This window comes from Meriones unguiculatus, chromosome 4 (assembly GCF_030254825.1).
Source record: "Meriones unguiculatus strain TT.TT164.6M chromosome 4, Bangor_MerUng_6.1, whole genome shotgun sequence".
NCBI classification, from domain to species: Eukaryota; Metazoa; Chordata; class Mammalia; order Rodentia; family Muridae; genus Meriones; species Meriones unguiculatus.
The window spans coordinates 125,651,532-125,934,010 of record NC_083352.1 but is presented as its reverse complement, the minus strand read 5'-3'; the positions used below and the strand labels follow the sequence as shown (position 1 = coordinate 125,934,010).

Below are 282,479 nucleotides of genomic sequence, written 5' to 3'. Positions count from 1 at the left end.
TGTAATGAAGTATTGGTTCTAAAGAGAGGTGGGTAAGGCAGGGCGCAGGAGGCTCACTGTCTGTCCTGTTTGTTCCCTGCTGCCTAGCTCACCAGGAAAAACTACATGGTAAAGAACCTGAAGCGGTTCCGGAAGCAGCTGGAGCGCGAGGCGGGAAAGGTGGAGGCCGCCAAGTGTGACTTCTTCCCCAAAACCTTCGAGATGCCCTGCGAGTACCATCTGTTTGTGGAGGAGTTCCGCAAGAACCCCGGAATAACTTGGATCATGAAGCCTGTGAGTGCCTCTGTAGGGAGAGTCAGGATGGCGGTCTGGGACCCAGAAAGGGCCAGCATCAAACCTGAACCCTCTTGTCCCTTTGAAGGTTCATGAAAAAGAAGCAATTCTGTGTCAGAACTATGTCATGCATGCACTGCTTGAGCTCCTGGGTGGGGAGCCTAGTGTGGGACACTCCTCCCCCCACACACCCTGAGGCTTCTGCTCCCATAGAGAACCTTGGGACACCTTCACAGGCCCCTCAGGCCTCCGGAACCGGACACCTGGGGAGTCCCATACCCAGTTCATCCGCAGAGTCCCAAGCTGCACTGGATTTAGGAACCACTGCTTTCTAACCTTTTATTCTTTAAGACACATTTTAGATTCATTTTTATTCTGTGTGTATGCATGTTTTGCCTGCATGTTTGTGCACCACTTGTGTGCATTGCCCACAGAGGCCGGAAGAGGGCATCGGGCCCTCTGGAACAGAGGTAACAGACAGTTGTAAGCTGCCGTGTAGGTGCTGGGAATTGAACCTGGGTCATCTGGAAGAGAAATCAGTCATCTCTCCAGCTCCTACCTTCCAATGTTGTCACTCAGTGTTACCTAAGACCAGTAGCAGGAGCAAGGGTGTTCCCCACAAGAATTAGACCAAACCACTCAGGTCCCCCATGATCTGCCTGTGACCACCTTTGAACCTACTCAAGGCATGGCATGTGCACACTCAGGTTCACTTACTTTGCTTTGTCTTTTTTCGTTTATTGAGACAGAGTCTCTCTATGTAGTCCTGTCTTATGGCTCTCTATATGACTGTCTTGGAACTCAATTTGTAGACCAGGCTGGCCTCAAGCACGCAGGGATCCATCTGCTTCTGCCTCCTGAGTGCTGGAATTATAGGTGTGCAGCTTTACACCCAGCCACACAGGTTTGTGAAACTGACCAGAGCTTCCTGGGGTGAAGGGAAGCTGCTTCCCGGACTCTTGGAAATGCCAAGAGAAACTGTCTACTGTCTACTGCTGAGCGTCCAAGTCCGAGCCTCTCATCCAACTTGTGTGCTCTGCATGGGACATCTGCAGCTTCAGGGAAACTGACTCCTGGGACAGACCTGGGCCAGTACTGTCCCTGCCTGCAGATGGACCAGAGGGTGGCCCAGGGGGCCTTGTCGCAGGGTCACAGGTCTCACAGGTGGCAGACACAGAATTAGAATTCAGGCCCTGAAAAGGCTGAGGCAGGAGGAGTGTTCCAAGTTTAAGGCCATCCTAAGCTACACAGTGAGTTACAGGACATAAAGTGAGACCCTGTCTCAAACAAAACAAAACAAAACAAAAACAAAACAAAACAAAAAAACAAAACAAAAAACAAAACAAAAAAACCCCACAGGCCCAGCTGAGTAGAAGAAGCACCTGCTTTCATTCCCCAGACAGCACGCCTCAGCTGTGGGACACAGAGAGAGACACACACACACACACACACAGCTGTGGGACACAGAGACACACACACACACACAGCTGTGGGACACAGAGAGACACACACACACACACACAGCTGTGGGACACAGAGAGAGACACCACACACACACACACACACACACACACACACACACACACACACACGGAGACAGAGGGAGGTAAGGAGGGAGAGAGTACTACCCGCAGAGCCAATGTTCCACTTCTTAATCACAACTGTCGTGGTATTTGTTGCTAACAAAAGCAGTGGGCGGGGAAAGGAAGCGACTTAATATGCAATTGCTGGTTCCCAATTAGCAGAAAGTACCACTTGATGCAGCTGGGGAGGCCTGGAGCTCCATGCTCATCCTCTTCACTCTGCTGCCACCAGATCACCTCACCAGTCTACTCAGGACTCTGGGAAAGAATCAGGAGCCTGGGGGCCACCTTCCTGGCAGAGGCAGGGGTTGTGGACTGGTGTGTTTTCCTCTGTAATGCTCTGACCAAGTCCATCCCCCTCCTGGCACCTGTGCTAAGTGGCTACGTCTTCATCAGGCAATCCCAAGCCTCATTCTTCAGTTCCCTGTGGAAGGCTGTGCCCTGCCACTCTACCCTCATGCTCTTGCTAGACATCCTCTTAGGCATGGAAAATATAAGGGGTTTTGGTGACACCACACCCCCACGCCAGTGCCACTCTATAGACTCTTGGGGCCCATCAATCTCTCAGCTTCACTCTTAGGGATAAGAACAGGCCGTTGGCCGCTAGGCACAGTGGTACAGTGGTTTGTAACCCCATCACTTGGGAGGTAGAGGGAGGCAGATCAGGAATTCAAAGTCATCCTTGGCTACAAAGTAGGGGCTTGAGTTTAGCCTTAGCACCCATGTGAAAACCAGATGTGGTGGCCTGTGCCAGCAACACCAAGGAGTTAGGGGCTGGAGGATCCCTAGGGCTCACTGGCCACTCCAGTCAGGCTGATGCACAGAGCCTAGGTCCCAGTGAAAGCTCCTGTCTCAAAAAGTAGATATATTGGTTATAACAGTCTCTGCCTTTAATCCCAGCACTTGTGAGGCAGAGGCAGAGGCAGAGGCAGAGGCAGAGGCAGAGGCAGAGGCAGAGGCAGAGGCAGAGGCAGAGGCAGAGGCAGAGGCAGAGGGGCAGAGGCAGAGGGGCAGAGGCAGAGGGGCAGAGGCAGAGGGGCAGAGGCAGAGGGGCAGAGGCAGAGGGGCAGAGGCAGAGGGGCAGAGGCAGAGGGGCAGAGGCAGAGGGGCAGAGGCAGAGGGGCAGAGGCAGAGGGGCAGAGGCAGAGGGGCAGAGGCAGAGGCAGAGGCAGAGGCAGAGGCAGAGGCAGAGGCAGAGGCAGAGGCAGAGGCAGAGGCAGAGGCAGAGGCAGAGGCAGGTGGATTGCTATGACTTTGAAGCCAGCCTGGTCTGAATAGTTGTAGGCCAGTCAGGGCTACACAGAGAGACCCTCTCTCAAAATGAATAAATAGGGTGAACTGTTATTGAGGAATGACTTCTGAGCTTGACCTCTGGCTTCCACACACATGTGCACATGACAGGTACACAAACCACACACCTGTGTGTGCCCCAACACATGTGAATGTGCACACACAAATCAAATTTTTAAAAGGATCAAGTAAACAAACAAATAGGCCTTTGGATTTGGCCACAGGAAGTCAAGTTTAAAAGCTGATGACATAGCTCAGTGGTAAAGCATTTGCCTAGCCTACCCGAGCCCCAATTCAACCCTCAGCCCCACCAAAACTAGAACAAAACCTAACAGAATTTAAGTCCAGTCTAGGGTAAAGAAATCATACACGTGAGAATTTTGGATTCTTTAAAAATACAGAAATATTCTAAGACTGTGTTTTCATTTTAGTCCCAGGTGTGGGGATGTGGGGCCGCTTTGGACTGTCCACAGCAGCTGACTATGATTTGCCTCGTGCCCTAGCAGAAGCGGTTTTGCCAGCTGTAGATAATTTCTGTGATTGTGTGACATTTGGAATTCTGGGAACTTTTCAGAGGATACATAAATTGGAGGGCCCCAAGAGGCAGGCTGGTGGTTGTTGGTCATTTAGGGAGGTTGGCTGAGGTTTGCTAGTAGCTGTGGTCAAAAAGAAACAGAAGGAAAGAAATCAGATTTAGGGATTTTCCTAAGTACTCTCTCCCCTCTATTCTTGTTTCTCTCCTGTCTAGTATTAAGGGGTGAAACCTGGGAGGGGGAATAAAGGGTGGGAAAAAGAAGAACCCACAAAGTAGCAAAGAGCAGCTCCACACACAGCTCCACTGCAGAGATAGAGGGGCTGGGAAGGGCAGGGCCCAGGACCCAGACCCCAGGGCCACTGCAGCTTCTCTCTCAGGGTGCAAGGCATCAGGTGTGTAGGTCAGGACTGTGCTTTTTCATCAGTCTATATGTCTGCAAAGCTGCTCTAGGCCCCAGGTTGGGATTTCTTGAATAACCTTAGCTGCGGTCCACTCTCTCTGCTGTGTCTACATGGAGGTGCTGAGGCTGTCACTGAATCCTCTGAGAGCTGGCCTGCAAGTCCAGTAAAGAGCAGAAAAACTGTCCCCCAGGGGCTTAAGTGCACGGGGCCCCTGACCTGTCTATCCATGCACACATGGGGAGATGCACCAAACAACTGAGTCACAGAATAGAGCTTTGTTTAAAGCCACTGTTTGGAGACACAATTAGCAGATAAAATCTGAAAGATGTCATGAGGCCGGAGAGAAGCAAATATCGATGACAGAACCATGGCTTTCAGCCAGGGGTGATGGTACATGTCTGTAATCCCAGCACTCAAGAAGCAGAGGGAGGATTGTTGCATGTTGGAAGCCAGCGTGGTCTATCAGAGAGTTCCAGACTAGCCTGGGCTACATAGCAAGATTGTCTCAAAACAAAAACACAATAAAGAATTTTTTTAAGCATAAAGAACATTTAATTACAAAAGAAAGCAGCTATTTGAAAAACAGTCATTAAAAGGATGTTAGTCTGAGCCCTCCAGGAAACAGATGTCAAGGAAGACCAGATTTGCCAGAGTTGTGCCTGCTGGAGAAAATGAGCAGGGCCAAACAGGTGGAGCTGAAGGAGCTGGAGGAAAGGAGAAAGGGGGGTGGGGAGGGAGGGAGAGAGTTCGGGAAGAAGTTCCTACTGCTGCTGAAGGTGCAGCTGGCCCAGGGCCCAGAGTGGCTGGGGGTGAGGGAGAGGCAGAGCTGTGGCACCCAGCAGGTTACTCTGGAGACCCCTGCCCTGGCTCTCCCTGTACTAGTAAGCATCCTCTCTCCTCATTACATATTAAAGGACCTAACAGCTGGTTCCATCCCTCCAGTAATTTGAGTCATAAGAGACACAAATAATCTTTTGACATCTGTGCAACTGTCACATGATATAAAGAGGCTGTGAACCCTTCTGACAGTTATGTCACTAGTGTGACTAATATTCCCAAGATGGGTCGCCAGCACGCATCATGGAAGGAAATGCAAAAATCTGCTTAGATAGTAATAAAACTAAACATGAAAAAAAAAATCTCTTCTCATTGAAGCTTCTAAACCCCGAATGACTCCCTTTAATAAGAAGAATCAAACCAAGTATAGTTTATTGGGTAGTGCAACAGCACCATTAATTTGCACCCAGCAGGCAGGTTGCTCCTCCCGGGCACAGGGCACAGCGTGGCGCCTGCAGCTCTAACTTCACCTCATCACTATGCCATTGTGTGCTAGAAGTACCTAACTTGTGTTTTTACTTGGCTCATAAATTGTCGTAAGTCTCAGAAGAGACATTGGACTTGGACTTTTTTTGTTCTGGTTTTGTTTTTTTTTTGACAGGATCTCACTACATGGGCCAGGCTGGACATAAGCTCATGAAGACCTACTTGCCTCTGCCTCTTGAGGGCTGGTATTAAAGCCACTCTGAGTGGCTCTGAACTTAGGATGGTTTGTTTGTTTATTGTTTTGTTTTCATTTTTTGTTTGTTTGTTTGTTTGAGTCAGGGGGAGTTTCTGTGTAGTTCTGGCTGTCCTGGAACTCACTGTGTATATCCATGCCCAGGGACTCACAGAGATCTGCCTTCCTCTGCCTCCTGTGGGCTGGAGTTTAAAATAGAGAGCCACCATGCCTAGATTGGATTTATGACTTTTGAACAGTATTGAAATTGTTGAGAGAGCGGGGATGAGGGCTTTTGAAGTCAAGATGAGTGCATTTGGCATTGGGATGGCCATGATCCTACGGGGCCAGGGCCACAGTACTGTGGCTTAAAGTGATGTGTTTGTGTGTCAAGTTGGCAAATCCTAGACACATTGTGATAGCATATTGTTAGCTTGATTGGATTAATAAACACCTACAAAATTGATGCGGTGCATCCTTAGGGATGTCTCAGAGAGGGTTTCCAGAGGTTTGATTGACTAGAGAACCACCATGGACATAGATGGCAGTATCCCACAGGCTGGTGTCCCAGACTGAATAAAGGGGAGAAAGGAAGGATTTGCTTTTCTTTGCTTCCTGCTCTGCCCAGATGTGAGCAAGCCACCAGCTGCCAGGCCTTCTGAAGCCTGCGTTGGGCCTTGGGCCTCTGAGCAGAGAACAGAAGGGAAAGAGGCCCTGCACTCACTGGGTCAGCACCAGGGAAAAGATGCCTCAGGGGGTCCTGCTCAGGAGCTCGGATAAACTAAAGGGCTGAGCTGGCACCAGAAGCTAGAGTTGGTCTCAGAGGCCAGGCCAGCTGGCGGCTCTTAGCTCTCCACAGGTTCTGCTGGGCAGCATCAGACTTCTAAGTGACAGATACAGCATAATCCCTGGGAATGGCCCAGCCACAGAGTGCTTGCTTAGCAAAAGCAAGATCCTGGGTTTGATCCTCAGCAACACACGTACCACACACACTCACACATGTGCCAACATACCTTTCAATGATTGCTTAACAAAGCTACCCTGCAGTAGCAATGGGCTGTGGAGTGTGGAGAGGGAAAGCACTCGGACAGCGTTCCTGTGCAGGCCAGGAAGATGGACCTCGCAGAAGGCTGGAACACCGCAAGACATCTGTAGGCATACTTCTTTAGCTATGCTTTTCTGGTTCTTATATCTCCCTCCCTCCCAACCCTTATTCCATCCTCATCCCTTCCGACCCCCCAACACTAGGTAGGAGAGAAAGGAGGCTAGAGGGGTAAGGGACATAGACCTCTTTAGACTATTTCCTGCTGATTTAAGGGTGTGGGGGTCCCTGGAGGCAAGTCCAATCTTTGTTGTCAGGATATCTCTCCAACCTCTTGTCTCTTTGCTCTTGACCACTTGACAAACTGGACAACAGCAACCAGGAGAAGCAACCTTTTCACAGGCCCTCTTGGGGTTCTCCTAAGAGTTCCCAGAATCAAACTGCAGCTGGCAGAAATCACACCCTGCTAGAACAAGAGGCACTACTGTTAGCTGCTGTGGACAATCTGAAGCAGCCCCATATCCCACACCTAGAATTAAAACAAAACAAAACAAAACAAAACAAAAAACGTATTTATAAAACGTAACTGGGTTTTTAAAGAAACCAAAATTCTCACTCCAGATATCAAAGATTCCCCTAGCCCCCTTGCCTCCGGGAGACCATGAATTACCCACGGCAGTGTGCAAAGGCAGACAGAATCCAATATTAGTGAAGCAAAACCTAATTAGGAAGGCAAATTGATTTCCAAAAAAAGCATTGGATGGTATGTTCCAGGACTGGCCGAGATGGATTTTTAATTGTCTGTCCCTCTACATTATTCATGCAAATGTATGTCTTTGTAGCAAAGCCTAGCTCACTTTCCTCTTTCAGTCCCACGAGGGTTGAACAGCCATTCCTCTGGGCCCAGGGCATGGGGGCACATAGGGAGATGGACACAGAAATGAGCTGAGGAAGGCCCTGAGGAGGAGGGCCAGAGAGAGACCCTGCGCTGAACTATGCTTTTCTCCATCTTTCCACCCCCCACCAGGTTGCCCGATCTCAGGGGAAGGGCATCTTTCTCTTCCGGAGACTGAAAGATATCATGGACTGGAGGAAGGTGAGGCCGCCTCTTCTTCTCCTCCCAAGCCTCACCCTCCAGGAGCAGGCCACGGCTATCTTTTCCCAGAACCCACAGGGTTTCCTGCCAAGGTTGCCCACAATAGCCACAGCTCTGGGTTCAAACCCTGACCTTGCCACACCCTTCTTAACGTCTGCGGAGGATCCACCGTGCTGCTGAGCAGGATCCCAATTAGCAGCCGTGGTCTTAGAAACGTGACCAGGGCCCTCTGAACCCTGGGAGTGACAGCGGTACTAGGAGTGGAGAGCAGGAGGACTCAACCCCTAGAGGCAACAAGCAAGTGTTTAACAAATGCCTCTCCCCTTCTGCACATTCCAACGGACCTGGTTCCGCTGTCAGCGCACTGCCACTGCCTTGAAGAAACCCACCAGTGTGGAGGCGCAGCCTTCCCGTTCCAGTGTGAACCCCTCAGGCAGCCATGTGAGTAGAAGTGGTGAGGAGGGCCCCCGGGAGGAGAGGCCTGGCTGCCCAGGTGGGTGCCACAGCTGGGAGGGGGCTCTGCCCTGACAGCCAGGATCCCTTAGTCCAAGCACTCACCACTCGTGAGCCCGGAGAGTGTGTGACTTTGAGGCTTGGTCTTGGTTCTTCACAGAAGTCACGGGACGATTGTGCCTGTTAGTTTGCTGTCCGGTGAGCTGGAGGGTGAGAAGGGGACCTGCTCTGATGTCCTCTAGGCAGCCCTGGCATGGGTGACCTCTCTCTTCCGAGGCTTAGCACCCTTCACACCTCCCTCCTCCCCTCCCCTTGTCCTGGAAGCTTGCACAGCCTAAACTAGTGAGTTACCGCTAAGCTCACCAAAAGGCTAAACTTTCGAACTTTTATCTCCTCTGAGAATTGAAGGGCCAAGAGGGTTCAGTGGTAAGCTGGTTGCCTGTCAGGTGCATTACCCTCCACCTTTATCCCCAGCAGTGCCCCCTTCCCTGACAGATCACAAAATTTAGCATTTTAACATTTACATGCATGAGGGAGGTGGGGTGGATGCTGAGCGGCTTCCTCAGCTACCCAGCCCCTCAGAGACAGGGCCTCTCACTGAACCCGGAGCTCAGCTGTTCAGCCAGTGAGCCCTAGGGAGCCTCTTATCCCTGCCTCCCCAGTGCTGGGGTGACAGGCCAGTTTTCACATGGGTGCTAGGGATCTAAACTCAGGGCCTCATGCTTGTGTGTCCAGCAGTTTTCAGATTGAACCCAACTTTGCCCATTTTTTCAGTGTTCAGTCCTAAAGCACTGGGACCGTCATTTTGTGCACTTGTTATGAACCCCCACGGCCAGAGTGCTTGCACCACCTCAAATCCAAAGTCTGCCCATTCCATGCTGACCTCCACAATCCTCCTGCTTTCCGTTGCTAGGCATCTGACCATGCTGGTGACCCCAGGAAAGCAGACCCTGTTGTTGCTGGCTTACTTCATGCAGCCACTGGCTTCAGGTTTTGTTCATGTCACAGCATGTAATTCATTTGCCTTTTGTCAATATGAATGAAAATGTCGGTACCCTCATGTGGCCAGCGTCTGGGGCAGGACAGGTCTAAAGGATGCCTCGAGCTCTGGCTCATCTACCTAGGCTCCACCCCCCCTGCTGGACCTCTGGCCAGTTGTGTGACTTCAGACAAGTCAACCCCATGCCTCAGGTGTGCATCTGTAAAATGGGGATTGCATTAGTTCTTACCTGAGAGGATCTGAGTGAGGATCCGATCGGATGTCCCAGGGATAGTGCCCGACATGGCACCCAGGACACAGGGCACTCTGTGGGGGTTACTGATTGGTCTAATCACCACCAGGACCCAAGGAGTTCCGATGACCAGAAAGAGGAGGTACCAGTGGAGAACTACGTGGCTCAGCGTTACGTGGAAAACCCTTACTTAATAGGAGGTGAGGTAGTCGTGTCCGTCCTGTCAACAGGCCTGTCCTGTCAACAGGCCTGAGAGGGCACACAGACAGAGGCCTGTCCTGAACTCTCCTAACTGTGGCCTGTGCAATTCCCTAGCCTAGCATGCTCTTCCCACTCCCGCTGGGCTCAGGAAAATCCTCTTGGAAAGCCAGTTCACTCACTCATGCTTTCATCCAATGAAACATTTACAAAGAGCCTCCTTGGTGCCTGCCACTGTCCTGGCTCCACTCTAGGAGTTTGTGCTCCGTATGAGCCGGCAGCAAGCTACCCAAGGAGTCTCAGTGCAGCCCAGCTAATGTCACTCATCTCTCCCCAGCCCCCTCCCTTCCCCTGGCAATGATCTTTGAGTGGGGCCAGCCTCTGGCTCTCTTCTCCTTTTCCTTCCCTGAGGGACTCCAGCTTTCTGTCCCCAGCCAAGGAGGCCTTGCCCTTGAACCCCAAATCTCTTGGTTCTCTCCCAGCAACTCATTACCAATGTGCCTCAGACTCAGAACTGCTCCCCAGTCTGGCTCATCTCCATCTTCTCCATCTGAGCCACGGCCACTCCTCCCCCAGGCTGCTAAGCCAGATTCTGGGAAGTGCCTGAGGCCTCTGGTCCTTCCCTGCCACTGTTCTTTTGGGTTTTGTTTTAATTTGTGTTCACTATTTTAATTGTGTGTAGGTGATCACGTGTCTGTGGGTGGGTATGTGTGGGTGAGTGCAGGCACCTGCAGAGGCAGCAGGCACCTGATCTCCTGGAGGGAGCTCTGGTTAAAGGAGGTATTTACTGATGTCTGTGCTGTGCACTGAACTCAGGTCCCACGGGGAGCAGTACACACCCTTAGTCACAGAGCCGCTTCTCCTGTTCTTCACCGAGCTCCCCACAGGTCCGAAGCTGCCTGTGTGGCCACGTCTCTTTTCTGTTTCCTGTCCTAGCTGTTGTTGTCTTTCCTGGATGGCCTCAGTGCTGCTCCACTGCCCTGGCCCCTTAGACTCCACACCAACACAGCAGCCAGGGGCACCGCTGCCCTCCTCTGCGCATGGCCCGGCCCCTGCCTCCTCTGCCACCTGCTTCACTTGCCCTTCTTTCCCCTCCCCTGGGCCCAGAGTTTTTGCCCATCTGGGTCCAGATCCAGCCATAAGGCCTATCCAACCTGGGCTGAGCCTGTACCTGTCCATGTGTTTGTCACCCATCTCCACCTCACACAGGGCCTTCCTTGGCCACTAAGCCTCCAGCTTTGCCCTAAGACTGCCCTACCCAATCCTCTCCCTGTGCCCTGTGTAGCTGTGCTTGGAACCTCAAATAGGCAGATCCCTGTCTGTCCATGTCCTGAAACCTAGCCCACTGTCTGCCAGTCAGGCAGCATGCATTCCACAAACCAGTTCTTTTCCACAGGCCGCAAGTTTGACCTTCGCGTCTATGTGCTGGTGATGTCGGTGAGTCTCTCAGGCTGGGCCTCCTGTGAGCCCAGGGAGATGGAGGGATAAGGTGGAGGGGGATGTCCCCAGTGTTACATCCCGGCTGCCCAGGTCTAGATGTGTCCTCCTCCCGTCTCTCTCACGCAGTTCTGCAGGTGAGAACCAGGCCCCAGAGCACAGCGGGTGCCTCTCATTCCAACTCAGCCAGGTCCTTGGTTTTCAGCCTCATTTTACAGAGTAGAATGGATGCAGAAAGGTTAACCAGGAGTGCTCAGGAGGTGGAAGAAGGAGGAGCTCAAGTTTAAGGCCAGCCTGGTCTCTCCATAGTGAGTTCCAGGCCAGTTATATAGCCAGACCTGTCTCAAAAAAGTAGACGCAAAAACAGATGCAAATAGGATGAATGACTTGCCCAAGGTCATACAGCAGGTAAATAGCCAAACTGGGATTCAAATCCAGACAGCTGAACTCCAGAGACTGCTGCATCCCCTTCACCCATTTAGGACTCACTCACTGGTTTGTTCGTTCATTCATTCATTCATTCATTCATTCATTCATCCATCCATCCAGTACTTGTTTTAACCTTCACGGTGTATACTCCACTGGGAAAAAGGATTCACAGAGTCTCAGGCTTAGCCCATCCTTCAGGACCTTGAGGTCATACATGGTAGTATTTCGTTCCTTTTGCACCCCTGGGGAAGAAAGGGGTGGAGTCACAGGGTGGGAGCAGAAGGAGTGATTGAAGGCCACTATAGAGGGAAGACAGGCCCTTGCAGGTTTAAAAAGAAAGCCGCATGGAAACACTCTGACCATCTGACCATTGTTTCCCTTTTCTCTTTCCCTCATCCCCAACAGTACATCCCTCTGCGGGCTTGGCTGTACCGCGATGGCTTCGCTCGGTTCTCCAACACTCGATTCACTCTGAATAGCATTGACGACCACTGTATCCTCTCAGTGACACCCCTCCTAGTCCTCCGTCCCCTCCCTTAATGACACTCCTTCCGGTCCTCACCCCCATCCCCTCCCTTAGTGCTCCCCTTCTGGAATGTATCCACCCCAAGGATACTTGCCAGGTTCCCTACATTAGACCAGCACTCAAGAGAGGGATCTGCTCAGGCCAGTGCTCTCCAAAGGCCCCTGCTGGATGGTGGCCTTCAAGGGTGTCCCGCACTGGGGTGTACCCACACTCTGGTGTAGCCACACTCATAGGAGCAGACAGGTTGAGCTTTGCAGAACCTTCTTCATGGTCTTCACAGCGCTCACTCATTCAAACACAGTTCCCTCTTCATCATCCAATTGGCAGAGACCAAAGTTCAGACAACATGCTGCCCCAGTAAAGCCGAGGGAGAAGGAAGATGTGCATGTGGGACTGGTGGGAGAGTAAGGAGGTGTAACCCTCAGAAGGAGCTGATAAGTATCTGCCAGAAGCCAGGTGCACCTACATAAGCCAGCAAGCCCCATCAGTGTGTGCCACAGGGCCACCCACACCATGGGAAGGGATAGGACCGAGGGCTGCACATGCCACATCCTTGCTGGAGAGCGAAACCTAAGAGTCAAGACAGGAGGTGCCTTTGTATAGCGGAATACTATGCGACTGTTAAGTAGAATGCCGGAGCGTGCCTTAGAGACTGATGGAAAGCAGCCTCCAAGGGGAAGAAAAAATATATCGGAAAACGGTACACTCCCACCCAGGCCAAACCATGTCTATGTTTTTCTCATTGTGCACAGATGTCTCTGAATGACAGACAAGAAACTGGAACCAGGGCTGGGAGCATGGCCCTTGCCTTATATGCAAGGCCAGAGATTTGATCTCAGCACTGCCAAGAAAAGAAAGGAAGGAAAGAAGGAAGGAAGGAATGGAAGGAGGGAGGAAAGAAAAACTAGACACAGAAGCTGTCATATGGAGGAAAAATGAGTGGAAAGGAGATTATATTCCTACATACACACACGTGTGTACATATATGTATATATACATACATATATATAATTTTTACTTTTGAGCCAGGTGAATATATTGATGGGTATGATGACACATTGCACACACCTGTAGTCTCAGCATGTGGGGGCGGGTTGAGACAGGAGGAGCATGAGTTTGAGGCCTCTCTGAGTCATAGAGTGAGACCCTGTGCTTAAAAAACAAAACAAGAACAAACAAAAACGAAATCAGGACTGAGCTGTTGCTCAGCTAGCAGAGTGCCTTCCCAGCGTGCACAAAGCCCTGGGCTCCATCCTCAGCACCCAGTAAAGGTGGTGTTGACACAAGCCTGTGATCCCAAAACTTGGAAGGGAGGCAGTCCAGAGCTCTGGGTAGGAGAGGGCCTCACTGGCCTGACCACAACAGGGCCAGCTCACTGGGCTGAGATCCCAGCCCTGCGCTTTGAGCCATCTTCTCCTCTCTGCCCTGAGTTCATCTTTCAGTTTAGGTGTGTGTGTGTGTGTGTGTGTGTGTGTGTGTGTGTGTGTGTGTGACGTCACAGGGCTTGCATTGCCCACCTCTAAGACTGGGTGCAGGCCCTCCCACATGCGTGTTAAAAGTTAGTTTCCTTGTTTTGCCTATTCCATTTCCGGTATGCTAACTATATCCTGTAATTCTAACAAGCCACATGCATGCCATCATCTTAGTTTGTTTGTTGGTATGGCTGCCTCGTTTTTATTAAAATCAAGTAACATGCGAAACATAGAAGAGCAGATTCTGTGGAGGGACCCTTCAGTGAAAGGCCTGTTGGTGCAGCCCTGTGAGTCCCGAGGACATGCTGAGCAAGCAGAGCCCTTCGCCATTTACCAAGGCTCCACTCACTAAATATCCACACTGCGAGCCTGCACAGCACTTTCCACCCTTCTTTTAAATGGGTTTCAATGTCTTAAAATTTAAATATGCAGAAAACTGCAGAAAAGACTAGGAAGGAGTCCTGCGTGTCAGGCTCTCTCACTGGCCCAGCGCTCCCTGTTCTGCTGGGCTGGCTGGCCAGCCCTAGGGACGCCCTCTGTCCTCAGGGCTGGGACCACAAGCACATACCACCATGTCCAGAGCTGGCTGGCCGGTTGGTTTTTGAGACAGGGTCTCACCATGTATCTCTGGCTGGCCTGATACTCAGTTGGTAGACCAGACTGGCCCCGAACTCATAGAGATTCGCCTGCCTGTGCCTCCTGAGTGCTGGGATTAAATATATGTGCCACCATGCCTGGCCATTCCCAGAATTTTTTTCCTGTGGCTTCTGGGGATCAAACTTAGGAAGGCAAGCACTTTCTGACAGAGCTATCTGCCCAACCCTAAAATTTGCATGCAAAAACTCAAGTGTACACACAGAGAGAGACAAATACAGTACAGCTCAGCCTTCAGCCTTGAGTGCTGGGGAGAGGGTCATAAGGCATGGACCTGCATGGTGCTGACCATCTGCTGAGCACACTGAGGTGTCAGAATTCCCTGACAAGGTCCCACCTAAATGAGATAAGTGCAGTGTGTAAGACTGCTGTGTCATCAATCCCGTTACTACCTTTTGTCCCCAAGGAGATAATAAAATTTACATTTATTGTTAGATATATTAAAACATACCGTTCCCCCCTAGAATTTATCCTTTTATTTTTGAGATTATAATAAAATTATGACATCACCCTCTTCCCTCTCCTCCCTCCAAGCCCTCCCATATACCCCTCCTGGCTCTTCTTCAAATTCAGGGCTTATTTTTTCATTGATTGCTATCACCAATTTCCCCTCTTTCAAAGTTCATTTTGTTTAGGAAGCAGTATGAAAGGCTACTCATTAGGAGTTAATTTATGAGCTCTGAAAAATATGGAGGATCAGAATTGGGGGAAGAAAACACTTTCTTTTTCTTTTTTTTTTTTAAGATTTATTTATTATGTATACAGTGTTCTGCCTGCATGTATAGCTGCACGCCAGAAGAGGGCACCAAGTCTCATTATAGATGGTTGTGAGCCACCATGTGGTTGCTGGGAACTGAACTCAGGACCTCTGGAAGAACAGCCTGTGCTCTTAACAGCTAAGCCATAAAACAGTCCCAGAAAACGGTTTCAATTGTATGTGCTTCCCTACTTTATGGATCATCACAAATAATACACTAACAAAAATAACAAAATGGGCTGAGGCAATGAGTGGCTCAACAGGTAAATGTGTGGAACACACATACCATACTCACACACACACTACACACACCACAACACACTCACACACACCACAGTCACACACACCACGCTTGGACACATATACCACACACACCACACACATACACCAGTCACATACACAGATCACACATACCACACTCTCACACATGTACACATACACAGACCACATCCTCACACACCACACAAACATGCACACAGCACTCACACTAGTAATAATATTTTATAAAATTGCTTCAGCACAAAAGATTCTGATTTTGATAAAATCCGATTTATCTGTTTCCTTTGTTGTATGTGCTTTGGCCCCACAGCTCAGGGGCTCTGCCTAACTGAGGTGGCAGTTACCTGTCCCTGCCTTTTATGTAAAAACGTTGTGGTGCATTTGAAGTTGATTCGGCTGCAGTGTGAGGAAGGGACTGATTTATGTGTCTCACTAGTTCACTTAGCTTTGCACCCTGCTCCCCTGACGTCCCTGCCCTGCTTGTGGGAAGGTGCCCCTTCACTGTGAATCACCTTGGGAGCTTAATGGACATCATTAAGCAGAAATAGGAGGCCCCTTCCTGCTCAGGGATTGGCCGTGCGTTCACTCTTCTGAAATAGAGAGAGATGCAAAAGAAAAAACCAGGCCTTTGAAGAGTTCTAAAGATGATATCTAGGAAATTCATACTATCAAGGTCTCTCGTCTTCTGGGAGGCTGGAGCCGCCCTGCCCTGCCCCACATGGCAGGGACAGGCAGAAATGTGCTTTGGGGGAATTAGACTCGGGCAAGGGACCAGGAGTCTCCCCCCACCCCCCAGCCCCCAAATGCCCTAAGTCCTGGGGCGTTGTGGTAGCTCATGAGATTGGGGGGGTCCACGCTGCGTGGTCCTTGGGGGGAGGATGCTGAGGAAGGGTTTTGAGTGACTTTCCCTGTTCTCCCCTGAGCCTCTAAAGTTTCGCCCTTGACATGGGAACTATTCAGGAGCAAATGAAATGGTGCCCAGGAAGTATGTTGTGGGTCACAGTGCCACTGGAGGTCGCAGTGGTGGTGATACAAAAGGCAGATTCTCAGGCCCAGGTCCTTCAGCACTGCCCTGGCTCCTCTCCAACATTAGATCCCATTTCTGATATTCCTACAGAGGGGCCACCAGGCCAGTCCCTTCCTTATTTGGTCTCTGTGCTTGTGAGGCAGTTGCCTTGTGAGCGGGAAATCGCAGACCAGTCCTGTCAGCTCTGCCAAGCACTGAAGAGGCTCTGCATCTAACCCCGCAAATAACCCTTGGAAGCCACGGTGTGAGAGTGTGCGCTCCCAGCCCATAGGCTGGGGTCTTGGGCGTCTGTTGCTGTGACAAACGCCATGACCAGAAGCAAACTGGGAGGAAAAGGCTTAGCTGGCTTACGACTCCTCACTGTAGTCCATCACGGAACCAAGTCAGGACAGGAACCTGGAGGCAGGAGCTGATGCAGGACAGGAACCTGGAGGCAGGAGCTGATGCAGAGGCCGTGGATTCGCTCTCCCTGGCTTGCTCAGCCTGCTTTCTGACAGAACTCAGGACCGCCAGCCCAGGCATGGGAGCACCCATAATGGGCAGGGCAGGGGGCAGGGCCCTCCCCCATCAGGCACTAAGAAAATGCCCAACAGCTGGATCTTGCGGAGGCATTTTCTCTGTTGAGGTTTCCTCCTTCCAGAAAACTCTAGCTTGTTTGAAGTGGACGTAAGACTAGCCAGCACAGCTGGTAAGCAGGCCCAGAGCATGCACCCAGATTACTCAGGAATCTACAGCCCCTGAGACATACCCAGGACTTACACCCAGGCCCACCTGACTGCAAAGCCCATGTATGTAAACTTTGGGTTTTGTTTTTTAAAGTTTTCTCTACCAACTCCCAAGCCAATGCCAGTCTCAGTTCGGTCCCTAGGGCAGCAGGGAATATGGCTGCTCCCCTCTGTCCACACTGGCCCTTGACCACCAACCTCGGCCAGATGTTCACCTCACCAATGTTGCCGTGCAGAAGACATCTCCAGACTACCACCCCAACAAGGTGAGGAAGCTAGGCCTCTACCTCTCTTCTGGGTCAAGTGGGTGGGGCAAGCAGAGTGACGTGGAGCCAAAGATAGGCCACAGTTTACCAGTGAGGGCAAGATCACCCTTCCCATCTGCAGAGCTGGGGCAAGGCTATAGTGCAGAGACACTTGGCATGAACCTCAGCATTTGAATGTCAAACTAACATACTCCTAAAGAAAATGTGCTCTATCTTCATGTCTTGGGTGTCTCTTTATTGATCAGTTGGTATGCCCTACAGATGTTCTGCCTACCAAGCATCAATCTATCCATATATCTCCCTGTTTCATCTGTCTGCCTGCCTGTCTGTCTGTCTGTCTATCTATCTATCTATCTATCTATCTATCTATCATATACATCCACCTATTTATCACCAATCCATATGATAGCCTGAAAGTCTATAGAATTCTCAGACTTCTTGGAGTTAAGGGCCAAATCGGGGGGCGTGGATGAGTGAGCTCCCAGGTCACACTTACTCTCATCTTTTCCCTCCCCTTGGTTCATCTTACATCACATAATCCTAGGAGCAGAAGCTTGCTGGTTGCCTTTCGGCCCTAAGAGGCTACCAGTGCACTCTACCAGGAGAAGCCAGCTGCAGGCCACGGCCTGGAGACATTTCCTGACCTCTTAGCTATGTAGATCCCTACGCTAGAGTGAGTGCACACCCAGACTTCCTAATCCCAGGGCTCAGGTAGAGCCTTCCCGCCAGGCTTGAGGAGCCATCAGATGGGCCCCAGGCAACTGGAGCTCTCCCCCGATCCCACTGCCTGGGCCTCAGGACCTCTCCCCCAACCCAACTGCCTGGGCCTCAGGGTTGCAAGTGGATGCTGCAGCGCTTCCGGCAGTACCTGGCATCCAAGCACGGTCCCGAGGCGGTGGAGACGCTCTTCCATGACATGGACAACATCTTCATCAAGAGCCTGCAGAGTGTGCAGAAGGTCATCATCAGCGATAAGCACTGCTTTGAGCTGTACGGTTACGACATCCTCATTGACCAGGACCTCAAGCCGTAAGTGGGCGGTGGCCCAGAGGGCCAGGGCGGGGTGGGTCATGACGGGCTATGCATATCCCAGTGCTGACCAGCATGTTTGAATCCCAGCTCTGCTGCTTCCTAGCTGTGCAAAGTCAGAGATGCTTCCCTTTTCTGTGCCTCAGTTTGCCAGTGTGTAACCGGGGGCTGCTCAGAGTGTCTGTCCTTATGGGATTGTTAAAGGGATAAATGATGCCTAATTGGTGCCTGTCTGTCCTAAAGGGATCTCTACCAGTTTTTAACTGAAGCAGTGTTGCATGATCTTTCTTGAAAACTCTATTTCTATTCACAGATAGAGAGGGAGAGAGAGAGAGAGAGAGAGAGAGAGAGAGAGAGAGAGAGAGAGATTGAGAAACACAATTCTACCCAAGTCTAGCTGGGGAAACCAGGAGTTGAAGTGGGGTTACTTTGCCCTTAGGAGCATTCTAATCAGTTTCAAGAGAACGGAACTCACCAGCAGTGACACCACTGAGGAAGAGCAAGCCCCCATCTCAGGGGAGATCTCGTCACCTTTCACAAGGACTGAATGGGTCCAGTCTTTGAGGATCTCATGTAGGAAACCACAGCCATGCTGTTCTGCCCTCCCCCACTGCTCTGTTCCCCCCCACTGCTCTGCCCTCCCACTGCTCTGCCCTCTCCCCCACTGTTCTGCCCTCCCCCACTGCTCTGCACTCCCCCCCCACTGCTCTGTTCCCCCCCACTGCTCTGCCCTCCCACTGCTCTGCCCCCCCAAAGAGGGATCTGATTATTTTCTCTCTCTTAGGGCTGAGCATCTGGCTGTAATGCCACCATAATTGTTGCTGTTTCTTAGCACCTGAATCTCTGCAGTAACTGTAGCAGTCTGCAGAAAAAGGCTTCCCAGGCTGGGACCAAAGAAGCAACAATTGGGGTGTGGCGTATATGCTTCTAGATTTAGAAAGGTTTTTGTTGTTTTAACCGCCATCTTGTCCAACTACAGTAGCTTTCCTACTAGGGCCTTTGCCCTTCCAGCTATGGGGTTTGGTCCTGACTGACAGTATCACACACGGATTCCCTCCTGCGGCACAGGCCTTGGATCCATCGGGCCACTGTTGCACCAGTGGGCACATCTTATGTGGCATGCTGATGGCACTAGCAGTTTGTACCGACAGCTGAGCAAACTGGTGACAAGTCCTTCCACCAGCCGGCACAGTGCCTGCAGCCCCACAAGCACTAACCAGCAGGGAGGGAGCATCCAGACCTAGTCTGGCTTCTCTGCACCCTACAACTGAGTGCAGCAATAGGGTCTTATCATGTAGTCCTGGCATGCAGCAACAGCAGTGTGGAGCCTGGTAACCCACCCCAGAACTAGACTTTTCAGTCAATGACCTCACAGCTTCCATGGATATCTTTTCCACCCACGTGGGGTAATCCTATTCCAACTCTTTAACCATTGTTTTGTTTTGTTTTCAATATTTACAGACATGGGCTGTTGTAGGATTTTTTTTCTCCATCACCTTGCTGGGTGCCATCTTCACCCAGCCGCAGAACTTAGAGCTGTGTGAAGCCCTTGCATCTTGTGTGGGTTCATTTCCCATCCTCACTTGGGTGTCTGCACATTCTTCGGACGCTTTTCTAAGCTGTGAGACACTCGGAGGTTCGCATTCCATCGGATTCCTTTAGGTAGAAGGCAGGCAGGCCCTCTGCTGCCCCGCACAGTTCTCCCCTGCCCTCCCCAGGTGGCTCCTAGAAGTCAACTCATCTCCTTCGCTGACGGCCAGCAGCCAGGAGGACTATGAACTCAAGACCTGTCTTCTGGAAGACACCCTGCATGTGGTGGACATGGAGGCCAGGTAGGGTCGCGCCAGTTCCCTGTCAGTGGCAGGTGGGCTCCTGTGACAGAAGAGAGGACTCAGAACCTTGAGGTACGTTTTGCCTAGGTGGAGAAACCGCGATGCCCATAGGCCCAAGACCTCAGTGTAGCTGCACTTAACTCAAAGTTTCCTGACTGTGGGACTCTGAGCCAGTCACTTCCCCTCTCTGAGTCTCATCTGGAGGGTAGGGAGCATCATAAAGGCCTCGGGCTGTCAGAGTAACTCACTGAAGACGACGCCCCTGGTTTACAATCTTCACTAAGAGGCTATCTGCCTCCCTAACACTGTCTCTGGGGGAGAGAATACAGGGCCAGCTTCGGGGACTGGTGAGTGCCTGGGGGGAGGGGGAGGCAGACTTTAAACCAGGAACTATAAACTGAGCACATAACTAAGGGCGAGTAGGGCCTCCAAATGAAGGTGGCCCCACTGCCCAGCTGCAAGGCACCTGGCTTTGGTGGGACAGGTGCTGTCTTAAGGCCTCACTGACTGCATGTTCTCTCGACCGCTGCATCCCAGGCTCACAGGAAGGGAGAAGAGAGTCGGGGGCTTCGACCTCATGTGGAATGATGGCCCTGTCAGCAGAGAGGAGGGGTCTTCTGACCTATCAGGGATGGGAAACTTTGTGACCAACACTCACCTAGGTATGCCGGGCCAGACAGGAAGTGAAGTAGGCGAGAACCATCATTGGAAGTGCAGGTGTGCTGGGGGGTAGCTTGGCGTAGCATTGAGATCCTGTAAATCCAGTCTGCCGCACGCCAGCTGTGTGACTCAGGCGAGCAGTCTGACACCTCTCCTCCCCATCCCTAACACACAGATGAGTAGTGTCTCACAGGCGTCATGTCCAACCTGCAGCCTGGGGACCTCACGAACTGAGCGCATCGTGGCCCAACGCTAAATCCTAGACTTACTTAAAACACTTATGAGTTTTTAAATTCAACTTTGTATGTGTGAGCACGTGTGTATGTTTAACTCTGTGTGTGTATGACTTTTTGCATACTTCTCAAGTTTGAACTTTGTAGACCACAATGTCTGATCACAAGGTCAAAAGGTGGGACACTCCTGGTAGGGCCCTGCCTGTTGTGGTGAGAAATATCTGAGCTGTCAGGTGGGGGTTTCTAGACACAGGTGGAGAACAAACCCTTTTCAGAAAAGTTAGTCCACAGGACTCTTCGATAAAGTTAGTATATAAAATGTGAAACTTTTCCCAATTATAGAAATTCACACTCATTGTAGAATATTTGAAAACTAAAGAAGGAAATTTAAAAACACATCCAGACATAACCATCATTAACAATCTGGTGTTTCCTTCCAGTTTCAAAAAAAATGCATGTATTCATATTTTTGTAAATCTGGCACCAGACTGGCATTCGGAGTCCCACTTTTCCCGTGGCACCTCTCCATTCAGGAATACAAAGGCCGTCATGTGGGGAGCATGTGTTAGCCGGGGCTGTTTACATGCATTACCACATTTTAAGTAGGAGCTTCTGTGACAACCCCACAGGTGAGGAAATGGCCTCCAAAGGTGGCACAGACCACAGAAGGCTGTTGTCATAGTGATGAGCCAGCCTGAACCCTCATCCCTGAATCCTGACCTCTAGACCCTCCCAGTCTCAGAAGAGTTGCAAGGCAGTTGCCGAAAGGCTGCGGAGCACACCATCCCTCCTGTATGGCGGCGGTTAGCGAGCTGATTGCTTGTCACTGGGCACTCAGTGCAGTTTCATCTTTTCCCTCAACACTGTGTTGAACACCTTCTTCCATGAAACCCACGGAAAATGGCTGTTTCCCCTGGATCCCTGGAAGTAGAGTAGCCGAAGGGATAGACTTATTGGACTTACTGGAAGGGAGTGCAAGCCCCTTAGTGAATCCACTACTATTTTATGTAAATTCCATTGATCACTGAGGCGGCTTCGGTTTTTAGTTTGTATTTCCTCTTTTGCAAGCTGTCCTGGGTCTTTTAATAGTAGACTACTCTCATGAACCAAGTACTCACAGGAAATGTACTTCTTTTGTTGGTTTGGAGGCGGGGTTAAGACAAGTTCTCGGGTAGCTGATGATTGAGGAAGGTAGGAATACGTTCAGGGTCACTGGCTGAAAAGGTTAGGGAAAAAAGTCCTCTGATGAATCTAGAACTCCAAGAAAGGGTTGGCACTGGACCTGAAGATTTGGCACAATGAGCACATCAAAACATTAAAGCAGGTTCCCCGGAATTACTTTGGATGCCAAGGATGCACAAGGCAGGTTGCTGAAGCCTGGCAGCTGGGACAGCCTTGGGGGCAAGAGTGGATTTGGGATTGCTAAGGAGGAAATGGGAATCTCTGGTCAATTCTTGTGGCCATAGAGTCAGGTCATTCCAGTAGCACTTACGAGTGTCACAGATGTGCCCGGCTAAGAATAAAAACTGGCCCTTAAGAACTAGCTCTGAGACTAAGCAGGGAACAGCCTTTCTGGCGAATTTTCAGGACTGCCAGGGACACACTTCCAGGAGCTGGGTAGCGCTGTAAGCTAGCCCTTGCTAGGCACCAGGCACTGCTGGCTTTTTGTTTCACTGGGCAAAGTCAAGGGCAGTGTAGTCTGGAGAAGCCGTTGAATGTGACTCTGGCACCACATAACGTCAGATCAACTCAGTTCTGCTACTCATGCACTTTGGTAAGTGACAACTTGAGTCTCCTGGCCACATATCACCATGCTCGTCATGCCAGTGCCTCAAGCAGGTGAACCCCGGTCATCTTAAGGCTTTGCTGACCACTGAACTCACTCTGTGAGGTGGGTGGTGCCATCCTGAGAAAGCTGGTTAGCTCAGAGGTGATCTGGGGCTGGTCCAGCGGAGGAGGGGACCACCCACGACCACACAGTTCCTGCTGCCCCCTTCTTGCACCAGCTAGTGGGTATACAGGCCACCCCAACCAACACCCCATGTTCTCCCTAGGCTGCATCAATGATCGGAAGGAGCAGCTGAGGCAGCTCTTCCGGTCCCTTCAAGCGCAGAAGAAAACTTCTGGCTGACTGCAGCCAGGAGGAATGAGGCCCTGGCAGGTGCCACCCTGGCCTCTCATAGCAAGATTCCAGCACAGTGCACCAATCTTTACCTCCCTCTGGCCTGGCACCATTTTACTGGACAGGCAACCTCAGCTTGCTACTTGGCTCAGACTCCCTACTCCAGCCCCAGGCATCTCTGAACCAGGAACAGCCAATCTTTGGAACTGAGTGGGTTCATCTTTGACAGACTGGTGACTAGGCCCAAAGAGGCCAAGCATCAAGTTCTACCACTCAGAGAGCATGTCCAATAAACCACAGGCTGAGTTGCTCAGCACTGAGCCTCGCTTGGATCCACTGACATTTTCACATCTCTTTGGTCACGGTGAAGGGTCCTTGGGGCTAGGAAACTTGTCATTCTTGCAAAGTAAATAATTTTAGATTGTCCACTGGAAGTCTAGGAGAGTGCTAAGCCTTGAATGTACCCTGTCCTCTGCCATGTGGAAGCTACATCTGTCTCAGATTAAACACACATGTGATTGAATCTGTGTCTCAGAGAAAACTGGAAAGGCAACACTTCTTACCCAGGGTCTCTGGAAAACCCAACTCTCATTTGGGGCTTTGAGTTTTAAAATCAAAGTGAGGCTAACAGTTGACAGGCAAGATCACATGGGGAGTCGGGTGCCTTACTACATCCCATGAGGCCTCCCTCCTGGTCTGAGAGGGGGCAGTAAGCCTGGGCGGGGAAGCAACTCACCCCACAGCGAAGGGGCCTCCAGGCAGGCAACCTACCTTCTGAGCAGTCTTTGCCTACAATTGCAAACCTGACTGCTTAAAGTAAGCCTGAAGGAAACTCTGGGAAAGAAACACCAGCAAATCAAGAAGCAAACAAATTTGGGAGACTGGGAGCTGAGCCACTACGGGTCTGCTTCCAGAGCCCAGGGGTTTCCCAAGCTCAAAAGTTCTTAAGTATGAACTGGAGGTTCTTGCTTCCAGAATAGAGCTGCTGGGCGCTTTGGCTCCGTATCCTAGGAGGCAGGCAGAAGCAGCATTCCGGTGGAGAAACTATGCCTGGCCAATCTACCGGGTAGCTGCCATCAAAGTGAATTGCTGAGTTTGTATTTTCTTCATATGGTTTAGAAGTTCAGTGGAGGTTGGGCAGACAGGAACATCTTCCCTTTTGCCCTCCCTGCCATTTGTCCTGAGGGGACCACACGGCATCTCTAGTCTGTAGTTCACACACTGTTTAGACCACCTCAAGGTTCAAGTACCTTACTCAGCCTGAGCTAAGCTTCCTCTCTGAAGCTGTGGTCTTCTAACTAGAGCCCAGTGCAGCCATGCCTGGTCTGGATCTAACACAGGAAATGTCTGTAAAACCCAAAACGCAAACCCACGGCCATGGGCCAAATTTGCCTTACATAAAGTATTTGGTTTTCTTTTCTTCTTTTTTTTTTTTTTTTTTAAACCAACACAAGTTTTTAAATGCCCGGAGGCGCATCAGCAATATTTAAAATATTTGGCTTAATTCTAATTTTTAGTTCCTTTTCTATTTGTTTTTTTGAGACAGGGTCTTTCTACATAGTTCTGGCTGGCTGCGCTAGAACTATGTAGCTATCTACATAGCTAGCCTTGAGCTATCTACCTGACTCTGCCTCCTGAGTGTGGAATTAGGGGTGTGCGCCCCACAGCTGACTAGTTCACTTGGAAAGTGTGTTGCCTGCATGTACATGCGGACGTGTACCGTGTGTGTCTGTGGTTAGGAGGAACCCGATCCCCTAGAACTAGAATTATGGCTGTTAGAAACCACTCTGTGGGGCTTGGAACTGAGCCTCGCCCTCCGAAAGAATGGCCAGTGCTCTCAACCCCAGGGCCACCTCTCCAGCCCCTGCTTTCTTTCCTCTTGGAAGAAACTTTTGATCTAGCAGTATCGGCTAATGTAACTACAGGCCAAATGCATCGAGGGTGACAGTGGTCCCTGTTTATTCTCAATGTCACACATTTTGTCATTGTTGACGGAATGTCTGCAGCCAAACTTATCCCTGGGTCCCAGGGCAGGGGACACAGGGCCCATGAGCAGCAGAGCTTGCTGTGGCAGCCATTTGGGCCAGCTCCCATCATGACCAGATGGGAACCGAATTTGACTTGACTGCAGATGTCACACACTTTTAAGGCAAAAGCCACCTCCTTTCTTAGGCAGCAGTCTAATAAAAGGGAAGGGCCTTTGGTGAAGGACAACTCACAACTGCAGTTTGTTCAGTTAGTGTTTATTGAGCCTCAGGGAACAGAGGCCAGTTTTGCTCTCACGCCACGCCACATGCACGCTATGATCTCAGGCCAGAAGTCAGGAGGCTGCTCCATGTCACATTATGAAGGCTCCTGCTTGCTGGCCTTGGGCCAGTGCTCTGTAGGGTCTCCTATCTCAAGAGCAGCCAGAGGGTGACTGGCAGCACCTATCACAGAACACCAGCAGGAAAAAGGACAGAACTGGAGGCAGTGGGGAGTCTACCCCGCAGCTGGTAAGGAACAGTAAGTTTGCTTCATACAGAAGTGAACTGTCTCCTGTTTTATTCCAACTGTCACATACAATGCCTGAAAACGCCTCGCCATACAGAAGGCTGGAATGATGCTCCCGGCCCGCCCTCTCCCCTCCATCCCTGACCAGGCCCTTCTGAACAGCAGGCTACTGTTGAGAACTGTTGGCTGTAGCCATTCTCACACCCCCACACACCTACTGATGGCTGCCAGGGTCTGTCAATAGGTCTTGTGTCCAAGCTTGGGTGGCCAGGCCAAGCACACAGAATAGACTAAGGGTTCTCTCTTGTCACAAAGCAGCCAAGCACTACAGAAAAAGATATTGTACAGAAGCCACATTCCTGATGTCTGTCCCTTTAAACAGACAATCCTGTCCTTGCAGATCTTAAGGCTGGAGGGTCCTAGTCATAGGTCCCCCTTCCTGCTGTGAGTTTCATCCTTTCAAGATGACCTTGAGGGCTTTAAGCTCATCCTGGTTGAGGGGGTTCAGGTTAAAACCCTTCAGCTCTGGTTTTCCTGCAAGAAGAAGATAGTCATGATCCAGTCGGAACCCCTGCTGCCCAACCTACTGCTGGCTCTGGAGCCAGGCCCAGGAAAACGGCTAACGTTGCATTAATACTGCCAGCTCAACCTGAGACACGTAAATCTGGGCCTCAGATTCTGCAGTGCACAGGCTGACACAAAGCAACACTGCTCCTGGGCCAAGAACCTGCAAGGTCATGACCGCTACCCAGACCCCCAAATTCCGATCAGGCCGGGGTCCAAGTGCTCAAGTTTACTAGCAGGCTTTGACCTCTGACGGAAGTCTTCTGAGCTCCTCCTGTCCTAGCTACCCTGGTACAGCCACGCCATGCAAGATCAACCCCAGGCCCTCGGGCCTAGGAAAGGAGCTATGACAAGAATAAGCTCCACAAACCGCCATGTCCTATTTCTGAGCAGCTACAGACAATTGCTGCTCGTTCCCACTGCCCATCTGAGTGGCTTTCCGCACCTGTTCTCTAGCATTCTCAATGGTCCCCCCACCTGGTACCAAGCTTCCAGCCCTGCCAGGCCAGTACCTTGGGCTTCAAAGAGGCGGTTAACTTTCACTTTAAGTTCTCTCCGGAGCATCTCTATTTCTTTATCCAGGTGTTCCTGATCTGAAAAACAAACAAATAAACAAACAAAAAATTACAGCAGGAGAATAGGACAAGGTTATGTTCCAGAGAAGAGACTCTATTCTCCCCTGGGAGCCATGGCTTGCAGCACGAAGGAAAAAAAGGTGACCTCAGAGACCAGCTGAATGGCTAAAACTAGAGGGATGCTACCTGCCCAAGTCCTTGAGCTGGCCCAGAACAAGGCCTGGCACTCAGTTATCCAATGTATACGAGATGACTAGCTGGTGGATGGCTAAGCAACCTTGTGACCCCAAGTTCTACAAAGCCCTGTGAAAATGTGGCCTAAGCAGTCAATGGGAGGGCCTGCTGCTTTAGCATGGCCTAGTCAGCTATGGTGGACAGGGAGGACCAGCCTACCATCACCAGACTCCTTATCTCCTTTGCAGGCTGCCCTGTCAGCAACATGACCGCTGGCATCTCATGAACTTGTTCAGCCGAGGTTTATTTGGGAGAACCCTCGTGATTTCCTAGAACCAGCAGAGTGAGAGATTAGATAATACCTGTGGGTCAGCAAGATCCAACACCAAATCCTGAACTCAGGTAGTGGCCCCTGAGTTTTAAGCTGTACAGCCTCTGGCCTATTACCCAAGCATACTGACCCTTAATTTTCTGAATAATTTTAAAATTTATGATGATGATGATGATGATGATGATGATGATGATGATGTGGGGGGGGGGGGTGTTTTGCCTGCATGTATGTCTGTGCACCATGGCATGCCTGCCGCCCACAGAGGCCAGAAGAGGGTGTTGGATCCCTTGAATTGAAGCCACACTAGTTGTGAGGAACTATGTGGGGGATTAGAACTGAGCTCCAGGCCTCTGGAAGAGCAGCCAGTACTCAACATGACCCATCTTTCCAGCCTGACAGTTAATTTTAACCACATTACTTTAATAGAATAGCTGAAATTTCTCCAGGCTTGATCTAGTTCCAAAAAGTATGAAGCCATCCTGTCTGTAGGAACTGAGGCAACCTTGCCAATCCTTTTGGTCCACGTGTTTTCACATGTGAAAGGGAAAACAACTGTAGTCTGTCCTTTTCCCAGGCAAGGACCATCTGCAGCCTTGTCTTTACAGAGCTGCTCAAAGAGATTCCAGCAGTTCATGGTTTTGGAGACCTGAGCGGTATTTTGTTTGCGTGGGCTGTGCGGACAATAGAGGCGTGCTCCTCTTACACTCCATTTTCTTGCAGTGCTGGGACTGACCTCGGGGCCCTCCACAGGCTAGGAAAATGTTCTACCACTAGGCTATGCCCCCTGTTACACCTCCACTTTCAGCACAGTCTTAACCATGGGGCACATGAAAAACAAGAAGCTCATTCAGGAGCTGGGTAGGTGGCCCAGTCAGTAAGAGTGCTTGTTGAATTTGAATCTCTAGCACCTATATTAAAAGGTGGGCATGGCAGAGCATGCCTGTAACCCCAGCACTAGGTGACAGAAACAGGCAGATCCAGAGAGCTTGTTGGTCAACCAGCGTAGCCAAAGAGGTTGGGAGACTCCACTTTAAGGTGGAAATGATAAAGGAAGACACCCGACACCCTGTTCTCACCTCTGCATGCACATCCCCTGTGCAAACACACACATAAGCACATAAGCACGCACACACGCAGACAACTGGGCGTGCAAACCCCAAGACCCTTTATATCTATGGAAGGCCTTGACCAATAAGGTTTTGGCAGAGCGTGACCTTATTTCCAAACAGAAAGCAAAGGCCTCATGTGAAAAAGGCCCTCTGCCCTTCTGCAGCCTGGTATACAGACATACGTACAGGGACGCTCAAGGACCAAGGGACCACACTACGGTGGTACTGCTGAGCCGCTGGGAACTTCTCTTGTTGCTGTTGATTTTGCTTATTTGCTGTGTGTGAATGTATGTGCATGGCTGGAGGCCAGAGGACAACCTGAGTGGATTCCCTCCTTCTACTATGTGGGTCCTAAGAATTGAAGTCAGGCCATCATAAAGCACATTTACCTGCCGAGCCATCTCATCAGTCCTCTAGGAAAACTAACTTGTTTTTTGGTTTTCTTTAGAGAACTTTTTAATGAGGAAAACATTTCAATCTCAATTTGTCAAGTTTTTGTAACCCAAATGACTTCTCACTAGGAAGTAAGAATTATGCTAGACACACTGCCTATCTCAACCTCACAACTGTGCTGTGCAGAGGCCCCACGCACACATGAGGAGCTGACCCACTGTGGCAGAGAAGGAACCCACACATCAGTTTTGGTTCTCAGGGCTGGGTTATGACCCAGGCTGGTGGGGAAGGTAGCCATATCCCCAGGACACCTCACCTCTCTGGATCATTTCCTTTGTCTTAGGGTGAGGCATTTTGATGAACATGTTCCCAAAGCAAACCATCACATCTTCTGAAACAGAAAAGAGACATTTCCTCAACATGTTTTGCTTTTCTTTTTGAAGCCCCTACTACCACCAGGCATTGTTTAGATGTACAGGACACAGCAGAACAAGACAATGCCTGCCCTTGTGGAATTCAGTATCATAGCAAAAGATGGGGAAATAAACAAAAGTTGTTTTCCACATACTGTGAAGAAGTTATGAGAAAGCTGTTTAAGAGTGCTGGAAAGTCTCAGGGGAGAGGACAGACTTGTTGGAAGTTGGTGCGAGGCTTCTGTGCACATGTGGCATCCGGGCAGAGAACTGAGGAGAGAGAGGATGTCTCCCCTATAGACATCTAGGAAGACAGAGCCAGACAGAGTGGCAACGACCAGAATCAGCAATGCTTCAGCGTCAGGAACAACCAAGAGTCCAGTGAGCCAAGGAGTGGGAGGGCAGGGGCTAATATGGTGGAGTCTGTGGGGCTGGGTCATGTGGAGTCCTGCAGGACAACTCTGGGCTGTCAGGTGCGATAAGAAGCCAGTGGAGGCCTACATGTCAGCGCCCTTCATTACGGCCTGAACACTGTCTACCTCTCCAGACCGCTTCATGTCGGCCCCCCTCTTGCTCACGCTGCCACAGCCACCCGGCCTCATCAAAAGAGCCTCATCTCCTCGCTCCTAGACGGTCTCAACACCCACTCATGGCCAACTCCATCTTTAGCTTTCTCACAGTTTTCAGTTCCGTGTTTATGCTGCTTTTCCTTGTGTGGAACATAAGGGCAGAACTATTGCTTTTAAGTGCTGGGAGCACTCTCAGTGTCTACCCTCAGTGAGTGATGAGCTAATGGCCTGTCACTGAAGTGAGCAGCTAAGATCCTGAGTCACAGCATATGTCTGACCTGCAACGCTTGCTTTCTCTTCTCCACAAGCTGTTTTAGTTTCCTGTGAGACTGAGTCACACACAGTCCCAGCCTCCTGCCTGCCTGGTCTTTACCAGAGACAGTGATGGCCTTCAGAAGAGAACTGAACGTGCTTCCAGGGCTTCGGGGAGGTCACCACAACTTACCAGAGCTACTCAGGTCCTTCTGTAGGGCCCTGAGGCCCTCTCGGTTCCGATTTCTCTTGGTGTCCAAGTCCACAATCTGAAAACAGGAGCAGACAGGAATTCAGCTGCCTCCTGCCTCAATCTGAAGAGACAAGGTACATGCCTGGCTAACTTCCAATGTCCTGCCCAACATGAAGAATGCACTTCTTCAGCCATTCGGCTTCCAGCTCCTCTGCCTGCACAGGAACTTCCTTCCTCCTGAGAAGGTGCCAGCGAAATGTTTACTGATTAAAAGTCATTTTGTATCATCCAATCAAACTTTCGGGTGTACCAGAGTCACCAGGGATTACTAACAAGCCTTGTAGGCAACTCCTGACAGTGTCACCACACACTCCACCATACCGGACTGCAACAGCTGTGGCAGGACACCATCATGATGGCTACCCAACAGGTGACTTCGCGGCTGGAAGCTTACGAGCCACCTGCTCACTACAGGCCACAAGGACTCATTATGACAGCTTCTGGAGACCATCTCCAAAGTATGTTCCTCACTCCATCACTTCTCCGTATCACTACCATCTGGTCTAAATCCAGATCATCTGCCTCATCTAAATGGTTCCTTGCGCTCTAGGAGGCAGTCTGAGAGACCTCGTTAAAATGTGAATCCCGTGCGTGCCTCTAATCGCAGATCTCAGGAGGCTGACAAGGATGGACCACCGACTGTTTACGGCTATAGTGTAGGAACCTCGTGAGTTCGAGGCCAGCTCAAGACACATGAGACCCTCTAAAGTTTAGAGTCTAAACCAACTGATCAAGCAATCAAAACCAGTAACAGCCCCAGCACGAACTCCCTTTAGAAACTCGCCACTTAGCGTTGAACCAGAACCGAGGGCGCACGCGCACAGCACACAGACAGACACACCGCACTACAGAGACACACCGCCCAGGTCTCAGCACCCTGGTTCATCACGGGGCTCGCGAATGCGTTTGGAAAACGGTGTCGGGGAAGCCGCCCGCAAAGGGTAAGGATCCGGGGGACCGGCAAGGCAGGGTGAAGCCAGGCCCAACACAGGACAGGCACTCGCTCCGCTCCAGGCCACCAGGCGCGGTCACGCTGGGAGGCCAGGTCAACTCTGCGCCCCGCGCGCTTGCGTACGGTGCTCCCGCGTCTCTCACCTGCTGCTTGTCAGTCAGCACCGCCTCTGCCAGCTCCTCCACTTCCACCAGGTACTGCAGCACCCGCTCCGCCTCGGGGGACAGCATGGCGCCACGACCCTCTCGCACTGCCTCAACTTCACCTGGGTTCCTTCCGCGCACGCGCCTGCTGGGACTTCCGGCGCGCCTGCGCAGCGACCTAAAAAAAAAAAAAAAAGGCCCTTAGAGTAGGGAGCATGCGCATCAGCGCGGCTCCAGAGGGGCGGGTCTAGTTTGGGGAGCAGGCCAGGAGCGCCCCCTGCAGGCTCCGAGGGAGCAGCCCAACGCGCTACCTCTCCCTCCCTTCAAGGGAGTTTTGAGCATCTAGGCTGTGTCAGGGTGGGTGTCAGGCTGCGAATAAAACACCCGGACTCTAGGAACGTCATCCTAGTGGGAAACAACGAACGCTGATGGCAAAATAATTGCATTTTATGGAAAGTAGCGATAAGGGCTTTGGAGACACAGAAATCGTGAAGTCCCGTTTAACGACGCCAAGAAAACGTGTGTGGCAGAGAGACTCGTATTTAACTGGTGACGCTTTCAGCTTCCACTTTGTAAATAACGGATGACAGAAATTCCCCTCACTCTCTCTCGCTCTCTCCGAAGGATGGAAACGAGGCAGTAATCATTTTAAATTCCATCTGGCATGGCATTTGCTGAATCTAAAGTCCACAGTGGCAAGCAGAGACCCACAGAAGAGCTGGAAACTGTCCGGGGCGAGCAGTGAAGTGTCAGTAAGAGCTGAAGAGTGATCTAGGACTTCCAGAGGAGGTGGAAGGGGGAACAGCTGCCCAGCAGGACCGGAGGGGTCCCCCAGCTTCTTACTGTCCAGTTGCAAAGCTGGACGCTAAGAGGTGGGCCCTGGGAGCTTCTGCTTCAGCCGTGCCCTTTTGTTTTTCCGTGTGGGGGACCGGAATTAACCCAGTGCCTCTCACATGCTGAGCTCTAGCACTGAGCTATCTCATGTTACTCTGTGTGGGTGTGGGTGTGTGGTGAGTGCCTGTGAGGGTGGTGGTAGGGTACCGTGCCAATGCAGACACACACGCAGAGGCCGGAGGAGGGGTGTCAGGCGTCTTCTGTCATTCTCCACCTAGTGTCTTGAAATAGGGCTTCTGAAACAGAAGCTGGCTTTTGGGATAGGCTGGCTAGCCAGTGAGCTCTCTGAATCTGCCTGTCCCTGTTCTCCAATGCTGAGGTAAAAGGCCCACACAGTTGTGCCTGGGTTTTTATGTATGTGCTTGGAATTTGAACTCAAATCCCCATTCCTAATCACCAAGCCACCTTCCCAGCTCTGATTTTCACTTTTTTGGTCTCCTTTTTTGACTCCTGGTAACTTAGCCTTTTCATACGCTTCGCCTCACTTGAATTTCATGTCCACTTTTGTATAGATAGGATTATTACTGTTTAGTTTTATAGCTGCAGGCTGAGCTTGGGAGAAGGGCAGATCAGGCACAGCTCTGGGGGAGGGGCTCTGGTCTCCATCCCACAGCTGTCTATGGACATTCTCAAACCGTGGGTCATAAAGCCCAGACATACCTCCTCTTTGTCTGGCTTTGGGCTGCCTTCAATTCCAAGAGACTGAGACAGTTTACTCTGCAGCTGCCTGGTGAGGGGATGGAGGAAGCTTCATTAAGGATTCCTCATAGAGGGTGAATTTGTCGCCAAACCCAGGATGTTTTGTGTAAACACCTTCTGGTTCAGAAATTCAGGCACAAGCCCTGTGAAGGAAGTGGGGATATTTGCCAAAGGAGAAATGAGCCTTTCCAGGAATCCCTGGGGCCTGGACCCTAGCCCTGGGTCTCTCCACCTTAGGGTCAAAGATGGCTGGACAGGCTGATACCCCTGACCCCTGCTGGGTGGGCCTACATGGAGAGGGGCTAGGGAAGGCCCTATGTTAATGGTTTTTTGGCTCTGACTGGCCCTCAGGAGCCACATCTGGTCACTGGACATTACAGAGGAGATCACACGCATCCCCAGGAGTCAAGATGAACAGATTGTGGACTCTGAGACACCTCTGACATTTCCTAACTATTCATTTCATAAAAAGGTAGCGATTTCCCAGGCTCAGAGATTCATGAGTCTACTGTGAGCAGAGTCATGTGTGGTGCCAGCCTTCAGGCAGAGGGAGGTTGGGAGGGCATGGAGTGGTCAGTCAACAGGGAAATGAGCAATGGTAGGTGCTGTCAGGTGCCCCAGCAACCCAAGGCAGGGAGGGAGTGATGCAGGAGCTGTTTGGGATGAAGTAGTTAGGGAGGGCTTCTCTGAAGAGGTGGCATTGGAACAGAAGCGGGGAGCCGAGGGGGGAGTGAGCCGCATGGCTATCTGGTGAGGTGAGACAGTGTTACGGGCAGAGGACATAGCAAGTGCAATGGCCCTGAGGTGAGCATTTGGCTGGAGAACAGTGAGGCGCATGCACGTGCAATGGAATGGGTGAGGGAGAAACGTGGGAGATGAGGCCAGAGAGGGGAAGGAGGCACCGGGTATAAATGGCTGGAGAAAAGAGGACCAGGGAAAAGTGCCATTCCCTGGTCCAAACACCTGCAGTCTCTGCTGCCCAGACCTGTGACTTATCTGTGCTCACTGCCGCACCCGGTAAGGTCTGTGGGAATGAAGCCCTGGGAAGGGGTGGGAGAGGGGGAGAGCATCCCCGGCATCTTGACTTCTCTGTGGGGCTGCCACTGATGCTCCTCACGAGGGGCTGCTGCATCCATCCAAAGAAGAGAAGGGTCATGGAGCAAGAGGCAGGAGGGAATTCCAAGATTGCACACCCTTGCTTAGCCTGGTTGCTTGCTTAGCCTGGTTGAATTTTCTTCCATCCCCTTTGCTCCCGCACAGCCGTGACATGTCTCTCCTTGTCCATGGCCCCCTTGTATCCCTACCCTCTGCACTTATCACATAATATCTCTCTCTCTCTCTCTCTCTCTCTCTCTCTTTCTCTCCATCTCCCTTTCTGAGCATTAGCTTCTTGGAAAGGGACTGTGAATGGAAGTTACTAGAAAGAAGTCACACCTACCTTAATAATTGATTGACTGATTCAAACTTTGTGATTATAGAGTTGGAATGTTGCAGGTCCAGAGCTGAATTATTGCGAACTGTCTCTATTCCCCTTACCAGCCATTCACTGCCTACCTCTATGACCTAACATCTTTTTGGCTATCAGGTAAAAACCTTTGGAATATATTTTAAGTAGACCAGTAGATATACCACGCCACCCAAACACTAAGGATGTCAGCAGATAGTATCTAAAACCCATAACAATTTCCTGTACATTTTGCTGTACTCGTCCAACTGCAGTGCCCACCAGCATATTTAATAAATGGGTTGGATTTTGCCTTTGTCTTGTTCTATGACTAATAAGTGCTCATGTCACCTGGGCTGGTGGCTCATGCCTTTAATTTCAGCACTCTGTGAATCCAAGGCCATCCTGGTTTACACGGAGTTTTCCTGGCCAGCCAAGCTGACGTAGTGAGACCCTGTCCCAGAAACAAGCAAGCAACAATAAGACGGCTCATGTAGCTTCTGTCCACAGTGGGGCGGTCATCGGCAGTAAACTGAGTCTGTGTTTGGGACCATGGGCTCTCGTAGTTGGTGGCTCAGAGTAAATGTTTTATTCCCTTTGGGATGGCAGCTGGGTTTGCCCCGACAGGACCTTGGCTATCCACTTCACCACTGTGTCTCTGGACCAAGAACGAGCTTGGCACAGTCATGCCCACTCAGTGATTATGAGATAAATGTAGGGGCGGACTTCCTAAACCTCATGAAAGATGAGCAGAGCCAGCTCAGGGTAACTAATTCCCTAGGCCAGGAGGCCAGCAGGTAAGTCTAGGCCGGGTGGCCACATGGCTAGTAAGTTGCAGAGACGATTTAAGCTCTAGGAGGGTGGCCTTATGTTCCACCATCTTGTTTGATTTTGTTTTGTCTGAGACAAGGTTTCCCTATGTAGCCCTGGCTTTTCTGGAACTCACTCTATAGACCAGGCTGGCCTCAAAGTCACAGAGATCTGCCCGCCTCTGCCTCCCTGAGTGCTGGGATTACAGGTGTGCACCACAGCCGGACCTTCTTTGTTCCTTTTTAATCTAAAAAGTTCCACCTGGTAACACTTGGGTCATCCCCCAGCTTGAACCACATTAACTTAGAGGTATGGCTCTTGTTCGCAGACTACAGCCGATAGCAACAGTGCTCAGCCCTGTTGATGGTAGAAGTCCGTTCCTACCACCTTTGCGTGTTCCATGACCCACATCTCTCCCTGGGCAGCATGGCCCTCAGGTTACCGCAGCTCTCAGAGGACAAGCCTGCCTTCCGAGCTAAGGCCATCCATTTGGGACTTGGGGGCCTGTCTCTTTGAATGAAGTGAAGAGTGGGGATCAATGCATCCACGTCTAGCTTACAGATGGAGCCCCCTAAGCAGCAGGCAGATGAAGCGCCATCTGTGCCTCTGGCTGAGACCACAGCCACAGTGAACTTCTGTTTGCCTAACCCTCTCCTTTGCACTTTGAGACCTCCCACAACTCTCGCTCCCTCCCCAGCCTACCCTAGATGGCCCCCCTACCACCACTGTACCAGAGAAGTTAAGGGTTTCTGTTTGATTGTTTTGTTTTGTTTAAGATGGTTCGTATAGACCCAACACTCTGGAGGCTGAGGCAGGAGAATAGTGAAGAGTTCAAAGCCAGTCTGGGATACAGAGGAGGCCTCCAGGAGGTAGGGGGGGCAGCCTCTCTTCCCAGTACTCCTGGACAGCCCCCCTCTACTCCTTTGTCCTGCTTGCTGTGTGCTTTATCTCCCTGAGCCACCAAGGAAACTGTGAGGACAGGAATTCACAGTGTGTGGCTCAGAGTAGGTGCTCAGCGGCAGTTCTGATGACTGAGGTGATGAACCAGAACTGTAACCAAGGCAGCAGGAGTGAAGCTGAGGCGTGTCCAAGTGCTGAAAATCTCATCTTGAGACCAGCAGGTACAGGACCATTTTCTGCCTGCCCTGGGCCTGCATGTCCAGCTCATGTAGCCCTGCATGTCCAGCTCATGTGGCCTTATGGCCTTCACCTTTGCTCCCTTGAGGTAGTCACATAGCCTGGCGGCCAGGTTACAGGCTAAACTTCCTCTATCTATATAATGTCCAGCAAGCACCTGGAACTCCTTTTCATGCAAGTAAGGTATTCCTGACACACTGGCCCTGGCCAGTGATGTACGCTCACCCCGGAAGCCTCTACCCATTCCCCAGAGGGTTGAATAGCCTCTGTTCGTGCCAGCTATAAGAGCCATCTCACTGAAACCTGCCTCCTGAGAGTCTCTTCTCACCGTGTTCACCACCACCTCAGGTCTCCACCCTCTCAGGAGCCACCAGTGGTGAGCACGGTGGTGAAAAGGGGCCAGGAATAGCACTTCACTTGACGAGGCTCCTAACCCTGAGATGATGCTGAGATGCTGAGGTTGGGGACAGGAAGACGCACAGCCTGCCAGGGTCTACTAATGCAGGGACTGGTGGGTGAGAAACTGCCGTGGGTTTTGAGCAAGCGTAGACGTGATGGGGTCTGCCTGGGAGAGAACCTCCGACTCTTCTGGACGGTAGGCTGAGGGGGAGCGTGTGCTGCAGTCATCCGGTTGTGATGGATGTATTGATGGGCGTGGGAGGTGGATGCCCAGCCCTTGAAGATGTGACCAGCTGCGGCTGCATCAGGGGTGGAGAACACAGCAGAGCTCTGTGTCCCTGTGCCAATGATCCAGACAGCCTGGGTGGCTGCCTCGCCAGCTCTGGCCCATGACTAGTCCAGGTGCCTACACCCCTGCTCTTGTCTGAATGTGGGTTGCCTGCTGGCCTGGGTGGTCCTCAGCTCCTCCCTCTGCATCCTCTGTGGCCTTGGCAGGTGGAAAGGGAGGCCTCTCTTCCTCTCCTCCTATGACCCTGAGCATAATCCCTCCCTTTCATGGAACTCTCCTGTGTCCTTGCTTCATCCTCCCACATCCCTGGATAATGCAGAAATATGATTCCCATTGGGCAGATGAGGACATTAAGGCCAGGAAAGGAGGTGGGATCCTCCCGAGGTCATGCAGCCAGATGGGGACAGCAGGTGGAGATATGTCTCCAATTCCCCACGCCTAGATTTTCACCAGGCAACAGATGGTTCTGGGGCTTGACTTGAAACATCTTAAATGACCCCAAAGACAGTGCAGGTCCAAAACATTCCAAGCCTCTGGAAACAAATCTCCACTACTAACTCAGTCCTCAACTTATTCATGTTGAAACTTATGATTAGAGCCTACGCACTGCCCCCACCCTGCACCCAGAACTGAAACTTGCATGCTGAACGAGCCCCCTACCACCGAGCTATAGCTTTTAACTTTTGTTTTAAGATTAGGTCTAACTAAGTAATTAGGTAGTGGTACTCCGACTAGCCCTTAAACTCACTCCACAACCCAGACAGGACTTGCACTTAGGAGTCTCACCTCTTAGCGACTTAGGTAACATTGCTGAGTTGAGATTGTAAGTCTGTATCAAGAAGCCCAGCTTAGACTCGCATTTACATGGGTTCCAGGCGTGGAACTCGGGTCTTCAGGCTTGTGCAGCAAATACCGTCACCCTCTGAGCCAAATCCCAGTGCACATATGTCCGTCTTCTGTGGCTTGCCTTTGGCAATGGCTGTAAGTAATGTATTTACTGCTCTCTTTCTCTCTCTCTTTGTTTTGTTTTGTTTTCCAGACAAGGTTTCTCTGGGTAGCCTTGGCTGTCCTGGACTCGTTTTGTAGACCACAGTGGTCTCAAACTTACATCAATCTGCCTCCCTGAGTGCTGGGATTAAAGGTGTGCAACCCCAGCCCCCCCCCATATAAACTGTTTTCAGCTGTGGATTATAGGAAGTGTTGGTACAATGGTCTCCAGTGGTGGTTTGAATAAGAATGACCTGTAGGCTCACATATTTGGATTGTTAGTCACCAGGAAGTGGAACACTTTGAAAGGCTTAGAAGGATTAGGTGTGGCCTTTTTGGAGGAGGTGGGCTTTGAGATTTCAAAAGCCCATGCCAGGCCCAGTCAGGCCCATGACCAAGGACTTCCTCTCAGGGGTCGAGGACCTCAGAGTGGGCTCCAGAAAGGTCTGTTAAAATGGCTGAGCACGACCAAGATGTAAAAATTCTGAAGGGGGTTAAGGAGCCATTTTGTTGTTTTACGTTGGGATGCGATCTCATGTAGCTTGAACTGGTCTCAAACTTGATATATAGCTGAGGATAATCTTGAACTTCTGACCGTGTCTTCACTCCCAAAGTACAGAGATAATGTATGGGCATGCCAGGTTTTTATTTTCCCCCCTCTTCTCTTTCCTCTCCTCCCCTACCCTTTTACTCTTCTTCCGCTGGAGGGAGGGTGGGATGGAGGGGTCAAGATGGGAATGCGTGGATCAGGCCTCTGTGAAAAGGACGTTGACATCCAGGACAATGCCTGTGAGTGTGGACACCATGCTAGGATGTGGGGACCCAGTAGTATACAGGACAGGATGATCTTTGGCTTTGTGGGGTTACAGCCATGAGCATCATGTGGTGGACATTTATGCATGTGCCATCTCCTAATTGTGATACTGCTCAAACAAAAATTTCACAGTCCAGTGAGACCGCGTGGAGGGTCCTGAGTTAAATCTAGGGGTGGAGGAAGGCTTCTTGAGAAAGCGACATTTAAGCTGCGATCTCAGGATAACTAGAAATAAACTAGGCAAAGGAGAAGTGTGGAGGTGGGGCTGTGTGCTGGAAGCTGTGCCAATGGGCTCAGGCTATGCCTTGGCCTGGGAGACTCCATGTTACAAGTAGCATTTGGCTGAGCTTGACAGTATCAAAGGAAGGAAGACTCGGCATCTTGGTTATTTACATAGACACCACCACTGTGCAGCACCGAGCATGAGGCACAGACCCCACTGCTGTGAGGCACAGACCCCATCAACGTGAAGCACCAGCCCTGAGGCACAGACTGACAACGGTACTCCTCCAAAGAAAAAGGTGCCACCTAAGAGCTTACAACGTAGCCTGAGAACATATGGGCATGTGGGCGTATCAAAACCACATCAGAAAAACCAGGCCTGAGGATTTGCAGAATATATCAGAAGAATGAGGGGTGCAGCAGCCTCACAGGACCCCGTGAAGTCAAGGACAGCTGACACTGGGACAGTGACTGCTCACCATTCCACCTACCTGTTATCTGACCACCTGGGGTGTGTGTGTGTGTGTGTGTGGTGTGTGCTTGATTCCACTGGAACTAACCTCCCCTCTGTCCATCTTCTGAAAGCCCAATCATCCACACTGGCCATGTGCTTCAACTCAAGTGTGCTGGACCTTTGCATGCCTCCATCAGTGTCCCCCCTAGATGCTCTGCTGTCTTGTGTGGTCACCTACAATAACATCTGCTCTCTGCCTTTGCCTCCAGGGAGATGTCTTTAAATTCTTCACCCCAGTTTGACCTCTTTATAGTCATTCTGTAATGTGTGTCCTGAGAAGTAGAAGGTTGGAATAGAAGAATCTATGATTGCCAGATAGCAAGGAATATTGGGATGACCTGGCCGGGCAGAAAGACACATACAGATGCACTAGCCTCATCCAAGTTCTCTCCTACCATAGTGCCTTGCTCTTTACTGTCTTCTCTTGCTGAAGCACTCGCTATCCCCCCCCCCATAACCTCTCTGTATGAGCATGCTGTCGGAAACATAGGTGCGCATGTATGTGTCTTTCCGTCCTGTCAATCTATGGACTAACAGTTAACCTGCCAGCTATGTTGATACCTTTGACTTCCATTTACCAGGTCATCCCAACTTTCTTTTTCTAGACAGGGTTTCTCTGTGTAGCCTTGGCTGCCTTGGACAGAGGGGTAGGAAAGACTGAGGAGTCAGACGGGGCTAGGCCACAATGAGGGGCCTGATGGACCGAGAGGAACTAGCCACCGAACACACCCACCAACCAGACACTTACTGGACACTTGCTGTTAAACAGCGGTTATGCTGTATCGGCAGCTAAGACAGACAAGTCCCTAACAGGAGCTCCCTAGGGTGTGCCCACCAAGCCTTGCTGCATGCTGGGAACCCTGCTGAGTGAGCACTCTCCGTCACCCCGTCCTTGGATCCTCATGTCCATAGAGAGGAAAGGACCCTGCAATTGAAGCGGAAGCTGAGATCTAGCACAATGGAGCTCACCCGCAAGGATTCCAAAGTGCTACACAAGTCCCGAAGTCCACGGCCATTCCCAGCCGCCACCCAAGTCCCGAAGGCCACGGCCATTCCCAGCCACCACATCAAAGGAAACAAAAACTGATGAGACAAAAACTGAGAAAGGAAGCGGCTACAGTGGCATATGCCCGTAACCCTGGTGCTCGGGTGGCAGAGATGGGGACTCGGCACAGGTTCAAGGTTAGCCAGGTCAACAGAGTGAGTTTTAAGTCAGCTGGGGCTACATAGTGAGACCCTGTTTCAAGAAAACAAATACCGATGAAGAAAGATTTATTTATTTTGTTTGTTTGACAAGCTCCACAGAGAAAAAGACTAGTTCTGTCCTTCTTTCCTGTAGTAGTGTTCACTGAAAGATGAAACAAGGGGTTGGGCTGGAGAGCTGCTCAGCCGTAAAGAGCACTGGCTGCTCTTTTAGAGGACCTGAGTTTGGTACCTAGCACCCACATGGCAGCTCGCAATCATCTGGAACTCCAGATCTTGGGTATCTGATGTCCTCTTCTGGCCTCCTCAGGCATCTCGCACACATATGATAAGCACACTGGCTTATGTGCAGCGAAAACACTCGTACATGTAAAATAGAATAATAAAACAAAATGAGATGATACTAATAAGAAAGATGAAATGTGGGCAGAAGGGTGGCTCACGCCTATAAGGCCAGCACTGAGGCAGGAGAATAACTCAGGAATTTGAGGCCAGATTGAATCACAAAGTGAGACCACGTTTCAAATAAAGCCAAACTGATCAAAGTCCAGGAAGTACGCACGTGGAGGGTTGGCTGGGTGTCATCTGTGTGAATCTCTCTGCACTGGTACCAGTGGTCAGCCGTTCTTTCTCAGCATGGGCTCTCCTGGAGAGTGTTCTACCCACCAGAGCCCACTCATTTAGGCTCCCTGTGGCAGTGTTACAGGAAGACTCACCGCCAGCTCTTTTAAAAGGCCTTTTACAAGCAACCTCGTTAGTGCTGTTGTCTAGAGGACAGACTGGAGCACTCCCCAAAGAGAGCATCTATCAAAATCATTAGCAGTCAGAGCCTTCAATCAACAGGCCTATACCTAGAAACTTATTCTAACAGATATCCAAAATGGTGTGCCCATCAAGTTTCTGGCATATTATCCCAGGCTGGAGGCCACTCAATTGTCTATCATCTAAGGGATGGATGAAGTAGGTTATGGGACATCCAGTGGAATTCTTGATACTACGAGAACGATGCACTCTCTATGCATCGGAACAGAGCAGGCTCTGAAAATGCTGTCATGTGATGGGGAGGAGGCAAAGCATAGGACTGGACACAGTTCTGTGTCTCTTTTTAAATGGTGTGAATGCCTGTGGAGAAAGGTAGATAAGCACTTGAATCGACAAGGTGCAAATTTTAATCTCAACCCTGCGGATGCTGATGAAAGCAGATCTCTGTGATGTCAAAGCCAGTCCCGTTTACATAGCAAATTCCAGGCCATCCAGGGTTGCATAGTGAAAACCTTTCTCCAAAAGGAGAAGTGGAATGGATGGAGTTCTGTTGACAGAGTGCTTGCCTAGCATGCATGAAACCCCGGGTCCAGTCCTCAGCACTTAGGACGTGGAAGCAGGAGGATCAGAAGTTCAAGATCATCCTAGGCTATATAGTGAGTCTGAGTCTAGCCTGGGCTATATGAGGCCCTGTCAAAAACACTCTTGTATCATTGGTTGCCTCTGGAAAGGAGCTGGTGGCTGGAGAACAGGGCAGGAGAAACCTTTCCCAGTGTGCCTCCTTTGTATTTTTCAGTTTCTATATGGATGTACCAAAAATTCAATAAATAAATAAAGACATTCGTGTTCATTTAAGTGACTCTCAGATCCTACAAAGAACAAGACGTTGACATGAGGAAGACGCCCTAAGATGACTTAAGCGAGGAATGGGCCATCACCATTATTGCAGGCCTTTGCCCTTTCTGCTGCGCTGAGCCTGCTGGCTCCCCTGAGTCCCGAGGGCTCAACGGGGAGAAATCTAGGCATGCAGGCCTTTAGCTCTGTACCAGAAACAACTTCAAATCTATCATAGTCAGGTAGTATCAAAAGCAATGAATTGAAAAATAACTCAGGGGAGGGGACTAGTGTCTGAGTAGGATGAGCAACAAAATGCCCATGAAGGCAGGCATGGTGGTATACATCTGTGCTCCTAGCACTGGGAAGGCTGGGGCTGGGGGCAGGGAATACCCCTCTGAACGGGCCACAGATTAGAGAAAGGCAAAGGCTTGCAACCTGGGAAGAGCATGAGCAAAAGCTTAGCAGAGAGAGAGAAGATAGGCTTTCTAATAAACAGGAATTCTGCGGAGAGGCTCAGGGGTATGTAACCCACCCAGCATGCACGAGGCCTGGTGTTCAGTTTTCAGCACCAAATACAAACCCAATTTAAATTAAATCAAAGGAAAGGCCAGTACCCTGTGTGGCTGGAGCAGGGTGACTGAGGGGGAAGATAGTAAGAGATAAAGGGGAGGATGATGGGGAGGAGAGATGGGCAGGACAGAGACGTTCGCAAGGCTGAGGACTGGCCACAGTGAGGTGGGGAAGAGCCGAAAGGGACTCAGCAGACATGAAGCCTGATCACATTTCCCTGTTAAGAGCTTTCTCTGGCTCCAGGTAGAGGTTGGACCTCGAGAAGCTACAGAAACCTCAGTTTCACTGTAAAAATTTCCCAAATGTTAGACGCTAGCTTCAGGTCTCTTCAAATACTTCTCTGACTGGTAGATAAGCCAGTGGGGCTGATATGGCTGATCTCTGGCCTCAGCCCTGATGATCTACAGAGAGCCTAGGGAGGAGACTAGGTTATCCAGCCGGCCAGGAAAAAGTACCAAGGTGTTGAGGTGGGGTATGGGGTTGGGAGCAGTGTGTCTCCTTGTCTGTCCAAGGGAGCTGAATGAGATGATCCTTCGAAATCTTTCTGGGATTGGGACTTGGGGATCACAGCATTTGGAATGTGGTGAGTTATCTCAATACTCAAAAGTGAGTATGGCTGGCTTTTCCTTTCTGGCAGTCTCTCAGGTTCCCCCTCTTAGATCTGATCCTCACAGGGTTGACCAGAGCCCTGTGGTGTGAGCATTGATGGGAAGCCTTTTCCATCCTCTCACTCTCAGACTCACCCCTGTCCCCACTTTCAAGGGACAGATGGGTGTACAGCAGGAGGCAAGTGGGCCTTGATGTCCACAGCATCCCAGGGGAGAGAATTGTCTGAGAGTTTACAGCCTCTCTCTGCCTTCTAGATCTTGAGTTAAAAGCCCTTAGTGTCACAGCCCCCAGGGGCAGGGATTGAAGGGTGTCAAGAGAAAGTCAGGAGGAGTCAATTTTCAGCCTGCAGCTGCTCACATAAGAATAAAAACCTAGAGCGCTGAGAGCTCTAGGCCAGAGGCAGGAAGTCATCAGGGCTGAGGCTGAAGGTCCGGCCCCACTGGCTTATTTACCAATCAGAGAAGCATTTGAAGAAACCTGGAGCTAGCGTCTAAATATCAGGAAATTTTACAGTAAAACTGAGGTGTCTGTCTTCTCTTGGATAATTAGAAAATCTGATCACACTGAGCATAACATCCAGCTAGACTTGTATAGCAGCTGTCCCCATTATCATTTTATTTTATTAATAAGCAAATATACTTGCATGACTGCAAAAATATATACACATCAAAGAATGATTTTTTCCTCCCATCCTTATCCCCAATTCTCATGTCCTTTTAAGCAATCTTTATTATGTAATTCCAAAGTTTCTTTTTTTTTTTACATTGTTACAGTTGTATTTATTTATTTTGTGTGCATGTGGGAGGAGGGCACATGTACCATGGTTTGTGTGGAGGTCAGAGGACAACTTGCAAGAGTCAGTTCATTGCTTCGACCGTGTGGACCTTGGGATTCGAACTCTGGTCCTAAGGCTTGTTGGCGGCACCTTTACCTCCTGAGCCCTCTCACCAGCGCTGGAGTGTCTTTACGCTTATATAAACATATAAAACCAGAAGTTGTTATTTCCTATTTTCACACTGATTTAACCCTTTTCTGCCCTTGTTTTTCCTCCGTGAGGACTCTTCCATATGAGGACAGGGTGCTCCTTCAGGCTTCTCCATTGTCATGGAGTCCCCTGGCTTATTTAGCCAGACTTATTTATGATGGGCACTTGGGTCATGCCCAATACTTGCGTTGATAAACAGCATAGTACAGATTATCTCATGCACAGTTTGCAAATATTTAAGTAGGAAGCAAAGGAAAACCATCAGGAATAGCAGAGGGTGCAGCAGTTGGGCGGGGCCCTTCCTCAGTAGCATCCAGAGGCCAAGAAAGGAGAGGTGACAAGGATGGTTCCTAAGAGCGATTCCCCACATGGCTGGAGACCATCAAGTCTCTATGGGAGCTAGGGAAAGGTTCCAGATATAGCTTTGCCACTGGCTAACTTAGGTTATCCCTCCGGACCCCAGAGTCTCTGTCAGAGAAGTGAGAGAGGCCTAGGGAAGAGCCTGAGCTCCCAAAGGCCTTGTCCTGCTCTGACCAACTGAGGTCCACCTCCCTCCACACTAGCCAGACTCAGCCTTTGCTCATACCCAGATCAGCCCTACTATAGAGGCTTTCCCTTGCTGTCCTCAGCCCCACCCCGCTGCCTCTGAAACACTGTCCCTTTGTCCCTTGGTTTCACTCACAATATCAGAACACAGCAGTATAAACCTCCCAGTCAGACAGAATCCCTCTAATCAGGTGTAGATTAACCCCAGAGCTGACCCACGCTTCAGATCTTTTATAAACTCCTTCCTGTGTCATCTAGTCCACTCACGCAAAGGCTACACCGGGCTGCTGAATGCCAGTGTTGCTACTTCCTAAAAAATGGCCTTGAAGCAACTTTTGCTGGTGGCTCAGTTTCTACCCCCGAAGTAGCTAGTTTGTAAATAACAACGAGTAACAATGTAAATGTTTCAGAGCTGCTAACACTGTCCTAAGGAGTTTACAAGCCATTGCCTGTCTGAATAAGTCACCTTTATAAACTGGAGAGAAAAAAACTCACTTGTAACACTGAGTTCATCACTCACTCATGCATTGATTTGTGCAATGTTCTGCAGAGTTTTTATAGTTTGTTTGTTTTTTTTTCTTTTTGACACAGGGTCTTGCTCTGTAGCTCAGACAGGTCTTTTGCTCACTATGAACCCCAGACAGGCCTTGGATTCACAACAATTCTCTTGCCTTTCCCCCTATTTCTTACCTCAAGTGCTGGATTACAGGTGCTTGTCACAATGCCTGGGTCTCATTGGATGATGTTTGTTTGTTTTTTTCTTTTTTTTGAGACAGGTTTCTCTGTGTAGCCTTGTCTATCCTGGGATTTGCTCTGTAAACCAGGCTGGTCTCAGACTCGGAGACTCGCCTGCCATTGCCTCCCAAGTACTAAGATTAAAGGCATGCACCACTACCATCCAGTTTTACTTTCCTTTCTTTTAAAATTTTATTATCTAGAGTTACATAAGGCCACCTTCACATCTTCACATACCTACTGAGCACTAGAAAGTCGCAGAGTGAAGAAAGATGGGTGAATTTCCCAAACCCTCAGGAAGATCCCAGGCAACTCTGAACAGACAAACAGGAGAAGATAAGCTGCTTGCTGGTGTGTCATTATGAAGAATGAAAAGGTCAAGGCGCGATGGCAGTCCTGTAGCCAGGGTATTGGGGAAATGTTTCTGAAAGGCAATTCTGGAAAGCATTATCCCTATTAAGACTTCCCGCTAATAATCATCCTCATTCTTGTCCTATCAGGAAGGTATGGGGTATCCTCTATTTTGTTATTCTGTGAAACCAAAAAACAAAACAAAAGAAAACAAACAACAACACAACAAAAACCCTGAGTGGTTTACCCAAAGTCATGGACTCATAAAGAACTCCATGTGGGTCTCCATCCTATATCCTCTGGCATCAGAGTATCAGACAGTAAACCTGATTTCTGCTGCTGGACTGATTTTAAATGGGTTATGGGATATATGGAGGTTTCCATTTAGGTGGGGCCCAAAGGTGGGATCCTATCTCTAACAGGCCCATCCAAGCACCTGACAAGAGAGTGGCCAGAACCAGACTCGCTCTTCTGAACCCACTTAAGATTCCTCATGCATTAGACTGGTTTCTAGGTCTGGGGTTGTAGGGGCTGGGTCTTCCTGCTTCAGACCTTCTGACACATGAGCTGCTGGCCTTGAAAACTCCCTTAGCCCCTAACACTTCCCCTCTGCTTTTAGCTTTAGGCAACAGCTGGTACCCCAACCTCCCAAGCATCACTGAGACCAAAACAGTCCCTGGACACGAAAGGGAAGCCAGGCTGCAGGACAGCAGATGGCTGCTCCACCCAGCCCAGGGCAGCTGTCTCCTCTCTCCTCCCTGTCACTCTGAGGCAGGGTGGTCCTTCCACTTCACTTCCTCCCCTCCTCCCTCTTCCTCCGTCCCTTGAGCTTTCCAAAGCCTATTCAAGAGCCACGTTTAAATTTGTTTTCAGGACTTGCTGTGTAATGTTAAGCCACTAGATGAATTTCTTTGACTCCATTTCCTCATCTATAAAATGGGTAGGGATAGTATAAAGCATGTAAATTGTGAGGCTAAGGTGATTAGTGATTTCACACTGCTTAGAAAGATGACAAAGAACTGGTTTCCGTGGTTGTATAAACAATGTCCTAGGACATCAGATCCAAGCCAAGATGGGTGGTGGGATGGGAGTACTCAGCACGTAAGAGGCCCCTCACTTCTTAGAGACTGTGTTTATAATGTCCTTGTCTTTCCAGTTCCAGGCTGCTGCTTTTTGATCCCAGCTCCACTGTGCCTGCCAAGTCTTCTCGCTAAGTCCTGACCTAGCCACATAACTCCTCAGCTGACATTCTGCAGCGGATGCCCCCATTGCCACCTTCTGGTCCTTCAGAACTCGCCAGTCCTATCATTCTGCACCCCGACCCTCACCCTCATCCTAGGAAATGTGGCCTCCAGTGTGGTGGAGGGGGAGGGGAGCTGTTTGCACTAGCTTTTTCCTCCCCCAGAGGTTCCCTCCCATCCGTTCCCTCTGCCTTCCCTAACCGGGCTAGCGGCCAGATGAACGCGGTTCCTGAAAGAAGGAAGAGTGAGCAAGAGACCGCAACTCAGAACTGCAGTTTCTCAGCTTGAAAAAGACAATGAGAAAAGAGATCTCTCAAGATCAAAGGAGGGGATGAAACAATACGTGAACGCGGGGGAAACTAGGAAGTGGCGTTGGAATGGAGTGACGGCTAAAGGGTCACGCCAGGTGTCCAAGCAAGCTGCACCCCCCACCCCCCGCCTTTTTATTCGCAGACTCCGGCCTCCCACCCCCATGGGGCATTGCAAGACCCAAACCGCCGGAGGTACCGCAGGAGATCAATGGAAGAGGAGAGGATAGGGCGGGGGCAATCAAAGAGAAGTGGGGTCCAGAGGGAGGCCAGAGGCAGAAAGCATGCGGCTGGGCCCCGCGCCTCCGAGGAAGCCATGCGAGGGTGACCTGGGATGCTCTCCTCTCCGCGGCCCCCTCCCTTCCCAGGGGGCGGCCCACATCCAGGCCGGGGCCCGGGCGGGGCGGCGCCGGCAAGGATGAATAATTGAGGTAGAGGGGAGGAGGAAGAGGAGCGGCGGAGGAAGAGCGGGAGGCGGGAGCCGCCCGCGCAGGGTCCTCCCCACTCCGCACCCCACCCGCTCCGCCGCCCGGAAGTCGCTCCCCGCCTCCTGCTCCGCCAACATGGCCGCGAAGTCGGATGGAGCGGCGGCCGCGGCCGGCCCGGGGCCCGAGGGGCCGGCGGGAGCAGCCCGGGGCGGGGCGGGAGGGCGCGGGGAGGCGGCGGCGGGGACCGCGGGCCCCGGCCCGGAGGCGGCGGCGGGCCCGGGGCCGCGCTACGAGCTGCGGGACTGCTGCTGGGTGCTGTGCGCGCTGCTCGTGTTCTTCTCCGACGGCGCCACCGACCTGTGGCTGGCGGCCTCCTACTACCTGCAGGGTCAGAGCACCTACTTCGGCCTCACCCTGCTCTTCGTGCTGCTGCCCTCGCTGGTCGTCCAGCTGCTCAGCTTCCGCTGGTTCGTCTACGACTACTCGGAGCCCGCGGAGACCCCGGGACCCGCCGTCAGCACCAAGGACAGCGACATAGTCGGCGCCGCCATCAGCACCAAGGACAGTGCCGTCGCCTTCCGGACCAAAGAAGGTAGCCCCGAGCTGGTCCCCCGGCCCGCACCGTCCTCGGCCAGCGCCTACCGCCGCCGCTGCTGCCGCCTCTGCGTCTGGCTGCTGCAGACCCTCGTTCACCTCCTGCAGCTTGGCCAGGTCTGGAGGTAGGAAAAGGGCGGGTGAAGGAAGCTTGAGTTCTGGGAGTGGGATGCCGCCCCAGATTTGCTCTGGCTTTTCTAGCCCACCCTGCTCCTGTCCTGACCCTCACCCCGACCCACTCCGTTGCAGCTCTGACTGATCCCAGTCAGCTCATCACCTCTGCCAAACTCCGCTGGACCCCAGATTCATAGCTTTGATTTGGCTAACGGGACGAGAAGGGACCAGAGATCCTTAGTATTGTGTGAGCAAGGAGGAGTCAGGGAGCGTGGGGGACGAGTGCTTCTTGGAACAGAGCCACAGGGATCCTCGCAGTCCTGACCCCTTCTCCATGCCCAGATACCAAGGCTCGCCTTAGAAAAGCGCTCACAGGCACTCGGCTCAGAACCGCGACCCATCCCAACATCCTGGGAGAGGCAGGCTAGGAGGCAGCTAAATGACTATCCCGCCTAAACTTCCTGGTTTTGTTGGGAAAGGGTGTGGGGTGAACCCAGTTCAGCACTCTTTGGCTCCTACTTCCTAACGCCACAGTGCTCCCATCCCCCACAAGGGCCCAGAGAGATTTGGACTCTTGACTTGAAACCTTGACTCTAACACTAGATGGCCACTGGCTGCCCCTTAGTCCTCAGACCGGAAAACAACGCTGGGGCTTCAGTCACGCTGCTCACTTCCAGGCTTCATCCTGTGCCAGCCTGTAGAGTGCCTGCTGGGCTGAGTTAATTGGAGAGAGGGGGAATTCTAAATCACAGCCCCCCTCAAATCAGAATCACTCCAGTTCTTTGCGCTGTACCCTGCAGTGACAACATGAATTTGCTTACTGTGAGCTCTTAGGCACACCTCCTCCCCCCTCCGAGTCTGTCTCCTCACCTGTGAAGTGAGGGGGAATCTCTACTCTTCCCATCTCACGGACTTACTGTCCCAGTTTTTTAACCTGTTGGAATGATCAGGGGAGGTCTGCGTGAGGACACTGCAGACTAGAGCATATTTTAGGAATGCCAGGGATTACCATGATTATAACGATGTGTGGAAAGCATGGGAAAGCCACTCTGCAGACATAGTAGATGGCTATTTGCTCTGTTGCAATTTTAGTGCATCTGCCTGGCTCGGAAGACATTGTTCTGAGCTGAACATTGGGAAGTGGACCCCTGGTGTCTGCCCCAGCTGCTCGCTTGCTGTGTGTCACCCTTGTTATGCTGCCAATTCCCTCTCTGCCTCAGTTTCCCCATCTTCACCTGCCAAGATGATGTGTATATTCCACTTTTCTTGCCCTGGAGTAGGGAGAACAGGGAAACACTGTCCGTGGTCTTATTATTATTAGCTTGACACACACAAATATTCATGTCTACATCCAGGAACTAATCTGCATTTATCATTCTGTGCCCAAGTGGGCAGATGGTGGGTTATTTTTAGATTCTGAAATGGTAACTTCCTATTCTGGGTAGCCAAAGCTTCATCCCCCTTTCCCTTCAACCTAAAGCAGGCCAGCTGCCCCACGACTCACAGGCCACCTCCTCCCCATTCAGAACCCATGAACATGAAGCTAATGGGAATCTTCTTTCTTGAGTAGAAATTGAGTTTCCCTCAAAGAGAGAAAAATGACCATAGATGGGCATCCCAGGGGAGTGGCTGGAAATGGCTAAGGGTCCACTGAACTCCCTGGCTCTAATATACTAGAACTCTCTCCACCGCTTCCACCGTTCTACCCTGGGGAGGCGAGAGTTGGAATAAGATGGCTTGGAAGGGGCAACAATCAAAGAAGCCCAACCTGTGGCAGTGGCTTGTGTCCATTGCGTAGGATTTCTAAAACTCAGAAGCTCTCGGGGGGGAAAAAGGAAGAAAATTGGTTGTAATAGTATTAGGCCTGTAAAAATCTTAGACCGGGTGTGCATGGTCCTAGTTTTTAAATTTTCCTCTTGATGGCATTTATTTGAGCATTCACTCTGACACTTGAACTCTAATTCACAATGCTATCGCAGGCTCACCTTTATGAAGGGCTCGCTTTCTGCCGAGCGTCGCGGTTGCCTTTTTTTTTTTTTTTTAACCTTCGGTCTCTTCTGTGTCTTTTCTAACAATCCTGTCATGTGGTTAGTATTATAATTTTCACTTGGCGGTTGAGGGAAAGGAGGCTGAGAGAGGGGGGCACCCTTGCCCAAGGTCACACAGTGAGTAACTGGGAACGTTGGAACTCAAGATTCTGCATCTTCAAAGCCCAGAGTTCAACTTATCCACCTGGCAATTCTGCCACCAACGTGTCCTCCAAAGCTTCAAGAATTATGAGTCTGAGATTGTAGATTACACTACGATAGAAAGTCCAGCTTCTGTGGCGTGGAGATAAGAATGTGAGGAGACAGGGAGGCAGTCCAGCCCTGCGGGTAACGATGAGGAGACTGTATTGTGGGAAAATGCTGGGTTTGGGGAGGGTGTGTTTTTGGAGGACTTACATTTTCATCTTGGTTTGAAAGTGACCTTGGGCCATTTCTGAGCCTCAGTTTCCCTGTGTGTGAAGTGATATGATTCGATGTGGCGTTCTGAAGGTGTGGTATCTTTCTCAAGATCCATAACGAGGCGGTACAGTACCATGTGGCCACCTGCTGCCCCGAGCAGCTTAAGGTCATCAAGGTCAATTTGGGGGTCTTCTCCCAATACCCTTTTTGTGTCCAGGTTTCAGTACTGTCTCCTCTGCCTCCTAATGTGCCTGCCCTTTGGAGAGGTTTTGAAATGAGTTGGTCATCTGCTGGGTACTTCACTCCCTGCATAAGCACAGAAACCACTTACAGAAAGGAGTGAGGCTGGGGTCTACAGAGAGTGGAAAGCAATTACCGACAGCTTGACTGTTCAGTAAATTCAGACTCTGCAGTCAGTTAGGAGAGATCTCAGAGAAACGGCTGCTGGGAGTGAGGTGTGCACGCCAGGCCACATTAAGCAGGCTGCAGTTCTGGCTCCGGGTCTGGTATTATTGAATGCTCTGGACCCTCATCCCACAAGCTTTGGATTCTTAAACTGCCAAGGGCCGGGTAAATAGAAACATTCAGAGAAGGCAGAGAGAAGCCACGCAGTCAGGTGTGCCTAGAAATTAGGCTGTGTTGGCACAACGTGTTGGTTTACCGTGTAAGGTGCCCCAGCAGATGCTCTGACCAGTAAGGCTGGTTGACAGGAGGAAGCCGAGCCCTTCAGGGTGAAGCCTGAGAGATTGCTCACCAGTCTGTTCCTGATTCCACACTCTGGTTCTGAATTTCAATCCGAAAGAGAATTTCAACTTTTTGGGCCTGTATAGTGCCTTCAAAGGCAGAAGGGTTGCATAGACATAGGTGCATGGGGTGTCAGGCAAGGGGGTGTCACGGGAAGCGAGTGTTCTAGATGAGACAGTGAGAACACCTGGTCCTTCTAAAGGTGCCATGAGAAATCATGGATCTGGCATTGCTGGGTCTTTATTTTTCAAGGGAAATGGGAAATTAGAAAATCAACTACTAAGAATTTTAAAAAAAGAGTGCCGTGAGGGACAGTGAACTGGCTCAGTGAGTCCAGGTGCTGCCACCAAGCCTGCCTGACTTTCCTCTCCAGGATCCACACGGCAGAAGGAGACACTGACCCCTATAAGTTGTTTGCTGACCTCTACACTGTGTGTGCGCGCGCACACACACACACACACACACACACAGACACGAACTTGCACATGCACACGCACACGCACACGCACACACAGGCACATAACTTTAAAAATAGCATCAGCCAAAGGAAACATCGGAAGGGGTGTTCTTCCTATAACCTAAGGCAAACACCTCACAAGAGGGAGGGTCCTTTCACGAAGATGTTACTAGTTAGGACATAAAAGGAGGGAGTCCATAGACAGCACAGCTGCCGCCTTGCAGCCAGGGCTGTGTGAGATGGTCAAGGGTGTGCTAAAACCTTCCCTCCGTGGTTACGATACAGCCATTCATCAGGTGAGGAAGCAAAACTCGGAGGAGTCCAGGAACTTGACTGAGGTTAGAGGGGTAGGTTGGGGGAAGGGAGGTGCCTACCCAGCTTTGTCTTGTTCCCAAACCCAGCTGCAACCCCATTATGACATACTTGCTGTGTTTCAGTATCCTGGGGAAATGCCTTGAAGCAGTAACACACTCAGCTCCCGGGAGAAGAGCAAACAGATCCTTTGGTGGGATTTGAATCTGGCTGTGGGCTGGACACCAGCCTGTTCTTATCCACCTCCCACCCCCAGCCCTCTGAGCTGTTAAGCCACGGAGGGCTGTTAAGCCAATTAAAGTCCCAGCTCTGCCTCCTCTGACCCCGTAGGCAGCAAAGCAGTAAGCCATGAATCCCCGCTCTCCCTAATCTTGAACTCATGGGCCCCGACTTTGCCAGATAAGCATGGCTTCCTAAGCCAATTAGTGTGAGGAGAGCTGGCATGGGATCCCTCCCAGGCTGTCAGAGTCTGAGCACCCTGAGGTGGGGAGGGTGGGGGGGGGCAGTGAGCTCCTGGGGCCTCCCTCTAACAGCTCACCAGAGTCCAGCTGTCCCGTCGCTGCCTGTGTGTGCCAGTGAGTCCTACACTCCAGGGGACTTGTGCAGTGAGTCAGTGCTGCTATGAAATTAGGCTCTGGGTTCCCCTCTGGGTTCCCAGCTCCCTCTGGGAGCTGGATCTTTTGGTGTACTGTGAAGAGCATGAACTCTGGATTCAGGGTCTCCATGAAAACCTTGCACCACTATTCTCTTAAGCCACCTAATCTCCATTCTTTCCAAAGTAGAGAGCATAATTGCACCTGTCTGCTTCTTGTGTTGTTTTGGGTTGAATGAGGTAACACGTACAATGTACTTTGCAGGGTCTGGCCCCATCGTTTAAGTATTCAAAACCCAGTGGCAGAGCAGATGAGATGTCTTGGCAGGTAAAGGAAACACCATGAGGCCTGACAACCTGAGATCAACCCAAGGGCCTCACATGGTGGAAGGAGGGAACCTGTGAGTTTCTCGTGTGAGCTGTGGCACACACATGCCGCCCTTACACATGTGCACAGGACATAAATAAATTTAAGTGTAGTATTAAAAAACTGGCAGCAAGCAGAGGTTAGCACCACTGTTCTGTGAGCAGTAGCCAGTGACGGGGTGGGGGCTGGGAGCCACAGTGACAAGGTGCTCATGTATTTAATCTCCAGATATTTATGGAGCACCTGCTGTATACCTGGAACTGTTCAACGTGCCAAGGATAAAGAAGTGATTAAGATGGCAGTGTGGACTGCAGTGGGTCACATAGCAGTAACGCTGTGTGAAAAGATGAAACGAGCTGGGGAGAGGGTCCAGTGGCCATGAGGAGCCTAGTCCCCACCTAAAAAGCCACATGTGCCTGTAACCCAAGTGTTGTGGCAGGGCATGGAGACAGGACGGTGGCTGGAACATCTTTTTGTAATGTCTGCTCTGGCTGCTGGATGAAGAATGGATAGGAGGGAGGTCAGGGTAAGTCTGGACACAGGAAGAATCTCGTAAGATCTCAGCGAGCAAGGATGGGGCTGGACCGGTGAGAGTGTGGCAGCAAGGGAAGGGCTCTACCTCAGGCTGGGCCAACAGGATCTCTTTCTTTCTCCCGTCCTTCCTCGGTTTCCCCATTCATACAGGTAATGACCACAACCCACTCCCTAGAACCTGCCATTTTCTGTGACTTTGGGCAAAAGTCAATATTTACCCTTGTCTTGGTAACGATGTTATCATCCTGTGGCTTAGGGTGTCATGACCTACATAATATACATATCATGTTGAGCACCTCGCCTGGAACACAGAAGCACTCGACTGTAATTAGCCCTTGCTGTTTTCATAATTATGTGTAATGTCAGTGACAAGTTAGGGTCTGTAGTCCTTCCAAACAATGTCTCGGTCGTCTCTCCATCATTTCAATCCTGGTCTCCATTTCCTGTGTGTTGGTTATGAGTCTAGGATTTTGAATCATCACACCCACATCTGAAGCATGTTTACAACCCCTTCACAAACGTTCCTCCCTGCACTGACTTGGCAGGCTTTTTCCAGGGGCCTCCCCACCCTCCTCCGGGGAGACCCTCCCCAGTGCATCCTGCACTCCGCCTTCCTTCCCCCTGCCATCAGGGCAGCCACAGTCCACAAGAGCTGCTCCTGACAGACACAGAGGCGGCACTTAGGCCCTGTCCTCTGTTTGATCTATAAAGACCACACAGGCGAGAAACCCTAGGGAGCCAGGGGAGAGAGGGCTGCGAGGAAATGGCTTTGAACCCCAGCAGCTGGGGCAAAGGTCTCTGGGGAGAGGAGGAGGCAGTCTGAGATCTACTCTGGCCTTTGCATTCACCACCCTGCCTTTGTGATGGTGTCCAGATTCTTACCCTGGGAAATGCTATCAGCCTCCCCCACCATGTCCCCTCCGCACCCCACTCCACCTAAAGGCAATTGGGGATCTTGGATCTGATACTCAGGAGCCCCAGGGTGCCCCTGGCTCCTCTCTCCCCCAGCCTCCATCAGGGCTCTTGGCTTCACTCTTTGTCTCCAGGCCCCAGAAGCAAGACACTAGTCCATGATGCCCAGAAACTGCTTCCTCCATCTGCCTCCTTTCTCACTCCCCACGAGGGAACCTCTACACACCCTTTGCACTGGTTGCTTCTGTGTTGTCAGAGAGGAAGGAGCCTCAATTAAGAAAATGCCTCTGTAAGATCCAGCTATAAGGCATTTTCTTAGTAATGATCAATGGGGGAGGGTCCAGCCCATTGTGTATGGGAGGACACCTCTGGGCACCTGGGTTATATAAGAAAGCAGGCTGAGCAAGCCACAAGGAGCAAGCCAGTAAGCAGCATCCCTTTGTGGCTTCTGCATCGGCTCCTGCCTCCAGGACCCTGTCCTGTTTGAGCTTCTGTCCTGACTTCCTCTGGTAATGTGAAACAGCAAGGTGGAAGCATAAGCTGAAGAAGCCCTTTCCTCCCCAATTTGACAGACCTTTTGGTGATGGTGTTTTGTTGCAGCAATAGAAACACCGAGACACCCTTCAGGGCCACACTCTGCATGCCTCTTTCTCGAAGCTTTCCCTGAACAAACCCTGCACCAACCACCCTTAGCCTTTCACACCGCTGTCCACTTCTTCATCCAGGGGAAAGTTGTCTTTATAAGCTAAGGTGAAAATTGCTTGGCAGTTTTTTGTTTGTTTGTTTACGGAAGAGTTATGCTTTCCAGCCTCACCCAAAAGTGTCTCTCTGAGAAGGGGTTTGATTAAGGGAGACTTCCACCTGCTAATTGGATTTGGGGTTTTGTTTATGTTTTGAGACAGGGTCTTACATAACCCTGGCTGGCCTCCGTGGCCACTGAGATGCTCAGTGGCCTTGAACTTCTAATCCCCTCAAGAGCTAGGATCACAAGGCGTGCACCACCACTCCCTGGTTTATGTAGTGCTGGAGAGCTTAGTCCATACTAGGTAAGCACTCCGTGACCTGAGCTACATCTCCAGCCCATAATTAGATAGTTCTTGCATTGTCTGAGGATTTTACCTCTGGTTTTTAGTTCACAAGAACATAAATAATTACATTCTTTTGTAATGTATTGTGAAAATGTTATAAAAATCAGATGTTTTGATGGACATGGTGGCACCTGCTTCTTTAATTCCAATACTTGGGACACAGTTTCAAGGCCAGCCTGGTCTACACTGAGAGTCAGCTAGGGCTACATAGAACAAGAACCCGCAGAACCAAAACCCTATCCCACTGCCTGCATGGTTTTCAATGATCCACCTGACCTCTCAACCTTGCTTTCTTCTGATCTTCGAAGAAGGGATAACAGTCCCTGTGTGAATGGCCATTGTGCAGGCATGTTGAATGAATGCAGGGAACATGTTTTATGCATTATCAAGCGTCATTCAGCACATAGTAGTGCTCAGTGTTAGCTAGCATTATTGACCCATTTTACAGATGTGAAGCTGAGTTACAGAGAAGGCTAGCCTTCCAGCTGGTAACAAAGCCAGGGCTGAAAACCACATGGTCAAGCCTCCTGAGCCCACCTGTGTGAGTTCTAAGCCACCCCACCTTTCTGCTAGTTAAGTGTATGTGATTGTAAAAGTTTAAAAATATATATATATATATACACACACACACACACACCTAGGAGAGGTCACTTGATCCTGGCTTAAGTTACAGGCAGTTGTGAGCTGCCTGATGTGGGTGCTGGGAGCTAGAGCAAGAGCAGCAAGTGCTTTTAACTGCTGAGCCATCTTTCCAGCTTTGATTAAATATATGTATTTTACTCTTCTGCGTGAGTGTGTGTTTGTGCCTTCATATGTGAGTGCAAGACTGGGTATGCTGTGGGCATGTGTAGAGGTCAGAGGACAGCCTTGGGTGAGTCTTAGCCTCACACCCTGAGGCAGGGTTTCTTGTTGCTTTGCATTTGTGTACAGCAGGTGATTTGGCCCACCACTTTCTGGGGATTTTCCTGTTTCTGCTTCTCATCTCACCAAAGGAGTACGCTTACCTTACTGCAACACACACACACACACACACACACACACCATCCATGGGTTCAGGGGATTCAAATGCTAGACTCCACACTTGCACACAAGTGCTGTACCCACTGACACACACACACACACACACACACACACACACACACACACCATTTTCTTATAGACAGATCAATCACATATTATTTTGGGAATGAGAAGAAAAAAATCAGAAAAGCATCTAAAATGTTTTATTTTAATGTAAAATAAAAGCCTGCTGCTAACATTCCAGGCTCTTCCTTAGCTATCCCCTGGGCTCATCACTCATTCCTGTCACAAGCCTGGGAGGCCTGGCCTTGTTCTTGCTACCTTTAGCAGCCTTGCACCTAGCCAGCTCCTGGTTCCAGCTCCTGTTCCTGCTGGAACAGGTTTTGGATTCATGGCTGCAGTATCAGAACTAGGGCAGTGTAAAAACCTGCAGCTTGGGCCCAGCAGTGAGGTTCGCTGGGACTCCAGCCTCAGCCTTCAGGTGCCAGGGGGCTAAGGGTAAGATGGAGCATGAAAACTTGAGTCCAGTTCCCCAGAGGTAAAAGGCCTAGACGGCTTAGGAGATAGAAGAAATAAAATTCCTTGTGTGAAATGGGTGCTTAATAACACTGGTTGAACCTTTGAGATCAGAGTCTTGGGCAAGTCATTTCCTGGGTCTGCCAAGTTCAGATGGGGGGCTTGAGGGTCTGGGGCTGAGTTTTCCCAGGGCTTGGGAAAGAAAACAGAGGAGAGGAGCATTTTGGGTCCCAGGCAGGTCAGGATATCAGCTGTAGCTGTAGCTGTAGCTGTGTGATCCTGGCTAGTGGTGCTTTGCCAGCCAGAGTTTATCTATAAGATAGAAGAGAATATGGTTCAGCCTCTGGGTTCTTTCAGAGGTGATGTCATCATGCGCCACAGAGCGCATCCTCAGAAAACAGCGTTGCTACTCTTATGGGCAAAGTCCATTCTATTGCTTAATAACCAAAGGGAAAGGAGATGGAGAGGAGCCCCCAGAGGTCCGAATCCTCAGTAATCCTCACCTACTGAGCCCCACCAAGGAAGATCCTTGTTCTGTGGCTCCATCACAGTGTGCACACAGAAGATCCAAGTTACAGGGAGGTGGGGTCTTTTGCATAAAAGCCAGAAGACCTCACAGCTCTTACAAGGGCACAAACGCCCACCAGCAGAGGGTGTGGAGGAGGCAGCTAACCCACAGAGATGTTGTAAGCAGTGACTTTCTTTTTCAGTTTAAAGGACAAACTAGATGACTGTAATGCCCCTTATGGTTCAAATTCACAGCCCTGACTTCGGGTCTTATATGCTGCTGGACTGTCATGCTGCAGGCCGAAATTTGGTGACATTTGGGGAGACCCAGCCTGGGATGTGTTTGCCCCCCATAATTTTATCTCACCTACTAGCAATTGCTTTCATTTTATGCATTTGCCTTTTAAATTCAATTCACTTGGTTTTTACACTGCTGGCATCGAATCCAGTACCTCGCACATGCTAGGCAAGTGCTGTATCCCTGAGCCATAGCCCTGGCATTGCCTTTTTTTTTTTTTAAGCAACATTTTAGTTTTTAGTATGCAAAATCCTAAACATATGCAAAAGCAGAGTGACTAGGCTGATGAACCTCCCATTGTGTCATTCACATCATTGATTCCTGGCCAAGCTGATTCTACAGAGTTCAGTGCTGTCCGCTGACTCTGTGGGGTCCGAGGTGTTCTTTGTCGGCACTGTCTAATGTGGTAGCCTCCAGACACCAACCACAGAGCCCTTAGAATGGAAGCAGTGGGGGGGGGGGGGGCTTGACTCCAATCTCCTGTGACATCTGAATTTAATTTAAGTGACTTTAATTTCTTCAAATTTATTTTTATTTTGTATGTATGAGCATTTTGCCTGTAGGTATATATGTGACCATGTGCAGGTACGCAGGCATCTGTAGGTCAGGGGACATTCTCCAGGGTCATTTCTTCCACCTTTGGTTTAAGGCTGGAGTCTCTCATTGGCTTGGAACCTAAGAAGGCTAGACTAGCTGGCCAATGAGCTTCCAGAGTTCAGCCTGTCTTAGACTCCCAGTTTGACATCATTACTGGGCTTGCAGGTATGTGGTACCATGCCTGGCTGACCTTTCTTTTCTTTTCTTTTTTCCTTTTTTTTTTTTTTAATGTATAGAAGTGTTTTGCCTGCACCTGGCCTACACATGTGTGTGCTGGGTGCCTGTAAGGGTAGATCAGAAGTGGCCATCGGATCCCCTGGAACTGGATTTATGGGTGGTTGTGAGCCACCGCATAGGTGCTGAGAACCAAAGCCAGGTCCTCTGCAAGAGCAACAAACTCCCCAAAGCACACACGGGTTTTCTTTTAAAATCACGTGATAGTTCTTTTTAATTAGTCGCCATCATTTTCAACTTGGGACTTTCCATTTTGCATTAATATCCTAATTGCTGGCTGGCCTTGAAAAAATTAGAAGGGAAAACAAAATGAAGCCCCTATGGTTGAATTGAATCCCCTCTTCTCCCAGGGTGTGGGTGGTTGAGCTAAAGTGTGGCTGCCCCTTTAGATAGGGCATGCCTCTAAAGCTCCCCAGAGCCCCAGAAAATGAAATCAGCCTAATCCTCAGAGCATTGGCATTCAAAGGTCCAACTCTGCTTCTGGAATCTTTGCCAGAGCACAAGCAACCAGATGTGAATCTGTCTCTCTGTGTTAGTTTCCAGGTACCTTCAAATATCACCAGGCAATTGGAATCACCACCCCTTCCCACTGCTTCCTGACATCCTAGCTCCTGCCCAGGGGATAGGAGGTAGAGTGCAAACAAAGGACTTTCAGAGCCCTGAGCTTTAGTCTCTCCTGCACATTACCAACCCATGACATAGATGGCAAAGTTGAGGTCCAGAGAAAGAAGGGAAGTGAGAAGCCATAACCTGGTCCCAAATACTTTGTTCTAGAGCAGCTCTCTGTATTTCTACTAAACAAGAACGTGGATGCTGGCTGGGTGCTGGGGAGAGAGGGCAGAATGAGAGAAAGTCACAGGTTTTTTTAGTTAGGGCCTAAAATCAGTGGCCGGAAGTATTTGGCCTGCTGCCAGCAGAGAAGAGGGGCTGTGACTCTGCAGAGGCCTGTGAAGGAGGAGGGAGACAGCCTGGCTTCCAGCACCACATGAAATGGGAGCCAAACGTGTAAAGTCACATTCTTTACTGACATTTAGGATTCTTTTGGCTGCCAACCCCAGGGAGGGCCTATTTTCGCATTCTTGCAGGAGTGCTTATAATCGAGGCACAAACCAATGGGAAGAGATGTTGAAGCCATCCTTCCTGGGCTGTGGGACCCACAGCATAGTGGGGTCCAGGCGCCCTTAGATCTATGTCCTGGTGAAATGAGGGACATCACCAGTGCTTTCCAGCTGTTGGGCTTGGGCTGAGTCCCTTCTTCAAATGTCTGATTTCTCTCTCTCTCTCTCTCTCTCTCTCTCTCTCTCTCTCTCTCTAAGCCTATCCTTTTCTCTCACCTGGCAACTGACCCACCCTCCACTCTTGTCCTAGCGTAGTGAGCTCTCCACAGCAGCCAACCGTTACCTCTACATCTACTGCCCTTTTAGAACCTTCCTGGGTCATGGGATGAAGGCTGAATCAGACAGTGACCCCTCATCTCCCACTCCCCCTCACTTACCTCAGGACATTTGCTCAAGTTGTTTCCTCCACCAGAATCTGTCTCTCTCCCCCTTCACTTGCTTAGCTCACATGTCCAACTCAGCCTGCTCAGTAGTCCTGACTTCCAGGGAATCTTTCCTGATTGCAGAACCTTCTCCAGTCCCATTGGTATCCTCCGTGTTGGAGCAGAAGACCTTGTCTGGACATAACATGTTTTTCTCCTGTTTAAAGGATGATTTAATCAATGCCCAGGCCTCCGTTATTAAAAATAGTTCCTGCAGATGGGTGGAATATCTGTTTGTCTGCTCCTGTGTCTACCATAGCTCTCAGCACATAGTAGGTACTCAGAAGTGTTTGGGAAATAAACATCAAGTGGGGCTGACAAGATAGTTCAATGACGGAGCACGTGCTTAGCATGTACAGGGCCGTGGATACCCGTCCTCCCCAAACCCCACCACCACGTCAAATGAACCTTTCCTTTGCTGAGATTCCGTATCCTCATCAGAAGATGGGCTCCTGTTCACAGACGTTATGTGGCTGCAGTGAAGATTTTAGCAAGATACAAAACAGAATGTATTGGATGAATGGCAGTTACTTTCTGCAGTGGGTAGAGACCTCCCCAAAGAGAAACTGCCTGTTGAGCTCACCTAGCCAGGTCTCCTCTGGCCCTCTGTTCTTAAGGACAGCTTCAGTGGGACAGCCAGCCTTGGCAGAAATTACCCTCCTTCAGTTAGCAATTCTGACTTTTTGTTTTGTTTTTAAGTGGTCTCACTTTGTAGCACAGACTAACTTGGAAGTTACTATGTAGCACAGGCTGGCCTTGAACTCACAGAAATCCTTGCGCCTCAGCTTCCTTGTTTTGTATTTTGAGATAGGGTCTCACTCTATAACCTAGGCTAACCTCAGACTGGTAATCCTGCTTCAGCTGCCTGAGAAGATCACAGAATCACAAGCAAGCGCCATTGTGCAAGTTCCAGGTTTCCTTCCTGACAAGGCCTCTGAGCTGACAACAGGATGCCCTGTTTAAGTGTCTGAACCACACTACCTCTTTCTGGCTTCCCAGTTTCGATGAGAGGTTGGTGCTTAATGTGAGTTGATCTCATCAGTGAGCCCTTGCATACTGTTCATCATACAAAGAAGTGAAGGGCTTGGGGGTAGGAGTCCTGCTGCCTCCCCAGCCCCACCCTCGGCCTGCACTGCCACAGGACAGGGCCCATGTTGGAGACAGAGTTCTCAGCAGGCCTACAGGCTGCTTCCCGGATGCAGCAGGCAGAGCGGGGGAGCCTCTGGAAGCTGCTGTGGTTTTGGCCCAGAGCCCCGAGGGGGAGCGGGGAGGGGCGAGAACACACGTTCAGAAGCGCGGGGACCGACAGATGGAGGAGCTGAAGATGTGAGAGACACAGACAGACAGAGAGGAACCCAGAGTCAGGAAGAAGAGAATCAAGCAGGGGAGGACGGCTGGAAAACGGGCAGTCATGCCGAGCCACGAGCTGAGCAGCAGGCCAGCAGATGGACCAGTCAGTGAAGGACCAGAAGCCCCAGGCAGACAGACCCACAAGAAGAAAAACAAAGCTTGTGTCCACAGGGCAGACAGGCTGGTCCCAGAGCCCAGGTCAGACTGTCAGATGAACATAGTATCTGAAGAACAGGATGGTTGATATGTAGTTCACAGCATTAGACAGGTGGGCTGGCGCAGGGTCCAGCAAGAGACCCACAGATTGACCATGGTAAAGGAATGGCTAGAGAAGACTGACATTCAGGGAGCTGACACCACCAACAATGACCTGGGGACTGAGGCCAGGCTTTCCTTTCTGAATGGAGACTAGAAACAATGACAGAAATATTACCTCATGCTAGAGACCCCATCTCTCTCCTGGGGTAAGCCAGGTGCTGAGCCCAGAAGTTTCTCAGGAACACTGACCTCCCTCATGTCCACTCCCAGACCTTCCATGACGTTTGCTATAGAAGATGCTGGGTCACAGGGGTGACCTGGTAGGGGAAGAAGAGTGAGTTCTGTCCATTTGTTGACCCTGCTGTGTGCTCATGGAGGTCATAGGGTCCTGAGGGATCCCTGGGTCTGGAACAGGTGGATTCAAACACTAACTCTTTGCATCTCTACTTCTCAGGCCGGGCCTTTTTGCTCCCAGCCCCATCTCTTTATGCTCACTGGTTCTTTAGATTGCTCTTCTAGAGCACGCTTCTTCTCTCTTAGCAGGAGACTGTGAGTCAGAGGCTGGCAAGATGGCTCAGGAGGCAAAGGCACTTGCTACCAGGCCTCACCACTTGATTTTGATCCCTGGGTCTTACATGGGAGAGGAGAGAGCTGACTCCTGCAGGATATTCCCATCCTCCCCATGTGACACATACATGCCCCCCTCCCCCACACAGTAATGAATGCAATAATATTTTGTTTGTTTTAGAGACAGGAAGTTAGAAGCGACACAACAGGGTTCACATCTGCAATCCTAAATCTTGGGAGGATAAAGCAGGAGCAATCTCATGACTTTGAGGCCATTTTGGAATATTTAGCAAATTCCAGGCCAGCCAGAACTACAGAGCAAGACACTGTCTCGTCTCTATAACCTTGTAACGTGGGGACACAGCCTGCAGTGGCCTGTAGGTTAACAGCACTGATGCAAAGCCTGCTCAGCCCGGGCTTCAGGCCATTGGCAACTGAGAATCATAGAGTAGCCTAGCCAGGCTAGAGGGGCACCAGGGAAGACTTCCTGGATGAAGAACAACAGAATGCATGAGGAGTGGGGTGCTGGGAGGTGTTCTGTCTTTGCACAGCCTGAGCCAGAGAAGCCCGGGACCTGGGAAGACCAGGAAGGACACACACAAGACTTGTCGGTTCATTCAACATTTGTCCCTGCCTTCTCCCTGTGCAAAAGCAGAGGTCGCTCTGGTGACCAATACAAACAGGGTCCCTGCCTCATGGAGCACTAGTGACGGAAAAGAGAGAAAATGTCTAGGAGCCGTGAATGGGACTCAGTTGGCAGGATGCTTGCATAGCGCACACAAAGCCCCGGGAATGATCCCCGTGCTTCACAAGCAGGGGGATGTGGTGTCTCTCACCTATGCTCCCAGCACCCAGGAGATGAAGGCTGGAGGATCAGAAAAAAAGATGGGATGGACTAGACTGATCCTTGGAGGCGGGAGGCACCAACGTGGGATGGGTGGCTTTTTCTAAGAATGTGTTAGGGAGCTGATGAGCCAGCCGCAGCAGGATCTGAGGAAGGTTGTTCCAGGCTGAGCACGCGACAAGTACGGAAGTCCTGAGTCTGGAGCAAGTCTGGCAGGGAACTCCTGATGCAGCTGGGGTGTGGAGAACAAGCAGACAGTGGTTTGAGATACAGTGAGAGAAACGGGCAAGCCAGATGGTTGGGAGCCGGCAAGCTGAGGGGAGAAGGTTGAGGTCTGTTTTGAATGTGAGAAGAGGCTGGTGCAAGGCTTCCAGAAAGGAAATGACCTGATCTGCTGGGCTTTAAGAATTCCCTGCTGGAGGGGGGTACTGGGAAGAGAGGAGGGAGGGGGCACCCTTGGGATGTAAAGTAAATATAAACTGGGAAAAAAAAAAATCCCTGCTGGTTGCTATGTGTAGAATGGACTGTAGGGGGCAGGAGTGGGTGGACAGAGACCCCGCTGGGAAGGCTGCTGTGGTTGTCCTGGCAAGAGATGACAGTGCCTCACCCAAGAAATGGATGGGAGTGGCCTGGATAGCAACTCCGGTTTTCTCGTCTTGAGATGGGGTGCTTTCTGTGGGTGTTACCAGCCCCACCCATGGTGACATCTGCTTCTTTCGACTTCCTTTCACACTGAGCAGGAGGTAGCGTGCAGTGGGAGTTCCTGGAGGAGGTTTGAGAGCAGTTGCTTAGCGGCCAGAAGGAGCCTGAGACCTCCACTCAGTACATGCTCCTCTTCTCTCCACCACCACTATGTGCACAAACCTCCACAGTTTGCAAATTACTGTTAGCTCTATCACTTGATGTTTACAATGGGGAGGGGGGGAAGTAAGGTTCAGGGAGGCAGAGACCCAAGGCTTCAAAGCAGAGTGCAGGGCAGGGCTGGGACACAAACCTACAAACCCATTATACAGCCATCTTGCCTTTGGGATCTTCGTTCTGGTGACTGTGGCACAGACAGGGTGACAGGTGCCTGCCCTGTCCCAGAGAAAGGGAAACTGAAGCCAGGGAAATGAGGTTCCATGTCCTGGTCAGTGTCCCTTTAAGACCCCAGTGGCTCAGCATCTATCAAGCATCAAATGTAAATTATATATAACCAGATGAAAGCCAAGTTGCAAATGACTAGCTGACATCATGTTGTGTTTTGCAGACATTTAATTAAACATGGATTAATTTCGATTCTGCAGTTCTTTCCCCGTGTTTTGAAGCCAATTGTCCCCACAAGCCTCCAACACTGTCATGAGCACAGGAGCACCCCACAGGCCCCTGGTAGAAAGTAGTTCTTGCTGGCTGGAAGGAGCAGCAACTGCCTTGGTTCCATCGTCAAGAGGACAAGAGTGAGGCCGTGCTCAAAAAGGCCTTTTGTCCCTGGGCTACAGTGTAGTTTCTGTGCTACCCTCAGACCCTCAAGCTCCACGGCAGAAGCCTCTTTCCCACCTCTCCCCATCCCAGTCCTGGACACTATGAGCCCTTTGTCTGTGGTTAGCTGGAAACTGGCAGAGGGAAGAGCAGGAGTGGGCGGGGAGGTAACAGGAGGCCTGCCAGGTGGTGACGATGCTGGCAGGGCTGGCACCTCCCTCAGCCTAACCTGGGCGGAAACAGATGGTCTTCTAGCCTCAGAGAAACTTCCAGGGTATTGCTTTTCCCCAGCTCCCCAGGCCCCTTCACGTTGGGCCAGCTGGCCTCTCCTTTCTCTTCGAAGTCAGAGCCACAGGCATGAGGAAGAAAGTGAGCTGGAGGGCTGGGGAGGTGGAGGCCCGGAATGAAGGTCTGTGTTCAGGGGCCTTACGGATGGCCATCCCAGGTCATTCTCTTCTGTTCTGCTGCACCACTGCCTCTGCTCAACCCTGTCAGCATGGAGGACCAGCCCCAGCCTCTGCATGGCATCCCTCCAAGCCAGCCCTCCGAGTGCACTTTCGAGGCTCCAAGCTGATCCTATCGCCACCAGTTCTGGGGTTCAGAATCCAAATGACGCCAGTCCAGATTCCTTTTTTTTTTTTTTTTCAGGGATGGAAACCAGAGCCTCGCATATACTAAGCATGCACTCCACTGCTGAGTATCATCCCGCCCTACCCGCCCCCTAGCCCTGCAGCCTGGAACTGGCTGCAGAATTTGATGAACTTTCTCAATATGATGAATTATAAAATTCTGGTCTTTCTGTGCCCCTGTCTCATTGGACCTGTCTAGGCCCGGCCCAACAAACCTCAGCTTATCTCCTGAAAGTGCATGGGCTCTCATCCTCTCTGCCCCTTGCATCTGCCTGTTCTTCTGAATGCCCTCCTCTATGTCCTCAAGTGTGTACAAGTGCGGGTGTGCATGCATTCGTGCGTGCGTGCGTGCGTGTGTGTGTGTGTGTGTGTGTGTGTATGTGTGTGTCAATTTTACTTATTTGTATTGTATGTGTATGGGTGTTTTGTCTGCAAGTATGTTTGTGCACCATGTGAATGCAGTGCCCACAGAAGAAAGCATTTGATCCCTGGAAAAGAAGGTACAGAGCTGCCGTGTGGATGCTTGGGATAGACCCCTGGTCCTCTGGAAGAGAAGCCACTTCTTAGAGCCAATGAGCTATCTCCCAAGCTTCCCCCACCCCCACACTAGTGGTTTTATTGTATTTTATTGCTCAATTGGTTTATTGATTTGTTTTTTGTTTTCCCAAGACCAAGTCTCTTTTTGTAGCCCAAACTGGTCCTCCTGACTCAACCTCCCAAGTGTTGGGATTACAGAGAACGCGTGCTTTAAAACCGAAATCAAAACCACGGCTTGGTGGTGCCTCAGGAGGGAGGTGGAGGCAGGAAGATCCAGCTTGAGCTAAGGCGTCTGAGGTCAGCCTGGGTCACATGACAATCTACCTTAAAATCCAACAAAATACTGGCATGGTGGCGCGTACCTGTAACACCAGCACTCTGAAGGTGGAGGCAGGAGGATTGGGACTTCAAAGTCATCTTGAGCTACTTAGTTCTATACCAGCCTGGACTACAAGCAATAATGTCAGGAAAGGAAGAAAAAGAGAGAAGAATGGGGGAGGGAGAGAAAAGCTATTTCTTGCAGAAAGCCTTCCCTGACTTCCCTCCCCCGACAAATAAGAAGAGTTTCCCATCTCTCCCGCATGGAAGCGTGAGACATGTACGGGCAAACCTCATACAGAGCTAGGCAGAAGCACACCAACTCTATGACTAAACGCTGCTGGCTGCAGGAATCCTATGTGTGAGTGGGGGTCGAGAGCAGGAGACCCAGAGAAACGGACGACATGGGGAGATAGCTTTTAACTCATCAGAGAAACAGTCCAGTCCTGGGCCACTCAGCAGCCAATGAAACAGTCCCTTTCCCCTCCCGGCTACCAGGTGGGGATGGGTCAGCAGCTTTAATTGGGGTCAAGAGTACCCCAAATTATATTTTCTCGGACACTTTTTGGGGAGAGAATCCCCCAAAAAGATGACTTAGAACGCCATCTCGGGGTGGGGGGACCCCTGTCATTATGATATGGAGGCCCTGTAGCACCACGGTGCCTTTCACACTCTGTCAGCACACCATGTGTAGAGTTGGTCCCCTGGTTCCAATGTCCTAGAAATGCCAGCACTTTCCGATCCCTCGTGCCTCAGTTTGAGATTCAGGCAATAGGTCACTGCCTCGGCGCTGGACACTCTCCATCTGTTTTCTGGGGAAGCCACTTCTAGAGAATTCCTCTGTGGGTTAGAGGAAGGGCTGACCTGTCATATTCATCAAAGATTTTCAGGGGCTGGGGAGAGACAGGCTCTGTGGTCACAGGGGGAAATTAGACTCAATTGCCATACCACGTGGGCACTGCTCTTTACCTTCCATCCTCTCTGCTGCCTGGGGAGAAGTGAGCCTGGACTCAACAGAGTGAATTAGAAGAAGAGTCGGGACCTGAACTCCAGCCTCGGATCCTTCCCTACCTGCTCCAAGGTTATCAGGGCTTGAATACAAGCTTGCAGCTAGCTATGTATTCATTCATCTGTGGACTGAGCACCTACTGTGTGGCGAGAGCTGAGCGTGCTGCATTTAGCAGGCGATGCAGTCGCTGAAGGAGATGTGAGCCTGGCCAGGAAGCTCTACCCGCGCAGTAGCAGAATGGGGTGGGGGTGGGAGGTAGGCTGAGGGGAGGTGGTCAGCAGAAGCCTGATATTTGAAACAAGAGTGAGACTTACCTAGGGACTGGAATGGAGTTAAGGAACTGGGAGGGGTGTTTTGGGTAAAAGGAACAGCAAGTGTAAAAGTCCAGTGGTGACACAGACCGCCATATGCCCTGAAACGTGTGGCCTGTCAGCAACTATTAAGTTTGTTGGGTGAGCAGCTTCCCTGAGGCCAGGGAGCAGTGAGCGGGTCAGGACTGTGGCCTGGCACCAGCTGTGGTCCACACAGGAGACCCATGGCCAAATCTCTTCAAGTTTCCAGTAAGAAGCGGTGTGGTCTGTGATTCGTACCTGGAATTGAGTTCTGATTCCGCTGTTGGCTAGCTGTGTATGACCTTGGGCAAAAGCTATGGTCTCTGGCTCCCAGTTCCTTCCTCTAAACTGGAGATGAGGATAGAACTAAGCTAAGAGCTAACGCGTGCGCTCAGCGCTCTGCACCACACCAGGAGAGACCAGCCCACTTTTCAGCCCCAGGGTAGGTCCTGGAGGTGGGAATCTTGCAAGCGGGACAGAGGCTGGGGTGGGGAAGCGCCAGCCCGCAGGAGCCTGGACCTGAGCACCACCTCCCCCGCAGGTACCTGCGTGCCCTGTACCTGGGGCTGCAGAGCCGCTGGCGCGGGGAGCGGCTGCGGCGACACTTCTACTGGCGGATGCTGTTCGAGAGCGCAGACGTGAGCATGCTGCGTCTGCTGGAGACCTTCCTGCGCAGCGCGCCCCAGCTGGTGCTGCAGCTCAGCCTGCTGCTTCACCGCGGCCAGGAGCCTGAACTGCTGACTGGTGAGCCCCACCCGCCACCCGCCACCCGCTGGCCCGCCGGGATACCCTGCGCCTCGCCCCCCCAAGGCAGGGCTGCGTGGCCAGGGGTTAGGGAACCACAAGCCCTCACCACCCTCTAGGCCTCTCCAGACCTCCCCTCCCGTCTGACTTGTCTTTTCCACTCTGCCACCGCGCCTAAGACACTCTGGGCTCCTCTCTTTCCCTTCCCTATTGCCAGGACAGACCATAGCTTGCCTCTCCCCTTCACTCCCTCCAACAAACTTTAGGCCCATGAGGGAGTCCTCCGCCCTCTCTGTTCTACAAACTGTTTGAGCCCCAGCCTGCATCCTGTGGAGACCCCTTGCTTTACAGACCTGCCCGGTTACCATCGGTTTCCAGGGAGTATGTCCACCTCTCCCTTCGCTGGGTGCCCTGGTCTCCTCCCTTGACCTGGCCATGCACACCCCCGCAGTGCTCCTTCTGACACACGCCAGTCCCAGGCAGTCCGTGTCCACAGAGAAGCCGCGTCACCTGTCTCTCAAGCAGTTCATGCTCTTCCCACCCATGCCCTGCCTAACTTCCCCTCCATGTCTCAAGGCTCCCTCACTAGCTCTCAGGGCCCCTGGGGACACCTTCTGTCCTGTCTCCGGCCCTGAACGCAAGGTCTCCTGGGGGATTCCCCCTCCCTAGTTCTGCTTAGCTTTCCTTGCCCCTCTATACCCAGACTCATATCTTCTAATGGTCTCCTAACTCTTTCATGACCTAACAATCCCTTCTTGACCTCCTCTTCTACTCCCAGAGTCCTGGACCCTAATTTCCCACCCTCCACCAAGACCTCTGAACCCCACCTACCTCATACTAGAATCCTAGACTTGATGCCAGTGGAGATCAAAATCACCCCAGTGTATTTCCCTTTAAGCTCCCATACCCACAGAGGCATCCAACCTCACTCCCCAACTCCACCCCCATCTCCTTGCCCTTGAACACCAGATCCTCCTCACACCTGATCCTCAGACCCTGACAGCTGCTCAGAACCCAGGTCCTGACCCAGAACCTCCTCCTCTCCAGACCCCAACCTGGACCCACCCCTAACCCAGCCCCACCCCACCCCTACCCTGTCTCCACAGCTCTCTCCATCTCCGCCTCCCTTGTGTCCCTGGCCTGGACGCTGGCATCCTACCAGAAGGTGCTGAGAGACTCAAGAGACGACAAGCGGCCCCTGTCCTACAAGGGCGCCGTGGTCCAAGTGCTATGGCACCTCTTCACCATTGCGGCCCGCACGCTGGCCTTCGCCCTCTTTGCCAGCGTGTACAAGCTCTACTTCGGCATCTTCATCGTAGCCCACTGGTGCGTCATGACCTTCTGGGTCATCCAGGGCGAGACAGACTTCTGCATGTCCAAGTGGGAGGAGATCATCTACAACATGGTGGTGGGCATCATCTACGTCTTCTGCTGGTTCAATGTCAAGGAGGGCCGCAGCCGCCGCAGGGTGGCCCTCTACTACTGCATCGTGCTGCTCGAGAACGCAGCGCTCACCGGCCTCTGGTACTCCAGCCGCGACTTCGCCACCGACTCCTTCTCACTCATCCTGGTCTGCGTGGTGGCCTCCAGCTTCGCCCTGGGCATATTCTTTATGTGTGTCTATTACTGTCTCCTCCACCCCAACGGCCCCATGCTGGGTCCCCAGGCACCTGGCTGCATCTTCCCTGAAGCCCCGGGACCCTGTGCCCCTCCAGCTGATGCCATCACAAGCCCGCCGAGGTCCCTGCCGAGGACTACAGGCACTGAGCGGGATGGGGCCTCAGTGGGAGGTGAGCGAGCCGGGACCCCCACACCGCCGGTCTTCCAGGTGCGGCCTGGCTTGCCTCCCACCCCAGTGGCTCGCCCCTCGCGGACAGAGGGGCCTGTCATTCGGATTGACCTGCCTCGGAAAAAGTACCCCGCGTGGGATGCTCATTTTATTGACCGGAGGCTCAGGAAGACCATCCTGGCGCTGGAGTATTCTTCACCTGCCACGCCCCGGTTGCAGTACCGGAGCATGGGCACCTCCCAGGAGCTGCTGGAGTATGAGACCACAGTGTAGGCACAGTCTGCCTCCCAAAAGAGACAGGCATGGCTGACCCCACATTGACCACAGTGTTGAGTCTGGATTTCAGGGCCACCAGGATAAGTGGAAGTAGATCTTTGGATCCAAGAGTGGTCTCTTAGGGGAAAGGGTGGCCCTGTGGAGGCCCCAGGCCTCATTTTTAGCCCTGTGGCCCATTCCCTAAGTTCCCCTGTACCAGGGCACAGGGCATCAATTGGTGCTACCCCCTCATGAACTGCCCCACTCTCATGGGGATGCCATGTTATGCTTGGCACAGGGGTCTTCACCCCTTCCCCTTTCATTCCACATCATCCCTGGTGGGCCTGCAAGAGAAAGGGCATGGCCTGGGGCCCAGAGTACCCCTCAGGGAGTGTGGGGGAAGGGCTGCCTTGTGGTGGGAGGGGATCTCTGAGAGAAGGATGGGGAAGGCTGTGGGGAGTATCAGATGAGTTGGGGGGGTCTCTGGACAGGGTTGGCACACTTCCTGTAGGAAGGGGGGCTGGACAGGAGAAGAATCAGAGGGGAGAGAATTTGGGGATCTGATTGTACACGTGTTGGAAGGATACAGAACCCAAAGGAGTGAGGGCTGACAGCAATATGAAGGGGCACAAGTGTGGGGTGAGGTGCCTCTGCTTGGGATGTGCACTTGGGAGGAGCCCTGTTATGGATGAGGTCTGGACCCCTCAGGTGAAAGGTTACAGGTGCTGTTTGTTCTAGATGTGCATCTGGGATGTTCCCTATAGGTGAGGCTCTCAAGCACATCAGGTAAAATGTCTGGGAAGCTACTCTGTCTAGCTCAACTATAGGTAAGGTCCAGCACCCTGACAGAGGACGTGATGGGGAAACATCTTAGTTCTAGAATCCTCTTGATAATGTGTCCTAGGGAGCTGCTGGTCTTTCTTAAGGATCAAGGACACTGGAGCCCTGGGGCTCTGATGTGGGCAGTTCTAGCTTCTGCCATGGGTGGTGAGGGAGTGAGGGAGAAGACATGGAAGCATGGACCACATGGGACATTCTAGAATGATGCTGTAGTTCTAGGCTGCCAGGCTTTATGGGAGTTCTAGGCCCTCTTCCACGTCCCCAGCCTTATTGTCTCTATAAGAAAATTGTCCTCGGGACCCTTGAGACATTTCTACTGTCAAGTGGTCCTCAGCTGGAAAAAAAAAAATAGCTCTGGGGATGTGACATAAATTTTGGCTCCCTGCCATCTTACTGCTGAGCTTCTCTGGGGCAGCACCTGGGAAACTAACTTGCTTTGCCTCACCTGTGACCCATTCCCACGGTCCAGACATCCTGGGTTGCACAAGGACCACTCATCCTGGGATGTGCCCTTGGCCTGGGACAGCAGGTCTTGACTGGCATGCAAGACGTGGACTGGGAGGTAGGCAGCAATGAGAAGTGGAAGATGAAGCTCTAGCAGGACCTAGAGTCCCCTGTCACTCCCCTATGCCAAGTGAGGTGAGCTCACTGGAAGGGGACAGCCAGGAACTGTAGGGGCAAGTGCAGAAGGGGCTGGAAGTGTGAACCCTAGACTATGCAAATAAGAATTGTTGAGCCCTCCATCCCCGGCTCAGCCTCTCTTGGAGTTACAGACAGAAAGTTGAGGCCAGAGTGGCAGCTACTCTCACAAGGTCCCATCAGTGCGGATGTGGCAGTGATTGATTTGCTGAGGATGGGGGGAGTGAGCCACACTCAGGGTGAGGCTGAGAGGGCACACTGCATGTGTGCACACGTGAGCACGCATCATCTCCGGGATACGAGCCACCGTGCCTGGCACCGTGAGTGGCTGCACCTGTTCTGTCAGCGCAGAACACTTTTTCCCTCCTTCTGCCTCCCCTATCCCCCCGCCCCCAAGAGGCCTCCAGAGTGACAGGTAGCTCCATCCTCACCCAGGCCTGCTCTGAGGGAGCCATCCATTCTCTTTTTCCCTCTACCCAGGACTAGCTTTGAAGACTAATGCCACGGCCAGCTCTGCACATGTCACAATCTGTAAGACAGAGCATTGAGGATGGGCCCGAAACCCAAGCAGCCTGTTTCTGCAGGGCTCATGGTGCCAGGAACTGTCACTCCATGGCTCTCTTCCCCTGTATGCTGCCGCACCCCTACGAGAGCTATACACTCATCCCACACATCCGTAAGGTGATATCTGGGCTACCCTTGACAAGTTATTTTATACTCCCGGCCCCCAAATGGCCCCATGGATGCTCCATTCTCCAGCAGCCTAGAAGGAAAGGTTCCAGATCCTTTGGCTGGTTGCTGTAGGAGGTCAGGGCAGGCCGGATGAGCAAAGCTAGGCATGGCTTGAGGCTGCTGGAAAGCTAAGGCCACGTTTTTCATCCTGTTCTCACAGAGCTTTTTCCAGGACCCAGCCTGCAAGATCTGAGCACCAGGGAAGGTCATGGTCAAAGGGCCTTCACCTTTCTTACTATGTAGACAGAGCTCATCTCCCCAAAGTATTACCCCCACCCCACCCCCAGCCCCAACCTTCCTGGCCTGAGGCCTCTCATTACTGGCCTATGTTTTTGCTTCACTAAGGCAGAAGAATCAGAGTGGGGGCAGGCCCTATCTTGTTGGAGCTGTTTTTTGGTTCCTTTCTGTGACACAATCTACCTCAGCTGGTCTCTTTCCCCTGTTACAACTGGACCCTAGTCCTCTGCTCCTGCTCCCAGACCATCAACCAAACCTGGCTTCTTAGTCCCTCCCTTGACTCCTTTAAGGTTCTTTCAGTGAGAGAGGGCTTTAGAACCACAACCTCAAAGGAAGGAGCACAGCAGGTCCCCGAAGTCACCTGTCCTTCATAGACATTCTAGAGAAGACACAGAGAGGGCCATACATTTGCCCAAGGTCATGTAGCAAGCAAATGGAACCACGGGGTTTCCCTGTGTATCAATAAAAGTTAAGTCTGTCTTAACTTCTTCAGGAGCAGCAGATAATAGGACATCTTGGGGACGGAAATACTAGGCAGGGCCTGGCCTGATATCTAACCCTGAGACCCTCCCTTCCAAACGTAGAACCCTCCTCCTACTCTGTGAGCTCCCACCCTCAAACCAACTCCAGCTGCTGGCTGTGCTCCTCAAACCCCCACAGTCACCTCACACCCCTGACTGTACCTCCACTCACCAACATACCATGTGCCTTGTAATGGTCACCCCAGCGCGGGCCTCCACCCTCCCCTGCAGGGACTGTCTAGAGATGTGGGCTTGATCTCTTCCTCCCATCCCCCTCAAATCTGCCTTACTCTCAGCCAGATCCTCCCTGCACCTTCGTCTCACCGAAGTGTATCACCTGAGAGCGGGGAGGAGGGCAAGGCAGAGAATGTGCAGACTTCCAGGGGAGAACCTAAAAGGCTTGGGGCAGTCATCCCTAAGCACTCCCCCAAAGACTAAGATTCTGCAGGCCCCTTCCTTGCAGCTTGCCTGGGTCTGGAGTCTAAAAAGGCCTGACAGTGGGAGGAAGGTTCTCTGGGGTCTGGGGCAGGGTGCATGAGCACAAATTCAGACACTGCCAGAAGGAAAGAGGGGTGAATAGAAGCAAAACTGTGGTAACAGGCAGAAGGAGGGGGTTCTGTGCCAACTGGGCAAAGAGGTGCGGGCTTTGGAAAGCAACCTACTGGCCACCAGTTTGAGGCTTCTACTGCATCTGCCCTCCAGGAAAGTCGGGAGCCTCTGGGGTTGGCTGGGTCCAACCCTAAATGTTTCTCTGGTTGTCTGGTGAACTCCAGGTCCCTGGCTGTTCCCCGGCCTGATAAAGGGTTGGCTGCTTGGGATCTGGAGTCATGTCCGGTTTGGGAGCTCCTGGTTCCGAGGGACTCTCTCCAAGTAGAGGAAGAGTCTAGGCACGGGTTTCTAACTGAATGCCAAGAGCCCTGATCCCATCCTCTGCTGCCCCACCACTCAGGCATCAGCCTCCTTCCCAGACTGAGCCAGGGTGAGGCTGCAGGGGTGTGGGGGAGGGGCTGAAATCTCTAGGCAAGTGCTCTGTGGTGTCAAAATGGAAGGACAAGGGTGAGTGCCAATTTTCACAGGGAGCATGGGGGAGGGGCCGGGTTCCCCTTTCATGTAGTCAAGGATACTTCTGAGGCCCTGGGCTTAGGGAGACAGGACACATGTCCCTTTCTGGTTGGGACACTGAGTTCTTGGTTGCTACTGGTAAATACAAGTAGAGGAAGAATCAAACAGGACTTTGCAGATGGGGCAAGGAAGATCCAGTCCAACAGGTCTGATTCCTGGAGGCAGAATCCACAGGAGTGTCCCATGCTCAGCCCCTTCCACTGTAACCTCACACCAAGGCCACCCCCTGCTCAGCATCTCTGGCCTTTATTCTATGCACAGCTCTCTGAGAGTCCCCAGGCCAGGCTGGATGGTGGGAGCTCAGGATACTGCAATAATTTCAGAGCAGAGAGGGCAGCCACAGAAGGGAGGAGGACATTCCTCTCCCCACCTTCACCCAAATGCCAGAATCCAGTCAGACCTAACAGGACTCTCTCCTTGCCCCTCTCCTGTCTGGTTTCCAAACATAAGAAGGGGTCTGAACATCCCCAGAGCCCTCAGGATTCCCAGAGGATTTTGTGGCTTTGAGAAGTTGTGTTGTTCCCCACCCCAAATAACACCTTAATAAATCATTAATTTCGCTAGCTTACATCAACAAGGTGAGTGGACTGCAGATGAATCGTAATGAAGGCTCATGTCAGCTTCCAGGACTCAAGTGTGAAGGACTTCTGAATTCCATATTGTATGGCTTAACACAGAATCCTCAAGAATACTCATGGATGCCAGGCCCTGCCTCTGCAGACCCTTGGGTGGGGCCTGGAACCCCCATATTGGGCGTTGGCGATTTAATTACCCAAGTTACTTCCTAGTTTACAGAGGGGCAGGCCCAGAGATGGAAGGCAGCCTGCCCGAGCTTACACAGCAAGCTGGTGGTAATCTGGGACTAGAGCCAAGGTCCCTTGGGAGGGGATCCCACCAGAACACCTTCACCTCTGATACCGCCACGAGTCCACAGGAACCACTAGCCATGCTTAAGGGCCCGATTGCCCTGTCAGCACAACTCCAGGTGATTCTTCCCCGGGTTCTCGTTCCCGTCCGTCGTCAGCCCAAATGTTTGCCCGCTTCTTAGCCTGTTCCTAGGCCCACTTCCTGGTATTTACTACATCTGTGCCATTCCCAGCCCCCGCAGCCCGACTTGCCCTTCTGAGCTTTCCCTGGGCAGGGGAGGGGCCGTGCTGGGGCTTCTGTACTGAGACTTTTGTACACCACAGACTTTTTGTATATTTTTAATTTTGCTGCGACATGAGATATTAAAAGTCATTTCAGTACATTCTGCTTGTGTCCTGTTTGGCTATTCTGGTTCCGGACCAGGGAAAGGGACAAGGAAGAAGAGCCACCTCCCACCAAGTCCCAGCGCACCCTTTAAAGGCACTTGAGTCGGAAAGAGCAATGCATTTTCCAGTCCTCCTGCTGATTGGATAGAACATCCAACAATCAGCCAACCAGAATCTCAGCCTGAACTTTTCTAGGGATTATCTCCAAGCCCATTGTACAGAGAAAGGGAAAAAAGAGGAGATGTACTTTTCCAAGGTTGTAGAATGAATTCTTACGAAACAAGACTCAGCCTGAAGTTCCCAGCTCAACTAAAATATGAATTGAGGGTTTATGAGGTGTGTACCAAGGAAAAATTTTATGAATAGTGGCCCACCCTCAAGAGCTAACCTTGGGAATCTTGGGTCTAAGAGATGCTTTCCCATACAGGTTTATAATTTCCCTGTGCTGGGGACTGGGTACAAGACATTTGCCTAGGGGACATGCTGACCTGCACCCAGGCCAGAACCTAGCATAACGCTTCCCAAACTCCAAAGAAAACCAGTTTTATCAGGGGCCCACACCACTTGATCTTAGCCAAAAGGTTTCGAAGCAATAGAGGGGTTTATTTCAAATCCAGGGCTTTGCGTTTCAAAAGGTCTCTTCCAGGCATGGTGGCACACCATGGAATCCCGTGGGATGTGGAAACAGAGGAATCAGATATTCAAGGCAGCATGGGCTACATGAGCTCTCGTCTCTAGAAGAAAAATTGGGAAATGCTGGGAAATTCTGGTGTGAGGGGGTCTGAAGACCTCACTGTGAGGACCGCTACCTTACATCCTCCTGCTAGCCTGATGATGGTTTCTTGGTGTGGAGCGTCTCATGGCTCCCTGGTGCCTTCAGAATAAAATCAACCTTTTTAGCTGATGCCTACTATTTGGAAACTGGATCCTAAACACCATTTGATCCATGTATTAGTGGGAACCAGCAGTTCAACAAATAAACAAAATAAAAAACCCTAATAATGCAACCTAGAAGGAGGAAGGATTTATTTTAGCTCACCATTTCCATGGCAGCTGGTTCCATTTGTGTCAGGGCCGACGTGTGCTGATGCAGAGCATCGTGGCCAGAAGTCTGTGGCAGAGGACCGTGTCTTGCCTCGTGCCAGACAAGAGGCAGAGAGAGACAAAAAGCCACTTTCCTCCTCTTCAGCATCTGCTCCACCTGAGCTTTTAGCCGCTGGACAGTGCCATCTGTATTCAGGGCAGTCCTTCCCCTCAGTTGCTATGCCACAGGAGCGGAGTTCACAGACAAATGCAGAAGTGTGCTCACAGTAGTTAGGAGTCTGGTGTTTTCTGCTCATTTGTGGTTGGACCTAAGCTAGCTGGAGGCGCCTTTAAGAATGTGCAATCAGATGTCATTTCCGGTGGAACCAAGTTCTGGCCCGTGAGATGTGAGCAGGAGAACTTAGCACTACTTTAGGGTATCCCTTTAAAGGAGGGATGGCAGTCTGCTCTAAGCTTAAGGTACTGGCTGAATTAGATGGAGAGGCATCTTGAGATGGGGAGGGGAACCAACAGTATGGAACAATGGCAGCAAGACAGGATGTGCTGGGTCCCCACACACAGCACTGTTAGACCCATCTAGACTGTGTGCCTTGACTGTTGAGGTCACTGCTATGCGGCTCTCAGTTATAGCCAAATGGACCCTGGCTTGTGTGTTGGGCCCACTGGCTCCTAAGGGAAGGGATGTTTTATTTTTTGTTTTTAAGTGTGAGAGTATTTCCCTGAATATATGTCTGTGTACCAAGTGTGTGCCGGTGCCTAGAGGCCAGAAGAGGGCATCATCAGACTTCTTGGAACTGGAGTTTCAGGTGGTTGTGAGCTTCACTCGTTGGAGCTGGGAAATGAACTTGGGTCCATCAAGTGTACTTAATGGCTGAGCTATCTCTCCAGAATAAAAGGCGCAAAAGGAGAGCCCTTGGTGTCACCTGACTGATGGGCTTCACATCTGTTACTCGGCAGTCATCTTGCCTGCTATATGGCTTGCTAGGGTGCTTATGACATGGTCCACAGACCATGAGAGAAAACCATTTTCTCACAGTTCTGGAGGCAAAAGTCCAAGGTGTCTTGAGCTGGTTTCTCCTGAGGCTCTTTTCCTCGGCTTGCAGATCCAGTGTCCCACTTCATCATCAGGTGACCTCCTCTCTGTGTACTGATGCCACTAGTGTCTTTCTGTATGTGCCACATCTCTTCCTTTTCTTATACAGGCTCTTATGACAATAAGATTTCAACTTAATTGATTCTTCTTAAATATATACATATACGTGTGTGTGTGTGTGTGTGTGTGTGTTGGGCATAGTGGCATAAATCTTTACTCTTGAACTGGTAGGCAGAGGCAGATGGATCTCTGAGTTTAAGGCCAGCCTGGTCTACAGAACAAGTTCTGGGACAACCAGGGATAAACTGAGAAACCCTGTCTTGAAAAACAAACCAAAACAATATTTGTTTGCTTATTTTTACAGTACTTCGAATAGAACCCAACCCCCTTGCAAGCAAGACAAATGCTTTAATGCTGAACTGCATTCCAGGCCAACTTAATTATTGCTTTAAGAGATATTTCTAAGGGCTGAGGCTGTGGCTCAATTGGTAGTGTGCTTGTCTAGCGTGCACAAAGGCCCTGGGTTCCATCCCCAGCCCTGCACAAAGTGTAATCCCTGCACTAGGAAGGTAGAGGCAAGCAGGAGGAGCAGAACTTCAAAGTCACCTTTGTTTTCATAGCGAGTTTGAGGTCAGCCTGGGCTACATAGAACTCTATCTTAAATAAATAAATAAAAGCTATATATCCAAATGCTGTTATATACCAGGGGTTGATGCTTCAATATGTATACAACTTATCTCAGGAAACAACAAAGCAGAAAAATGTAAGGACATTGATGCCATTGTTGAGCTGCTCAGCTCACCAGCCCTGAAAACGCTCAGTATCAGACTTCTGCTGAGCCACCTGTGGTCGGAATTGGCTGTTTCTTGCAGCCAGAAGCGGCACAGCTCAGAAGCACGCGTTTGCTCAAGCTGCTCCCTCTGCCTAGAGAGAGCTAGCCTACCCTCACCCTTCAAGGCTGAGCAGGAATGCCCTTCTCACACACGCTGCTTGCTGTACAGCAGAGTTCTTCTAGGTCAGGTACAGCTGTCACATTTCCTCTCTCTGCCTAGGACTGCCATTGGCAATAACCCTTTCTTCCGCTGGGTGCAGGGGTGGTCTTTATTATCCTCTCCACGGCAAGCCAGGCAGCTGATTTAGCTGGGGCCTGACTGCCATGCTGATGATGCTGACAGCAGGGACTTTGCTGGCTCCACTTATCTCATTTTTGATTCACCGGCTGATTTTAGTAATGTACGTTATCGTTATGTTTCTGTTCTGTTTTGTCCCGAGAACAGCTTTCTGAGGAAGGCGCCATTATTATCCTGCCTTTAACACATGAGGACTCCAGAGGCGCTGAGACGTGAAGTAAATTGCTCAAGGTCATTCATGATTGAACCTAGGTCATCTGTCTCCGGCTGAGTTACTGACACTAAGCCCTTGATCTGCTCTTGGCTCTGGGGTGGCTGCAGCAGGCAGCACAGAGGCCATTTTATCTTTCTCGTCATCTCCAAATCACTCCTTGTCCTAGGTGAGATTCCAAGCTGTGACATTCAGTCCTATTAGTTATTCTTGGAATAATACAAGCTCCAACTTTATAGTTGGGGGCTGGGGGCGCTGAGGCCCAGAGAAAGGAAAGAGCTTGTAAAGCCCGTTACTGAAGCACCAGGACCACCCTTCACAACCCGCTGTCACAGCTGGGGGGTGGGAATTCCAGACTGGCTCCAGGGGTCAAGTGGCAATTCTGATGCTCAGAACAGAGTCAGGGATTGGCTTGCATATCCTGGTCTCTTCTCATTGGCCCAGCAGGCTGAGTGGAGGGAGGTCTCAAATCTTGGAGCTCAGGCATGACTGGCAGGATGTAGGGACTTCGGAGGAGAGGCTACCAAACTGCCTGGACCGTTTGCCTTCTGATGTGTGGAAAGAGATAGGAACGGCGAGTGCTGGGTGTCTCCTGTAGCTCCCACACCCAGGGGTAGTGAGAGCCCGGATGTGGTATAGTATACCCACCATTTCAAAAACCAGGAGAAGAACCCCAGACCGTGGCATCTGCTCCTTCCGGTCTGTGGCCTTGTGTCTTCCTTGTCGCGTCTCAGGGTTCGCCTTTCCATTGGGAAGGTAGGGAAGCTAGGGAAGCTGAGGCGCAGAGCTTAAGATACTCATTGCAGCCAGGGACATCAGCAAAACAGTTTTGAAGTTCCAGCACCCAGAACCCACAGGGGCTGTGGCCAGTGTGAATGGGCCGCTCTGGACATCCCCACACGTGCTCAATAAGGCAGGAAGCAGGTGAGCACTCCAGCAGTCTTGGACACTAGACTTCAGGCCCAGCCAGGCTGGAAGCCCCACATTCTCGGACTCGCCACGTGTGTTAAAACTCCCCAACCCCAATGTAGAATGCATGCCGAACACGACCCCTGTTTGACCTTGAGCCAGAATCTGCACAAGAGACTGGGTTTTTTTTTTTAATTAATGTAATAGAAATCATGGTCCCAGATACGGTAAGTAAGGGAGGTGAAATATGCCGAAAAGACAGTGAAGCATCCCGGGAGCCATAGATAAGGAAATAGAATTTGGTTATTTATTCATTTGCAATGCTAAGGACAGAACCCCGGGCCTGAAGGCTGCTAGGTACGTACTTGATACCTTCAGCTCTAGTAGTTAATATTTATTGGGTACTTAATATGTTCCAGGAGCTCTTCTAAGTGTGTTTTTTATTTTTATTTCATTTCATTATCTTTTCGAGACAGGGTTTTTTTCCGTGTAGCGTTGGCTGTCCCGGATTCCCAGCAACCCTCTTGCCTGTTCCTCCCAGGGTGCTGGGATTACAGGCGTGTGCCACCGTACCTGGTTCTTCCTCGTTTTTCTTCCTACTCAAACTATGAGGTCAAGCTGCATGTGGAAACTGAGGCGCAAGTGGTTAAGTAAGTAGCAGGCAGCCAGTCCCAAAAGCTCCCGTATACCATTCTCTGAGAAGTGATGATGATGATTTTAATCTTAACTTGCTTGGACACAGTTTGAAGCACTTTCCGCCCACTCTCTCATTTCTCGGGGAAAGGCTGGGTTTTCTCCTAGTGGGTACGGAGAAGCAGGCAGCAGGCTTTGAGGGGGCCTTTTACTGTCTTACCTTGCCAAAACAGTCCAGCAAAGTTGGCAGACATGGAGAATGACCCAGATGTGATCTCCAACGGGGGGGGGGTCCCCAGTCTGTTTCAACTGCGAAGCCCCTTGGACCATGTTTGGTTCCCACCCTTCAAGGCAGTGTTCTCCATCTGCCCCACCGCCACCGTCAGATGGGAGGGGCAGGAACTGTGGTGCTGGTGGAGTTTCCGACCAGGCAGGAAAAAGAACAAAGGAAATGGAGGGGGGTCTGGAGGGGGTGGCTAGGAGGGTGGCTGGCAAGAGGAGCCGGTTCACCATGGAATATGAAGCCAAGAAAGGGAAGAAGGTAGGTGGGAGTTTGAGAGGGACAGAGTTAAGAAATACTCCCGAAGTGGGGGGGGGTAGAGAGGTGAGCCGCACGGAGGTGGCAATTGGCACAAGGAAGGGGCCTTCCCTCTCCCTTGAAGGGATCTCCCTTTCTGTCCCTGGCAGCCAGACATCTGGGCTCCGCTCTAAGCTTCGCTCTTAGTGGCCTCTGCCATACTTGTTCGGAGAGACAGATTGAGTCTTCCTGGGAAACTGCTTCCTGGACATTCTGGTAGTAGCTTCCTACAGCCTCAGAGAAAGGGACGGACAGACAGCCAGCAGACACCTTCCCTGCTCACTCAGAGAGCAAGGCCCAGCCAAGGTGATTGTAGGCTGGCTAATTGCCCATCCAGGCTGGGGCCTCCCACCTGCTCCCTAGCTGTCTCCCAAGCTACACCTGCCCTCCCCACCTTTGTGCATGAACTCGCTCCTAAGGCCTCATCTTAAACCATCCCAAGACCCCTCCCCACCTTCCTCCTTTTCCTGTTTGTTACTGTTCCAACTCCCACCCCACCCTCATCCTCACAGAGCTCTCTTCACACAAAAGAATGTGTTGAGAATGTTTTATAAGGTACTCGCATGAAGTCAGTATGGTGCAGTCCCACAATCCTAGCTATTCTGGAGACTGATGCAGGAGGATTACAAATTTCAGATTAGCGTGAACCTGTCTCAAAATTGTGAAAGTGGGCTGGGGGTGTTGTTCCTTGACAGAATGCTTGCCTAGCGTGCGTAAGGAACCAGGTGTGAAAACCAAAACTGCAAATTGGTAAGAATTTTAAATGCAGGGAGGGCCGGGGGCACACAGCTCAGAGGCACGTGTGTGAGGCCCTAGATAAAGTCCCCAGTACTGACACACACACAAAATGTGCCTCATATGCATCACCGGAGCCACCATATGCACACACCCTTTCTTGGGTCTACATATTTATTCATGAGACAGAATCTAGCAATGTAACCCATGCTGATCTTGAACCTACTATATAGCCCAGGCTGGCCTCAAACCCACAGCAACTCTCTGCCTCAGACTCCTGCCTCATTCAGTGAGGTCCATTCTTTTGACAGGTGCACTTCTTGGTGGCAGCTTGTCCTGTTTGTGCCTGTCTTTTGGGGAGCTAAGCAGCACAGCACACGTGTCACCAGAATTCGTGGTTTGCTTGGTGGGGGCATAAGTGGTCCCAGCACCCAACGCTGTAGAAACCGCCGAGGTAGTTCTAGAATGCCACAAGGAAGGGGAGCCGCCAGATTGCTGCCCCACGACTTTAGACTCAGTAGAACTAAGATGGGACCCAGGAAGCAGCGTCTCTCTCCAAGTCCCAGGTTTTACTGCGCTAGGCCAGGAATGCCCATCTCCAGCAGCAGCTCCTGAGCAAAGCTCACGTGTTCTCCGAACTTCAGCTGCTCTGCTGGCCTGTGTCCTGCATTCTGCCCCTGTAGCCCTGATCCATCCTGGGCCTTCTCATACAGACATCTCTGGATTAAACTTACATTTACTTATTTTGTATTTCTGACTCGCAAACAGGCCATAGCTTAACAAATGCCTGCACATCGTCCACTTGGTCCAGGGTGCTGTGGATGTTTTTAGTTTAGGATACGTAAACATGTTTTTGTTATAATCCCAAGTGGGGGAATTTTAGTTTGTTCACACCTGTTAATCGTCTCGTGCCCAGCGTGGTCTTTGCCAGCTGGAGTTAGTTGAATTCTGAGAACTTTGAAGGGTATAAATATGATGGCCCAGAGGGAGGAGGCGTGGGCGCTTGGAGGAGATGGAGGAGGACTGCTTGCTGCTCTTGTGGCTTGCTCGTTACTTGGACTTCTGGGTTTCCCGATGATGGACATTGGTATTGCCACCTTCCCCCAAATTCCTATGACCCTACCCAGCAGGAAGAAGTGAAGAGGGCTACGTCCTCTTCCCCTACAACCTTCCTTTTCCCCTGTCGGGGTTTGGGGAGTTGGAAGGGGAGGTATGAGCTTTAAGGAACCCCCGATAAAGTAGTGTTTGAAAAACTAGTGCCTACAGGTGGCACCCCAATGCGGATAGGCATAATGGGTAACTTTGCTTCTAATGTAGTAGAGGAGTCATCAGGTTTTGATGGGTCGGCAATGTTGTTTAAGAAGTTAGCAAAATAGTGGCTACTGCTGCTGGGTAGTCTGTTTTACTCTCGGAGGGGATTTTCTGCTTTTGCTTTGTATTCTTTATATATCCCATTTTGAAAAAGGTTAGGAGGAATGCTGAAAACTCAGAAGATTCACTCAATTCTCTTGTGTTAGAAAAAAAAAATTGCAGAATTGGCTATGCACCTAGAGAGTTTATGAATAGACGTTGAAGTGCTTGGAAAGCAAAAAGTGGCAGTGGAAGGAGAACAAAAGGGTTCAGGCCTGATGCCTGAGGGTGGAAATTTCCCACAGGATGAAAGAGGAAAGCAAATTAGGCTGGAAGGCATTTTGGCACCCTGCCCTGCTCCACACACTTTTGCTGCCAGGTGCCCAGAGCACCTGGGTGAGGCAAGAGGCTGGGAAGAGCAGGAGGCTGTACAGGGAAAATGAATTACTATCGAGCTAAGTGCACTGCCAGAGGAATTGTTTGGGGCTATGCAGGCACCATCAGCTTTCCCTGTCTTTGTGTAGCATATGCCTGCTACTGATGGTGGGGAGGCTTATGATGAGAGGAAATGGCATCCAATAGAAATGCTCGATTGTAAGAACTTTCAAGGGTGTGTTATAAAGTATGGACTGCATTCATGTTTCATTGAGCAAATGTTAAGTAACTGGGCTACCCAAAATAGACTTCTTCCCCAAGATTGGAAGGGACTGGTGTCGGCTGAATTAGAAGCTGGTCAGTATTACAATGCTTATCGTGGTGGAGAAATGAAGCCGCAGAAATAGAACAGCAGAACATAGCAGGGGAAATAAATGCCGTTAAAGATCAGTGGTTTGGTGAAGGGCGTTACGCTGATTTACGAGAACAAATCTGACACTGTAATTGAACAGTGCCATGTTGCAGCGTTAAGAGCATGGGCCGTGTTTGAGGAGCCTGGAAAAACATTCACCTGTTTTACTAAGGTGTAGTACAAGGCCCTGCAGAAGCCTTCCCTGAATTCTGACAGAGATTGGGTTCAACTGTAAATAGAGCCATATCAGACCCTGAGACCAGACAAGCATTGATGCTGATCTTGGTGTATGAGAATGCAAATATTGTGACTGTAAGAGCACTTAGACCATTAAGAGCATGAGCAGGCCCTGTAGACAAACGGGTAAGAGAGAGACCTGATGTTGGCTCTCAGGAGCATCATGCCAATATCGTAGGACGAGCTGTAGCTAGAAGTCTCAGAAATCAAAAAGCTGGGTGTCTTGTAATTTTTGGCCATTTAAGCTCAACAGGAAGTGAGTTAACGCTGAGGTACAATTACTCGCAGATGGTAACAAGCGGATTCTGGCTACAGTAGAATACAACAGCTCCCAGGGTTTTGTAGCCTCCTTGGCAAGGGAAACATTGGTCTGGGGATTGCCATTCCAAGAGGTAACTGCCACCGGGAAATGAACAGAGGGGCCTGTCAGTTCAAGGCCCCACAGTGAACAACAGGAGCAGTCTTTCCATTAGACCAGGAGGAGGAAAACTAGAACTAAAAATCTTGACCTTGAAGCACACTAACAAAGGCAGCACAACTTTGGATCTGGCTACAGAAAAACCTCTTGCCCTATCCCCGAGAGTTCACTGTTACAAATGTTTACGGTCCTTTGCCTTCAGGGATGATCTTGGGAAGAAGCAGATTGGTTTCTCGAGGATTTATTGTTCGTCCCTCTATGATAGATGGAGATTGCAAGGAAGAAATTAAAATCGTGGCATATGTAGAAAAAGATGCAAATTGATGCAGGGGATAGAACTGCTCAGCTGTTACTGTTTCCCAACATCAAGGGTAAAGCCACTCTGGCACTTGGTAGCACTGGAAAACGTGTTCTGGCAGACAGTGGCTAATGGTCAGAGACCCCAGTTAATGCTACAAATGAGTGGTGTTGAAATACAAGGTCTGGTAGATGACGGGAGTTGATGTCAGTATCCTTCCCCAAAATGGCCACTCCAGAAGGTTTATGCAGAGTTTATAGAAACTGGTAAATTATCTCAAACGAGACAAAGTGTACAGTGGATTAAATGTTCGGGACCAAAAGGGCAAACAGGGAAGTTGAGCCCCTATGTGGCTGACATACCCATACATTTATGGAGAAGGGATCTTTTCCCACAATGGGGCACTTAATATTCCTCAATCCCAGAGACAGCAAATGATGAAATTAGGGGTGAAATGGTAGATGCTCCTGGGGAAGGTATTTTGATATGTGTCAGCAAAAACAACCACAAGCTGTGCCCACTGTCCAAGTACAGGACATCAGAAACTGAGTTTCCAAATTTACAAGAGGGGCCACTGCGAAACCACCAACAGCCTTGCCCCTAAAATGGCTATCAAATATGCCCATGTGGCAAGAGCAGTGGCCCATAACAAGAAAAATTGCAGGCACTTGACCAACTGGTATAAGAGCAGCTGGAGGCTCAACAGTCTACCAGCCCATGGAATTCCCCTGTGGTTTTTTTTTTTTTAGAAAAGAAACCAGGAAGCCAGGTGAGGTGGTACACGCCTGTAATCCCAGCACTCAGTGAGGCAGAGGCAGGCAGATCTGAGGCCAGCCTGGTCTACAAAGTGAGTTCAGAACAACCAAGGCTACACAGAGAAACCCTGTCGTCAGTCAACCAATGGGTTCTTTACAACCTGGAATTCCTTTACCTCCTTTGGTTACCGAGATCTTGGCCTATAATAACTATTTAAAGGCTTGTTTTTCCACAACCACCCTAGCATGAGCAGGATAGGGAAAGGTTTGCTTTCTCAGCACCCACTCTTGAATAGTCATCCAATAAAGATACCTTTGGAAGGTACTTCCACAGGAAATGTTAAATAGTCCAACTTTAAGTCCATATTTTGTGCAACAACCTTTAGAAGCAATTCATAAGCAATTTCCTCATCTATCATTCATCATTACATGGATAATATTTTGTCAGCCGATTCTAATGCAGGTACTTTGGAAAAAATGTTTAAGGAAACACAAAGAATTCTGCCATGCTGGGGGTTACAGATTGCTCCAGAAAAAAATATACAGGGAAGCTTCACTTAGCTATTTGGGTTATAAAATAAGTCAACAACAACAAATCTACCACAGAAGGTACAGATCTGTAGGGATGAATTACAAACTCTTAACGCTTTTCAAAAATTAATGGGAGATATTAACTGGCTAAGGTCTAAAATTGGATTAAATATTTCTATGTTAAGTAATTTGTTTCAAACTTCACAAGGAAATTCAGCTTTAAACAGTCCAAAATGTCTAACAGCTGAAGCAGAAAGTTAACTCTGGTAGAACAAAGACTGCAAGGTTCATACGTGGATCAAATTGATTCTAAACTTGATTGTATTTTGGTCATTTTGCCTTCAACTCATTCTCCTGGGCAGGATTGTAGGATTTTTTTGGGAGCAATACCAATATCCATCATCAGGAAATCCAGAAGTCCAGGTAGCCAGCAAGCCAGCAATCCAACAAGAGCAGCAAACAGTCCTCCTCTGTCTCCTCCAAGCAACCGCTCCCTCCTTCCTTTAGGCCATCATGTTTATACCCTCAAACTCCTCAGAATTCAACTAACTCCAGCTGGCAAAGACCACGCTGCGCACGAGACAATTAACAGGTGTGGACAAGCTAAAATCCTCCACTTGGGATTATAACAAAAACATGTTTACATGCCATAAACCAAAACGTCCACAACACCTGGGCCTTGGCCATTCTTTGGATCTGGCTAGCAGGAGCTTCACCCTCCCTCCCCCCCCCCCCCCGGTAGTTAGAACAGAGGTTTGGGAAGTAGGATGCCCCATTGGCTGGTGTTTTAGTGCTCAGTCTGGGGGCTCCTTTGCTTCTCCATCTGAGAAAGGGGAGGCACAGGGCTGATCCTCCTACAGTTTTTAGGAGAATTAACATAGGTCTTGGAAATAGGACTGAGCTGGCGAGCACTCGGTAAAGCCAGTGCTATGGTTGTTGAGACTTTCCTGTCTTCCCCCAGGGCTTTGTGTCCCCCATTCGAAGGCTGGTGTTCCCAAAGGCTTCTCGCCAGGCTGCCTTCAGGAGCAATGTCAGTCGAAGGCCCCTCCACTCTATGCCTCTTTATCCCCCTGACTACCTCATCGACCCCCACATCCTGCTATGTGACTACCTGGAGAAAGAGGTCAAGGTGAGCATGGGACGAGAAGGGCAGGGAAGGAGTGGGGCTTAGAGGCACACCAACTCTGACACCCTGTGTCACATGAAGGAGGCTGCAGCTCTTGGGAACAGCCTCCGACCTCATGCCACTGGCTGCTCATCCTCCACAAATGATGCCCACCCACTGAGCCCCAGCATTTCCATCCCAACGTGGGGCTCAGAACCTACCCCCACAGGAGACTGAGTGGGAAACTGTGCTATGTTCCCGAAAGTTCAGCCTACTCATGAGATTTCTGTCTGAGGCTCCCTGCTATTCAGTGTCCAAGTTAAAAGCGAGGGAGAGGCTGGGCATGAGGCTGGCTGGTAGAGCACTGGCCTGGCGTTCTGCAGGCCCAGGCTGCATACCCAGCACACACGAGACAGGTCTGGAGGAGCTGGGGTGGGATATGGAGAAGCCTCAATAGCTTCACTTCCATTTTAGAACCACCGTGAAGGAGTGTTGGGGAGGGAAATAGGTCCTCGTTAAGCCAAAGATTGGTGTGAGGCAGGAATGAACAAGCAGGCTACTTGGTCAAATTTGAATTGCAGATGAGCAGTGATTATTTCTTTAGCATAAATATGTTCCAAATGTTAAATAGAACTAAGAGTACAAAAAACAATCCTAAAAAACAAAATTGCTGTTTTACTGACATCTTGTATTTTATCTGGCAACCCTATAAATAGAGAAAAGCCAGAAAATGAGTGTTTAACAAACCGAGGGCTGAGAATTTACAGAATAAAAAGGAAAGATGTGAGCGGTGAAATTCACCCAGAAGACTGCAATTAAAAGTAATAAAAAGTTAATTCTCATACCAAATAACATTTAAATGATAATGTTGTTATAACTAAGAATAGACGGGGAACTTGACTATTGACTGAGAGCATCATTTTTTTAAAGAGAAAATTATGTATTCAATGCTTATTTCCATTTAATCTGTAATGAGGTTGTTAAAAGGATTAAATGCCTTGGGGTAGGGAGAGCCACTGGGCAAGGAGATTCCCAGGGTTCCTGCAAGATTTCATAGCAGAACCTGCCCTGAGGCAGTTGTGGAGAAAGGGGATGGTCCAATGGATAAAGTGTTTGCTGTCAAATTTGAGGACCAGAGTTTCTATCCCCCAAACGGGTGGTCCTAAGACACAGTGTCACCTTGACAGGAAATGCAGAAGGGAGAATCCCAGGAAGATCAGGAGCCAGTCTGGCAAATGAAGTGTAAACAAGAGACCCAGCCTCAGACTGCCACACAGGTGCTGTGGCATGAGCCTGCACACACCCACGCACACACACACACACACAGGTGGCGTCTAGCCTACCTTGCAAAGAAGCTCTACATCTTATCTCCAACATGGCAGTGGGTGGAGGAGTGGCGAGCACTGTATTAGTGACACTTGCTTCCTGCAGAACCTCATAGTGAAATGGCCGTGTGTCAGTGTGTGTTAGCTGGCTAATATGGCACCTGCAGTTAAACCTGTTCCATACCTTCCAAGAGTCTGATACAGCCCAGGGAGAGCTATACATACATACTTGCTATGTATCCAAGGGTGACCTTGGACAATTTGCTTATTTTCGGTTTGTTTTGTTAGACAGGGTTTCTCTGTGTAGCCCTGGCTGTCCTGGAACTCGCTCTGTAGACCAGGCTGGCTTTGAACTCCTATTTGCCTGCCTCTGCCTCCCCATTGCTGGATTAAAGGAGCAGGACGCTGCCACCACTCAGCTGATCTCCCATGGCTGACCTTGGACTCTTAAACTTCCTGCTTCCACCTCCCAAGTGCTGGATGACAAGCCGCACTACAACCTGCCTGGCCTAACGCTTTCTAGCTATACTCCTAGGCCAGACTTTCAGTTAACTTTTAATCCTTAAAGAAAGGGTGTGTAGTTTGAAAAATATATACATATATATGTATATATGTGTGTGGGTGTGTGTACAAAAAAGTTTTAAAAGGTTGTGTTAATCGGGGCTGCTCTTTAGAGTAACAGACTGATGGAAGAGGGCAGAGATTAGACTGGTACAGGCTGTGGCCCAGCCAGTCCAATAAAAGCTGTCTTCTATCAGAAAAGCCAAGGATCTGGTAGTTATTCAGTCTATGAGGCTAAATGTCTCAGCTGGTCTTCAGTCTTTGTCGAAATCCTGAATTAGGTTCTAATATTGAAGGAATGTCTCAACAGTGAGGTAGATGAGTTTGCCAGCAAGAGTGAGAAAGCAGGCGAGATAAAAATAAAGCTTCCTTCTTCCACGTCACTTTACGTGGGCTGCCACCAGAGGGGTGACCCAGATTGAAGGCGGGTCTCACTTCAAATGAGCCGATCGGATCCTTCACAGGTGTGGCCAGGTGCTTGGGTTGGAGTTGATTCCATATATGTGGTCAAGTTGACAACCCAAATGACCCCATCACACAGGTTATTGATTTGGGCGTTTCAGCCTGTCCTACATTAACGAAGAGGCCAGAATTCTGGAAGCCCAAGGCCTCAGGGTGACGTCCCATTTCTCTCATCCAGTTCCTGGGCCACCTCACATGGGTGACTTCCTCCCTGAACCCCTCCAGCCGAGACGAGCTCCTGCAGCTGCTGGACACGGCCAGGGTGAGGCCCTGGGAAGGGCAGGGGCAGGGCGGTCCTCCCTTTTCCCCCTCCTACTCCCCGTTTCCCAGGGCCTCCGGTGATTCGACCCACCCCGCAGCAGCTGAAGGAGTTGCCTCTGAAGACCACGCCGGAGCAGGACAGCATCCTGAGCCTGTCCGCCCGCTGCCTGCTGCTCACCTGGCGGGACAACGAGGAGCTCATCCTGCGCATCCCCACGCACGAGATCGCTGCTGCCTCCTACCTTCAGGACGACGCGCTGCACCTGCTAGTGCTCAAGACTGGTGAGGTCACGGCAGACATCGCTATATTCGGACAGTAAGGGCGGAACGGGCTAAGGGGGCAGTCTGGCCTAGACTTGCAGGAGGTCGGCAAGGTAGGGGTGAAGACAGCAGGGGGAAGTTGTACTGGAAGGCGGGGATGCTTAGACCAAGGTCATCGTCCAAATGAAGGGTACAGAGAAAGAGGACATCACCCTCAACTCAGAAGGCAGGTCTGAGGAGAAGGGTGTGCTGGAGAGGGTAGAAACTTTGTGGCCATTACCTGGAGGCTGGGGCGGAGCTAAGGCCGGGGGCGGAGTCATAGGCCCAAGGTGGGGCCCAAAAGTCACTGTGCCAGTAGGACCCAAACAGGTGCTGGGCGGGGCCTTAGAGCAGGACGCCTCAGACTTGTGCAGTGGCCCTCCCGTTGGCCTCAGAAGGCCGCAAACGCCTGCTGCTGATCCCCGGCATCCCCTAGGTCTGGGCGTGGACCCGGTGCCGGCTGGCGTGGATGCCAGCCCGGGAGGTTCGGGTCGCGATCCGGGCCCTCCGGGCGCCGCGCCCGAGAAACGTCGGGTGGGCACGGCCGAGCGACGCCACACCATCTGCAGCCTGGACTGGCGCATGGCATGGGGCGGGGGAGCCGGTGCCGAGGCCCGAGCGGCAGGCGGCGGCGGCAGCCTGGAGCGACAGCGCGCCGGAGCCAGGGCGTCGGGCAGCTGGGAGAGGCGACAGACGTTCAGCGGTAGCTGGGAGCGGCGGCACGCGGGCGGCGGCGCGGGCAAGCCGGGTGGCAGCTGGGAGCGGCGACAGGCGGGTGGCGGCGTCGGCGGCAGCTGGGAGCGACGCCACCCCGGCCCCAACCCGCTGGATCCCCAGAACCCCAGCCCCGATGCCTACTGCAACCTGGTCATCCTGGCTGTGGCAAACAGGGTGAGTGCGAGGTAGTGTTGGCACAGCCGCTGTGTAGTCATTAACGGCACGAAGCACCGGCCCAAGACAAGAGACAACATTAACACTTAATCTCCCAGCAGCCTCTAGGGCGAATACGGGCATCTATATCCATTCCTTAGTGAAGGAAGCAGGCTCAAAGTTTAGGTAACTAAACGTCCTGTGAAGTTCAAAGCTTTAACTCTTGGTAACTAAAAAAGCCACTCAAGGCAGAAGCTTTGCTACCATCCAGGCCTGGTCCCGCCTGTCACCTCCCTGTCCCCATTCCCCCTCGCTTTCACTCATTTGATGTATGTTGTGGTTATTGTGTTTTTCGAGGCAGGGTTCTGGCCGTTCTGGAACTGGCTCTGTAGACCATGCTGGCCTCAAACTTGACTGCCTCTGCCTCCCAAGTGCTGGGATTAAAGGCATACACCACTATGCCCAGCTTGATATTTGAGTACCAGCTGTGTGCACCACACTGGGCTAAGCGCTGATGGTGAGGGGTTGACCAGTCCATTTCATGTTCTCCCTGGAGTACTCCATCTAGCAGGCACTCTCAAGATCTGAGCCTTTCAAGTGTTTTGTCTGCCCAGGGCCCAGGCCCTCTAAACATTAAATGAGTGTGCCTGTCTACAGGAAGAGGTGGCCAGTCCCAGGAAATGCACCGCAGTGGCTCACAACCCCATCCCGAGATGCCTTCTCGCTTGGCATTGGCGCACCTTCTCTGTCAGTAAATCCACTGGCCTTATTTTTAAATATATGCAAACCGTATGCCCATTCCCTACACGATTCAGACCCAGCTCCGTCTTCTCTCTCTGGGATTAATGTCTTGCTCTGCCCCATTGGCTCAGCCCTTCCTTACATGCTGAACTCTGCTGCCTCATCCAACACATGATCCTGAAAACCTAAGGGTGATGAAATAAAGGGAGAGACACGTGGACGGAAAAGCTAGGATCAGACGGGTCACGCTGGCTCTGGTAGGAAGGGAGTGGGTTGTGTGATAGGGAACAGAGGAAGAGATCCTGTCTCAACAGGAAAACCTAGTGTTTGTAGTGTTTAAACCGAAGAGTCAGAAGCGAGGGCCTGAAAATCGGCCCAGACAAAGGCAGCAGTGTGCCTTGGGTAATCAACTGGGGGAGATTTTAAGGTTTGGCCCTGGCCTGGTGGCGGAATGAAGAAGTAAAGGAGTTGCTTTCCAGGTGTCCGAGCTTCTAGCTCCCTGCCTGAGGCACAGTCTTCCCAAGCACAGCAGAGTTAACACCCCCAGTACCGGCATCAACTGATGCCTCCGGCCTGTGCTGAACCCGGATAGTCTGGAAGGCTTGTAGGCATTTGCTATAAAATGGGGGTCCCATCTGCTCTAGGGCCATGGCAATGTTCGAGTGGCCACAGATACCCACCCTAAATTACATTTTGGTTTTCACCTTAGGTTTTAGAGGGTTTTGTTTTTTTTTTTTTCCTCTCTATCTCCGTAAGCTATTGCTTTCTGTCTCTCTTGCTTGGAGAAGTGGATCCCTCCTCGAATGTGCAATCTCCAGCGTTCTGCCCAAGTCCCTCTTCCTTCTACCAGGCACACGATTGTTGCATTGCTGCCACTAATGTATTAGGCACTAGGCAGCCCATAGCCACGCACTGTGTTTGGTGATGGTATGAGCCTACAATGTTGATTCTTTGAAGTGTCCCTCCTACCGATCCCATCTGCACACGGACTTCAGCTTCAGGCCTGTGTATTAAGTTAAACGAGCCCTAAGTTAGATAAATTTCATGACAGGCCATGAATTCCTTGGAAATCCGGAATGTACTTTCATGGCAGGGGAGTTAGAGTTGCCTCTAGATTCTATAAGAAGGTCCTAAGAACGAGAGGAGACATAGCTTTGAGGGGAAATGGCTTGGGGGGGTCATAGGTGCGTGTCAAGCACTGACTCACTTTGCCTCTGAGGAAGCAGGGGTGGCCTGGGGGTAGAGCCTGAGCCGCCTTCCTCCCCCTGGACCAGGATGCTGCTGAGGAGTCCTGTGCAGTCATCTGTCAAGTCTTCCAGATCATCTATGGGGACCAGAGCATCGAGTGTGTCGACCGGGCCGGCTACCACTACCGATCCACACCAAAGCGGCCGTGGCTCTCCAGCTGCAGTGAGTACCCAAACTCCCATAAAGCACCGGGAAAGGCGGGGTGTCCTGAGTCGGGGCTGAGGAGGGCTTACAGGGGTTCTGAGCTGCACCCCACTTCTAGGGGTCCACTTGATAGAATGTCAGTCTTCGTGATGACTCGAGAGATGATCAGATTGTCGAGTTTGGGGTGAGTTTGAACTTGGGCACTTGAAACATCTCTAGTTTTTTAGTGTCCCTGTTTTGTATAAAGTTCACGTGTCAGCTAGCTGAGCCATCTCATCCTATGAGGTTTCTAGGCTGACATTTCCAGATTAGTCCGTGTAATCAACCAAGGGTTGGGATTAAAGCGAGAGTAACAGGTATTTCTTTTGAGCACCAATTACGTGCCAAGCACAAGAGAAATGTGCCACGTCATCTTGAGTCTTCATGACATCTTGTCTCGTTCACCTAGCACAGGACAGATGCTAGAGGGGTAGCCAAATGAAAACCACTTGGAGCCTGGGCGGGGGGGGGGGGGGGGGGGGTGGCTCGGTAGGGAAAGGTGCCGGATGCCAAGCTTAGCAAACCAAGTTCAGTCCTCAGGACTCAGTGTGGAAGAAGAAACTGAAGTTTCAAAAGTTGTCCTTTGACCGCCACATGAGCACCATGGCTATGCAAACACAAGCCCAAGCACATACACACTAAGTAATTTTGTGAAATCTAAAATAAAACCCCTCAGAGCCAGACATCATGGCATATGCCAATAGTCCCCACTTTTTGGGATGCTAAGGCAGGAGCCATCAGAGTTTAAGGTCAGCCTCAGCTACAATGGAGAAACCTCATCATTTTTTTTTTTTTTTAAAAAAAAAGAAAGGATCTCGGCATGGTGGTGGTGCACATCTTTAATCTCAAATACTTGGGAAGCAGAGACAGGGCAGATCTCTGGGTTCAAGACCAGTCTGATCTACATAACAAGTTCCTGCTAGCCAAAGCTACATAGTGTGAGACACTATCTCAAAAGGAAAAAAAAGGGGGGGAGGCTATGAGGAGCCTCTCTGAGGCCCTGTGAATACAATTTTACAGACAAAAAGCATTGATTCTCAAAGTATTCAATGTTACCGGTCACATAGTTGGGTAAGCCAGAGGCAGAATCCAAACCCAGTGTGTCTAGCTCCAAAGCTTCCATGTGCAGCTACCCCTCTCTCTCTCTGTGTCTCTGTGCTACCCTCATGGCCATTACATGAAGTCCCTCCACAGCTTTGGGCTGGTCTGTTTGCACAGCTCCAGCAACTGGGGCACTGGCCTTCAGAAGGCCCTTCTGCCCACAGAAGCTGTGCCTGTCGGGAAGCCGCTGTGGTGATTCTTCGGCTCCCACCAGGATGCTAGGCAACCAAATGAGAAAGCCCAGCAGGTAGTCAACAGGTTCGTTCATCAGCCAGCATCTGCTGAGCACTTGCTGTTTCAGGCCCAGTTTTTATCTGCAAGGTGTACTGATGGTAGGCGAACCGAGGGACGGCCTGACCCTCCCGCACCGAGTAAATAGCCACCGAGATAAATGTCTAACCACAGTGTGCTGAGAACCTGTAACGAGGAAGTGGCCTCTGAGGAGTCGGAGTGACCGAGTGACCCCAAGCGAGCTGGCATGAGAAGGCCGTGCCTGGACAGGCTGAAGAGGAGGCACATTCTCCACACAGAATGCCACTTTCCTTTCAAACACCTGACCCTCTTCCTCCTCGCAACGGCTTCCCGTCTTTCCTAAAGCCACACGCTTACCAACACTGCCATTGGCTCTCATTTGCCATTCCCCATGTCCTGTCAGATAGGCAGATGCTGTGGGCCTGGGCACTGGGAAAGGTATGGGTCAGGAAGGCCAGTTGCCTGAGGTTGGCTGTGTATCGGGTGGACCAGAAGGAGATCCCAGGATTCTGCCAAGGTTGGAGCTTGAGGAAGCCTCAGAAATTGGTCCCTGCATGTGGCCTCTGACAGTTCTTCCGTCTTCTGGTCCCAGGTGAGAGCTGCCGCACGGATGGGACATTTGCCTATGACGCCGACTTGAGCTGCTGCAGCTCCTTGTAAGTATCGCCTTTGTTGGGGATGCTGCTTTTTCCCCCCTCACCCCTGCCTGAAAAAGGACGCTCCTCTAGAGCACATGGGCTGACCTTGATTTGTGTTGAAGGTTAGGAGGTAAGCAGAGCTCCAGGCCAGACCGTGGGTCTACAGAGAGCTTCAGGTCTTCCAGGTTTAGTGGCCTGCCAAGTCCACCGTCACAGCTAATGCTTTAAACTGCATTGGTGTAATAGAAAATGCTGAGGAGGGTACAGAGAAGACGGGATTTGCTTTCTTGTCTTGTGCTATGAAATAAGAGTTTGGAGCCTGGTTCTCTGGATCTCGCGCCTCCCTTCACAGTTTCCTCTTTTGCCATCCTTGGAGTGACCTCATGGTCCAAGCTGTAGCCCCAACCATGCAACAGCACAGCAAGAGCCTCTTGAAAGACTTTAGGAAAATTGTGGTATTTTTATACAATGGAATACTACTCAGCAATCAAAAAGGAGGAAATCATGAAATTTGCAGGCAAATGGTGGGATCTAGAAAAGATCATTCTGAGTGAAATATCCCAGAAGGAGAAAGACAAACATGGGATATACTCACTTATATAGACCTATAAGATATGATAAACATAATGAAATCTATACACCTAAAAAAGATCATCAATTGAGCGGACATGGGGTAAGATGATCAATCCTCGTTTAGAAAGACAGATGGGATGTGCATTGAATGTATGACAGGAGTCTACTGAGCGCATCTGAAAGACTCTAACTAGCAGCGTTTTCAAAGCAAAGACTCATGACCAAACCTCTGGCAGAGTACAGGGAATCATAAGAAAGAAGGGGAGTTAGTCTGATGGGGAAAGGATAGGAGCTCCACAAGGACCAAATATATCTGGGCACAGGGTCTTTTCTGAGACTGACATTCAACCAAGGACCATGTATGGATATAACCTAGAACCTCCACTCAGATGTAGCCTGTGGTAGCTCAGTAACCAATTGGTTTCCCAAAGTGAGGGGAACAGGGACTATTTCTAACAGGAACTCGATGACTGGCTCTTTGGTCTCCCCACCCCCGAAGGGAGGAGCAGGCCTGTTAGGCCACAGAGGAGGGCTTTGCAGCCAGTCCTGAAGATACCTGATAAAACAGGATCAGATGAATGGGGAGGAGGTCCCCCCCATCAGTGGACTCGGAAAGGGGCACGGTGGAGATGAGGGAGGGAGGGAGGGAGGGACTGGGAGGGAATGAGGGATCGGGACACGGCTGGGATACAGAGTTAATAAAATGTAACTGATAAAAAAAAAATAAAATAAAAAAAAAGACTTTAGGAGGATGGAGGCCAGGGGATACCATAGCATTTTACCCTGCATGCTCAGCATATGACAGGCCCTGGGTTCCAGCCCCAGCAGTGTGTGTGTGTGTGTGTGCGTGTGCGTGTGCGTGCGTGCGCGCGCACACACACACACACACACCATCAAGCTTACACTTTAGCAGCCAGAATTTGGCTGCTTGGTCAGAACTAGCTCCAAGCAAGGCTGGGGAGATATACAGGCTGAAGCGGCAGCTGAGAGGTTGGAGATATCTCGGCTGGTAGAGCACTTCCCCAGCTATGCACAAAGCCCTGGTTCAATCCCCAGCACCACGTACACTGTAATCTCTGCATCTGAAAGGTGGAAGCAAAGGGACCAGAAGTCCAAGATCACCCTTTGCTACATAATGTGTTCAAGACCAATTGGGATATACGAAACCTGCCTCAGTCTTGTTTTGTTTTGTTGTGTTTTTCAGAATTCTTTTAGAAACATTATCCATCCCAGTTTGCTTAGAACTGAGGAGTTTCCCAAGATCTGGGATCCTCGGTTTAAATCCAATAACGTCCTGAGAGGTCCTATGGTAGTGAGTCGTCCTGGTCCTGTAAAGGACTCTGGCGTTGGCAAGTGGTGGCCCCTGCCAATGCCCTACCACACTCTTGTTAATATTGGCACCACATTTGTGTTCCTGAACCCATGTGCATATAGACTAGCCCATAACCCAGATATGGCTTGAGGAGAGCAAAATCACACCAATGCTGAGCTTGCAGTGTGCTTTAAAAAGCACTACAGAGTTTTGTTAGCAGCTATGTTATCAGGTGAGGCCTATAACCTGAAGGGCTTTACAAATGTCAGTTCCTGTCATTTTCCCAGTGGCACCCATCTTCATCATCCCACTTTACAGATGGAGAAGCTGAGGGCTAGGGAAACAAACTTTAGCATTCCTGGGGTTAAGCAGACAGTAAACTACATAGACCTGGGCTGTGAGCATCAGCAGGGATGGGTAGTGAACTCGGGAATCTACACCCTTGCTAGGTCTGTGGTCACAGCTCTCGGGAGGGGGAAGCCAGAGGATCAAAAGTTCAAAGCCGGAATACTGTGCAGCCATCTTTTAAAATCGGTTAATGAGAAAGAACTTCCTACATGGGGTTGGGGGCAAATCAGATGAGATAGTGTTTGCCTAGGACATCAATAGGCCTGGGTTCAACCCCCATCCCCGCATAAACCTGGCTTGGTGGTTCATGCCTGCAATCCCAGGAGTTGGGAGGTGGAGGCAGGAGGACAAAAGTTCAAGGTTAGTCTCACTACATAAAGAGTTTAAGGCCATTCTAGGCTATGCGAAAACAAAACCCCCACCATGAGCCAGGCAGCCTTATTTGCAAAAAACTCGAGAAAGCAAGGGCCACACAACTTAACACAGGAGGCAGCCAGCACTGAGGATACCATACGGAGGAGCTTCCTGGACTATGGGAGAGTCAGACGGGGACTCCACCTCGCCTAGGAACCAGAAGGGCTTCGGAGAGCTGATAGTTAAGCTAGGGATAAAAGGGACAGGACATTCCATGCAGAGGGAACAGTGGCAAGAATTCACAAGTAGGTAGGGGTCCCTGTGGCTGTGACACCAGATATAGTGGAGGAGAGAGAATTCCAGGCAGAGGGAAGAGCATGTTCAGAGGCCCAGGATGGAGGAAGGAAGGGTGACCAGAGTGCTGAGAGCAGGAGGAGGCTTGAAAGGTTTCTGGGCCTTGAAGAGCAAGATGAGGCCTAGGATAGGGCCTTGAGCACTGGTATATAGGCCCAGCCCTTAGCCTACCCTAGAGAAAGGAGCAGAGGTTTGTGAGGGCTCTTTCCTCTCTCCTGCAGCAATGGCTCCCAGGACACATTTGAGGCATGTTACAGTGGTGCGTCCACACCGTCTTTCCACGGCTCCCACTGCAGCAGTATCGACCACAGCAGCTGGGCCTTCGAGCAGCTGCAGGATTACATGGTGACGGTGAGAAAGGCAGCAGCACTCTGCAGCCAGCGTGGTGCATTGCAAGAGTCATTTGTGAGAGCTCAGAGGCCAGGGAAGGAGATGCCATTAGGAGGGGCCAGCTTAGAAAAGCCTGACTGGCAACGCCCAGCACTGAATGCTCCAAGCTCTTCTCGTCTGCCTTGTCTTTGATCTTTTCAACAACCCCAAGATGGGGGCTCCCTTTTCACCCCAAATGCAAAAGAGGGGAAAGGCAAGGGTCAGAGAGAGTGACCTCCTGTCACCACAGAGTTGGTCACCAAAAGGACTGGGGCTCAGGAAGCTAGACCCACATCCCATCCCTCAATGCATAGGAGAAGGGAGCAGGGGAAGGTTTTGGAGTCAGACTGGGCCAGGCAGGCTGCCAGAGAGAACCCCAGCATTTTTACTAGGAGGCAGGTTGTGTTGCACTCTGGGACTGGTCTCCAAGTGTGTGTCTCCCCCACAGCTTCGGAGTAAGCTGGGTCCCACGGAGATCCAGCAGTTTGCGATGCTGCTTCGAGACTATCGCCTGGGGCTACCCATCCAGGACTACTGCGCAGGCCTGCAGAGGCTCTACGGGGACAGACGGAAGTTCCTGCTCATTGGTAAGCCCGCTCCCTTTTGGCTCCAGGCATCACCTGGGAGCGCTTTGTTCATTCAGCCCCTAAGGCCAAGACTTTGAGACCCTGGAACAGAGAAGGCGTGCAGAAAAGAGAGAGCAAACAGGAAAGGGCTGACGTGACAAAGCCCTAGGGTAGCAAAGCTGGGTCAGGTTGTGATACACACACACACAGCCTACCTCGGCCTCAGAGAGGCAAAGGAACTTGTCTAGAGTTGCACAGATAGTGAAGAGGATTAATGAGCACCAGGGAAATAATGCCAACAGTCATGAGCCAAGCATGACCTCATAGACTATGCTCACTCCTGAGAAGTAAATGTTATTTTGTCCCCATTTGCATGTGACGAAACCAAGACTTGAGAGTAGCAAAGTAAGAAAATTGAAGAGCTGTGAAGGGACAGGAGCAAAACTACTGTTTTTGGGACTTGGGATGGGAAGTAACCTGTTATTACATTTGAACCAAAACAGGGACAAAGTTTTGTTTCATAGGCGGGGAAAGCGAGTTTTGAGTAGTTATTTAATAAAGGTTGTAGAGGCAATAAATGGGAATGTAACCCTAAGAATATACTGAGCTAACAAACACATGGGGAGTCTTGGGTCTTCTGCTGTTTTGAGAGGTTTAAAAAAATCTTGGGTAAAGCCACACTGGCAGAGGTAGGATTTGAACTCAGGCTTCCAGAGAAGGGCCACTCCATCGCAGGCTAACTGGATGAGGGAGTCACCTTGCCCTGTGTCCTCTAGGGATGCGGCCCTTCATCCCAGACCAGGACATCGGCTACTTCGAGGGCTTCCTGGAGAGCATGGGTATCCGTGAAGGTGGCATCCTCACTGACAGCTTCGGCCGCATCAAGCGCAGCATGAGTTCCACGTCCGCCTCTGCAGTGCGCAGCTACGACGGGGCGGCCCAGCGGCCTGAGGCGCAGACCTTCCACCAACTGCTGGCTGACATCACACATGACATCGAGGCGCTGGCCCCCGACGACGATGACGTCTACGAGGATGTCTCCCCGGGCGGGGGAGACCAGGGTGAAGACAATTACCTGTAGCCCCGCGGCACGCTTGCCTATAGGGTGCCTAGACTCCTGGGTTCCCATCTGCACCTTCTGGACTTCCGTCCTGCAAATAGGTTCCCCGGGCTTCAGTCCCTGCAATACCGAAAAAGTCCTGCAGGGGGCAAGAGAGGCAGACCCTAGAGTCCTCTTCAGGATGGAGACTCGCTCTACCTACTGGGGGACAGAAAAGATTTCCAGTGTACACCTCACTTTCTGCAACCCTGTCCAACCCCGGACCAGAATCATTTTCAGAGCCCAGAGACCTGTCTTTAATTTTATAGGCTGAGAAACTGAGAGGCCTTTTTGTTTTGTTTATTCGTTTTTAAGGGAATGGATACAAGGGGGAATGCCCGGTTTTTGGCTATCCATACCCATTTCCACATCTCTACAATAATTTCAGCTCCATTCTCCTCACAGGTCGTCATGAGGATGAATGAAGGTCAAGACCCTAGCGTTGGGCCTAGCATGCTGTAGATGCTCAATAAATGCTGTTTCCTTCCACTTGGAATGTTTCCTGACTCCATTTACTCGCCATTCCCGGGAGCAGTGGGTGGGATGCTATGTCAGTGCCACAAAGACTGGAGGAGTTCACAGCTTGAAGGACTGGCCTTTGCAATGGTCTTAGAGTGTGTCCAAGCCCCCCAAAAAATACTCTGGACTCTGCAGACAGCCTCCCTAGCGCTAGGCAAGTCAAAGAACTGTACAGGCAGGTTCTGCCATGAGCTCTGGAGGGCAAGATGAGACCAGCCCTTTGACACAGCCTCAGTGAGGACGGTGAGCCTTGAGAGGAGGCCAGACGCTTCTAGAGAGAAAACATGTCTGTAAAACCTCCCCAAGCCTTCCACAGCCAAATGTTTTCAAATCGTGATCGCTGGGAGTTGGAGTTTTAGATTCCCACACCGTTGGTGGCAGATGACCATCACCCCTTCACTGGTTCAGGCAAGGTTCCCTTGATGCTCTGCTTCATTCTTCCCACACCCACAAATTCTTCACAGCACAAACCCCTGCCCCAACATGTCAAAATGTGCACCCTGTACACAAAACACAATGCTGAGCTGAGGAGATAGTTCAGTGGGTAAAGTACCCACCTCACAGGCATGAGGACCTGAGTTCGGATCCCCAGTACCCATGTAAAAAGCCAGTGTGGTCACACACATCTGTAACACCAGCTGGGGTGGAGATAAAAAGAATGGCTTGTAAGGCGCTTGCTGCATGAGCCTGGCACCTGAATTCAAGCTGTGGAACCCATATAAAGGTGGGAGGCAAAAACCAACCTAACAGAGTAGTCCTCTGACTCCATACATGGGCACAGTGGCATCGTCACCACCACCCTGCACACGTGCACACACATACACTAATAAGAGACCCAGTCTTAACATAAGGTGGAGAGAGATTAAAGACACTCGACACTTGACCTCTGACCTCCACATACATGCAATCCCCCCAGTGCCCCCCAACACATGCACAAACACTATGGAATGCTGTGTGCTCACGGATGCATAGGTGGGATTAATCATAAGTGGGATGTAATTCTCCTGCTTCCTTTCATAGCACTCATTGTTTTGCCTTTTGGGTGGTCAGTAGTGTGGTGTTTTGTTTTTGTTTGTGTTGGGATCATCTTATGTAGCCAAGGCTGCCCCCACCTCAAGATTGTCCTGCCTCAGCCACTTGAGTGCTTGATTGCAGGGGTGCTGTACCATGCCTGGCTTGTGCTGTAATGTTGTGAAGACCTGGCCATGTTATCGTGGGGAAACCCAGCTTGTTGCACTCAACAGCTGCCAGCTCTTCCAACTTGTGCCTTTTCTCTATTTATCCATCCCCAATGATGAATGCCCAGCTTGCTTTCAACTCTCTCACCACAAACACTACTGTAATGAATACCTTTGTAGTTGGCCCTGTGGACCCATGTGGAGATTCCTATGGGCTCTGCCAGGAGTGGAATTAGCAAACCTTAGACATATGTGTTTAGATTTTGAAAACCCTTCCAGAATGCTCTATCCACGGCTTGCAAACAATGCTGTTGCCTTATGCATTCATCGGTTTTTATGATGCCTGTCTGTAATTGCTGTCTATCAGTTTGGATGTGGCCACTAAGCAGGACTTGGACTCAAAAAGCCTAAGAAATACTGGGATATAGCTCAATAGTAGAATCTTTGCCTAGTATGTATGTGGCCCTAAATTCAATTCCCAGTAATGCACACACACACACACACACACACACACACACACACACACAGAGAGAGAGAGAGAGAGAGAGAGAGAGAGAGAGAGAGAGAGACAAATACACATATACTATGCATTCTTGAATTTATGTGTTAATCCTGAGATCTGTATCGCTGTAGCTGTTGGTGATGATAAGATAGTGGCTCATGTAACCCAGGCTGGCTTCTGATCTTCCTAAGTTCTAGGATTAAAGACGTTTGCTACTGTGTGCCTGGCTGATGGAATGCTGAGCATCACGATGCCAGGTGAGCACTGTCCCAACTTCATCCTTGAGTCCATCCCCAGCCTAATCCTGAGCTCTGGGGCCTCCTCCTTTCTAAACTGGACCCTGGGCTTCCCTGCTCCAAGCTGTTCTGTGGACCTGTGTGCTCACTTCTGCCCTCATTTCCACAGGGTTGCCTGTCTTCTCTTACATTCGTTTGCAAGAACAGCATTCAGATTTTAGACTTCACTCCCTTGTTTGATGTTGGTGTTCCACATACCTTCTCCCAATATGTCGCCCATCTGTTAAGCTTCTCCGTAGCATTGATTGACTAACTTCAGTGTGTGCCAGTGTCTCCTGAAAGGTTTGCTAGAACAGACTGTTGAGCCACATACCCAGAGTTTCTGACTTAGGAGGGGGCCTGGAGTTCACTCTGCCAACATGCACTCTCGTGGTGCTGGTGATCTAGGGAACTCACTCAGACAGCGGGTGGCCCCCAGTGCCCTCTGTTGAACACACTTGTTCTGCTGAATGAACTCTTTACTTTTGATGGGATCAGGTGTCTCCTCACCATGCTGCACAATGACCTGCAAGACAGACTTAGCAATAAAGGTCATCTTTTCAGCCTCTCTCCTACCTTGCCTCCTAAGGGATGTGGCAATGCCCGGCCACACTGGGACCTGAGCCCCAGGAGTTTTCCAGAGTTGCTGAGGGAGGCAGCCTTTCTTAAGGGCCTTTGGCTTTTAAGAACTCAAATTTCTGGCTCACAGTCCTAGCCAGGGTACCACGGCAGGGCTCTGAGAGATACTAGGACAGCTCTTGCCCCAGAGCCCTGAGGATCGGGCAGTTTCTCCTCACAGGCAGAGAAGTCCATATTTACCCTAGAACTATCTTTAGTACCAAAGTCATGTGACCATTTGCCATCAGAGAGCCTATGGGTCTGGCTGGGGTAGCCTAGGCAAGAAGCCTAGGACCTCTGGCCACACTTCCTCCTGAGACAAGCAGACACCCTGTCAGGGTCACTTCCTACCATGGTTCAGTTCTTGGCATCAAAAGACTGGGAAATCCCCTAGGGTAGGACAGCTGACTCCCAGAGACCTCTGGGGATCGTGAAATGTGGGACCTCGTCACCAGCTGGTTCCTCTGGGGAGTTTGATCCAAGTGGTAAGTGGTCAAGATGTGAGGTAAGGTTAGTAAAATCAACTCTCAGAAATTGCCTCCTAGACAGAGATCTCTCCTGCTGAGGACTCTACAACGTCCTCCTCTTTCCCTGCTGCTTTCCAGTGGAGACTCCTACTTGTCTTCTAGAAATTTCCAACTGAGTGTGGGAATGAGTGCCCAGCCCCCTTCCCCACCCCCTGCCCGGCATTCAGTCCTCAAGCATTCAGAGAACACCCAGCTTTGAGCTAGACACCAGGGGGAGACAGAGCACACTTCCTGCCGGTGCACTTCTGGATGTGGGGGGAGGGGCGGGACGGGACATGTAGTCTGAAGGGAGAGGTCTCTACACAGCTAGGTGTGCTGGCACGTGATTGTAACCTCAGCCTCTGAGAGGCTGGTGTAGAAGGACCAACCTGAGCTATGGAGCTGTCGATGATGATGATGATGATGATGATAAATGGCACTATAGAGCTTTCTCAATTGTAAAATCGAAGAGTGAGAAACCATCTCTTTCTGGGGAATCTGGAAGGGACTTTGAAACAGAGGTGACTTATGAGCAAGGCCTTTTAGGACAAAGAAGGCTTGGGGCAGGTGGGCAATGGAGAAGAGTCCTCCATGCAGGGACCTTAGCATGGGCAGAGGCAGGAAACACAAAGGAACTTGGCAAGCAGGACCTAGGCCAGTGAGCGGGTGCTACTGCAGAGGATCACACCGAATGGTTTTGAATTCCAAAGCTGTCATTTGCTAGTTGGGTAAAGTTGGGTGACTCCTTGAGCATTTCTGGGCCCTGAGTTATTTGTATAGATGGAGAGAGCAACACTATCATGGAGTGTTGTGAGGCTTGCACAAGATAGGTCTTACTAAGTAGCTGGGCTCTCCAGGTCTCAAGTTCAAAACCATCCAGGGCTACATAGTAAGACCCAGCTCAAAAATAGATAGATAGATAGATAGATAGATAGATAGATAGATAGATAGACATATATATACATACATACGTGATAGAGACATAGATAGATGATAGATAGGAGATGTTCAATAAATGCAGTAAATGCAGACACCAGTATTGCTGGAGGAGCAAGGTGTGTGTGAGGCAGGACCACAGTGGGTAGAGCTTCTAGCAGAGGAAACCAGAGAAGTATGAAGATTGAGCCCTGCAGGGGCAGGCCAAAAGCTGCTGGAAGAATTAGAGAGCAGAGGAGAGTGGGCGTGGGACAGAGGCTGGTGAAAGGCCAAGAGGAGGAAGATCTCCCTCAGACAGGTGAGAGGAAGAAAGCAGTGGATGGAAAGTGGACTGCTTAGCACTTAGATGCTGGCCTCTTAGATTTCAGACTCGTAGTTGACACAAATGGGTTTCAGTTTTTGGTTTTTTGAGCCTGTGACCCAGGCTCCTCTTAGACACACAGCAATGCTCCTGCCTCTGCCTCTGAGTACTGGGATTACAGGTGTGAACCAGCACACCCAGCTTCACTCTACTGTGAAATGATGTTTCTTGGAAGTTCCGGTTCCAACGGTTCCTCATCCAGGCTGGGGGGTGGGGTGCAGATTCGGATGGCCCCATGCTTGCATTTCCACCCTCCCTGGCCAGCCTGTCCTGCCTGCTCCCTACCATGGTGAGCACATAATCTTCAGCACCAGCCCCTGCTGTCAAGCTGAAAAGTGCTCCAACGCCCCTTCTGCCTTCAATCACTGAAGGTTCACTTTGGAGCCTCTATGCAATGATATGCAGACAGTGGCGTGACTGGCAGAAACTTCTCTCTAAAAGATCTGTCTCAGAAGAAAATTAATCTCTCAAGCTTGTCCTATAGACAAAGGGATAGAGCCTTTAATGAAGAAAGAGAGCCACAAATTTGTAAGACTCTAATAGAAAAACAGGCGACAGTTTGGCAGAAAACACAATACAAGTGACCCTGAAGCTCGTGATGAGACCGTCAACGTCACTCACGAAGAAAGAGGTCAAAGCAGAGACGAGCCCGGGAAGCCATTTGCCAGCTGTGCGTCCATCAAAATTCAGAATGTTTGATGACCGAATGTTTGAGACTGAGCCTGTGAGGATTGGGGACGGATGCCAGTATTTAAGCACAGCTCCTTGCCATATCCACACAGGTGGACGTGCATGGACACAGCTCCGGACAGGGGGTTAAAATAAACCAGACAGTGGGTGACAGGGGACTGGTTAGCCAAACCAGGTCCTGAAGAAAATGGAATGCCATGCAACCATAAATGAGGATTTGGTAGCTCTCCGTGCTGGTGCAGAAGTATTTCCAACGTAATGTAAGTCGGGGGAAAGAGACAAGGTGCTTCAGAGCCCCGTAGGGAACGTCTTTGTGTGCTCAGAGCAGGGAAGTGTGTTAGCTGTAGAATAAGGACTGAAAGAGACGTTCCCTTTATGAACCACTGTTTTACTGTTGTGCCATTTTCTGAGCTCAGTAAATGCCATCTGCTTCCACCCATCTGCCCTGCCACCCCCACCCTCAACATACAGATGCACACATCCTGTAAAGGAAGGCTGTTTCTGGGTTATTCCTTCACTCCCTGAAGCTCAGCATTCCCCTTGGCACACGGCAGATATTTGGGACATATGAAAGCGTTTTTACAGCCGGGGGATGATGGCACATGCTTTTAATCCCAGCACTCGGGTGGCAGAGGCAGGCAGATCTCTGTGCGTTCAAAGACACCCTGGCCTACAGAGTAAGCTCCAGAACAGCAAAGTCTACCCAGAAAAACTCTGTCTCAAACAAACAAACAAACAAACACAAAAAAACCACAGAAAACAAAAACTAAATAAAAAGAAAAAAAAGCCTAAATAAAATCAAATAAAAATGAAAAAAAAAGTATATTTACAGCAACTGTGTTCTCCATCTAATCTCATGCCCTGGTATTCATGTTCTGTGCAGACCCCTCCCGCAACTGAACAGAGATGCCCTGGGTAGCCATTGAAGTATTCCTTTCGGCTCTCACGGCTCACCCACTCTGAGGAAGCCTGCCACCACCTGAGAATACACCAGACAGCCTCCTCAGGTATATCTGAGGAGGGACTGGGGCCTCCTGCTAACAGCCACGTGGCCAAGGCATCTTAGACCAGTTAAAGCTTCAGATGACAGTGGATCAGCTTGACAGGAGACAGAGGTCCCCAGCAGAGCTACTAAACTAAGTTGCTTCTAGATTTGCAACCCAGAGACACTGGGTGGCAGTAAACATGCCAGTGTTGAGGGCACTAAATTTGGGGCAACTTGTTACACAGCAATGTATAGCTTGATTGTGTAATCGAGATGTCCTGAAGGAGCAGTTACTCAGGACTGATTCTATAAGGAATGCCAGGGAAATAGACATGTTCCCCTCCTCAGGGGAGCAAACCAAGTGTGTGTGTTCATTCCCAGACTTTGATCCACATTTTTTTGTTGTTGTTGTTTTACTTTGTTGTTGGTTGGTTGGTTGGTTTTGTTTTTTTGAGACAGGGTTTGGCAATCCTAGAACTCACTCTGTAGACCAGGCTGGTCTCGAACTCACAGAGCTCAGCTTAGGTTTGTCTTCTCGGCGCTGGGATCAAAGGTGTGCGCCACCATTACCAGGCTAGGCACACGTGTTTTTAAGCCCTCACTGCTCACTGTGTCCATGGCCTGTGCTGGGTGCTAACTAAGATTATTGGCAATGTGAGTGCACTATAGGACAATTAATAGAATTTTCTGGTGTCATAGAATATATAGCTTCATGAATTTAACTTACAGAGTTGTGTATCGATTTTTAAGAACTCAGCCCATGAACGTTTGCTGCTGTGCACGTGGCTGTATTGACACAATCTGCTGTGGGGCTGGCGCAGTGGTGGATTAAAGAGCACTGGCTGCTCTTCCAGCGAGCAGGGCTTCAGTTTCCAGCACCCACAAAGCAGCTCACAATCATCTGTAACTCCAGTTCCAAGAGACTCAGTTCCCTCTTCGGACCTTCCTGGGCACCAGGCATACACTTCATACGCAGGCATCCATGCAGGCAAAACACCTACACAGCTAAAATAAGAAAATTTACAAAATTGAAAGGTTAGCCAGGCACAGTGGTGCGTGCCTGTCATCCCAGCAGAGGGATCCCGGCAGTCGGATCTCTGTGAGTTTGAGGCCAGCCTGGGTCCACAAAGCCAGTCCAGGACAGCCAAGGCTACACAGAGAAATACTGTCTTGAAAAAAAAAAAAAAAGAATAATTTTTTTAAGTTAAAAAAAAAGTTTACTATGACATGCATCTAAAAATAATAATAACAGAGTCAGTACAGATGGCTCAAGGGGGAAAGCACTTTCTGTGCAAGCCTTAGGACCTGAGGCTGATCCCTGGAGCTCAGGTAAAGGTGGGAGAAGAGAAATGACTCCACAAAGTTTTTCCCTGGCCCCTACACTCATGCTGGAGTGTGCCTACACACACAACCTCATCATACACACTCACAGTAATAATTAAATTTTTTAAAAAAAGATAAATTGGGACTGGAGAGATGACTCAGGGGTTAAGAGCACTGGCTGCTCTTCCAAAGGACCTGGGTTCAGTTGCCAGCACCCACATGGCTGCTCACAACTATCTGCAACTCCAATCCAGGGGGCCCAACCCCCTCTTCTGACCCCCAAGGGCACCATACGAATGTGACACACACATACAAGTAAAAACACTCATATATATGAAATAAAAATACATAAAGCCAAGTGTGGTAACACATGCCTTTAGCCCCAGCCCTTTCGAGCAGAGGCAGGTGGACCTCGGTGAGTTTGAGACCAGCATGCTTTATAGAAGCAAGTTCCAGCCAACTGGGCCATACAGTGAGGCCCTGTCTCCAAAAAGAAAGGAAGAAACGATAAATTGGAAGGAATAAACTGGCTCAGTGGCAGAGCTCTCCCCTAGGATTTAGTTTCTTCCACCAACAAGGGGTTTGGGGGAGATGGCTCAGCAGGTGAGTGTGCTTGAGGACCCAAGACTGAATCCCAAGCACCCACATAAGGAGCTGAGCATAGATGTGTGTGTGACCCTAGCACCGTGGCGGAACCTTGCTGGCTGGAAGTCTAGCTTCAGCTCGAGTCTAGCTTCAGCTTCGACGACGCCTAAAGAAAATAATTGGAGAATGGCCTCTGTGTACATAGAACATGAGTACACGTATGATGTGTGTGTGCATGTGCAAACACACGATGGATTAGACACACATGTGATAAAGACGGTAAAATATTGATGGTAGAACAGAGCTGGTAAATATAGTACTGCAAAATTCTTTCAATTCTGTTAATATGCTTTTCTTGTTTTCTTTTGTTTTGTTTTTCCGAGACAGGGTTTCTCTGTGTAGCCCCGGCAGTTCTGGAACTCTCTCTGTAGACCCAGCTGGCCTCGAATTCACAGAGATCCACCCGCCCCTCCCTCTGGAGTGCTGGGGTTAAAGGCGTGTGCCACCACGCCCAGCTCTGTTACAGATTTAAAAACGACATAGTCAAGTATTTGGGAAACAGGACAGTTAATATCAGTGTGCACCCATTTCTTCATTTATTTTATTATTTTATTTGTACAGAAGCATTGTAATTGAAAAAGAAAATAAAAGCCAAGTACAGAAAAGGTCACTCCCCTCTGTCACCCGGTATCCCATCCTCTTCAGTGTTTCTGGTATCTGGGTGGGTGTAGCTTCCAGATTTTCCTCTGGTCACACGAGATCAGAGGGTAACAACCTTCAAGGACTGCACTCTCTGTGCTCTTGCTTGCTTGGGGGAGGGGAGAAAAGTCCAGAACGGATCTCATTCTGCAGCCCCGTCTGACCAGGAGCATGAGACAGTCCCCCTGCCTCTGTCTCCCAAACTCAGAGACGCAGGTATGAAAGAGCCACCCTGCCTGGCCTTTTCCATGGTCCTGTGCAAGCATGTAAGTCACACACATCACCGAGATGCCAAGTGGAGCCTTGCCTTCTCTAAGATGCAGGCTCGGAGAAGAGAGCGCCTTCACCCAGCACACACAGCACACTGGCTGTGCTGACAGGGGCAGGGAGATCAGGAGCCAGCCTGGGCTTCCCAGGAAGGCCTGGCCCCAGGCTCCCTCACCACCACCCCTGAAAGAAGAACGAAGCGATGGGGTTGTCCTCCCATCTCTCCTGTCTGACAGCCCTGCCAGAGGGTGTCTCAGCCAAACAGGGGTGAGGAGATGGCCATGCCCATGACACTTATTCTAGAAGAACCTGCAGGGAGGACTGGTTCTGCCCCTTCAGGGAGGAGCAGCCCAGCTTGGTATACCCTGACCAAGAGGAAGTCCACAAAGCACTTCCTCTTTTCTTGCCCTCTGGGGACACTGGGGGAGGGGAGAGGGTGTTATGAAACTCAACCCTCCCCCAACCTCCAGGAGGACCTATCAGCTGGCGGTGGCCACACAGATGGGGGTGGGGGGGGCAGAAAATGCAGTTTCAAGGGCTCCCATCACATGCCCCATCGTCTCCTATCCCACCCTATCCTGGCACTGAGCAGGCCACTGTCCCAGGAACAAGGCCCATGCCTGGAGAGGTAAGCTTTGAAGCTACCCCTAGGCTAGTTTCCACAGCGCCACCATAGCCTCATCATTGTGGCCCTGTACACTTCCCTCCTGGAAGTGGGAGTTCACAAGCAGGCCACGTCCCTCCCATTCCTAGGCTTCCCAGGCTGTCTGTGACACCTTGTGCCCTGACTGTCTTTGTCAGCTTACCATCACTGGGACTGAACACCGGACACGGCAACTTCAGGCAGTTCCAGGGGAAAGCACCATGGCAGGAGGCAACTGAGTCCACAGTCAGGGAGCAGCCCACACCTAGCTCTTCCCGAGTCAGTGAGCATAATCCAGACAATTCCTGACAGACATGCCCAGACATTCGTTTCAGTGGGGTGCTGAATCCTGTCAGGTTGATGAGGTTAACCCTCCCACCAAGCATCTGGTCTTCTTGAACCTTAGGTCATATCACAACCTTCCTAGAGCCCTCTGAGAAAAACCCCTCAGGAACAGCCTTCTCATATAGCCCTCCTTGGGGCCACCCAGGCTGGAGCCGTATCCACCATCAACATCATTCATAGTGCTCACACTCATGATCTCTCTCTGTCTCTCTCTCTCTCACACACACCCACAGTGTTTTCTCTCCTCGGTCTAAATTATAGGTTTCAGCGTTTGCCTCTGTAATTGAATGGTTGGACAGAAAGTTGGGAAGTTGCTTGGGCACCAAGACCATCTTGTCCAGTTTTGTACTGCCAGATCCCAGCAGGAACAGCACCCTGTGGGGCCACTGAGATGGTTCAGTGGCTGAAAGAGCTTGCCATGCAAGCGAGATGATCTGAGCCAAACCCCAGAACCTATGTTAAAAATTTTAAAAAGAAAAAGAAAAGTTGGAAGCAATAATCCCAGCAGTCCTACTGTGAGATGGGAGGCTGAGGTGGTAGAATCTTCTGGAAACTCAGGGGCTAGCTAGCCTGCATTATGAAGCATAGCAGAAAGGAGGAGATGCTGCCTAAGAAGGTGGAGGAAGGAAAGAATTGTCCTCTGACCCCCATTTGCACACTGATACATGCACACACGATGATGATGATGAAACCTGAAAGCAGAAATGCATACCACAAGTCCCTAATATATATTATCACAACTAGACAGTGAAGTGTTGGGATGCCAGCCTAACATTCACTGGTGGCTCCTACCTAAGAAGCCTCAGCTTCTTCCCCTGTGAAATGGGTCCATGACTACTACCTGCCTAGACCTTGCAAAGCAAGAGCGACAATAGGCCAGCAGCCAGTTAAACATGTGACTGTGCCACAGTGCCCACTGGTGACAGGTGACAAGTTTGCTGGTGTCAAGTGAAACTAGGGACGGGAGGTGGGGACAGTTAAATGAGAGAAGAACCTTTTTTGGGAAGTGGGGACAGCGGTTGCTGAGGGGACATCTTAAGATTTGTTTTCCAGGGCTAACACTTGCTGCTCTTGTAAAGCCTGGCAGCGGCGACCTTCTGCCAGCACAGATGTGTGCAAACTGACTGTGGCTGCTTTGCAAACAAAAGGGGAAATGCTGGAGGCCTGAAGTAATGATTGCTGCATCTCCCAACCCCACCACAGCTTGTTTTGAATAGTAGATAATAAACAATGTTTCCAAGGAATGTAAAATATGAAATGCAAATGCTCATGGACATAGGAAAATGTGTTCTGGAAGCAGCCAGCAGCCAGCTCACCGCTGAGGGAAGCCCACGTTGTTTTCTGGATGCTGTCCTCCTGGGATGAGCTTTGTCTGAGTCTTCCGCTCGCCAGGACCCCATTCTCCAGGCCCTGCTTCCGGACACAGGTAGCTGTTAAAGGCTCACTCCAGCACACCCACTGGCCATGAGAGTTTGAGTTCTTGCTCCATCACTTTTTTACTGTGTGGCCATTCACCTCTGAGTCTTCCACTTATCACCATCTCAATTCATTATAAATAACGAGCTAACGCAGTGTGATCCCAACTGGTGAGCCGTGGTGAGCACAGCCTCTGCCCTTCCCTTCTGTCTTCCTCCTAATCCAGGCCCAACTGTCAAGGACACCATCAGAACAGCCTTCCTAATTCTTCTTCCTCTAAAAGTCCTGCCCAACCTCAATTTTGTTTTGTTCACAAAATCTCTGGGGTGTTGCCTTGTTATACAGTCTCTCGTAATCCAGGCTGGTCTAGAACTCCTTATGCAACTGAGGATGACCTTAAACTTTTCATCCTCCTGCCTCCACCTCCCAAGTGCTGGGATCACATGATGCTAAGCAAGAAGTTTCCACTGTTGTCTTTATTTCTTTAAAAAGTCTTTGAGCTGGAGGGATGACCCAGCAATTAAAGAGCACTTCCTGCTCTTCCAAATGCTCTGTCCCCATCACCTACACCAGGAGGCTCACAACTGTCTGTAATCCAGCTCCAAGGGATCCAACGCCCTCTTCTGGCCTCCTCAGGAACCCAAACACATGGCACACATTCACACATACACACAAATAAAAACAAATCTTTAGAAAAATTAAAGTAATAAAAGGCCTTTATGCTGTCTGAGTCCTATGGTCACAAGTGACAAGTGAAAAGGGCATCCAAGGTTCCCCTCCTAGGAAACCATCCAGCTGTTCAAGTGCTCATCCCAAATCTCCCAGTATGGTCCTTAGCTCTTGTTTTGTGTAGATGATAAACAATATAACCACTGCACACTGTTTTGCTTTTTTTCCCCAAAATTATATTGGACTGCACGTATCTTGGACTCCATTAATACATAAAGAGCTTCTCAAAGTGTCTTGTTGGGGCTGGAGAGATGACTCAGCAGTCAAGAGCATTTAACTCCACTCTCTGCTCTGCCAGAGGACCTGGGTTCGGTTCCCAGCACCCACCTGTAGGCTCACAGCCATCTGTAACTCCAGTTCCAGCGGATCTAGCAGCTTCTGGTTTCCACAGGCTCCTGTATACATGTGGTGCTTATAAACACACATACAAATAACAAATAAATCTCTGTAAAAGTGTTTTTAGCTGGGCGTGCTGTGGCATACTTGTAATCCCAGCACTAGGAGAGGCAGAGCAGGTGGATCTCTGTGAGTTTGAGGACAGCCTGGTCTACAAAGTGAGCCCAGGACAGCCCAGGCTACACAGAGAAACCCTGTCTCAAGAAAAAAACAAAACAAAACAAAACAAAACAAAGAAGTGTTTTTATTGAAGCATTATTTACACACTATAGAATTCACTCTTTTAGCTTTTACTGAACAATGGTCTTTAACACTTTCTTCCTTTACAAGAATGTGCATCTGTCACTACAATTCATTTCTGAGCCACCAAAACCTCCCTCACCAAAGAAAACAATTCAGCCTTTAGCAGTCACCAACTCAATCTGTTTTCTGTCCCCACAGGTTTGTCCTTCTGCACAGATAAATGACATCACACATACATGGGCTTTATCCTTCAGCATAATGTTGTTGATCTGGGCTGAAGGAAGCGTCACTGCCTTATACCTTTTCACTGCCCTGTAATATTGCATTGCATAGACACACCACGTTTTGTTTAACTGTTGATGGACACTGGAGCTGCTTCTGGCTTGGGGCTGCTGTGTATCACACTGCTGTGAGGCCCCACGTACAGGTCCTTATTTAAACATATATTCTCAGTTCCCTTAGTTACACATCCATGAGTAGGATTGCTGGGTCTTATGGAATTTCCATGTTTAACCATCTGAGGAATTGCTAGACCCTTTACCAAAGGGGCTGCATCATTTATATCCCCACCAGAGATGAATGAAGATCTCTCCATCTTACTGGCACTTGTTAGCTTGTTTTTATTTTTATTTTTTTTAATGTGTGTGTGTGTGTGCAAGCGCACGCGCCGGCGTGCCACAGCATGCGACTGAAGGTCAGAGGACAACTTGAAGGAGTTGGCTCTCTCCTCCTACCATGCCAGTCCTGGGGATTGAACTCAAGCCCTTAAGCTTGACAGCAAGCCCCTTCACCCGCTGAGCCCTCCCACAGGCTTCTGTCTATCTTTTGACTGTAGCACTGCTGTGGTTTCGGTCTGTATCTTTACACATGCTTGTTGGCCGTTTGTATAATATCTTTGGGGAGATGTCTGTGTACACCCCTTGCCCATTTAAAAATTATGTCATCTTTTGCTCTGTGCGGGGTTGTACCTACCTGTGATCCTAGCACTCAGAAGACAGGTGCTAGAGCATTATAAACTCTAGACTAGTCTAGCTATGTAACAAAACACTGTCTCCACTCCCTACCACCTCCAAAATAAATATATAAATGAAAACTTTGTGCTGTGAATGATACTATCAAGAAAATGGGGGGGCATGCATGGTCACTCACACCCTTAATCCCAGCACTGGGAGACAGAGGCAGAAGGATCTCTGTGATTTTGAGGCTAGCCTCATGTGCACGATGAGTTCCAAGACAGCCAGGAGTACACAGCGAAACCCTATCTCAAAAAATGAAAATAAGAAATAAAGAAAATGAAAAGATTACCCACAGAAGGGGAGAAGTGACATGTTTGCTAAGGTACTAGGATTGACAACAGGAAGACGACTTTTTAAATTTGTTTTTTGTGTTTGTCACTCTGCAGCCCAGGCCGTCCCCAACCTTATGCTCCTCCTGCCTCATTTGCTGAAGTCCAAGTCACCTATTTGTCATTGTTTTATATATCACACCTAAAAAATTTTTGCCTAACCCAAAGCCACAGAGCTTTGCTTCTGTTTTCCTCTAGGGGCATTTCTCCTGGCTGTGTGTCTGCGCTTACACCGTCAGCAATATGATCCTCCCAGACTTAAAGATGTGAGGACGGGGCTGGCTGCATTCCTGTGTGTATGACTGTCTAGCTGTCCCGGCACCTCTTGCACAATGACTATTCTTTCCCCTCATTCAGTTGTCCCTGCAGTTTTGTTGGAAATGAACCGGCCGAAGTGCTTCTCTTGCAGATTCTTCAGGTTAGTGAATAGAAAATACTGGGTTTTTAGAAATCTTTACTCTTTTTGACAGCTGCTTAGTATTCCATTATTGTACTGACCTTTTATTTTCCCAGGCTCTAAACTGTAGACATTCAGGTTATTTCCAAACTTCTATGGTTCCCTAATACAGCCCACGAGGCCTCTTAGGCACCCTGACCGTCTCTCTCTAAGCTGCCAGCGCTCGCTACATTGCAAGCGCTCTGTCACAAGCCATCCCCACCTTGCCCCTGGCTGACCACCTCAGCCTGATCACTGTTGTGCAGTCCATGCTTCCCACAGCAGCCAGATGGAGTATATTCAAAATTAGCCTATTCTGCTCACTTCCCTGCTCAAAACCTCCCTGCTCAAGTCTCCCTCCTCTCTCAGTTAATACCGATCTCATTCACGGCCTTCACAATCCAGCTCACTGCCTCTATCACAGGACCTCGCTCACTCTCCCTCAGGCCACTCTGACCATTCTCCCTCAGCACTCAGGCCACGCTGACCCCTTGTACTCAGTGAACACACCAAGGGCTGCAATTCCTCAGGTCATTTGCTAGTCCTGTTGCTTCATGGGACTCTGTTGGCCCCTGAATGCCCCACTTCCCCACTTTAGCAGGTCTTGTTCTCATGCTACAACCTCAAAGAAGCCCTCCCTGACTTCACGTCTCAAAGCCTGCGGCCTTCTCCATTGGCCTCTCGTGTTTTGTTGCAGTCTCTGGTTCTTGCCCATCTTCCCCTCCAAAGAGTCAATTACGAGATAATGGTTTTGTTCATCACTGTATCCGCACCATCCTAAACCAAGTGCAGCCAGTGGTAGGAACCTCACAAACTTGAAAGAACGATAGATCCCCCGATCTTGGGTGTAGCGATCCATTGGCTTCCTGTGGATCTTCTGTGGATCTCTTTAAACTCTACCCTCCTTGCAGAGATCTACAAGGTACTGGTTTCCCAGCCAACCTGTGGACTTCACTTTGGGCCTCTAGCAGTCACATAGGAGTTCTTCAGACACACAAAGCACCTTTTTGCCTTGAAGATCCAATCTCACATTCGCAATTAACATTGTACAACAAATCGCCCCCCTCCCAAACATAACCGGTTCGAATAGTAAGAATATAACATTCTTGCCCTGTTTCTGTGGCTCATGAACCAGGGCAGCTTTATAGGCTTCTGGGTTTCTGCTTAGGCTTCCACCAAGCTGTTGTCAAAACCACATCACTTCAAAGCTTCATGGAAGAATATGCTTGCTGAGCAGCTCAGCCAAGGTGGTTGTGGTTCTTAGGGGCAAGCCTCATTCCTTCACAGCCATGTAGAGTTCTGCACACAGCAGGATGGCTTCCCCCAGGGGAAACCACCCAAGAGAAAGCCAGACAAAAGCCACATGGCTCTAACTGAGGCTGGCTAGGAAGACAGGAATAATGCTAACAGGCCTAACCTCCTGCTCCCTGGAGTGCACTCAAGAAACTGTTCTTTGCTTTTAGAAGACAGACAGCGGAGCTGGGGAGGAAGGATGGAAGGAGAAAGAAATGTGGATGTGTCTCTGTCGGTAACTGCTTCTGTGCAAGCATGGACACCTGACCTCGGGTCCCCAACACCTGCACCCCGAAAGCTGAACGGATCCCTGAAGCTCATTGAACAGCAAACCTAGTCAAATAAGTGAGTTTCAAATTCTGTAAGAGACGTTGCCTCAAAAACCAAAAGTGGACAGCAGTTAAGGGATGACCCCTGTTCCCCCACGCACACACTCAGCCTCCGGCCTCCATATTCACACTTGTGTACACACTTCATACTAATAAGTACATACACCGTACATGCACACCATACTACACATAGATACAGAAGGAAGGAAGGAAGCAAGGAAAGAAGGAAAACAATGAGAAAATCAAGGAGACAAGGAAAGGGAAAGAGACCTCTTGCTCTGGAGTCTGGATGACGTCTCTCCGAAGAATTCCAGCCTAACACACACACAGCTTGATGTGAGCGCCGCCTACTCAGAGATCATACACAGCTGTCGCCGAGAAGCAAGTATTGGTGAATGCGTGTGAGGCCTGAGCATGGAGGATCTTGCGTGTGGTCATCCTCCGCAGCTGTAAAAGTGCGCTTCTCCAGGAAACAAGATGAGAAACGCCATTTACAGTAGAAGACATGTCTTAACCCCCCCCCCCCCCCCGTGAGCCTTGTAACCAACAATTTACCTCATCAGATGGTAGGCTCACATCTTATCCAAGGCACCACAGGCTACCTTATAATCCCATCTGCCTGGGAAAGGGAGGGTGGAGGGAGACTTAGCAAATCCTTTGAGATGTAGCTTGAGGAGCTCCAGCTGTTGAGGCACTTAAGAGCAGCTCTCTTCGGAAGCCCCTGCCACACCCGAGTATGCCTTATCCTTTCCCTTGCCAATGGTAGACTCCAATTCTGCTTTCTGCTAGCCCATCCTGTGGCCAAGTCAGGGACCTCAGATGTACCTGATGGGAGGGTTCTATAAAGAAGCCAGGCTGCTCCTGGCTGCAGCTTGGAGCTGAGGGTCTCTGGCCCACACCCTTTGCCACTGACCTAGCTGTAGAAGCCATAACCTAACCTTTCTTGATGTCTTGGTGGCGCAGTTCAGCTGTCTTCAGAAGGCCAAGGAACTAGTCTCCCAAGGTCCTGAATGCCAATCTTGGAGAGCGGGCACCACATGCCCACTGCTCCCATGCCCTGTTTCTTCGACTCTCTGGCTCCCATTTAGCCTTCTGGTCTCTGCTTACCTTCTGCTTCCTCTGGGAACTTCAGAGGTTCCCCTGTGTATCCCTGCATGGATTTCCACCTTCTAACCCTTATTTGTGTGACTACTTAGTGTCCTGCATTAAGATGAAGCAGTCCTGAGGCCCTGGCTAGGAGCTGCCTCATCCTCTGATTTCCTTAGCTCCCTGCTAGGCGCTCATCACTCAGCAAGCACTCCATAAAAGTGCACTGATAAGATGGATTGGAGATGTTGAATGGCACACTCAGGTCAGGGTTACTTCCTAAGGCAGAAGGAACATGAGAGTCTAAGTTTAGACACTCCCAGCCAGGATGGCTTCCTGCCCCAGATCCTGCTTCAGTCACAGATTTCAGTGGCAGTGTCTTTCCAAGGTTCCCATAGTCCATGGTCTCAGGGCCATCATCCTTCTTCGGTAGCCTCTTTCTAAACTGCACGCCGGTTCTTTTATCTTTGGAGCAAGGCAGGTGGGTGAGCCCTGGCTCCCACACACAGCTCCAATTGGAACCCTGCCAGTTCCAAGTTTCCAAAATACAGGCAAGTGTAGAAATCAGTCCAAGCTTTGACTATGCCTGACTCTTGCAGTGACCTTCTTAGGTAAGTGCTATTTTCATTACCACTTGGCATGAGGAGACTGAGGCTCAGAGAAGCTGATTTTTATAGAAGCCAATGGGCAAATAGCAATGCTATGGCTGCATTTCCCTGATTCTTCCCCTAGTCAGCCAGATTGTCCACGACAATGGCAGGATGGATGAATGACAAGAAGGTTTGCCACTTCAGAGACTTGTTGTACACTGTTGTAGCATAAAATTTGTAAGTGTATAAATGTTTTAATGTAAACATCAGGGTTAGGTGGGAATTGTTTTTATTATACGTTGTGTGTGTGTGTGTGTGTGTGCGCGCGCGCGCGCGCGCGCGCGCGAGCATGTATGTATCACAGAACACTTGAGAGGAGAAGACAGCTCATGAGAGCCATTTCTCTCCTTTCATCACAGATCCTGAGGATCAAACTCGGGCTATCAGGCTTGCAGCAAGCACTTTTACACACTGACCTGTCTCAATAGGCCTTGATGGGGTCTAAACATATATATTAGCTCCTCTTGAAGATGTTGCTGTTATGGAGGTTTATAGCCAGCATATATGTCTATGCATACATGCATGCCTGGTGCCCACGCATGCCAGAAGGTGGTGTGTGGTTCCCTGGGACAGGAGTTACACACAGTTGTGAACCACCTTGTAAATGCTGAGAATGGAACCCTGGTCCTCAAAAAGAGCAGCCAGTGTTCTTAGTTTCTGCATCATCTCTGCAGCCTGGGGGTTAAAAGATGACATCATCAGATGGCAAGGATGTGGGGTGACTAAAATCCACATGCTTCTGGTGGGGACACAAGTCATGGAGACACTTTGCCCACTCAACAGTTTATGGCTCCAGACCCAGGCTGGTCTCAGACTCACCCCAAAGCTGAAGACAACCATGGGTTCCTTCTCCATTTCCCACGTGCAGGCACTACAGGTGTGTGTCACTGTGCCCTGCTTGTCCGGTGCTGGTGCTCACACCCAGGTTCCTGTGCCCTCTACCAAGTGAGCTGTAGCCCGAGACCAAAACAGTCCATAATCCAATTAAGGGTATGGTTCCACAGGCAGGTATTACGAGTACCACTACCAAGCCTAGACTCACCAGGCTTAGTATTCATAATTGTACCATGTAAGTTTTAATTACATTTATTTACCTGACAACCTGAGTTTGATCGCCAGATCCTATAGCAGAAGGAGAGAGCCGTCTCCCCAAAGTTGTCCGCACGCATGCGTGGCTCCTGTGCACACGCACTCCCGTGCGCATCCTACACACGTACACACAGTAAGGATAAACTTTTAAAATATTCTAAAATCAGAGTCTGACCGTGTAACCCTGGCTGGCCTGGAACTTGCTGTGCAGACCGGGCTGACCAGGAATTTACAGAGATCTGCACCAGCCTCTGCTGCCCACGTGATGAGGGTAAAGGGGTCACCCGAACCAGCCTATAGGCATCCCTCACCTAACATCCCACAGAAGCGCGTGTCTAAATGCCGAGGCCCTTGTCTCAAGGTGGATAACGAGGTTGGGGAGGTTAGTGAGAGGGGTGGCGATAATGTGTGTGTGCTGTACAGTGTCCTGCCTCCTGCCCCAGCCGGACGCTGCAGCTGCCAGTCGCTGACTGTGATGCTGCCTCACTGGCTCCCTTCTCACCTCAGTCTCCTTCACTCCCGAGATAACAACGTATTGTTTATGTCTCCCACGCAGACTGTGTCCAAGTCAATTTAACGCGCTCAAAACTCAGGCTGTTTTTATAAATAGGATATGCGTTGTGCATATTAAAGTACACAACAAACGCCTAAGTGCGGAGGTGAGTGTCTTTCTCCGCAGGGGTTGCGTGGGGTGGGGGTAGTCGGCCAGGCTGTGTTCGGGGGGGGGGGGGGGGGCAAGTCTGATTGTCAGAAAGGGGCAGAGAGTGCAAGTCTGATTGTCAGAAAGGGGCAGAGAGTGCTCCTGGGCCCAGACGGTGGAGCCCAGGGATGCTGCTAACGTTGGGTTGTGCTCACAAGAGTCGGTTACCCAATACACAGTGCTGCTGAATGCACACACGCTCGCGTACACGAATGAACGAGAGACGCCGGGGGTCTGGCCTGGCTGGAGGACCGCTGTTCGTTTTTGGCAGGTGTGGATCACAGGTCAGAGCTTCCGTCCTTGTCTTTCTGAACGATGCTCTCTGCCCTTGCTGGGCGGGATGCCACGCAGTAAGAAAGCCTCAGTGGCCTGCCAGTCAGACTTCTCCCCCCTCAACCTGGGAGGTCCTCTAAGCAGTTCCAAGTCCTGCCCAGAGCAAGGCAGAGAACTCCCGAGGGCGCCAGACTTTGCATGGAGTTTGAATAAGCACTGGGCTGGGTGGAAGGAAAACCGCTGAGTGTGGGAGGAGCTGGAGGGAGGTGGGAACCCACCAGACTCCTGGAGGGCGTGGCCAGACTTGAAGGGGGCTGCATGCTTTCCGGGGCGGGCCGACAGTCTTTGAAGGGAAGGGCTGGTAGCTCAAGGGCAGGACCCGAGGTTTGAGCCCTATGGATTAGGATCCCGGTGGCAGGCAGTGGATTCCATCCTTTCAGAAGGGTACATTACAAATCTAGTGAATAGGGTTAAGACTCCGGGCAGAACAAAAAGTGAGATTAAAAATCCTACACCGGGAGGAGGCAGATAGTTTAGGCATAGACTCCTACCGCCAAAGCCTGGCGAGCCGAGTTCAATCCCGGGAATTTAAGTTCTAACCTCCACACCACGCTGAGGGTCGCGTGTACTTACACATATACACGCACTCACTCAATCAATAAATGTAAAACAATAAAATCCTTTAGGGGTCTTATTGGGGCTCTCGGGTAGGGGGTCCAAATCCTTGGGGGGGGCTTAGAGTCCTTTGGACCCGCTCAGACCATCCTCAGGCGGGGCTTAAATGCATTAGTTGGGGGGACTGGGAATCTTTGGAGAATGGGTCAGACCTTCAAGTCTGACTCAGTCCTTCAGGGATTGGTTAGGGCCCTTAAGGACAGGGTTAGCAACGAAAAGTTGAAGTTCTTTGGAGGTGAATTAAGAGCAGTAGACGGGAGAGCGGGGCGTGGGGTTAGGATCTCTTGGAGGGAGGAGTCGGGGCACTTGGGGGAGGGGTTTACATCACCCTGGGCGCGGCTAAGGCGCCTAGAAGGCCAGTGAGCGCCAGAGGGAGGATTGAGGCTCCGGCTTGTGCCCAGACAGGTGGGAGGGATTCAAAGTCGCTGGTATCCGCGGCTCCGACTCGCCCCGAGCGCAGACACAGCCTCTGCAGCCCGCAAATCTTCACTGCTTGCTCCGGGCTCGCGAGTCCGGGGCTACCAGGGGCCGCAGAGCTGGGGGGTCGTTCGAGCTGCGAGGATCCGGGCAGCCCGCGAGGCGAAGGGCGGGCGCCCAGGTGAGTGCGGAGGCGGGGATGGGGGAGGGACACCCCTAGGACGTGCGGACCTCCGGCACCCGGGAGCTGGGGTCCTGAGCGAGCAGTGGGGGTTGAGAGGAAAGAAGGCCGTCCTAGGAGCGACTGATGGGTGGTGGGGTGCGCCCTCGACAGAGGGTGGAGGGTAGCCAGGTAGCTAGGCGAGGGGAATTGCCGCCACCCTGGGCCACCCTGCCGATAGCCTTAGATAGAGGAAGCTCAGGCAGGGGAGTGACAGTGCTGAGCTGACGCCTCTCTGACCAGGTTCCCCTTCTTTCAAACACACACTTACTCACCAAGAAGAAGAAGCAGGAGGGGAGGGAAAGGCCCTCAGTTCCCACTGGGGGTGGTGGGTGGGTGGCAGGTCACGCCGGGTAGGCAGCGGGCAGCGCTAAAGGAACAGCTGGGCCACGACGTGCCCATGCTCGCCACACCCAGGCCCAGCCCGCAGCTGTATGTCTGAGCCCCCTGCCTTCCTGGCTGACCCCTAGCAGATGTGCAGCAAGCCCCAGCACCCCTTCCACAGAGGCCACAATCTACCACCATCTCCTCTTTGTGAGATCCCGGCATGTCACTGGCTGTTCCCTGGGCTCCAGCTTCCTCCTCTGTAATATGGGCTGTTTTAAGTTGCCCTCTGAAGTCGAGCAGTCCAGGGAAGGGGGGCGGGGCGTGTCTGCAGAATTCTGGGCAGGGAGTTTGGCTTTTCTGCGCCTCTGTTTCCATAGTTGTGGGATGGGGTGGTAAGAAGACAGGTTGAATGTCCCTACATCGAGACTGCTCCGGGTCAGAGGTGTTTAGGATTTCAGAGTGTGGCAGGATTCTGCATGTTGAGGGCACAGTGAGGCGTCTTGGGGATGGTGTCTTTTAGACCTAAGTCTTAAAAAGGAAATGTGTGTATGTTAACACACACCTCTGTGTGCGTGTACAGGTTGGTGTGTGCTTGGGTGTTCATGCACACACGAAGACCAGAGGACAACCTCTGTTGTTTTTCAAGCAAAGGCCGCCGTGGTTTTGGAGATAGGGTGTCATTGGCCTGGGGCTTGCTGGGAAAATGAGGCTGGCTGGTTAGTGAGTTCCAAGGGTCCACCTGTCTCCTCCCTAACACTAGAATTAGCAAAACTCCCAGCTGGCTTCCTCCCCTCCCACCGTGGGTCCTGGGGGTGTAACTCAGTTCCCCCTGTTGGCAAGTTGCTTTACCAACTATCTCCTGAGCCTGTGATTTTTACACACTTCAGACTCACGGCGCACAGGTAACCAATGTTGTATTTTTAACGGCCCCTCCATTTTTTACTTCAGCGTGCAGCCTCAGATCATGCGTGGACTTTCCCACTGGGATCATCCTGTAGGTGCCCAAAATGTTTTGGATTTTAGAGCACTTAAGATCTAAGGTTGGGAATGCTCCCACGCTTCTGAAAATGAAATTAAGAACTGAAGGAAAGCCTCCCTGCCCCCAGAGGTGGCTCTGCAGGGAGGAGCGCTCGCTGCTCTTTCAGAGGACTCTAACTGTGTTCTCACCCATCACAACAGTGCCACAAGCGCCTCACAGCTGCCTGTAACTCCAGCTCCAGGACACAAGCGTGCTCTCTGTCACTCTCTCTCTCTTTCTCACAAACACACACTAAATAGGAGGGAGAGAGAAGACTAAAGGAAAGCCCGTGCTTTCCAGTGTTTTCTCATTCAGCCCAAGAGATTCTCACCCCGGCATCACCAGGAAAGCATGCTGAAATGCACATTGCTAGGGAGGCGTGGGGCAAGGTCCTGAGGGTTGTCAGTCTCAGGGCTGCTGATGCCGCCAGGTATGCCACTTTGAGAATCACTGCCTGAGCCCAGCACTGACCCAGAAAGGCCTCACAAGGGACCAGTGACTGTCCAGTGGCCTTCTCACCATTCTCCTTCTCTGGGGGATGAAAGGTGCTGTTTAAAGGAGTACATGCCCCCTGTCCCAGGAACCCACCAGCCAGAACTGACTAATGTCAGCGTGTGGGTATGTTTGCTTCAGACTTTTAAGCTGTAATGGGTAATACCAAAGTCCCCTGCCTCGGGTCCTTCTCAGTTCTCTTTCTTCCTGTATAGGAGACCCCACTACCAAAAACCAGTCCTTCCTGTCTGTGCCTCAATACACAACACTCACACATGTCCCCTGCGCTGAGCTGATCACAGCAGGGCTGGCTGTGGCAGTACACCTACAATCCCAGAACTTGGGAGTAGAGGCAGGAGGAGCAGGTTACAGGAGAGTTGGGGGCGAGCCTGGGATCCCTGTCTGCAACAAAGCAAAACAATCTATATCCGTTCAGTTTGGTCAACGGGGAATGCATCCCAAGATCCTGGCGGGTGCATGAACTGTAGATAATGTTGTTTCTCACATATCTACATATATGTGTATGTGTGTGTGTGTACGTGCATGTGTGCATGAGGAGGCTGGAGATTGATGCTGGGAATCTTCTTTGATTGTTCTCCATCTTACTCCCTGAGGCAAGGTTTCTCAGTCAAACCCAGAGTGTGGCAATATGTCAAGCCTCCCTAGCCAGCTCACTCCACAGATTCCCTGTTCCAGCTTCTGAGGCTGGAATTAAACAGGCTGCCACACCCACCCAGCATTTCTGAAGGTTCTGGGGATCAAAATCCAATTCTCGTGTTTGCACAGCAAGTGGTTTAATCACTGAACCATCTCCCCAACACACTCCTCTCTCTCTCTCTCTCTCTCTCTCTCTCTCTCTCTGTCTCTCTCTCTCTCTTCTCTCACTTCTCTCTGTCTCCCCCCCTCCCCATCTTTCTTTTTCCTGAGGATGGCCTTGAACTTTTGATCCTCTGCCTCCACCTTCTGAATGCTGAAATCATGCTTGCAACAACCCTAGGCTTATGCCGCTGGGGATGGAACCCAAGGCTCTTGTGTGTGCTGGCTGAACACTCAACCAGCTAAGCTACATTCCTAGACCATGTTCTCGTGGCTTTGAGAACTTCAATGATGAGACACGGTTGGGGTATCTGACTTGGGAACAACACAGCAGGTGAGAGTGAAAAGCTGCCTGTCGCCAAGCTGGCCACTGTGCCGTGTAAAGGAGACAGTCAGATCCAGCCAAGGGGCCTTGGGTTGGTCAAGGAACAAAGCAAACAGGAAAGCTCTCTCCCCCCAGACACCGTTCTAACTGCTGCTGAGAATCCTGGGTCCCGAGGAGGCCCATGTCCACTGATGCCACAGGAATTTGCTAAGTTCACTGTGTCTTCTTTTGTACGAATCCTCCTCCTTTTTCCTCTGAGGCAGGATTTCTCACAGAGCCTGAAGCTAGGCTGGTGGCCAGCACGCCCCAGAGATAGATCTTCCTGTCTCTTGTCTACCAAAATACCTGGGTTGCAGATACACCTGGGTTGCCACTACACCTGCGTGCTAGGGACTTGAACCCATGTCCTTACGGATGCATAACAAGTGCTCTGCCCACTGAGCCCTCTGAACTACATTTTAAAGAACTCTGTGTATTTAAGAGATTCCAGCCCAGATGATTTCAGGTCTCATCCTGTACTTCTCAAACTGCTGGCCTCAAGGCAGATAAAAGGAGATAAAAGCATCCCAGTTCACAGATGCTGCAGATCTCTGGAGCTTACCACTGGCCTAAGGATAAAGTCCTAAGAATTTGATCGGCAGTTGAACTAGCCACTGGCACTCAAGCATCTCATACCAACTTTCTAACATGGGAAGAGCAGAAACCAAAGTCTTGCTTCAGATGGTAGAATCCCTTGCTTCCGGTGACCCAGGACCCAATGTGGATCCGCTGAAACTTCTATTCCACCTGAGAACAAAGGGCTGGACCCCCAGGACTCTTCCTATGTGCATAGAACTCACAGCTTGGCCAGAGGAAGTCGTCTCCAACAGGAGGTATGTGAGGAGTCAGGAGTGACCCCCAATGTTCACCAGAGATGAGCAGCGTTGAGTAAGGATGGTTCTCTCAGAAGGAACCCAGTGTGCTTACGGGAACTCTGTACCCCAAAAACTGCTTTAGAAAGGAACTTCTGGTTAGAAAGATGCCCCAGCCCTATGGCTGAGCTGTTCCAAGAACAGAAAGTTCCTATAAGCAGACAGTTGTAAGCCATGAGTCCCCACAATTGCTGTCGCCTCCCTGGGCCTCCTTTTTGGGTTCCTCACACCCCCAGACCTCAGCCAGTAGACTCTGTTGCTGACCCCAGGGGGAATGACAGGAAGGAGAATGCATCCTCCCTTCCACGGGAATGTCTTTTTTGGGCCTTCATTTTCTGATCTGAAGAATGGGTTCCTAATTCTGGTCTTCTGGTTTACAGCTATGTATGGTAAGAGAACACAATGTGCTCACACCTCAAACATGGATGCAGGGTCCTTCATATGCCAGGCACTTATTAGGTAGCCATGGCTTCCTTGTCACCAGCTCAACAAGATATACATTCCCCATCTTCACCCTCTGTGAACCTACCTAGAAGCTTAACTTCTCTTGTGCCAAGGCCTGCTATCAGAGCTTTTGCTAATCAGCCATTTACCCTGGGGTGTGAATTGTAGCCCTTTGCTAAGAATCTCCAATATTCCGAGCAGACTTCTGTGTGTGGTATTAAGAGGCAAAAATCTAATTCAAGTTGGCCCAAGCAGCAGAGGAAGTTATTGGACAGTCCACAAGACCCCAACTTCAGGCCAGGCTGCATTTGACTCTGGCAATCTGCATTTATTTATTTCTCAGCTCTTTCTAGTTACTAAAAACGACTTTCACAGGCAGATGCTCCTTGGTCAGAACTGAGTCACACACACCCAGCTTGGCTTTCGTGGCTACGTGGCTACGGCTCTGACTGACCCAACTTGGTCACAGATCTCTGCCTACATGAGATGCAAGAGACTGGAGCCAAGGCTACCTCAGCCCATGAGCCGAGCCTGAGCGAGAGGTCCACAGAGAAAAGCCAAGAGCTGCTGCTAACAAGGGCAAACAGATGTCACACAGGAAGAAGCTACAGCTGTCTCCCTCAGGATGTGTCTCAATTCACTTCTGAGGAAGCAAAGGCTTGCCTAAGGTCAGACAGCAAGCTTTTGGCAAAGGCAGGGCTAGAGCATACATGTGTTCAGAAACCGTGCTTAGCTCAAGGATGCCCAAGCCGGCTCAGCCTCCTCCTCAGCTTGGAGTCTGAGAGGACCTGCAGTCTGGGAAATGGCCAACCAGGCTAACTGGCTTCTGTCGGTCTATCTGTCTCTCTCCCTCTCCAACATAGCACCTACAGAACTGAGGCATCTTAGAAGCAGGGAGGACCTGAGACACAGACACAGTGAACAGTGGGATTCAGTGTGGGACCAGGGGCTACCTCTACTACCAGTGCCTGATTGGGAACCACGTTAGACAAGAAACGTTCATGTGGAAGTTTTGAAAAGTTTGTCACAGCCTTTCTCTCAGGAGACGCCAATCCAAGCCTGAGAAGGAAGTGCTTCCTAATTACAGAAAGGAAAATGAAACCGAGAGAAAGGGCAACTTGTCCCGCCTCACAACCAGTCTGTGGCCGAAGCTCAGGACCCAAACTCTCAGCTCACCTTCACCCCACTGCACTGAACGTTTCAGATCTTAGTTGTTTCCTCACACCGTTCCACAAACTAGAATGAGAAGAGAACTAACCTTACAGTACAAAGCTAGCTTTACCCAGATGCAAAACCAGACACACACAGCCATATCCCTGACAAGCATGGTTGTCAAAACAAACAAAAAACAAACAAACAAAACTGAATAAAACACTTGCAAACCAAATTCAAGAACACACTTAAACCATATGCCACATCCATGTTGGTTTAACTCCAGGGATGCAAGCATGGCTCAACATTCACAAATCAGTAAATGTAACACAACACATAGACAGAATTAGGGACAGAAATTACATCATCATCTTAATAGATTCAGAAAATGCCTTTAATGAAATTTAACATCTCTTTGTGACAAAAGCCCTGAAAAAACTAAGAATAGGGGGAACATTCCTCAACATAATAAAGACTTACTACCACACACTGATAGCCAACACAATAGTAAATAGGGAAAAACTGAAAGCATTGCCTCCTATATAGGGCATAAAATAAGGGTGCCTACTCTGTCCACTCTTATTCAATATAGTGCTTGAAGTCTTAGCTAATGTAATAAGACAAGACAAAGGAATAAGAGCGGGAAGAATTCAAATCATCCCCATTTGCAGAGTACATGATCCTATACTCTTGGGTTTGTTTTTTTGATTTGGTTTGTTTTGTGCATTTTCTGAAACAGAGTCTCTCTGTAAGGCCAGGCTGGCCTTGAACTCTGTATATAGTTCAGGCTAGCATCAAACTCATGAAGATTCTCCTGCCTCAATCTCTCTATTCCCTATTTAGGTTTATAGATATAAGCTGTCAGTTTATGATCCTATACCTAAAAGCTCTGTAGATTCCACCAGAAAACTCTTAGTTCTAATAAACATTTCTAGCTAAGTAGCAGGATAAATGGTCAACATTAAAAATCCATAGCTTTTCTATATCTGAATAATGAACTTGTTGAAAACTAAATCAGGAAAAGAAAATCCTATTCACAACAGCTTAAAAAAAATACCCAGGAATAAATCTAACTAATAAAAGACCTTCATAGTGAATACTTCAAAACACCAAAGAAAGAAGCTGAAGAACACACTAGAAGATGGAAAGACCTTCTGTGTCCATGGGTTAGCAGACTTGATACTGTGAAAAAAAAATGGCTGTGTTACTGAAAGCAAAATACAGTTTCAATATAATCCCCAGCAAAATTCCAAAAAGAAAAAAAAAATCTTTCTTCTCCCTGCCCATCAATGACCCTTTTCTAGTTTCCTGGATTCTACAGGCACTTGAAGTTAAAGACATAAATCTAAAGGTTCAGGGCTAGCGCCCACATATGAGTAAAAAAATTAGACATCTTTTTTTTTAGGGTCTGGGCAACAATTTATAACCATGAGTATAATAGTGGTATAAATGATAAAGGAGTAACCAAAAACTTAATGATTGGATGTAAGGCCTGCTCTGCAGAAGGGAGTGCATGTCTAGGTTTTATAAATCTGGTTAAGAACCCACAGCTGAGGGAGCTCATAGGCCCCAGGAAAGAACATCTTACTATTATTTTGCTAATAAACACACACCAGGCTACCCATCGATTAGTCTTAGCAGAGAAGCTTCTTTGTTCAAGCATGGCGGTTAATGCAGAAACTCACAGTTGATAAACTGAGTGTGCACATGTACAAGAATGGAACTAGATCTATATATCTTACCGTGTACAAAAATCAACTCAAAATGGAGCCTTCATGCAAGACTTGAAGCTGCCAGGGAAAACATAAGCTAAGCACATCAAAACACAGGCAAGAACTTTTCTGTAAAGGACTCCAAGAATTATGAATGAGCTTGTGTGAAATTAAAAAACTCAGCAGTCAATGGGATGGAAAAAGATTTTCTAGCTACAAATCAGAAAAGTGATCAATAACTGCAGTATTAACTGCAAAAGCTAATGACAAGAATCCAAATCATTTAATAAATGAGTGGGATATGAATTGAACATCCTACAGTTCTCAAGAAAGAAATACAAATAGCCAATAGCATTTGGAAAAAAAAAATGTTCAACATCTTCAGCCAACAGGAAAATTCAAATTAAAATCACACTGAAATTCTGTCTCACCTAATCAGAACGGCCATCATCAAGAAAAGAAATGAGGCTGAGGAAGGAGGATCACCATGAGTCTTAAGCCAGCCTGGGCTGCAGAGAGCTCCTGTCTCAGCAAACAAAACCAAGAGGACAATGACGAACGCTGGGGAGGATGTGACGGAAGAACTTTAGTCAATGCTAGTGCAGCTACTATAGAAATCAATATGAAAGTTTCTCAAAAACACTAAAATTAGCCAGGTGTGGGTAGCTCACGCCTTTAATCCCAGCACTCGGGAGGCAGAGGCAGGCGGGTCTCTGTGAGTTGGAGGCCAGCCTGGTCTACAAAGTGAGTCCAGGACAGCCAAAAAAAAAAAAAAAAAAGCAAAACAAAAAAGCCCCACTAAAAATAGAGCTACCGTATGACCCAGCTGTGCCACTTCTGGGCATGTACCCAAAGGCTGTAGGTCCACACAGTGTATGTCCCTAAAGGGCTGTAATCCACACAGTGTATGTCCCTAAAGGGCTGTAATCCACACAGTGTATGTACCCAAAGGCTGTAGGTCCACACAGTGTATGTCCCTAAAGAGCTGCAGGTCCACACAGTGTATGTACCCAAAGGCTGTAGGTCCACACAGTGTATGTACCCAAAGGCTGTAGGTCCACACAGTGTATGTACCCAAAGGCTGTAGGTCCACACAGTGTATGTACCCAAAGGCTGTAGGTCCACATAGTGTATGTCCCTAAAGGGCTGTAATCCACACAGTGTATGTACCCAAAGGCTGTAGGTCCACACAGTGTATGTCCCCAAAGGCTGTAGGTCCACACAGTGTATGTCCCCAAAGGCTGTAGGTCCACACAGTGTATGTCCCCAAAGGCTGTAGGTCCACATAGTGTATGTCCCTAAAGGGCTGTAATCCACACAGTGTATGTACCCAAAGGCTGTAGGTCCACACAGTGTATGTCCCCAAAGGCTGTAGGTCCACACAGTGTATGTCCCCAAAGGCTGTAGGTCCACATAGTGGCACATCCTTGTTTATTGCTGCCCTAGCCGCAATAGCCAGGGAAGGGAACCAGCCTAGAGGTTTATCAGTAGCTGAAGGGATTAAAAAAGAAAAGAAAAGAAAAGAAAAGAAAAGAAAAGAAATATATAGACACAATGGAGTAAAGAAGAATTTACTTGTTTGTAAAGAAGAATAAAATTATGTACTTTTTAGAAATTGATGATCATTACGATACGTAAAAGAAGCTGGACTTGGGAAGACAAATGCCATTTTTCTCTCAAAAGCAGAATTCACATGTAAATTTGCATATATGTGTATGGTGTGTGTGTGTGTGTGTGTGTGTGTGTGTGTGTGTGTGTGTGTGTGAGACTTTGATATACCATCCTGTGTGTCCAGATTTCACTTCTCAACTTGATCCATGGAGCAGGAACCATATTTTGACCCTTTGCTGTCAAGAACCAGGTGCTCTGAGCAAGTGACTGGTCACTGAAAGATGGCTAGCAGTAAAGTGCTTGCCAGCAAGCCTGACAAGTTTGGCTCCATAGGACTACATAAAGCTGGACACAGTAGCTCATGTGTCTAATCCCAGGACACCCCATGGAGAACAGGAGGTGGAGGCGGGAGGATGAATCCCGGGACCCTCTCAGGCCAGCTCGCCTTGTTCTGCAGTGGTGAACAAGAGGCTACAGACACAAAAGGGACAAGAGTTCATTCTGGAGCCGAGGGGCCATAGCCCGGAATGCAGATTACGGTCACCCCTAATTCCGTGTTCCAACATGGAAGTAATCTCATAAAGTTTTTATGGCAACAAGACAAAGACAATTATGAGTCGAGACACTTTTCAAATATGTTGATGGGAATGTGAGTCATGGCAAAGTGGGAGAGTCTCTGCTGTAGGCTTCAGATGCTCTCTGGTCGCTTTCTGATCGGTGGAAAATGGGGTTTTATTAAGTCAATACATTTCGGAAGGTTTCTATCTGCCAGCCACAGGATGCTATAGGTGGTAATGGAATGTGTCTAGGAGACTCAAGATAGCGTGTTAATTAGGCTCTGGATTTGCAGCGTGGCAGCCTTTCTACAGTGGAGCTCTAGTCAGCCAGTCTGCTTTGGTGGACATAGCTCCTTTCCAGGAATTCTTCTTCACACGGCTCTTTCTCAAAACATGGTGGAAGGGGAAGGCCAGCAGCCAAGGTCATCCTCTGAAACGACCCCCACACACAGACACACATTCTGTGGCACATGCTCACCTGCTCCAGAGCGATAGGAATTTCCTGTTTCAGAAGTTTTGCTGTGTGTGTGACTAGCTCCTAGCCAAAGGAACTGCAGACCACCCTTGCCTCTTTGCCACTTGTTTGTTATCTGGTAGGGGCTGGGCTTGAACCCAAGGCCCCGTGCTGCTGAGAAAGTGCTCTAGCACCGAGTCACACCTCCCACCACACATGCCACAGACACATTTGCTCTTGAATGGAAACATTAGGGCTGTGGCTCCTGTGAGGCTTACTGTGCCCAGCACTTTCACTTCTGTCAGCTCCCTTAGGCCACCCCCAGGCCGTGAGACAAAGCCCACTGTCCAGGTTGAGGGCACAGCACAGTGGTAGGGTTCTGGCTGGGCATTCATGCTGCCCTGGGGTGCATCCATAGCACCAGGGAAGGAAGAGAGGAGAGAGGACCCCCACCATCCTTCCTGAGAGGGGTCTGCAGTTGGGTTTTCATGAATATGTAAATCGTCCATGTAAATGAAGCTTAATATGCACTCCATGATTGGGGCCTGGGGAGTCTTTGCAGCAGTGCTCACAGCTGCTCTGTCAGTGCCCAGGCAGGGGGATGGAGCGGCCTTGCCTCACACAGCAAGTTCCTCCTGCTGATCAAAACAGACCAAATGTGCTGTGATGTTAGGCAGTGTACACACGCACACACAAGATGCCGCTTCATCTCCCAGAACTTTTGTCACTAATCAAAGATGCTGGTTTCAGTTCTAAGCTATAAAGCAGTTGATTCACTGTGATAAATTTTCAAATTAATGATATACAGAATTCCAGGAAGCTGAGTGTGTTTTTTCCCTAGGATAGACAAATACTGGTAAATACAATACTGGTAAAGACATCGTGTGTTGGCTTTTTATTTTTGTTTGAGACTTACATTGGTTGTTCTGAGGCAGGGGTCTCAGGCTGGCTCTAACAACTTAGGTCTAACTGAGTTTTCCCATCCAAGTACCGCCCAGGCCCAACCCTTCTTAGCTTCCGTGATCAGACGGGAGGTGGTGTGTTCAGCTGCTATGACCATAATGAAACCGAGTTCTCACCAGTTCAGAACTGACGGCGCAGTGCTGGGGGGGGGGGGGCAGTACTTCCTCCTGCAGGGGCCTGCAGCCTGCTTTCTCCAAACACACTCATGTGTTTGGGCCCATGCAGGGAAAAGAAACACTTCCGCCTTTTTTGCAGTGAAGTTTTTATGTAGGCCGCCTCCTGGGTCTCGATGCCAGGATCTCACACAGGCTAAGTGTGCCCTCTGCCACCCAGCAACGCCCTTAGAGCCCTACATTGAACTTCGGTCTCCAGTTACTCGGTCAGCACTCGGTCACCCGCTGCAATCCTGGCACTAGAAAACGAGGCCTGAAGAATGTGAGCTTGAGCCTAGCCTGGGCTACATAGTAGCAAGACTGTCTCAAAGCAAACAGGTCAATGGCAGCAAAGTCTGAGAGGTGTGCCTCCAGAGGATGGAGTTCTAGCCCTCAAGCCCCAGAACTGCCATCCCCCAGGGCTGGACAGCCGCAGCAATCCCCGCACGGGGCGCATGCCCTGCTTCCATAGTCCTCCGTACTTGGCCCGGCGAACCGTGGTTCAGCGCAGATTGATGCCCTGGAGATAAAGCTCAAGGGGTGAGCTCAATAGCCAGTCTGAAAAATAAAATTAAAGTTGAAAGCACAAGTTGAACCCTGAAGTCTCCACAGTTCCCACCCACCTCCCTGGCCTGTGAGATGTGGTAGCCTCGTCACATATCTTTCCTGCCTGGGGAGCTCCACCTCTCCAAGCACATCCCAAGCTCAGGGTCTTTGCGCTTGCTGGTCCCACCGCCTAGCATACTCTACCTTCAGAGAGTCAGTTGTTATTCAGAAACCTGGGCTAATTTGACCCAAGAAAGGCCTTCCCCACCTGCCCCAGCGCCAGGGCCCTGCCCAGCTATTGCCTACAGCATCCTCTCTCACTGCCCTCACACCTGTCACTAAACTTGTCATACCAGTTACCCGTTCACTAGTTTGCTAGCTCCTAGTCGTCTTCACCTGAGCTCCACAGGGCATGGGCTGGCTTGTCTTGATTTTGGTTTAGAAAAAGAACATAGATGTTGGTTAGGGGCTGGGGCTCAGATGGGAGATTGCTTGCCTGGAATGCACAAAGTCCTGGGCTCCGTCCCCAGCACCACATAGACTGTGTGTGATGCTGCATGCTTCTAATTCCAGCACTTGGGAAGTAGAGGCAGGAGGATCAGAACTCACATAGGTGACCTGGAGGCCAGCCTGGGGTATAGAAAAATGCTGTCTTAAAAAAATGTCAATTGAATGAACAGTGACCAGATAAATCTGGATTGTCGGAACCATGTTATTGATTGTCACTGCTGGGACTTAATGCATGGTGACTGTGTGGTATTAGCTCATGCCAGGCTCCCCTGGGTGCTGGGGTATCATCCAAAGGCGGTGCTGAGTGTTCCCCGCTGCCACGGGCTTCCCCATCCTTCCAGCGCTCTGCAGTAGGGGACTGGCTGGGGATGTGAGTGGAAATGACAAATGAGGTGCAGTGGGGTGTGGAGGTGAGAGATCAGCTCACCCTTACCCCAGGCCGACAGTACCCATCACCCACACTCCCCCACACTGCTCCATAGTTCTGCCATGCCATTTCCATTATTTTACAATTTTTCTTAATGGACTCCCCATTCTGCTGGTCCTGGGAGCCCAGGACTAGAACACTGTGTGGGCTTATGGCAGATGAGCAGGGAGAAGGTGAGGACCCAAGCAGTTTCCCTCGGGGCTGGCAGGCAGGGTGGGAATGTGAAGACCCCAGGGGCTCTCTCGGGCCTCAGCTCCTCCTGACTTCTCTCCTGTTTTCTACAGGATGGGATGCGTGAAGTCCAGGTTCCTCCGCGATGGAAGCAAGGTCTCTAAAACAGAGCCGAGTGCCAATCACAAGGGCCCTGTAGGTGTACCGGATCCCACATTCTCCAGCAAGCTGGTGAGTAGGGCACCCGGGAGGCTCTCCAGCACTTGCCATAGGGTCTTTAAAGCCCTTCTTCCACTGGCCCAGCAAGATGAAATCAGAGAGAAGTGGCACCATCAGCCACCTCCAATGCTTTCCCAGGCACGGAAGCCGCCTCTTATGTGGTAGCCAGGATCTGGCCCAGGCCTCCACCTCTCAATAGAATCAAGTGTGGACCTTGAACCTGGGCAGACAGTGATGGAGGAAGACATCGACTTCAGGGGCTCCATACATGTGTGTACCCATGTACGCACAGACCTGAACACAGATATGCATTCACACCCATGTGAACATGCATGAGCATACATCACACACATGAAAAACCAAACCAGCAATCGTGGCTATCTTAGTTACTTTTCTATTACTGTGATAAAATATCAAGACCAAGGTGACCTATAGAAGGAGTCTATTCGGGCTCATGTTCTAGAGGGCCAGAGTCCATGGTGGTGGAACAGGGCAGCAGGTGGCAGGCATGGCGGGTGGAGCAGCAGCTGAGCACTCACATCTTGAGCCGTAGAGAAGGAACCAGAAATGCTGTGAGTCTTTGAACTCTCAAAACCTACCCCCAGTGACATACTTCCTTCAGCAAGGCCACACTTCCTAAGCCTCCCAAACAATGCTAACGGTGGGGACCAAGTGTTGAAATGCATGAGCCTAGGCATACCACCACAGTGGCTATGTTGAGAGCAGAGGGAGAGTAGTCAATACAAGAAGGTGTAATGCAGGGACTGGGGAGGTAGCTCAGTCCACACAGTGCTCTCCACACAAGCATACATGCTCACCTCCAGAACTCCTGAAAGAAAACCACAAAGCCACATATGGAGGGACCTACTTACAATCCCTGGGGAGCTGGGGAGGCAGAGGCAAGCAGATTCCCAGGGCTCACTGGCCAAACATCCCAACCTCATCAGAGAATGTTCTGCCAGGGAGAGATCTTGTCTCAACAAAACAAGTAGGGGAGCTCTGGAGGAGGAATGCCCTAACTCAGCAAGAGCATAGAAGCGAGAGTGGCTGAGGCAGAGGTGAATGCTCACCCGGGTGCGTGGTTGAGGTGGTGATAGGGCAGTAGTGGGGACCGCCACAGCAGGTGGCTAGTCCCACACAGCCACACCGAGAGCCCAGCAGCAGGAATGACAGCAGCTATGGGCATGGCTGTACTTGCAGCAGCACAGCAGGTGTGACTGCTGACTCTTCTCTAGACTCCCGCTCTGTTCTGTGCATAAGGAGCAGGTGTGTCCCTGAGAACCTTCACCTGCGTCTGGGAAGCAGGAGGATGGTGCTTGTCTTCAGGGTGACTGAAGTTCAAAGAGTCTCGGAGGTCCTGGGGTGAGGAGATCAAGCATCTGGGAAGCCATCAATTCCAGAGTCTTTCGACCTCAGCCTGGAGCTGTGTCTGCTCTGTAGCCCTTTGGTCCTTCCATTCATTTGCAAGTGGTAAGGGGAGCCTGTCATTCTTAGTGCTTCTCAAAGTGAGCTCTTCATCTGTTGGTCCCTTAAGAAGGTCTTCCTAGGGGGCGGAGAGATGGCTCAGTGGTTTAGAATACTGGCTGCTCTTCCAAAAGACCCAGGTTCAGTTCCCAGCACCCACATGGCAGCTCACAACACCCTCACATAGACGTATGTGCAGGCAAAACACCAATGCCTAGATAGATAGATAGATAGATAGATAGATAGATAGATAGATAGATAGATAGAAAAAGTTAAGGAAGTTAGTTCTTCCTAGGTCAGTGAGATGGGTCAGGGGTAAACTCACTTGCATTGACAGCCTGAGTTAAAGCCTCAGAGGCCACACGAAGGTGGAAGGAGAAATACGACTCCACGGAGATAACTTCCGACACACATATGTGCACCATGACCCCGGCATCCACACTCACACATCATGCACTCACAGAGCACATGCAATAATAATTTTAAAAATTCTTCCTCACGTTGGAAGGCAGTCAGTTACAATAATTTTCTTTATCCCAAGCCTGCCCCAGACACACCCAGTCCCTTCACCAGTGACAGTCCACAGCACGAAGGCGAAATCCTACTCCAGGTCTGGCCCTTCTGAGCCCTCTTTTTTAGGACATGAGCAGTAGACTTCTGTCCTATGAGTCCTTCTCTAAGTGGGGGATTTTAAGGCTCAGAATTGGACTGTGCCTGGGAAGGGGAGAAGAATGCAGTGGTCACCTTTTCTCTCATTGTGCTTGGCCTCTGTTAACACAGCCTGTAGTCACACTGGTCATATCCTGAGTCAGTTACAGACTGTGGCTGTAAGCCGTTCGGGGTCATTTCCTAACCTGTGCAGCGCTGGTTCCAAGGACACCTTTGGGCTGTCCTTCCTGAGGGCAGATGAAGGGGTGCAGTTATCAGCTCAGGTTGCTCCCTCCTGCATGGTGCTGGCCCAGAGGTGAGGTGAGTTAAGAAAGTGTTTCTCGGAGAAGGTGTGGCCAGACCAGATCAGTTTGCAAAACCCTGGATGACATAGGCACCTTCCTTGCAGGACATCTCAGAACCTTTGAGAAGCTTTCAAAGCAAAAAAACAAAACAAAACAAACAAACAAAAAACCAACCAAGTATCCCTTAATGCTTCCTCAAACCAATGTGCAATGGCATTGTGTGACATGAGGCACCCTCTTGTTGAAAATAAAAAGTTATAAATTAGGAAAGGCAGGCAGATCTCTGTGAGTTTGAGGCCAGCCTGGTCTACAAAGCAAGGCAAGAACAGCCAGGCTACACAGAGAAACCCTGTCTCAAGAAACCAAAAACAAACAAACAAAAGCCATGAATTATGCAGTCTCACGAGTATTGCGTCCCCTAAAAGTAACAATCGTTATCAGTTTTCTGTGGACACGTAAAAACACTTTTCCATAGATCTCCCACCACAGGCAATGTGTGCACTTGTTTCATAGAAATATATAATGATTTGTTTTGCATAATTTGCATACTTATTTGTTAATATAGGGCCTCACTGTGTGGCTCAGGCTGCTTGGCACTTTGGGATCCCAATGCTGGCACCACAGTGACCAGCTTCAATAATGTGATGTTCAGCAGAAGTAGCTGTTTTCCCAGAAATTCGTGTGAAGTCCTCCAAGTCATGCCTAGAACCCCGTGGTCCTTGTGGCCATGCCCCTTTGAATAGACACTCTGGCTGCTCCGCATGCATGGAGGAGTCTGTTCACGAGAAACCTGGTAGACCCAAAGCACCTTCAGCCATCTCTAAAAAGGCAGTCTCCGCACTGTGTGGGAGGATCAATCCAGTATTCCAAGGCAAGGGCCCAGGCCACAAGTTAGGAGATCTCCGTCCAAGCACAGACTCTGCCCCTTATTACGCCATGTGACACCACCTAGGTCTGTAACCTCTCCTACCAGGACCTGGGGCCAGAGCGAGATGCTTTTCCGTGTCCTTTCAACACAGGCTCCTCACACTTTCAGACCCATCTCCTTTTCCTGTTTCTTCCCGCAGGGGCCAAACAACAGCAACAGCATGCCCCCAGGGTTGGTGGAGGGTGAGTATCTGGAAGCAGGGGTCCTGGCATCGCATAAATCGCATTAGCTCCCGTTCTGAGTTGTAGCTGGTGAAAAAAAAAAGTCAAAAACATCTATATTCCTGTTTTTGTTTGTTGCTTTGTTTTTGTGATGCTGTGATAAAACACTATAACCGAAAGCAACTTGGAGGAAGGAGGAAGAAAGGCTTATTTCATCTTACAATTCCTGGGTCACAGTATCACTTGGGGAAAGTCAGGGCGAGAACTCTGGAGGAAGCTAAAGACAGAAACTAAAGCAGAGATCATGAGGAACGTTGCTTACCGGTTTGCTCAACCTGCTTTCTTAGACCATCCAAAGCCAGCTGTCCAGGAGAAGCACCGCCCACAGTGGGCTGGACCCTCAACACCAACCACCAATCAAGAAATAAATGCCCTACAGACTGGCCCAGAGGCCAATCTGATTTAAGTAATTCTTTCTTCGACAGTCCCTCTTCTCAGGTGGAGTAACCAGTATCCCCGAGTACTGTCTGAATTACCTGAGTTCCTCGCCTCGGGTTTCTAGAACCTTGTTCAGGGATGTGCGCAAAGCCCTGAAGGCTTTAACAGCACCGGAGGCTGCTCAGCTGCTCTAAGAGTCAGGCAGAGGAGTCAGTCCAGAGTGGGAGGTGGCATGGGGACCCATCCTTGCATCTCCTGGCAGGCTCTGAGGACACCGTTGTGGTCGCGCTGTATGACTACGAGGCCATTCACCGTGAAGACCTCAGCTTCCAGAAGGGAGACCAGATGGTGGTCCTGGAGGAGTGAGTTCTGGTCCCCCTGGGACACACCCACCTGCAGGGGTTAGCTACACTCCTATTTTGCATCACTAAAGAGCTGACTTAACGGTGGGAGTAAAGGACAAAGAGAGCTTGACTGCTCGCCAAACAGGAGGAAGGGTTTGCTGCCTCCTGGGTAACCCGAACCAGAGACAGGGACTGTGCCCCCCAGGCAGGCGCTCTGCAAAGCCTTCCTAAGGGATGTACGCCTAAGTGCCTGTACTCTAGGTCTCCCCGCAGGCTGCCCCACCCCCCAGGAGGCTTTGCCTTCAGAGATCTCAGACCAAAGCAGGGGGCCACAACAGACTGAAGAAGGGTTCCTGTGCCCTCTGACCCTTCCCTCCCTCCCTCCCCTTAGGTCTGGGGAGTGGTGGAAGGCACGATCCCTGGCCACCCGGAAAGAAGGCTACATCCCAAGCAACTACGTGGCTCGGGTTAACACTTTGGAGACGGAGGAGTAAGTGTTCCGTCCTGTCTTCCAGGAGGCAGCCTGGGCAAGGCCGGTCTGCTTCCCCTTCAGCCTCTGCACACACGCTCTCCGCTGTCTGGAACCCTCCGGGCGCCCGTGGTTCTGCTGCTTCCTTCCCGAGCTTCAGGCTGAAGAGACCTGTCCTAAGACCCTGTCCAAAATGGGTCCCTTCCGTGACTCTCAGAAAAGCCTGTTTTTGCTTCCTTCTGACATGTCCCACTGTCAGAAAGGGACATTGATTGTTTTGTTTGTTTGTTGTTTGTTTGCTCTTGGTTGTCCACTTATGTGCTGTCTGCCTCGCTCTGGAGTATGAGCTCCCATGCCTCGGCTCTGGAGTTAGCCTGCCTAGGTTCTAATCCTGTCTCTTCCACCTCCAAGCTGTGTGGCCCCAGACAAGCTACTTGTCCTCTTGCGTCTCCAGTTTGAGCACTATAAAATAATAATAATAAAGGTGACAATTGCATAGAGCCAGGTGCATAATAATCTCTTCATGAGTTAAGACTCAGGGCTCAGTGGTTAAGAACACTGGCTGCCCTTCCAGAGCGCCAAAGCTCCAGGACCAACACCAACGTGGAGGCTCACAATTGCCCAGAACTCCAGCTCCAGTGGATCTGACACCTTTCTGGCCTCCATGGTCACCAGCTCACACACACACACACACACACACACACACACACACGAGAGAGAGAGAGAGAGAAAGAGAGAGAGAATATTAATATATACAATATACATATTTTAATGACGAATGAGCTGGGCTTAGTGGCACACTTCTTTGATCTCACACTCAGAAGGCAGAAGCAGGCAGGTCTCTGTGAGTTCAAGATCAACCTGGTCTACATAGTGAGTTCCAGGACAGCAGAACCATATAGTGAGACACTCTCTCAGAGGGGAAAAATGATGAATGTTAGATATCTTTCTCCCTCACTGATAAATGAGGAAACAGAGACCCGTAGAATGAAAGTCACCTGGCAGGCTTGTGGCTGGGTGGAGGCATACTGGTGCCTGTTCAGGACGCTCTCCCCATTGCGATACATGGACTGCTCCTTATTCTAGTGAGGGTGGGAAGAAAAGTTCATCATAACATGAACTTTTCCGTATGTGCCCAAAATAGCAAAGAAAAAATGAAAAAAGAATACCTGTTGTCCATTCACCCACCCACCCCTTACCCCAGTCCCCCAAAAGTAAGAAAAATAATGCTACCTGAAGTCTGGTGCTTGGATCCCGACCTCCAAGTGGGCTGTGCTCTATATGGCCTGAGTGTCATGTGAGCAGAACAGGCCAGTCCATTCCGAGGCTCACACTGTTCTCATTCATTCCTGGCAGGTGGTTCTTCAAAGGTATCAGCCGAAAGGATGCAGAGCGCCACCTCCTGGCTCCCGGCAATGTCCTAGGCTCCTTCATGATCCGGGACAGTGAGACTACCAAAGGTGATACCAGCCCCCTCCCTTCCTGTGCCCAGGCATGGTGCCACCTCCAACCCTAGGGAAATTCTCTGGGGAGACTGTACAGCTCAGCCAAGTGGCCGTGCTGCCAGGTTTTCTCCTGTCTTTTGCTGTTCCCAGCGAGGGGAGGGTTAAGGGTCTGTGCTGGGTGGTTCTCCTCAGTTCAGTCGCAGAAGAATCGGGCTGAAGTCAACAGGAGTGGTTTGAGCCCTGAAAGCAAACTAACATCCTGCTGAAACTTGGTCCCCACTGGACCCTGGCTTCATTTTTTAAAAAGCCGCACCACTGTGTCCTGTCCACAGGTCCCATTCCTCCCTGGCGAGGAAACAGTGTGGGCTGAGTTAAAGCTCCTCCCAAAACAGTGTCTGGGACCTACTTAAAATTCTCTCGGTGGGAGTATGAGAGGGCTTACTGGAGACACCTAGTGTCACTTGACAGGCTGAATTCAGGCCCCAGGATCTACCTGGGAAAAGGAAAGAATCAACTCCTGAAAGCTGTCCTCCGACCTCTGCAAGCATGGGGTGGCATGCATATGCCCTACCCCATATGACGTAAGGGGGGAAGCTCTTTGAGGGAATGTGGATGGGAAGACGTCATGGTGGGGAGATGTCAGGAATCTTGTCCTGAAATTGCTATGCTGGAACAGACCCATCTTGAGTAGGTGACCAGAGTTTAAAAAAAAAAAAAAAAAAAAAAAAATCACCACCCTGTGATGGTGTCACACAACTTTAATCCCAGCACTCAGGAGGCACAGGCAGGTGATCTCTGAGGTTGAGGTCAGCCTGGTCTATGGAGTGAGTTCCAGGACAGCCGGGGACACACAGAGAAACCCTGTCTTGAAAACCCAAAAATTAAAAATTAAAAAACAAAACCACAGCCCACATGGAATGGTTCCGACTGGCTCTCTCCCCTGTGTGGGTTTCCCCAGGGTAGCAGGGCCACAGGCTCCCCACGAGCTCAGAGTCCACATGCGCAGTGAGTCTCTGGCTCTTGCTTGCACTCAGAGACGCTTGATTTGAACAGGCCAGGCCACCTGTACTGTAACCCACTTGGTACTGTGAGGCACATGGTTCTGGGGGCATCAAAGGCGTCTGTGTGTCTGAGACCAGTCATTCGGTCTATGTCTGAGGTCAGTGAGCATTTCGGCTTCAGGGAGGCCCAGGTTCTTGTCTCCATCTGTGCCTAGGGTAGCTTAGGGATTGGGCTGGCCAGGTCTACAGAGAAGCAGAGAAACCAAGAGCCCTGTGGCAGACCTGTGGGCGGGAGAGTGGGCTGGGCTAGCTTCCTCAGCCCTTGGAGGTGGGGGTATGCTGGGGGTCTGACTGATTTAGAGGGAGGTCCCAAGCACTCTGCTGCCTCCCAGATCCTGCCAGCACCGGCTTTGCCAGGCTTCCCTTGACTGGGATAGGGTGGCTGAGAAGGGGCCCTGGAGCCAACTGCCTGGGTTTAGAACCCAAATGCAACACTTAGCAGCTGTGTGACTCCAGGTGAATTATGTCACCACCTCAGTTTCCCCACCTATATAAAATGAGGCTGATAATTCTATAAAACCTATACCCCACGAGGCTACTCATTATAAAGCATGATACAAGCCACGCAATTTCAATTTATTAAAACTCATACCATTCCCATTCATTCCCCCATCGTGCAATTTCAATTTATTAAAACTCATACCATTCCCATTCATTCGCTGTTCATTTGGCCAGCATGCTTAGAACAGTGTGGCATGTTGTCAGCTGTCACTCAGCAATTTAAAACTTCCCTCAAACCCTATGACACTACACTGTTATAAAAAAGAAGAAGAAATGAAATGCAGAGAAGCTAGTTAGCAAAGTTCATACATGCTGAGCTGTGGAACAGACTGGAAGACTTGTGTGTCACTGGTGTACCTGACACTCCACATCACAGCTTACCGCAAGCTGGGAGGTTTAGAGCGTGTATGTGTATCGCCTCAAGGTTCTAGAAGGCAAGAGTCTGTGGGGCTGGCTCCTCCTAGAGGCTGCATTTCAGGGGGTGGGCTCCATTTCATTTTCTGCCCTTTTGGGCCCTGAGAAGCGAGAAGCATTGCTTTGCTCGTGCGGGGCTTTCTCTCTCCAACCCCTGTTTCCACTCACTAACTGCCTCCCTCTGTTGAAGACCCTTCTGAATTCCCTGGGGACCCCCTGGATCCTGCATGTCATGTAAGGTCACATGGTCCCGGGTGCAGGGGTTCACAAGCGAACACCATGGACCACTGTGCAGCTGACCACAGTGTGTTTTTCACATTTTAGTAATCAGACCAGATTCTTTGTTCTTTCTTTTTATTTATGTTTCTATAACTCTTCCTACCAAATTAGTATAGTATCTTGGCTTTTTCTTCATTAAATAGATCAGACAGATAGATGATAGATAGATAGATAGATAGATAGATAGATAGATGATAGATTGAATGATAGAGAGATAATAAATAGATAAGAGGTGATAGACTGAATGATAGATAGATAGATAGATAGATAGATAGATAGATAGATAGATAGACAGACAGATAGATAGGTGGATGGAGAGCTGATAGATCAGATAGATGATAGCCAGCTTACTGACTATCCTAAGTCATTTACAAGTATTACTTCTGTTACTTCTGTTAATCACTGGGCAATATGATGAGATGGCCTGGCATGACTACTTTATTTTACAGGTCAGGAAACTGAGGCATAAAAAGGCCAACCATTTGTCCATGGTTCACAGCTGAGAATTGTGGAGCTGGATTGGGAACCCAGGCAGCCCAGTGCCTCAGCTTCCACCCAGGTGGCCACGTGCCCAGGTGATGCCAGCAGTGGCCTCACAGGGCACCATAGCATGTCAAGGTACATCAGGTAGCCAGGCCTCTGAGGTGCCGTTCTGAGGAGCTTCTCTTGGACCAATGCAGGGAGCTACTCATTGTCTGTTCGCGACTACGACCCCCAGCACGGAGACACGGTGAAGCATTATAAGATCCGGACACTGGACAGTGGAGGCTTCTATATCTCTCCGAGGAGCACCTTCGGCAGCCTACAGGAACTTGTGGTCCACTACAAGAGTGAGTCCTACCCAAGGCTATGCCTCCACACTGGACTGCAGAGCCTGAGCTGGTTACCACTGCACAGTGCAGGCTGGCCAGCATGCAGTCCCTAGCCGCCGTGGCTTCGTTTTCAGTGTTTGTTTGGTTCTGGGGATAGAACCAGTGTCTAGTACATGGGGCAAGAACTGTATCGCACCACTACCCCACCCCCACCCCCCACTGAGAGAGGCCTGTCCCTCAGACTCCCAGTCACACAGTTCTGCACTCAGAGGCACTCAGAGATCTTCCTGGACTTGCCAGGTAACAGTCACTCTGGGCACTCCTGAAGGTTTAGGCTTGTTGGACACAAGGCTGGAGGTATACAGCAGGCATTTCATCACGCTCTGCTCTTTGGGGGACGTACCACCTGCTGACTGACTGGGTACTCTGTTTCAGAGGGGAAAGACGGGCTCTGCCAAAAGCTGTCAGTGCCCTGTGTATCTCCCAAACCCCAGAAGCCATGGGAGAAGGATGCCTGGGAGATACCTCGAGAATCCCTCCAGATGGAGAAGAGACTCGGAGCCGGGCAGTTTGGAGAAGTGTGGATGGGTAAGGAGCTGGGGCGGGAGTCCGCAAGGCCAGTGCTGGGAGGGCCGAGAGCTTGGGGATACCGCCCAGCAGAGGAGAATTTAAATAATGACCACAGAGGGCCACTCCTCAGATAAGCAAACCAAATTGTCTTCTGGGAAATCACTATTTTGCCTTTGTGGCTGGGCTTGAGGGTCAAAGAACTGCCCTTCAGGAGACCTGGATGGGGAAGTCCTTCTGCTGTGTGGAGTTGGGACGGTCTACCTTGTGGGACTGTCTTGGGATGAATGAAATTCATAGTGGGGGGAAAGTGTGGCTTTTCAAGTGAGCCCAGTGCTGGCAAGCTGTTCAGATAATGAGCCACACTGCCCAGTGACATTCCCAGACATGGTGGCACGCCAGAAAGGCCTGGCACGCCCCTGTGGTCCTTGCCCAGTAACCTGAAGTAGCATTTGCCGTTTCCTGGGGAGGCGGCTGTTCACCAGACTTTGCCACTGTGTTCACACTCCCCTGTGCGGCAGCTTGTAGAGATGCACGTATTCAGCCAGATGAAGTAAGTTTCAAAAGCCTCTGTGTCAACCGCGTTTCCCAAGAGCCTGCTACATGCCAGACCTTGAGTAAAAGAATGAAGCTATAAGGAAATGCAAGGAAGAAAGACAGATCTCAGTAGCAAAGTTGGGCAAATTAAAAAAAAAAAAAAAATCCCTTTAAAAAACAATGTCCCATGAGTCCGCATGATCTCACTACAGCAAGACCACAGATCTGGATTTGAGCTTCCCGGTATCCAAGGCACACGTGGAAAGAAAAGCATGTGTAGGACAAGAGCCATCAAGTGAAGCAGGGTGGGAGGGGGCGAGAGAACAGTGTGTGGCAAGTCCCCACAGGTGAGTACTTGAGGGACATGTGTGCCCAGGGCAGTCAGCGCATAAAAGCCAGAGTGAGGCCAGTGAGATGGCTCAGAGGGTGAAAAGGGCTTGCTGCAAAAACCTGACAATCTGAGTTCGAACCCCGGAACCCACAGTGGAAGAGGGAGCTGCTGGCAAAGATTGGTCTCTGATCTACACACAAACACAGAGTGATATCTTTCTTCCTTTCTTTTTATTTATTTATTTAGGTTTTTTTGAGACAGGGTTTCTCTGTGTAGCCTTGGCTGTCCTGGAATTACTTTGTAGACCAGGCTGGCCTCAAACTCATGGAAATCTGCCTGCCTCTGCCTCCCAGAGTGCTGGGATTACAGGCGTGCACCATCACAGCCTGCTTTTATTTTGTTTTTAAGAAAGCAAGAGAAATCTTGTCTCAAAAAACAAAACGAAACAAACAAACAAAAAAAGTGAGAAGGGGCTGGGGCCATAGCTCAGTGGCAGAGTACTTTCCTGGTTGAGTCTAGTCTGAGTGTGTGCTTGGTGGATAACAAGGACAGAAATGTGGACATGAGCAGGCCAAGCAGGGCCTGTGGGACATAGTGAATCTGGTATTTATTTCAAGGCAGTGTTAAGCTTAAACACTGCGTGTGCAGTCTTGGGTCACAATCTAATTGGTGGTTTGGGGGTTACTACCATTATTACTGTGATTTTATAGTACCGGAGATCAAACGCAGCATCTTGCATGTGCGAGGTGAGTGTTGTACCCTGAGCCCCAGGCTCGAGCCCTGTTTTCTGAGACATGGGCTGGCCTGGAGCTGCCAGTCCTCCTCCTTCACAACCTTAAGAGTTCCAGGATGGCAGCTGTGTGCCCCGGGCCCAGAGAGACTTTTTCAGTCTTGCAAACAGCCCTGTAGAGTGAGTGCCTATCACATCCACGTAGCAAGTGAGGAAACCACAGCCCAGAGAACTTAGGCAGGGACTCGGTCTCCAGCCCACAGCTGAGGCCGAGGTGTTGACCCCTCTCTGTCATAAAGGACTAAGATGGGCAGGGAGGGCCCCTCCAGGGCTGCTGGATCCTAACTGCCTCCCTCGCTTCGCACTTTTCTCCAGCCACCTACAACAAGCACACCAAAGTGGCTGTGAAGACAATGAAGCCGGGGAGCATGTCCGTAGAGGCCTTCCTGGCAGAGGCCAACCTGATGAAGACGCTGCAGCATGATAAACTAGTGAAGCTGCACGCCGTGGTCTCGCAGGAGCCCATCTTTATCGTCACAGAGTTCATGGCCAAAGGTGAGTGCGTAAGGATGGGCTGTGGACTGAGCTGCCTGCTCTCAGACTCACGGAGTCAGCTGGCTCTTCTGGGATGGCCAGCAAGTCCTCACAGAGCCCCAACAGTCCAGCCTGGCTCACGGAGTAAGACCATTCGAAGGGTGGTTTTGTGGAGAGGAAGGGCAGGGCGCTGCAGAGCTTTGGGGCAGCAGAAGAGGCACATGGCTACCTTGTGACTTGTACCTTGGAACCTTGGTGCTGGGCGGTAAAGAAGGCCTGCTTGGAGTACTAAGGGACAAGAAAAGGCTGTCTGTAATGTTCCATCCTGTATCACCTCACTCTACAGTGAGAGAGTCCCCTGTGAGCAACCCACAGAATTGTGGGAAATGTTCATGTTGTCACTTCATTTTTCAGGCTACTGAGCTTGGGTCACCCCACCCTGTGATTACTCAGTATATCTCAGGAACGTTTGAGAAAGGCTTTCACTGTGTAACACAGGCTGGCCTGGCACTCATGGCGCAGCCCAGGCTAGCCTCAATCTCACAGCAGGCCTCTTGCTCATCCATTCAAGTGCTGGGATCACAGATGTGGAGATACACGCACCTGGCTTCTTAGAGTTGCTTTTATTTTTATCATTATCATTGATTTATTAATTAATTTAAAGACAGCTAGTCTGTAGTCAATTTCATTCCCTGCTCATTTTTGGATAAACATTTCATACAACATATGTGACTTGAAATCTCAAAACCTTTTCTGATTTACAAATCTATAAATCTACAATCAACCAGTTTTCTAAAGCCAGGCCCTGAGCACCCAGTCTCAAGAGGCTGCATCAGTCAAAGGGTTAGCTTGCAAACAAAAAGCCCTTTCAGAAAAATCCAAGCTCAGACGCTGGGAGCTCAGACATTAGCAGCAGTGAGTAAATGTTTCTTAAACTCTAGCACTACAGCCGGACAGTGATGAATACTGCTAGTTGCAGAATAGTCGAGGTAGTCAGAATAATTGTGGCTTCTCTGCTAGTTGAAGTGAAAAAAAAAAAAAAAATGAAGCCCAGGACTTGGAGACCAGCCTGGACAACATAGTAATACACCATCTCTAGAAAAAAGTTATGCAGGGTTTGGTGGCAGGGCCTTTAATTCCAGCACTCAGGAAGCAGAGGCAGGCAGATCTCTGAGTTCAAGGCCAGGCTACTCTACAATGAGAGTTCCAGGACAGTCAAGACTGCACAGAGAAACCCTGTCTTGAAAAAAACAAAGGCAGGAGGAGGAGGAAAGAGAAGAGGAGGAGGAGGAGGAGGAGGAGGAGGAGGAGGAGGAGGAGGAGGAGGAGGAGGAGAAGAAATAAAGCTCAGTGGTAGAGCACTCGCCTAGCAAGTGTGTGTGAGGCCCTTGGTTCAATTCCTGTACTGCAAAGAGGAAACATCTCTACCACTATGAAAGATGTTAATTATTTCTCACTGAGGCCTAGTAGTTCATGTTCCTTCTCACTGCCCTCTGCAGGAAGCCTGCTGGACTTTCTGAAGAGTGAAGAAGGCAGCAAGCAGCCATTGCCAAAACTCATTGACTTCTCAGCCCAGGTGAGCTGCGCCAATGACAGCCAGAAAAGGTGACGGAAAAATGAGGCCGTTTGAGTGCTTTGTGTCTTTTGTGTAAATACTCATCCCCACCACGTGCACAAGGGCTGGTTCCAGGACCCCATGGATACCAAAAACTTGTGTATGCTCAAATCCCTTATAGAAAATAGGATATTTGCAAATAGCCTAGGAACGTTTTCCTACATACTGCTGAAAGCACGTCTAGATAGCTCATGGAATCCAACCTAAGTGCTATGTAAACAGCTGTTATCTTGCTTACGGGGATAATAATCATTTTAAAAGTCTGTACACACTGAATGCAAGATGCTATTGTTTTAAAAATATTCTTGATGTGTCATTTTGGTTGGATCTGCAAATGCGGAACCCACAGATATGGGCTGTTCTTCATATGGACCATATGAAGTGCTCAAGTCACTGGAATGAACGTTTTATGTGTACGGGTCTTTTGCCCGCATGTAAGTGTAGGACATGTATGCCTGGTGCCCTCCATACCAGAAGAGGTGTCTGACCCTCTAGAACTGGAGTTGCAGATGGTTGTGAGCCACTGTGTGGGTGCTGGAACCGAACCCAGGACCTCTGGAAGAGCAGCCAGTGCTCTTAGCCACTGAGCCATTTCTTCAGATCCTGGAAGGATTTTGCTGGTTAGTTTTTGGAGCCCAGCGCCTCTTACGTGCCAGAGAAGGGCTCTACATTCGAGCAATATCATCAGACGGGCACGCTTCCATTCTTTTGTAACAGATCAAGGCTTAGTAGCCTGAAATGATAACATTTAATATTTCCCATGATTCTCTGGACTGACTACAGCAGGCTAGGTGGACCACTCTGTGGTGATGTAAGAATATCCAAGGTGATATTCATCCTTAAAAACGTCTCTCCATGTCACCCCTCATCCCTCAGTATTTCAACACAGCTTCTTTACAGTCCAGTATCAAAGCTCCAGGAGGAACCATCCAAGATGGAGGCAGTGGTTGAACCTCTGTTTGCAATGAATTGTTAATACCCTGCTAGCAAAGGCAGCCACAGCAGCCAAGCCAGTGGAGGATGACAGGGATGCGTCCTGGCAGGCAAATGTAAGAGTCTGGTGGCAGGGAGGTAACTGTCATCCCATCTTACAGACCTGAAACTGAGGCGTAAAGAATTTAAGTACAAACTGGGCATGATGGTGAATGACTGTAATCCTAGCACTTAGGAGGCAGAGGATGGAAGATCAGGAGTTCCAGGCTAGATCTGAGCTTCAGAGCCTGTCTAATTAAAAAAAAAAAAAAAAAAAATGGCAGCTGTAGAGGAGAAAAGTGATGCCCAGGGAGGTTCTTCAGCTGGCCTGAGCTGCAGGGCTGATTCCAGGGAGGGGATGGCAATGAAAATGACAAACCTTGCTGGCTTCAGAAAGGTCACTTACAGATGAGACCACAGGTATAAAACAACGGGCTCTCTTAAAAGCCTACTGCCCCCAGGGTCCTGGCTCAGAGTCTGAAGAGCAAGAATTCAGCAAAGAAACCTTAGGGTCACATCTTAAAACCCCATATAAAGCCAGGCATGGTGACTTTTTAAGCACTCAGGAAGCAGAGGCAGGCAAATCTCTGTTAGTTTGAGCCTAGCCTGGTCTACAAAGTGAGGCCAGGATAGCCAGGGCTACACAGAGAAATCCTGTCCCAAAAAATCAGGAGGTGGATGGGGGTCATTTAAAATAAATGAACAAAACAAAAATGGTTCAGCGGTACAGAGCTTTCCTGGGTTCTATTCCCAACTATACAAAAACAGTAAAATTCTTTCTCTTTTGCTCCCCCACCCCAACCGCATTCCCTGCATGGCTCCTTTCCTCCAGCCCTGTCTCATGCTATCTGCTGTCTCAGGGAGAGCCTGGTGGACAGCGGTGCTGTGGGGATGCACAGCCTGGTCCAGGAGCCATCAGGGAAGGCTTCACGGAGGAAGGGGTCTCTGGGAGGAAATTCCACGCGTGCAGAGGGGTAGGAAAGGAGGTCTAGATAAAAGAAACAGCCTGTACAAAAGCCCAAAAAGGAAGTGAAGGGACTGAGCCTGGTCAGCTAGAGCATGCAGCCCAGTGGGGGTTGAGGAGGGCTGGGTTGCAGCTGAGCCTAGGGTTGAGCCTGGTGAGGAGGCCCAGGTCAGAGCTCATTTGAGAATGCAAATGCCAGGGACCCAGAACTGCTGGCAAGGTGTCAGTGGAAGCTCTGCTTTCAGAGCCCTGAATGTCAGAGGCGTATGGAAATCGAGCCCTGGCCCTGCCAGCCCAGTAGGCCCCAGTCCTCTAGGAGACAATGCTCTGGCCTGTTACTAAAGTATAACCATCGAGCCAGCAGAGGCCCTGCTGATGGGTGAGGGCCAAAGGCTGCAGCCAGAGCTGCTCCTGGGGCCAGGGATACAGCTCAGTTGGTAGAGTGCTTGCCTAGCACACATGAAGTCCCAGGTTTGATCCCCAGCACCACGTAACCCAGATGTGGTGGTACACATCTGTAATTAACCTGAACATTTGAGAAATGGAGGCAGGAGGATCAGAGGTGCAGTTATGGTCAGTTATGTGGTGAGTTCCAGGTCAGCCTGGGATTGATGAGACCCTGTCTCAAAAAATAGAGCCGCACTCTCCCTGTTTCACAGCTGGAAAAAAAAACAAAAAAGGGCAGAGAGATGTTCTGGTCTTGGTCCCCCCAAAAGCAGAGGTTGATTCTGAGCCCCGGGAGGACAGGGTACTACGTGGGGACCTGGTTTCGTGACCTCAGACCTACTCATGTTCTCAGTTTCCCGGTCCAATGGGAGAATTGCATCACAAATGCAGCTTTCAAGTTTGATGTCTGTTTTTAGCCTCAACTTTATTGGTGAAAAATATTTTATGTAATAAATAAATAAACAAATATATGTGTGTATATATACACACACACACACACACACATACATGTTGCTGGGCACAGTAGTGCATGCCTGTAATCCCAGCCCTCTGGGCGGCAGAGGCAGGCAAATCTGTGAGTTTGAGGCCAGCCTGGTCTACAAAGTGAGTCCAGGACAGCCAGGGCTACACAGAGAAATCCTGTCATACATTATATATATAATATTAAGTATTATATATTAATATATTAATAAATATTAAGTATTATATATTAATATATTATATAGTGTGTGTGTCTTAAGAGAGCTACTCCTGGGCTGCACAGATGATTCGGTGCTAAGAGCACTGGCTGCTTTTCCAGAGGTCCGACCTCATTCCCAGCACCCACATGGCAGCTCACGCTTGCTGGTAACTCCAGGTTCGGGGATCCAGCACCCTCACACAGACATGCATGCCGTCGAAGCACCAATGCACATAACATAAAAGAGCCAGGCAGTGGCAGTGCACACCTTTGATCTTAGCGTTCAGAAGATGGGGCAGACAGACCTCTGTGAGTTCGAGGCCACAAAGTGAATCCCAGAACAGCTAGGGCCTCACAAAGAAACCGTGTCTCAAAAAAAGAAAAATAAATGAATAAATAATAAAAGTTTTTAAAGAGGAGGAGAGCTCTTGCTGTTGAAGTTGGCAGAGAGTGGCCTTCGTTGTGACCTTCCTCTTGTCTGACCACTCACAGACAATCTGAGAACGAGTCCAGGCTAGAGGCTGGGAATGCAGTCCCATGGTAGACTAGCACGGGGCTGCCCAGCACACGAGGTCCTGGGTTCAATTCCCAGCAGGACACACACACGCACACACCCCAAGCCCTGGGCTGGGATCTGCTTACCAGTTCTGTGATTCCCTGACGCTCTGGGAAGCAGACCTAAGTCCGAGCACCTGGGGACCTGCCTGGTGGTTTTACCATCGAGTTCATTACCGTCAGGTCCCAGGGACACCTGACACCAGTTGCACAGTTGAAAAACATTTGGGAAGCAACATTCTACAAGAATAAGGTTTGGGTGACATGGAAGGCATCTGTTAGTCCCAGCGCTGCCAGTGAGGCTCTGAGCAGGGCAGTTGGCCATTTTGGTGGCATCACTAGCCACCTCTGGAGTGAGCGCTAGGTGGCGGCCACTACCCTCACCCAAGGTACAAGCTTAGAAGTCAGTCTCCCTGTGAGCCCCGGCACACAAGCTTGAGGTCTCAGAGCTTGGGGGTCAGGTTGGGCTGGTCCACCTCTGGAGTCGTTTAACCATGATGCTCCCTGCCTCCCAATAGAATTAGCACGCCGTCCCCATGGAGCTCACGTAAGAACCAGCGACGTGAGTGTCCGCCAGTGGGAAAGCACTAGGCGCAGAGGCTGGGTGAGAGCCCTGGGCGAGTGGACTCAGCAAAGCCATAGCTCGTGGCCCTGGGTCTGAAACTTACATGCTGTGCAGCTATGGGCTGGTTATTTATTTCTCTGGACTTTCAATTTCCCCCCTGTGGAAAGAGACAGCAATATTACCTCCCCACCCCAAGGTAAACAACAAAAACAAAAAAACTGCTATATGTTTATCAGTTTATGATAAATAAGTTACAGTATCTTCCTAAGGATTCCCTATAAAATTCCCATGCGCTCCACCACAACCTCTATTCCACACAAAATCAGTCTTGAGATTTCATTCAGAAAGCTGTTTCCATTGCCTTTGGCGCCGCCTGCTGTCCATTCCTTGCTATTGCACTACCTGGTGGCCTCAGGCTTTGCGTTCACTGGCTGGCTCTGCTTTGGTCTGTGATCACGCTCTGCCACCCGGCTTCCCCGGATAACCTCATCTGATAATTGCCCCGGGCGCAGGCCTCCAGATACAGCCTGCACTGTCTGTAGTCATCCTGGTTCGAAGCCGACAGTAGAAGCATCTCTGTAAAGGGGAGCGTGGATTCCGGCATCGCCAGGCTCCAAGGTCGTTTTGTAAACTGTACATGCTGCTTTCTGGGCAACCGAGGTTCATCTTCCACCTCTTTTGTCCTGACCTTTGTAAATAAGAAAATTTCCAAGTCACATTCATCTGTCTTTCCACCAGAAGCCCATGCAGTTCTAGGAGCACTCATGCTCCGGCTGCTGCAGCTGGTGTTCTCCCTGCCCAGCCAGGTTGTTCTAATTCAACACGCCTGTTATTGTGTTCATTCCATTCCATCCTGCTAAAATGTCGTCCCCCCACCCCCAGTAGTTCTCCTGACTGTCCAATGCAGCCTTCTGCACTTGCGTCTACCCTGTCTTGCCTTTTCTCTGTGGTGTTCACACTTGCATGGCCATGCCTGGCTCCTATTTAAAGGACTGGGACCCAAAGACAGTGTGAGGATTTCTGTTGGATGAACAAGTGAATTTTCCAAGCTTGAGGATGAGGCGAGTGTAAGAGTGAAGAGAGGATTCTGAGGTGGGATTTTCGGGGGTGGGGGAGGGTTGGGAGCAGGAGACGTAAAGCTCTCTCTGGTACATTGGTCCAAACACAGGCAGAGGGTCCTGGGAAAACATCCTCGTTGCTTGTCCCTTGAGGACATTCAAAAGATTCTCCAGAAGTTTCAATGTTCTAAAGAAGCCCACAAGCTGAGCCAGGCCTTGAGAGCGCCCCCAGCCTGGGCAGGCAGAGCAGTGCCTGTCAGAGCCCAGGATCCCTCTGACAAAATTAACAATAACAATAATAATGGGCCAATGCAGACATTTCTGTTTCCTAGGGTGGATTCTGTGTGGCTTTAATATATGAGGATGACACTGTCTCTTCTGGGTGCAGATTTCGGAGGGCATGGCCTTCATCGAGCAGAGGAACTACATCCACCGAGACCTCCGGGCCGCCAACATCTTGGTCTCTGCATCGCTAGTATGTAAGATTGCTGACTTTGGCCTGGCACGGATCATCGAGGACAATGAGTACACGGCTCGGGAAGGTAGGGGAGGCTGCCCTCCTGAAGGGCTGGGAGGTCAGAGTGCACACCTGTGGGAGAGACAGAAAAGGGCAAACATCTGTCCTCCACTGACTCCAGCTCTAGACTCTTTCTGCTGCCTCTTCCTGGTGAGCTCCAAGCCTTGGAAGGAGAGGGTGCGATGTGGAGGTCTCATTTAAGGCTGAGAGAGAATTTTCAATACTTGGTCATGTATTTAGCCGTAACCCAAGCCTCGCCGAATTCCAAAGAACATACAGATGGTCTTTTACTTATCACTGGCTCAGTATACGGTTTTTAAAATAGTTTTATGGCACACCTAAAAGCACAAGTGTTTCCATTACACAGAGGACTTATCAGAGCACGATCCTGAATCGAGGAAGCAGTTATATAGGCTGTTATACATAACAGTTATATAGAAGGTCCTATAGACCATGTTCACCAGCCAGACTGTAATTAAGACAAATACCCACAAATGGCTAACCAAATCCAGCTAGAGGGATGGAGGAGTAGGGAAGAGACACTCAGTGACTGGGACAAACCTCAGACAACAGTTCTAGCCCTCTCCTGCACCACTCGGCTGGGTGGGCGAGCTGACGTATCAGCTGTGACCTGGACTCAGGCCCTCCTCAAGCTCCTCCACCCACAAAGACCACTGTGACTCCACTCCTCAAAGTTATAGCTCACCAGGCATCAACCAAATCAAAGAGGTGGCCCCAGAGTGGGCTTCCACTTTACATCCATAGGCCCACTCCTCCTTGCTTCCGCTGCCTGTCCTTAAGACAGATGTCCACTGCCAAGACATCACTGCAGGGGGCAGTGGGAGTCCCTGTCCGGACTCCCCTCACCCTAGCAGAGCCCTAGCCCTCACTGCTCCGCAGACTTGCCCTGGACACTGCTCTGTTCAACCCTGCAGGAGCCAAGTTCCCCATCAAATGGACAGCTCCCGAAGCCATCAACTTTGGGTCCTTCACCATCAAGTCGGATGTCTGGTCCTTTGGTATCCTGCTGATGGAAATTGTCACCTATGGCCGGATCCCTTACCCAGGTACAGAAAGGGACATGGGTTTAGGGGTGCATCTAGAGCCCAACCTGGCAATGGCCATCTTGTCAGATGTCTATTGAACTCAGCTCTTGATCTTCTCCCAACCTCTCTTTGCTTTTCTCATTTCCATCAGAGGTACCACCACCCGCCATTCCCCAGCCTGTGTATAAGGGACTTGTTGGCCGTTTCTTCTTTCCCACACCTCATTGCACCCAAGAAACCAGAGTTCAACTCTCTGAGCAGGAGGTAGAAAGATCTGGAGAGGCCGGAGCTGACAGGGCTTGGGTGTGGTGACGAATGTGGGTGTCCACTGAAGTGTCTAGGAAGCCATAAGATAGCATGACACTGGGAGGATGTCAACTGATTTATTATTTTATTTTTTTATTATTCAAGCTCATACTCTGTAACCCCACCTAGCCTGGAACTTGGCACGTTGACCAGGCTGGCCTTGAAGTCCCAGAAACCTATCTGCCTCTGCCTCCCAAGTTCTGTTACTAAGCTGTCCCATCACACCAGGGATGATCTCTACTTTTAAGAGATGTGTGCTTGAGGCTGGAGAGAGGGATCAGAGGTTAGGGGCACTGGCTGCTCTTGAGAGCACGGGGGTCCAGTTCCCAGCACCCGAGTGGCAGCTCACACCACCTGCCACTCAGGTTCCAGGGGGGTCTGATGTCCTGTACTGGCCTCCGAGGGCTCCAGAACACACCTGGTGTATGTATGCACATAGACAGGTGGAGGCAAGACACTTATACACATAAAATAAAAATAAATAAGTAACAAATCTGAGGGAGCAGGCTTTGGTTCAGTGGGAATGGATGAGAGTTTGTGAATAAGCTGGCACACGGGTATCTTGGGACAGGTTGGGGGCACTGGCAACATAGAGAAGCTGATGAACTGGGCCACATTTCACAAGAAGCAGAGAGAGTCAAGGATGGCTGTCCTGGTAGGAAATGAGCTGTGGAAATTTGGGTTGATTCACTTGAAGTGATATATAGCTGTCCAAGTAAGATGTTTAAGGTATTGTTTGTTTGTTTGTTTGTTTGTTTTTTGCACTTAATCACTGAACCATCATTTCAGCCCCTATGATACCTATGTTGGCGATCATAGGTATTTCATGGTTGTCTTTGTAGATAACAACTGTAAACTTAGAATAAGGAAATGATCCTATTCAAAGTGACCTTGAATCTGGCCACTTGTTTTGTGGGTATACTAGTAATATCCAAACAGTGGATGTTAAAACCTACATCCATTTAGGTGCCTGAGGCTGCAATTAACCAAACTAATGGTGGCCTACACCTTTAATCCTAGCAGGGGCAGAAGCAGGTGGATCTCAGTGAGTTTGAGGCCAGCCTGGTCTACATAGTGAGCTCCAGGATAGTCAGGGCTACACAGTAAGACCTTGTCTCAAAAACAAAAATAGACAGATAGGTAGGTAGATAGATAGATAGATAGATAGATAGATAGATAGATAGATAGATAGATAGATATTCAGACCAAGAGTGGCAGAAACAGTAGGTTGGTTAGTGTTCTGCCTCCTTAAGAGGTCTGATGTTGGGCTGGAGAGATGGCTGAGTTGTGTTGCCAGGCAGAAGTGGCACATGCCTTTACCCCAGAGGCAGAGGCAGGGGCAGAAGGGCAGAAGGGCAGAGGGGCAGAGGGGCAGAGGGGCAGAAGGGCAGAGGCAGAGGCAGAGGCACCTCTTGAGTTCCAAATTTGAGGCCAGACTGGGCTACAGAGCAAGTTTGGGAACAGCCAGGGCTACACAGCTAAATACTGTCTCACAAAACAACAAAAGTCTGTCATGGCTTAGTGGGTGGACAAACTCAGCAACTGAACAGTTAGTTTCCGTATCTTCCCCACATAGCCAGATGATAACTGCAGCTCCATTTGCCACCCGCCCCCATGCCCCCACTTAATGCCACACCTCTTTCTCAGGCATGTCAAACCCAGAGGTGATCCGGGCACTAGAACACGGATACCGTATGCCTCGACCAGACAACTGCCCAGAAGAGCTCTATAATATCATGACCCGCTGCTGGAAGAGCCGCCCAGAGGAACGGCCCACCTTCGAATACATCCAGAGTGTGCTGGATGACTTCTACACGGCCACTGAGAGCCAGTATCAGCAGCAGCCTTGATGGTAGGACATGCACAGAGCCAGGAGCTCTGGCCCGTCCGTGACATCCTCAGCCCGCTGGGCCCACTCCCAGACAGCCCCCCCATTCCAGCCACAGACTCTCCAGCTGTCGAGTGGGTGAAGTGGGCTTCACAATCTCTCTTTGACTGTAGTCATCTGCAAGGTGCCATTCTCAGGCGCCCCAAGTTGGTATTTCTCATTTGCCTGGGATGACTGAGTTCAATCTATAGCCATGGTTTGAGTGGGAAACTGTTAAAATAGTATTTAAATAAAAGATATGAATGTCAAAGGCTTGTCCCAAAAGGTCAGCTTCTCTGTTCCTAAATGTCTATTTCCCTTGTTGCTGTGTGAAATGTTCAAAAGGAGAAGGACCCTCCCAGAGGCCAGAAGTGTGAAGAGAGAGAATCCAGGTGGGGAGATGGCTCCATTAGTAACATGCTTATCCTGCAAGTGCAAGGACCTGAGTTCAATCCCCAGAACCCATGTAAGAATGCTAGATGAGGTGGTGTGCATTTGTCATCCCTGTGGGAGCAGTGGAGACCCACGAATGCCTGGGCTCACTGTCCAGTCAGTCTATCCTAATTGGTGAGTTCCAGGTCAGCGAGCAACTTGTATCCAAGAAGATGATGGCGTTCTGGAGAATGACACCTGAGGTTATCCTCTGACCACTACATACCTGTACACCCATGTGCACCTCCGTACACACAAACATGCATGCACACGTGCAACTGTGCATAAGGAAGGAAAAGGCTAGAAGGAGTGCTGAGGGTTTTCTGACCGTCCTAAAACACTTGCTGCCTGTGCCCGCTTCCTTTTGTTCTGGTAACAAATCCCCACTTCAAACAGCAGTCTCTCCCAGTGGGGAAGGCGAGTGTGAGGTAGCTGGCAAGGCTGTGCTGCTCCTGGAGACTGGAGGACAGGGATTGCTTCCTTGCCTTCCCTGGCTTCCGGAGGCTGCCATCACCCTCGACAGTGCATAGCCCTCCAAGCTCTGCTTCCATCGTCTAGTCCCCCGTCATCTGCTGCATCATCGCTAGAGTAATCACAGCGGACTCACCTAAATAAGCCAGAGTAACCCTCTAACTTCATGATCCTTAACCCCATTTGCGAGGTCCCCTTTGCCAAGACAGCCTTTTCCTCAGCTCCTGGGGATTCACATGCGTACCCCTGACGGCCATTCCTCTGCCTGCCACATGGTGTCTGGATGCTGTGTGGTTCTGCATCCCAGAGGCCGGTGTCAGGACACAACATCGGCTTTCTCTCCTGCTAAGCCACACTACACACGTAGACCTTCCGTGGGGATGGTGGCCATTGCCTGTGGCCACACAGTCGTCATGATTGCCAAGATGATCTTCGTCACTGCGGGAGATCTCGGGTCTGAAGGTAGAACTGCTGAGAAGGACCTGGTACTCTGTAAGGGACACACTTGGTGGCCAGGGTGGAGGCCTGATAGGAAGTAGAGGGGACAAGAAGGTGGCAGACACCACTAAATATCACCTCAGCTAAAAGTGCTTGGCAATTAGCTTTTGTCATGAAGGGAAGACGGGATGGTGACAATGAGACAGAGTGCAATGACACTTCTGTATTATTGCATCTCCCAAAAGATCTATAGGGCAGCATTCCTTGGGGTCACAGAGAACCCTGGACATGCTGACTGTCTGCCTCCTCTAAAGACAGTGGAGACTAAGCCTAGCTGGGTTTAGCCTACATTCTAAAGAGAGAAACAAAGTGACTGATCTGCCTGTTTTCACACTAAAATCAACATTTCTATGACCCTCAAAGATGCAGAGATCACTCCCTGACATCCACCCTGCAGTCAGGTCACCCACTGTGTAGGGGAACCCTTACCCAGTACACACACACACACACACACACACACACACACAAACAAACAAACAAAAAAACAACTCAGTTCTAACCCTCGGTACTCAGGTGCTGTCAGACCCACAGGTTGAGAGCTCAGTCCGCATGACTCCCCCCTCCACAGTGGATGACAGGTGAGCTGCAGGTTGCGGCTGCACACGCCCCACAACATTTACTTGCTCTCTTGCTTTGTAGTTCGGAATACATACTTTGGCACCTGGAAGCAAAGCCCAAACTTTGGCAACCTTGCAATAGAAATTTGTTCTGTTTCTGTTCAGTAACCTATGGGAAGAGCAGCCATCCTGCCCCAGTGATGTTGAGCTTAGCCATGAGACTTGTTTTGGGCAATGGAACATTAGCAAAAGTGAAGGAAATGGACGTTTAGAATCTTGTTTCTTGTCTTACCCTCCAGCATTCTTCCCTGTTTAGAATGTGGCCCAAGGAAAATGAGGAACAAATCTGGAGCAGCCTTCAGCTCCACACGGCTCCCTCCTTACGTTCAATTTATTTGCTCAGCCCCCCCCCCCGGGAATTCAGAAAGGCAATGGGGTTTTAATGTTTTATCATAAAGGATACAACAAAGGAAATTTGACAAAATGCGCAGTGGAAGGGGGCCACGTGGCACTTCCATGTCCTCTTCAGAGCTGCCCCTCCACAGAGAGCTCCAACAGCCAGCTGTCTGGAAGCTCTCTGAACCCTGTCCTTCAGAGTTTTACAGAGACTTTATTGCCCAGGTGTGATGGCTAATAAAGTGGGTGGGAAAGCCTGGCAAGGCCTGTCTTAGTAAATTTGTGTCTTCTGTATAGCTTTTCCACTTCAGGCTGTGGGCTAGGATCCCACTGGAGTGAGGAGACCCTTACACACACTACGTGATGATGGTCTTTGTGGCCAGCTTCCCAGACAGAAAGGCAGGACGGATGGTAAGGGTTTCTATGACCTGCTTTTTAAAGATTTTATTTATTTATTTAATGCAAGTTTGCTCCATCTGCATGTACACCTGCATGCCAGAAGAGGGCATCAGACCAGTATAGATGGTTGTGAGCCACCATGTGGTTGCTGGGAATTGAACTCAGGACTTCTGGAAGAGTAGACAGTGCTCTTATCCACTGAGCCATCTCTCCAGCCCTCTGTGACCTACTTAGAGAATACACATTTTAGCTTTTATGCCCTGGCTTGAGTAGAGAGTTATGAAACAGGAACCACAGACAAAATCTAAAATTGGCATCACCTATAATATATATGCACATATATAAGCATATTCAAATATGCTTACATGCGTATCTCATATTTATAATTGTACACACCCATACCCACAACATTTACTTGCTCTCTTGCTTTGTAGTTCAGAATACATACTTTGGCACCTGGAAGCAAAGCCCAAACTTTGGCAACCTTGCAATAGAAATTTGTTCTGTTTCTGTTCAGTAACAAATGGGAAGAGCAGTTGTCCCTGGCCCACTGACGTTGAGCTTGGCCGTGAGATTTGCTTTTAGCCAATAGAACATTAGCAAAAGTGAAGGAAATGGACGTTTAGAATATTGTTTCTTGTCTTACCCTCCAGCATTCTTCCCTGGTTAGAATGTGGCCCAAGGAAAATGAGGAACAAATCTGGAGCAGCCTTCAGATTGGCCCCAAATGTAGCTAAGCCCAGCCTGTCTTCAGACATACAAAAGAAGAGAGTTACCACAAGCCTTTGCTTTCCAGGGTTGTTTCATTACATGGGTATTATGGTAATGGCTGATAAAGGCAGGCTGGCTTCATCTTCTTAACAATTGTCCTTTGCAGTTTTAAGTTATTGTTTTTGAGACAGGGTCTCACTATGTAGCCCAAGCTGCTCTTGAACTCCTGATCCTCCAGCTCCTGCCTCCCAAGGGCTGAGAGTATAGGTGCACACTACCACAGTTGGCCAGTTTTAATTTTTAAATTAATTTATTATTTATTGTGGGGTGGCGGTGGCAAGTGCCTCGGCACTCACGGTCAGAGGACAACTGGTAGGAGCTGCTTCTCTCCTTCCACCGTGTGGGCTTCCAGGGTTGGACTCGGGCTTGGCAAACGCCTTCATCTGCTGAGCCCTCTCACCAATCAATCGTAACGAAGTGCGATCCATCAAAACATCCTGCGTCGTGGACTAGACCGAAGGCTCAGGGGATTCGAGCACTACTGCTCTTGAGGGAGGCCTGTTTTAGGTTCCCAGTCACAACTGTCTGTAACCAGTTCCATGGAACTGAATGCTCTCTTCCGGCCTCCTCAAGAATGGCACGCGCACGGTATGCCTACCTTCAGGCAAAACGCACATGTGCATAAAGTAAAATCTTATAAACATTGTTGGGGGGCGGGGACACCACAGCAGCACACACATGGAGGTCAGAGGACAACCTCAAGTGTAGGTCCTCACCTTTTGGCCTTATTGAGACAGGTGTCTCGATGTGCTCATCTGCGTGCGCCAGGCTACCGTCCCTGACAACTTCCACAGACTCTCCACTCTCTGCTTCCATTTAGGGGTGTGCTGGGATTGCTGATATCTGCACTACTTGAACCCAGCTGCTTTTTTTTTGGGGGGGGAGGTGTGGAACAGAGTCTCACTATGTAGACCAGGCTGGCCTCAAGCTCAGAGATCTTCCTTCCTCTGTGTCCCTGGGAGTAGAGGCAGGCCCACCGTGCCCGGCTCATGCTCATCTTTTTTATGTGGTTCTAGGGACCTGAACTGAGATTAACTCAGGCCATCAGACTTATAAAACACACACTTTACTCACCCCCCCTTTCAGGTAAGCTCTCACTACATTGCTCAGGTTCAAGCAATCCTCTTGCCCCAGAACAAGTTTTTCTCTCATAGACTACTGCTCTTGGTATTGTGTCTGTCCCCATTCTTACATCTGTATAGCAAGTTTTAGGCCAGCCTGGGCTAAAGAGAAAAAGGGAGAGAGACAACTCCTAAGACTGAAGAATATTTTTTCAAAAAAAATATGTGATGGGGACTAGTGTCTAAAATATACAAAGAGTTTTCAAGACTTGATAGTAAGAAAATGACTCAACTTCATAATGAGCAAGACTGGAAAAGTCACCTCACCGAAAGCACGCAGACAAGAGATAAACATAAGAAATATGTTCCGTAGCATGTGTCATTGGCGATATTCGAAGTAGAATAACAAGAACGCGCTTAGGATGATTAAGACCCCAAATTCTGATAAAAATCAATGACTGCTGCTCAGTGCTACAGGAACTCAGGAAGCCACAGTCACTTGGGAAGATGACCCAACATTTCTTGTACAAAATTAAACATCCTCAACTATATGGCCTACCAATTGGATCTCCTGGTGTTTTGCATGTGAGTTGAAGATGTGCATCTAGACGAAAATCTACACAGGACAGCCAGAGCAGCTTCATCTTGTTACCAGAAGCAAGCAGACAGCCTTTTAAAGGGGAATAAAGAAACTTCTGTAATGGAAAGTTAGCACTAAAAAGAAATCAAGTATTAATCCGTGAAAAGAGAGAGGGGAATCTCAGCTGCAATTCTTGGGAGAAAGATGCCAAGCTGGTTCTAGGGGTGGATCTCGGTGGTCAAGCCTCTGCCTGGTATACACAAGGTCCTGGGTCCCATCCCCAGCACAGTGGGGCAGGAATACCAGTCTGTAAAGGCTACACACTATAGATACCGGCTGTATGACATCATAAGAGATGAAAACCACGGAGTCAGTAAAAGGCCAGTGGTTGCTAAGAATTTGAGAAAAAGGATCAAGGAATGACTAGATAGAACACGGGCAATCTTCAGGGCCATGAACTACAGTACTTCTGTACATTACGATGGCTACTGCCATCGAACCTCTGTCAAAACCCCTGAAAGTATGGCACAAAGAGTGGACCCAAACCCAGGTGCAGTGGCATATGACTGTAATCCCAGCACTTAGGAGACAGAGGCAGGTGGATGTCTGTGAATTCAAGACCAGACTGGTTGACATAGTGAGTTCCAGGACAGCTAGGGCTATATAATAAAACCAGTCTCAAAAAAGAAGGAAGAGGAGGAGGAGGAGACGGTAGAAGAAAAGAAAGAAGAGGAGAAGGAAGGGGAGGAAGAGGAGGAACAGAGGAGAGGAGGAGGAAGAGAAGAGTGGACCCTGAGCTAATGTGTGGATTTGAGTTGGTAATACAGCACTACTGGCTCAGTAGCTTTCACAAATGGACCACCCATTTCCATGACAGGGAAAACCAAGTGGAGGATGGAAAGTTACGTAAACTTCTATTCTTTCCATTCAGTATGCTATATTTAAACCTGCTTCAGTCCATTTGCTATTACTGTAACAGAACTACTGAGGCTGGGTAATTTGTAAAGAACGGAAATTTTAAGAGTTCTAGGGGCCCGAACGCTCACTTCAGAAACACGTATACTAAGATTGGATCAATGCAGAGATTAGCATGGCCCCTGCACAAGGATGGCACACAAATTTATGAAACATTCCGTAGTTCAGAAATGAAAATCCCTAGGGGCAGAAGGGTCTGCCTAGGGCAAGGGTCTTCTTGTTACATCATACCCCTGAATACAGAAGAGCACCTGTGAAGGGGCATGGGTATGGTAGGCACTCAGAGCCATCCTCTCATTGGGAACCAATAGCTTACTCTGACAATAACTGCTAATCCATTCATAGGGGCATTTGTATGTTTGTTGAGACAGGAGCTCCCAAAACCCAAGACATCCTGGAACTTGCTGTGAAGCTGAAGGGGACCTCTACTTCCTGAGTGCTGGGATTGCAGGTATGTGTTAAGGGTTTATGCAGTGCTGGGAATTGAACCCAGGGCCTCATGGTTGTTAGGCAGGCACCCTAGCAATTGAGCTATATCCCCTGATTTCATCCCTTAAAAGTCAGGTCTCTAAACACTGCTGCATTTAGAGACTAAGTTTTCAACACATGAGCTTTGGGAGGACACATTCAAATCATGATGTTAAAAAATTAAGTCTAGGCTGGGTGTAGTTCCAGTACTTGGGAGGGAGAGGCAAATGGATGGATCTTTGTTAGTTCAAGGCCAGTCTGGTTTGCCTCTCTATGGAGTTACTGGCTAGATAGTGAAACCCTGACTCAAAAGAAAAAAAATTAAATTTAATAAACAAAGCCCAAAAGGTGGAGATACATTTCATGTTAGCCATTCCATAGAAAAGCAGTAAGCATTCATCGCCTGGAAGGGGGCAGAAGGAAGGGAAGGCACGGGTGGCTTACTTAACCTGGCTCTGCCACTAAGTTCAGGGGCAAGAAAAGCATTTGGTTCATTTTAGCCTGCGATTTGGAATGAATCTACCTCCTTATTCCCCTACCTGAGGCCTCAATATTTTCATGTGTCTGTCTGCACCATAGTATATTGTGACATGAGGCTCTATCAGTTTTCACTCTGTGTTCCCTTCCTTTTGAGGGGTCACAGTGAACAGCAGTTGTTTCCATACCCAGTCTGCTTCTTCTAGAAAAAAAAAAAAAAAACATTTATTTTTTTCAGGGCCACATAATCACCTAGAATGAAGGTCACACTAATTCTCCCTCTCAAAGCAAAATAAAGACATGAAATTAAGTTCTGGTCAGTGACTTTTTTTTTTGATAGAGTTTCTTTGTGAGTCTTGGCTGTTCTGGACTTACCTTGTAGACCAGGCTGGCCTCGAACTCACAGAGATCTGCCTGCCTCTGCCGCCCACAGTGTGGGATCACAGGTGTGTGCCACCGCACCTGGCTCCTGGTCAATGAGTTTAAGTAAGTGTATAAAGTAGTTTCCGGGAACTCTACTCTCATATACACCTTTAAGATAGGAAACAAGCAGCTGAAAAGGAAAGGATCTGGAAAGGATCTGGAAACCATCTGGAAAGGATCATGTGGTCCAAGGTAGTGAGCTTCTTGGCTCTTCTTCTTGTTTAAGATTTATAAGCATATGCCACTCTGTCTGGCTTCAGGAGTTGTTTTCCTTTCTTATCTATCTATAGTCTTGGCTGTCCTGGAACTCACTCTGTAGACCAGGCTGGCCTTAAACTCACAGAAATCTTCCTGCCTCTGCCTCCTCCATCACTGGGATTAAAGGGTTCACCAGCACTCAGGGAGGCAGAGGCAGGCAGGTATCTGTGAGTTCGAGGCCAGCATGATCTACAAAGCCATGGTCCAGGAGAGCCAAGGCTACACAGCAAAACCCTGTCTTGAAAAACAAAAACAACACAAAAAAAGAATTAGGTAGCCACTCTGCCAGATGAACTATCTCCACAGACCTCATCACTACTCTTTTTGTTTGTTTTTGCTTTTCGAGATCAGGTTTCTCTGTGCAGCCTTGCTGTCCTGGATTCACTTTGTAGACGCGGCTGGCCTGGAACTTCAGAGAACTGCCCGCCTCTGCCTCCGAGTGCTGAGATTACAGGTGTGCACCATGGCGCTCAGACTCATTACTACTCTTTTAACAACTTTTTTGGGTCCATCTAAGAAGACAGCACTGGCTCTAAATACAATTTACGGTGACATATATGGACTAAATAAAGTCTTTATCCACTATGATCCTTAGAGTCCTCCCTCCGTCCCCCTTAAAAGCGTACACACTTTTTAAGCCAATACTGGACACTGAAGTTTAAGATGGTTAAGGGAGTTGCTTCAAGTCAGTAAGAATGGAGAAGCCCACATTAAAAAGAATAGGGGAGAGAGATAAGGAGGAAAAGGGAGGGACGGTGGACTGGGAGGAGACGAGGGAGGTGGCTTCAATCAGGCGTAAAGTGAATAAATTATAAAAAAAAATTCAAATTAAAAACATGTCTCCTTTCACTAAGTGTGCTGCTTTTCATCCACTCTTTTAGCAAGATGTATTGTTTGGGGCACCTACCATAATGTGTGAAGGCATGTTCATAATTTATATAACGACAATTATTTATCGAATACTTAAGACTGTACCAGCGAATACTCAACATAAGCCAAGTATAAAAATAATCTAGAAATCTCTGCACCATTTTACAGATGACAAAAAGGCAGGGCAAGAAGACAGACTGAGTTCTACCCTCATAGGGATTACGGCCGATTAGTAAGGATATACAATAGTCAAATAAATATTTAAACCTATAATTACAAATTACTCTGAATCCAGCTGTCGTCAGAGAGGGTTTACCAAGCCTTCTGTCTCACAATTAAGGGCTCGGGTAACCCCAGCAACGGGTCTTTCTGCCAATAGTAAAGATGGCATCCAGCGAGTGCGCATGTTTCCACACCCCCCCATTACCCACAATGCAAAAGGAGTAGGGGGAGGAGCAGTGTCTGCCAGAAGTTAATATGGCTCTAATAGTTACACCGTACTTTCTCTTCACCTAGTCAGAGACCTCACTGCTACGACCAGTTTGCCAAGGAGAAATTAAGTCTCCTTTACCTCTTCACTACTGCGATTACAAAAGCAACTGAAGCACGGCGACCCCTTTGTGGAGTTACTGTCTGCACCCACGGAAGCACCACTTCCGCTGACGTCATCACGGCGACACGTGGATCCAAGATGGAGGCGGCGGTGGTGAGTGAAGGAGACTCCGGGAACCGGAGCAGGAGCAGGGTCTCCCTGGATAGCCCAGGACCTTCCGGCGCCCCATGCCTGGTCCTCCGCCTCCCCCAGGAACCCCTGCTCGGTTACCCTTGACTGGGTTGGCCTCTCACAAAAATCCCTTTATCTAGCCTTGGCATGGCAACTAGGCTTGTCAGGGCCTGGAGTTTTAGGGGAGGTGCCGCTGGGAAGGAAGACCTCGGCTACTGTCTTCGCGATTTTCATTTTGGCGTTCGTTCCCACCCCTTGTCACCCTATGTCCCAGTTCTCCCCTCCCGGTCTTGTCTCGTCCCGAGAGTTCCCCGTTATTTCTACCTTCACTCCTCCTCACGTTCATACCCACATATCCATCATCTGACCATCTGTGGGTGCTGCTTCGCTTCGAACCAGCCCGAGCCTTGTCCTTAACTGCACCCTCAGCTGTCCCCATATCTCACCCCGCTTGATTGCTGCCGTGCCCATCATCCATCCCCAAGCCCTTCCCAGTTGCCTTTTCTGTCAAAACTCGTCTCTCCTGATTTTATCCGATTGGTTCTTAAACTTCGCTGTGCACGGGAATCTTGGGTTGTTGGTAGGGAGACAGGTTACAATGCAGTTTCCTGCGCCTCGTTTCCCAAAGATTGCAGTACCTCAGGGGTTAGGCAATTGTCAGGAATCCACACTTTCGCCAGCAGCCCCGTGTTTATAATGGAGGTGGTCCCGGCGTTACTGTTTAGGAAAACCTCTGACCCCTACCTGTCTGCATCTCCTTCCCATGCCGTACAGCTCCTCGTGGATGCAGGCTCACTGTCATGAAGCTGACTAGAATCGAGTCTCTTTGTGGATGAAAGTGGAGGTCATAGACCTGGAGGATGGGCCACAACTTGTTAGCTTGTGTTGTGGAACCACAAAATTAAGTTTTTGAAGGAATGGATTTTCTAAGAGAAGTTCAGCTCAAACAAGGAACGAGAACAAAGATCTAAAGTGAATTTTCCTGGCTGGTGCTGTATATTGCTTCCTCAGAAGATAAATTTAATTTCATCTTGGTAGTGAATGACAAGAAAGACTCAGAGAAAAAGCTTGTGGCATTTGACTCTACCAAAGGAAAATTCTTGCTTAAGCTATTCCGTGTTGGTTTTCTCTAAACAGGGCCAGGATAGCTAACCAGAGGCTTGCCCTCTGTTAGCAGCCTGCTGACTTAGCCGTTTTCTTTCTTTCTTTATTTCTTAAATAACTCCAGAAGTCAGGTAAAAGATTTCATGGCTCATTGGTATCCAGCACTTGCTGAGCCCACACTAGAGCCTAAGTTTGATCCCTGGCTCTGCTGGGGTGAGGGAAATGTTTTACTTGGTTTCTGTGGCCTCAGACTGCAACCTGAATCATGAAGTGGGGCAAATCCCTAAAGTGGGATGTTGAAACCTTTTTTCTCCTTCACCACATTCAGAACAAGGCAGATGTGAGGACAGGAAGTCACGCCCTTTCTTGGCCATAGAGAGTTCAGTAAGGTGGCATTTATAACACTGAACTGGGAAATTCCAGCCCCGTAAACAGTTTTTAAAGTTTATAAGTTAGCAATATGTGTTTCTGGCATACATTTCTTTGATCAGCAAATATTTGAGTGCCCAGTTAGTGCCAGGAACTAGGTGTGTAGTTGTCAGAAGGTCATGGACCCACCCTTGTGGACCTTTTCTCATTCGAGGAAACCTGCAGTGAGTTCGTGAGTAGAATAATGTCTGGTGCTAAATGCTGTGCTAAATGCTGTGGTGGTGACTAGGCAGCCTAACTATTTGGCATGGAATGGCAGAGCCTTCTCACAGAAAGTTGAGGCCTCGTTGACAACAAAAACCAACTTTACAAAGAATGGCCCAGGCAAAGAAGATGGCAAGCATGAAGGCCAAATGGAGTGTTTAAGGAATGAATATACAGAAGGCTACAACACCAGAAACATGGGGAAATGTGGAGTAGGAAACAGTGATCAAAAGACGAAACCAGAGACAGATAAGAACTCGGGTTCTAGAAGTGTGCTTTTGACCGGTGCCGGTGCGTGTCGTAGCTCAGTTTGCAATCTGTGTGGTATGTTTTGAAACGGATTGTCATGTTAGGTTGGCTTCACTTCCTACCCCACTGGGACAACACATTAGGGAAGCCAGCTCACTCTTAGTGTATAGATAGACCATGGGAATCTGTTTATACCTTTCAGTAAATGGAGAATGTAGCACCTGGGCTCCTGAGGTATGGGCATCTCTCTGAGTTCAAGGCCGCTTGGTCTAGATTGTGAGTTCTAGGAGAGCTAAGGTTACACAGAGAGATAATCTAGATTGGTAAGTAGGTAGATAGGTAGATAGATAGTAAGTAAGTAGGTAGATAGTTAAGTAGGTAGGTAGATAATAGATAATATAAATGGAGAATGTTGTATACAGAGGCCAGTTTAAAGGCACACAAGAAACTGCAAGCTTAATGAAAAGGCACAGAAGCAAGTTTGTACAGAGGTAGACGTGGAATTATAGATAGACGTGAATTTAGTTTGCCAAGCATGTTACTGCACAGAAATCAGTGCTGTTCCCCTCCCCTCATACACGTAAGCTATTCCACTGTTTCACAATCATTTTGGGTGGGTCAGCTTCTGAGGCAAGTCATACAAAGAAGAACTGAGCTAGTGCACTCAGTGGCCATGGGAACGAGCTAGGGATTTGGGGAGGCTGTTTTGCTTTAAAAGTTAGAGTTGTGGATATACAGTACATGGGCTTTCCCCTCCCTCTTTTACTTTCACGAATGGCTTTTCCCTAAGAGTTGAGCAAATGCTACCCAGGTCTGCTAAGCACAACAGTGAGTGTTTCCTGATTTTGCAGAGTAAGACTTCTCTGGCAATCGGAAAGGGAAACCAGGAGTTTACCTTCTGCCCTGGATTAAATTAGACCACCCCATAAAGTTACAGGATAGAATTCATCTGACTGGGTCAGAATTGAGAAGCAGACTAATATCTACTTTCAGAAAACTGCTCTTGGGAATATTTTAATGGAACTTGGGAAATGTCCATTGATTACATTCATAGGCATATAATACTCTACTTCCTTTATATATCATTTCCTTCACACTGTATCAGCCTTTCTTACAGTTTTGTTTCTATGGATGTGATTCATAGACTACAAATTGCCATGATTCATAGACTACAAATTGCCTTTTGTTAAAAGATCTTTTTCCGTTTTCTGTGTGTGAGTGCTTGCCTGTGTGCATATATGTGCACCCTATAGATGCTGGGACCTGAGAATACCAGAAGAGATGGTCAGAACTGCCATAACAGATGGCTATGAGCCATCACACTAAGCTCTTCTAAAGTTCACAGTTCAGTGGGTTTTGGTGTATTTAGAGGGTCCCTGTTTAGTTCCAGAACATTCCCATCAACCTAAAAGGAAGCATTCCCATCATTCCCACGCTCTGCTCCACCTATTCCTGGCAACCAGAAAGTTTTCTGTCTTTGAGGAGTTACCTTTTCTCATTTCATATAAAGAGAATTTACAATATGTAGTTTTTCAAGTCTAGCTGCTTTTACTTTTCCATGATACTTTAAAATTTCATTCATGTGTAGTTTTCCCAGTACTTTATACTAGGAAATGGTTAAACCATTCCTATTGAGTGGCTAGACCACACTTTCTTTATCCCCATCATCGGTTGATTGGGACTGTCTCATATATTAGCTGTTTGGAGTAATACTGCTGTGAACTATGTGCGTGTGTTTTGCATAAACATGTTTTCAGTATTCTAGGGTATATGCATTGGAGTAGAGTTCCTGGGTCAGTGTACCCTTTTTTGGTTTTGTTTTTTGTTTGTGTTACACACACACCTCAGACAGGGTTTCTCTGTGTAGCCTTAGCTGCTTGGCTGTCCTGAGTGCTCCGCCTCCCCAAGTGCTGGGATTACAGGTGTGTGCCACTGGCTAGTTTACCCTATTTTGAAGGGTTTTATTCCATGTAGGGCAGAATAATTGATTGTCTGACACCAAAGTTCTTCGGAGTCAATAGAAGCAGTACTAGTAGGGCAGTTGGATGGACATGTCCTGCAACAGGGTTCAGGACGGTCCTCTGTCTCTGGTTTCATGTGGTAGCAGCATCTGTCTCCTTTGGGCTTTCAGAGCATGAGGGAGGCAGCAGCATGGCTCGTTCCAGCAGTCATTGTTTTCCTATGTGGCCTGGCAAATGGACTTGGCTTTCTTGGTCTGTTGTATGTGTACATGTCATATATGACACTAAGATTTGAACTTCAGCTGGGGGTGGTAGCACAAGCCCTAGCACTGGGAGTTCTGCCAGCTTGGTCTACACAAGGAGTTCCAGGCCAGCTGGGGTTGGGAGAGACAGACACAGACATACAGACACACACACACACACAGAGAGAGGAGAGAGAGGTCTACCTTTAAAAAATGCTGGGTAGTTGTGGCAGACACCTTTAATCCCAGCACTCAGGAGGCAGAGGGAAGGTGGATCTTTGAGTCCCAGGACAGCCAGGGATATAAGGAAACTGTGTCTCCAAAATAAATGAATGAATGAATGAATGAATGAATGAATGAGGGCTTGGACTTCATGGTTTCTAAGTTCCGAGTGGAAAGTTCTGCAGCGAGTATTTACATTGAGTCTGCTTTTGCTAATGTGCTGTGCAGTTGGATCTGTTTGTACCCATCGCCATTCTTGTGCTCCCTCCAGAGTGTTATGTTGGCTATGTTTTCTGTCTGGCTCCTTGAGTTGTCTCACTTAGTACCTATTCTGCAGGAGCCACTGTATCCTGGGAACTGAGTGCCTATACTAAGCCTTGGTTGATGTGTTTCTCTGAGAAGTCCCTTTTAAAGGAGGCCCTCAGCCCACAGGAAGTGCAGAGGAGACAGCATTTAGTTGCCTCTTGGTCTCTGTTTTACAACTTGGACAAAAGGTCCTCTTTGATCTTGGAGTTAAAGAAGCAGGTTGCAGAATGTTGGAGAAGGTTGAGTTTTGATCTCTGGGCACTGGCAGGAAGGTGGGAAGGACCTAGGATGAGCAGGACCATCTGGCCACAGATGAATGGTAGGGGCCACTACCTTCTAACCTGCTTTGATCCCTGAACCATTTGCTGTCGCTGTTGTTTCCCAGAATTTGGGGGGTGGGGGGTGGTGCACCCAAGACTTCTCAGTTCTGCCTCATTCTTCTTCATTGCTTCCTCTGTGCCATTCAATATGTCCATTATGATTTCTCACTACATCTGATGCCTTAAACTGCCAGGCCTGCCAGGCTTTGAGGTCCAGGCCTAAGGCTGGGCGTGTAAGCCCGGGTTAGAATTACTTTTGTGACTGTAGACAAGCTTCTTTTTAAGCCTGTTATTTTTTCTTAATATTTTTATTGTGGTGAAATAGACAGAAAATTTGCCTTTTTAACTATTTGTACAAGTTCAGGACATTGCATGCGTTCACAGTGTTAATGCAAACCGCCACCTCCACCCAACTTCAGAGCTGACCCAGCGTCCCTTACTGAATTCATTTCCATAGTTTTGAACTGGGGATGAGACTCCTCAAAAGAATTATAATAATGAGTCCCTGTCCCTTTGTATCCTCAGATTTGAAGTGCTGTGGACCTGCACTGGCTGAGCGTACTGCCATTGCTAGGAGGTCTTCCATAAATTCCCCCTGAGGGCTGGGAAGAGCAGTCATTCCTGCACTCCCCCTCTTTCAGGGTTAAGTCTGGCTACTTAGAGCTTTGGGAAGAGAGTTGGTTCCGCCTGGATATCGTCTGCTGCAGGCCTTCCCCTAGCCCTCACCACCTCCCCCAGCAGTTTTGAGCCTTTTTATGTCTGTTCAACAGCTGCTGTGTCTGTGTTCTGAAATAAAGGCTGCATTTTCAGAGTTTGCCAGTGGCTAATTTAGTTCTGGCTGTTTTGTTGTGTTTTCTTGTAGCTGGGAGAGTTCTCTAGCTCCACAGGGCTTCTTGGTATGTGATCTTTACTTGTCATTAGCCTTCATTCACTTGTGGCTGAATTCTTTAACTGATTGGATAGTTGCTGTCAGTTAACTGTTGGCCAACAGTGTCGTGGGAGCCTCCCGCCCCCACTCAGTGCTTGAGTTCCTTAATCTGGGGAGTAGTTACTAACTGACCTTAAAGTGGTTGCTGGTTTAGTGAGAAAAAACACAATAGCAGACGCTGGTCTACCGTGAGGGAGGGGCTGCTTTTGCTGGAGGAAGGAACAGGACTGGCCTTTTCAAGATTGGCCCCAGCTCTGTGGCTAGGTGATGCTATTTATAGGAAAGAGTTGGAGAGGTGGAGGGCTCCAGAAAAGAAGAGGTTAACTTCTGTCACAAAAATGCCAATGAATGAACAATTCAGTTCTCGGGAGAAACTCCCTATTTTTGGGGGGGAGAGGTTAACTGTTCACAGCCTTTAAACTGGGTAGGGCAAAAATAGCAGGATAAAGAATATTTTATTTTCCTAGTAGCCTTCTCTTAGGTTGTTGCTGTTGCTGCAGCTGCTGCTGCTGCTGGGTGTGTGGTGGGGGTTTTTCTGAAATTCCAGGCCCTAGAATTGAAAAGCCAATCAGAGAGAGACTGATTCTTGGGTCCCTTGAGCTTTTCAGCTTTCCAGGTCACCGGTACTTTTGCCAGGGCTGGAGGGTTAGGTTACCTGCACAGAGTTCTCGATTGCCATCATCTGGTTCCTTGACAGGCTGCCGCTGCAGTCTTGTGATCTGGGCACCAAGTAAAGCAGAGTGCTGTGGAGAGGGCTGCTGTTTAGCTCTTAGAACTCACCTCCTGCTCTGTACATGGCTGTCCTTTTGTACTTGAGCTTTACACAGGAGTTACCAAGGTGACCAGTTAAAAGTCAAGGGACAAGGGGCAGGAAGATGGCTCAGTGGTTAAGAGCACTTGTTCTTGCAGGGTACCTGGATTCCATTCCCAGCACCTACGTGGTAGCTCCCAGCCATCTGTAAGTCCAGTTTCAGGAGAACTGATGCCCTCTTTTGACCTCCTCAGACATCAGACATGCATGTGGTGCACAGATACACATTGCCAGACGAAACACTCATAAATAAAATAGATCTAATAATACTAATTTTGAAAAAAGGTCAAGGAACAAGATGGGAGTTTTCCAACAAACAGGTCTTCTACTACCTTTTACAGAAGTGAACCAGAGGCCACCATTCTGTCAGGTTGTCAGGGACCTGTCTTCAAGGCTCCTGGAATCGTGTAACAGCCTACATACTAGGGCTTTGACAGGATGTGTAGCTTTTTATTATTATTTGTTTACTTACTTACTTATTTATTTTTAATGTGTAGCTTTATCAGCTTCTCTGACGCTCTCCCAAAGTTAGAGTTGCTGGTTTAGTTACCTGCAGACCTGCTGGCCAAACGTCTCTGTGCTAGATATTCCTTATGCCTGCCGTCTAGGTGTTTTTACAGGCAACGCGTTTCCTTCCCTTGAAATACCAATGTATTGCTGGAGATGTAGCTCAGCTGGCAAAGTGCTGGCCTAGCAAGCATGAGGCCCGGGGTTCTGCCTTCAGCACCGTATCATCTGGTCACAGTGGTGCACACCTGTAATCCTGGCATTTGGGTGATGAAGGCAGGAGGATCAGAAGTTCAAAGTTTCTTGACTGTATAACAAGTTCAAGGCCAGCAGGGGCTATGTGAGACTCTGTCTTAAATTATTTTTAACATATGTATGTATCATTATATATAATGATGGTACACGTACATGAAAATATAAAAATATTACTAAATACATAATGAATGTGTGCAATTTTGTTAATTTTTTAAAAGGCTAGGTCAGAAAGCTGGAAATAGTACTTGCCTTGGGAATACTTGCCTTGGGAGCCAGACAACCTGAGTTCTATCCCAAGCAAAGGTAGAAGAAGAGAATGGAATCTACAGAGTTATCCTCTGACCTCCACAGATAGAAAAATGGCAACAAACTCAGAAAGTTAAAAATAAGTCACTTGACTGCCCCTTATCCATGTATCAAGATAAATTGTTTTTTACTTATAACACTATATCTCTATAATAATTTATACATATACAATTCTCCTTTTAAAACCTTGTTATAGATTGGGTCTGGTGGAACATCCCTTTAATCGTAGCACTGGAGTTGGGGGCGGTGTGCACAAAGGTAGGTGGATCTCTGTGAGTTTAAGACCAGCCTGGTCTACATAGGGAGTTCCAGGCAAGCCAACACTACCTGGTAAGACCCTGTCTCAAAACAAACGAAAGTAAAAGCCCAGCTTGTTACGATAATTTCAGCCAGCACAGCATAAAGGTAGAGTACAGCCATTGTCACTTATCACCCAGCTTCTCTGATTGCTATCACATTGCCACATCCTTTTGCCTCTACCCTTTCCGGCTGGTTCCTTTTTGTCCAGGCATATTACGATGTACTTTCATACTACAAATCATCATTGTGAATGTGCACTGCAGTGACCTTTAGCTATATATAAACGTGTGCCCTTGTCACCACAGTGACACAGTGTTACAGAACAGCTCTCTACCCAAGTTCCCTCACATTGGTCAAGGGAGTGATGAAATCAGGCCAGGCCCTTGTTCCCACAGCCAAAACACCATAATCTGACTTCTGTCTCTGTAGCTTTCCTTTGCTGTATTCCATGTATTACAGTGTTATGTAAACCTCTGCATCCGGCTTCTTTTACTTTGTCTATAGTGTATCTGGCTCAGGCCTTCTGTAATGTGTATTAGTAGTTCTTTTTTCTTGCTGATAGTATGTCCCAATGTATGGAAAACTACATCTTTCTTCTTCTTCTTCTTCTTCTTCTTCTTCTTCTTCTTCTTCTTCTTCTTCTTCTTCTTCTTCTTCTTCTTTCCTTCTCCTTCTCTTCTTTTCTTCTTCTCTTCTCTTCTTCTTCTTCTTCTTCTTCTTCTTCTTCTTCTTCTTCTTCTTCTTCTTCTTCTTCTTTTTCAGCTTTTACTAATGTTTGGGTCTTTGAGTTTTCAGTTTTAAGGTATAGTAGTCCTATCCCCAATCTAAGGATGTGTTTCCAAGTTCACTGAGAAGCTTGGAACCCTGCCAGCACAGAACTCTGTGTTTTCATTGATTTGTGTACTAGGAATTGAACCTGGGGCCCAGGCCTCTTTTTACTATTTTGAGACAGTCTCACTAGGTTGTGCAGGCTGGCTTTGAATTCATGCTGTAGCCAGGCAGGTCTTGAACTTGGTGATCTCCTGCCTCAGCCTTTAAAGTAACTAAATTATTATAGGCCTGTGCCATCAAGCCCAACTCTATACTTTTTTTTTTAACTTGTATATCTTACAGCAGAGTATAATTTGTACATTAGACAGTAAGGTTGACGGAGTGGTGATCTAGATTGGGTGGTAGGCTGTTTGCCTAGCGTACCTAAAGCCTTGGGTTCAGTGCTCAATTCCACATAAACCAAGTAGTGCTACACTCAAGAGGTGGGAAGAGCAGAAGTTCAAGATTATCCTGGGGCGCCTGAGACCCTGGGGTGGGGTGAGCAAGAATCTTTAATAATAAAGTAGAACATTTATGCTAATATGTAGTAATGAAAGTCAGAGTTATACATCATTTATGTCTGGAATTTTCTGTTTAGTACTTTCAGACCTTAGTTGACAGTAGGTAGCTCAAACTGTGGAAGGTAAAACCAGGAATAAGACAGCTATTGTGGTTAAAATTGCTGTGAACATTCACGTTCAAGGCTTTGAGTATACTTCTTTCTGTTGAGTTGATGACTAGAGTTGGAAGTACTGGCCAGTAAGTTTATGTTTAATTTTTTAAGCTACTACCAAACTTCCCAAAAGTGGCTGTGTCATTTCACATTCCCATCAGGGAAATGAGAAGATTTCAGTTTCTCCGTATCCTGGTCCACACTTGCCTGGTTTGGTTTTGTTGTTTAGTCGTTCTCGTGTGTAGTGGAGCCTCACTGTAGCTTTGATTTGCATTTCCCTAACATTGTCTAATGTGCCATTTGTGTATCTGTCTACGTCGTTTCTGGTGATATGAGTGTACAAATCTTTTACATCACTTCTCCACATGGGATTGAACCTAGTGCTCTACAGCTGAGCCACCCCCAGGCCTTGCCCATTTGTTACCTGGGATGTTTGCGGTCTCGTTAAGTTGTAAGAGTCTATGGATCCTGGACCAGTCCCTTACTATGTACATCATTTACAAGATTTTCCGCCTGTCCATGGCCTAGAAGCGTTAATTTTTAAATTTTTATGATATTTATTAATTTTAATGGGTTAATTTTCGGTGGCCTATCTAAAACAAATTCATCTAACTCAAAATGACAGTTTTTCTTCTAAGGATTTTAGTTTCAGCTTTTGTTTTCTTTAATCTGTGGTTCATTTAGAATTTATTATTTTTGTGTATGGTCTAATGTTACTTGAGAATATGGTTACCACGTAGTTAAATCACTTTGTTGAGAAAACTGTCCTTGTTGGGTTACCTTGGCACCTTGTTGAAAATCAGTTTACTGTAAATGGAAAGGTTTATTTCTATGCTTTTAATTTGGTTGGATTGATGTGTGTGTGTGTGTGTATGCCCATTTTTACCAATTGTTTTATTATTACGCTTTATGGTATGTTTAGAAAGTTGAATAAATTATCCTATTTTGAATTTGCCTTGGATATTCTGAATCCTTTCTATTTCTTTATCAGTATTAAGATAAATTTGTGCCTGATGTGGTGGCACACACCTTTCATCCCAGCACTTGGGAGGCAGAGGCAGGTAGAGTTCTGTGAGTTTGAGGATAGCCAGGACTACACAGAGAGACCCTGTCTCAAAAAAAAAAAAATAAACCAAAAAACTATATATGTATATATGTGTGTATGTATATGTATACATATATATAGTCTGGAACTAAATTAACCCTAATATGTATAATACATATATATGTCCAAGCTACAGGACAGCTAGGACTATATAAAGAGACCTTTTCTCAAAAAAAAAAATATATATATATGTGTGTGTGTGTATTTGATCTTGACAAATTGCTAGAAAACATGCTCAGATTTTGATGGGGATTGAATCTCCAGATCAGTATGGAAGTGGGGTTTTCTTTTTTTCTTTCATTTTACATGTATGGGTGTTTTGCCTAGATGTGTCTGTGTACCACCATGCGTGGTGCTCACAGAAACCTAAGGAAAGTGTTGGATCCCCTGGAACTGGAGTTAGGGCCAGTTGTGAGCTGCCATGTGGGTGCTGGGACTTCAACCTGGGTCCTCTAGAAGAGCAGCCAAGTGCTCTTAACCACTGAGCCATCTCTCCAGCCCCAAAAGTAGGGTTTTCTATCCTAACTCTGTATAAACATGGAATGTTTCTAGTTATTTAAATCTTCTGTTTCCCTTGCCAGTGTTGTATAATTTTAAATAGAGAAGCCCTTAAAAGTCATTTTTCTGTAGCTAGAAATGATGATGCAAGCCTGTAATCCCAACATTTGAGAGGCTCAGGCAAGATATTACTATGATTTGAGGGCAGCCTAGACTACATAGAAAGCACCGGGCCAGCCAGGGCTACATAGCAAAACCCTGTCTTGAACCAGAACAAAATGTGTATTTGTTTTTGGTTTTGTTTTTTCTTTATTATTTGTAGTGTTGAATGTAGCTTGTGTTGAGCTTGCGAGGCAAGTGCTTTACTATTCTGCTGCATCCAGCCCCAAGTCTTTCTGATACAGTCTTAGGGGTTGGAAAAATGGCTTAGCACTTCAGAGTACTTGACTGCTTTTCCAGTTTGACTTCCAGCATGCACATGGTGACTGACAACCTTCTGTTAACTCCAGTTCCAGGGATGCAACACATCTTTTGACCTTCTTGGCCTCCTGTACACACATGGTACACATACACAGTCAGGCGTACACATGTACACATACAATAACTAAGAAGTTTTAATATATACTCTTTGGTTTGGTTTGGTTTTTCAAGGCAGGGTTTCTCTATGTACCCTTGGCTATCCTGGACTCGCTTTGTAGATCATGCTGGCCTTGAACTCACAGAGAACCACCTGCCTTTGCTTCCCTGAGTGCTGGGATTACAGATGTGTGCTACTGTGCCTGCAGATGTGTGCCACTGTGCCCAGCTGTTCCTGACCTTAGTGGATATTTGCACTTTGTTTTTCAGCTTTAAGTGTGATGGTTGCCTGGGGGTTTTCATCTGGCTGGGGAAAATTCCTTTTTAGTTGTGCTTTAAGTTGTTTTGATGACTGTTGGGTTTTGTTAGCTGCTTTTTCTGTGTCAGTTGTGCTAGTGTGTTTTGTCTTTCTGTTGCTTCTGTGGTACACTGTAGTAACAGACCAGCTGATAAGCTGTTCTTGCATTCTTGAGATAAATCAAACACCACCACCTTATATAGGCTAGAATGACCTCAAACTCATTCTCCTGCCTCAGCCGCCAGAATGCTGGGGACCTAATTCACCATACCTACCTATAGATGGGTTTGTTCGTTCGTTTGTTTGTTTGTTTGTTCAAAGCAGGGATTCTCTGTGTCGCCTTGGCTGTCCTGGACTCACTTTGTAGTAGACCAGGCTGGCCTTGAACTCACAGCTCCCTGCTTGCCTCTGCCCCTATGAGTGCTAGGATGAACGCCCAGCTGGTAGTTCTCCTCTTTGATTACTTCGGGTGGTTTTGGTATATGCTTAAAACAAAACAAAAGGACAGTGACTTATTTCTATTCCTGGGTAGCCTGGAACTTGCTCTCTGGGCCAGTCTGGCCTCAAACTCAGAGATCTGCCTGCTTCTGCTGCTGGAGTGCTGGAATTAAAGATGTGCCACAGGCCCACTGGTATAGGCTTTCACACATTTAAACAAACAAGACAAGACTAGAATACATAAACAAGGAGTGCTTTTCATCTGCCTAAGAATTTGTGTTGGTGGTCCTTCGGTAGTAGCTCTACTCTTCATGTTACTAATTACTTTCCCCAAAGATGATACAGTTTGTATCCAGCTAGGATACTCTGACTTTGTTTTGTTGACAGGGTTTCTCTGTGTAGCCCTGGCTGTCCTGGAACTTGCTGTGTAGACCAGGCTGGCTCTAACTCAGAGGTCCTCCTGCCCCTGCCTCCCAAGTGCTGGTAGTGGCACCACTGCCCAGCTATGCTCTGATTTTTTTTAAAGTTAGTGACGCTGATACATAGAAAATAAGATGTTGGATGTGGCAGCACACTTAGTCCCAGCACTCTGGAGGCAGAGCCAGGCAGATCTGAGTTTGAGGCCAGCCTCTGCTGTATAAAGTAAGACCCTTTCTAAGACAATAAAAAAACAAAACAAAAAACCGTAATTGTTTTGACTTTTGTCTTTAAAATTATGGATAATAGTAAGTGTCATATGTGTTTGCCTGTTTGAACTGTCTTTTTCAGTGGTAGGGTCTAGTGTGTGCTAGGCCAGCTCTAGCACTGAGCTGTAGCCCAGCGCCCTGATTTTGTTTTTAAACCGTCAACTCCTTTGTTTTAAAATTATTTGCCCTTTATTATTTTGTAAGAATTCTTGGTATATCAAAGAGATTAGTCCTTTGCCACACTTGTGCTGAATATTTTTACTCAAATTGGCTTTTCCCTTGTTAAAAAACTATTTATTCATCTGTATCTATGCACAGCTATGTGAGTTTATGTACACTGTGTGCAGATGCCTAGGAGGCCAGAGGGCATTGGATTCTCTGGAACTGGAGATAGATGCTGTTGAGAGCCTTCTGACATGGGTGCTGGAAACTGCCCCCAAGTCCTCTGCAAGAGCAGTACATGCTCTTAACCACTGAACCTCTCTCCACCCCATCCCACCCTCTTTTGATATGGGATTTGCTATGCTGTCTAGGTTGGTCTTGAACTCATAGGCTCAAGTAATCCTCCTATCTCAGTGGCCTTCCACATAATTGGGATTGCAGGCACATGCCACAGCTCCTGCACCTTACCCCCAGTTATGAAATGGGAATACAGGTTTCTATATGAAAAGAACTATGCCTGGCACATACTTGGTATTCAGTAAATGCTATAAGCTGTTGTTATCAGCATCATACGTTCTCATCATCTTCTATTAAAGCTCACCTGCCTTGGACTGAAGAGATAGATGCTCAGTGGTTCAGAGCACTGTCTGCTCTTCCAAAGGTCCTAAGTTCAGTTCCCAGCAACCACATGGTAGTTCACAACCATCTATACTGGGATCTGATGCCCTCTTCTTGTGTGCATATGACCTGCAGATAGATCACTCATAAGTAAATAAGTCTTAAAAAAAAAAAAAAAAAAACCTCACCTGCCAGAGCAGAGCACACATATTCCATCACATTTGGGTTGCATGACTTGCGATAAGTTTGTTTGAGGGAATTGAGATGTGATTTCATGTAGCCCAGACTGATCCAGAACTCACTGTGTATCTGAGGATAACCGTGAACATTATTTCTCCTTATTCCATCTCCCAAGTACTGGGATTATGTGATCCAAACAAAGGGCTTTGAGCATTCTACCTACTAACCCACACCCACAGACCCCAACTCATTTCGTCTCTCTAGCTCAGGCTGACTGGCAGCCCCCTGCAAAACGGTGGCAGAAGTGCACAGGTGGTTGTATTGTGACAGACGCAAGTGAGTGTGGGAGTGCTTAGCACCAGGCCAGGGAAGTGGAAGGGGCTGCCAGGCCTGTGCAGGGGGTGAGCTTCCCCGTGTTAGCCACTCTGGCTGCTTTGGTTAGTAGGGCTGCCTTCCTGCTGGGGTGAGCATGGAGCTCACTGTTTATTTTTGGGTTTTGCTTGTTTGTGGAGGAGGAAGGGCTTCGAAGGTTTGAGACTTTGGAACCAAAGTGTATTGAATGAGTTCTCCAGGATTTACTTTTCATTCCTCTGTAAGCTGAGCTCCCAAGGGAGCTTTGAGCTGCCTAGGGTAGTGTTTCTCAGTTAAGTCTGAAGGTTCTGTTTCTTAATAGGAACTAAAGTAACTTCTTAGATTTAATTGGCTTGATAAACTTCGAAGATTGTAATCCTGTACTTCAAATCTCAAATCAGATAAGGCTAAAAGGTCTGGGTCAGGCTTCTTAGGAGGGAAAATTCAGAACATATTTTCTTTATGTTAGTAGGAATAGTGGTCAGTTAGCCTTACGTGTAAGAGTAGTGGCTTGGGGCTAGAGAGCTGGTTCAGTCAGTAAAATACTCGCCAGACAATCATGAGGACCTTGAGTTCAGGCCCCTAGCACCACACAAAAGTGAGCAGGTACAGCAGTGTATACCTGAGCTAGTCTAGCTCAGTCCATGGGTTTCCGGTTCACGGAGAGATCTTGTTTCAAAGAAAAGGTGGGGAGCAATTGGGAAGACACCAATGGTACACATGGATACACATGTACACACATGTACATGTATAAACACCCCCACCCACAGACACTAGAGAGATAGCTCAGCAGTTTAGAGTCAAAGAACTGTGGTTCATTTTCTAGCATTCACATGTTGAGTCACAACTGTCTGTAACTCCATTTCTAGGGGATCTGACACTCTTCTGGCCTTCTCTGGCATCAGGCAGGTATATGGTGCACAGAAATATATACAAGCAAACGCCCATATAATAATAGCAACAGTAATAGTAATTAGTGACGTAGAGGTCAGTAAACGGTTTCACATACTTCCTGGTTTCAACCCCACTTCCACTACATGAATCCTTTGTAAATGAACAAAGACACAGCAATGTTGATGGGCCAGATTGCATAGCTGAGGAGTAGGAGTCAATGCCCTACCCATATTTGAGGGCTCCAAAGTTAATAGCTTTTTTGGTACATGGCAGCCACCTCCCTGTTGATCATCAGGGTCGACTTTTAAAACTGGCCAGAGAGAATTAGAAGCCCGTACTTCCTCCTTCCCAGAGGTGTTGACTCTAGAACACAACTCCCTTGCCCTCTCAGGAGTATTTCATCATCCTAAATGCTGGGTTGACCTGTATGCGGAGCCTTTAGCAACTTGTGAAAGTGTACACTCTGATTGCCAGGGCATAACCTGAGTGAGTATCTGCACCTGACAAGATTCCAGACCGTGCTGCTGCCGCTGCTCTCTACAGATCTCACTTTGAGTTGTGAGCTCATAGAGACCCTTTAAACATACTGAAACTAGAACCCAACTTCCAGAAATTGAGGATGATCCGTAATCTGGATGAAGCTAGGGTTGTGGTACACACATTTAGTCCCAGCACACAGACAGATAGCTATGAGCTTGAGTCCAGCCCAGTCTACCTAGTAAGTTCCAGGCCAGCCACAGTTATCCAGTGAGACCCTGGCACAAAATAACAACTATAATAATCTGTATGAGACCTTAGCGCTGATAGGGTTTGTTTTGCTTTGTTTGGGGGATGGGTGGGTGAGACAGGGATTTTTTTATTTAGCCTGGGCTGTCTTGGACCTTGCTATATAGACCAGACCAGTTTTGAATTCACAAAGATTGCCTGGCTCTGCCTCTTGAATGCTAGGATTAAAGGCATGTGCCACAACACCCTCATACCTCTCATGCAGTGCAGGCTGGCGTGAAATTTGGGATCTTCCTGCCTCTAATTGCTAAGTACTACTATGATTATAGGTATACATTATCACACCTGGCTAATTGTTTCCCTAAAGTGATATAAATATATAATTCTATGCAAAACATTAGAAAGAACAGATACCCAGAAGAAGAAAAAAAAAGTATCACTCCATTTCCGTTCTGGTAAATGCCTTGTACATTGTTGTGGAGTTGCTATATCTTTCTTTCCATGCCTGGAAACAGAGACCAAGGGCTGAAGAAATGGTTTAGGAGTTAAGTGGGCTCACACTCTTCCAGACGACTTTTAATTTTAAAACATCTTAGAAATTGGACGGTTGGGGACTCTGGGAAATAGGAACCAAGTTGCCATTCAGAAATGCCCCAGTTTGTAATCCACCCACCATATGAGAGCACAGAGTGGCATTTTAATATATTAGACTGGCAGAGGTGCCAAGTCTTCTCTTTCCAGACAGTCATTGTTTGACCCATCCTGTTGTGCATTTCTGGTAGTACAGAGTCTTGTTCCCTGTAGCATTCTGGGAAGGCATTCTGGGCCTCAGGCTTCCCAGAACAGAGGTGCAAGCCCACTTGAAGGTTCCCACTTGATGTGTCCTGAAGGAAATGTCGCTTCTCTCCCCATTCCAACTGCAGTTTCTTTCCCCAGCAGGTTTGGTGGCTAAGGTTCCTGCTGCTTCTCTGTCTCACGTGTAAAACAAGCACCTTCTATGTCCCTGGAGTCGCACCAATCAACTTCCACCAAAATGACCCAGTAGAGATCAAGGTGAGTGAGTGCTTGACTCGTAGGAGCGCCTGTGCCTAGCAGCCTGGCTAGAGGACTGTGCTGAGCTGTTTGTGTCCGTCCTGGAGGTGTAGAGAGCACAGATGAGAGCCAGCTCCCCTGGGCAGAGAAGGGTTGACTCCATATGTAAGGCTGTCTGTAGTTCTACCTCTTCATTGCTTCCTCTGTGCCTCCCGGTCTCAGTGTCCTCGCTCACTTTTACTACGAAGCGCGTCACATGCCATCCCACCCAGCTCTGTGTTACTCCACTTTTTTCTGGGGCTTCTCCGCCTCCCTTTCTCATCTGCTCCATCCTCCTTTCATTACTAGCTTTTGAATAATACACAGCAGCTGTTCAAATGTCTGTATTGTCCGTAGCTCTCTTCCTTACACCTTGCAGGGAAAACATTAAAGTAATATTTACTGAGGGTTTTTACATGCCACGCCTTGGGCTCTGCTTAGCTCAGCATGCCCCCAAGAATCGTCTGAGGGAAATTCCAGTTCACAGATTTTCTGTATGTTTCATAGATATGGAAACTAATGCAGCCAAGAAACAAGCCAACGTGTCATAGGTGGAGAAATGCAAACATTGACACCAGGTGACATACATGAAGTGAATAAGTTAGGAAAGTTGGGTTTTCGAGCTTTTGGAATGCCAGGTTTCCCACAGCCGTGCCTTTTTCTCACTTTTGACCTTTGTCCAGAGCTCAGAACAAAGCTTGTGGTACAGAGATCCAGTGGTGTCTGGGCTCTAGCCCTGTCAGACGGCAGTGGGAGAGGACTGGGCTGGCAGAAGAGCATTAAGCTGGAATACACCTCTTTGTAATGTAAGAGTGTGGTCACACCTGCACCCCACTCCCATTGCCCAGCGTAAGAATGCCAAAAAGCAAGAATTAGCAGCCATGAATTTGGTTCAGTTTTTCCTTAAGTAATTCATAATGTGTGTTGGTTGATTGGTTTGGTTTTATGACAGGGTCTCATGCAGCTTAGGTTGGCCTTGAACATTGGATAGCTGAGGATCATTTTTCATTCACCTCCAAACTTCTGGAATCATAGTCTGTGCCTCTACACTAGTTTATATTACATGCATAATCTAGGTCCTTAGTATCTTGAGGCTGGCATCCCAAAAGTTCCAAAATCCAAGGTTTCCTAGGGCCCCTAGAGGCAAGAGCTAACTTCAGACTGCTGTGCCGTTTACTTTCTGTATGTATCTCACTTAGTGTCAATATGTTTGCATTTCTCTGCAAGTGGTTATGAAATATGAGATATTATTCCAGACCCAGTGGTTGTTTGTGACACAACCCCATGGCATGTATAGCATGCTGCCTGTTCAGTCCCTCAAATTTCTAATTCCAGAGTGAGGATTTTAAGTAAGGGTTGTAGCCCTATTCTAGAAGTCAAAAATTATTTATAATTTTAAATGGTATATGAGGAATAGCAGGTAGTTCCTCAGTATAATTTCCTTCATATTTAAAGGGTTTTTTTTTTCCATTGTTATTCTTTTGCTTTTTGTTTTGTTTTGTTTTTTAAGACAGGGTTTCTCTGTGTAGCCTTGGCTATCCTGGAACTCATTCTATAGACCAGACTGGCCTTAAACTCATAGAGACCTGTTGGTATATAGAGACCTGTTGGTATAACTTTTTGGTTACTTTATTGGGTTCATATATCTACCACCCTTCCAAACTATATTCCACCCTAATCCTTCCAATTCCTTAACACTAGGTAGGAGAAAAAGAAGATTAGAGGGGAAAGAGAGCAGAGACCTCTTTAGACGGCTTCCTGCTGATTAGGAGTGTCAAGAGTTCCTTGGGGCAAGTCCAGTTTCCGTAGTATTCAGAATATCTCTAGCCAGCAACAGCAATCGTAGCAGCAGGAACCAGCAGCGGCTGCCACAGACTCTCTTGGAGCCTTCTCATTTATGCCCTCTCAAGAGTCCCCAACATTTTAAATGTAAACTATCTGCAGCTGGCAAAAATCACACCTCTCCTAGATACAAGACAAACCATAGTTAGGTGCTGTGGACAGTCTGAAGCAGCCCCATAACTCACACCTGGGATTAAAACAAAAACATTCACATAATATTACTGGGTTTTTAAAGAAACCAAAATTCTGGTTACAGAGATCCACCCACCTCAGCCCCCAAGTGCTGAGATTAAAGATGTGCACTACCCCTGCCCCGCTTTAAAGACTTTTTATTACACTTTATTTACTTATTTATTTATTATTTATTCATTTATTTATGTGTGTGTGTGTGTGAGAGAGAGAGAGAGAGAGAGAGAGAGAGAAGGTTTGGGTGTGGAGGACAGGACAACTAGAGCAGTTGTTCCTGTGCTTCTACCACGTGGATCTGTGAGATAGGAGCTCAAGTTGTCAGGCCTGACCATATCATCTCAGCCATCTCAGCGGCCCCCCGTCTTGTTTGTTTGTTTGTTTGTTTGTCATTGTAGTCCAGCCTGAGCTCAACCTTATTGGGTAGTCAAAGATGGCCTTGAACTTTCTTTACAATTTTTGTTATTATGTATATGCGCATACAATAATGTATGTGGGGGTGAGGCTGAGCCACAGCATGGGTGTAGAGGTCACAGTACATCTTTGTGCAGTTGTTTTTTCCTCTTCCACCATTATATGTGGATCAAACTCAGGTTACCAGGCTTGGCAAGCCACTTTACCCACAAAGCCCTGGGTTTGATCCCTTTCACTACTATGTCTGGCTTGTAGCTAATAATAACCTTGAACTTCTGGTTTTCCTGCATTTGCCTCCTGAGTCCCAGCACTAGAGGCACGTGCCACTTCGCCCGTTTTATATGGTGTTAGGGATTGATCCTGTGGCTTTGCAGATGCTAGTCAGGCACCCGCCAGCTCAGCCACATCCCTAGGCTGTCTCTGCCTCTGTTCCTATCTTTTCCTCCCTTCTCTTTCCTTCCTTCTTCCTTCTCTCCCTTTTTCCTTTTCTTTCTTGTCCTCTTCTTTTCTTTTCTTTTTTCCTTCTTGGTCTTGCTCGAACTTGAGTTGACCAACTATCATCCTGTCTCAGTCTTGAGTATATCGTGGTTGCTCAGTTTCCCCATTGTAGAGGGTTTAATTTTTTCATGTTTTTCCTCTATGCTCATTTAGCAGACATTAAATGAACATCTACTGTGCTATGCTCCAAGTGGGAAAAACTGATAAGAACTAGAAAATACCATGGGTGGTGGCTTACACTGAGAAGCTAAGGATTGTGAAATCAAGGGCAGCCTGAGCTTCGAAATATGACACTGTTTCAAAGAAGAAGGAAAATAAAGAAATTGAAACTTGGTATACAATAACCATACTTACTTACTACTTATTTTCAAGACAAGTTTCTCTGTGTAACCCTTGCTATTCTGGAACTTGCTCTATATACCAGGCTGCCTCAAACTCACAGAGATACACCTGCCTCTGCCTCCTGACTGTTGGGACTAAAGGAGTATGTCACTACCGCCTGGCCAATAAGTACATTTTTGTGTGACATGCTCTGAAGGAAGCTGAGGGAGTTGAAATGGAATGGTGGGAAGTTTATTTACATACAGTGGTTAGGAAAGGGCTCATGGGCAAGGAGGATTTTAGCCAAGGCCTATAAAGGAGGATCCTTCAGATGAGCGCAGAGAAGAGAAATGGCAAGGTGAAAGCCTGTGGCAGAAGAGCTATAGGCTCAGAGAACTGAAGCGAAAGTGCTACCATGATTGCAAGTAAGACCTCTTTGTCCCTAAAGCTTCCTTTGGAAGACCACTCACATTGCATTATCTTGACGGGTAGCCACATGTTGAAGATTCAGTGAATATTGGATCTCACTGTGGGTTTAAACTACTTCTACAGCAGAATCCTAAGTTGTGAGCAGTATAGGATTTCTGTGCTGTAGTCCTGGCTCCTGCAGTGAACTTGCCTATTGGGTGATAGTGCTAAGTGTGTGGAAGATGGAAGTGCCAAGGGGAACTCTTGGACAGCCTTGTTCCTGGCGGGTTGAGGAATAACAGTTTCTCTTCCTGCAGGCTGTGAAGCTCACCAGCTCTAGAACCCAGCTTCCTTACGGATACTACTCATTGCCCTTCTGCCAGCCCAGAAAGGTAACCTACAAGGCAGAGAATCTGGGTAAGCTCTTGTGCTGTATCAGCCTCTTTCACAAGGGAACCTGGCATGGTTTTCAGAGTAGGGGTGGCCGTGGTCCTTACCTAACGCTTGCTGCATGCTAGACACTTCTGTACAGAGTTTATGTGCATGTTAGCTCATTGACTCATTATGGCCCTGCAGGTAGTGATTTTGTGTGGATATGTGTGTATTTTGTAGATTGACTTGCCTTTGATTATATTGATGGTAGTAGCTAACCTGGGTTTAAGTTTCCAGAGCTAGAGCAGTCAGCTTCTGACCACAGCAGCTCTACGTTGCTTTCTAGCTATCCCTTTCTTTTCTGCTGGCTTCTGTTGCTTGCTCTGATCCTGCCTGCTTTTGGTGTAGGCCAGAGGATGACATCAGGTTGTCTTATGGGTTGTTCTCCATAATATTTATTGAGACATGGTCTCTTGCTTGAACCTAAAGTTCACAGATTTGACTAGTCTAGCTATCCAGGTTGCTCTGGGGATACCCCATCTCTGTGTCCCAGTGCTGGGATCAGACAGGCCACCACGTCCACCCAGTATTTACATGGATGCTGAGACACTAAATTCAAGATTACTTGCGTGGCAAGCACTTTACCCATTGTGCCATCTTCCCAGATCATTGCTCTGCCTTTAATACAGGGTTGATGTAAATATAGTACTTGTATATGAAATTCCCCCCAAATAAAAGAAATGTAAAAAAGGAAAGAAAAGGCCAGGCATGGTGGCACACACCTTTAATCCTAGCATGAGGCAGAGGCAAGCGGATCTCTTGAGTTTGAGGCCAGCCTGGTCTACAGAGCGAGTTCCAGGACTTCCAGGGCTATACAGAGAGACCCTGCCTCAAAAAACCAGAAAAGAGTTATTACCTCTGCTTTGACATTTTTGCTAGGCTGAGTAAGACTCACTCAGAAAGTGTGTGAAGCACCCTGCATAATGTCTGGCACAAGCTGTCTATAATTAGTGGCCATGATTCTAGGTTAAATCTCCAGTTGGAGGTACTGCTTCAGGGCAGTTACTCATGCTTCCTCTCTGCCTGTCTCTGCATTACATCTGGAGAAGAAAGCAGACACACTCCTGGGACCTCAGGGGCCTCAGCAGATGTTTTTCTTATGTCTCAGGAAGGGTTTGGGTTGTTGTTGTTGTTGTTGCCGCCATTGTTTAAAGGTCTGGGGGTGGGTGTGTGCGCATGCTTGTGCATGCTCGTGTGCGCGTGCAAGAGAGAGTGCATGTGCAAGTGAATACGCTTGGAGGCCAGAAGAGATACTTGAGCTGGCGTTATGGGCATTTTGTGTCGTAGCTGGCTTGTTACAAGGGTGCTGAGATGTGAAGTCCAAGTCTCATGATTGGGTAGTAAGTGCTGTTTTCTACAGAGCCATCTCTTCAGCCCCTCTGTGTGGTTTTTTGAGCCACGATCTCTTCCTTGCAACCTGGCCTGGAATCTGCCATGTTATTCATTGCCCAGACTGTCCTGATCCTCTTGCTTCAGCTTCCTGAATGCTGGGATCTGAATTCCAACCTTCATGATTGTGCAACAGTTGTTAACCTCTGAGACATACCAGGAAGCTGCTGGGGATCAAACCGAGGGCCTTGGGTTTGCTGGGCAAGTGCTCTACACTGAACTCCACCCGAGCCTTTGAGAATAGGTTCTCTTTTAAAAAGTAGCATGTATTAGTCACATCATTGCTTCTGGCTCATTTTTAAAAGGAGGTGACACAGGCCTGCTGTCCTGATTACTTAGGCTTAGCAGGAGGACAGCTTGAGCTTAGGTGTTTAAAGCCAACCTGGGTGCATAGTGAGACCCTGTTTCAAAAAAAGGGATTAGTGACAGCACTCCAGAGGCAGAGACAGGTGGATCTCTAGGAGTCAGCCAAGGAGACATAATGAAACTCTGTCTCAAAATCTCAGAAGAGACAGAGAGATATTCAGAAATGAGCCGTGCTAGACCAAGATATCTTTTTTGCTTTGTTTTGTTTTGTTCTTCCAAGACAGGGTTTCTCTGTGTATCCCTGCCGTGGAATGCACTCTGTAGACCAGGCTGGCCTCAAACTCACAGAGATCGCCTGCCTCTGCCTCCTGACTGCTGGGATTAAAGCCATGTGCTCCCACCATCCGGCTGGTATCTTTTTTCTTAATTCAGTTTAATTTCTAGATTTCAGAAGAGTTACAGCCTTACTTGGTTTGTGACCTCCTGTCTTTGAGTCAGCTCCTTATTGACTGCAAAGAAATGAACAGTAAGACATGGTGCAAGGAAAGAGCTTACCCCAGAGATCATAGCAAGCTACCCTCGCTCTAGTTCTAGTTGTCTATAAAATGCTACTTTGGCCATGGGCTGCGCAGATGTCCTGTTGATGCCCTCACTCTCCATTCACCGTGGATCCCAGACTTGCAGGCTCATATACACTGTAGGCATCTGATATCAGCTGAGCAATAGAGGCCTTTACCTTCTTCACTCTCTTCCTTTTCCTCTCCTGGATAGCCTCTCCCATGCTCACCTACCAGGGTTGCTACCTTGCATGGCTACATGCTGTCTCTAATTGGTAGAGTTTGTGGCTCTGCCACTTTGCACTTACCTCTGTAAGTAAGTAATGCAACAAGTCATAGCGTCCAACTACCTGACCCTTCCTATTGACCACTCACAGAACTTGGTCATGGAAACCTGAGCATCTTTTCAGCAACCACCACTCTTTCCTCATCCCTAGTGTCCGGTGAGCAGCTGATTCACACAGTTTCACCACCTTCACTGGTCTTGAGTCTGTGTGCTGTGATGATGGCGTCCTCATAGATTCTCTTCCTGTGTTTGTCCTCACTTCATGACTGGTGCCATCACTGCAGCCAGCTTCCTACATCCTTCGAAGAACAGCCAGAGTGATCGTTCCATAGCTGTAGGCGGTAATGTCTTCCCCATCCCTGCTGGAACCCCTCAAGAACTTCTTTGCTTTCTGGACAAAGATCAGAAACGTGTGTTGGTCCACCCTAAAGCCAGCCCCAACCCATCTCTTACCCATCTCCCCAACTCACCCAAGCACTCTGCTTTGCCAGCACACGGGTAATCTCAAAGTTGCCACCCCCAAGCAGCCTTTGCTGACCCTGTCATCCTGGAGCTTGTCACGGCCCTGTTTCCCCTGTGTACAGAAACAGCTCTGTATAGTGAACAGAATATTCTGACTCCTGGGTGCTTACTATTGCACCCTGCCTGACATTTATGAGCTTAGTCCTGGGACATCACTTTACTGAGCTTTAATATCCTCCTCCAGAAAATGAGATAGCAGTTGTGTTCTCCCTACAGATAGACTGAGAACTGAGGGGTTAATCCACTCCCAGGCACAGAGTAGGCAGGCAACAGAGGACACCATTTGCATCATTGGCATCACCTCTGTAGCCAGGCTAGCCTCCTACCAAAACCTTTCCTATCTCTGTGCAGCTCTTCTGTGTCAGTGACATTACTTTGCAGTATGTATGTGTAGGTCTGACTCCCCTACTGTCAGGGAGCTCTCTAAGCCAAAACGTAATGTACTGGCATCCTGTGCCTGTTTCCCCCGAGTAACCTGATGCCAAATGTTATACTCACAGGCACTGAGCAGCTGGGAAGCATCAACTAAGCCCAACTGTGTTTTCACTCTGAGCTGCTCATTAGTTCGACAGTAATGATATGAAACTGGGACAGGCTGAAGGAGACACACCGTGACAACAGGCAGGACTACCACCTCCACATGTACTTGGCCTAACATATGCCAGTGGATCTACTTGATACGCTCAAAACGCCTTATCTACTCACTCACTCATTCATTCACCAATATGTACTGGGAACTGGCTATGTGCCAGGCCTGAAGCTACAGCGTTGAATAGGCATATTTGTGGAACTTATAACCCTAAGTTCTAGTGTGAAAACAGACTGATTAAGTAATCAGCAAAGTGAAAAATGTCCTGTGCAACTGCTCTTGTGGGGATAGCTCTAGGGAAGTCTCAGTGAGCTAGTAGTGCTTGACACAGCACTAAATGAGGGGTTTTAACCAGGCGAAGAGATGGAGATTAGTTTAGACAGGCAGAGGCTGCTTGGGGGTGGCGACTTTGAGATTACCTGTGTGGTGGCATAACCCAGTGCTTGGGAGTGACCTGCGTGAGTTGGAGAGATGGGTAAGAGATGGGTTAGGGCTGGCCTTAGGGTGGACCACACACCACATGATCTTTGTCCAGAAAACAAAGACACTCATGAGGGGTTCCAACAGAGACGGGAAGACATTACCTGCAGTTCCAGGCCGGGAAGGGTTATCCAAAGGGAGAAGGTAGCCAGGCTTGAAGCCAAGAGCATGGGATTGGGATGACATGCAAGGCATGGGAGCCACCCAGGCTCTAGAGGCATGGGAGGGTGTAGGACATCTACCAGCAATAGACACAAAGTAGGAAGGGTGCTGAGGTGGAGCCCGACTGCTAGTGGCACTGTTGACATCCTTGGAGCTCCATTTTTGTCCACCCGTCTGCAGCCCCATGACTGCTGACCTCAGCCATCACAGGGCTGAAGCTCTGAGCTCCATCTGTCTCTCTTACGGCAGGAGAGGTGCTGAGAGGGGACCGGATTGTCAACACCCCTTTCCAGGTTCTCATGAACAGTGAGAAGAAGTGTGAAGTTCTGTGCAGCCAGTCCAACAAGCCAATGACCCTGTCAGCGGAGCAGAGCCGGCTGGTGGCCGAGCGCATCACAGAAGAGTACTACGTCCACCTGTAAGTTTCTGCTGCTCCCAGCTTGCCAGCCTAGCTCAGGGAGGGCCTGGTGGGAGTGTGGTTCCAAGAGACTGAGTGAGGCCTTGGGTTTCTAGCATTGCTGACAACCTGCCTGTGGCCACCCGGCTAGAGCTGTACAGCAACCGTGACAGTGATGACAAGAAGAAGGAAAAAGATGTGCAGTTTGAACATGGCTACCGACTTGGCTTCACAGATGTCAATAAGGTAGAGTATCTGGTATGGCTGGAGGGCTGGGTGGGCACCTCACAAGTTACAGACACTTGGGGTCACAAGGAATGGGAATATACTCAGCTCTTGGCTAGCAGCACAGGAAAAAATGGGGTTAGCAGGCTGGTGAGATAGCACAGCACATAAAGGGGCTCCTTCCCAAGCCTGTTGAGTTCAATTCCCAGTACCCAGGAGGTGGAAGGAGAGAGCTGACTCCCACAGCTTGTCCTCTGACCACTACATGTGCTGTGACATGTACCCACACACATAAATAAAATACTTTAAAAAAAAAAATGGAGGTCAGGGCACATTTCTGCCAAAGCCATTATGGTAGATAGCCTGTGAAAATTCTGTGGCTTTCGGCTGGCTCCAGCACACGCTACAAGGAGATCAAGGTATAGTCACTACAATGTTAGATTCTATTTCTATAAGATTAAAAGGAACCTGGAACTTCTAAAGTGTGTAGGAGAGAAAACCACATGATGATCAAGAACACGCCCTAGGCTTCCTGGCTGAATCCTGCCTCTACCATTTGCGGTGATCTGAGTGGCCTTGGTCCAGTGTTTGAGTATCTGTAAACAGAGTAATGATACTCACCTGTGTGGTTTTGAAAATCACTCTGTGTGGCCACTTCACAACACAACTCGTAGGAGTAAGCTAGTAATGACATAGGCTATAACTGTGTTCTCTTCATCTCATTTTCTCAGGGCAAAGGCTGACATCCCTTTGTGGCATAGTCCCTGTCCTCAGCGGCCTTTGGAGAGAATTGGTCGTGTAAGGCCCTGAGTCTTGACTCCCAGTTGCCTTCCACTAGCCAGGGAGCTGTTGTGCATTTGGGGTATCATAGAGGGAAGAGACTTAGAAAAGAGCTAAGCTGAAAGGAGTAGAGGAAGGAAAGCATCCCAGTTGTCATGATGCTATGACAGAGATGCAAGGTAAAGACTTCTTGTGGAAAGCCCAGGTGAACAAGGCAACAACAAAATATGTTTGAAAATGCCACAATGAAACCATTATTTTGTATGCTGTCTTAATAAAAAATAAAGACAGTGACAGCCAGGCCAAGGAAACATGGGTTTTATCTGATAAGCCTCAGGAAGCCATAGTGGGAATCTGAGCAAGAGTGCAATATGAACAGAGCGCTGTGTTCAGAAGGCTGATACAGGCGGGCATCCTGGACAGAGGAAGGATCCAGTGCTTGCGGTCCCTAAGCAACTTTGTGGCTAGGGCTGCTGTCTATTTCGGATTCTCCGTTGCTCTGTTTTAGGTCTACCTGCACAATCACCTCTCCTTCATCCTCTATTACCACCGGGAAGACATGGAAGAGGATCAGGAGCACACATACCGTGTCGTGCGCTTCGAGGTGATTCCCCAGAGCATCAGGCTGGAGGGTGAGTGGGGAGGTGTCACCAGAGGGCAGGGCTGGATGGGCCTGGGCTTCCACACATAGCTTCCTCTCATGTTCTCACCTCTTTACTAGCTGGCAGGCCAGATATGGCACATGGGTTCATCCCAAGAAGGCCACTGTACCCAGCAGAGCAGGTTGGGAATGAGGGAGACTTGTACCAGCTGTCTGGTGGGCTGGGTTCCTCCCAAAATCTCTAAGAGATTAGAGATAGTTCGAGATGAGGAGCCAGAGGCTCAAGAGGGTGGCGACTTGACTAAGACCAAGTAGCAGAGTGACGTTTTGTTGAGCCTCTTTCCAAGAACCAGCCAGCCTGGAGAAGAACGCGGGATCAAAGTGTAGGCAAAGCCATTGGGAAGCGGTTTCAGGTTACTTTGTCTCCATCTGTGTCAGTGATGGGCCAGGCTAAAATTGCCCAGAGTCAACAGTAGGCCAGGAATTTAAGACCTAGCCCAGTCTTGATGGGCCACAATAGGATTTCTTAAACTCAAAAAAGTCTGCTGCCTTCTACCTCTGGAGTGCTGGAATAAAGGCATGCATACTACACCCTGTCTTTTTGTTTTCTTCTTAAGACAGGGTCTCATCTTGTAGCCCAAACTGGCCTTAAACCCATGGATCCTCTTGCCTCTGTGTTTCTTTTCATATGCTAGGTATCAAAACTAGGGCCTCACATATTCTAGGCAAGTGCTCTACACCCAGCTCCGTCTCCAGCCTTCCTTTGGGATCACAGGCATGGATCACTACTCTAAGCCTTTTGTCCACAGTGGAGGTTTTCTGGCTTTTTGAAAAAATTATGGAACATGAATTTCTACATGCAGAACTCGTAAAGCATGAAACCTGGACTGTAGGCACCATCCTGCCTCTCCTGTGAATGTCACAAGCATAGCTCAGTATTTGCAGATGATTTTTAGCCACTCTCAGTGGCTCTTCAAGATTGTGCTCTGTTCTTTTCTTGCCAGCATGGTGTCTGGCCCATGGTTGGTGTTTATTGTATGTTAGTTGGCTAGATGAAATGATTAATGTCAGTGAACAAATGAGTGAATGAAAGGGGAAGGCATAGGAATGGTTGGATTACTAAAGTAGTAAAGATGACTGAGTGAGTAAACAAGCGGAAAGAGCCACTTCTGTGCATGTTGAGTGGTCCTGATTGAATGGTAAAAGAGTCAGTGGACATTTGGATTGAGTATAGAAAGCCAACTGCTTTTTGGATGGATGGAGTTAGAGTAATATCCTTCTCTCTCTCCCTCCGCATGTACATAGCTTTTTACTCCTGAAGGCTCTTGGGAAAGCCAGGTCTCCAGGGAGTGTACCTTTAAAAGCCACAGTTACTTATTGTGTTCCCAACTCCCACTCAACCCTGAAGGTGGGGTGACCTTGACCCTTGCAGAGCAGCCCTGCCTGGGGAAGTAGCACCAGTCACTGTGAGAGCAGACTGGGTCTCTGTCTCTCACAGACCTCAAAACAGACGGGAAGAGTTCATGTACCCTACCCGAGAGTGCCAGCTCCTCACCCCAAGAAATTGACCCCACTAAGGAGAATCAGCTGTACTTCACCTACTCTGTGCACTGGGAGGTGAGACAAATGCCTGCTCTGGCCAGGGGAGGAGGGTTTGCTCTGGGCTGGGATTCTCCGTCCAGCAGGAGGCCTGACTCTGCTTCCTCCTGACAGGAAAGTGACATCAAATGGGCCTCTCGATGGGACACTTACCTGACCATGAGTGATGTGCAGATCCACTGGTTCTCTATCATCAACTCTGTCGTGGTGGTCTTCTTCCTGTCAGGTAAGAGCTCTGAGAACTGAAGGCAGAGGCAAGGGTCTGAGGCATCATGTTACTTAAGGGGAGTTTCTGTGGTGTTGTTAGGGCCAAGTGTGCTCAGAAGCAGTTCCCGTGGCCCTGTGCTAGGCCTCATGTATACTGAAATGAACAAGAACTGGTCTCTGCTCTGGTGAGCTTGCTAGAGAAGAACAGATGTGTAGCATGCACAGTCACTGATTCATTCAACCTTCAGAAGCACAGTTCTGCCATGGAAACTGTGGAAAGCTTGGCAGGACGCTAGGTGGAGAGACAGCTTGACAGAGGTAGAATGAGGCAAAGGTAGCAGCAACTCCTGCTTTTTCGCTGCCTCCCCAAACACCAGTCCACAGAAAGGAACTAAGCCTACAATCATAAAGTGAGCTCGGGGTCATGAACCACCACTCTGCTCCCTAGAGCAGAGGGGGGGATAGGACAAGTCAAGCAGAGTGATGGGGGTGTCTCCTGAAGTGTTGAGGGACACTAAGAGATAAGGGTACTCCAGGTGACATTTGATGCATGGGTGGAAGTCAGTCAGTGAGGGCGTTTCCAGTAATGGGATTGGCATGGGACTCTCCTCCCTGCCACAGAAAGCAACATCTCAAGGCAATCTCTCCCATCCCAGCAGCTTCCTTCTCTTCTCTGCAAACCCCTCCTCAGCTGGAGTAGAGCTCTGCTTGTGTAGGAAGGGTTTGGGTGGCCTCATGACTAGCCCCGTTGAAAAGGGCACGAGGCTAGACAGCTCTGTTAGCAGTACTCACCCTTCCGACTCTGTCCTCGGCAGGCATCCTCAGCATGATCATTATCCGGACCCTGCGGAAGGACATCGCCAACTACAACAAGGAGGATGACATTGTACGAGGTCTTGGCTGGGGCGGGGTGGACTGGAGGGAGGACAAGCTAACAGTAGGGCTCCCCAACTGCCAGGCCTGTGTGCATGTGCATGCACACAAGTGTGAGAGCTCACATAGTAAATGTCAAAGGCATGGAAAAGGAAAAAAAGTCACAGAAAGAAAACTTGGTTAATTTTTCATTTAAAAAATGTTAAATAGAGCTTTTGAGCTGTGGTATCAGGGTAAGGGTGCTTGCCACCCAGCCTTCCAGCATGATCCCTGGGACCCACATGGTGGAAGTAGAGAGCTGACTCACATACACTCTTCTCTGACATCCACTGCAACTGAGAGTTTTCCTTCTGTGCCCCAGATTCCAAAATAACAACTCTCAGACTTTATTATTTATGAATAAATGCCTAGGCCATAAGCCTTGACTCATTCCCCAACTAGATCATAGCTTATATTTCCCATTTATTCTATTCTGTGTGTGCCATATGGCTAGCTACGTCTCCTCATTTTCATGCATCCATCTTCCTCAGAGTCCAGGGTGAATCTCCTGCCTCTGACTTTATCCCAGAGTTCGTCTGTCTCTGCTGGAATTCCCACCTCCTATTTCCTGCCTCAGCTAATGGGCCATCAGCTTTTCATTGACAGGTGATGCTCCCATACAGCACAGGAGATCCTCTCTACACTCCACTCACACGTTACTATGCGCACACACCCACACATGCACATGATTAAGTAAACAAGTGTAATCTTAAAAAAATAATTTAAAACTAGAGCTAGGCATAATATTATACCCCTGTGATCCTAGCACTCTGGGCTGAGGCAGGAGAATCTCTAATTTGAGATGACTTGGCTCCATAGCAAGACCCAGTATCAGAGACAGCAAGGCCCAGCATGGTCATTCATATTCCTGGGAGGCAGAGGCAGGTGGAGCTGTATGAGTTCAAAGTCAGCCTGATACACATAGTGAATTCTTGGTCAACCAGGATCCAAAACAAAAAGACAAAAAAAAATCACCATTACCACCAACAACCAAAACCACAAAGAACTTAAAAATCCTAAATTTCTTACATAACATAAATATTTCTTGCATATTTACAGACAAGAAACTACACATAGCCAATAATTACATGATGTTTTGATATTTGTTTGGATGTTATCATTATCATTATTATGGTGTGTGAGAACATGCCTGGTGTGAATTTATATACATATATATTTCAGGAATAGGCTCCCCAAAATTCAGATTCAAACTCACAAGAAAGTGGTCTTGGAGCAGGGTGGTGGTGGTAGCACACACCTTTAATCCCAGCACCTGGGAGGCAGAGGCAGTTGGATCTCAGAGGCCAGCCTGGTCTGTCTACAAAGTAAGTTCCAGAACAGCCAAGGCTACACAAAGAAACCCTGTCTCTAAAAAAAAAAAAAAACAAACAACAACAAACAAACAAGGGGGGGTGGAGGAGAGGAAGAAAAAGAATTGAAAAGAAAAAAAAAGTGAACTTGGGACAGATAAATAGCACGGGTTTTTTTTGTTTTTTTTTTTTTTGAGACAGGGTCTCACTGTGTTACCTGGGCTCTTTCAAACTGGAGATCCTTCTGCCTCTGCCTCCGAATACTGGACAACAGGTATACACACCATATGAGATGTCTTTCTTACCTTTTTATTTCAGAAATACTAATTGTGGGCTTAGGAGATGGCTTAGTGGGTAAAGTGCTTGATTTGCCTCACAGACATGAGGGCCTGAGTTTGGATCCCCAGTTCTCATGTAAAGCTAGGGGTGGCAGCATGCATATAGAACCCCAGTGCTGAAGGGGCAGTTATGGATGGGTCCCTGGGCTTCAGAGAGAGACCTTGTTTCAAAAAAATAAGGTGGAAAGCAGTCAAGGAAGACACCCAGTGTTGATCTCTGGCCTCCACCTGTAGATGATACACAAGAACATACATATCCAAACAAAATAGTGCTGTTCGAAGGGCCAGCATGAAAGCCATCGTGGTGAGCTTTAACCCCAGCACGCAGGAGGCAGGCAGACCTCTGTGTGCTCCAGGCCAGCCTGATCTACTGGTTCCATACAAAGTGAGACCCTGTCTCAAAAAAACAAAAGAAAAAAATATTAACATGGGGAAATGTTCAAAAATCATACATCACTTTAAAATACCAAGGTACACAGCGTGACCCTCTATTTTTTAAACCATCATTCATGTGTATAAATGAATAAGCATAGATACAAGACTAAAGAAAACAACTATCTTTTTCTGTTAGCGTATAAGCATTTCTTAAGTATATAGGTCATTTTACTTTTTAGAACTTTATACCATATAGAAAAGTATGTGTCTGGGTGAACATGTGTTCGGAAGCAGTCTCTTGTGTTGCCCAGGCTAACCTTGAACTCTTGAGTGCTAAGTCTACAGGCATATACTTGGCCTTTTCTGTGTCTTAAAATTTTTTTATATACTAAATATTTTTTAAAATTCATTTGAATCTCATGACATATAACCACCCAAGGACTATTCAGTTAACATTTAGTGTGCTAGTGTTTCCATTATTTCCCATTCTCTACTTTTGTGGAATTAGGGAGGGTTTTTTTTGTTGTTTTTTTTTTCCTGCAGCTCCAGGCACCCGTTCTCAGCCTTCGTTCCCCATGTACTGTTGCTCTGAGAAGCCTGTGGCAGGATGGTGCTGGCTTGATGGGGCCTGCAGGGGCTGCAGGAGCCTCCCTGTCCTCACAAGCCTACCTTGCTCTCTGCCCTTTGCTGCAGGAAGACACCATGGAGGAGTCCGGGTGGAAGCTTGTGCACGGGGATGTCTTCAGGCCTCCTCAGTACCCCATGATCCTCAGCTCTCTGCTGGGCTCAGGCATCCAGCTCTTCTGCATGATCCTCATCGTCATCTGTGAGTGGGCCACGTGGCCTGGGGTGGGGCTCAGAGGAACATGGCCTGAGCCGAGGCACAGCCACCTCTCTGCCTGATTTCCCACAAGCAGGCCAAGCAACACCCAGCCCTGGCAGTAGTAATTGTCCTAGCTGTTTTCAGCTCTGTTCACATGGGAGCCATAATGAGTACTTGGCCAGGGAAGCACACATCACTACCCTGAGCCTAACTTCTTTCTGAGATCAGAGTAAGCAGCTGGTCCAGACTCACTACTAGGGCCAGGGCTGACTCAGGTCTCTTCCTCTTTCCCCTCTTTTATTCCTTCAAGGCTGGATCTTATATATAGCCCAAGCTAAGATGAACTCTCGTGTTTTTTACCTGTCTGACCACATAGAGTGGGACTTTTTTCATTAACATAGGAAAAAAACTCACTCACATATAGTAATTACAGACAGGTCTGCCTAAATTTATTGCTCATGCTCAGCCTCTCAGCTTTATGACTGGGTAACCACCTAGCCTTGTTGGGCTTCAGTTTCCTTGTCTAAGAAATGGAGAGACTAACTTCCGTCTTCAGAGTCAGGTTACATTCCAAGGCCCAGCAGCTGCTCCTCTCCCAAGCCCCAACTACACCCAGGCTTCTCCTGTAGAGAACTGCGCTATTACAAAGGCCAAGAAAGAAGGGGAGCTCTTCTAGCTCCATTTGTCCAGCAGCCTGTGAGGAGCTTCAGGCCCCACAGACACTCTGATCCTGCCCTGCCCTCTGCTTCTCTCTGTAGTTGTGGCCATGCTTGGGATGCTGTCGCCCTCCAGCCGGGGAGCCCTCATGACCACTGCCTGCTTCCTCTTCATGTTCATGGGGTAGGTGTCTGTGAGAGTGTTCCCAGGGGCTGCCACAAGCCTGCTTCACACCACTTACAGGACTCCTTGTTATGGATTCTGCCTTTTCCTACAACAGGGTATTCGGTGGATTTTCTGCTGGCCGTCTCTACCGAACTCTAAAAGGTCATCGGTGGAAGAAAGGAGCCTTTTGTGTAAGTTGCTGCCGCCTCCTCCTCCTCCTCCTCCTTCTCCTCCTCCTCCTCCTCCTCTTCCTCCTCTTCTTCCTCCTCTTCTTCCTCCTCCCCCTTTTCCTCCTCCTCTTCTTCCTCCTCTTCTTCCTCCTCCCCCTTTTCCTCCTCCTCTTCCTCCTCCTTTTCCTCTCCTCTTTTCCTTCTCCTCCTCTTCCTCTCTTCTTCTCCTCTTCTTTTCTTTCTCCTTCTCCTACTCCTCTTCATCCACCTCCTCCTCTCCTCTCCTCTTCTCTTCCTCCTCCTCCTCCTGGCATTGGGTGGGGCCTGAACACTTCTTATACCACTCAGAAGCATAGGCAGGCCCCAGTGGAGACGTTGAGGCTAGAGACTAAACAGCATGATGAGTGGAGCAGGGGGCTAGGGCCCACAGTCTACAGTTCTAGTCTGTCTTAGATTTCTAAAAGGATTTCAGTGCATTGAACTTGGGCGATGTTAGCTTGTATTGTGTAGTGGCTAACGCAAAAGAATAGTGGATTCAGAATGATCAGCAGTATCACAGGAGAACACCGTGCCCAACAGACGAGAGAGAATCGCCTGCCAGGGGAAAAGGCCAGGCTTGTGTAACAGCAAGCCAATGTGCCAATCACTAGAGTGAAGAGACATTGTGGAGGTGAACAAGTCCATAGAAATGGGGCGGTGCAGGGCTGGGGTTCTCTCAGGAATGTTTTTCCTCTTTCTGTGCCGGGTATTAAATGTAGTACCCAGACTAACTTTCAGCCAGAAGGGAAAATGAGAAATTCTCTGCTATACTTTGGTTTGGTTTGGTGTTTTGGTTTTTTGAGACAGGGTTTCTCTGTGTAGTTTTGGCTGTCCTGGACTCACTTTGTAGACCAGCCTGGCCCTGAACTCACAGAGATCCCCCTACCTCTGCCTCCTGAGTACTGGGACTACAGGCATGTGCTACCACGCCCAGCCTACTTGGCTTCTCTTGATGGATAATCATGAACAGCCCACTGAGCTGCTTTCCATCTGTGGAAAATTGGGATAGTTGCATCCACTTTGCAGCATATAGCCCCTGGTATACCCTCACCATGAGGTGTCAGTGACCTACAGGAAGGCCCAGGGGCAAGAACCTGCAGGAGTTGTGACTAGCTGTTGGCTAGTGAGCCAAAGAAGAAATTAATACAGAGTTTGAGTGCTAGGTTGGGCTTTAGTCATTGTGCTTAATGACCTACCTGGATGCCTGGATCCCCAGTCTACGTAGAAGAATGAGATTCATGTGTAAACCTGAGGCTTTGGCTCTGTGTGCCTGGCTTCTAGCCCAAGTATTGCAGGAGACCAAGAGTAGGCTTTGGAGTTAGATTCCAAACTCTGCTCCATCCTAGATAAACTGTAGAGTAGAGGGTACCCTCATGTTTAAAGTAGGGTCTCTTCTAACCCTGCATGTAGTGAATGAGGGTCAGGTGATATGATACACTGTGTCCCAGTGAGGTTGCATGTCAGTTGGTAATGTCCTGACATGAGTGTGCATCTAACACACCACATTTAGTGTGGTTGCTACTAAATGCCTTTAACTGTCGCCCATCGCCAATTCGAAAGATCCTAAGTAGAACCTCTCTAAGTACCTTTCTAGAACCTTTGTAAAGAAAAAGTTTCAGGGCTCTATAAAGAGTTTTATAGAATAGAAGGCCTGCTTTATGTGGGGTCAGAAAAGCAACCGTGCTTGAGCTGAAACCCAAAGGACCAGAGGAGTTGAAGCCTCTATGAACTCCCCAAGAAACAAGTAGGAGCCCTAGATGCAGCTCCCTAACCTGTCCCTCTTGCTCCCAGACGGCGACACTGTACCCTGGTGTGGTTTTTGGCATCTGTTTTGTGTTGAATTGCTTCATCTGGGGAAAGCACTCTTCAGGAGCGGTAAGTGCTTTCCCAGTCCAGCCCCTCTCTGGCAAGGAGAGCTGCTGGTGCTTAGTCCTACTCCCTAAGGTCACTTCCTGTTGTTCCCTTCCCTTTTCTGAGTCCCCAAAGTTCTGTTCCCAGCTGCGAGGGTTGAGGGTTGGCTGGGGTTTCCCCAGCATTGTCCATCTATCTCTGCCCTGGCCTTTCTGCAGGCTTGGAAACAGCTGGCAACAGCTCATTTCTCTAAAGGGAGGTTTCCATACTCCAGGGGCCAGTTGGGGGATTCCCCGTGCCTCAAGCAAAGTGAGAGCTGACTGGTGTGAGTGGATAAGGTCAGAGGGCTCACCTTCTCAGCGTCCACCATACCACCAGAGTGGAGCTCCCATTAGCCACAGCTTCTGAGGACTCTGAATGGATGTGGCTGTGCTGAGGGAGTGTGGAAGTGTGGGCCGTTGGTCAGTTCTCAGCGCTGCAGGAGAAGCGGGGCAGGTGTTTGCTGGGGCTCCTACTCCTGCTTGTAGGTGTCTGGATGTAGGCTGCTTCTTCCCAGCAGCGTAGGAAACCCTTAGTATTCAAAGTAGACTCTCTAGAAAGCACAGACAGTAGGAAATGAAGCATACACTCCAGCAGAGCCATCAGAGAGAAACGCTGCAGATGTCTTTGATATGTGCTCTTTTGGTCTTTTTCCTTTAGCAGAGATGTTTAAAATGAGAGAGAATATATGATTTAAACATTATAACAAATGATATTTATTGTAATAAATACTGTCTAAACATTTAACATCCCTCTTTTATTAGTTTTAGGTAGCATACAAAGTAGTACATTCCATTATGGCATTTTACACATGTGTGCCGCTGTTCTTTGTTCCCATTCCCCGCGCTCACTGCCCTTCTTCTTGTCCTCTTCCCCCCTCTGGCTGGTCCCCTTCCTTCCTCTACTAACTCCCAACTTCTGCTTTCTTATCACATGTATTACATTTCCCTATTTCCCCCTCCTTGAATCTCTTTTTTTTCCTTCTAATGATTTTCTTTCTAGTTTCTTGAGTTACACATACACATACACACATATATATACACACACAAAATTTTTACATCTAGGTTCTCTATATAAGAGAAAGCACACAGTATTTGTCTTTTGGGTCTGGCTTATTTTAATATAATGGTTTCTGTTTCCATCCATTTCCTGCAAATTGTTGCTATTTCATTTTCTTTATCTTCTGAACAGTTCCACTTCCTGGCTGTTGTGACTAGTGCAGCAATAAAGTTGGAGGAACAAATTATCTCTGTAGTGTGTTGACTTAGAAGTCTTTGCACATATACCCAAGTAGTGTAGCTGAGCTACATGGTAGTTCTATTTTTGCTTCTTGCTGATTTCTGTAGTGGCTGCACAGGTTTACATTCCCACCTTAACATATGTTAACACACTTCTTTTTGCTTAAGTCTTATAGAAAATGACTATACAGAAGACGATGAGGAAGATGAAAAAAATCAGTTCTAACCCATTCCAAGGAAGTATTGTTAACTTTTTGTTGTAGGCCTTTTCAGACACATACACATGCAAACATTGACTCTGGGGCTTAGGTTGTAGTTCACTTAGCAGAGTGCCTGCCTAGCATGTGTGAGACCCTGAGGTCTATCCCCAGCACTTCATGAACTCATTGTGGTAGTGCATGCCTTGTAATCCCAGCACCCAGGAGGTGAAGGCAGGAGGATCAGAAGTTCAAGGTCATCCTTGGCTACATAATGGGTTCAAGGGCAACCTAGGATACATGAGGGCCTGTCTAAAAATTAATTTTATTAAAATGGAGTCCTTTTTATAACTCCAGGCCAATGCCCTGCTTTTCCTACTTGGAAGAATATTGTGGTGTTTTATTTTAACCAAACTCAAGCAGTTTTGCCTTTTCCCTTTTTCTCTTCACTCAGCAGACCTCATGTTGTGTCTTTTCCTTCTGGCCCCTTCACAGCTCCTTGGGGTTCTCAATTCCCACTTCCTCCCTGGATGCTGAGGTTCCATCTTCACTGGAAGCTCACATGGCCCCCATCTGTACCCTGCTCTTCCCACAGGAAATTCTTGGCCTCAAGAGATTCAGGCCAGGAGCCCTGGGGCAGAAAAGTCTTCCGGCCCTTTCCCACCACAGTGGCCCTGCTGCACAAGTGGCTTCTCCTTCCCGGAGCCCAGAGCTGCCCCCTCCCACCACTACCCTACATGCATGGCTTCTGTTCTAGGTATTAGGGCCTATGGGGGCCTCATAGCACTGTGTCCACAGGTACCATTTCCCACCATGGTGGCTTTGCTGTGTATGTGGTTCGGGATCTCCTTGCCCCTCGTCTACTTGGGCTACTACTTCGGCTTTCGCAAGCAGCCATATGACAACCCTGTGCGCACAAACCAGATTCCCCGGCAGATTCCTGAACAACGGTGGTACATGAACCGATTTGTGGGGTGAGTCTTGACAGAGGCGAGCAGGGGTCTTCCAGTGTAGGTAAGGCTAGCGCTCCCCTAAGCCATCTTCGTAGGAGAACATGAAGAGGCTACCTTCCCAGAAGAGTGCTGAGACCACCCTGCACCAGCAGCAAGTGCACTACCAGATGGCTTGCAAGCTCAGCTTCATGTTACAGTGAAGACAAGACTTGGTGTCTCTCTAGAAACTAGGTCAGGAAAGCAGAGGGCTGCAAGGAGGCAGAGGTTAAACCTTTACTTAAGCAAGAACTGTTGCTCAGTGTAGAAGACTTACTTACCTAAGATGCACACTACCCTAGGTTCAGTCTCCAGTATCCCAAACCCGGAAGCCACATGAAATAATTGAATTTAAGAAAAGAAAAAAAGCTGGGCAGTGGTGGTGCACGTCTTTAATCCCAGCACTGGGGCGGTAGAGACAGGTGGGTCTCTGAGTTCAAGGCCAGCCAGGTCTACAGAGCAAGTTCCTGGACTACCCGGAGAAACCCTGTCTCAAAAAAGCAAACAAAACAAAACAAAAAACCACCAGTTGAACCTGGGGCAAGTCAGTCACCATTCTACCTGAGTTCCCTTCTATGAATGAAGAGAGTTTGAGCCACCCTGCTCCTTTGCTCCTTATCTTCTATACATAAGTTATAGTGGCATCAGAACATGGCAGAGCTCAGAACTCGCACCATGGAGACCTCTGTGTACCGACACTCGGGAGAGCATGGCTTCCCAGGGTTGGCGTCTCAGCACCATTAACAGTCCTTCTTCGCTGCAGCATCCTCATGGCTGGGATCCTGCCCTTCGGTGCCATGTTCATTGAGCTGTTCTTCATCTTCAGTGTGAGTACCGCTGACTCCACCTCTCCACATGCAGCCTTGCCACATGAGCCTGGTCTCTTGCCCCCACTTAGGCCCTCTGCTTCTTGCTGTCTATGAAATTGCAGGAGTCCCCTTCTTAAGCCCAGTAAAAGTCCTGACTGTCAGGACAGTTGAGAGGTAATGGAGACGTGCTGTGCACGCATGGCTCATTCGTGGAAGGGCTCAGTGCATGGCAGCCTTCTTCTGGCCTCTGAGCACCAGGCACACATGCGGTACAGACATGCATGCAGGCAAAACATCCATCTATACAAAATAATCTTTAAACTGTTGTTTTTTTGTTTGTTTGTTTTTAAGAAAGCCAAGGGGCTGGAGAGATGGCTCAGTGGTTAAGAGCATTGTCTGCTCTTCCAAAGGACCCGCGTTCAATTCCCAGCACTCACATGCAGCTTACAACTGTCTGTAATGCCTATTCCAGGGGATCTTACACCTTCATAATAATGCACATAAAATAAAGTTAAATAAGAAGTCAAGGACCAGGTGCAGTGGCACATGCCTTTAATCCCAGCCCCAGTACTTGGGAGGCAAAGGTAGACAGCACCTTAAGGCCAGCCTGGTCTACACAGAGAAATCCTCTCTTGAAAACAGGAAAAAAAAAAAAAAAAAAAGAAGCCAAGTTTAGGAGTACTTGGCCAGCACAGAACAAACTCAAAAGAGTATTTTGCTTTGCTTGGACTTTTTTTTTTTTTTTTTTGGTTTTTTAATTTTGATTTTCTTTAGTGGTTGTATGTGGGGTTTTTGTTTTTATTTGTTTGTTTGTTTTTGGTGTTTGGAGACTGGTTTTTTCTGTGTATCCTTGGCCGTCGTGGACTCAAGGCCTTGAACTCACAGAGATCCACCTGCCTCTGCCTCCCCAAATGCTGGGATTACAGGTGTGTGCCAATATGCCCAGCTGTTTTTGTTGTTTTGGTTATTGTTGATGTTTTTGTCTTTTTAAAAAGAGAGCCAAGAAGAACATAAAATTAGGTGGGTTGGGAAATAGGGAAAGCATAAAAATACATTGTATGACTTTTTTCAATAAAAAAGTTTTTTTGTTTCTAAAAGGTCAAGGGGTGGGGTGCTCTGCAGAGATGGCTCTGTGGTTAAGAACACTGGCTGTTCTTTAAGAGGCGCTGAGTTCAATTCCCAACACCCACATGACAGCTCACTACTGTCTATAACTATAGTCCCATGGGATCCAGTGCCTTCCTGTGTACAAATGTGCATGCAGACCAAACACCTAGATAGATAGAGAGATAGATATAAATAGATCTTTAAAATAATAATAATAATTAAAAAAAAAAGTCAGGGTTATGCAGGCCTATGTGTAGCAATGAACTTAAAGGGTGCAGCATGCACCTGGCATGAGGTAAGCTGCTGTACAATCCTGATGGAGTGGGAGTAAGCTTACATGCTGTCAGGTGTAGTCTGGAGTCCACCTGGGCCACAAGCCCTCCCTGAGAGGGGCCTGGTGGAAATGGCTGCTGAGCAGCAGGCAGCTGAAGCGGTCTCTGTGCCCACAGGCAATCTGGGAGAACCAGTTCTATTACCTCTTCGGTTTCCTGTTTCTCGTTTTCATCATCCTGGTGGTGTCCTGTTCTCAAATCAGCATCGTCATGGTATACTTCCAGCTGTGTGCAGAGGTGAGGCGAGTGGGGCTGTGCAGAGAGGGTGGATATCCCACGTCGGGTGCTGCTTCAGGCTGTCTTGTTCCCCTGCCTAAGCCATTTTCCACTCTGCACTGGAGTTCATGATGCCCACCTCACAGCAAGGCCGTGATTTTTTGGCACCAGCGCCACTCCATAGCTAACTCTTCAATTGGCAGGTGCAAGTGCAGTCTGCCTGCCTCCGCTGTGGGAGTAAGTAGCCCCTACAGAGTGGGTAGGCCAGTGCAGAACCACTACCAGCCTGGGCTAAAATACAAGTCTTCCACTAGTGTGAGGTCACTACAGTGCTGACTGACTGACTGACCCTCACCCAGGGGAAGCATTTGCTCAAGCAAACTTACTTGTTACTCATTTTTTTGTTGATCTCAAAAGTTAAGATATGATTTATAGGCAATAAAATTTACCCATTTTAATCTGTAGTTTTTAGAAATGAATCCAGATAAGGGACTGTCATCACAGTCAAGCTATAAAACATTCCATCATCCAACTGTGACTGTTTTTACTGAGTGTCTTGAGTGTCACTCTGTTGACAGTGAGATTTGTGGGAAGATGCCCTGACCATGACCCTTCCTGTCTTTGCTCCTTAGGATTACCGCTGGTGGTGGAGGAATTTCCTCGTCTCAGGGGGATCTGCATTCTACGTCCTGGTTTATGCCATCTTTTATTTTGTTAACAAGGTACCGCCCTCCTTAAGATCCCCTTAGCCCTCTCTGGGGCAGGCTGGTGAGGGAGGAGGAGACTGTTGAAAGGGAGCCAAGTGTGTAGATCGTGCTTGCATACCCAAAGTGGAGGTGACCAGAGCCATATAGAACTGAGTTGTATGTTTGGGAAACAAGCTTCAGTCTGAGGAACAATGAGAATGCTGCGTACAGAAACCTGTGAGAGCCTTGGAACATGAAGGCAATATGGCTTGCAGTCTCAGCCCTAGGAGGCTAAGTCTGGAGGGGTTGAAGTTGAGGGTATGTATGTAGCAAGACCATTTCTGCTGCTTCTAGCATGGCTTGTGTCCTGGATCCCTGCCTAGGGGTGATGAGGAAATGAAGAAAGGACAGACACACATATAGAAAATCTAGGATCACTGACAACTCTGAATCTCTGTGGGTTTAGTATGGATATAGCACAGGGGAAGGATTGGCTAGTCTTGGTAAGAGGTCTGTGTGAGCAAGCAGTCTGAGGTTGGAGGGGAAGCTGCAGTTGCCAGTCTTTGCACACACTGATCATTCATAAACAACTCAAACTCCTGAGGAAGGCTTGTCATTCCTCTTGAGCCTAGCATTGGAGTCCTTAACATGGCTGTGTCCATGTCACTCAGGATTTCACTCATGAGGGGTTTCCGCTGCTTCCTATACATCCTCAAAGGCAGAAAGTTACTCAGAAATAAGGCTGATAAATACAGTACTCACCTCCAGTGAGAAAGTAAAGGCAGTTGAAAAAAATAGAGATAAATCAGGCCAGGGAAATGGTTCCATCTATAAGGTGCTTCTGTGTACTCATGAGGACCAGAGTTGGATGGCCCAGGACACTCATAAAAATGAGAATAGCAGCATGCACCCGTAGACCCAGCACTGAGAAGGGAGAGGCAGGGTCCCTGAAGCTTGTGAACAGCCAATCTAGTCTTCTGAGTTCCAAGTGGTGAGAGGCCTTGTCTCTAAAGTGGAAAGTGATTGTGGACGACACCCAATGTTTACCTCTGGCATCACACCATGTGCACACACAAACACATGCACACTGAAGACAAAGATAGACTGTTTCTCAGGTCGCTGGGCCCCCCTTCTCTTCTTTACTCCATACTCCTTCCTTCTGCCTAGTGAAGAGAGAATGAGCCAGGGCTAGACTTGTGTTGTGGAGGCTTGCTTGCTACATAAGCTTGCACAGGTTAAGTGTGGGCTAGAAATCAACAGTCTGGCTTAGCAACTAAGGCAAACCAGATGGGCCAGTTAGAGGAGTTTAGGAGGCTTTGGTGGGTATCTGACCTCCAACACTGAAGATTTGATTTCACATGCTTTACTAGAGGTCTCTAAAGCCCAAAGGCAGGCACTCCTCTGCCTGCAACCAGGATGTGTTCACAAAATAAGAGCTGTAGGTCTAGTGTGTGGAAGTTGGAATGCCCAAGTTTCCCCAGAATAACTGGTTGTAGGGAGGACTCCCTGGGTGCTCTGATGCAGTGCTCCACCCTGCTTCTGCAGTCCCAGCAGATGGGCACATTTGCTTCAGAGGTCAGCAGACTAGTTGACAGGCCAGTAGGCTGCTCTTGAAAGAACATTCGATTGGAACACAGCCATGCACATACACTCACATGTGTTATGGCTGCTTTCACACCACAGTGACAGTGAGTAGTTGTAAACCACATAAACTATAAAACTGAGGAAGGAGTAAAAATATTATCCGGCCCTTCAGACAAGGTTTGCTGATCCTCACTGAAGCTCATCCAGTAAATAGATCTTCCCGACACTCCTATTCTCCAACTACACAGTTCCTGTCATCGTAAAGGTCTCGGTTTCACACCTCAGTCTGCCCCTGTGCACCTTTTATCTCACTCTTCCCATCTCAATAGCCTATTTAAATCAGAATCTTTGTGACCACCAGATAACTGAAACCATCTTAAGCAAAACAGTCCTTTGATACAGCTGCATGACTTAGGAAGCAGGAGTCCACCTTCAGCCTGTGAGGCCCACCATCTGAAGATCAGAGCTCTATGCCCACAGCTTAGCTCTATAGATCTTTTTCTGGCTGTCCATAAGTGGGATCTTTCCATAGAGTAGAAGGTGATCACTGACAGCCTTGGTGTCTCCACTTTTTTGTTCCCATGGCACTGAAACTTCAGTGATTTCTTCTGGCACCTCATACTGTTTTCACAGGCTTTGCTGTGGTCACACACCTCTCACTTTGTTGGGCCCTGTAGGGTGGTGGTCTCTGATGACCAGCTTGGGTTTTGAATTAGGAATGGTGGTGCTAACAAGGCATGAAGGGATGGGAGTGTTTGCCAAAGTACCTATTGGGCAGAGGGAAAGTAGGCAAACAAGAGTTAGAGCTCTCCTCATAGTTTCTGCCCTTCCTCCTGCCCCATCTACCTTCTCTGTTGAAAATCCAACTGGCCCACTCCCATGTCTTTGATAAATGATGGCCTTAGAAGACCTGAATTCAGTACCCTGTCAGCACTTCCTTTTTGTTCATTCCCTTCCTGATTTGACCGCTGTGCTGTTACTTTCTTCTTCTACCCCCTTGATCCCATCCATAGTCACAAAGAATTGTGTACCTGAGAGGTGGCAGGGCCTTTTGAGGGGAGCCTACAACTGTGGCCTTCGCCCTTTAGGCTTAGAAGGTCTCAGGCAGGGACCTATATTATTTCTTTTATTTTTTTTATTTTTTATTTTTCTGAGCTTGTTGCATTTTGTGACTATGTATCTATTCATGAGCCTTAGGACAGACCTCTTCAGGGCCTGGAGCACTTGGCATATATCAAGGTGCCAGATAAGCTGTGTTCTCTGCCACCACCAAACATCACACCACCAATCCCTTTCACCTCTACCTGTCACAAAAGATGCTAATATACCCCAAGATAAAAAGCACTGTGAGCTATTGGAGATGCATCAAGCATTCTCTGGGTTAGAGGACTGTAGACTTGAGGCAGACTGATGATGACATTGTAGTCCTTAAGCTTGGAGTCATGGGAATCTCCCCATACCCCCTCCTTCCTCCTGATTCTCAGATGCTGCTTCAGCTGTCCAGGAGTGGTGTAGTGCTGTTTTGGGACAGTGGGCCAGGAAATATGGCAGCCGCATCCATTTGCCAGGTGTTGGTTTCACAAGATTGGGGGTGGGGAGCATATCTTAGTTACTTATCTATTGCTGTGGTTATAAATACCATGACCAAAAGCAACATGACAAGAAAAAGTTTATTTGGTGTGCACTTCCACATAGTCCCATCACAGAAGGAAGTCAGGACAGGAACTCAAGTGGGGCAGGAACTTGGAGGCAGGAGCTAATGCAGAGGCCATGTCGGAGTGCCCTACAGCTGGATCTTATGGAGGCATTTTCTCAATTGAAATTCCCTCCTTTCAGATGCCTCTAGCTTGTGTCAAGATAACATAAAACTACCCAGCACAGGGTTTGCAGCTTGCTGTAGCTCTTAGCTGCCTGGCATTAAACACCCATCCCTTTTTTCTCTGCTATTACCCCAGCTGGACATCGTCGAGTTCATCCCTTCTCTCCTCTACTTCGGCTACACCGCCCTCATGGTCCTATCCTTCTGGCTGCTCACAGGAACCATTGGCTTCTATGCAGCCTACATGTTTGTCCGCAAGATCTATGCTGCTGTGAAGATAGACTGAGTGGGACCAACGCTAGGCCCACTCCATCCTCGGACAGGAAGCCACCCTGCGTGGGGAACTGCAGGCACACAAAATAAAATAACTCCTGCTCATTTGGAATGTAACTCCTGGCACAGTGTTCCTAGATCCCCAGGCTGCAAGGGGGCAGGAGGGCCTGTAGATAAACCTTGCATTTCCTTCATCTCATCCAGTCTGTAGGGATATGTTTTTCTGTGGGTTTTTCTTCAGCTAAGAGTCGCCTTCAACAGGAGCTTTCTGACCTGTTAATTCAGGTTCTTTTTGGTTTGTTTGGCTTTTTTTTTTTTTTTTTTTTTTTTTAATACAGGATGGATAAATGTGGGGTTTTGGTCACTGTCCCCATCAGCTCCCCAGAGTTGTTGGCTACCCTACCACTAACTGGAAGAGGGAACGAATGCCAGGGCTGCAGTGAGGCTCCAAGCCTCTCATCCATCCTCACCAGTGATGACACGACACAGCACAGCTGCAGCCCGGACAGCAACCTCAGTGCCAACCAAGCCCTGCCAGCCCCTCCTCCCATTCTCTTCCACAGCCTGCCCTCCACCGCCCAAACAGGGCTGCCAGCCAGGCCTTGGGTCATTGATTTGACCAGGAGCACTTGGTCACTACAAGGACATGCCCTGATTCCCTGGGAGAGCAGGATCCCCTCATCAGAGCAGCTGGAGTTTGCTGACCCACCAAGGAAGAGATGAGACCTGCAGTGACTGTTCTCGTGCCAAGAAGCCTTGGGTCAGGGCCAAGTGTTTCCAGAGCCAAGCACCCGTATGTGTGTGGGAAGAGGTGGCTAAAGCCACTAGGGTGCTCACCCCTCAAGATTGCTCCCCAGTCTTTTCCTCAGGGGGTGCCACTCTTTCTCAAGGGTGATGGTGGACCTCCTCTTCCCTCACTTTCAGGTCTGGAGTCCTCAGATCTCTTCCTTGAGGTGGCCAAGGAGAGGCACTCTCTCCTCATGGTCCCTGGCCCCGGCATTTATACTCAGTTCTTTTAGCCAGACTCACCCCCTCTTCCTCCCATGCAAGTTCTTTTGGGGACACCCAGAAAACTTCACTGAGAAGGAAGGTGGAAGGTAAGTTGGATTGCTCCTTTCCCAGTTCCTAGGAATAGGCAAGAAGCCAGTCTCTCCAAGTTGGAAGGAGGCTCACCTACCTGGCCTTGCTCCTCCACCCCACCCCAGCCCCTGCAAGCCCTGGGCAAGTCAAAGACTTTGCTCTTAAGCAGTAAGAGACCAAACCCACCTGGAGTGTAGGTAGGGGTCAATAACAGCCACTCGCCCTTGCTCCACTTTTTTGGGAACCTGCCAGGAGAACAAAGCTCAGGATGCTGCTTGTGCTAGGAACGCACCCTGCCCCTCACTTCCCCAGCCTCCTGGGGCCTTGCCACCATCAGTCAAATCAGTGAACTTCTCAATCTTGCCTCGCAGTGACTCCACAGCACCAAGCGGCATCCACCAAGAATCAGGCTGGAGAAAAGGGAGCCCAAAGAGTAGAGAGTGATTGAGAGTTACTTGTTCATTTAAATCTTGCATTTACCCCCCTAAGGTTCTCATTTTGGGGGCAGTGTGGGGCAAAGGTTCAAACATTGTCAATTTTTCTGACTTTTTAAATCATCATCATTATTTTTAATTAAAAAAAAAATGCCTGTATGCCTTTTTCTGGCCCAGTTGTAAATAAAATGCCATTGTCCTGTTATGTCTTGACTCACATGCAAGGGTATGGGGTTTCTGAAGTATGACCATTTCACTGAACCAGTTGAGTAGCTACTTTTGAAGCTCAGTCTCCCACCTGGGTCCTCTAGGATTCAGGCCATTGCTATTTTGTGCCTGCTGTAAGCAGGCCTCTTCTGCTCAACCTCTCTTTGTGGAGTCACAAGCATTTGCCCCTCTGGATAAGCAGGAAGTAGCAAACAAGTAAGACTCAGGTAACAATGTAACCTCATTTGAAGTTCTGAGCTTGTTTCACTCTGTCAGATTGGGTGCTTTCAAAGCATTCCAGAATTTGAGAGGCAGAATTGGGTGCTGGGAATCAAACCCATGTCCTCTGGAAGGACAGCAAGTAATCTTCACTGTTAAGCCATCACTCCAGTCTCTATTAGTTGCTGAGTTCTAATTGAATTCTGGTGAGGGTCAAAGCTGTGCATGGCTTGAATCCTTTCAACTTTATAGAGACTTATTCTCTGGCTACACATGCAGTCTGTCTTGGTAAAAGTTAACATACCCTGGGATGAATGAGTCTTTTGTGTTCTTGGGTGGCATATTCTACCGATGGCTGTCAGGTCAGACCAGCATTGGTGCTGTTCAGATAGATTTTCTGGACTCTGACTACAGTTGTAGGCTTGATAATTGCATGTCAAACACTGTGGTTATGTTTTTGCTTTTTTGCTCAAGGGCCTTATATAAAGCCTGGGTTGGCTCCAAAGTTATTATGTAGCTGGGGATAACCTTGAATCTTGATCTTCCCTCCTCACCAAGTCTGGCTGTGTGTGTGTGTGTGTCTGTGTCTGTATCTGTCGTCTGTCTCACAAGGTCTCACTATGAAGTTCTGGCTGGGCTTGAACTCACAAAGATTACCCCTGCCTCTGCTTCCTGAGTCCTGTGATTAAAGGTGTGCACCATTATGCCAGGCCTTAAAGAATAAGCATTTAACACTTTTATTTGTTCGGTGTGTGCATGCATACGCTGTGGAGCACATGTGGAGGTTAGAGAACAACTTGCAGAATGTGGGTTCTTTGGATCGAGTGTAGGCCATTAAGCTTGATGGCAGGTATCATTGCCCACTGAAATAGCTCCTATTTCGCTTTTTTCTAGTAGTTTCAGGTGGACAAATAGCCTATTCCTGCCTTGACTGGAAACACATCTCTGAAGTTGCCTTTCATCTAGAGAATGCAGGAAGTCTGAAGGACAGTATGCTGAATTGAGAGTCCATTACATGGCAGATGGTTATTTCTTGGCTACTCATGCAGAAAGCCCTAGATTCTGTTTTCAGCACCCACATGGTAGTTCACAACAGTCCACAACTCCAATTACAGGGAACCAGCCTCCTCTCTTGGTCTTTGTGGGCACCAAGAATGCACTGGGTGCACATACATGCATGCAAGCAAGATGCTCATGCCCATAAAGTCTTTAAAAAAAAAAAGTCCTACCTGCCTCCTTAGCTTGGTAGTGACTTAAGTGTTCTAGGAGTCAGTACCCTGTAGACCTGGGGACCACCACAGTGCAAATGCTCCCTGAAGGGTCCCAGGAGCCACTGCAGGTAGCCACCTCCCCCATGCTTGCTTTGAGCAACTTGCAGCACCGTCTCCCCTCAATCAGCAATAGACTCCAGAGTGGGATCCAGTTCTAGCCAGCAAGCTACAGCAAAGTACATATGCTCTGGGAAGGGCGCTCTCACTGTGGAGCAGAATCAGGGGAGTTGCTGATAGGTCCCAGTGTGACCCTTGGAAGTTATTGCCTTAGCTCAGATCTGAGAGTGAAACCATCATGAAGGCTGTCAGATAGGACAAGGTCCTAGCCCTTGAAGACATCAGTGAGCAGTTAAACCAAACAGTCCCATGCCTGTCTCACCTGAGCAGACTCATGTAAAGAAAAAGCCTACTGTGTAAGTCAGACCTGTTAGCTACGTCCAAAAGCGTTGTCACGGAGTCAGTGTCTTGGAAGGCTGGAGGTACGTGGGAAGATGGGGACCCCCCCCAGAGCAGTGGTTCCCAACCTTCCTAACACTGTGACCCTTTAATACAGCGCCTCATGTTGTGCTGACCCCCAGTTATTCTCATTGCTACTTCATAACTGTAATTTTGCTAATGTTAAGAATCATAAATATAAGCCAGGCATGGTGGTACACACCTGTAATCCCAGCACTGACTCAGGGAGGCAGAAGGAGGTGGATTGCTGTGAGTTCGAGGCCAACCTGGTCTACCAAGCAAGTCCAGGACAGCCAAGGCTACACAGAAAAGCCCTGTCTTGGGGAAAAAAATAATAAAATAAAATTTGAAAGAATCATAAAGTAAATATCTGTGTTTTCCAGTGGTCTTGGGGAACCCATGTAAAAGAGCCCCTGCTGAGCAAGGGGCAAGCTTGGCATGGTGCTTCCTTGAATTTTTGTGCTGAAAAAAATATTTCCCTGATGGAAATATCAAAGTCCCCTGGACTGTAATCAAGGCAGTTGCTAATTATGAGCAGTTGCCTTAGTTTAGGGGCAGATTTTTCTCCCCTTGAACCCACAGGTTGAGGACTGCTGCTCTAGAGGGACTCCTGCTAAGGGATTCCCAGTTTCTCCTGTGGGGCAGGAAATTGGCTGAAGGATGTGAAAAGGTCACATAGTAGGGAATGGATGGCAGAAGGGGCCTCCCAGCTGGTGCCATTTAACCACAGCACACCTCCACCACCCCACATCTTCACACTGCCACCCCAAGGCTCCCATATCCCTCAGCTCACCATCACCTCCCCAAGGCTCCCTCCACCCCACAGCTTCCACACCCCTAAGCCTCCCCACCATCACCCCACCCTGAGTCAGCTCCGGTGAGGCCATAGGTGGGGATTCACCATCCAGACTGCAATCAGTAGTTCTGCTGCTGAGCAAGGGGCAAGTTGACATGGTACTTCCTTGAATTTTTGTGCTGAAATAGTGTCCCTGAAGGAAAATATCAAAGTCCCCTGGGCTATAATCAAGGCAGTTACTGATTATGAGCAATTACCATAGTTTAGGGACAGATTTTTTTCCATATTGAAAGTAATTTGTTCCAAGTTTTATTTCTGGGCCAAAAGTACAGGGCAGATACCTGATATGGTGAGAAAACCCAGGTTTATGTCTGTTCCCCATTCCAGAGCAGAAGCCCTGCTCACTCTGGCCTCCATTCTCACTTTGGAACCTATAAACTCAGCCATCTCTGTGGGAGGGGTTAGGTATTGGGCCATGGGCCTTTATTGCTCCAGTTCTCAGGCTGCCTGGAGAGTTCCTATCCCTCAAGAAATTTAAGCTCTGAAGTGCTTTCAGCGGCTCCATGCCTTTGTCTACAGTCCCCTGGCCAAGGCAACCTGTTTTCTCTTTGCCCATCTGGAAGCCCTTCTGTGTAGAATAACTGAGTTCCCAACTGTGCCAAGCCTGATTTCAGGTGAAGGGAGACAACAGTGAAAAAGCACCTGACACACCCAGGAAAGCAACTGTTTAACTACTGCAGCCCAGAGATGGTGGTGCACGCCTTTATTCCCAGCACTTGGGAGGCCAAGGCAGGTGAACCTTAGGGAGTTTGAGGCCAGCCTGGTCTATATAGAGAATTCCAGGACAGTCAAGGGATACACAGAAAAACTCTGTCTTAAAACTAAAAAAAAAAAAAAAAAAAAAAAAAAAAACGAAAGTAATGTGCAGTAGAGCCTCAGGCAAACAGGACCCCAACAAGTGGAAGGGGTTTGTGACATGGTAACATCCAGAAAGGTTTTGCTGAAGAGGTGAAATGCTTTTCCAAATGATAAAAGTACGCAGATGTCTGGAGAAGGTTCCAAGAAGAGGGAATAGGAAGCAAGAAGCGAGATATCTCAAACCCCAGGTTTAAGACTGGTGTGGCTAGAAGGCTATGTGAAGGAGGCCGAGCCAAGGTCAGTTCTGAAGGGTCTTGAGGGGCTGTGGAGAGTGGGTTTGCTCTTGTGTAAGATCTAAGCCCCAGGAGGGTTTGGAACAGAAGGGCACGGGCTGACTTCAGTTTACAAAGCCGCTGTAGCCATGTAAACTCCAACACACAGTAGTTATTCTGTAAGTACTGGTGGCTACTGGACCCTTGAGCTGAGGGCAGGGACCCTTAGAGAGGGTGTTAAGGTGTGTGGGTAAACAGCAGAAGCAGGAGTTCCTTCTGTAGGCAAGGCTCACATTCCACAAGGGCAGGGCACATGGCTGAGCAGCGTAGAGAAGTCCAACATAGCATGCAATAGGTAAAGCACTTGTTTCACTTTCGTGCTACCACCCAGGAGCTTAGGCACAAATCAGGCAAATCCTATGGGGTACCAGGCCCTATAGTGTGTCCCACTGATTCCCCTAAAAAAGCAAGGACAGGTTTGGGGCATTAAAGAAAAACCCAGCCAGGTGGTGGTGGCACGTGCCTTTAATCGAGGCCAGCTTGATCTACAGAGGGAGTTCTAGGACAGCCAGGGCTACACAGAGAAACCGGGTCTTCAGAAACAGAGAGAGAGGGCAGACCCAGATGGTAGAAGCAGGCCAGGCGCTGGTGCCAAAGTTTATGTTGTGCTTGGGAAGATGGGAGAATTGCTGTGGGAATCAGAGGCTTCTGAGAAGAGCTGAATCTGGCATAGCACTGTCCTCTCCTTGCTTGCTGCCCTGTGTGCTGATCTTTCTTCTGAGGCACACATGACACTCCTCTCTGCTATCTATCCACAGAATAAAGCCCTGGCACTCCTAGTGTTCCCAACCTGCCTACCCAGCCCTACACATCTCCAGCAGGCAGGCATCCTGCTGTGTTCAACACACTGCATGTTTTTTGTTGTTGTTATTTTTTTAAAAGATTTATTTACTATTTATACACTATCCTGCCTGCAGGCCAGAAGAGGGCAACAGATCTCACTATAGATGGTTGTGAGCCACCATGTGGTTGCTGGGAATTGAACTCAGGACCTCTAAAAGAACAGCCAGTGCTCTTAACCATCTCTCCAGCCCAACACACTACATTGTACTTAACACTGTTGGCCCTGCCAGAAAGTCTCTTCTCCAGACTCTTATTTTTATTTGTTGGCATTGCTGGGATGGAACCAGGGCTACTAAGGATTCATTGAACTATATCCCCAGCCAGAACACTGCTTCTTAACCTTTGCCTACTCAAAGGCTATCTCCACACCTGGCATGGTGGCACACACCTTTAATCCCAGCACTTGGGAGGCAGAGGCAGGCAGATCTCTGAGTCTGAGGCCAGCCTGTTCTATATTAACCAGTCCCAGGCAAGTCAAGGCTACATAGAGACACTGTCTCAAAAATTCAAACAGGCCATCCTCGGAATTCTGTACCAGAGAAGTCTTCGCTCTCACATTACCTTCAGCTGGGTGAACTACTGACTAGCCAAGCTGGAATGAATTAGGTCCTCTTTTTGGAGTGAGCATTATGCGCCAGGGTGGCCTTTTGTCTGGTGATTTCTAGGAGCGACCTTTTTCACTTGCATGTGTGTTCCAGTGGGATGACAAGTTGTATAGCCACCCCTCCTCACCCCACCCCTCCCCACCCAACTGCAGTCCTTTGGGCAGGAGCTGTGCCTTGGTTATCTTGTCAGAACCTCACACAGCATGCCAGCACACTCGGATAAGGTCACTCATTCATGCTGATAACTGGGAGCTGTTGAACAGTGAGCCGTGTGTCAAAGAGCAGATGGATGGGTCCCTGTTCTCCTGGTTCATGGGTGAGGGAAGAAAGAAGACAGAAAAGCATCATTGTGGAGTTACATGAAATAAAGGGAAAATTCCAAAGGTGGGAGCAGGGAAGGCTTTCAAAGAAAGGGTATTTGAGACCTGAATAAATTGAACTAGCCAGGAAAATCCTGAAGCTGAATATACCTGATGCATCTCAGGAAAGACAAAGTGTGTGTGTGTGTGTGTGTGTGTGTGTGTGTGTGTGTGTGTGTGTCAGGGACAGCGGGGAGAAACCAATGAGCTGAGAGAAGGTGTGGGGAGGCCACAAGGACTGGCAAAGGCAGGGCTTGCATAGTGGCGATAAGAGTTGGGAGGTTTATTTGCTTGCCTGTTCATGAATAGAGGCTTTTGGAAAAGGAAATAATATGACCTAAATTATTTTCCCCCAGATCAGAAAGTTTTCAATCCTTTATCATAAATGTAGAAGATAAAGTGCCACAATCCTTTTTCTGACTGCAGTCACCTGGGAACACTGCTCCTTTTGGAAACAGATGTCAGTTGTAATATGGCTCAAGAGGCCCAGAAGCATCAAGACCATCCATTTCAGGGTACCTTCTGGGGGCTGTTCTCACAGAACACAGTAACAACAGCCAGCCTTAAGCCTTGCAAATCACTGGATTCAAACTCTATTTGTAAGATAAAATTATAGCTGCAGGCCACAACTTGATAACAGTGACTAGGTACAAATGTCCAAGTGAAGTGGTACAAAGCAGTCACAGTGGCTAGCTTATAAATGCTTTCAACTTAAGACAAGCAGGCCTGGACAGCTCAATTTCTCAGTAAAAGCAGAGAAGGCAACGCATGGGTCTTACACAAAAGGCACAAAATGAAAAATACATAAACCTTCTGCCCATACAAGCTCATAACTGGACCACATGAGAAAAGTGCCAAAAAGTGGCCATATTATGTTTCTTCTACATGTTTCTTCAGTGTGTTTACAAAACATATTGGTGGATCAAAAGCAAGCAAGCTAGCTAGCTAGCTAGTAATGACTGAAAGTTCTCCATCCCTATTATTTTATGTCTCTGGGTACTAGGGAGCAGAAAGCAAGGCCTCTCATGAGACAGAGACGGGCAAGCTGGAAGGGATAGAGAGGGGCAGGGCAGTTTAGCCCTTTTAGCTATTGGAACCCACAAGGGGTGTGGGCCAGAGGGGAGACTAATTTTTGTTAAAGAGCACAGTGTACAATGAAGTGATTAACTGTCCCTGTCCTTCATTGTACACTCTAAATAATCTAAGCCTTGCTTAGAGAGATCACGGCAAGGGGCCACAGAGCATTGGCAATACATAGAATGGTCTCCCTCTCTGGAGACAGGCAAATTCAAAAAAGCGTCTCCTTAGCTAATAGGAAAAAAAAAAGCTTCAGTTACTTGTTTCAGAGTTGTGCCATTAAAAATGATGTGGGTCTATGCCAGTGTAAACAGGCCACATGGCCAGAAGACCCCCGCCCCCTCCAGCACTTGCAATCTGGAAACTTTAAGACAGGTAGGTGTTCAAGAGGCTGACAGAAAGTCTGGTTTCTTGTGAGGTCTAGGAATGAGGCTTCTGGAAGAACTCCCATCCTTGCTCCTACCTTGCGCACACATGCCCAGATATGCCAGCCAGGTGCAATCCCCGTGGCATCAGGAGTGTTCACTACATTGACAGGTGATCTGAAAGCAAGCAAAAGGGATGATGGTGGGCAGGGCCAAACTCCTCAAAAAGGCAATGGCCAGGCATGGGTAGGCCACAACCTGAGTCTTCACAAGCAGGTTATGAGAGGGACACACACAGGATAAGAAGAGCAGTATGATCAGGAATAATGTGATCAGGCCCTAGGCCTCACCCATGTCTCATCACCTGGCTGTCCAGGTTGCAGATATCAAAGAATCCAGTTGGTAGAAGCTGCTCTGTAGTCCCAGAGCCATGGGATATCCAAGTCTAGTTCACTGCCAGGACCAAATGCACCCACTTCGTAGGTGATGAGCCTCAGCTTGGGACAGTCAGCACAGTTGTGAAGCCCAGCATATTGTGCACTAGGCCTCAAACAGGCACTGGTCCTTGTGAAGCCTTGTAGGTACTGGTATCAAGAGTGAAAGGCCTTATTTTACATGTGGTTCCAGGCCATACACAATGGTAGTACATATCCATAGCACTAGGTGTCTGCATATGAGAATCACATGATGTTGACATAGAACAGCATGAAGGTCACAGCCTTGGTCCAGAGTCCACCAAACATGCTGAGAAGTCAAAATTCACAGAAGAGAAAGCGGACAGCAGAGCACTGGCCTAAACATAGGTAGGTTCACAGACAGAGGAGTCGTACGTAGACATCATGTATCTGAGCAGGGCCCGGCCAGACTGAGACCCGCAAGGACTAAGCAGAGCCTCTGGTGGCCACCTTGCAAGGCCTCCTCTAGCTCTGCAGGGCCTTTGCCCCAGAAAGTAGTATTGTAAAGGGTTGGGCCAAGGTCATTTTCAGCGATCTGGGCCATCCTGTCAGTTTCTGGGAGGCTGTGCTACGAAAACCAGCTGAAGACACTTTTCACAATGTCCTGATTCCTGTGCACCAAGGGGGTGGAGGGATCCTGGCCTCAGGGTCTGCAGATTCAAGTAGTAATGAACACCACCCGGCCTAAGGATCTGCACTCACTCATACTCTTTCACCATCATCTCATTTTGGAAGGGTTGAGACCCCCAAATAGGAACTTGAACTTGCAACCTGTTCTGGTAGGCCTAAGCTCCTTCAACTTCAAATTCATCAGGTAGCCAAGCATGTCTTCATCCCTAGGGCTGATCATGGCTGATAGCTACGGTGGTTCAGGAAGGCAGTGACCCAAAAGCCCAGAATGTTTTAGGTGAGAAAGCTCCTGCAAGCTAGGTGCAATTGGAGCATCCTCCCAAACCTGTGCTCCAGCCAGAGGTAGGCCCTGTCAGCCTGGGTAGTCATAGCCTTTAGTTCCCACTGGATGGCATCTAGGGGTTCCACAATGAGGGCTCCTAGGTCTAGAGGCCTCAGGCTCACCTGGGCCTCTGTGCTCCCCTCCAACTTTTCCCTCACTTCCACAGGCTCTTCCTGATTATAGAGCCCTCAATTGTCACTTCCTCAGCCTTCCCTCCAGTCCCCACCCCAGTCCCCCATCCCTGTTCAGCCACCCAGGTTCAGGATGCTAGAGGCCAGGTCTTCTCCAGTATTTTCTGGGGCAGGTGGTATGGTCCCAGGGCTGGCTGCGGAGTTACAGAGCCCCCACACCCCAGTCCCCAGTTCTGGGTTAACTGGAAGCCGGGGCCAGGCGTGTGCGCCCCCCTTCTGCCTGGGCAGCAGGCATATGATGGCCAGCTTCAGAACCCTATCCCCTTGCCCACCATCACCTGCTGAGTCTCTGGCTGGATAGGCCAGAAGAGCACAGGCCTGTGATAGGCAGTGGGAGCTCCTGGAGTGAGAGCCCCGCCTCTTCTAGTCCCTTGCCAGATGTGATTTGCTAGGCTTCCTCCACTGAAGGGGACAGGGAAGAAACCACCAGTGCCAAACAGAGCTGGCTCCAGGTTAGTAGCGCAGGTGATAAATGCAGGGATCTGGAACAGGCATCAGGAGACAGGCCCAATTTGCAAACATGGTTAGAATAAACCTTCCATCACAGCCAGCATGCAGGAGAGAGCTGTTTCCCTTGCCTGGCTCTTTGTAGCTTTAGGACAGGCAGCTAGAACACTTGCAGCCTTGCACAGGATGTATTTATTACTCTGGCAACAGCAGAGGGCTGACCAGATTCAAAGTGGGAACTAAAGATAAGCCAAACATCAGGCAACAGAGCTGCTGGAAAGGCACTAGAAGAATCAGAGGTCAGGAAAGATCTTAAATTGCTGCAGAGCAGGTAGCACAGGTCCCCAGCCTGGTTCCCACAGGAACTGGATTCTCGACAATTGTTGACTGAAACCAGGTTGACTCTGCTTCACAAGGCCCAGCCAGGCTCAGGGACTTCTGTCTGCTCAGCACCAGCCATTTCATAAAGATAGATTTTAAAAGCTACACACATGCTGGCTGGTGGTACATGCCTTAAATCCCAACACTCAGCAGAAGCAAACAGATCTCTGAGTTTGAGGCCAGTCTGGTCTAGAGAGTAAGTTCCAGGACTACACAGAGAAACCCTGTCTCAAAGAAGAAAACAACAAACAAAACAAAAAAGGCTCAAACACTCAAAATGGGAGGGAGGGGGAAATAAAGATCTGAGTTCAAGGCCACACTGCTCTACTTATTGAGTTCTAGGTCATTCGAGCCTGTGTAAGATTGTGCTAGCTAGCTTGGTCAACTTGATACAACTGGGGAAAGAGAACTCAACTGAGGAATTGCCTCCATCATTTCAGCCTGTGGGCATGTCTATGGGGCACTTTCTTGATTGCTAACTGCACAGCCCATTGTGGGTACTTCCATCCCTGGGCAGGTTTGCCTGGGCTGAGTATAAAAGGTAGTTGAAGACTCTGAGGAGCAGAGGAAGCTTTGACCAAATGTATATTACTGATAAGGATCAATACCTCAAACCTAAAGGAACTGGCAAAGCCTTCCTCTGGTCCTCTGTGGAACCTACACTGTGCAGAAAGCATCAATTGCAGCTTCTGCCTCCCAGGCATTTACAGCTGAGACTTCAGACTGCTTGCCCAGAGAGACCTCCTACCAAGACTAGCCTTCCTTCTCATACCATACAGAATAAAAGCACCGAGGTTCCAATTGCTTAGTTGGTTTCGCTCCATCAGAGGGAGTACCAATGTCCAGTTTTTCATGCCTGTGTCTGTCCTTTCTTCATTCTCATTTCCTCATCACTCCAGTCCTGTTTCCAGGACCAAGTCATACATGATCTCTCCATGGTCTATTTCTGCCCTGTTTGAGTTCCTGCTCTAATTTCCCTTAATGATAGACTGTAACCTGTGCGATGAAACAAATACTCTTGTTCCCTGGTTTGGTTCACTATTTTATCAAAGCAAACTAGAAAGAACAGGGACGAGGTCAGTTAAAAAAAAAAAAATGGGAGGGGGAACTCTATCTCTAGTGCAAGGTCTAGATAGCCTAGGAGCCTGGATGGACTGTCCCTGCACTCCACATTCCTTCAAGTGTGGTCACATTCTGGTGGGCTCAGCTCCCAAGCTTCTGGTATATGTAGGTCAGTACACAGATTGCCCCTTCATCTCTGCCTAAATGTCCCTCACAACATCCCCCAGAAAGCATTCTTGTCAAAGGACACCACAGCTCCTTCATCTGAACGCCCTAGACCTCTCCTAGGACATACACTATGTAGAGGGTAAAGTAGAATTTCTTGGGTGTCCTGGCTGGGTTGACCCACTGGGATGGACAGTGGCCACTTGTCAAGGAGGAGACGGAGGTGAAGGATCAGCCCTCTGCCTTTGTGTAACAAAAACACCTGCACTTTGATTCCTCCCCGACTCCCGGCCTCCAGGGTTAGACTCCAAGTAATTGCTCGGCTTTGACACTGGCTCCAATCCCCTAGATGAGAAAATCTCAGTACAAAGGGTGGGGCCTGGATGCTAATGAAAATCTGTAAAAAGACAGGCCAACAAGTGTCAGGTGAGCCTGTATCAGCCTGAAAGCACTACCTGAACATAACTGAGCACAGGTTTGTAAAGCTGGGTCCCAGAGGTAAAAAACGTGCAGCTTGGGGAGCCAGAAAAGGTTCTCTTCCTGTTGGAACAGCATGAAGGAGACATTTAGAATCACCACCCCAAGATACCAAAGATGAGCCTTTGTAGGGCCTGAGGACAGTTCACACCTGGACAAAAGAGGGCAAAGAACTAGGAATGCTGAGACTGAGCACATTTGGGCCTCTACCTCAAAACAAATGTGAACATTTTCAGTTACATAACGCTTCAGTATTTAAAGCCTGTTTGAGCTAGGTTTTCTGACCTTCACATCCAATATTAATTGACACAATGAAGTCACTTACCTCAACGATATTCAGTTAAGATCCACTGTCTTTCCTACCCTCACCAGTATCATCTTGGATACTAAAGATGCCTATAGATTCCCATTCTTCACAATTCCTGACTCATTCCGACCTTTCCCAAATAAACAGGTACAAAACTGCAAAGCACATCATTCAGAAGTTTTTAATAAACAACTTCATTATAAAAACTTTTTTTGAAAATTAATTCTGTAAAACATTGAAAAATCTACTTTAACAAAGATATGCCCTGTGCATTTTCTAATGGCACTTATATTTTACAATTAAAAACCTTGTTTTATATAAAGCCAAAAATACTCCAAGAGGTTATTCACTGTGTTTACAAAGTGCTAGAAGGTTTTTGTCTTGTATTTTTCTTTCTTTCTTTAAATAATCTGGCATGAAGAAGAGTGGCTCCAGAGCTTCAGCCAACTGGGAGTGAGGGAGGGTGTGAAGTAGTGTTCGGGAATTCTATGCCAGACATGCAGAGGTGCGCATGGGAGAACTGGTGGAAGATGCCAGGCAACACCTGAAGCAAACTGATATGAACAACTCCACACAGTTCAAGACTATACAGTGAACACCCTTTCCACACCACAGACCCCACGCTCCAGTAGTGAAAGTCACAGCCACTTCCTTCTACAGCAGGTTCAGAGCTCCAGGAGAGGCCAGGGTGAGATCCCAGAGAAATCTGGACTTTTCTGGCCAACACCTGCCTAAGGCAAAGTTTCTTATTACATAAATATCCTTGTTAAAAAGCAAAATATTGATCCTGTATAATACAACCTGTTTTTTTTTTTTTTTTTTTTTTGTTTTTGTTTTTTTAAATCGCGGAGAGGGGATAGAGAAAACAGCTACCAAAAAGGGAAGGGGAAACTTAAAGGCTACTAAGGAAGGATTAGGAGATTTCAACTTAGGACAATATCTACGAGCAAAAAGCAATCACACCTGCTTCCCGGATTTGCATTAACAAAACACTATGTAAAGTTGGGGAGAGACGCACTGTGCCTTCCCTGCCTCCCACCTGTTTAAGATAGTGCTAGGATCCTCTGAGGCAACACCTGGGCATGCTAGTCCCTAGCCCCAGGACACTCCTCAACTCCAACAAGCTGCTGTGCAGGCTAAGAGGCTCTTGTGCCCCGTTCAGTCAGTTCATTGCTGACAGGCTCAAGGACGTGGCAAGGAAAGGGGACATCATTCTTTTCTGGTCCCTGATTGGTCTGTGCCACATGCCATGGCCCCCATCCTGGGCAGATACCCCTTTGGCTCTCTTGGCCTAAGGGGGACTTAACTGAGTTTGGGCACCAAGTACAGAATAAAATTCTTATCCTCTTAACAACTGTCCAAAAAGGCTCTTTTGGGTGGTAGGTTGGGGAAAGGTTTAAGAAACTGCAGGGTGGCTTGTGGTCCAAAAACTGAAGGCAAATCACCAGCAAAGTTCACAGTGACAGGAAAAGTTCTTAGAGTGAGGACACTAAGAAAGGTGGAGAAGCAGGAAGGATAGATGAGAAAAGACAGAGTGGACTGGAGGTGAGCAAGGCCCAGTTACAAGATCTACAATAGGTGCTCTGCTATCCTATGAGCACCAGGGGAGGGACAAGCTCAGGAGGACAGGTCTCCTCAAACAGCCCAGTACACTATATTCTGTGGCTGCAGACTACTGGCTTCTGAAACTGAGGCTAATAGGGAGGTGGCAGGCACAGGTAGAAAGGGATCTGGGTCTAGTGAAGACCAAACACATGGAGAATGGCAGCAGCGAGTCCCACTTGGATTCTCACATGCCATTTCCTGTAATACGAGTCCCAACAACATGCATAGCATGCAGGAGATGGTTGCGTACCAAGGTAGACGCTTTTAAAAATAAACCTTAATTAGTCCCTGGGACTCACTGAAACTAATCTTTAGAAGCAAATCACCTAGTCTGATTCCAATCCTGTCAGACATATTAATATCCAGTTGTTTTTTTAAAAAGGTATTCCAAGCTACCTTGCTTAAATCAAAACATGCTTATTCACTCCACATTGCTTCCAAACAAGGGCCAGGGAGCTAAATTTGAAGGCTTTCACCTCAAACAAGGAGTACTGGCCTGGGCTGAAGCAGGAGTCCAGGTCTTGGACCTGCACAGTTCCCAATGATAAACTGAAGTGAATCTAGACAGAAGGGAGGAGGCAGGGAAGAACTGGTGGGAGACTGAGGCAGTTCCTAGGTAGTCTGTCCTGAAACCCTAGTGCAGAAGCCAGCAAAAGGCACCACTAAGAGAAGTGCCCAGACTGCTGGCTACACCTGTAGGAGTTAACAGTAAAGAGGTAGAAGTGTGTTTCTGAATCAGAGAGGTGTCTCAAAAGGTTCCACAATGGTGGTCCCTGAGTCCTCCCTTCCATGCATGGGAAAAACCCATACAGAACCGAGATGAAATGGGTTAGGGATTTTTCAGCTGGTTCTGGGCAAGGGCTGTGCTGTCTGTGGCACAGAGCCCCAAGTCAGCAGAAGAACTAGTAACTTCTTGCAAGAAACATTGCTAGGTACTAGGGGCAACTGAAGGGTCCATGACAAGTGGAAGGTCCTCAATGAAGAGCAAAGAAGACAATGCACAGTGCCCAGAGTCCATGGGGCTGCAAAGCAGAGAAGGGAGAAAAGGGACACTGAATAAGAACATTTTGGTATGAGAAGCAACAATGATTTGATGGATTAGGACTATCTGCCTAATCCTAACTTTCTAGAAACTCTTCTTCCGACAGTTCTATTATGTCCTGGAAAAAGGCCAAGCAGGAGGGAAACAAACGAAGGGCTCATCCCCTCTCCTCTGCTATCCAGCCCAGAGCCCAGAACTTCTCCTTCCAAGACAAATATCAGCTCATGATGTCCAGGGTCGGTTTAGGGATTGAGGAAATGGTAGATACAGGATGCCTTTCATTTCTTCCCCTCTCCAGTTCAGGAGGATGAAGGTGTCATGATGTACTTGGAGAAAAACCAAATTGCAGACCTGTGAGCAAGCTGCTCCAATCTTCTTGCCTATCTCCTGTGGACACTGCCATGGAAGGCAGGAATAGAAGCAGTCATGGAAGATGGCAGAAACTGAAGCAGTCCAGTCAGTCTATTTCCCCACAGGGGAAAAATGTGACCTCAAGTGAAGAGAAGTCAGCAAGACCCGACTCCGCCTTGTAAACAGGGCTCCAGTTAACACCAGGTACCGAGTGGCTCAGGCTGGTGGCAACTGAAATGGACTGGTGGGAATGGATTCACGGTGTGTAAACAGTGTTCACTGCAATCACTCTAAGGCTAACAGTGTGGCAAGGGAGGTGAAATGGTGTGTCTGAGGCGAATGTGTAAACGGTACCGTTGCTGGACAACACTGACTGAAATGGAGCTGTTGTAGAGTGGGGATGGCTGAGAATAGAGGCCCTCTTTCCTGCCTGGTAGCTGGAAGCAGGTAATAGTCAAGAGACCTTTCATAGCAGGGACTCAACAACCAACTGCTGCAGGGTCTGCAGGTGGGGACCAGAAGGCGGGCTTCTTAGGCTATTTCTCTTGAGGTCATACAAGGTGAAACCTTCTGTCTCTAAGAGGCTTCCCCTTCTCCAGACTGAAGGTGGTTCTGACGCTTTGGAGAGGCAGAGGGCTAAACAAAGCTCCCAGTTCAGATCAAAAAGTAAAAGTAAAAATACCTGAAAGTCCTATGATAGATTGTTCATGGGGCTGGGTTCAAGGATCCCTCTAGATTGATCCTGGAGCCTGAACCCCCAAACCAAGTGCTCCATATAGACACTAGAATCTTCTTTTTGAACCCAGCTCTCAAAGCTCAGCTGCCTTCATGGGGGAGGTGGACGGGGTGGGTACTTAGGCTCCCTGGCAGAACCAAAAGACCGAGTTGGGGAGACCTCTGTTAGGGCTACTGGAATGCTTGGTGGAAACGAGGCAGGGTGGTAGTACTCAGGCCAGAGGTGAAGACAGGAGGCAAGGAGTGGAGAGGCCCAAAGTTCAGGGGTCCCCCAGCTGCAGGGGAATCTTGAGGCTGAGCTTGCAAAGTGGTGAGCAAAGGCTGTGCCTCAGCTTGGGAGTAGCCCATGACTAAGCCTCCGGTGGCCCCTGGCGGGTTACATGGGGGTAGGTTGAGTGGAAGGAAGCCCAGGAGGTGGGAGAAGTCCACATTAGCAGCGCAGAGGGCCTCAGAGAGGTTGGCGGGACTCTTGGTGAGCAGTGCTTCATCTAGGAGGGCTGCAGCTGCCGCCGGCTGAGGTGAGGCGGGCTGGGGTTCAGTTGACGAGAGAGACAGGCTTCCAGGAAGCTCTGTCAGAAAACTATCCACCTCCACTTTGGGCAGTTTGTCGGGCAAGTATGAGGTAGATCCAAGCTGGTATTTTGGAGGGAGCTGAGCTGAGGAAGAGATAGGAGAAGATTCCAGAGGGTAGCTCATACCCATGGGCAGTGTGTTGTGCACCAGGGAGTGTGGCACGCCTGCGCTGGGCATGGTAGGGATGTGGGCACCATACATACCCATGGGCAACATGCTAGGGAAGGCCTTGGCCCCCATTACGTCCCGAGAGGCCATACAGAGCACAGGGCTCAGTTCTTCCTTTACGCTGACTGTAGAACTGCAGCTGAGTAAGCCTAACATATCCACTGGCTCTGTCTTGATCTTGAGCAGTTCCTGCGAGTGGCTCTTCTTGACATGGCGTGTCAGGTGATCCTTTCGGCCAAACCTCTGGGCACAGTACTGGCACAGGAAGTCCTTACGACCCGTGTGCACTACGAGGTGCCGTCGAACATCCTTCCTCGTATAGAACCGCCGGTCACAGTGGTCACAGGGGTGCTTCTTCTCCTTGGCACCTCCTGCTACCCGGCGGGAGTGAGCCTTCAGGTGCTCCAACAGGGCCTGGGTACTCTCAAAGGTCTGCAGGCACACCTTGCAGCTGAGATCACCACTGCTGGCTGCATGCATGGCCAGGTGGCGACGGTAACCCAGCTTTGTATTATAATTCTTACCGCACTCAGAGCAGTGGAGGGCTTCCTTGTTGGGGTCGTGGGTCTGCAAGTGGTTCCGCAGATGGTCCTTTCGGTGAAACATCTTGTCACAGTACATACACTGGTGGGGTTTCTGAGCCGAGTGGGTGGCCATGTGCCTGCAGGTAGGGATTCAAGATCAGGAGAAAGCTGAAAGATGGAAGTTCAAAAGGGCTAACTAGACAACCAGACGCCTACTAACAGGAAACTACAGATTAAAACTTGAGTAAAGCAATGCAACAGAATACTGTATCAACTATATTCTACCACCATATCTTCAAAATCATGTATGTACTGCCATTCTTGGCAGCATTGATTTTAGTGGAAAAAAAAAGTTCACGAACAGTCTGATTTTACTAATAGGAAACTGGTTACAAAGAATGGTATTCTCTACATAAAAAAATATGCTTGCCTTTGTGTGCTTACAAATGAGAACCTGACAACACTGGGAACGTGGAGAGGGGGAAAGATTGGATAGCTTATTAATGGACTTCACGCGAAAAACTTTCATTGTAAGCCTTTTAATACCTTTTGAATTCTGAGTCATGTGAATGATTCCTCTTCAAAAATTTACATTTAATTTAATGATACAATAAAGGGAAAAGTGAAATATGAAGTATGTGTAAACTTCCTGATCTGGAACAAGTTCCCAAGATATACAAGGCCAAATCAAAAAAGAAAGTTCAACACAGCCTATCATATAATCCCCTCAGAAACCAAAAGAAGAGCACACATTTGAACATCTCAAGGAGTCTCAAGACATAAACACATGTTTGGGAGAGGAAACAGTAGTAATGAGTATGAGGACAATTCATTTTTTACCGCAGGCCCATTTGTATCATTTCAATTGCTTAGTTCCTCATTGTCCCTTAGTTCACATGCTCCTGTCTGGTTGGAAAGCAGCCAGAGTACTGGAACTGGATCCATAATTCCATATACATTCATAATCAACTCACCAAGACTTTTAAGGCCTGCCATTTGCCAAGCTGTGGGTGAGTTGTTATTAACATCGTTCTCCAGTTAAGGGCAGGAAGCACCAGGTAGCCCCACCCATCAGTCAGTCATAGCAGAGGCTGTATTTAAACACTGACCCTCTTCAGACAGTGCATCATAGCTGTGTCTAGTACTCCACAGCCTTCTCTATACAGAGAATCACCTTTATGTGTGTATTCATGTTTATGGGGGTTATTATCAACCTCTGGTGACACGCTGACAGAATGGCACGTGAGAGGCAGTGCTGAAGGGCTCCATCATCGGGTTAGTTCATTTTGCAGGTAGAAAAATAAGGCCCAAAGTTCATAAACTCACCAAAGATCACAAGTAAATTCTGTCAGGGCTCTTGCCTCTTGGACCAGAATTTTTCTGGCAGCCTCACACTGGTAGTACTCAGACCACCATTAAAAAAGCCCAAGAGTATATCCCTGAGTAGGGTCCCTTAGAGTCCCCTGAGATATAGAAGCACACAGAATCAGCACATTCCTAGATCTACACAACTGTCTTGAGAACAATCCTGGCTACCACACAAGGCCTGATGCCTATCTCGGTTCCTTCCTATCAACTGTTTTCCAGATGAGGAACTGGGGTTCTTTCTGTGGTCACCTCATTGTATTTATGTGTTTGCTGTCTGCAAACTATTAAGAAAGTTTACTCAAAGTTTATCCTGTGTGTAAAAAACAAACAAACAATAGTTGGCACCCCCATCCTTCTTGCTCACTATTCTGTCCCTAGCAATAAGCACCATGTCTGGTATATAGCAGGAGATTAATAAATAATAGACAGATGAATGGCTAAATGCACCAGATTAGTCTACCTCATTTGACCAGGGCAAGTTCATGGTTCCTTTACTGGAAAGGCAAGGGATCAAGTGAAAATAGGGGGCTCTCATCAGGTCCTTTCCCTAACAAAGCTGCTCTTATCTGCCTTAACAAGGGCTTTCACATTCTCTTTCACTTTAAGTAAGGGTTCTTAGGCTTACAAAAGCTAGGAAAGGAGCTGCCCCACAAAGCAGAGGGGACTCTACAGAGACAGAAGCAGCCATATGATTATCAGGCTGAGTCAGTAGAAGCAGCACTGCAAGAACAACAAACTGTGAGATTAGACCAGAGGACCTCCTTTTCTTTTGAACTTCTGGCTAAGAGTCTGATAATTTGCCTGACAGGAATGGAGAACGCAATACTCATTTGTTCGTGGTTGCTTTATACTATACTCATCAGATTCTAGTGTCTCAATAAAAATACCACCATTATTCGAGAGGATAAGACAGGAGCCATTTAGAATTCTAGACTAACTTAGGCTACACAAGAAACTCCTGTTTCAAAACAGATAGACAAACACTATTTTTGGTTTTTTTACTATTTAAAAAAAAATGTATTACCTTTATTTTGTGTGTACATACATATATGTGTCTAGGGCAACTTGCAGAAGTCAGCTCTTTCCTTCCACATTCGGATCACAGGGACTGACCTTAGCCTGTGAGGCTTGGCAGCATGTCCTACCTACTGAGCCAGCTCACTGGGCCCTGGGTGGTTTGTTTTGAAACACAGTCTCACTCTGTAACCCAAGCTTACTTTGAACTCACGTGATTCTTCTGCTTCAGCCTTGTAAGTGTTAGGATTATAGGCATGAGCCTCAATGCCCAGCTAAACACTATTATTTAGTGAGTGACTTCAAATGGTTAGAGTTCAGGGCATACTTACAGGACAACTTCACCTTTACGCTGTTAGTACCAATAAAGCCCCACACTCAGTGTAGTCTCTGGTTCTGACCTCTAGGAACCTAGGGACCAAAAGAAGTATGGGAATGTCACCTACCTATACAGCTTGTATTTGGAGGCAAAAGCCTTGCCACAGTGCAGCTGAGGGCAGCTATATGGTCTCTGCTCCGGATGGGGAAGGCTGTGAGGTCTTAGCTTCTCTCCATTTGAGAATGGTGTCCCGGAGATTTCACATTGGCACTTCACCTGACTCTCTGCCTCCCGGCCCCGCGGCCTGGGAACTAGTTTCCAGCCCACTTCCTCCTCCTGCTTTGCATCTTGAATCCAGGGAGGGACGCTGGTGAAAAATGTGGTCATGGCAAGGCTAATGGCAAAGGGCCATGTTATTCAGAAAGCCTCCCCATCAGTTCACATGGGCTCTCTGATCGGTCACAGCCTCCAACGCAGCCTTCAGAAAACAATCTCTTCACCTGAAATATCAGAGCACCTGGTGTTAGAAAGCCCTGTATCAAGAGAACACAGGCTCTGCTAGCAAACAGCTCCCAAGCCTACACCCAGCCCTCTCCTCCTACTTAAAAGTGGTATGACTTTCAAACAAGCAATTGCTTCCCTGACCTGCTTTCTTATTTACAAAACAAACACTACTTCCAAAAATCATAACGATATTTAGAGGTCAATGTAGCCAAGCATATAAAGCTTCCAGGGGTGCTTGGGGCTTACCAGTGTAACCGGGTTATTAGGAGTAACTTTAGGCTAGAAGAGACAAGGTAATCTGAGAAACTAAAGCTCAAAACACTATAAACTTTCTCTTCACTTTTACATCCTTTCCACAAAGCTCAGATAGCTTTACTCCTCCTCACCATACTTCCCTTCATCTGCATTCTACTATTCCCCTCACCAGAGGTGCTAAGGAACAATAAAATGTCCAAAAGGCAACAGAGCTCAAGAACCCTTTAATAGAAAATTCAGACCCAAGAGCCAGGGCCTGTGCCACATGTTTCTTAGGAGAGCACCGACATTAGGAGGTTCCTTCTGGAGAAGCAACAGTGGCTTCCCAGAATTTTCCCTAAACTAGTGCCAGTCCCACCCTGACATCCACTTTTCTGGATCTTTTGTTCTCCAGGCCCAGCTTTACCAAAGCCATGGGTTTTTGTTTTATTTTAAACCTCAAAAACCCAAAATGCCGAGTGGTTCATCCTATAGACTCAAAGAGTACACATGCACTTTGCTACTAGGGACAGATAACATTCTTAGATTTGAATTTAAGTCTTTTCCACCTGATTGTTCTCTGAGGGATCCTACTGCATTTCTTTCATTTCCATACACCCAACATCTACAGAAAGAATCTCAACTTCCTTTTAGATGAGTAAACTACTCCTTAAACTCAAGTTGATTCTCAGAGGCTTAACCTCTATCCAGAAGTTCTAGTTTAGACTGGGTTTATCACCCACCAGAGAAAGAAGCCAAAACTTGAAATCTGACCCTTCCTCCTATTGGCAAAAGTGGTGTTGTAAGGAGAGGAAAACAGAGCAACAGTTTGACACAACTCCTTCCTGACTCCAACTCAGAGACTATCCCAAAATTCAGTCCTGAGGCTTTTCCATGTGAAGAGAGCACTGATGGTGTATCTGGGGACTGGCTACAAGAATCTAGGGAGAGCTTCAACTGCACAAACTAGCTGTGGGCCATGGAATGCTTGCTCAGCTAATTAGCACCTGCTGCTTACAGTGACCATTCATCCAACAGACTGGCCATGAACGAGATGATAGTATCAGCGGGTTCATGCCCCAGCGAGCTTTGCTCATCATAACATGAGCTACATCCTGTTCAGGAACCATTCCTTTTGTTGAAGAAACATTGCAGTGTAATATGACAAACATTTCCCCATCACAAGTGGAGATTTCTAGAAAGATCTGCACAAATCACGTACTAGGAAAGACAAGAAATCACTGAAAACTAGACTCATTTAAGCCTCTGAGTCATCCTGGCATATCTGCCTGCTACTTATCACCTCAAAGGCCCCTGATGGCTGGCTTTCATTGTTCAAATTCCCCCATGCTGCACAAGGGCGGAATTACTTGTTTTAATACCGACAATTACTACGTATCCTGGAACTGAGTGGAGTGAGCTCCAAGTATGCATATGTAGTTTAGACAATTTCCCCTACCTTTAAAGTCAAATTCTGTTTCTACTCCATTTCTGAATCATGCAGCTCAGCCTCTGGAAGTTGGGAATGGCAGCAAAGGAAAGCAAGTCACATCACTCTGGCTGATGTGAGAGGGGAGCCTAGCTCTGGAAATTCCGCACAAACTCATAAAGAGAATGGTACATCCCCACCTCCCACACGTCCACCTCATCTGTTCTGTTGAACATGCACAAACAAGACACAGCAGTTTAGCACACTGCTACTGAAAGAGTGAGTAATGGGCTTCTAGGAAACATGCTGCTAGTGGCTAGGAAGAGCTTATAAGGATACACAGATAGAACCAAAAAGGGAAGGTGGAAACCATGTGCTCTCTTTGATCAGCATTAATGAGGTTATGACTTTAAAAGAGCCACCACCTTGATCCTACTCTCCTAGGCCTCTGAAAAGGCACAGCAAGGCCCTTACCTACAATCAGGAACCAGCAGGCTACTGGGCAGCCACAGTTGCTGGTATTACCTAGGAACATTTTGGGGATCTAGTCTCACTTTCTCTGTGTTCTTTGTCTGCATACTTCTTTGATCCAGAAAAATTCCTGGGTTTGACTCATACAATCAGACCTATTCCTTAAGACTTCTTGTCAAAACTGTGAAAGAATTTTGCTTCTCTTTCAAAGCTGTTCTTCTGGTCTCACACTTAACTGTAGCTATGGAGAAGCTGACAGAACCTGTTTCCATAAAACAAACACAATCCCTCCCAGTTACTGGTATACCTCAGTGTATTTTCAGCCCAAGAGTCTTCTGGCCTCTGATCTGAAGGGGGAGGCAGCACGTAAAGAACCTTGGACTTGCTATCAGAAGAGCCACCACTCACTAGCTGTGAAACCAGAGAGGAAACTTCAGTTTCCCCTCACTCCCCTCAATTTCTAAAGAGATTCATTCTCTTAGCCTGTAAATGTTCTCTAGATGAAGTAAAATGGTACCGTTGAGAGTGACAAAAAAACGTGAACACAAGTAACCAGGAGGGCCACACTGCTGCTGCCACTCTCCAACAGTGCTAAGTATAACCTCTTTCTCCCTCTTAGTGCTACTTCTCATGCCTCAAAGTCAGTTTCCTTCCCTTCCCAACATCTCAGCACTCAGCCTTCCTCTTTTCCCTCACTGCTAACCCTTAGTACAAGCAAGCCCTTTACGTTCCTCCAGCAAATCTCCTGGACCATTTGCCAGGACCGACACTTTATTACACCCTATTCTATTATTAAAGCTCCATACCCATAGAAAGAATGCTTGCTCAATACTCTTTGGAAGCTCCTGTCTGTTTTCTATAGTGCCATGATGTAGGCTGCCCTCTGATGAAACTATAGTTTTTATGGTGTTACATCATCTCTATAGAAACTGCGTTCTTTCTCCATTATTAGCCTGTTTCCTCATCTGTACAGCTAAAAATACTTACCTCACAGTCTGGTTGTAAGGATTATTTTAGTCAGGCATGCAAAAAGCTCAGCAATGAGTTTGGCCTGCTCTAAGAACCCAGCAAAAAAAAAAGCTATTATCTTGGCCTTTGTACTGAGTTGCATGTTCCCACCTTCTGCTGCCACAGTCCAGTTTTCCCAACTCTCCCCTTCAAACACTGTTAAACTAGCCGGCCCACTCTGCAGCAAGGAAAGGGTTAATCCCTGAGTGTTCTTAACTAAAGAGACCCACAGAGGATTAACAGCTCCACTTCAGTGACTACCCTAAAATAGCTTTCATCCCTCCTGCCCAAGAGCTACTTGGGGATCTGAAGAACTCAATTCAACACCTGCCTAGGAGGAAACACACCCAGAAAGGTTCTTGGAGGTGGAATCTTCCCTCAAAAGAACTTAAAATAGCAACCGGGAAATTATAAATAGTGTTAGAGGGGAAAACAAAACAGGCCTTGACCTGGGCTGCGGCTGGAAAACAGCAAGAAGGAAAGGAAAAACGGGATAGTTGCCCACTTCCCAAGGCCAGGGCACACACAACACCCCGCAATGGTGGGAGAATTAAATTACAGGGAGGCCTGCGAATCTCAATGACTTGCATCATTCCAAGAAACATCAAACAGGATTAACAGGGGTAGGATTTACTCTCGGGCTGCTAGTTCTTCTGTCAGTGTAGATGGGCCTCTCTCGAGTCCCTTTGATTCCCTATTTCCTCAGATTCCCGCTGCCTCCCACCCCTGGGGAGGTCTTGAGCAAATGGCTGCAACTCATCCAGCCTCATTTTCACCCACCTCCCACCCGCCTCAACTCAACTGCTTTTCCCCGGGAGGGGAGGGTGAGACCCAAGGCCAGACTTATCACAACCCCAGGCTGACAGGTGGAAAAACACACAAGCCAGGAGTCAGGGTATGCTTGCAGGTGAAAGCAGCAACTCCCCATAGCAGCCTTTTCCCTTCTGTCACGAAGTGGACCGCAGCATGGGCTAGAGGGGTAGGAAACCAGTCTGGCCCCTTAGGCCAGCTGCTGGCCCACCCCATTTGGCTGCGTGAAATGTTAAATTCTCCCTGCGATTGGAAGGTGGGAGTGGAGAATGAGGAAAAGAGACGGGAATTCAATAATAAATCTAGATAGGATCTTGGCGATGGGAAGAGCAGGCATGCACAGTAAAGAATTATGAGCACGTTATTTGGGTCTCTAAGAGACCACCACGAGAAGAGGTAGAGAGATTCTAAAGGTCGGAAGAGGGCTCCAGGGGACTGAAGACACAAGTTGAGTTCTCTGAATTTCAAGAAGGCCTAGAAATGGGACCCTCCCGAAGGAAAATGTCTAAAGTTTCCGCAGTATGGTCACTGAAGAGGAAACTAAAGGTAGGACTTTATTTGGGGTTCTTTAGACCGAAGTATTGGAGAGAAGCCTGAAAGCAGGTTTATGAAAGTCTGGAAAACGAAAGAGCGAAGAGATGACTATTTGGAGCAGGAAAGGGAAGGTTATGTGGGTCGGGGTAGGCGTGTCCGAGGGTGGGAGCAGGTGCAGCTTATCTATAGCCCCCAGACCGCGATCCCGAAGGTCAGCAGCGTGTTATCTGGGTCTCCAGGGAGTCTGTGGGGTCGAGAGTGGGGAACCCTCTGGCTGAGTCTCCAGGAATAGGAATGGAGGGAGCCTGGAGGGAGCCTGAAAGGCTTGTTCCGGTCCCCTGGGTACAAGTCTGAGGTCCAGGAAACATTTTCGTCACCACCGGGCCTATCCAGGGCCCGGCTGGCGCAGAGGGGGGCCCCAGTCAGGGGTGTGGGCAACCGCGCTGGGCGGCCCGAGGTGAGGGGCGCCGCCGCTCCGAGTGGCGGGCGTGTGGGCGCAGCGCGACGGCCTCCCGCCCCGCTCCCTACCATCCCCCAGGACCCTCGCCGGCACTCACCGCGCTCGGGACCCCGCGCTGCGGGCCGGGCCGCGCTCGGGCTCCGCCAGGCCCGCTCAGGCCCCGGTAGTGGCGGCGGTCGGGCCATTGTGCGGTGCATTGTGGGAGCCGCGCGAGCGGGCGCTCGGGTCGTGGAGGGGGCGGTGCCGCGGGCTCTCTATGGTCCCGCCCGCCCGCGGGCTAGAGCGGCCCAGCCGGCGCGCGGGCGGCGCGCGGGGAGCGCCGGGAGCGGGGCGGCTACTCGCGCCTCTCCTTTCCCCCTCCCCGCCTCCCGGCCGCCGCGCTCTGGGGCTCTGCCGCCGACATGGGCGCCGCCGCGTGGGCACCGCCACACCTGCTGCTGCGGGCGTTTTTCCTGCTGCTGTTGTTGCCGCTGCCGCTCCGGGGGCGGTCGGCGGGCTCCTGGGACCTGGCCGGTTACCTGCTCTACTGTCCTTGCATGGGTAAGGCCTCCGGAACCCTCTGCCTAAGTGGAGAAACTGAGGCCGGGGAGGCGGAGCCACTTCTCTGAGGCGCTCAGAGACGCCTTGTCAGGTCCAGGAGAGGCCTCCAGAGCCTGGCAGGGCATGCTCTTCGCTGCCTTAGTTGCATGGGTACAGAGGAGCCACCGGTGTTCAACTTGCCATTCGGGAGAAGTTAAGTGACTCATTCGAGGTCTAACCCGACTCAGACCAGTAAATGGAGTTTGTACGGCAAGACTTGCCCGCGCAGTCTCATGGCAATTCTTACATTCATTCAGCAAATAATTTACGTGGCACCTTTTTTTTTTTTCTTTTTCTTTTTCTTTTTTTTCTTTTTTTTTTGTCCCAGGCGCTGTCCTCTGTGCTAGTTACTGGTGGCTGAGACAGATAAACCTCATGCATACCCTTATAGGTCCTTCGTTTTAGGAAGACAGACAATTAAAAAAAAAAAGTTTTAAAAAAAATTTATGCATAATTCGGTACAAGATGATAAAAAAAAACTGAATAAAAAGTAACAAGAACACTTAAGAACCAGTCTAGGGTCGGTCATGGTGAGGCAAGCCTTTAATCCCAGCACTCAGAAGGCAGCAGAGGCAGGTGGATCTCTGTGAGTTTCAGGACAGCCAGGGCTACACAGAGAAACCCTGTCTGGGCGGGGGGGGGGGGGGGGGGGGAGGGAGTCGAGATGCAATTTGAATCAGGTAGTGAATCATCACTGTAAAATCCATTCCCTTCTTATAATCCTTCAGTGGCTTTTATATCTGATCAAGGCCATAATCTTGCAAGATTTGGCTCCACTCTGGTCCTCATAGCCCTTCTCCCTTGGCTCTCCAGCTACATGCACACTAACTGCTGTCTGTTCCTTGCAAACACAAAGGTCTATGAGTTATTCTTTCTTGGAACACCCTTCTCTAATTTCTTCCCTCTCCTTCTCATCCTTGAAGTCTCAACATAAGTGTCACCAAAGAGGACTCCATTGACCTTAGTCCATTACCCTAGTCACCCTATCATCAATTTTTTTTTCTTGAAATCATCAAAACCTATCAAAATGAATTTGTTTTCTTGTTTAGTGTCTTCTAACCTGAATTAGAACCGAGTACCTTGAGGGCAGAGGTCATAATCCTTCTTGATTTTATATTGTAACATCTAACATAATATCTGGCACACTGTGGCCTTACAATATTTGTGGAATGGATGGATATGGATCCCATATTGGTGATAGCCAAGTATGATTGCATACAACTTTAATCTCATCACTGGAAGCCAGAGGCAAGTGGATTTCTGTGAGTTTAAGGTCAGCCTGACTTACAGAGAGAGTTCCAGAGTAGCTCGGGCTCCAAAGTGAGACCCTGCCCTCCCCCCAAATCAGATAGACCTTTGTTAGAAGCATTCACAGGCTGAATAAACAGCCAATGCAAAAAGCCAAAAAAAGAAAAAAGACATTTGAGGGAAAATAACAAATGTAAATAGCCAAAGTGATGTTTATGGGTCAGTAGTAAAGTGTTTACCCAGCATTCATTGAGACCCTAGGTTAAATCCCCAGTACATAAATAAATACATAATCTGCTTTCACAGCTGTAATCCTAGCATGTAGGAGGTAGAGGCAGGAAGACTGTCATACATGTTCAATGACAGCCTGGTCTGCAGAGCAAGTTCCAGGAGAGCCAGGACTACATAGACCCTGCCTCAAAAAAAAAAGGGGGGGTAACTCAACTCCATGCTGAGAGCAAGAGAACTGTATAGGAGTTGCTTAAAGTATCTTAGCAAATGAGGCATCAGGATCACCCTCTTCATGTGCAAGTAAGTGGAGACAGGTCAAATGATGCTCCTGGCAAAGACAACAGGTAGAGTAGGGATTATACAACATATATCATGAGAGGAAATAGCATGGAACCTAGAGTGGCTGAGGCAGAAGGAACAGGATCTATGGAGCCTTGAATGTTATACCTGGGAGTCTAGACTTTCTCTTACATGCCAGGGTTAACTAGCTCACTTTGGTGACTTGGCCCTCCCCAGTCTTGGGTGCAGTCATTTGTGAGCCCTTCAAACACCGTGCCATTAGTGCCCCAGGCCACTCTACCCACAATGTACTGTTTCCAGGGCGCTTTGGGAACCAGGCCGATCACTTCTTGGGCTCCTTGGCATTTGCAAAGCTGCTGAACCGCACCTTGGCTGTACCTCCGTGGATTGAGTACCAGCATCACAAGCCTCCTTTCACCAATGTGAGTACTTCTGCTGACTTTGGCCCCTGTCAACCCTTCCCCGTGCTTGCTGACTTGCTTGACTCCAAGGCCTCTGGGTTTTTCTTCCACTCTGGGCTTGTCCTGTTCTTTACTTAAAATTTCCTTCCTTGAAATAGCAGGCCTTATTTTTTTGTGCTGGCACTGTTGAGCACTGCATGAGAATTAGCTTACCTTTCCCACAACTCATCCTGCAGGAAAACCCAGGTTTGGACAAATGAGGTAACTTGCCCAAGATTGTACAGCCTGTGCATAGTAGAACTTGAATTCAACCCCAAGGCTGTCTACTTTCAGAGACTGTGTCTTGAAACTAAACCCTCCATTTTCAGTCCCAATTCACTTTACCTTATATATAACCTATTGGTCAATAATAGGTGACAAGTTCTATTGTCAACTTTAAAAGAGAGATGGAGGCACAAGCTAGTTAATAGTATGTCGAAGGCTACCAGCACCAACAACAGTCTGGGTCCAGTGCTGCCTCATCCCATCAAGTGGCTCTCTGAGCATGTGTGTCCTCTGATACTTAGCTTGTTTTCTGTGTCTTCCAACAGTCCCGTGTTTCCTTTTGTTCACTGTGTGCCTAGAGACCTAGATGTAGGAACTAAATATTTAATGAATTGACTTTAAAAGTTTAATTAGTTATTAAAATTGTACTTAGCATGAACAAAACCCTGTACTTCATTCCAATGCCTTGTCTATATTCTCCTTTGCATGCATACCTCTTTTGGAGAGGCTTCCCCTTCCCTGCAGTGCTAGGGAATGTATCCAGGTCTTACGAATCCTAGGGAAATGTTTTACCACCAATCTGCATCCCTGTCTCTGAAAAGCTTACTGGTAGAAGCTAAAACTCAGACTGCAGCCTAACTCAGCCACTTCCTAATTGTATAGCCTGAGCAAACTACTTAACTTTTCTGTGCCTCCATCTCCTCATCTTTACAAGAACCTGTGGTGACTGGTTGCCTCTCATGATGAGGACTGATGGGTTACTGACAGTAAATATCTTGACTGTGCCTCATGCCTTCCTCTTAAGATCGGCTGAGCTCCTCAGTATACAGAGCCTAGCACACAGGAAGCTCTCAGCTTCTGCGATCCTCGGATCTGGCTCCTTTGGCTTCACTGATAGCTTCTAGCTTGCTGGCTTGCTGTATCCTTGCCTTCTCAGCCAAGTGTCATACTGAGTTTCCACTTTACTTCCTACGGGTTTCTCAGCCTGTCTCAAGTGAGCTTCCCCTTCCTAAAGTGATTGTTCTCACTGAGGTCACCAGGATCTCAGAATTGCCAAATCAAGGTTTATTTCTCAAGCTGTGTCTTACCTGACCACTCAATAGCTCCTGGTCCTATGAACCTCTCCTCTTCCTAAACTTCCCTCTTCCCCTGGCAGGACATTGGTGATTCCTGCTTCTGTCCTGACCTCAGCAAGGTACCATTTTTTTGTGCCTTGGTTGGGGCTCCTCTCTTCACCCATGGTTCTGCTGGTGTATGCCTTCCCTCTGTTTGGCATTAGCTCTGTGGCTCAGGTGAGTCAGATACGCTGATCCTTGTAAAAGGCTGAGTGCAGCACTAGCTCAGCATTCAGTGAACTACCACTGCTGCTGTTACCATTACCTCACTTTGCTGTGGGTTCCTATTGACTGGTGTGGCGATCACTATTCTTACACTTGCAGTATACCTCTGGTAGAGACTCCTGTCTAACCACACGCTCGTGTTTCTTACTCCTAGACACTCAAGTCTGCTAAGTTGTCACAGATATCACAGACTCAGAAAGCTGGAACTGAACTCACTATCTTTGCCCACAAACCTGTGTCACCATCTGCAATTCCAGCCTCAATATATTATCCCATCTCCATGTGGGGACCAAGCTGGGACCCTAGATTTCATCCTGAAAGCTCCTCCTGAATACACACTCAGCTCTCAAAGCCTCAACTTCACATTCTTTGGTATCTTGTACCTGTCTAGACCATTTCATCTTTCCCTTAGAGGTATGGGAGGTACGTACATATTACCTGCACACTTAATAAGCTGGGTGTGGTGGCTCTTGCCTATAATTATGGCCCTTAGGAGGCTGAAGTAGGAAGATTACTTTGAGCTTCAGTCCATCCTCAGCACATGGGAATATCTCCAAAAAAAAAAAAAATTTTTTTTTAATAAACCTAACCAATAAATAATACATTTGTGAACAAATAAATTCAAGTTCATTATAGTAACTTCACAATTCCTTTCCCTCTTCTAACGTTAACTAATCAGTGCATTCTCTCCTCTGCCAGCGTATCAGTTCTTCTCAAAAAGGCAAACCTTGCCAAGTGTGGTGATGAAGGCCTGTAAGTCTAGCACTTGGGGGCTGGGGCCATTCGGATCTACATGCAAGTACCAGACTAACTACAGCTATGTAGTGAGACCATAGCTCTAAAAATTTCTTTCTAGTTTCGGAAATGCTATTCCCAACTCCCATTGTCCCACACTTTTAGCTCGAGAGTATTCAATAGCACAGTAAAGGCCCTAAGAAGACCTGCTGCAGTAAAGAATCCATTTTAAAACAGAATTTCCTACATCTCTTCAACTCTGCCACCTTTTTACTGCACCTGATCTGTTGGGATATGGTTGAGAAAGCCTGACCTATGTGATAGAATCCAAATTTTGTTTCATGGTGTTCTAAGAGTATATTTAAATTAGTTTTCTTTTTGTTTTGTGGGCTTAGTTTGGAGCGGGGGGGAGGGTTGTTTTGTGGGGTTTTGTTTTTCAAGACAGAGTTTCTCTGTGTAGCCTTGGCTGGCCTGGAACTCACTCTGTAGACCGGGCTGGCCATGAACAGAGAAACACCTGCCTCTGCCTCCCAAGCACGGGGCTTAAAGGTGTGCGCCACCACTGCCTGGTGGGTTTAATTTTTTTGAGACATGCTCATGTAGCCCCGGCTGACCTCCAATTTGCTATATAGGTGTGAGTGACTTTGAATTCCTGATTAACCTGCCTCAACCTCTGAAGTGCCAGGATTATAGACATACATCAAAACTGGCTCAGAATTTTTTTACAAATCTAAAAATTTTGATGATGAATATAACCATCATCCATGAGCCCTCCAGACTAGAACACTAGAACCTCAGGAACACATTCTTGCTTCATCATTTCTATTTTTATTTTCCTTTCTTATTTTTATTTTCTGAGACAGAAGTTCATAAAGCCCAGGCTGGCCTCAAACTCCTGTTCTTTCACCACCGTCTCTGAGTGGTTGGATTACATGCATGCACCACTGTTCATGTTTTTCTGATGACACGCATGCCTGGCTTTTCTGTTAGGACAAGAAGCAAAGCATTGCTGGTAAAGTCGATGAGAAATTTGCTAACCCTGGGCTCTCTCCCCTGGAGGTAACTACCCTCATGGACTTTGTGACATGACTCCTGCTTCTTTTCCTGTGCTTCCACTGAGTCAGCGAATGTTGCTGTCCACAGCTCCTGTAGCAAGTCCCAGAGCCTCTTAGAATAAATACCTTCCACAGAAGGAGCATGTTCTGTGGGTATGGACCCCAAGTAGCTGCTTCAAAGCTGGCACTTCTACCAGCAGCCAGGTGCCAGGGGCTCATTTTCTACATGTTTCAATGCTGAGAGTTTACATTAAAATTCTGCTCTTATGAGAGCAGTGAAGCCATCACAGCCGCTGCCTACCTTCTTGTAACTATTGTGAGGGCACTCTTTGCTGAGAGGCGTTCATTACACCGCTTGCCGGGTGTTTTGAACTCCGCAGATGCTGCTGTTTGTTCTTGAGCTAGAAGATCGTTTATCTCAGTTTGTCTTTGTCTTAGCTTTGGTGTCCATTTGTGGCTGCTGTGATGGGGATGAAGCCTAACATCTATGCATCCTTGGCAGGCATTCCAACACTGAGGTCTATTCAAAGCCCAGTACAGGCCTCTCTTATCACATAGTCCGGATCTTGGCGTGTACAGTTTTTAGTAATGGGGGTGCCCTTCTTTTTCTCCTCTAGCTCCATGTGCCCTACCAGAAGTACTTCAAGCTGGAGCCTCTCCGAGCCTACCATCGAGTTATCAGCCTGGAGGACTTCATGGAAAAGCTGGCACCTACCCATTGGCCGCCCGAAAAACGGGTGGCATACTGTTTTGAGGTGGCGGCCCAGCGAAGTCCTGATAAGAAGACATGTCCCATGAAGGTAGATCCTGTTCTGTGTCCTCTCAGCCCTTGAGGCTTCATGGTAGCAGTATGTGGAGAAAGACGGGGGTGTGGTATGTTTCTGGCACTTGTTAGCAGTGTCACCTTTGGTACGCTGTGCTTCTTTGTGGTTTTGTTTCTAGCTGGCTCACTGAGAGTAGACCACACGTTAAGAGCACCTGGGAACTGAGGTGCTGCCAGTAATAGTGAGCAGTGCCTGCATGGCAGTCCCCATGTCAGCAGCTGGATGCATATTCACTCCTCTACTCCTCAGACTATGAGGGAGGTGCTGTTCATTTCCTCGTGGTATAGAGAAGACACAGCCAGCATGGTGTGACTTGGCTTATTGTCCGCTCTTAACCTGAGTGTTCTCCCACTTGTCAGCGTGTAGATGAGAAGCTTTCGTGGATAAGTAGTCGGCGTGTGCATTTCTGGCTCTCTGTAAATAGGACGCGGCCCAGTTCTCTTCTGGGACAAGGGGTTAAAAAGCTACATTTTGAGAACGGCTGTAGCTTGTGTCCCCCTGCACTGCCCTTACCAATTATCTGACCTTGGGCACAGATCTTAGCTTCTGTGAGTCTTAATTCCATCTTGTAAAGTAGTGTGCTGAATTAGCCTCTTAACGCTCTAGTTCACTGGATCCCAACCTATGGGTCACGACCCCTTTGGGGTCAAATGACTTTTATAGGGGTCACCTAAGACTCAGAAAACACAAATATACATTATAATTATAATTCAATGCAGTAGCAAAATCATTCTTGTGAAGTAGCAACAAAAGTAATTTTATGGTTGGGGGACACCACAACTTGAGGAACTGTATTAAAGAGTCACAGTGTTAGGAAGGTAGAGAGCCCCTGCTCTGGTTCATAGTTCTGGGACAGATTCCTTCAAACACTGCTGGAAGTCAAAACAGAAGCTCAAACCCTCTTCTCCGCCCCCAGCAGAGAGACCATTCTGTAAGAATGCTGTCCCAGGTGCCACAACATCTATCTCCCAAGGCCCCCTCTCTGCAGTTCTTTGGCCTCATCTCCAGGTAGCTTTCCCTCCTGTTGAGTAAGCTTTCCACCAACCACTCTCTTTCTGCAGGAAGGAAATCCTTTTGGGCCGTTCTGGGACCAGTTTCATGTGAGTTTCAATAAGTCGGAGCTGTTCACAGGCATTTCCTTCAGCACCTCCTACAAAGAACAATGGATCCAGAGGTACTTGGTGGGGATGGCAGTACTGGGTTTAGGAAGGCAGGGGCTAAGGAGAATCTAGCTCTTTCCTGGACCTTTCTCTCTCTACCCCACCCTCTTGTAAGAGACCAAAGGTGCAAGCACTGTGTTCCGTCTGTTGAACTTGGGATCCTGTGTGATCTGTTTGCATCTCATCGCCTGACACAGCGAGGATGTTGACCTGCCCTGAGGTTGAGCAAGAGTTTCTCGGCTGATAAGGGATGTCATAAAAAGAACATTGTTCAGTCACATGCACGTCGATTTCCTCCTCCAGGCGTGAGAATCGCTCTCCTGTTGTCTTCCTCTTAACAAGGTGAAAACTGGAAGCAGTGCCTGGAGAAGAGCTCAGGTGCAGACTGAGAAGTGATGTCACCCTCATAATTACTAGCTAGGCTTTATTAATTGTGTGCCATAGGCCGTATTTGAAAAATAGGTTAACAGGACACAGGCACAAGCTGTGAAATATTTATGGAGCGTCTGTCATGTGTGAGACACAGTATTCAGAAGCCAAAGGAGTATGTAAAAATGAGGACAGCCTGGCCCAGATCTTTGGAGAACCACAGTCTAGTCAGATTGATAAACCTTAATGGGGGAATCTGTCTTTGATGCTCTGGCACGGCAGCAAAAAGCCTGGGTTTAGATGTCAGAATGAAGGCTGCTCCAGACCTTGCCTAGCATGTATGAGACCTTAGGTATGTCCGTAGAACTACTCCACCACCACAAAAGAAGTCAGATTAAAAACCAAACATGGTGGCACTGGCCTTTACTCCCAGCAGTTGGGAGACAGAGGCAAGCAGATCTCTGAGTTTGAGGCCAGCCTGGTCTATAGAAAAAGTTACAGAACAGCCAGGGCTACACAGAGAAACCCTATCTTGGAGGGGAAAAAGGAGGAGGAGGAAGAAGAAGAAAGAGAAAGAAAGAAGGAGGAGGAGGAGAGGAAAAAGTACTCAGAGTAGGTTAAGGAATAAGAGGAACATGTAAATTGAGGGTGGTCATGCACTTAATTTAACATTTAGTAGGCCAGCAATAGACTTCAATGAAGACAGGTATGAACACTGTATGACTTCTGACCCAGCCTTGCCTCTTTCTTGGGAGACTGAGAAACCATTCCAGGTCTCTGGTTCCAGTTTCCACCTTGGTTTAATGGAAAGAGCACTAAAGTATTTGGTTCCTGTTATAAAAGTACATAGTACATAATAAGCAACCAGTTACTTGTCATTCACATGCTTCATTTTAATTATTATCTATAAGAAATTTCACAAAATGGCTGTTATTATCAGTTTCATCTTGAGAACGTTGGGGTTTAGTCTCAGGACCTGATACACATAGGTAAGCCCTCTACCACTGAACTACCCACTCTTTGAGTCCTCAGTTTTACAGAAGGAAGCTGAGCTCAATGAAGTTAAATGACCTATCTAAGTTGGTAGGGCTGTTGCATGGCCAGCTCAGCTCTGCATGTGAATCTTTAAAATAGTAAGAGCTAACACATATTTCATGCCTGTTATATACCACACTGTTCCTAAGTCTTGGTAGGTTTAAACTCAGGATTAATGAATCTTTGGGGCGGTATTGTCATCTACAATGAACATGTAAAACTGTAAAAGCAGAAAAGAGTGAAATCGCTTGCCCACAGTCGTGAAGCTTGAAGTAGCAGAGCTGTACAACCTAACTTTAAAAAACTCATTCCTTTTTTAAGACAGGGTTTTTCCCTGTAGCCCAGGCTTACCTCAAACTCACTGTGTAATCAAGAATGTCCCTGAACTTGTGATTCTCCCAACGCTGCCTCCCCAGGGCTGACATAACTAGGAAAGTAGAGCTACCACATCTGGCTAGCTGTGTAGCATTAAGTTGCCGTGCTTTTAGCTGCACTGTTTTTAGCCTGTTCTGTTCTGGAGCTTTTCTTTCCAGCTAGTAGAGGAGCCACTTAGGCTACTCCTCTGAGGATCTAATCTCCTTCATTGCTGATCCCAGATAGCACTTTGCCATTTGATCACCTGCTGGGTTCTCCGCCTTCACTCTGAGTGACAAGCAGCATTGCTTCGCTAGAAGGTAGACAGAGGGTAAAGATTTATCCCTGATAGCTCTCCTCAGCCTATTGGCTAAGGGTTTTAAAATAAGATTCATCTCCACTGATAATGTGTCAGGACAAAAATGCATCACCAACACTAAAAGCAGCACCGAAAGTATATCACAAAGAGCCTCACAAAGTACTGATCCTAACGGACAGAGATGGGGTGGTGCTCAGTGCATGGGCACATCAGCTGGGGAATATCACTCAAACATAGTCATTGTTCCACCATCTAGTTTGAGTTTGCCTAGTTGTAAGAACTATGTGATGAGCTGGAGAGATGAATCAGTGGTTAAAAGCACTGGCTGATCGTCCAGAGGTCCTGAGTTCAATTCCTACCAATCACATGGTGGCTCACAACAATCTATAATGGGATCTGATGCCCTTTTCTGTCTGATGCTCACTTTTGTCACGCAGGCATACATGCAAGTAGAATGCTCGTATGCATAAATAAATCAGTCTTTAAAAAAAAAAAAAAAAAAACTATGTGAGAACTTAAATTTGTGCTTATGGTCCAGTTTGGGGAGAAAGTCGATGATATAAAGGGGTAGTCTGAAGAAGTCAGAGTTCTCTAGGTAGCTGATAGTCAAACATTGCTCTGGGTGCCGGGGATTACGATAAGGCAGATGAGGCATCTTTTAGCTGCAGCTTTGGGCAATGCTGTATTGGGACCAAAACTCCAACACGTGAGCCTTTGAAAGGGATTTCACATCCAAAGTGCAATATACTGCTGCCCATTCTCCTAGGCTGCAGCCTCTCTGAGAAGACAGAGGTCGTTTGTGATTGCCAGGGCCTGTAGGGCTGAGTTGATGAGCTGAAGGCCAACCTGGAGTTCCCATGCAAAGAGCAGGAGAGAAAGTGTCCTTCCTTTCAGAGACTTTGAGAGCAGGACGTCCCTTGTTTGTGCCCCTGTGTCCTCGGTACTCAGCCTGGCATCATCTACTGGTCCCATAAATGTTTGCTGAGCCCAGAGGACCTCAGTAGCCAGGGTGTGACAGTGATTACCCTTGAGGTTGTTTAGGCCCAGTAGCAGGAAAGCCAGCCCTCCTTTGGAATACTGGCTGGGCTAAGACTGACCTAGAGTGAATGTCAGGTTAGCTGGTAGAGCTGGTCAGGTTTTCTTTGCAACCAAGACCCTCCTCCAGCTCTCTTTCTGATCCATTCTCAGACCTCACTGAGGGCAGTGAGCAGCTGAGTCTTGACCTCTTGTTTAATTGCCTTTTGAGCCACAGCTGATGTAGTCTTACTGGGACAGCTTTGTGCTGGCCCAGGTCCAAGGCACAGGGATAAACATTCCAAAATTGAAATTCACCAACGGTCAGTTCCAGGCTCTTCCCAAGAGAACAGGAAGGGCATAAATCCCAATTTATCCTAGTGAATCACCATCCATCAGCTCAGAAAACCTGTTTTCCTTTCAGAGGGCCCTGAGGGGACATCTAAAATGAGCTTAGCCTCAAGCCTGGCCCATAGTAGGGTTCTCAGGTACTATCAGTTTCTTCCTCCTCTTTCTACCCACTGCCATCAGCATGTCCTGATATTTTTATAAAGCCCCTGATCACTCACATTCAGTTCTAAAAATATTTACAGCACCTGCTGCCTGTGCTAGGAACTGCAGCTCAGAGAAGTAAGCCTCATATTCCCTTAGGAGGAGCAAAAAAATCAGAGTAAGATTTAGGAGTCAAGAACACAGCTAATAGGACTGGTTAAGAGCTCTGGCTGAGCCAGCATGGTGGTTTCCAACACTCAGGAGGCAGAGGCAGGTAATCTCTGTGAGTTCAAAGCCAGTCTGGTCTACATAATGAGTTCTAGGACAGCCAGAGCTACATAGTAAGACCATATCTCAAAAGGGGATTTAAAAAAAAAAAAAAAAAAAAAGCACTTGCTGCTCTTGCAAGGGACCCAGGTTCAATTTCCAGCTCCCACATCAGGCAGTTTACAGCTACCTGTCTAATTCTAGTTTTAGGAGACCTGGCACCTTCTGTCTTCCACGAGTACATGCAAACACATACATACACTCAGACACATGGCCATACACATAAATCTTTAAAAGTAAAAACTAAAACCACAGTGAAGCAGACGGCCTAAATGCAAACCCTGCCCCCCACCACCTCCCACCCTGTGCCTTGGCATGATATTCAGCCTCTTTGTTTCTTTTTTCGGTAAGATAATAGTAGGCACACTTTCCTCACGAGGCTTTTGTGGGATTAAATGAGTTTACGTAGATAAAGCAATTGATTTTCACATACTACGACTCAGTTCATTCTTGCCATGTATATACGTATAAACACAAACTTAACAGTGCAGCCAGCCAGGCATCATACAAAGCCATGTTGTGGAGGAACGCTTGCTGCTTCCAGGGCTTAGGCCTCTGACCAGTATCTGAGGAATTCATGGTGAAGAGACTGCTGGGCCACTGTCCTTAGTGTTTTCCAGTTCTGGCAGCACAGATGATGGCTGCTGAGCATGTCAGCATGCAGAGGACAAGGAGCTGAGCCTGGGAGTGGTTACCCATCTTCGGGCTTGGGAGGCATTTGCTGAATAATGTATTTGTGTCCATGTATAGAATGAGTGGCGGGTTCACTGCAGTTTGGCGGTGTAAATTGAGAATGGAACAGTCTCACCGGCCAACACAGGATTTACTCATGCAAACTGAAAAAGTTCAAGAGATGTCATCATGATCCTGTGATCTCCATGATCAAAATCGTTCAATCACCAAACATAAAATTAATTTGTGTTTGTTTGTTTGAGACAAGATCTCTCTGTAGCTCTGGCTGTCCTGGAACTCACTTTGTAGACCAGGCTGGCCTTGAACTCAGAGCCTGATGTGGAAGCTGGAAATTGAACCTGGGTCCCTTGCAAGAGCAGCAAGTGGTTTTGTTGTTGTTGTTGTTTTGTTTTGTTTTGTTTTGTTTTTGTTTTTGTTTGCCTCTGTCTCCTGAATGCTAGGGTTAAAGGCGTGAACCACCACGCATGGTGTAAAGCTAATTTTTTGAAAAGGTGAACTAGGTTATATGAGGCCCAGAATTTTGTAAGATCTTTCTGTATGCCAACCACTGCTCCAGAGGTCTTTCTTATATTTATTTAACCTTCTCAATAGCCCTCTAAATGGGTCTATTACCTAGCTTGACTGTGCTGATCATTGCATACAAAACATCATGCAGTATACCTTAAGTATGTAGCTGTTTTCTGATGGCCTTATGAGTTAAGGCTGTTCTCAGCACTGCTAACAAACAAGGAACTAAGGCATGGATGGATGGATGATGGATGGATGATGGGTGAATGATGGATGGATGATGGGTGGATGATGGATGGATGGACTTATACATGAAAACATGTCTTCAGGGAGAAAGAATAAAAGGAAAAGAGATAGTGAAGTAGGGCTTTCACTTAATGTTTTTCACTTACTCTGGGGTATGTGTGTGTGTCGGAGAACAACTAATGGAGTTAGTTTTTTCCTGCTTTCATGTGAATTTCAGGGAACCAACTTAGGGACTCAGGTTTGGTGGCAAGCACCTTTTTACCCTCTGAGCCATCTCACTAGCCCTAGATATGTATATTTTTTTAAACTCTGAAGCAAAATACAATATTAGCACCTGCTGATGTAGGCCACAGGCATATGAATTATTTTCCATATTTGTTTTAGGGTTTACAATATTCCATGGTATTTTTTTTTTTACAGTTTTAATTTTATTTTCATTACATTTATTCAATTGTTTGGAAGGGCAGCACACAGAGGACAACTTCCTGCAGTTGATTCTGTCCTTCTACCATGTGGGTCGTGGGAATTGAACTCAGGTCATATGACCTGGTTGGTAGGCACTTTTATCCCATGGGCCATTGTGCCAGCCCTTTTATTTGAAATATTTTTAGGTGATCGTAGATGCACATGCAGTTGTGATAAACAGTTTGGAGAGATCTTGTCAGGTACCTTGACTTCAGTATCCCAGCCAGGATTTTGACAGTGATGCTTATTCGAATTGCCTTATTATTATTATTATTTTTTTTTATTTTTTTTTTACTTATACACAACTTTGTCTATGTATGTGTATATTAGTTCTGTGTAATTTGTGTAGGTTTAAATATCCTGTACCACAGTTAAGATACTGAGTACTTCTTTCAATATAAATATCTTTATATTGCAAGTGTATTACTAAACCTGCCTCCCTAAATATATACCATCCCTGGCAGCCATTAGCCTCTTCTCCATTTTGCCCTTTCAAAAGTATATAAATGGAATCATAGAGTGTGTGCACTGTTGGGACTGGTTCATGATGTGGATATGGTATTGTTTCTATTTGGGTTGTTTCTGATTTAGGGCAGCTAGAATAACACTGCTGTGAACATTAGTGTACGTGTTTGTGTGTGAATACAAGTTTTCATTGCCCTGGTAAGTACCCACAAGTGCCATCACTGGGTCACATTATAATTGCATGTCTGATTTCATGAGAAACTAACTGCAACCTTTCCAGAGTGGTTTTGCCTAGTTTGTAATATCTAGAAGGGATTTCAGTGGGTAGGGCAGATATTTGGATGCTGAAGTCTGGAGTCAGAAAGTGCATTCTGAGTTCCTGAGTAGCAAAGAGCTTTATATTTCTACACTGGAGTCTGGGTTGAGCTGAGGAGGAAACACAGATTTACTTTGGCTTACTGAGCCTTCATGTGCTCCAAGCACTGGTTGTGGCACACAGAAAGCACTGCCACTGGAGCCTGGTCTAGCAGAAGAGAAGATGTATGTGGAAAGACTGTAGAAAGGATTTTGTGTAGTGGGAAAGAGTCTTGAGAGGGTGTGCTGGGATTATCTGCAGACCTTTGGTATACCTCATGAGGGTAGAGACCAGGCTGGCCTCATTCTTCTGGGTCCTGACATAGACAGTCAGTATTTGCTGAGTATTGAGTGACTGGCCTAATCCCATGTGCACAGTCCCTATGAGTGGGACCAACATTGTCTGTGTAAGCAGCTTCACGTCTCAGTCCCGCCATGTGGGTAAAAGGGCAAGGCTGGCTCCAGACACCCCACCCTGAAATGAACTGCCACACCACAGATTGGAAGCCAGCATGATATATAAAATGTTGGAATGCTCTACTGTAAATTTTTAATTGTTAAACAAGCAAAGAAGGTTGTAAATTCCATGTGGCGGGAACAGTATTGCATATTGTGCCTGCTGTCTCCACCAAGGTTTCTTATCAGCCCGTTGAGATTTCACAACCTTTGTGTCTCTTGCATGTTATAGGGGCCTCCCACAGGGTCTCTGGGGCATGGTGCAATGCCATTTTTTTCCCCCGTAGGGGTGGCAGCAGGGCTCTTTGTGCATTCTGTGTGACTTCCCCTTTTTCCATCTTATACCTAGATTTCCTCCAAAGGAACATCCAGTGCTCGCACTGCCAGGTGCCCCAGCACAGTTCCCCGTCCTGGAGGAACACAGGGAACTCCAGAAGTATATGGTGTGGTCTGATGAGATGGTGAGCACAGGAGAGGCCCAGATCAGCACCCACCTCATCCGCCCCTATGTGGGCATTCATCTTCGAATTGGCTCCGACTGGGTAACTTCCTCTTCCTCTCTCTGGCTGACATTTGCCTAAGCAGAACCCAAGCCTGTAGTGATTGGTGGGAAGTCTCAGCCTAGAGCAGAGACAGCTAACTCCACCAAGTCTGGATTATATCTCATGATCTCACCACTGCAGCACACATCAGAATTGTCTATCTAGAACACCTGCTGGAAAGCTAGCATTCAGCAGCTGCCGTTTGTACCCTTGTGTTTGCAGATGTGTAAACTGAGGCATTAAGTCAGATCCCAAGCTAGGTAAAAAGCTAGAAGAGGAGCTCTTGGCCCAGGACTCCTCTGCGTTAGTTCAGTGGTTAGCCAGTAGATTGCTGTTAAAAGTGAACTGTGGAGCCTGTGTGGTGGTGCACACCTTTAACCTCAATGCTCAGGAGTTAGATTCAGGCAGATTTCTGAGTCTGAGGCCAGTCAGGGATGCAACGACAGGTGGATCTCTGTGAGTTTGAGGGCAGCCTGGTCTACAGAGCAAATTTCAAACCCTGTCTTGGGGGTGTGAGGGAGAAAGGGAGGGGACCATCGCAACCAAGTGGCACTCCTCAAAAGTGACAGTGTTGTCATCCTCCCAGGATTTAGAGTCTGTGTCAGTATGTAAAAACCTCATCAGATTATCATTCGTGCAAAACATCAGAACCAACATGGACAGTCTCTTTCACTTACCTAGGGAGATAAATAGATGTGTTAAAAGATGCACGTAATTGAAGAGTGAAAAATTCTGAAGCAAAAATTTGGTGATGTTCATTAACAAGACTGGGAGCTGAGTGGTAGAGCATCTGCTTAGTGTAGACAAGGCTGGAGTCTTACTCCCATCACCACACACGTGAGTGGTAATTGATGGGGTAGTCTCACAGTTGGCCCCTAGACTCTCCCTAGACCCTCCATAAAGAAAAGGATCCAGGCTCATGATATTTTGTGAATGATCTGAGTCATATTCATACATGTGTAAGAAGTAGCCCGCCTCTGTGCTTTCCTGGAACATAGAAAGATATAAAATGCTCAAGACTGGGGATGTAGCTGAGTGGTAGAGCATTTGCTTAGCATGCACAAAGCTCTGGGTTCCATCCTAGCACTACCAAACAGTGTGTGCCTGTACAAGTGCACACACATGCACACGGGTGTGGGTGTGTGTTATGCTTTTTTAAAAAATAAATGTAACCTAAACCAATACCAAATCCAGATAAAATCTCTTCATTGATAATCATAGAAGTGCAGATCCAAAGTGAAACATTAACAAGCAAAGCCTATTCCAGGAATTAAATTCACTGTCTTAATACCCCAAGAAGAAAAACATGCAGTCATCTCATTAGAGGGTAAGAAAGCTTGATAAAAGTCAGGTGCATGAGAAGAACTCACAACTGGTCAAAAATAGCCTGGACCCACCTTAGCCAGATAAAGCCTATCTCTGGAACCCATAGCAAACATGTGCCTCAGGGGAGTGATGACAAGTCCCAGGAATCAGATAAGCCTTCCTTATCAGCAGTGCTGAACGCCACTCAAGTCCCAGATCACAAAGAGCAGAAAAATGCTCTGCAGCCCCACTCAGAAATAACCAGTGTTGTGGTTCTATTATGGACCTGTCCCCAGTGTCTTGTGTAGCCCAGTTGGCCTTAAACTCACTGTGTAGCCAAGGTTTGCCTTAAAACCTCTTGATCCTGCCTCCTCCACCTCCCAGGTGCTGAGATTACAGACCAACCTCCCCCGTCCCTTAATGCTATTAATACGTATATAGTAAGGTATAGGAGTGTTGCTCAGTGGTAGAACATTTACTTAGCATGCACAAAGCCCTGGGTTTAATACACACACACACACACACACACACACACACACACACACACACACACACGCGAACGCGCGCGCACGCGCAGAATACAAGAGAGTGCTGGAGTGCTAGGCACCTCTATAGCCCGTTTTCATTTACTGATCCCTGTGCTGGGGTTTCAAGACAGCTTCTTCTCTAACTCTGCACCCTCCACTCCTCCCTGCAGAAGAATGCCTGTGCCATGCTGAAAGATGGGACTGCAGGATCACACTTCATGGCTTCCCCTCAGTGTGTGGGCTACAGCCGCAGCACAGCAATCCCCCTCACCACGACCATGTGCCTCCCTGATCTAAAGGAAATCCAGCGGGCTGTGAGGCTTTGGGTGAAGGCGGTGAATGCCAGGTCGGTCTACATCGCCACAGACTCCGAGAGCTATGTGCCAGAGATCCAGCAGCTCTTCAGAGAGAAGGTATGCTTGGCCCAGAGGGAGCAGAGCAGGAGGGAATAGAGACAAGGGAGCGAGGGGTAGCTAGTCCCACAACGCTAGTACCTGCTTCTTGACCCCTCCCCCACCAGCCCTTTGCCTCTCTGATTCCTAACATCTCTAGACGTTTTTTCTAGATTCATCCCACTCCAGGAGCTCATGAGTCCCTACTTGAGCATCCCATGGCTCTTTCTTTCCTTGAGGCTTCACATACAACTAATGTAGATCACATACAACTAATGTAGACCTACTCTTCTTTTCTGTGGGGTTTATCTTGGTACTTTGACTTCTAGAGGCTGTCGCCTGTCTCTCATTACAGTGTCCAGGTCAGTGCCTGACACACAGTGCCGATGTTTTGTTGAATAAGGACATCGTGAACTCTAAGATGGGATCCACAATAGATGAGCCATTAAGAGCATATACTCTGTTTTATGTTGTTGTTATTGTTGTTTTGGTTTGGTTTCGTTTTATTTTTGAGACAGGGTCAGGTCTCATGTAGCCTGGACTGGCTAAAAAACAGAATATGTAGCTGAGGATGACCTTGAACAGGATCCTGATCATCTTGCCTCATCCAAGTGCTGGGCGACAGGCCTGCACCGTCACACCCGGCTTGAGACTTAAATTCTCCTCGTGCAGCCTTGCAAACGTAATCTGACCCCTCTGTGCTTATGTTTCCTCATCAATAGAGTGGGACCAAAGAGCACCTGTCTCTCACATCAATTGTAGAGATGTTTTCATAAAGAAATTATGACATTTCCCAGTATAAAGCAATGCTCACTAAGTTAACGTTCATTAGTACCAGAAATGAAGGGGAAGATCTTTTGTGCTTAGTGACATTTTCAGGAAGTGCTGCCCAGCAGCAGAACTTGCTTGGTGGATGTTTACAGTATCAAGGAGCATCTGGTGAAGAGTGAGTATGTCTCTGTGTGGTGGTGGCTGAGTGACTACTGAGCATTCAGGAGACCAGAGAGACTGAGAACCTCAGATGCCGGCAGGCCTAAGAAGAAGACAGTGGAAACATTTTTTAAAAAATATGTGACCAAAATAATTTAGAGGCTATAAAGGACTTATGTAAAGGTGTTTCCAAGTTTGGCCAAGGACTCTGACATTTAGAAATAGATAGGTGGATGTTTATTTTATTAATATGAATATTTAAAATCAAGGGGGAAAGGCAGACATTGGGAGCCACTGGCCTTATGTCATAGGCCACCTTTCTGTCCTTCTACGTGTTCCATCCCCTGAAAAAAAAGGGACCCCACCATCGAGGAAGTGAGGGCTCAGTGCCTTCTGGTCTGCCCTGCCCATTTCCTAGATAGAAAATCAGCCGAGAGGCCTCAGGGCCCTCTCACTCTACCCCTGCATGCTGTAGATGAGGAAGTCTATCCAGAAGGGGCAGAATTAACTAAGAGGTCCCAGAGCCCATTGTGTCTGGAGTGACAGAGCAGGTAAGTTTAGGGAGTAGGTGGGATTGTTTGGGGACTTTTGGCCAAGGTTAAAATGATAGTGTCTTTAACAAGTCAGGCAGCAAGGCTCTTAATGTCAGAAAGTTTGGCCAAAGAGCAGAGCACTTCAGGCAACTCTGCCCACCTCCTCACCTGCACGGAGCTGAAGCATGGAGAGTCCCAGGGGGTTTTCATGAGCTTTAGGGTTGATGCACTGGCTGGTTAGGCCTTGAGCCTCTTGATGTTGCCTACTTTCTGTTCCTGTGCTGGTGTTCCTGCCCCACCCCCACTCCTCAGCCCCATTTCCCGTGACCTCGCATTTTACTCTCCTCTCCTTTTTGAAGGTGAGGGTGTGTGTGTGTGTGTGTGTGTGTGTGTGTGTGTGTGTGTGTTATGTCCACACACATGTACAAATTTGTTGTGGGGTGGGTCAGAGGACAACTTCAGGTACCATTTACCTTTTGTTTTAAACAAGATCTCTCGCTGGTCTAAAACTCATCAAGTAGGCCAAACTGCCTAGATGGCAAGCCCCAGGAACTGCCTATCTCCTTTCCCAGTGCTGGGGTTTTGAGCACACACCAATAGGCTAGCTTACTTTAAAAAAAAAAAAAAAAAAAAAAAAAAAGCCAACAGAGTCTCACTGTGTAGCTGTGGCTGGCTTTGACCTCAAGGAGCTCTGCCTGCTTCTGCCTCCTAAGTGCTGGGGCTAAAGGCACCAAGCATGTCAGCACTGATTTTTATTTTTAAATATACATTCTGTGGATCCAACTAGGTATTTTTTCTGACAGAGCAACCTTGCCAGCCCGGCTAGCAAGCGAAGCTTCGTACCATTAAGCTGGGAACCCAATGAGTGAGATGTGGTCCTGCCTTCAGGGTCACGTCCTAGACTGGAAGAAGACTCTGTGGGTCGGCACACGGGAGCCAGGACAGGGCTCATCCAACCCGTGTTCCCTGAGACTGAGCAGAGCAATGCAGGTCCAGCCCAGGTGCAGCCAGGCACAGTGCTAACAGAAGGCCCGAGGAGTATGAGTTAGAAATAGCCATGTGCTTCAAGTGGAGATGGTGGGCTCCAAGAGTAGAGCACAGGGCACTGACCTGGTGGCCATTAGGAAGGGCTTCCCCAAAGTGTGCCACCCAGTTTGAGAAACGAAGGGTTAGCAGAGTTAGCCAGGTCAGAAGAGGTTTAGTTGTCTTAGCTAGATGCTATGACAAAACACTGCGGCCAAAAGTAAGTTGAGGAGAAAGTACTTGGCGCACTCTTCCACATCACTCTTGATCACTGAAGGACGTCAGGACGGGAACCCAAAACATGGCAGGAACCTGGAGGCAGGAGCTGATGCAGAGGCCATGGCTTGCTCAGCCTGCTTTCTTATTAGAACCCAAGACCACCAGCCCAGGGAGGGCGCCGCCCAAAATGGGCTGAGCCCTCCCACATCAGTCACTAATGCCTACAGCCCGAGGAGGCATTTTGGAGGTATTTTCTCAACTGAGGCTCCAAGCCTCTTCTCTGATGACTCTAGCATGTGTCAACTTTACATAAAACTAGCCAGCACACCCCATAAAGAGCAGAATGTGTAAAGGTCCTAAGGAGAAACTAGAGAGAGGGAGTTTGGCAGATAGCATCTGGAGTTCTAAGGACTGGGTGATTGGAAAGCCAGCCTCAGCAGGCCTTATCAGGTACATGGATGATTTGCCATCCTTATCAAAAGATCTGTAGGGTGCCTGTAAAGGGTATGCAGTTTGGATAGCAACAGGGATGTGGGTGTCTCAGAAGTTTCTTATGGCAGTTCTGTAGTGACCAGACCAAGAAAGGCAGTAAGGGACATCGAAGAGTCCATTGAGGTCAGTCAGGCCCAAGGAGAGGTAGGCCTTTACAGGAAGTGACTGAGGTCTCCTAGGTTGATAGATTGGAAAGGACATGGGGTCTAGAGGACTACTAGAAAGAGGAGGGCATCCAGGCAGCAGGATGAGGTGGCTGCATGCTCCTCACTCCCTTCTCCAGCTTGAGGGAAGCCAAGCAGACAGCACATGAGCTAGCTTGAAGGGCTTCTTGGGAAGATTGATGCTGGGAGTGGAATCCAGGACCCTGTGCCTGCTGCGGTCATACTGTATACATGAGTACACCTCCAAGCCTGGGAAACCTTTGAACGAGTCGTGAGTTGTAGGAAAAACAGGAAGGACACCAGCAAGAGCGGTGTTGAGGGAGCTGGGCTGGAGACAGGGCTCAAGTATGCATGCTTCGAAGACAGCAGCCCACATCTTTCGCCACCCCAATCTTTTTGTTTGATACATCAGCCAGGAGAGGAATGTTAAGAGTGTGGCCTGTTGGCCTTGGCTCATCTGACCTTGGCCTGAGGCACCTGCTAATGCTCTTATCTTCCTCCCTACAGGTGAAGGTCGTGAGCCTGAAGCCTGAGGTGGCCCAGATCGACCTGTACATCCTTGGTCAGGCTGACCACTTCATTGGAAACTGTGTCTCCTCATTCACTGCCTTTGTGAAGCGGGAGCGGGACTTGCATGGGAGGCAGTCATCCTTTTTTGGCATGGACAGACCCTCTCAGCTTCGGGATGAATTTTGATCCCATCTGCAGCCCCCCAGCCAGGCTTGGCAGCTAAAGCTGCTCCTGGGACTGCAAGCTCCTTTTCTCTCCTGCCAGAGAAGGAGAACAGTACCATCGACTTCCTAAAAGAGAAGGCATTCCATCCCAGCTGCGGGCTCCCATACTCCACAGCCAGAGCTACTCTCAGCTGCGTGTGCTTCCAGCAAACACACATCCAAAGCAGCCCTCCTCTTGCCTGGGGCTTGCCCTGCTCTGAGTGCCTGCATCCGTGAACTCTCTCTCAAGCAGTTACTTTATAAAGAGGAAGGAGTGAAATTAAATGATCTCTTACAGCCCAGGCTGGCCCGAACTCCTGGTCCCACTGCCTCTACCTCCTAAGTGCTGAGATTACAGGTGTCTACTAGGACACCCTGCTGATCTCTGTAGTTTTGATGCAAAGCCATGACTACTGAAAACTCCCTTGTTTTTAAAAGTCAGTGGAGTCCATTAGCACAGATACTTAAAGTGACCTTATAAATGCAGACAAAGCCAAGGAGCAGGTGGTCCTATTGGCCACTTTTCCAGTGAACCCCTAAAGGACCCTCAGATTCATCCCCACTGCCAGGCCCAACCACCATCATCCCTTGGCTCCTCTGTTGTGAGCACTGCAGCAGCTGTTAACAGTGCTTGTTAACTGTTAACAAGAGCATGTTGTGCAGTGCTCCAGGGGCATGTAAGTGCTCACACAGCAGGTGATGGTGTTAGGGCCTCTGCACCATCACTGTGGCACTGGCAGGGTGCTCTGAAGGCTGCTGCTGTCTCTAAGATCTTCCCAGCCTCTGCCCTGTGCTCGCAGCCCTCACATCAGCTCTTCCCCAAGGACATTCAGCCAAGCCTCTGACATATCCATGCATAGAGGCCCTGTGAAGCCCCCGCTGGAAGCAGCCTTTGCCCTGTCAGCCAGTGCACTGCCTTCTGACGCTGCAGTTCTCATTCCCAAGAGGTGAGTTCTAGGTGGTTGATCAGGTGGTTCTGTATCCTGCCTGCACAGGGACTTGTAGAGGCTGTGGCCCCTGTGGGTAGCCATGCAGACCATCCTGATTGGCACAGTATTGTTGAAGAGCTGGTATTGGGGCTCTTGCCTGTGGCAAGCACTGTACTCTTTGCCCCAGTTTCTCCCCTGTAGGTATTGAAGCTAACAGACTATAAGCTTCATGTCAGCTAGTCCGCTTTGTAAATCTGAAAGAGACCAAGACCCCTATGTGGCCATTGTGGAATTTAAGTGCTGCTTATTGCCAAATCCCCCAGAGCAGGCCTATGCCTTACTGGCATCCTTTTGTTTAGTTTGCCCCTAGTATTATCCTTCTCTTTCTGACAAAAAAAAAAAAAAGTGAATGTTCAGAGAATTATGCTTCCAGGGCTGCACAGCTGTGGGTGGTAAGCCAGACCTGACCTTCCAGAAGTCAGTTCTCTCAGCCACTTAGCTCCGTGTGTTGCCTCCCAGGACACCCTGTGCACAGGAGGACACTAGGGAAATGATGGGTCACCTGGCGGCTGCTGCATACCTGCTGTTAGCTTCTGCTGCCAGGTCTAGGAGGAAGAGACACCGGAAACAGGAAGCCCACCAGTACCTTCCGGTTAGTTACCTGATTTCATTCAGCAGATGTTTACTGATCATCTACTGTGTGCTAGGGAGAAGGGATGCAGCAGAGAAAGCTCAAAGGATTGGGGTTGTATTCAGAAAGGAAGACTGTGGACGGGAAGTGCTGTGAAGAAAGCCAGGGATATGGGCACAGGGAACTTACTCAGCTAAGGAGTCCACACATTTCCTGGCAACAAGCATGGCATGTGCCAAGGCCCTGGGGCAGGAAGGGGCCATAGCAAAGGATCAGCAAGGCAGTGAGGGAGCAGCAGTAGATGAGCAGAGAGGTGACATCTCATAGATTAACTTTGTTTGGGGCCACAGGGCCTTTCTCCACAGGTTCTGGACCGAAGTGGGAGATGTGGCCTGTGTTTATGAGTCCCTGTACCTGGTACTTGGGGAGGAAGTAGGAGAGAGGAGGAGTAAAGCAGAGGCTGGTGCTGGCTGTAGGCAAGAGGCCAGGCCAGGCCATCACGCCTGATGTGGGAAAAGAGATTACATTCTGAGTATATCATGTTATTTTTGTAATTCAATCTTTTTTTAAAGATAGCAATCTACATAACCATGCAGTATATACCATTTAATGTCTTGGGTTTTTACTTAACTGTACATCAAATTTTCCCTGAATTGCTGAATAAATGCTTGTAATTATATAAACGTCCACTGAGGGCTGTTCCATAGTTTGTGATTCACCTTCTCTAAAATAATTTCCCAGCTTTTACTATTTTGATTGTTTTGTTTGTTTGTTTGTTTGTTTAGAGACAGGTTTTTTCGGGTAGGGCTGTCCTAGAATTAACTCTATAGACCAGGCTATCCTGTAGCTCAGAAATCGCCTACCTCTGTCTCCTGAGTGCTGGAATTAAAGGCATGTGCCACGAATGCCCAGCTACTATTGTATTTGAAAACTGCTACCTACAAAGATTTTTCTTTACTTCAGATATAAATTGTGATAAATTTCTAGAAGTGAATTTGTTCACTGCAAGAATTTATATCACAACTATGCTCAGAAATTGTGAATTTAAAAAACTGAGCTCATTCCTCATGGGCTTGGCTGGGGCCCAGGATCCCAGCTCAGTTTCTGTCTCTGTCCAAGCCTGCTTCCATCAGCTCCTACAAGCCCATTCATGCCAATGGCACTGCCTGAAAAATGCCCTGCATACTAATCTCCCAATAGGAGTCTGCCTGGGGAACCCAAATAGTGGTCCTTGTCAAACACCATTAGTAGCAGCACCCTTCCCCAAATGCACCCGCTTTCCCTTTCTTTCTTTCTTTCTTTCTTTCTTTCTTTCTTTCTTTCTTTCTTTCCCTCTCTCTCTCTTTCTCTCTCTCTCTCTCTCTCTCGTACCTGTCACCCTGCACCAGCAGAGTTTACGAATTTACTGTTCATATGTTGGTGATTTGCCCTCCCATCAAAATATAAGTTCTGTAAAGGCAGGGGCAGGTTTGGTTTACATGCCTTGAATTCCATGGCCTGGTCGCCATAGCCACGTGGCAAGCTCCTCCATGGTCAGCAAGCTCCTCCAGGTCAACTCTGCAAGATCTGAGACTGTGACTTGCTGAGACCATGTGACTGATTTGTGGCACTTGGTTCTAGACCTGACTTGTCATGACCGAATTCCTGTAGGCCGCTCACTGTGTTTTGTGGATCTTGAGGTTTTTCTTCCATGTCTGGAGGCCAGGGGATCAGATTATGTTTTTAGTTTTATCTGCATAGCTTTGGAATCGACCTGACTTGGGGAGTGGGGAATGAGGAAATGACCAAGACACGTACAGAAAGGCAGGCATCATGTGGGCTGGAGTTGGGAGATGTGGGGGTCTGGTGGAGAAACACCATGTGTTTCTTTAAATCGTGGCGCAGGGTCGGGGCTGGTTGATCTTCGGGCATCTCTGTAGGGAAGCAGTCTCTGGCTGCAGTCTTTGGGGAGGAGGAAGCTGGGGTTGACACTTTATGCACACACTGTCATCACCCCTGCTCAGACCAGGGAAAACCCTTGCCATTCCTCTGAGCCTAGCCCAGGGAAAGCCTGTCACTTCCAGAGTCTGAGGCATCGTCTTTCTCACAGCCCTGCTCATTCATACAAGTGTGCACAAGCTCCCAATATTTATCCAAATTGCTAATAAAAACATCAACATCGTTCTCAGCTATTTTGTGGGTCTGTCAGAGTTGGGTCTTGTCTATGAATTTCTTTGTTTCTGTCCCTCTGTTCTCCAGACTGCCTGTCACTCATTACCTCTCCCCCAAACTGTTACGTTTGCACCTAGGGCACGAGCTAAGCAAGAGCTCTCCCAGTGTGGTGGTTTGAACGAGAATCTTCCCACAGGCTCAGATGTTTGAATACTTTGTTCCCAGCTGGTGGAGCTGTTTGGGTAGATTCTGGGGGTCTGTTCTTGCTGGAAGAAGTATGTCACAGGGGGTGGGCTTTTGAGATTTTTAAGTTTGTTGTTTTTTGCTTCCTGCTTCAAGATGTGAGCATTCAGCATCCAGTTCAAGCCTGCTGCTTTCTGTCATGCTGCCATAATGGGCTCTTACTCCTCTGGAACCATAACCCCAAACAAACATTTCCTTCTGTAAGTTGCCTGGGCTATGATGTTTTATCACAGCAACAGAAAAGTAACTAATACACCCACTGGGCTCCACCCCAGCCTTCTTAATTGCCACAGCCAAGGGCATAGCTATGTGCCTGCCACAGTGTGAACTCTGTGGTGGGTTTGAATAGGAATGGCCCCCATAGACTCCTGTGTGATTGCTTGGCTCATTGGGAGTGTTACTATTAGGAGGTGTGGCCTTGTTGAAGGAAGTGTGTCACTGCAGGGGAGGGTTTTGAGGTCTCATATATGCTCAACTTCCACCCAGTGTGGCACACTGTCTCCTCCTGCTGCATGTGTACAAGATGTAGAACTCTCAGCTCCTTCTCCAGCACCATGTCTGCCTGCCTGCTGCCCTACTTCCCACCATGATGGTAATGGACTAAACCTTTGAAACTGTATAAGCCAGATCCAATTATAAGAAAGAAAGAAAACAAAACAAAACAAAAACTGAGCTCACAGTAGTAACAATTCATTTTACCAGCTAGTTCCATTGATTCCCCTAATCCCAGTCTGTTTGTCTGAAGATTTTTTGTTGTTTACTTCTTTCATTTTGTTCTTTGTGGTGGGGTCTTCTGTTGCCCAGTCCAGCCTTGAACTATTGATATAGCCGAGGCTTGTCATGAAATCTCAATGTTCCTCTCTCAGCCTCACAAGTACTGGGATGTACAGATGTGAACTGTCTCACCTTAGCTCCTCCTGGGTCTTTAATGGAATCTGCCTGGGTGACCAATGAAGTGCCAGTAAGGAGGGAGCAAAGAGCTCTATCCCCACCCGCCAAGGGCCCAAGCAGGAGGTTGAGCTCAAGTAGAACTATTTTCTCTAAATTCCAGGTGCTAAGGCAGCAAGTTTCATTTTGTGGAGCCCTGAAGGGCAAGGTATGGAAAGCCACTCTGTCCAAGCGGGCAGGAGCAGAGTGCCTGGGAAAGTACATTTTCAAAAGCTCCTGCAAAAGGCCCAAAGCATACAGTGTGCCATCACCCAGGGAAGCCATCTTAAAGGCAGAGTCCCAGTTGAGCCTTTTAGATCCAGCCTGTAATCTCAGCTACTTTGGAGGTTGAGGCAGGAGGATCACACACTCTAGGTCTACCTAGCAACTTAGTTGAAACCATTTCTTGAAATAAAAAGGCTTGAAAAAGGTGGGGTGTGGTTCAGTTGGCAGAATGCTTGCTCACCACAGCACAGCCCTGGGTTCAGCCCCCAGGAGTACAGGGGAAAGTATCCCACTTACGTGGGATGCCGTGTCCTGGCCACGCTGGCCTGACAGCAAAGCTGGGTCTTGTGCACCAGCTTTTGGATTCTTTGTTGGCTGGGTTTTTTTTTTTTGTTTTTGTTTTTTTTTTTTTTTATTGCTGTTTTTGCCAATTTAACACAAACTATGGAGTCATCTGGTTACAGAGAACCTCAGTGGAAAAAATGCCCCTGTGGGCAAGCCTGTGGGGTATTTTCTTGATTGGGAATTAATGTTGAAGGGCCTAGCCTACTGTGGGCAAGTGGACAAGGGGTTCTGAGGTGTTTAAGAAAGTACATGGGAAGCTGAAGAGGTGGCTTAGAGGTCAGAACCCTGACCACTCTGGCAGAGGACCTGGGTTCAGTAGTTAAGAACACTGGCTGCTTTTACCAGAGGTCCCGAGTTCAATTTCCAGTGTCCATATGTTACTCACAGCTATCTGATGCCCTCTTCTGTCATGTAGGCATACATGCAAAATGTAGGCATGCATGCAAATAGGGCACTCACATAAATCATAAAAAAAAGTTAGGTGGGGGTGGTACATGTCTTTAATCCCAGCACTTGGGAGACAGAGACAGGCAGGTCTCTGAGTTTGAGACCAGCCTGGTCTACAGTGAGTTCCAGGACAGCCAGGGTTCTGTAGGGTCTGGTAAGCCAGTAAGCAGTGTACCACCTCCATAGTCTGCTTCAGTTCCTGACTTGAGTTCTTGTCTTGGCTTCCCCTCATGGTAGACTATAAAAACTGTAAGCAGAAATAAAGCCTTTTCCCATATTGCTTTTGGTCATGGTTTTTTATCACAGTAATAGAAAGCAAACTAGATTCTAAGCATAGTGTCCTTCCCAAAGGCTCATCCAAAGCCTGTTTCACAGCTGAAGAGGAGACAGCCGTTCAGAGTAGGATAGAACCTGTCACAACAGGAAGTTCTTTGCCTCTCACTATCCCCTCCACCCTACATCAGTGACCCCAGGCCCTGGGCCCTCTGAGCTCTGCTCCCAGAAGCCTAATCCTCTAGAGGTAGAGGGCCTCGCTCCCCACTATACCAAGCTCTCAGGTTCCTGTTTGCTCTCTGGCAACAGCTGGGAAAGATGGTCTCACCTTGAGCAAACAGTGTGGGGAAGCACAAGGAAACTTGTGGAAGGCAGTGCCCAGCAGGGCTGACAGACTCCCAGGCCTGCCTCAACCCCCACTAAGGCCCTCCAGGTCTCCCAAGCATTTCAGGGAGGATCCTTTGATCTCTCTGGCAGCCCCGTGCCCACTGCTCACAGTTGAAGAAACAGCTTCAGAAAGGGTGAGCGGCCTCATGGAGCAGCGATGCTATTATCACCCAGCTTCTGGGTGCGTTGGCTCTGACTGCAATTTTGCTTCTCATGATGACCTGGCAGGGCAGAGTTGAGTGATGTCACAGGCAGGCCTAACAGGTTGGGGCGGCATTAATATATACAATTTTTTAAAGTTTTTCTGTGTCAAAAATAAATTCAATTTGCAGAGTTCTGTGGTGCACACCTTTAGTCCAAGCACCCTGGAATAGGTGGATCTCTGAGTTTGAGGTCAGTCTAGTTTATCTACTCAGGTTCAGGTCAGCCAGGACTGTATAGTGAGACCCTTTCTCAAAAAAAGGAAAATAAAAATTGAATTTAAAACAATAATCTGAGAACCTGGGAAGGTGGTTCTGTTTATGAAAGAACTTGCTGTGTGAACATGAGGACCCAGAGACACATGGATCCTAAGAGCCCGGCCAGTCTAGCAGCACTGGAAAGCTTCAGTTTCACTGAGGTGCCCTATCCCAAGGGAATGAGGCAGAGAATGAGAGAGGACGGTTCGGGATGTCCCTGGAGAGAGAGGCTTCTTGGAAAGGGCTCTTGCTGCTGCTCTCCTCAGTGTTTTACCTGGTGGTGCCTGCAGTCCAGGACTGCTGATCAGTAAAGGCTTGTATGAGAAACCTGCCCCGTTCTTGCCTGCTGTTGCACCTAACATTTCAAAGGAAACATTCCAATCCTCAGTAAACCAGTTCCCAAGCAGAGATGAGAATTAAATCTGACAACGTAGAATTTGTTGCCCGTTCACCGTTGAGCCCTGTTGGGTCCCCAACCCAAAGCATTCCTCCACCATCCTCCCCTTCCCTAGCTCCCCATAAGCGGAGGGAGAAAGGCAGCTTTGCTTTCAGCCCAGGAAATAAATGCTGGCTTACCCAGTTGTTAGGGTTATACACTAGATTTCTTTGAAGTGAACAGAAAGTAGGGATAAGACTTTCTCATTCCCTTTTCCCCTCCCTCCATTCTCCACCACCCCCATCCCCATCCCCACCCCCACCCCTACTGTGTTTCTCTGGGGCTGGAGAGATGGCTCAGCACCTAAACGCACCACAGGCTCTTCTTCCAGAGGGCCAGGGTTCAATTCCCAGCACCATACGGTGGCTGACATCCTCTTGTATACCAGCACTGGTGGGTCCAATTACCCCTTCTGGTTTTGTGGGCAGCAGGCATGCATGTGGTACGCAGACATACATGCAGACAGGATACCCATACATGTAATATTAAAACAACAACAAATGATTTCCTTTGTTTTCATATGAACTTGGGTCCATCAGGAAACAAGGAGAGGTTTGTTCTTCTGGCTACACACTCCATTTCCCCACTGCCCTACAGTACAGGAAGGAAAGTACTAGACACTTGCCAAGCCCCCTTGCTGAGGGTACTTGTGAGCCTTGCAGGTAGCGGCTAGGAGGACATCCATGCCTCCTCCTGCTCAGGGCAGTTCCCTGAAAATCAGAGGTCTCCCTCCTCTGGGCTGCTTGCCAGAGGGCTGCAGCATTTCTGTATTCACAACTTGTTTTTAATTTTTAAATTTTTGAGACAAGGTCTCATTCTATCACTCTGGCTGGCCTGGAACTTGCTATGCAAACCAGGCTGGCCTCTGACAAAATTCATACATGTGTTTTCCAAGTGCCCTATGGGATCAAAGCCACTCCCTGTTTTAAATTAAATGAATTTTTGTACATCTGCATGGTACATGTGTGTGTGTGCACATTTGCATGTGTATGTTTTCGCATGCCTGTGCACGTGTGCGTGGGCATGTGCATTTCTGTGTGCGTGTGTAAGCCAGAGGTCTATGTTGGAAATCTTCCTTAATCTCTTACTCATTTGTGTTACACATTGTGCGTGTGTTAGCATGTCAAAGGATAAACTCAAGCCTTACTTGAGACGGTCTCTCTTTTTGTTCATTACTGCATATGCCAGGCTAGTTAGCCCAAGAGCTTTAGGCAATCCTGTCAACCCTTCCATTCCTTCTAGAACATAACGGGATTACAGACGAGTGCTGTTGTGTCCAGCTTTTAGGTGTGCACCGGCAATCCGAAGTCAGGTCATCAGAAACCCTGTCTTTAAAAAATAAAATATACTTGGGGACATTAAGATGGCTGAGAAGGTAAATAAAGGCACTTGCCACCAACCCTGAAACCTTTGTTTAATCTCTGTAACCTATGAAAGGGCCAAAGAGAACTGACTCCATATGGTTGTTCTCTGGCCTTTACACCCGCTGCCCACCCTCATCATATACACACAATGATAATAATAAATGCATTTTTTAATTGTACATTTTAATGCCGCCCCAACCTGTTAAGCCTGCCTGTGACATCACTCCACTCTGCCCTGCCAGGTCATCATGAGAAGCAAAATTGCAGTCAGAGCCAACGCACCCAGAAGCTGGGTGATAATAGCATCGCTGCTCCATGAGGCCGCTCACCCTTTCTGAAGCTGTTTCTTCAACTGTGAGCAGTGGGCACGGGGCTGCCAGAGAGATCAAAGGATCCTCCCTGAAATGCTTGGGAGACCTGGAGGGCCTTAGTGGGGGTTGAGGCAGGCCTGGGAGTCTGTCAGCCCTGCTGGGCACTGCCTTCCACAAGTTTCCTTGTGCTTCCCCACACTGTTTGCTCAAGGTGAGACCATCTTTCCCAGCTGTTGCCAGAGAGCAAACAGGAACCTGAGAGCTTGGTGTAGTGGGGAGCGAGGCCCTCCTGCCTCTAGAGGATTAGGCTTCTGGGAGTAGAGCTCAGAGGGCCCAGGGCCTGGGGTCACTGATGTAGGGTGGAGGGGATAGTGAGAGGCAAAGAACTTCCTGTTGTGACAGGTTCTGTCCTACTCTGAACGGCTGTCTCCTCTTCAGCTGTGAAACAGGCTTTGGATGAGCCTTTGGGATCTTAGAACGAATTAGAACTGGCTTGGTAACTCATCTATCTGACGAAAATACAAAGTACAGAGCCAAGGAAATGGCTCCGTGGTAAAATGTCTGCTCCGTTCGCACGAGGACCTGTGCTGGGATCCACAGCCTCCACGTGGGAAGGTCTGTGTGTGGCGGCGGCCTCCTGTAACCACAATGCTGGACTTGTAAGAATAGATGGTCCTCCTGCTGACCAGCCAGTCTAGCAGAGCAGTGAGCTCTAAGGTCAGGAAGAGCCCCTGTCTCAAAAATTACATGGAGAGTGCCTGCCATGGCGGTACCCATCTTTAATCCCAGTACTTGGGATGCAGAAGCAGGCAGAGCTCTGTGAGTTTGAGGCCGTTCTTGCCCTCATAGTTGAGTCCTAGGCTACCCAGGGCTGCCTAGTGGGTCACACTTTCTCAAAACAGCCACAACAGAGAAGCAGCTAGAGAATGATCGGGGATGCCTCTGCCCTCCCCGTGCAGGCGTTTCGCATGGTCTCTCTCTCTCTCACACACACACACACACACATCAATCAATATGACTTAAGTCCCTGCTCCCATTTTTCTTTTATTTTCTTGTGGGGGGTTGGTTTTTCTTGACAGGATTTCTCTGTGCGGTAGCAACAGCTCTAGCTATCTGTCCTGAAACTCGATTTATAGAGTGGGCGGGCCTCAAACTCTCAGAGATCCACTTGCTTCTTCCTCCCGAGTATTGGGATTAAAGGCTTGAGCCACCATGCCTAGTTTCTGTTCCCATTTTTAAATGGTAAGAAAGATTTTGGAATACTACAAGTTTCAGGACACACTGAACTACACAACGAGACTGTCTCAGAGGAAGAGGGAAGAGAGAGAGAGAGAGAGGAAAATAAAGCAAATCACTTATTGTCTCAGTTTACATGGGCCAGGAATTCCAGAGCATGGTGCCTGAGCCATCGCAGCTCAGGGCCTGTGGTGAGGTTGCTCTCAGATATCGGCTGAAGGCTTAGCCAATGCCCCAGGCTCCATCTCCAAGGACTCCAACTGGTGAGCTGGGGCTGGTGATTGCCAGAGCCAGGGTTCCTCCCCATAGGCCCAGTTTAGAGTCTTTGCAACAGTGAGCCAACCTCCGGAAAATTCGTGTCTAGATAAAACTGACACGCCTTTTCTGTGACCAGCCTCAGAAGCAACACACCGTCATTTCTGTGGTCTTCCTGGTACCCTCTGATAGCCCTAGTCAGCGGGGGTAGAGACACCAGGTCACAAATACAAAGAGGCAAGGACCACATGGATGAGCTTTGAGGCTGGCTACTGCGGGCTGTTTGTCTTAATTGTCAGAGAGTAAAATTCTCCTGTTCTTTTTCTTCTGTGCATACAGATAGTTCTATGAATTTTCACATACATAGGTTTTCATAACCAACACCACAAACAGGTTACAGGGCAGTTCTGTTGCCTGAAAAAAAAAATAAACTTGCATTTCCTTTTGTAAGTGACACAGAACTCCCACCCCAACCTGGGCAAGTACAGAGCCGTCACTCTGGTTTCACTTTTCACATAAGCAGCATCCTGTAGTGGTAATCCTTTGAAATGTACTTCTTTTTTTTTTAACGTGAACATTTGCCTGCACCTACGTCTGTGTGCCATGAGCTGCATGCAGTACCCTTTAAAGCCACAAGAGGGGATCAGATCCTCCTGGAACTGGAGCTATAGATAGTTGTGAGTTACCACGGGGTGCTGGGAACCAAACCCAGGTCCTCTGTAAGAACTACAAATCTTCTAAGCTACTGAGCCATTGCTGCAGCTCGAAGCCTCACTTACAAAGAATGTCTTTTCAATTCATCAAAGCTGTCATGAGTACTAATAGTTCATTCCCTCTACCTCCCCCTGCCCCCACAGGATCTCACTATGTAGCTCTGGCTGCCCTTGAACTCACAGAGATCCATCTCCCTCTGCCTCCTGAGGTGGTAAGATTAAGGTGTGTATGCCCACATCCACCAGTTCATTCCTTTTCATCAGTGAATTGCATCCCATTGTACAGATGTATCAAGCTGTTTATTGATCCACCCACTAAGGTACTTGTTTCCAGTTTGGGGGAGTTGTGTGTGTGGCTGTGCCTTAGTCTATTTGGACTGCTTTACTGAAACATCATAGCTGAGGCTGGGGATTATAAGCAGCCTCAGTCAGGAATGATAGTGCCACCTTAGTGCCAGGGACATGGTTTAGGGATAGAGCCTTGTTTAGCATGTACCTTAGTCTGAATTTGAGCACTGCAAAAAACTCAGAAATTGGCACCCACTTTCAGCCCCCAGTCTTGAGATGGTCCACTCGTAGCCCTGGCAGACCTTGGACCCTCAGAGATCTCTTAACTCTGCCTCCGTAGTGTTGTGCTTAAAGGGGTGTGTCCCACTGCCTGAGGTCTTTTTTCTTTTTAATAACGTTTAAAATTAGGTTTTAATGTATGTATTTCTGTATGATAGTGTGCAAGTATGCCAGGGTTACACAAGAGTTGATTCTCTCATTTCACCAATCTTCCTCCTCCTCTTCTTTTAAAAAAAAATACATATGTGTCTGTGTGTGTGTGTGTATATATATATATATATATGTATATATATATATATAGGTTAGGCCATCATATATGGAGGTTGGCCTTAAATTCATTATGTTGCAAAGGATGGCCTTGAACTTCTGATTCTCCTGCCTTCACATCACACTGCTAAGATTATAAATGTGTGCCACCACATCTAGTTTATGTGGTGCTGGGGATAAATGTAAGGCTTAGTGCAGGCAAGGTAAGCACTCTACCAACTGAGCGATATCCCTAGCTCCAGGAGGAATCTCAATATCAGCATGCAAGTTAGGGGTCATTGAAGAGATCCCTTGAGGGCTGGCAGGACCAAAGGTCCTGAGTTCATTTCCCAGCAACCACATGGTGGCTCGAAACCATCTATAATGAGATCTGGTGCCCTCTTCTGGTGATCAGGCACACATGCAGGAAGAACACCATATAAATAAATAAATCAGAAGAAGAAGAAGAAGAAGAAGAAGAAGAAGAAGAAGAAGAAGAAGAAGAAGAAGAAGAAGAAGAAGAAGAAAAGAAGAAGTAGTAGTAGTCACTTGAAAGGGACCATTGGTTCCAAACCCCTTTCTCTTTCTCATGCTTGCCTCCTGGACACATGTGCAGTTTTACTCTACCATGAGGTCTTGCCACGATGTGTTCCCTCAGCCCAGATTCTAAAAGCAATAGATCCAGCCAGTTACAGACCAGGACTTCTAAACTGTGATCCAAAACAAACTGTTTGTCTGCATAAATTGGCTTCTCTTCGGTATCAGTTACAGTAATGAAATGTTGCCCAGTACAGTTTAGCAAGTCTGAAGTGAAGGGTACCGGTTTGGGCCAGGGTAAGGGCCAAGTGCTGTGAGGGCTAAAGCCACAGAAGCTAGTAGCAGGGGCCAAGGTTTAAAGGTAGATACTAAGCTCTGATTTCTGTAGGTTGAAGAAAAATAGGGCTGAGGACATAGCTCAGGTAATAAAGTGCCTACCTGCTTCACAAGCACATGAGAATCTGAGTTCAGATCCTCAGACCCCATGAGAAGGATGGGTATCAGGCCAGGGAGAGGCCTCTGTGAATAAAGGACCTGCCGGCAAGATTGGGTTTGATTCCCTGGGACACACATGGTAGAAGGAGAGAATTGATGCTTATAAGTTGACCTCTGACCTCCACATATACTATGGCATGCACACACACACACCTCTTGCATACACATACATACACAGACAAAATAAGTAGATATGACTTCTCTAAACTGTTACATTCCTTTTTAAAGATTTATTTATTATGTACACAATATTCTGTCTGTATGTACGCCTGCACACCAGCAGAGGGCATCAGATCTTACTATAGATGGTTGTGAGCCACCATGTGGTTGCTGGGAATTGAACTCAGGACCTCTAGGAAGAGTAGCCAGTGCTCTTAATCTCTGAGCCGTTGCTCCAGCCCAGTAAACATGATGTTTAAGAGCTGAAAGGCTGGGCATGACAGTTCATGTCTGTAACCCCAGCCTTAGCTGGTGCAGGGGCAATGGGGGAGTAGGGGAGGAGAGAAGGGGATACACGGATCCTCTCAGCTCAGTCTAGACAAACTGTTGAACTTCACAGTGAGGGAGAGATTTTTGTCTCCCCAAAACTGTTGCGCTGTTGAGGAAAGACACCTGATGTCTGACTTGGTCCTCCACACGCATACATACACATGAACACACACATACACATGCATGTGCACAGAAAGGAAAAGGGCAAGTGCTATTTTCCACAAGGCTGTGAAGAGGGGCCACCCCCACCCCCACGTGGGAGACAGGATGTGGGGATACAAGGGAGTGGTGAGAGCTGGCAGGGAAAAGTGGCATCTGTGGGGACGGAGGAGCATGTGTTCACAGCCACCCCACTTCTCCCGGGAGAGCTGTGAGAGTGGCCGGAGCCATGTGTACCTTAGTTCCCAGGTTGCCATTTCCTAAGAGCTCGCTGCGTGGGAGACGGGAGAGGATGGCTGTGGGTTCAGGCACAGGCATGACAAGAGCCCCAGCTGCACGCCTGTTTTGGACCATGTGCTTTGTGTATTACTACAAATAACCTGGCCCCATCTCAGCAGGGATGGCCTGTGAGGGTAAGGGATCTGGAATCAACCTTGCTGGGTGCTTCTAGCTCTGTTTGTTTCATTTAGTGTGTGTTTGGGCAGCATTGTTTGTTTTTTATTTTATCGGTTAGTAGTCAAAAGGTTGACCAGGGTTGCACCCGCTGAAAGACTTGCTGATCCCAGGAGATCTACTTTCAGGATGCTGGCAAGTGACTGGAAGTCTCAGTTCTGCAGAGGCTGTATGTATGCTTCATGTGGGCCCCTCCACAGAGCTGTTCCCAGTACAGTGGCTAGCCTTTCCCAGATCAGAGGGTCTGAGATACAAGACACCAACATGGAAGCTGAAATAGCTTTCCTAATGGAATCTCACAAGTGGCTCATAACCACATTCCCACCATATTGTATTGGTCACACAGGTCATTCCTGGTTCAGTGTAGGAAAGGACCATGCAAGGGCTTATTTACTAGCAGATGGCGATCACTGAGGACTACCTTGGAGGCTGGTTACCACGACATCATGCTGTGTTTCCAACTTCAAGTTACTTTGTAAACTTAAATAGATCACTGAGACACTCATAGGGAACAAGGACATGCTACCTGTTACCTTCTTCCTGCATGTACACATGTGTATGATGTGCACATGTGTGCGTGTTTGCCTGTTTGTGGTCATGTGTGTGCAGTTGTGCCTGAAGTTGACATTGGCCTTCTCAATCCCTTTACACCTTATGTATTGATTCAGGGTCTCTTGCTTAGCTCAGAGTTCACCAGTTAGTCTAGTTTGGCTAGCCAGCGTGTTCTGGCTTCTCATGTCCATCTACACTGAGATTACAGATTTGCGGTCAAGGCTGCCAGCTTTTATGTGAGTACTGGGGTCCAAACGCAGCAATGCTTTTCCCACTGAGTCTCCTCTGTAGCCTTCCACTTTAATTTTTGAGATAGCCTCTCACTGAATGTGGAGCCACTGCCTCAGCTCCAGACTTCAGCTGGACACTGCTGTGCCCGGCTTTTAAATGGATGCTGAGGTACCAACTGAGGATCTCAATGCAAGTCTTAAAGTTTTGCAGGAAGCACTTTGCCAATTAAGCCATGTCTCCAGTACTGGGATAAGAAGGAAAAAAGAAGGAAGGAAGGAAGGGAGGGAGGGAGGAGAGAGAGAGAGAGAAAGAAAAAGAAAGAAAGAAAGAAAGAAAGAAAGAAAGAAAGAAAGAAAGAAAGAAAGAAAGAAAGAATACTGCCACAGATACAGACTTTAAAAAAATCCATTTTAGGGGCTGGAGAGATGGCTCAGCAGTTAAGCGCACTGGCTACTCTTTCAGGGGACCTGGGTTCAATTCCCAGCACCTAAATGGCAGCTCATAACTGTTTGTAACTCCAGTTTCATTCATGGAACCTGACAAAACACCAATGCCATAAAATAAAAATAAATAAGTTTTTTTTAAAAATCCATTTTAAAGTTCAGGTGTGGCATCATACACCTTTAATCCCACCACCAGAGGCAGGGAGATCTCTGTGAGTTCAAGGCCAGCCTGGCCTAGTTATTGAGTTCCAGAACAGCTTGGGCTCTGTAGAGTGACCCTGCCGCAAAACAAAGCAGAATCCATTTAAAGTGGTGGTTCTCAGCTGTGGGTGGAGACCCGCTGAGGGGGTTGACAGACCTTTTCACAGGGGTCACCTAAGATCATAAGAAAACATAGATATTCATGTTGTAATTCATAATAGTAACAAAATTATAGTTATGAAGTAGCAACAAATAATTCTATGGCTGGGGGTCACCACAACATGAGGAACTATATTAAAGGGTCTCAGCTTTTGGAAGGCTGAGAGCTGCTGATTTAAAGAGTCAGGTGGATAAAACCCCAAGGCTTCTTTTTCTGAGACACAGCCCAGGTGCACACTCGCCCTGGCTGCTGAGCACTGGACTAAGCTTTTTTACCGATTCTCCTGGAGCTCAAATGTCGCAGGAAAACTGAGGCAGAAAGAACTTAGAATTCTTTTTTATTTCTTTTCAGCACGTGGAGCTATGCCCTTAAACAAGTAGTTAAAAAAGAGGTTTATTTGTTTCCCATACCTGGTCCCAAAAAAAGGATTTAAGGAAGTTTGTAAGAATTCACAGAGTAAACTCTTTAACAAATCAAGAAACAAAGGTGATGAGAAAGGAAAGGTTGAACTAGTAAGTTGAGACCAAAGGGGAAGTTAGCTATTGAAAATCTTCAGCCAAGCTTTGGTAAGTTTTTGCCAATGCATGCCTGGAAGGAATGATATGGATCTGAGTTGCTTCCCTAACTGGCTCTGTGAAAAGTTTGTTGTTGCTCTTGTTTGAAACTTTAACGCACGTGTATAATGTGTTTGGCTCAAATCTATTCCCACTCCCTCCCTTCCAACTCCCCTTTCGCCTCTTCCTCCTTTTCCCTCCAAATTTCATGGATTAAAAAACAAAACAAAAAAAAAAATCCACGGAGTCTATTTAGAGCTGCCAGGATGTTCCTGGGTGTAGAGACATTGACTGGGGCTCAGGCACCACCACTGGCGACTGCACCTTGAGGGAAACTGACTCTCCTCCCCCCAGTAGCCATCCTCTGCCAGCTAAGGCTCCTCAGCTGTGGGTGGGAGTTTGTAGACCTCACCCCATTCACACCAGAACTCTGGCTGCCTTGATCTCTCGAGGGTCTTCTGCAGTTACAGCCTTTGTGAGTTCTTATGTGAAACGTCCCCGGGAAGGACTGATTTCACAAGGCTCCTCTGGCTTTTACAATTCTTCCTGCCACTGTTCCTCAATGATCCCGGAGCTTGGAGAGGAGAGAGTGTGGTACAGATATCCCATTTAGTGCTGGGTAGTCCATACTCCCTTATTCGCTGCATTCTGACCAGTTATGAGTCTCCACTGCAAAAACAAGCTTCTCTCATGAGGATTTAGAGCGTCACTAGGTCTTAAAGGTAGTTTGAAATTGTGTCCATTTAACAAAATAATAGTATGTTCTCCCTTAGTGCCTATGACCTAACCACCCATGAGTTCTTGTTCCATTAGACAGTAGTATTCATGAGTTCCTTTTCTTTCTGGTGTGTGTGTGTGTGTGTGACAGAGAGAGAGAGATGGGGAGTATCTTATTAGCTGACCTGAAACTCATCATATAGACCAGGCTAGCCTTGAATTCACCGAGACCCGTCTTCCTTGGCCTCCCAACTGCTGGGATTAAAGACACACGTTACCACATCTGGCCTTGGTTTTCCAAACCGAACGAACATTCATGGCACTACTGCACCAATGGACACATCTCTCCAAGCTGGTTGTTGTAACTTACACAGTTCACAGCTTCACAGATGGCTAAGACTGTTATTTTTCTCTCCAGCAGACTGTGTAGCACCTTTGGGTACTATGAAACTTCTAGGTTAGTACCAGCATGATTTCTCCATGTCCTGTGACACAAGTACGTAGTATCTTTAGCAATAAGGTCTGAACTATCAAATTCTGAATGGTAAACAAGAGCAATGGCTTAGACGCAGGGGCGGGGGGATGGTGGTTCTATGGCACCTCCCTGGTCAACAAATCAAAGAGGGTAATCCTCGCCCCACACTGGTCTTGTTTGTTCAATAGCCTTAGGCATCTGGGGCCATTATGCCTACTCACCAGAATAGGGTAACGTTACCCAAACCCTTTTTACGTGTATATATGTACATACATACACATACAGGAAACGTAATCATCAAATCAACCTTGAACTTTCAAGTCACCTGCCCAGGACTCTGGCGCAAGGTTTGGAGTGTGTGCCATCCCCACACCTGGTACTTTTGTGTTGTTTTATTTATTTTAGAAACTGCTCTTCTAATTGTGTGTGGGGGCGGGGGACGGGAGGATGTGTGATGTATGTGCACATGTATGTGTCGGGTGTGCAGGCCTGTGCATGTCCGCGGGGGGGGGGGGGCTGGAAGAGAGTATCATGTACCCTGTATCACTCTCTGTCCCAATCCTTTGGCGCAATCCTCCTGTCTGCTCCCCACAGCACTGGGGGTATAGCCTATCTCAAAAATCCTTTCTGGGCTGGTTGGTACATACGTGGGTGCTGGGAGCCAAACTCAAAGTCATCATGGCTTGCACGGTAAGCACTTTTAACCACTGAGCAGTTTCTTCAAGCCCCCATAACTTATGTTTCTAACATTTATTTCTTATGTGTGTGCACGTGGGCGCGGAAGCATATGTGTCATGGAATGTATGGGGAGGGAAGAGAACTTTGGGAGTTCTGTCCTGAGGCTTGAACTTAGGTTGTCAGTCTTGGTGGCAAACCTGATGAACTCATTATGCTGGCCCTGATGTATGTCTCCTTCTTTCTTTCTTCCTTCCTTCCTTCCTTCCTTCCTTCCTTCCTTCCTTCCTTCCTTTCTTTCTTTCTTTCTTTCTTTCTTTCTTTCTTTCTTTCTTTCTTTCTTTCTTTCTTTCTTTCCCCGAGACAGAGTTTCTCTGTGTAGCCTTGGCTGTCCTGGACTTGCTTGGTAGACCAGGCTAGCCTTAAACTCACATTGATCGTCCTCCCTCTGCCTCCTGAGTGCTGGGATTACAGGCATGTGCCACCACGCCCAGCTTGTTTTCTTTTTGACAGAGAGTCTTACTATGAAGGCTTGGCTGGCCTTGACCTCGCAGAGTTCCACCTGCCATCCTCTTGAGTGCTGCAGTTAAACCTTCTGATTTATGTTTTTAATAGGTGTCTTTGTGCACTGCTGCAGGCTGGACACTGTGCTGCAGAAGGTGCACGTACAAGAGACAAAGTCCATTCCTGGGAACTAGGTACAAACCCTGGTTTGGCTACCTGGGTTCTGCGACTCCTGGCTCTGATAGTGATACCATTACTCTCACCACCCCTGGTCATTTACTGTGCCTTACATATAGGGAAGTGTTTCATGCTTATTATCCCTTTAGCAAATCCTCACCAGAACCCTTTAAAAAAGCCACAAGAGGAATGAGGGCCAGGGGCTGGGTAGAGCCTCTCTAAGAAGTTGTGTGTTACAGCCCAGCACTGGGGGTGGGAGCAGGAGAAGGAGTGGAGGTGGGGTGGGAGTAGGAGTGGAGGGGGGAGCAGAGGTGGAGGGGAGAGAGAAATGAGGTCTAGAAAGGTGAACTCACTTGATCAAGGTCACATAGCTGTTAAGTGCTTGAGGAGGAAGCAATTACCATCCAGCTCTTGCCTGGCTTGCTTCAAAAGAACATCAGAGATGTGAATTTAGAAGCCATTAGCTCCATTCCCAGTCTCCTGAGCCTCTCTCAGGTCATACAATCTCATCCATGCTGAACCTGGGCACCTAGCCAAGTGACAACCATCAAGCATTTCTCATATACTTGGCCTCCATCCAAGCTCAAAGTTTTATTTCCTCTTGAAAGGGGCTCAGGGGTGCCACCTCCCTACCACCCAGCAAATAATTTCTATTCCTTTACAGGCCTTTTACACAACCCCCCTTCCAGAGCATCAAATTTCAAAGAACACTGAGCCCTCTGACCTGCAGGGCTCCTCACATTGGCAATTGCTGCTTCCCTAGCACGCCGTGGGCCTACCTATCTAGTAAAGTTTTGTTTTGCCTTTTCCTCCAGGTGGAATTCAGGGCCCTATGCATGCTTATCGAGTGCTACACACCCACTCTGTAGTTCAAGTTAGACTTGGACCCTTAACCCCCTGCTTCTGCCACCTCCCAAGGACTGGGATGAGAGGCATGTCATGCCATATCTGGCTCCACATTTTATTTAACCTTCATGACAAACCTGGACAGTGTCAAATGCATATTTTATAGGTGAGAAACTGAGTCCTAAATTGATGAGTGACTGCCAGGTGTAGGGGTGCATACCTTTAATCCCAGCACTTGGGAGGCAGAGCTGGATCCCTGTGAGCCGGAGGCTAGCATGGTCTACAAAGTGAGTTCTAGGACAGGCAGGTCTACACACAGAGAAACACTGTCTCAAAAAACAAAACAAAACCAAAAACAAAACAACAACAAAGCAAAAAACCAAAACAATACAAAAAAAAATCCCCCAAAACAAAACAGGAAACCAAGCAAGGCAAAAAAAAAAAAAAAAAAAAAAAAAAAAAGAGAGATGAGTGACTTGCCTTGGGTCACCTGCTAGATGAAAGAAGGAACTGGAATTCAGGCTCCAAATGACTATACCTGCAATCTCTGTTGGCTTTTGGAACTGTCCTGTGCAGTATGATAGCCAGTAGCCACAGGTGACAACTCAAACACAAATTAATTAAAACTAAATAAACATTACTTGGTTCCTCAGTATCCCTTGTGTCATTTTGGAAGCTGAGTGGCTACATGTGGCTGGTGGCTGCCATATTGGATGGTGCCAATATACAGCATTTCCACCACAACTACAGATCTTTTGGACATCATTGTTCTAGAGCATCAGAGAAGAAAGGGAGCTTGGTGCTTTTGTCACGGCATGGGGAGCCAGGCAGTGCTATTGGTCTACTCTGTAGGAAGTTCATTACACATTCTCTCCGCAGGCAAGATCATAATAAAGGCCAGGGATGCCGGCACACACCTTGAGTCTCAGCACTTAGGAGACAGGTGCAGATGGATCTCTGTGAATCTGAGGACAGCCTGGTCTACATAGTGACCATATATAGGGAGACCCTGTCTCAAAATATAAAGCCAGCCATAGTGGGCTAGGGTAATAGCTCAGTGAGTCTGTTGTACAAGCAGGAGGCCCCGTGTTCAATCCTCAGCATCCAGATCAAAGACCTACAGAGAAGCCAGGTGCAGTGGCTCATACCTGTAATCTAGCACTGGGAGGCAGAGGCAGGTGTATCTCTGTGAGTTCAAGGCCA

General features: G+C 48.6%; 8 protein-coding genes, 2 non-coding genes and 1 pseudogene across 18 annotated transcripts in view; 7 read left to right on the top strand and 4 right to left on the bottom strand.

The window, feature by feature from the left end:
- Ttll9 (tubulin tyrosine ligase like 9) overlaps positions 1 to 23,553 on the top strand; it is a 36,174-nt gene extending 12,621 nt beyond the window's left edge. Inside the window, exons 5-15 of the mRNA XM_021639725.2 lie at positions 88 to 273; positions 7,647 to 7,715; positions 8,076 to 8,156; positions 9,510 to 9,600; positions 10,995 to 11,035; positions 11,870 to 11,957; positions 17,112 to 17,170; positions 18,003 to 18,199; positions 19,918 to 20,031; positions 20,569 to 20,693; positions 22,979 to 23,553. Coding sequence (XP_021495400.1) covers positions 88 to 273; positions 7,647 to 7,715; positions 8,076 to 8,156; positions 9,510 to 9,600; positions 10,995 to 11,035; positions 11,870 to 11,957; positions 17,112 to 17,170; positions 18,003 to 18,199; positions 19,918 to 20,031; positions 20,569 to 20,693; positions 22,979 to 23,055 — 1,128 coding nt within the window. The 3' untranslated portion in view covers positions 23,056 to 23,553. The remainder of the gene's footprint in view (positions 1 to 87; positions 274 to 7,646; positions 7,716 to 8,075; positions 8,157 to 9,509; positions 9,601 to 10,994; positions 11,036 to 11,869; positions 11,958 to 17,111; positions 17,171 to 18,002; positions 18,200 to 19,917; positions 20,032 to 20,568; positions 20,694 to 22,978) is intronic.
- A 1,487-nt stretch (positions 23,554 to 25,040) lies between these two features.
- Positions 25,041 to 25,176, bottom strand: LOC132653833 (small nucleolar RNA SNORA5). The gene has a single exon (XR_009591675.1). It is a non-coding gene; the product is annotated as a small nucleolar RNA SNORA5 (small nucleolar RNA).
- A 96-nt stretch (positions 25,177 to 25,272) lies between these two features.
- Pdrg1 (p53 and DNA damage regulated 1) lies at positions 25,273 to 31,453 on the bottom strand. Of its 4 annotated transcripts, none has more exons than XM_021639728.2 (5): positions 31,268 to 31,439; positions 30,113 to 30,188; positions 29,002 to 29,073; positions 26,616 to 26,696; positions 25,273 to 26,073 (listed from the first exon to the last, which is right to left on the bottom strand). In XM_021639728.2, the coding sequence occupies exons 1-5, from the start codon at positions 31,352 to 31,354 to the stop codon at positions 25,991 to 25,993; spliced, it is 399 nt and encodes a 132-aa protein (XP_021495403.1). In that variant the 5' UTR covers positions 31,355 to 31,439; the 3' UTR covers positions 25,273 to 25,990. The 4 variants fall into 4 exon arrangements, with proteins under 4 accessions (XP_021495403.1, XP_021495401.1, XP_021495404.1 ...); XM_021639726.2 differs by having other exon boundaries at positions 29,002 to 29,076; positions 31,268 to 31,435; XM_021639729.2 differs by lacking the exon at positions 29,002 to 29,073 and having other exon boundaries at positions 31,268 to 31,440.
- Positions 31,454 to 47,498: 16,045 nt separating this feature from the next.
- On the top strand, positions 47,499 to 76,005 carry Xkr7 (XK related 7). The gene is made up of 3 exons (XM_021639688.2): positions 47,499 to 48,770; positions 68,768 to 68,970; positions 70,077 to 76,005. Exons 1-3 carry the CDS (start codon positions 48,187 to 48,189, stop codon positions 71,030 to 71,032), a joined length of 1,743 nt encoding a protein of 580 aa, XP_021495363.1. The 5' UTR covers positions 47,499 to 48,186; the 3' UTR covers positions 71,033 to 76,005.
- A 5,815-nt stretch (positions 76,006 to 81,820) lies between these two features.
- Positions 81,821 to 101,577, top strand: Ccm2l (CCM2 like scaffold protein). 4 transcript variants are annotated; one of them, XM_021639712.2, is made up of 10 exons: positions 81,821 to 81,919; positions 88,028 to 88,195; positions 90,698 to 90,781; positions 90,882 to 91,062; positions 91,517 to 91,971; positions 93,966 to 94,101; positions 96,068 to 96,131; positions 99,276 to 99,405; positions 99,872 to 100,010; positions 100,766 to 101,577. In XM_021639712.2, the coding sequence occupies exons 1-10, from the start codon at positions 81,830 to 81,832 to the stop codon at positions 101,068 to 101,070; spliced, it is 1,752 nt and encodes a 583-aa protein (XP_021495387.2). In that variant the 5' UTR covers positions 81,821 to 81,829; the 3' UTR covers positions 101,071 to 101,577. The 4 variants fall into 4 exon arrangements, with proteins under 4 accessions (XP_021495387.2, XP_021495386.2, XP_060239042.1 ...); XM_021639711.2 differs by having other exon boundaries at positions 90,879 to 91,062; XM_060383059.1 differs by lacking the exon at positions 88,028 to 88,195 and having other exon boundaries at positions 81,864 to 81,919; positions 90,879 to 91,062.
- A 20,926-nt stretch (positions 101,578 to 122,503) lies between these two features.
- Positions 122,504 to 158,454, top strand: Hck (HCK proto-oncogene, Src family tyrosine kinase). The gene is made up of 13 exons (XM_021639723.2): positions 122,504 to 122,778; positions 135,519 to 135,636; positions 139,109 to 139,151; positions 139,831 to 139,930; positions 140,304 to 140,402; positions 141,738 to 141,841; positions 144,762 to 144,911; positions 145,329 to 145,481; positions 147,434 to 147,613; positions 149,092 to 149,168; positions 154,836 to 154,989; positions 155,900 to 156,031; positions 157,964 to 158,454. The coding sequence occupies exons 2-13, from the start codon at positions 135,520 to 135,522 to the stop codon at positions 158,164 to 158,166; spliced, it is 1,512 nt and encodes a 503-aa protein (XP_021495398.1). The 5' UTR covers positions 122,504 to 122,778; position 135,519; the 3' UTR covers positions 158,167 to 158,454.
- A 5,934-nt stretch (positions 158,455 to 164,388) lies between these two features.
- LOC132653925 (U6 spliceosomal RNA) lies at positions 164,389 to 164,490 on the top strand. The gene has a single exon (XR_009591745.1). It is a non-coding gene; the product is annotated as a U6 spliceosomal RNA (small nuclear RNA).
- A 2,835-nt stretch (positions 164,491 to 167,325) lies between these two features.
- Tm9sf4 (transmembrane 9 superfamily member 4) lies at positions 167,326 to 214,622 on the top strand. 3 transcript variants are annotated; one of them, XM_021639697.2, is made up of 18 exons: positions 167,326 to 167,525; positions 184,639 to 184,755; positions 188,760 to 188,859; positions 193,415 to 193,583; positions 193,679 to 193,808; positions 195,076 to 195,199; positions 196,667 to 196,785; positions 196,882 to 196,993; positions 197,790 to 197,860; positions 200,603 to 200,735; positions 201,491 to 201,572; positions 201,670 to 201,745; positions 203,555 to 203,638; positions 205,887 to 206,062; positions 206,841 to 206,904; positions 208,443 to 208,562; positions 209,174 to 209,263; positions 212,767 to 214,622. In XM_021639697.2, the coding sequence occupies exons 1-18, from the start codon at positions 167,511 to 167,513 to the stop codon at positions 212,914 to 212,916; spliced, it is 1,932 nt and encodes a 643-aa protein (XP_021495372.1). In that variant the 5' UTR covers positions 167,326 to 167,510; the 3' UTR covers positions 212,917 to 214,622. The 3 variants fall into 3 exon arrangements, with proteins under 3 accessions (XP_021495372.1, XP_021495373.1, XP_060239041.1); XM_021639698.2 differs by having other exon boundaries at positions 167,327 to 167,525; positions 184,642 to 184,755; XM_060383058.1 differs by lacking the exons at positions 167,326 to 167,525; positions 184,639 to 184,755 and having other exon boundaries at positions 193,459 to 193,583.
- Positions 214,623 to 222,485: 7,863 nt separating this feature from the next.
- LOC110550089 (putative testis-specific Y-encoded-like protein 3) lies at positions 222,486 to 226,313 on the bottom strand (annotated as a pseudogene).
- Positions 226,314 to 226,405: 92 nt separating this feature from the next.
- Plagl2 (PLAG1 like zinc finger 2) lies at positions 226,406 to 239,625 on the bottom strand. The gene is made up of 3 exons (XM_021639714.2): positions 239,489 to 239,625; positions 234,069 to 234,441; positions 226,406 to 231,377 (listed from the first exon to the last, which is right to left on the bottom strand). Exons 2-3 carry the CDS (start codon positions 234,326 to 234,328, stop codon positions 230,147 to 230,149), a joined length of 1,491 nt encoding a protein of 496 aa, XP_021495389.1. The 5' UTR covers positions 234,329 to 234,441; positions 239,489 to 239,625; the 3' UTR covers positions 226,406 to 230,146.
- Positions 239,626 to 239,708: 83 nt separating this feature from the next.
- Pofut1 (protein O-fucosyltransferase 1) lies at positions 239,709 to 263,711 on the top strand. The gene is made up of 7 exons (XM_021639720.2): positions 239,709 to 239,931; positions 242,050 to 242,171; positions 246,162 to 246,344; positions 247,430 to 247,542; positions 254,974 to 255,166; positions 257,169 to 257,411; positions 261,259 to 263,711. The coding sequence occupies exons 1-7, from the start codon at positions 239,793 to 239,795 to the stop codon at positions 261,445 to 261,447; spliced, it is 1,182 nt and encodes a 393-aa protein (XP_021495395.1). The 5' UTR covers positions 239,709 to 239,792; the 3' UTR covers positions 261,448 to 263,711.
- The last annotated feature ends 18,768 nt before the right edge of the window (positions 263,712 to 282,479 follow it).

Bases quoted from the DNA above. Each gene is read 5' to 3' on its own strand.
- Pdrg1 (XM_060383062.1), bottom strand. From the start codon at position 31,354: ATGCTGTCCCCCGAGGCGGAGCGGGTGCTGCAGTACCTGGTGGAAGTG. The intron at 30,189-31,267 runs GTGAGAGACGCG...TCCTGTTTTCAG, and splicing joins TGCTGACTGACAAGCAGCAG to ATTGTGGACTTGGACACCAA. The intron at 29,403-30,112 runs GTAAGTTGTGGT...CTGTCTTCCTAG, and splicing joins GAAGGACCTGAGTAGCTCTG to ATGTCTATAGGGGAGACATC.
- Xkr7 (XM_021639688.2), top strand. From the start codon at position 48,187: ATGGCCGCGAAGTCGGATGGAGCGGCGGCCGCGGCCGGCCCGGGGCCC. The intron at 48,771-68,767 runs GTAGGAAAAGGG...CCTCCCCCGCAG, and splicing joins CAGCTTGGCCAGGTCTGGAG to GTACCTGCGTGCCCTGTACC. The intron at 68,971-70,076 runs GTGAGCCCCACC...CTGTCTCCACAG, and splicing joins GGAGCCTGAACTGCTGACTG to CTCTCTCCATCTCCGCCTCC.
- Ccm2l (XM_021639711.2), top strand. From the start codon at position 81,830: ATGGAGGGGGGTCTGGAGGGGGTGGCTAGGAGGGTGGCTGGCAAGAGG. The intron at 88,196-90,697 runs GTGAGCATGGGA...TCTCTCATCCAG, and splicing joins ACCTGGAGAAAGAGGTCAAG to TTCCTGGGCCACCTCACATG. The intron at 91,063-91,516 runs GTGAGGTCACGG...GGCATCCCCTAG, and splicing joins CCTGCTAGTGCTCAAGACTG to GTCTGGGCGTGGACCCGGTG.
- Hck (XM_021639723.2), top strand. From the start codon at position 135,520: ATGGGATGCGTGAAGTCCAGGTTCCTCCGCGATGGAAGCAAGGTCTCT. The intron at 139,152-139,830 runs GTGAGTATCTGG...ATCTCCTGGCAG, and splicing joins GCCCCCAGGGTTGGTGGAGG to GCTCTGAGGACACCGTTGTG. The intron at 147,614-149,091 runs GTGAGTGCGTAA...TGCCCTCTGCAG, and splicing joins CACAGAGTTCATGGCCAAAG to GAAGCCTGCTGGACTTTCTG.
- Tm9sf4 (XM_021639697.2), top strand. The intron at 193,584-193,678 runs GTAAGTTTCTGC...TTGGGTTTCTAG, and splicing joins GAAGAGTACTACGTCCACCT to CATTGCTGACAACCTGCCTG. The intron at 195,200-196,666 runs GTGAGTGGGGAG...TGTCTCTCACAG, and splicing joins CCAGAGCATCAGGCTGGAGG to ACCTCAAAACAGACGGGAAG.
- Plagl2 (XM_021639714.2), bottom strand. From the start codon at position 234,328: ATGACCACATTTTTCACCAGCGTCCCTCCCTGGATTCAAGATGCAAAG. The intron at 231,378-234,068 runs GTAGGTGACATT...CCCTACCTGCAG, and splicing joins TCCAAATACAAGCTGTATAG to GCACATGGCCACCCACTCGG.
- Pofut1 (XM_021639720.2), top strand. From the start codon at position 239,793: ATGGGCGCCGCCGCGTGGGCACCGCCACACCTGCTGCTGCGGGCGTTT. The intron at 246,345-247,429 runs GTAGATCCTGTT...CTCTTTCTGCAG, and splicing joins AGAAGACATGTCCCATGAAG to GAAGGAAATCCTTTTGGGCC. The intron at 257,412-261,258 runs GTATGCTTGGCC...TCCTCCCTACAG, and splicing joins AGCAGCTCTTCAGAGAGAAG to GTGAAGGTCGTGAGCCTGAA.